The 243,630-nt window shown below is 35.5% G+C and overlaps 10 protein-coding genes, 1 long non-coding RNA gene, 3 other non-coding genes and 1 pseudogene across 17 annotated transcripts; 6 read left to right on the top strand and 9 right to left on the bottom strand.

The window, feature by feature from the left end:
* Positions 1–24,283: 24,283 nt before the first annotated feature.
* Positions 24,284–27,288, bottom strand: LOC145615365 (uncharacterized). Of its 2 annotated transcripts, XR_014107264.1 has the most exons (4): positions 27,128–27,288; positions 26,839–26,977; positions 25,192–25,257; positions 24,284–24,587 (listed from the first exon to the last, which is right to left on the bottom strand). It is a non-coding gene; the product is annotated as an uncharacterized LOC145615365 (long non-coding RNA). The 2 variants fall into 2 exon arrangements; XR_014107263.1 differs by lacking the exon at positions 25,192–25,257 and having other exon boundaries at positions 24,299–24,587; positions 27,128–27,283.
* Positions 27,289–39,318: 12,030 nt separating this feature from the next.
* On the top strand, positions 39,319–45,023 carry LOC145615373 (membrin-11-like). The gene is made up of 4 exons (XM_081670451.1): positions 39,319–39,689; positions 40,361–40,481; positions 40,600–40,749; positions 44,593–45,023. The coding sequence occupies exons 1-4, from the start codon at positions 39,415–39,417 to the stop codon at positions 44,752–44,754; spliced, it is 708 nt and encodes a 235-aa protein (XP_081526577.1). The 5' UTR covers positions 39,319–39,414; the 3' UTR covers positions 44,755–45,023.
* Positions 45,024–51,306: 6,283 nt separating this feature from the next.
* On the top strand, positions 51,307–56,348 carry LOC145624096 (translocase of chloroplast 159, chloroplastic-like). Its single transcript, XM_081677056.1, has 2 exons — positions 51,307–53,200; positions 53,286–56,348. Exons 1-2 carry the CDS (start codon positions 51,494–51,496, stop codon positions 56,103–56,105), a joined length of 4,527 nt encoding a protein of 1,508 aa, XP_081533182.1. The 5' UTR covers positions 51,307–51,493; the 3' UTR covers positions 56,106–56,348.
* Positions 56,349–58,000: 1,652 nt separating this feature from the next.
* LOC145624097 (stress-related protein-like) lies at positions 58,001–59,948 on the bottom strand. The gene is made up of 3 exons (XM_081677057.1): positions 59,770–59,948; positions 59,365–59,592; positions 58,001–58,547 (listed from the first exon to the last, which is right to left on the bottom strand). The coding sequence occupies exons 1-3, from the start codon at positions 59,821–59,823 to the stop codon at positions 58,074–58,076; spliced, it is 756 nt and encodes a 251-aa protein (XP_081533183.1). The 5' UTR covers positions 59,824–59,948; the 3' UTR covers positions 58,001–58,073.
* A 4,354-nt stretch (positions 59,949–64,302) lies between these two features.
* Positions 64,303–69,827, bottom strand: LOC145624098 (caffeoylshikimate esterase-like). Its single transcript, XM_081677058.1, has 8 exons — positions 69,557–69,827; positions 69,321–69,411; positions 69,104–69,136; positions 65,817–65,963; positions 65,613–65,743; positions 65,188–65,325; positions 64,974–65,072; positions 64,303–64,789 (listed from the first exon to the last, which is right to left on the bottom strand). Exons 1-8 carry the CDS (start codon positions 69,575–69,577, stop codon positions 64,391–64,393), a joined length of 1,059 nt encoding a protein of 352 aa, XP_081533184.1. The 5' UTR covers positions 69,578–69,827; the 3' UTR covers positions 64,303–64,390.
* A 3,778-nt stretch (positions 69,828–73,605) lies between these two features.
* Positions 73,606–78,666, bottom strand: LOC145615381 (outer envelope pore protein 16-4, chloroplastic-like). Of its 2 annotated transcripts, XR_014107269.1 has the most exons (8): positions 78,526–78,666; positions 78,370–78,421; positions 78,176–78,207; positions 78,028–78,061; positions 76,024–76,091; positions 75,174–75,342; positions 74,261–74,354; positions 73,606–73,835 (listed from the first exon to the last, which is right to left on the bottom strand). XR_014107269.1 is itself a non-coding variant. In XM_081670462.1 (7 exons), exons 1-6 carry the CDS (start codon positions 78,595–78,597, stop codon positions 75,208–75,210), a joined length of 393 nt encoding a protein of 130 aa, XP_081526588.1. In that variant the 5' UTR covers positions 78,598–78,666; the 3' UTR covers positions 73,613–73,835; positions 75,174–75,207. The 2 variants fall into 2 exon arrangements, 1 of the variants encoding a protein (XP_081526588.1); XM_081670462.1 differs by lacking the exon at positions 74,261–74,354 and having other exon boundaries at positions 73,613–73,835.
* A 4,004-nt stretch (positions 78,667–82,670) lies between these two features.
* Positions 82,671–88,531, top strand: LOC145615394 (magnesium/proton exchanger-like). 2 transcript variants are annotated; one of them, XM_081670479.1, is made up of 9 exons: positions 82,671–82,947; positions 83,715–84,182; positions 84,847–85,022; positions 85,411–85,529; positions 85,624–85,775; positions 85,935–86,062; positions 86,915–87,122; positions 87,215–87,344; positions 88,044–88,531. In XM_081670479.1, exons 2-9 carry the CDS (start codon positions 83,795–83,797, stop codon positions 88,339–88,341), a joined length of 1,599 nt encoding a protein of 532 aa, XP_081526605.1. In that variant the 5' UTR covers positions 82,671–82,947; positions 83,715–83,794; the 3' UTR covers positions 88,342–88,531. The 2 variants fall into 2 exon arrangements, with proteins under 2 accessions (XP_081526605.1, XP_081526598.1); XM_081670472.1 differs by having other exon boundaries at positions 82,672–83,024.
* A 1,197-nt stretch (positions 88,532–89,728) lies between these two features.
* LOC145624099 (blue-light photoreceptor PHR2-like) lies at positions 89,729–94,881 on the bottom strand. Its single transcript, XM_081677059.1, has 4 exons — positions 93,818–94,881; positions 90,338–90,561; positions 90,154–90,237; positions 89,729–90,050 (listed from the first exon to the last, which is right to left on the bottom strand). The coding sequence occupies exons 1-4, from the start codon at positions 94,790–94,792 to the stop codon at positions 89,969–89,971; spliced, it is 1,365 nt and encodes a 454-aa protein (XP_081533185.1). The 5' UTR covers positions 94,793–94,881; the 3' UTR covers positions 89,729–89,968.
* A 2,535-nt stretch (positions 94,882–97,416) lies between these two features.
* LOC145615413 (O-methyltransferase 1, chloroplastic-like) lies at positions 97,417–102,158 on the top strand. The gene is made up of 7 exons (XM_081670489.1): positions 97,417–97,716; positions 98,526–98,677; positions 98,760–98,880; positions 100,885–101,009; positions 101,101–101,229; positions 101,321–101,485; positions 101,982–102,158. Exons 1-7 carry the CDS (start codon positions 97,524–97,526, stop codon positions 102,051–102,053), a joined length of 957 nt encoding a protein of 318 aa, XP_081526615.1. The 5' UTR covers positions 97,417–97,523; the 3' UTR covers positions 102,054–102,158.
* Positions 102,159–103,145: 987 nt separating this feature from the next.
* On the bottom strand, positions 103,146–123,575 carry LOC145615423 (gamma-tubulin complex component 4-like). Its single transcript, XM_081670500.1, has 16 exons — positions 123,384–123,575; positions 122,986–123,283; positions 119,939–120,075; positions 117,054–117,152; positions 115,960–116,080; positions 115,049–115,318; positions 114,737–114,817; positions 114,571–114,654; positions 113,098–113,184; positions 109,530–109,585; positions 108,060–108,248; positions 107,634–107,859; positions 106,893–106,981; positions 105,735–105,885; positions 104,205–104,327; positions 103,146–103,575 (listed from the first exon to the last, which is right to left on the bottom strand). Exons 1-16 carry the CDS (start codon positions 123,548–123,550, stop codon positions 103,510–103,512), a joined length of 2,244 nt encoding a protein of 747 aa, XP_081526626.1. The 5' UTR covers positions 123,551–123,575; the 3' UTR covers positions 103,146–103,509.
* A 3,271-nt stretch (positions 123,576–126,846) lies between these two features.
* Positions 126,847–126,953, bottom strand: LOC145625824 (small nucleolar RNA R71). The gene has a single exon (XR_014110725.1). It is a non-coding gene; the product is annotated as a small nucleolar RNA R71 (small nucleolar RNA).
* Positions 126,954–136,363: 9,410 nt separating this feature from the next.
* LOC145625276 (uncharacterized) lies at positions 136,364–180,890 on the top strand (annotated as a pseudogene).
* Positions 153,887–153,994, bottom strand: LOC145625828 (small nucleolar RNA R71). Its single transcript, XR_014110729.1, has one exon. It is a non-coding gene; the product is annotated as a small nucleolar RNA R71 (small nucleolar RNA).
* Positions 180,777–180,883, bottom strand: LOC145625712 (small nucleolar RNA R71). The gene has a single exon (XR_014110619.1). It is a non-coding gene; the product is annotated as a small nucleolar RNA R71 (small nucleolar RNA).
* Positions 180,891–228,047: 47,157 nt separating the features above from the next.
* LOC145625277 (uncharacterized) lies at positions 228,048–232,428 on the top strand. Its single transcript, XM_081678336.1, has 5 exons — positions 228,048–228,441; positions 229,100–229,189; positions 229,571–230,323; positions 230,982–231,598; positions 231,931–232,428. Exons 1-5 carry the CDS (start codon positions 228,048–228,050, stop codon positions 232,426–232,428), a joined length of 2,352 nt encoding a protein of 783 aa, XP_081534462.1.
* Positions 232,429–243,630: the final 11,202 nt, after the last annotated feature.

The raw sequence follows: 243,630 nt of genomic DNA on the forward strand, positions 1-243,630 counted from the left end.
AATCGGATTTAAATCCATTGAGACCTCAGCACTCTTCAACTTTTTCACATCTCCTGCCCCATTCTCCGACTCTAAATCTTCCCCCAATACCCTACTCTTTCTTTTTTGTCCCCCTATCTCATCCACAACCATACTGCTTACTTCCACCTGCTTACTCACAAAAGTTCTGTACTTCTTTTTTGGTTTCTTTACATGTGTCAAAGTTGTCATTCCCCTCACAATATTGAAATGAAGAGGGAAATCAGACCCCTCCACCCATTTATTCTCACCCACCAACTCCCTTATATGATTTTGTTCTCTCCCCTCCACCCCAACTAAAGAACTTAAACTTTGCCCCACCTTCACTGTAGTCCTCTCCTTAATTACTCCCTCACTGCCATCCCTCTCTTCCCTCTCCCCACTCATATCACCTTTACTATTGAAGCACAACTTCAGTATCTCTTCCTCCTCCCTCACACCACTACTACTTTCAGAGCAACTTCTAGAACAAGGTAACTTGGTGATAAACTCCAGTTTTTTCGCCCCACTTAAAATTCTTATCTCATCAGTTTCATTCTTCCTACCTCTCCTTGGTGAAGCTTTTAACAAAGTTCCCCATCTCAGACCTTTACTCTGCATCTCTTCTAGTACGTTAACACAGTCTTTTTCGCTATGCCCCATCACACCACATAGGAAGCAAAAGAAAGGGATTCTTTCATATTTCAAATTAATTCGAACCACACTCCCCTCTCTGTTTTTTATGTTCTGAAATCGACGAAGCGGTCGGCTCACATCCAGCATCACCTTGATCCGACGATTCTTGTCGATCCCCAATTCACCCAAATTAGAGGCAATAGCTTTCACATGAGCATCTGTTCTGCAATTGAAAGGTAGGTTTTCTAGACGGATCCAAAAAGGGAATGTGTGAGTTTCACCTCGTTTGGTTGTTCATCTCCGGTAATATTATTCAGAATCAACATGTTTTGTTCGAAACACCAAGGCCGCCCCGATAAAACCTTCTCCTTGTCACGCCAATGAAAAAATTAGAAGACGAACAAGTTAATTCCAATACCTCTAATCGCCACTTTTCCCTGCATCGCCCAAGATTGGGTAATTATGCGTTTAAAGGCCTCTACATTCACCCCTCTGTCAGTCAGCAATTTCCCAACCAGCATTAGAGGGAGATTTTCGCATCCTGTTTGGTTGAATCAACCCCACCAATGTCCACAATCTCATTCTCTTCCTCCTCAATGTTCAGGTTCGAGTATTTTTCAATTAGTTCGTCGGCCATCAAAGCCGGAGAACGACCACGCTCGGAACGGTGGTAAGGTTTTCCTTTCTCGCAAGGGAGAAAATCCTCTCTTTCAAGGGAGTTTTGCGGCCTCAGCGCTTTTGTTCTGGCCTAGAGAAAGGAGTATAAATATCAAACACTTGGGAAAATTAAACTTTAATTACTTAGAGTGGAGAATACCCAAGGTAAACTTTTTCTCCCCTCTCCTTTATTTCCTTTTTTTTCTTTCTTTTCCTCTTCCCCTTTTAGCACACACCACCGCCGGCCGCCGGCCACCACTACGAACAGCCGGCAGCAGCGGCGGCACCACCAGCAGAACGGCGGCAGCCGACAGTGCATGGTGCCGTGGCTGCTGTCCGGCCACCATTCAAAAAAAAATATTCTTTTTTTATTTAATGCTAAATCTAATTATTGATTATGAGTTTTGTGATGATGTTTATGATGATTGATTTTAAGTATGATGCAAATTCATTTTCAGATTTTAATTTTACTTAAAAAGCTCCAAATTTGAAGCCCTAGATTTATAAATAATTGATTATTGAAGGAATATGATTTAAGGTGGTTTAAACCTTTAATTTGAGGGTTGTAAAGCATAATTACGGCAAGTTTTCATGAAATAATATTACTGGAAATTTTGTTAGTATGCTAAAAATTAAGTTTCTTGAAGGAATTTTGACTACCCATTAATTAGGATTAAAGTAAGAGGTTTTAAATGAATTTTCAGCTTGTTTTAATTAAATTAAGAGTGGTTTAGTAAGAGTATATATTGCTGGAAATTATATTTGTGGAGTAGATTGTAATGTCATATTATGATTTTGGATTGTAGGAGACTTCGATCTGAGTTAATTCTATTAGTCGTGGCGATTTTAAGATCGTATTCAAGGTACGTTCTCGTACTTGGTATTTATTTGGTGTTGTAGGAACACGCTAGGCTTTGAATAATTGATTCCAAACGATATTGTGATAGTATTGGTTGGAATTTATTACTTGGTTGATGTTGTTGATTGAATTATGAGGCATGGATTATTGGTGATCGATTATATTAAATGGAAATAATTATTTTGGCATGTTATATATGAACTACACTTTTATTATTGACATGATAGAGAACATGTTTAATTAAACTAAATATTTAATTTGGTTTGGAATATTAAAAAGGAATTTTATTATGTTTCATATAATTTCTACTGATGCTATAGGCATGAGAAAAGAGTTATGTAAGTGTTTATGTACACGATGAATAAATTATATGTTGGTGTTTTAGTGCACTTAAGGTGTTTCTAACACCGAGAGATAGGAGTTTTGGCGCATTACGCGTTTAAGGTGTCTTTGACACCGAGGTAGATTTAAAAAGGGCTCAACATTAAATTTTATGTGGTCACTAATTATTCAAGAATTAAATTGAAATGTTTAATTGTTTGGATAATTATAATGTTTGATTATGTTATGTTTTGAGAGTCATCACCAAGTTTAATAATATGTAAATAACGTAAAGTAAAAGAGATTACGCATCAAAACTCTTGGAACGTATATACCTTGAGTATGAACATGTGGGGCGAGTTATGGTGTTTTATATTTAACCATAACTTCTACTAGGAGTATAGGACTCTGTATTTTCCTTTTATTAATATGCGTAGAAATTTCGTCACTCACGAGTGGTTCTTTTATACTAGCATGGTTAGTTCCCGTATGAGTACCCCTTTATTGGGGCATGTTAGGGGAGAAACATGTTCGATGTGTAATCAATGCTAAATGAATCATTTAATTGGTTAATTGAGAAGTCATATTGTATGTTGTATGCTTGTAAACAGGTGCAACGAGTAAGTTGTGTGTTGATAGATGAAAGCATGCATGTTAGTGTGTTTAATTACGCTTATGTACTCAGCTTTGCTTATTGTGTGTGTCATTACCTTGGCCCTATGATGACCCATTTTTAATGGAGAGTAACTAGAACTTTTCAGGTGATCTGATGAAGCATATTCATGATGGGCATGAGTGAAGATCGAATCATGCTAGTGTGGTACCTGGTTTTTAGTGGACAAAAATTAGTCTATAAAGGTTCCACTTAAGTATCTGATAAGACTTATAATTAAAAACTTAGAGTCGCCACCTTATTGTTATCCGAATAAGGACGGATTTTAAAACAGTCAATTTTAGGAAATAAAACTAAATAAAAAATCAACTGCTAACTCCATAAAAAAAAATAAGGCACAAGGTTCGGGGTTTAGGTTAAGAGAATCGAATGTCTGGAACTCGTCTTCCCTTCCGTTCTAAGGAACGGGCTCTTACTATTGCGTTGTTAAAAATCAAGTTTTAAGATATGTAAACCACATTAAAAAAAATAATATAAGGTAGGTTTGAGCACCAAAGTTGCACTACGTAACGATCATAGTGAGATTTTGAATTCACTCACATATCAAAACCTTCGTAGTTCGGACAGATGTCATGTTTTAAATAACCAATTCCATTGGGTTTTTAATTTGGGTAGTTGACATAAACGTCATTTTTGTAAGTGGGATTTTGGTGATCTTCGACGGATTCACTCATAAAAGTAAAATGAACCACCTTGGCTGAGGAAAATCGCCCCGATTAGTGATTACCAAAAATGTCTTTTGAACAAGACAATTCAACAAATGTGTCCCGATTGACGACTTTTAAGTGGGTCAAGGTATTTTTTGGAGTGAAACGGTAAGGGTTCACTATATAATCTCACTTTGGGTTTAAAATCACTCAAGGGTAATTTTTGTAAGGTTTTAAGGGTTATGTGTTTAGGCTTAATGGAATTGACCAAATAAAATACGACACCTGTCAAGGCCTTAGTTCCAAATAAAAGGGAACAATAAACTATTTAATCATATTCGATTCTCAATTAATCCATCGGGTAATTATAATGGGATATAAGCTTATTTTTATGGAGATGGATAATTGTTTCAACCTTATACAACTAAATAATCAATCTTAACCTCATGTTTGGAGATGAGGCCATAACCTTATATTAACTATCATTAATTATTAGAAATAATAAAAAAACAAAGTTGTGATTCATTCTTGTGTCACAAAAGGGTTTGAAATAAAAAGGTTCAATTCACAAAATTATAAAAGAAAATAGGAAAAATTGCCCGGAATAATCCCACCTTTGGGTCGTCCGCCCAAAATAATCCCACCTTTGGATTATTTTTAATTAATCCGACCTTTATAGCCAATCCGCCACCAATGGTCCCAACAGGTCATGTAACTTCTTATAACAAGTTACTTGACACGTGGCGGCCTGTGATTGATCTAAAAAATAAAATAAAATAAATTTTTAACAAAAAATTAATATTAAAATCAATATTTTTTAAAGAAAGAGTCCCCACCTCCGCGGCTCCAGCCACCAGAACCCACCCCAACGCTGGCATCGGGGTCCAACAACCCCACATCCACCGCGACTCCAACCCCACCGTGACTCCAGCCCCAACCCAAACCCAACCCCAGCACGACTCCAACCCCACCGCGACTCCGTCCCGATCCCAACTTGCTGCAGCGCCGACGACCTCCTTCCCCCTCCCCCGAACCACCAACCTCCCTCCCACCACCACGAAAACCCTAAACTAAAGGTGGCCGAAAACACCTTGCAAACTCTCTAAAACCCTCGATCCCAGCCCCTTTCCCCTTTTCCGGCTACCTCCCTTCCCCACGCCCCGATTTCGACCATCATCCCCTTCCCACGCCTCGATTTATGGTTGTGGTGGATTAGTGGCGATGGAAAGGGGTAGGGTCCGTAGGGAGGGTCGGAGAACGGCGCGCGGGGGTCTTTGGTGTGGCTGGCTTCTCCGGGCCTCGTCTGGTAGGGGCGGCGAGGTGGCTGTGGTGGCTAGGGTCGTTGTGAGGCGGTGTGGTGGCTAGGGTCGCTGTGAGGCGGTGTGGTGGTTGGTTTAATTTTTTTAAAAAAAAATTTATTTTAAAATTGTTAATTAATGTTAATTATTAATAATCAATTCTTAAAAACAAAGTTAAAATTAAAACTTATTTTTTGACCAATCACGTTGTGACACGTGTAAATAAAACTTTTAAAAAAAAATTACCTACTCAACCGGTTACAGGTCAATTGGGACCATTGAGAGCGGATTAGCTATAAAGGTCGGATTATTTAAAAATAATCCAAAGGTGGGATTATTTTGGGCGGACGACCCAAAGGTGGGATTATTCCGGGCAATTTTTCCAAGAAAATAATGTTTGTTAAAACTTTTATTTCTGAAGTCATCTTAAAATTAAATTAAATTAAAGTCCTTAAGACATCATTTATTTTGAAAGTCATCTTAAAATAAGATTAAAGATTTTTAAAACAATGACATTTAGAATTAAAGACTCTTATTTCTGAAGTCATCTTTAAAATAAGATTAAAGTTTCTTAAAATAACACTTAGAATTAAAGCTTGTTAAAACTCTTATTTCTAAAAACATCTCTAGAATAAAATTAAGACATCTTAATTAAAACTCCATAAGTTAAGAAGTATACAATATAGTGTAATATATATATATATATATATATATATATATATATATATATATATATATATATATATATACACACACACGCACACACACACACACACACACACAATTAAGAGGAAAAATGTGCCTATTTCATCTCTTTGATAGTTTGAACTAAAAAAATCATTAGAAATCATAGAAAAATCAAAAAAAATATTGTAAGATACGGTTGGAAAGCTATTGAAAAGTTATATCACTTAAGCTAAAGAAATGGAACTAATTCTGGTCGTAAGGGTTGTTTCACAAGCCATCTTTGGGTCGTGGTAAGTAATTCTTTACTCTTGAACAACCTTTGCTTAAACTCTTAATTCCTTAGGTCTTTAAGCTCACTTTAAGAAATAAATCATTCTTTAAAATATACATTAGGAAGAAACATGAATGTATTAACCTTTCATATTTAAAATGCATTAGAAAGAGATGCAATGCAAAATGCAATTAACCACCCTCTTTGTAACCTATCACCTCATCAATAGGCTTGGCTTTCTAATTTGGAGTAATGAAAGATTTAGGGCTAATTTAGCACCTAATATCGTCATTACCCCTATTGGTAACATCACATGAAAACAAACACATTAGTTAGCATAATAATAATAATTAAGGAAATTAAGAAAGGAATAAAGATAATACCTTGAGCTAGATGTAGCAATTTTTTGATAACCTTTCTTACTTATCAAGGATGAAAAGATGATCACTCCTTAATTAAAGTGCAATAAAAGAGACTAAGTGATTTTTTTGGAGTTTTGAAATATTAAAAGAAATTAATGCAAAAATAAAGCTAAAGAACTTTTTTTTTTTTTTTTTTGATTAGAGAAAATAAACTTGAAAAATAAAGTTGAATCTTGAGAAACAAACCTTTTTTTTTTTTTGGTTTAATATAGACTAGGAATACTTAAGCAATTAAACTAATATTTTTAACAAGGATAATAAAGAAAAATAATGCTTGAACTTGATATATTTTTGTGTTTTTTTATAGGAATTAAAGATAATAACAATACTTAAATAAAAATAACAACTTATATTAATTATAAGATTCTTTTTATAAGCTAATAACTAAAAAATAAAGCTAAATTAGAGAGATTTTAACTAAAGTAAATATTAGAGGAGAAAATTTTTTAGAAAGAATTCTTAGAGAGAGAATTTGTAAGAAATTTTGGTGTGTTTAAAAATTGAGAATTAGGTGGGTATTTATAGGATAATAAAGCGGTTAATTTGTAAATAAAAAAAGTAAATAAATTAAAATTCAAGGATTATTTTGGTAAATATCAAGATTTTGGTAATAATGAGAATCTTGATATTAAATTCTTTCATTTTATATGTAATAAACTTACTTAATCTCTTTTGCAACAATTAAACTGATAAAATAAAGAAAACCGTAATAAAATCAACTCTATTATTCAAATAAAAAGGTTCTAAAATGCCATGGTATTACAAAAAAGAAAATATATGACCAAGTCATGTCACACTTCAAAGATAATACTCACATGGTATACAATAACAGATTGCCTAAATTTATTTAGTGACTATTATACTCACCAAGGTACTAAAACAACACTTATAAAATAAATATCAGCTCTGAGATGTCAGCTTTGAAAGTTACACAAGGACATTAGGTTACAGTACTAGTAGGGTTGGACATAATATTTCAGAGTTTATATAAAAAAAGTAACAAGAAATAACCCCTGCCCTTATTAGATAGTACATATAAATTTACCCAAGAACATCTAAACATACGACAAAACCTTATAAATACGAGCATTTCAAATAATAACCCTTACTAAAAGTATAAAGTAAGGTAAATCATATAAAATCATAAGATTGACATGGTCAAAGTGACAATACACCATGTAAAATCATATAATATTAAGTCATCGATCATACAACATAAATTTAAGGTAGTTAAAAGTAAAATATATTCCCTTAACCAAATGACCTTTAAAAAAAATGAACTCTTATCTCGCCTCACTGTACTAAAACACAAATTTATACTTATCATAGTCTTAAAAAAAAGGTAAAAGATGCAAAATTAGATCAAAACAACAGGAAAACAAATAAAACAGAAGACCAAATTCACGTCGGCAACGCAAATTAACGTAACAGAAAATACTATTGAATAGTGTCAAATAGTGTTTGAATAGTGAAATGCAAAATGTGATGCGTTTGAAATCCATTTGTCCCAATCAACGTCAGATAAATATTGATGCAATTGGTCCAAATTGAAATTTATTGGATACAAGATTAACCGCGAAGGATAAAAATAGATAATGTTTTTTCACTATTGACAATTGCTTATCAAAATTGACGAAAGAATACACAAACTAGACAGAGTAAACAAATCATTAAAAAAAAAAGAAAGAAAGAAAAAAGTAATACCAAACATCAGAACGAATTGAAAGTGCCCAAACAATGTCAGAGCACCATCATTCATCAGCGAAGATGGATGAAAAGAAAAAAAACATGATACTAAAAATACGCCGAAATCATACTATATTCATCTAAAGTTACGCGTAACGAACATACACAATTATACAAACGTATCCCTCTTTTACCTAAATAAATATCGACGGGTTTGGTCTGAACTTATATTTATCAGATCAAGTATTAACTGCGGGACAAAAAGACAAAGATATTTTAACAAGTGTACATAAAAGAAGGTCCCTTTAGGACTACAACATGTAGTACCTAATTAGGTGTGGGAATGTTTATCATTTTCCTACATTTGTTGGGCATGAGTCGTTAGAGTAGTTGTATTTATAGGTAAACTGGTCATATAATAGGGTATTGCACAAATCGCAAAATCACTAAATAAAATAAAAAAAAATACTCTAACAATCTAAGCGAACATACGAATATACTTATTATACTTTAAAGAGGTAAATAATGCTTGTTTATAAAGAAAATGACATATTCCCTCGGCAAGACAAAAAATATTGTACTTTATACTATACGATTATTATACATTTATGTATAAAAATACGGTCTAAAATACATACTTTTTACTATAAAAAGAAGTTACCCTTATCCAAAATCTCCACTCACCACTTAATTCTTATCTTCTTCCATCTTCCTCCTTACATGAAAAAACCAAACAAAAACCACCATTAAACTCGACCACCATGTTTCAAGAAAACCAAGAAGATCGGTCTGCCTTCACTTATGAGGAAGACATGAGGATGATAAGGGTGTACTTCATGTACATTGTGGGGCTAGTGGTCCTCCTAATTGCTGTATTAATTTATTTGTTAATTCACAATTAAAGCCCGAAAATTACTTCGGTGGAGCAGGGTAAAAAATACATGTAGTGTTAGTTGTACTTCGATATTTTGTAATTTAATAGTTTAGAAGTACAAATTATAACATGTATTTTGGAAATTACGAATAAAAATCATTATTATTACTCGTTTTCTTCGTTTTAAATAATAAAACAAACGTTATTAAATTTATAAAAATATTTAACAAAATAATAATAATTAGGGAAATTCCCATTGGTACACCCGTGGTTTTGACTTTTCCCATTGATACACTCTAAAATTTTTGCCTTCCCATCGGTACACCCATGGTTTGGTCTTTTTCCCAACCGTGACTAACACCGTTAAAAAGTATTTCATTAAGTTAAAATAATTAAGGAAAATACTATAATACCCCTTTTAAACATCTAATGTCTCGATTTGCGTGTTGAAAATTGTTCGGTTAAAGTTTTGGGAGTCCTAGTCGTTAAGGATACAAATTAACCTCGAAATTTGCAAAAAAAAAAAAACACAAATGCCTCATATGCGTGTCAAAAAGTCTCGATTTGCGTGTCATTACTTTTTTGTGATAATAATTGTTCGGTTAAGGTTTTAGGAGTCATTTTAATCCTTTATGGATCTAAATCGAACTCGAAATTGTCAAAAAATTGACAAAAATATCTCATTTTGCACGTCATGATATTTCTTTTTTGTTTTTCATGACACGCAAAATGGGACATTTTCGTCAATTTTTTTTATAATTTCGAGTTCGATTTAGATCTTAGAGGATCGAAATGACCCCTAAAACGTTAACCGAACAATTACTATCACAAAAAAGTAATGGCACATAAACCGAGACATTTTTGACACGCACATGAGACATTTGCGCTATTTTTTTTTCCTGATTTTGAGGTTTAGATCCATAAAGACTAACATGACTTCCAAAACTTTAACCGAACAATTTTCGACACGTAAATCGAGACATTAGATATTTAAAAGGGGTATTATAGTCTTTTCCTTAATTATTTTAACTTAATGAAATACTTTTTAACGGTGTTAGTCATGGTTGGGAAAAAGACTAAACCTTGGGTGTACCGATGGGAAGGCAAAAATTTTAGAGTGTATCAATGGGAAAAGTCAAAACCACGAGTGTACCAATGAGAATTTCCTTAATAATTATTTGCAAAAACGATAACTATAATAATAAAAGATAATTTATAGTGATAATTAAGTAGGATCAAAATTTGGTGTCTACAACTAGTTTCATAAGTTTATGATATGTTTATTGCTTTAATTATTTTATATTTGTGAGAATAACGCAAAGGTTTTGAATTGGTTCGGTTTTGTTAAGGGCCATGGTTCCAAGTTGTAAGTTGACTTTGTTTTACTTTGGTTTGACTTAACTTTCGTTAGTTGACTTTTTAAGTTGAGTCATTTTTAATGTTTTTAAAGATAGTCTTCCGCTGTGTGTCTTTGATAGTTGCCTTAGCCGTTTTCACGGTGGCAGTATTGTCTTAGATTTTTTCTATTTTGAGTTTTAAACAGAGCAGAATAGGTATTTAAAAAAAAAAAGAATTTCTAGGGTGTTACACAAGACATCTTTGAAGAGTTTCATATTTTCAAATATATTATTTCTCAACAAACAATGGTTGGTTCGTACACCCGGGTGTACCATACTTGGATTAAAACATAAAGAACATAGCTTATAAATGTAAAGAACATCATTAAATTATAAAAGAACACATATTGAAATATAATGAACATGTTAAGTTATAAGAAACTAATTTATAAAAAAAAAGGTAATAGATAGTTACTAATTGATTTTTATCATGCATTTAACGTCAAATCATTTCAAAATATTGAGTTTTCTAGAATTTCTTTATCTTAGATTATTTTCTACCCAAAATAATTCAAGATCTCATTTTCAAATTTTAAAAATTCAAATTTTAAAATTTCATTTTTAATATACTTTATTTCAATTTTTTTTTATAAAATATGTACAAAAATTAATCATATTTTTTCACCGTTACCATAAAACATAAGGGATAAAACAAGAGAGCGCAATATTAAAAAAAAAAAAAAACATAATACCCAAAATATACAAGGTTTAAAGCAAATGCATATTAATATAGAAAAACATATTATCTAAGTTAAAAGAACATTATTTGTATTAATGAAACTCAACATAGAACATTTTTAATCTACCTATCTTAAAGTATAATGTTTATAATGTAAAGAATATATAGTTCATATACAAAGAACATATTGATCAGATTTAATGAACATATTACATTTCAATAAAAAAAAAGAATATGTATCAAGAAAGGATAAAAGAACAGTTATCATAATACGAAGAACATCATCTTCAACCTCATAAAATAGCATGGAAACAAGGAAAAAAAATAATAAAATACCTTTTCTTTCAACAATGAATTAGGGTGTGTTCTATTCACCTGATTTTCACTAATCTAAACTTATTAGACCTTACTAAAACTTTTTTTAGTTGTAATTTGTACTTGAGTAACCCCTACTAGAACTTATTAAACATGATCTGAGCTTATCTTAACTTATTACACCTGAAATAAGTGAAAATACGGTGAACTGAACAAACCCTTAATCAATTACACATCATTAAGAGATTATATTAGAACGATAAAATCAACTCTATTATAATATTGAATCACTTAGAAATACAAAATTTACCATGGTTTCTCTCTCAATATAAATTCAAATTCTCTCTCTTAACAGAAAAATGAACTTCTATTCACACTACTAGAAAAAGGGTCATTTTCGACTGAAAAATTACGTCGGAACCACCCCAAAATTCGTCGGAAAACCCATTTTCGACGGAATTCCGTCGTAATCGATTGCACAAAAGCTTTGATAGGAAATTTGTCTAATTCTGACAAAAATTATGTCGGAAACACTTTCCCGACGGAATTTTCGACGAAATTTTCCGTCGAAGGAGGTTTTTCGGCACTAGGAAAATCCGTCGGAAATTCCATTGGAAACTGTTTTTAAGAAATTAAAAAAAAAACGCCGCGCCACCACGACACGGCGTATCAACCACCACCACCCACCAAATAAACAACAGCCACTACCACCCAGATCAAACAACCGCCACTACACCAGCCCCTAACTAACTCCCCACCACCAGCCCACACCACCAACCCCCTAACCCGTCTCGTTCCACCAGCCTACACCACCAACCCCTAACCCGTCCTGTTCCACCACCCACACCATCCGTCCCCTAACCCAAACCCACCCACACCTAAGCAAACCACCCCACCACCCACCTAAAACCACCATCGCCACCACCACCACCAAAACAAACTATCACAACCCAAAAATTAAACAAAAAAAAAAAGAAAAAAAAATTAAAATCTCAACCCAACCCAACCATGACCCACCCATCTACCTACCTACACCCTAACCGAACCCCACCCAAAACACCCAACCCTGACCGAACCACCCCGATACACCTACACCTTGACGCCGGAGAGAAGAGAAGGCGCCGGAAAACCCAAAAATTATTAAAAAAAAAACACACATACATACCTTAAAACTTGAATTTGCTTCAAAATTAACCTCGAACTTGGTTTAATAAGGCCAAATTCGACCACAAAAACACAATAGATCTAGTATTTTCATGGTCGAATTTCACCTTAAAAACCATTACTTTGTTTTAAACCCACCACCACCGTGAGAAGGGGGAGGAGGAGAGGAGATAGAAAGAGAAGATGAGAAGGCGGGGGAGGAGAGGATAGAAGGGGAGTCAGAAGAGAGAGGAGGAGAAGAGGAGAGGAGAGAGAAAGAGAAGATGATAGGAAGAGAGGAGAGAAGAAAAGCGGATGAGAGAGAGAGTGCTGAAATGAAATAGGGTGGGGGGGCGTGTTTTAATTTGGGTTTGGCTTTTTATTTTTTATTATTTTACTAAATTCCGTTTGAAAGGCTTTAAATTCCGTCGCAAATTTCCGACGGAATTAATTTCGGTCGAAAATTTACGACGGATTATAAATCCGTCGAAAAACATACCATTTACGACGGAAATATGTCGTAAATGGTATATTTTCCGAAGGATTAAAAATTCGTCGTAAATTTCCTACGGATTTTAAATCCGTCGAAAATTTCGTATTTTCCGACGGATTTCTGTATCCGTCGAAATTAGGCTTTTTTCTAATAGTGTCACCAAAAGGATTCTATTAATATATTATATAAAATGTAAATAATAAATCAATTTCACGAATCAAGAATATAAATAACAAATCAACACCTTAAATCAAGGAGGGAATCGTTTTGATATATATATATATATATATATATATATATTTTTATCATGTACTTATATTTGTATGCAATGTTCTTTTTGCAATTTTTAATAACCTTGTATTATGACCGAGTGTATATTACTTCGTATGAATGCATGAGATTTATGAGCCTCTTTGAAGTCTTTGTTGAGTGAAAATTTCACCATACACCCGGTTGTACCACGCGCTCATGGTACACCCGGGTGTATGGTGAAATTTTCACTCAACAAAGACTTTAAAGAGACTCATAAATCTCATGCATTCATACGAAGTAATATTTATTATGAACAGTGGCCGATGTAGATTTAGTTTGGAGGGGCACTTAATTAGTAAAAAAATAAAGAATTCCTTACCTTATAAAAAGTAGGATATTGTTCTTATGAAGAGTGCACGGACTATTATGCCCCTCAAAATGTTTGTTTACCTTCTTAGCCCCATGTATAATTTTGTAATTTTTCTTAAGACCCATCAATTAGTTAGAAATTAAATGGAAAATGGAATAATTAAGTTTAAAATTTCTATATTTAATTTAATGGGGGGTTTGTTTTAATTACATGACAACATTAGTCACTAAACAACGAAAGGTTGTTGCTTTATGTGGGAGTTTTTTTTTTCTTTATTTTGTGAAGGTAAAAATTAACGACTTACACATAATTATGTTTAAAGGACATTGAAACTAATAAAATTAATCTATGATTGTACCAAAGTAGATGTAATAGGAAGAAAGGAAACCAAACTGACTACGAAGAAAGTAAGAAGGGATTCAGGGAAATTATTATCAAGGGAGTTATGGGGCTGCGTAGAGCTTATTTTATTGCAAAACCAAATTGTTAGAAGCATTTTGTCCGAGTTCATTTTTTTTTATTATTATCTGTTAACTTTTGAGCATTGTGAAATCATGTGTGTCTGAATACTATTATATATTTATGCCACTACTATGTATTGTGATGTACTCTGTATTCCTATATGGTGTACCTTGTTGTTTCCAATTACGTCAATGAGCACAAAAGATATATTAGCATCATAAATTCCTATATAAAGTGTTAGCACGTTATTTTTTACACTACTTAAATAAGGGTGCAGCCTATTGTATTAGATTTCCCAAATATCCTTCAACATCAACGGTAAGAACCATCGGCAGCGGACGATCAACTCCATGTGAAGTGCAAACACAAGCCAAGAAAAATTAAGGCTAAGCAATAAAGAGATATTCCTTTATTCTTCCATTAATTTCATGTCAAGTGCAAACACAATTAAGCCAAGAAAAATTAAGCCAAAAGGGTTGATCACCCTGCGCGCAACGCTCGCTTTTGTCTGCCCTAGTAATAAAAAATATGATTTTCTAAGGCTTGAACCAAGACCAAAGGTAGGGTAAGTGCATTAGCAATGAAACTGTAGGCGTCGCTCGAAGTGCGCCTACGTTAAAAGCATGTGGTGAATATGCTTGGCACTCATAGGAAGTGGGAATTGACATTACGATTAGGGACAATGATTAGGGACAAATAAAGTAGGGAGCCGCCAACAAGTTTTTAAGGAACTTGTAAACCGTTCACGGATCATAAAAGGCAACCACGAATAAGGGACAACGAAGGCAACAACTATTGACTCGTGAAGGTTACACCCCATTCATAATCCATGAGATTACTAACTCCATATGGTTCGGAACCACGAAAGGAGGATCGGGGATGATGGTACGAAGTGAGTCATGGAGTCACATTCGCCCGTATTGGCCTCTACTCGATTTTTATAGTGAAAAGTGATTCCTGCTATCTCAAAGGCATACAAACAAAGATTCAATTTGCTCCAATCTATTATTAAGCTAAATTGGTTGAATATTAATGCAACATATTATTCTAAAATATTGGTGATCACTTGATTTAATAACAAGATTAAAAAGGAACCTAAACCAGTTGCCCAAATTTATCTTATTAGGCGTGATTTTCAATTACATATTCCCTTTAAACATGCAATATAGTGATCAATAAATAACAATAGAATAAACATTAATATTGGAAGCAATTCAACAATAATATCGTTAGTCAAATCAAATAATAAACCTAATCATGATTCTAGCAACAAGAATAAAAATAAGAGTAATTAAGTGATTAACTACTCACTTTCCGCGCTTCCTTGAATTGCTACATCATGAATAAACTGTTAGTAACTTCAAAAAAAATATAAATCAAATGAAAATTAAATTAAATAAAGATAAGATTTGATTTGGTCCAAACCCTCAATTAATTATACCTTTCACGCCTTGGTTTAAGTATAGAACTTCGAGTATTGTATGGACTCCTTGAAATGCTTAGGGGAAGTATTATTGAAGAATAGGGAGGCTAGTATTTAGGCTAAAGAGGGAGAAGAGAATGATTTTGTGATCAAGATTGTTGATTATTGAAAAAGGGGAGATATGACCTCTATTTATAGAGAAAAAAGAGGGGTCGAAGAATCAAGAAAAGATAAGAATTCGAATCGGATAAAACTCTCGCGATAGACAGCAGTTTTTGTTTTTATCATATCTTTTGATCCAGAAATCGGAATAAGATGAATAAGATATCGTTGGAAAGCTCCTGAAGTCTACTTTCTAACCCAATTAAAATCAGATTAAAATACTTTGTAGAAGTAAATATATGGCCAAAATAGTGGGACGATGTTAGTTTTGGATAGAGTTGTTTATTTAATTCATATATTTTTCGTTATAGCTCGGAATTGATATTATAATATATCATTGGAAAGATAATTTCAAGTGCTATCTAACCATATAAAATTTGGATAAAAACTATGATGCACAAAAATAATATCTGTCTATCTTTGAACGTCTTTCAATTCGGATATAAATAGGATTTTCAAAAAAAGGAGTTTTATTCAATTTCAAACTCTTTAATCTTATCTTTTCAAAAAGGATAATTAAGATCTTTTAGAAACTTATAGAAGCTTCCAATTAATCCTAATTGATTTATGAATGGGATTAAATAATTTGGACCCTCCACATGATCATTGGGTCGTAGGTAAGGTGGGCTTAGGTTCGGTTTGGGCTAGTTTAATATTTTGGCCATAACTTATTCGTTATAACTCGGATTTGGGCTTATAATATATCGTTGGATAACTCTTTTAAAGCCCCATCCAACTATTCAATCATTGGACCCAGATTATGGACCAAAATAAACTTGATTAAACGTTTTTATAAAAAGGACACGAAATGAATGATTTTAAAGGACACGAAATGAATTATTTTGGGTTTAAAGGCACGAAAAGAGGAAAATAAGTTATGGTTTGGGTAAATGGGCTAGGAATTGGGTTGGCTTATGAAATGGAAATATGGATTTAAGCACTCCAAAAATTAAATACTCAACCCGACCAATAATGGCTGTGAAAGGTTGTTCATCATCGGGTTTGGTTTTGGGAAGACATTTTTAGGTGTCTACAGAAACAAAACTAGTTTATTGTCCTATGTTGCATTAAAAATTATAATTAAGCAGCTAATTTGCAACTTCTCAAAAAAAAATTGCAACTTAAAAAAATATTTAAAAAATAGGAAAAATGGAAATTAATAATCCCACCTTTGTCATTTCTGCTCAAAACAATCCCACCTTTTTGAAATCTTGAAATAATCCCACCTTTGCCCCCCATCTGCTAAAAACAGTCATTTAACCGGCTTATTTGGTTGGCGACCTGTTTAACAAGTTTACTTGCCATGTGTCTTCTTATCATTAGTTTTTTTTTTTTAAAAAAAAAAAAATACCAAAACAGCAGTCAGCAGCCGCCCCTCCCAACAACCCTCCTCCCCTGCCAGAGAAACCCCCTTCCTTGCCGTCCACCGAACATCAATCCGCAAATGTTTTTTCGTCCTAATGATCACATCACTGTTTTCGTCCTCTCTTCCGTACTCAACTTTCTAGCAACAACCCCTCAATTTTGAGAATATCACTAAACTTCTTCACACTTTCGAATATCTTCTTTTTCAAGTTCCAAAATAAAGTCTTCCACCGCCAAACAATCCCTCAACAATCTCACACATTTCCCCCCTTTTTATTTTATGGGAATTTTATTTTATTTTATTTTCTTGGTTTAATTTGGTGGAATTAATTTTCTGGGATTTCTGAAATGAGTTTACTAACAACACCAACAACAAGAACAACATGGTGTTATCCGCTTCAATTCAATTTCAAGTTCATGAAATCTCATACGCCATTGTTTTTTTTTTATTTTTTTTTATTTTTTTTTTATCAAAGCTCGGGGTTCGAACCCTGGTAATTTCCGTCATCATCATATGCGAGTCAATTGTGTTGCACAATTAAGGGTGCAGACTACGGAGTTGTTAATTGATCGGGTGGGTTAGAATTTTGGGGTGGTGATCAAACGGTACGGTGGTTACAGAGGGGTTGGCAGTTTCGATTTAGTGGTGGGGATGGGCTTCCAATTCAAGGATGCAGTGGCCACGTGAGTCGTGAAAGAAGTGGGGGTTTGGGTGGAGAGCTATGCGTGGAGGTCCGATAGGGTGGGGTAAGCTTGGTTAGGATTTTGTGGTGATGATCAGACAATGGTTATAGAGGGGCAGGTGGTGGTCATGGACTCTTGGTGGGTTGACCATTGAAGAAGATGGTGAGGTAGGAAGAGAGAGAATAAAAAATTTAATTATTGAAAAAAAATTACCGGTCCAATAGGTTTTAGGTAAATAGGAATGTTTTGAGAATATGGGGGTTAAAGGTGGGATTATTTCCATATTTCGAAAAGGTAGGATTCCTTTGAGCAGAAATGGCAAAGGTGGGATTATTAGTTTCCATTTCTCCAAAAAAAAATGATTTTTGTGGGGCATATGCCACCCAAACTCCATTGTAGATCCGTCGTTGATTGTGGATTAGCTCATCTTCACCTTTTCTTTGAAAAAAATCGTGGTAAGCTTTTTCATGTCTAATATGTGCAATCCATTTATCAAGTTACAATATGATGTTGGATATCGTGTCTACAAAATGTGTCAAAAATATTATTCTCTCATCAATTTTAGCTTATAGATTAGTAATCATACAAATTTATAAAGATAGATCTCTAATAAGTAATAAATTTCCTATTTAACCTAAGATTTTTGAGCTGCGTGTTTAATATGGCAGTGTAACAGTGTAGTAGTGCATAGTTGTATTTGGTAGCAACATACTATGATGGAACATGTGGAGAATGACTGAAAGAGCCCCATTAATGGTTTTCTTGAGAAGTTAAAATTAAAAGTGTGGTTTTCAATGTAGTAAAGTCAAATTTCCTAGTTAATACCTAGCTTTTATATTCATGTGATGCGTGCGTCAAACAATAATTAAAATACTTACATCATTAGCCTTAAACAATGTGTAATACCCCTAATTTTTAAACCAATATAATTATTTATTTAATATAATTTTTAAGCTTATATGTCTTATTTCGGATCTTATAATCTTGTTTATAAAAATGGACGAACAATTTTCCTATACACTTATAAAATATTTTCTTAAGATATTCAGATTATTAAATTATTTTTTTCCCTATAAATATATTACAACTTCCAAGTGGATTTTTAATAAGAAAATTGTACATATTTCCTAAACTCTAGTTATAAAGTTATTATTTTTAATATGAGCCTTATTTCATGAACATAGTTTTAGGTGAGTAAGCCATTTATTCTAAACCCATATGAGTACTTACAAGCCCAATTGATGTTTACAGCCCAATTCATACTTTTAGCCAAAAAAAGGAAAAAGAAAATAATTTTAGCCAAAAAAAAAGGAAAAAGAAAATAAAATTTTATCCCCAATCACCACAAACTACGTTCATCTTCTCCATTCTTCCATAAAAGCTTCATCAAGTTAGCTTTTCCAACCACCTCTCCCAACTATAATTTCTGACTACATTCACCCTTACCCTCCACATGTAACTCATCTACTCCATCACCATTATCAAACTTGCACCCAACCATTAGATTTCACCTCCAAATTAACCAATTGCAATTCAAAGTTTCACCTCCAAAACAACCAATTGCAATTTAAAGTTTCAATCTTTAATCTTATTTTAATCCCTTATTTTCCCTATAAATAGAGCAAGGATTTTGAACAGTTTCCTTACAAATTCATTTGCAAATTATACCCACAAAATTTCAGCAAATTAAAATACCCCAAAACCCATTTTCCCCCCTTTCTCTCTCCTCCGCACCACCACCCCCTGGCCGCGCGCCACCAGTCGCACCACCTCCTCTTCGCCGCGCGCACCACTGCCGCCACTTGCTGCCCAGCCAGCCACACCACCAACCCAAACTCACCCTTTCGTGCTTCCTGTAGAAACAAAAAAAAAGTGTTAAGTTTTGTTCTTCTAATTTACTTGATACAAAACCCAACAAAAATCATAAAAGTAAGTTGGCTTTCTTTTTCTACTTATACACTCCTATTTTGGACTACTTGTTTTGAAATAAGTATTATGAGCTTTACTAAATATTATTTTTAGTTTAAATTAAAACTATTAATTATATGCTACTTCCTCTGTTCTTTTTTACTTGACCTGTTTCTTTTATCACGCTTGCCAATGCAAAACTTTAACGATTAATAACTTTAATTCTCGATAAGTAAAAATTATAAAAGTTATATATTATGATAGTACTTGTTGAGACGAATTTAAAAATATCTTACATGAATATGTTTTTCTTTAATTATTATTCACAAAACACGGTCAAAGGAGGAGTGGTGAATAGTGTAAAAGTCAAAGCGGGTCAAGTTAAAAAGAACGGAGGAAGTACTTATTATTATTATTATTATTATTATTATTATTATTATTATTATTATTAAAAAATTCAAAAAACCTACAAAGTCCATCAATTTACAAGAAATTGGTGGGGAGCCGAGATACAATCTGGGCCCCCACCCCTCTAGCTATAGCAAACCCGATCCTGCTGAAGATGTGAGCAGCTGCACGAGCACCAATATCTTGAGTCTTAGCAAACGCTTGAATCCGCTTCAGCAACGCAATAGCATCCTTCTTTAATTCCCCAAACAAAGAAAAGGAGAAATTAAAGGAAGAAAACCATAGCCAATAACCCTTTTAAACAATTTGGTAAACAAAGTAAGTTAACAAACAAGCTCATAAAGCATTTAAATATTTAAGATCGAACAATCGTTTTTATTGAAACATGTTTATAGAATTTATTATTATTATTAATGAATTACTAAAGATTAATTTTATAAAAGTAAGTATTAATTTTATAAAAAGTAATATTTAAGTTGTTCATGCACAACTAGATTAGAGTTCGTATTCTATGTCTTTGGGTTTATTGTTGAAGAGTTATCGAATAAGAGTTATTGGTTATTGTAGAGAGAGTTTCAAGTTTGTAATTAGGAATTCCGTACTTGTGTGCAAAGATCAAGGTACGTATTCGTGGCTAGATCATTAACTATGTGAGTTTATATGCGGATGTGTTCTATGTTTTAAATAATGAACTATGTTTGAATGTTGAACAACGATTTATAAATGTTTACACTAGTAGAAAAATACAAAAAGGCATCCCCATAAAGGCACCGTTTCAGGCCAAACCGGTGCCATAAACTGGCCTAAAATTGGGCGCAATTTTATACAAATAGAAAAGGCACCGGTTCAGCCCAAACTGGTGCCAAAAATAAAAAGGGCACCGGTTTGAATCGGTGCCAATTGAACCGGTGCCTTATTTAAAAAAAAAAAAGCACGCCCTATACTTTCTTTCTTCTTCCTTCTCTCTTTCATTCACTGTTTCATTCATTCGAGCCCTATACTTTCTTACTGCACTCTCGTTCTCCATTTTCCCACCACCATTACCGTTGCCACCGTCGCCGGCCACCAGCCCTACCCTTCTCTTTCTCCCCTGACCGGGTTTCCCCCCCAGTTCCTTCTCTTTCTCTGTTCAAAATCAAGAGGGTTGTGAAGGTGTAGAAGCTAAGCCGCGCCACCACCTGCTCGCCGCGCCGCAGTGCTTATGCTGCCCTGTGGTCGCCGCGCCGTGCCTTCCTCCACCACCTGCTGCTGCCCTCCTCCACCACCGAGTTAATTTCCTCACTATTTCAAGGTTTTTCCTTTTTTTTATTTCACAATTATTTTCTAATTATGTACTTATATTATTGTGTTTTGCATGTTGAATCATTGTTTGCAAATTAAAATTTAGGTTTGAATATAATTATACTCTAATTTTTCTCAATTTTAGGTTGTTTTATTGGGAATTTCTGAAAATATTAGTGATTTTTCTCAATTAGTTTGATTTTATTATGTTGTAATGGTTAATTTAATGTGTTTTGGTGGATAATTTTGAAATAATTATAGAATATATATTAACCTTGGTACTTAAATAGGTGAAATTTGGTATGTTACTTGAATTGGTTAATTTGAAGTTGTTTTGATGGATAATTTTGAATAAGTTAGAGATTAGTGAACTTTGTTATTAAATTAGTTGAATTTTGGAATGTTCAAATGGTTAATATTAAGTTGTTTTGATGGGTATATTTGAATAAATTTGAGATTAGTAACCTTGCTTGTTACTAAAGTAGATGAATTTTGGAATGGGTGAATGGTTACTTTTAAGTTGTTTTGATGGGTAATTTTGAAAAAATTAGAGATTAGTAACCTTGTTAGTTTAGCAATTTTGAATAAATTAGATGAATTAAAGTAGTGAATACATTGTTTAGCAATTGTCAGTTCGATGAATGATGTGTTTTAGCTTATAAATAAATTAGTGAATTGACATGTTATGAGAAAGAAATAGTACATACCTTATATTTAACCTAATTTTTGTTTATTGTTTTTTTTAATAGATTTGTGAATTGAAGCACGAGTTTAGCTTGAGGACTACATATTGAACTCAAGTGGGTAGTTGCTATATTGGTATGACTTATAAACTTTACTTAGCTATATTTCTTTCTATTTATCCATTTAATAAAAGTTTATTCATGAAATTGCAACTTGTGTATTATTTAATTGCAAATAAATACAACAATATATAGAATACTTGCATCATCATATGCCTAGATACCCGTTCAAGGCTTTCTCATTAGGAGAAAGTCTTGAATAGTCCCCGGTTGGGACTGTTCTTGAATGTGTACTCTCACTTAGGTGGTGAATGCATGTTTTCTTTTCGATTTTAAGGAACATCTTGGCTTACCATTTCGTCACTATGTTCTCTGGGTACATATGTGGGTAATTAATTATCTACATCGTGTACTTGGAGAACTAGGGGGAAATGCTGCCGGATTTTCCTTAAAATTGGAAAGTTGACATACATTCACTAGTGAAAGTAGACATTCAAGGATGGGTTAGGTTGGAGTGATAAGGACCCTTTGGAAACATGCATTTTTTCACTATATGAATGGTATATTCACGTTTTGTACTTGAATTTGATTTACATAAAATATGTAGCAATTACACATTATTCATTATATGTTGCTATATATGTTTAGAGACAATTTACTAAATGGAGAAGGATCGTGGTTGGATTTATGGTAGACGCAATACATTGGAATTTTGGAATGGGGTTCAAGAGTTTTGCGAGAGGGCTTTAGCTTATCAACGCAAACTGGGTGGCAAAGACCTTTATTGTCCTTGTGTTGATTGTAATAATGTGAATGTGGTCGATAGTGTTGAAATCATTAGAGATCATGTATTATGTCGTGGGTTTAGGCATTTATACCATGTGTGGATTTGGCACGGAGAAAGTGGCCTGGAGAGTACAGTGGGGATCTTGATCGGAATGATGTGCGTGTTAGAAGCAATGAGATTCATGTGGACGAGGAATACGAGAATGATGACTATATTGTTGATAATGGTGAGGATGGAGTCGATGATGATTAGGCGGATGAGGTCGAGGATGAACAAATGGATGAGATGTTGCATGGTGTTGAAGGTGGAGTGTTTGAGTTATTATCGGAGGCTTCCAAAAAGCCTTTGTATCCCGGGTGCAAAAAATACTCCAAACTATCGGCTGTGCTAACACTTTTCAACATTAATTCGAAGCATGGGTGGACGAACATCAGTTTTACTTCTTTGTTGACCGCATTAAGTGATATGTTGCCTTATGGGAATGAAATTCCTAAGTCTTACTATTACGCAAAGAAGCTCATGTGTCTCATTGGTTTGGGGTATAATAAGATACATGCATGTCCTAATGACTGTATTCTGTATCGAAATGAGTATGAACAACTGCAGGAGTGTCCACGATAAAAGCGGTCGCGGTACAAGCGCATGAGTTGCAATCCTAGCACAAAGGGACCTCCTGCTAAGGTGTTGTGGTATCTTCCCATTATTCCAAGGTTTAAGCGTCTGTTCTCAATACCAAAAGACGCTAAAAACTTGAGGTGGCATGCAGAGGGAAGAAAGAAAAACAGAATGCTGAAGCATCCAGCTGACTCTCCACAGTGGAAGAACATTGATTTGAAGTTTGAGGAATTTGGTAATGAAGTCAGAAATTTAAGGCTTGGGTTGTGCACGGACGGGATGAATCCATTTGCACTCTTAGTACCCAACACAGCACATGGCCGGTACTTTTAGTGATTTATAATTTGCCTCCACTAGTAGAAAAAATGTTATTTGTAACTGGCAAAATTGACTTTTTGTAACTGGCATTGTTGGTTGCGAATGCCACCGTTACAACTAGTGAAAATTATTCGTAACTAGCTAATGTTAGTTACTAATAATGTACTATTTGTAACCGGCTTTACCCAACGCCAGTTACAAATAGACAATTTTCCAAGTTAGAAAGCACACTATTTGTGACTGGCGTTAAGTTATATCGGTTACAAATAAAGTACTATTTGTAACAAGCATAGCCTAACGCCAGTTACGAATAGTGTTTTTATTTTAAAAAAATAAATAAAATGGTAGCAGTAGAAAATTCCCTCTACTGACACCACCCGTACACTAATTTTTTTTTTCAATGTAAAGACCATTAATTATTAATAAACTTTTATAAACTATAATAACTATTAATTTAACCAATATAAGATAAATAAACTTTATACAACATCTTGTAAATTATATTGAATTGATGTACTTGTAAATTATATTGAATTGATGTACTTGTAAATTACAAATATTTCTCACACAACTCACAATAAATAATACTCTATAACTAAAAAATAAAAAAAAGCTAGTTAGTTAATTGTTACAATGTTTAACCTTCAAATTTTGATGATTTTGTCGATTTTGTCTCTGTCTGCTTCACAAATTTGACTGGTTCTATATGGGATAGCAGCAATTCACACTGAGCACTTGATATTGCGCCAGAATTCTGCATGGGGAAGAAATATATACATTAAAAAAGCCAAAACCAAAAAAGGGTTGTTTTAGACAATCACTAAATGAACTCTTCCAATTACATGGGCAATGCATCAAATTGAGGGGATATAAAAGAAAATAAGCATCAAAACTCACAAGAAAAACTTCAGTCACTTACAAAACTAGTCACAAATAAATTCAATACAGAAATCAAAACAAGTGATTCCGCTAAAACTATGCCATGACTAAACTAGCTATCACATACATATAATTGTATCTGACTAAACTGTCACATAAATATAATTGCTTTTATAGTTAAAGGGAGAGCAATAAAACAACCCCACATACAAAATACAACAAAAACATAGGGTAGGAGATGCTTGGTGCCTTAACTAGCTAGCTCAATTTTCAGCTAGCACAATCTATTACATACACAAGCTAGGAGATACCTGAAGTAGCTCAAATTTCAATTTTCTGAACTAGAGACCAAACCATAACATACACAAGATAGCAGGTGCCTATTATCACAACCTATCACATACACAAGTTAGAAGTTGCTTGAAATACAGGGAGACATACACTTAGCAAAGTCATTCTTTGCAAAATTATTTAATTACCTTGATGAATCTAAGTGCCAAAACTAGCTCAAAACTATGTTGACCTTTGTTTGAGTGAACTCCAACCTGAAATGTGACCGCAAGGGACGAAGCCAGGAATTAAGACTCAAGGGGGGCCGAGGTTTATATTAAACAAAATAGTACGGTAATCGTATTGTATCTCCTACATTTTTTTTCACATCAAAAAATTTACTCTAAGACCATTATAAATTAGCTTTGACCATAATTTTTTACTAATATATAAAATTAAATTTTTATAGAAGAATTTACTACGCTAGGAATTTCATGATTGTCAATAATGTAGCTTATATACCGTTAATATGTTTAAAAAAAAGAAAAAAGGATAACGCTTGTATGCCAGGAATCAAATTCTTTTATCAGCCTCAAAGCATCTTAGTATAGATACATCAAAAACTAAAATATGGCTTCAGGCACTATAAATTTAAGCGACGATAAATTAAGGTGTATGTGGAAGTAATGGAACACTAGAGAGGAAAGGGAACAAGATAAAGACTAATATATGTAAAATTCCAGTAATGTTCAGACAGAAATAAGAAAGATTATTAGCTACGAGATATGTACAATCCATGAGTAAGAATTAGATACAGAACTTCCATTTAATTACACGAAGACCCATTTACCAAAAGTGGGTAGTAATATAAACATCAGATTTCAACAACCATGAGTCTGACCATCACAAGCTAGATGCATCTGATATCAGTTTGGATATGTGCTTGAACATTGTATGTAATAAAATTAATAAAATAAAAACCTTACTCCTTGAAGATACAAGTGAATCTGACAACATACAGGCCAACCAAAATGACGCGTACCAAGCAAGCAAAGACATCAAACCTAGCTTCCGATCTATCAATAAAATTTTCCTCCACGATATATAATTTCTCAAGAAAGTTTACATAGGTTTGTTTCTATAGCCTCTTCACCATGTTTTAAACACAAAATATGTCCACAAATCAGAGAAAAAAATCCACAAAAAGTGTAGAAGTAGCAAGGATGCAATTTATATGAGTAAAACACTCTTAAAACAACCTAAACCACATAGGAATATCCCAGCAAAAATCTCAACACAGCTCTAAGAAAAACGCACTAAAACAGAAGCATATACCAGTTGAACCAAAACTGACCAGTTTTCAGAAAACAACCCAGTTTAATAGCAAACAAACTCAATAAATTCTGAAATTTTACATGAAAAAAGTAGACAAAAAATCACCCAAATTCAAAAAAAGAATCACCTTAAAATCATCTGTAATGAAGGAGAACGAGCCCAGAGAAGTCAGACCTCTAAACTATTCCAGCGAGATTCTACCAATTTGCAAAAGGGTAGAAGAATATTTTTTACGCACTAGAATAAACCTATTGAATCAGTCATAGATTGGTTTTTCTACTTGAAACAGGAACAAGAATATTGTTGGTCTAGCATAAGTTCATAATTAAAACAAAATATAAACAGAACATGAGCAGTTTATTAAACCCCATTACTATAATCAAAAGCTTGTTCCTGTTTATTAATTTTGTTTCCCTTAAATTATTGATAATTAAATTGTAAACATTCTCATAGAAGAATTAAAATCAAACACACAATAAATCATAATAAAAAAAAAAATTCCCAGAATTGAAGATCCATACCAAATGTTCAACTATACACCGATTTAGGAATTTTAAGCCCCGATTTCTTTCTCTTGCGCTTGAAACTCTCGCCACCCAACTTTTCAAATCTGATGTTCTTCAATCTATCCCAATTTACTATGAAACCCGAAAATTTCAACTAAAAAGTGATAAAACCACAAAACTTCCATTAAATTAAATTATTAACAAACAAAAGCATAAACCCTAGAATTCTATTTAGTTTTTTTTTTTTCAAAAACCGGTTAAAATTAATCAAAAATAAATATATTAGTCTAAGATCGAGACATACCGTAATGATATTGATGAATGAATTTTGGAGAAGCTTTAATGGAGTTTTTACTTTGGAGCAGTTTCAACTTTAAGAGGAGAGAGAAAATTTGTGAGCCTTGTGAAAAATGGGGACCGATTTGTAACTATGAGGGAAAGAGGGTCTATGACTAATTTCTTCTAAAAACAATAAAATTAAAAAGTGAAATGAGAGTCATGGGTGTTAGGCAACATTAGTAACCAACTTTAATAAAGCCCCTTACAAATTAATAAGGTCAATAAAGTTTGACCTATTGTTTGTAACTGACTTTTTATATGCCCATTACTAATAGTAGGTCAGCCTATCTTTGACCTATTATTTGTAATTGACAATGCTAATGTCGGTTACTAATATTAAATTATTTGTAACTTGCATTATCTATGTTAGTTACTAATACTCTTGTAGTAACTAACATAATGTATGCCAGTTACTAATAGAGTGTTACAAATAGCATTTTTTCTACTAGTGTTCCTTGGCTGTGCATGAAACGTAAGTATGTAATGCTTTCATTGCTAATAACTGGTCCTAAGCAACCTGGAAACGACATAGATGTTTACCTTGCGCCGCTTATTGACGACTTGAGAAAGATGTGGGACGAAGGGGTTTCCGTTTTCGATGCTCATCAGAACGAGATGTTCACATTGCGTGCAGCCCTTATGTGGACCATGAATGACTTCCCTGCATATGGCAACTTGTGTGGGTACAAGGTCAAAGGGAAAAAAGCATGCCCCATATGTATTGATGACACATCAAGCGTATACCTGACTCATTCTCACAAAGATGTCTACCTACGGACTTGAAGGTTCCTTAGGCGTGATCACCCATACCGTAGGCAGAAAAAGGCTTTCGATGGAACCGTGGAAGAGGATACTGCGCCTAGACCATTGACTAGTGCTGAGATTAGTGCTCGGGTGAAAGGGATACGAACGGTGTTTGGAAAATCAGAAAAAACTGTGGTCTCAGCTGCTCTGTTTAAGAAAGAATCAATCTTTTGGAAGCTTCCGTACTGGAGAGAACATGACGTTAGGCATTGTCTTGATGTGATGCATATAGAGAAGAATGTGTGTGATGCTCTTTTGGGGACGCTTATGAATATCCCAGGCAAAACAAAGGACGGAAAGGGTGCACGGTTAGATTTAAAAGAGATGGGGATTCGTCCAGAGTTGTGGCCTCAAGAAAAGGTTAGAAAGGGGAAGGAGCCGAGAATAGAAGATAAAAATGTTTCGAAAAAAGGGAAGGAGAAGAGCAAGGGAAAGGCCAAAGATGCGTCAAAGAAGAAAGTTAAGGGTAAAGGGAAGGATGAAAAGAATTATTTACCCTCGGCTTGCTAAACATTGTCAAGGGTAGAAAAACGTACGTTTTGTGCATGTCTGTACGACATTAAGGTTCCATCAGGGTACTCATCTGATATGAAAAGATTTGTAACCTTAAATGGAGAATTGAAGCTGACAAGTATGAAATCCCATGATTGTCACATTATGATGCAAGTATTCCTACCGATTGCAATCCGTGGTATTCTACCGAAACACGTGAGGGAAGCGATTACAAGCATTTGTTCGTTTTTCAATACAATTTGTAGCAAAGTTCTTGATCCTTGTACACTAGATGCTTTGCAAGCAGATGTGGTTGTGACTTTGTGCAAATTTGAGATGTATTTCCCACCCTCATTTTTTAACATAATGGTTCATCTGGTTCTTCATTTGGTGCGTGAGATTAAGTTGTGCGGTCCAGTGTTCATGAGGTGGTGCTACCCTTTTGAAAGACACATGGGTACATTACAAGATAACGGAACCAGGCTCACCCTGAAGGAAGTATGATGCAAGGGACCGTGGGTGAGGAGATAGGTAACTTTGTGGCGGACTACATAGCCCTTGCTCAACCTATTGGTCTTCCTACTTCTCGACATGAAGGTAGACTTGATGGTCATGGCACAACTGGGTCGAAACGAATGTCACCAGATCGAGATCAATTCTTACAAGCACACCTTTATGTGTTGCACCATGTTTCAGATGTGCACCCATATTTAGATGAGCACATGGCTAGTTTGCGTGACGAATTTCCATCCAAAGGTGAAAGGGCACTTATGCAGTTGCATAATAAGAGGTTTGTTAATTGGTTTTGTGATCGAGTAATGAGTGGATTGAATGATACTAATGTGACCGATACAGTACGGTGGCTTGCGTACGGTCCTAGGGATGATGTCCGTTCATTTGAGGGATATGACATCAATGGGTACACTTTTTGGACCGAGGGTCGTGATTTGAAATCTTCCTCCACCCAAAACAGTGGTGTAACTCTTGTGGCATCGTCAATGGAGTTTGCAAGTTCTAAGGATAAATCACCTGTCGATGCAGAGTTGTCATACTATGGTCGAATTCAAGAAATATGGGAGCTTGATTATTGTGACTTCACGGTTGCTCTTTTCAAGTGTAAGTGGGTTGATAATATCAGGCGTAACGTCAAATATGGGCTGAATAAAAGTCATATGGGCCATATGTGGGCCATTTTGTGTTAATATGCTCTTTTGATGTGATTTATTTCCTTATACACCTATAACTAGATAATATTGACATGTTATGAGATAAATAAAGTTAATTTAATAAGAAATGTAGGAAATGGGCAAAGTAAAGTCATATAGGCCATATTCGGGTCATTTTGAGTAAAAAGCGTCATAAACCTTAATAAAATGCTCTTTTGATTCAATTTTAGGGCTTACACACATACAAATACCCAACATTGACATTTTATGAGAAAGAAATAGTTCATTTGATAAGTAATGTAGGAAATGGGCTACATAAAAGTCATATAGGTCCTATTTGGGCCATGTTGAGTAAAATGCGTTGTTAAACTTATTGAAATGCTATATTGATGTGATTTCTAGCCTTAGACACCTAATATTACCCAACAATGACATGTTATGAGAAACAAAAAGGTGATTTAACAAGAAAGGTAGAAAATGGGCTGAATAGAAGTCATATGGGCCAATATTTGGGCCATTTTGTGTTAATATGCTCTTTTGATGTGATTTCTTTCCTTATACACCTATAACTAGATAATATTGACATGTTATGAGATAAATAAAGTTCATTTAATAAGAAATGTAGGAAATGGGCAAAGTAAAGTCATATAGGCCATATTCGGGCCATTTTGAGTAAAAAGCGTCATAAACCTTAATAAAATGCTCTCCTATACAATTTTAGGGCTTACACACATACAACTACCTAACATTGACATGTTATGAGAAAGAAATAGTTCATTTGATAAGTAATGTAGGAAATGGGCTACATAGAAGTCATATAGGTAAAATTTGATAAAAATACATATTGTTTTGCCTAATTAATTAATTTTAACATAATGTTTTTGTATTTCAAGTTTTGCAAGGTCCAAAAGGATGGTCCGTTGACAATCAAGGAGCTTAATGAAGTTCGTGACATGTTGGCGTCTTTTATCACCTTCAACATGTAAATGACATTGTAATTGTAAATTATTTATGTTAACTTTTGAACTATATATATTATTATTCATTATATATTTACATACTATTATTTGTATATATATGTAAGTAACTTTTTTTTAATGTATTGCGTTTGGGAATATTTATATCTATATATATAATTGAATTCTTGTTTTTAATATTATTTTTGTATCTTATTGTAATAATTAATAATATTATTATTATTAGTAATAATAATAATAATATTTAATATAATTGCTGGAATTACAGGTTATTATTATTGCTGGAAACAAGTTTTTTTTAAAATATTATTGCACGAAAATTGGAAAAAAAAAAATTGGGTAAATAGGCACTGGTTAACCGGTGCCTTAGATAGCTACCACCCAAAAAAAATGGCGGGAGAGCAGTCAAAGGCACCGGTTAACCAGTGCCTAATTGGGTATATGGCACCAGTTTTGAACCGGTGCTAAAAGGGGGGTATTTGGCACCCCCCACATAGGCAGCGGTTCAAACCGGTGCCTTAGACCGGGTTTGAACCGCTGCCAAAGCACTATTTTCACCTAGTGTTATAATCTAAATTCTATAAACATGTTTCAATAAAAACGATTGTTTAATCTTAAATATTTAAATGCTTTATGAGCTTTTTTGTTAACTTACTTTGTTTACCAAATTGTTTAAAAGGGGATCGGAAATGTTATCATTTTAATCATCCTATACATGGGGATTGGAAGATTGATTTATCAAAGGTGTTTATTGGATTTTTCTTGACTCCCACTATGCGGAGATAAATGATAAGACTATGAGTTTTTTGTATGATCTAGTCTTTTCTCAAGTATAGATTATGTAAATGAGTTACTAGCTTTAGGGGTGTGCACACTTAGGTTGGGAAAATTGTTTATGAAATGGTTGATTATTCTACCTTTATTGAAAAATACTTCAGAGAATTATAAATGTTGGGATGTTTTCCCGAATATGAAATCTTGCCTATGGAAAATTCGAATAACCATGTTTTATGAGAATTATATATTTCGAAAGAGTGTTTTATCAACTAAACTAATTTACGTGTTTACATATCACTTACATGTACTTAGCGTTTTGCTAACGCATATTTCTCTTTTGTTTTGGCTTGGCCCTACTTATCATTTATGATAAGTAGATAGGTGATGACGATGACTCAACGTGAGCTAAATGTTGCATCGGGGACGAAGGGCAAAATCACTTAATTAGTCTAGGTTCACTATTATGAATTAGTATGAGTACCATTTGGATTTATGTTTCAAAAAGATTTTTGTTTCAAAAACTATTTCTATTTTAATTAATCAATGAAATCTAAGATGAATTTCTTCTATTGCAAGTCTCTGTTTTTAAAAGCGTTACATTATCACGTGCGCGGTAATGCTCCTAAGCTACTCTCTTAATCATGTTTTGTATTATTATTATTGGAGAGTAATTTGGGGGTGTTACAAAGTGGTATCAGTTTTCGGGTCTTAAAAGGATTAAAATGGGAAAATAAAACTGATGGGTAAACCTAAGAAGGGCATATATATAGGAGAGTTCCGCATTGTTTTGTGTAATTAAAAAAAACTACTTTTTATTTTAATTTGAATAAAGATTAATAGTGGGGATTGTTGGATTGGCAATGAGCTCTGGTTAGGCAGGACTTGGGCTCAGGGCGACGTCGACCCTAACCTCTCCTACTTGGGATCTCATTGGTCCAACTAATTCACATTATGGATCAATTATTCAACTTATAACTATATAATAGTTTCGAAATTAAAAAGTTTGAAACGTATTAAAAAATGATTTCAATCCTTACGTGAATTATGTGCATATGGAGTCCAAACTATATTTTTAGAGTATAAGGATCAAATAAAATTTCAAATTACAACAAGATTAATATATAGATGAAAAAACACTGAGTATGTTGAAAACCCTAAACACAAAGCCATGTTCATAGAAATATATACGGGCAGTTTTTTAAGTAATTTCAGCCTTACAATTGGGGTGCGAATTGGAAGGTATCTTTGTTATGGTGTTACTCTTAAGGAACAATTGTCACTAAGAGCCTCGTACTGGTACGGCGGTGGCAAAATATGCTTCTAGGGCTGTAGGGAATATTTCAAGCGTTAATCCCCTAGCTTGAACCCCACTGTGATCATACACTAAAGTACGCGCGGTGGCGTCCAAAGGGAAAGAAGATAGAGCAAAAGAGTCGCCAACAAGTTTTAGGAATTTGTAAGCCGTTCACAGGGTGAAGGTTACACCCCTTGACGATCCAAGAGATCGTCAACTCCATAAGGTCTTGAACCAAATAGGGTTCGGGTGTAACACCCCAATAATTCTCTCTTTAAACTTGTGAGGACCCTGAACAACATTCAAGAGAATTACTGGCGCGCTACCGCCACGTGTTCAAACGTTAAGGCTTTATCAGAAAATAGCAGCGGAAAAACTAAATCAGTTATAAATATGTTTCAAAACCAACGAATGAAACCAAATTAAGTCATACAACTTGGAACCATTAAGGCCCTTATTCAAAACCCAATAAAAGTAGTAAGTGATTAATTCCAGTGTTCGAATAAATTCAAACCCAAAAGAATTAGTGTCAAATAAAATCGAATTAAAATAAATTCAAACTTGCAAAAGAAATAAAATGCAAACAATCAACTCTCTACTCAAGATCCCACAACCCTGATGAATGCTGCATGTGTAAGAACCTGTGGTAATTCTGCTCCCCAATATTACAAGTGTAAAAATTGGATCGTCACAGGGTAATTGAAAGGCGAAGGCCATGACCAAAGAAAGACACACAAAGCACGCAATCAGCAAAGCTGAGTACATACAAGCTGCAAAATAAATTAAGAAATCCATAACATGCTACTAATAATCAATCATCATGCATCATTAAATTATAGACTCAACACACGACTCAACTATTTATATTAATAAGACTCCATTAATTAATAATAGGTAAATCATTATTTTTATTCATTGGATTACGCAATAGACAAGGTTGTCCAACCCATGCTCCATTTGGAACATCAATAAAAGAAAAACCCCATGCCTCCTTTCGGAAACATCAATAAACATCCAACGACCACGGGCGCGACTCCGTGACCGTAGTTAGTATGAGATCTCACCTAACTCCTAGTTTTGAAAAATATTTGAAATAAGAGACTCGTAGATCAGACGGCCTCGAGAAAAGTACACGGCTAATACCCCATGTACCCCAACCTCTGATTGTCATTACTCCAGAAGTGCACCAATCCAGAGTTTTATTGCTCATCCATCTTGCACTTTACGTGATTTACAGGTTTAGACTTGGTGATGACTCATATGCATAACAATACAATCAATCCAATATCAATTCAATCAAGTAAAACAACTTTTCAATTTCAATTCTTGATTTATTAGTGGCAAGCAACATTTATTATTTATTCCTTTACTACCTCGGTGTATAAACACCTTGAGTGCATAAGGCACCCCAAAACCTTAACCTCGTCTTAGAAGACTTAAATTCTTCCTTTACTCATCCTGCTTGCATAATCATGAATGAGTAATAAATTAATCATTACACCAATAATATACCTTTGCCTCTAAGCGCACCTTGCATAATTAGAGCACAAATAATACTTGCAATATAAAATAGTGCACGTTATACGAAATTCACAATGTATAACCAAACAATTTAACTCAGTCATCCCTATACATGATACTAAGTTCTCGATCCGTCGTCCTTAAACATGCACATAAAAGAAAGGTTTCGTAACTTGTACGTACCTTGAGCAAACGAATTGGTATGCCACTTTACTAACTAGAAATCACCTTCAATAAACTATTCTCCTAAGCCAAATAATAACATCTCAATCAATACCCAATCAATCAAATTTACAGCAATACTAACTTACTTTAAAACCTTCAAAATCCAAATCAAACAACACTTTAAAACCTTCCCTTTAGTTAAAATTAAAGGCTTATATATAGTTCTTTAAATTTTCTTCATAAAAACCTTAAAATACACTCTTATACATGAAATTACAGCAAGTTCAAAGTCTAATAAAAATCTGAAAATTATATAAAAACCCCTAAAAATCTCCCTTTTTAATGGGTGATTAAACCCTCTTTATAAAACATTAAAAGTAGTACTTAGAAACTATTTCCAACACTTAAAACTTCAATAAAAACATATATTTATGTTTAATTAACTTTAAACATAATTAATTTTATTAATCAAACTCAAGGATAATATTTTAAGTAAAAAAAAAACTTCGTTAAAATCAAAAACTGCCCGAAAATCATATTTAGAGGCTGAATTTGGCCACGAGAGGGTGGTGCTCACTACCAAAGGTAGTGAGTCTTTCTTGAAACGTTGTTTCCACATGGAAAACACTATTTTTTCATCAAAATCGGATGAGTTCAGAATCTGATCGGGATTAAAACGGGATTAATATTAACGAACGAAAATCTAAAAACTAAAACACGAATTTATGTTCAAAATAATCTGGAATTAAGTTAAACTAATCATTAGTTATAATCACCAAAATTTCAAAACATCATTACTATAAAAGCCCTAAATCAATTGTTCATAAAAACCCTAAAATCATGATTTTCAATAATTAAAAACCCTAGGTTATAAAATTTACAAAATCTGAAAATTATGATACTTATAAAATCTGAAATTATAAAGTTCAGTCATCAAAATACAACTTGATACTAATTAAATTACTTTCAAACAATAAAATCAAAATCCATAAATCAATAATTATAATTATACAAATTAATAAAACAAAGGAGAGAGAAAATAAGACTAACCTTTTGGTGTGGGAAATTTTTGGGGATTAATGGGGTATTTATAGGAGAGAATGTTGTAGGGTAAGTAAGAAGATTGGGCCTCATAAAATTATTGGGCCAATTAGGTAAATGAAATGGACTAGGCTTTGTTTGTATGATCATGAATTGTAGAACATAGGTTCATAAAATAGTTTGTGCTAAAATAATTTTTGACCAATATTAATAATTTGAAACTTTTGTAATTAAATTCCGGAAAAGTACAAATAAATATTATAAATAAAATAAAATTTCATTTATAAAATATTTAAAAATACGAGGGATTACATCGGGGATGAAGGTACAAATCCTACCTAAAAGAGATTGAACCTGCCCTAATAATAGGCCTCTACTTTATTCAGATCGTATTCATGTGCGCTTTCTGACTAACATGCAATCATTAGGATTAACCCTAAACCTATTTAATCTATGTTGGTTGAATATAATGCACAAATAAATCTATTATTGGCGATCACTTGAATTATAATCAAATTAACCCTAAACAAGATTATTAATTATCTTATTAAGCGTGATTACAAGTACAAATTCCCTTTAAACATGCATAAAAGGCGTGATCAAACAATAAAAATAAATATAATCAAGCAACATAATAATCATAATAATAATTATAACAATCATAAAATTATAATCATAATAATAATAATTAAAATAATCATGTTAAAGCATAAAAATAGCAAGATCCTAGGCATGATACTGACAAGATTAATAACAAACCCTAGCATGTCACTAAGCAATAAAAATCAAAACTTTAACCCTAACATGATACTAACAATCATAAATATTAGGAAGAAAATAAAAGGCATCATAACAATCATACTTGATATTAAATTTACCCTAGATATGATACTAGGAATCATAATAACAACCTAAGCATGAACTCTATATCATAACATCAATAAAAACTATTAAAGTACTTACTTTAATGCCTCGTACCTTATTCTAATAACAAAATACACGCGTTAGTAACTTCAAGGAAAATAATAAACAAAACAATTAAATTAAATAATGGAAAGAGAGATTTGGGACCAAACCCTCAAAAATTAAACCTTTCACGTCTAGGGAGAAGACAACTTCGAATATGGATAGGTGTATCTAAGTCTAATGTATGAGGAATTTTTATATTTGTGAGAAGGCTAGTTTAGAAAAGAGAGAGAGAGAGAGATCAAGGAAATCTTGATGAGAGTTGGTAGATTGTAGATGAATGAAAATTGGTTATCAAAAACGGAGTTTTTAGCACGTTATTTATAGAGAAAATCAGCCAAAAAGATAAAATATCAAAACAGAGTTCTGGCGCACATAAAACGATATTGGCGCCAACGCTGGCTATTGGCGCCAGACGCCAACATTAGCGCCAGGCGCTACAGCTGGCGTTTGGCGCTGATTCAGACATTCACGCGTTTTCTTAAAATCAGATAGAAATTGCCGTACAGGAGGATAAAATTGTATCTTCCTCAAAAAACGTTCTTTGATTTTAATTAAAACTCTGAAAAGTCAACAAAAGTCAATTTATCAATGCTAATTGAATTAGGAATGAAAAGAACCTTCTAGAAGAATCTAGAAGACTAAGACCATTCCTATTCCTAATTGCATTAGGAATGATAAATCTATATTAGGCCCTCCCCTAGATCATTGGGCCGCGTATAAGGCTCAAATCGGGCCCAGTTCAGTAAGTTGGCCATAACTTCCTCAATATTCATCGGAATTGGGCTTATAATATATCGTTGGACAGCTCTTTTCAAGCTCCATCCAACTACACTACTATTGGAACCATATCATGGACCAACCAAACTAGATTGGCTGTTTTCTTAAAACAAGTTTTCAAAAACAGAGAGAAGAGAAAATAAATTAAAACTATCTGCAACACTAAACTTTCCACACTTTCACTTCATTCGATTATGATTCGACGCGAAAGGTACTCATCACTGGGTTTGGTTTTGGGGAGGGCAGCCGTAAAACACGTCACAACTTATATGAGATCTACAATTAATTATCACAATTTTGCCTACTTTCACTATCATTTTCATGGTTTTAACATCTTTATTTGTTACAGGTTTTACCTTTTGCATCATTCACATAACCCACTTGTACCAACGTTAATGATTCAAATGTAAATACGTAGTATATACTTTGAAACCGTATGAATGAAATCATCAATGTATAATTTATGAATATCACTTTTTTTCCCCTTAAGTAGTATATTACAAGTTCCAACAATGTGTATATGTTTACATTGTAAAATTTATTGAATGATAATGGCTTCAACGAGGAAAACCTTTATTTAGACTCCGTTCACTTCACCTTATTTTTGCTGAATTGAAATTATTTTTACCGAAAAAAAATTATATCTGCTGAACTTAAATTATTTTTACTGAACTGAAATTATTTTTGCTGAACTGAAATTATTTTTACCGATTTTCTATTATAATTCTTCTTTAAGATAACTGAATTTTACTAAAATGAACTTATTTTTACTGAACTGAAATTATTTTTACTGAACTGAAATTAATTTTACTGAACTGAAATTATTTTTTCTGAACTGAAATTATTTTTACTGATTTTCTATTATAATTCTTCTTTAAGATAACTGAATTTTACTAAAATGAACTTATTTTATTGAACTGAAATTATTTTACTGAACTGAAATTAAGTTCACTAAACTGAACTTATATATACTGAATTGAAATTATTTTTACTTAATATTTTTTTTTAGTGAAGTGAACAGGGTCTTAATTTGTACCAAAAAATCCTTCATAAAACAATAGAGTTAACTATACAAATAGGCCCTCAATAGTTACATTTTTCACCCTTTGGGTACTCAATTTTTTATATTTTTTTACTCTTTGGGTACTCAAACCCAAATTCGGCCACTTAACTATCATCTAACTCACCGTCAACCACATGTAATTAAATATTAATTAAAATTAATTAAAAAAAACTACATTAAATCAAGTAATCAATTTCCGAAACAACTAGCCATTGAAGGCTATTAAAAAACGTACACAGTAGCAAAAAAAAAGGCAAAAAGAAAAAAACAAAAAAGCAAAAATTAATCCTTTGCAATCCAAAAAAAAAAAAAAAAAAACATAACAGTTAGCCTAACTTCAAAGCAAATATAATTTTTATTTAGATAGAATTTTAGGATATAATTTTTAGTTTAAAGTTTTATTTTCGATAAAATACCAATATTTCAGAGGTACAAATTGAATTATAATTTTATTTGAAAAAATTATTAGATTATAATTCACAAAAGTTATCGTATAAACTTATTCTTTATATCATAATATTTTTTGTACCATGTAGTTCTGTCAATTAGAGTCGGGTCATGAGTCATGTCGAATTGAGTCATTTCAGGTTACGAGTCATGAAATGTTTAACCCTTGCCCAAAGTTTCGGGTTCGGGCCGGGTCAACCCAACGGGTTTTGAACATTTATTTTATTTTATTTATTTTTTAAATTTATTTATGTATTAAATCGAACATTTCCACCAATTCCTATGAGATAGCAAATCGTCACAACAACACTTCCATTCCTAACTAATTTTGTATCAATGATATATGTTAAAATTTGACATATATCAAATTCAATAAACAACCCGGGCATCGCACGGGTACAAAACTAGTATATATATAAAGGGGAGTTTTTTCTCGAGTTTTTAGAGAGTTACATAAGATTTAATTTTCTTAGCGTGTCAAGTAGGATAATAAATTTTAGTGGTAGCCAATTAAATATAAGATTATTAATTTCGTTCTTTTAGAATTAAATAATTTAAATGTCATATAAGCAAAATTAGCGAATGATATTTCCTAATTTAAATTAATTAAAATAAACTGTACATTCGCACAAAAAAATTACAAGTACCTAGTACTCCAGTTTCAAAAAAATTAAACAATTGGGAGTAATTCAGGAGAGAGAAATTGCAATTCCAGCTACCCCGATCACTCAAGATCCAAACCCATTACCAAATCCATCAATGGACGGCGTAGTTGTCGGCGCCGGCGGCAGAGGCGGCGGCGGAACAACGTTATCGGAGGTTTACCAAAATGCGAAGAAACTACAATTGAAGATCAGAGACTCCCTCGAAAGACTCGAACGCCTTGAATCGTCCACCTCCACCGCCTCCGCCGCCTCGCCGGAGTTCTCTTTTGATGTCAAGAAAGATATCTCGAATCTTCATTCTCTTTGTAATGATATGGATCATCTTTGGCGCTCTGTCGCGGTTAAATCTCAGCGTGATCTCTGGAAAAGGTTTTTGCATTTAGGGTTTCGATTTTTGTTTTTGTTGATTGTTTGTTTGACTGATCTTGATTTTAGTAATTTTGGATGATTTTGATTTGATTTTAGGATTCTGCCTTGATTTGAATTTTTTGCGTACAATTTTGGTTAAATTCGCACAGAATTTTGGAATTATTTAAATAGAATTTCAATTCGAATTAGGTGTTAATTTTTATTTGAAATTTGATTGTTATCTGTTGTTTACTACAGTATGTTGTGATTTAAGTTAGCATTTGCTACAATTGGTTAATCTTTGTTAGTATGCTTTATCGTATCGCGAAATAGCCAAATTTAACTAAGTTATCTTGAAACACAATTGAAAATTTGAAATGCCTTTGTGGCCTGTTATTTGGATTTGAGATTGTATGACGGTTCTATTGTGGTATGTCGAGATTGTCATGTAATACTACTCGAAGATATTATAGATTGTATTCCTAATGATTATCCATGTTTATGTCGAAATGCAACTAATATAATGGCGGTCAATTTCCATTTGAGGTTTTCCGTGAGTCGAATTTGCAGTGTGAGACATAGAAATTATAACTGTATTGTATAAGTTTTATTGTATAGAGTAGTTTTCTGCTGGCTTTGTATTTTGTGCTAGGATGTTTATATGACCATGATTGTATTTTATTGTTAACCAGAAAAGTTGAGCAAGTTGCTGAAGAGGCATATTCATTGAAAGAAAGTTTAGACAAATACTTTTTGAGAAACCAAAGGCGGATGCAGGAAGCAAAAGAGAGGGCTGAATTGCTGGGAGGAGCTGTATGTAATTTCTTCGTAGTCTAAGCTAGAGCTTTTGAATTTATGCACTTTTTTCATTGATATATGTTTGTTTATTATATCCTTCTTCATTATCTTATATTGCTTCTTCATGCTCTAGAACGGGGAATCTTCTCATGTCCTAAGAATCTTTGATGATGAAGCACGAGCAATGCAGTCAGCTCACAACTCTTCAAGGATGCTAGAAGATGCTTATTCAACCGGGGTGGCCATCCTTTCAAAGTTTGCTGAGCAAAGAGAAAGCATGAAGGTAATTTCTCTTGCATTGTTGGATTTCAGCGCTGTTGGATACACATTTTTCATTTGTTCTTGTCCAATATGAGCTTTGTTTCTTTGAATTTGAAGTCTGCTTTTCTGCTTTTGTGTTAAGAGTGTCATGCACGTAATGGTTCTAGATGGATATCAGGGTTTTGTGTGCATGACATGTCATATAAACAGTACTCTGAATAAAAAAGGGTACATATCAGTTGGACATTGTTAGTGAGCATAGTTTCTCTGTAATATCTTCCATTTTTAACCTTGGCTCTACACCCCCCTTTCCCCCTCCTCTTTAGGCTACTCAAATGGATGTAGTTATGATCTAGAGCGGTGAGTAGAATACTTCCGTTTCGATTCAATATATTGTGGATTTCTGAAAATATATACCATACTGTGGTGTCAATGATAATGCAAGATTAGTCCCACACTAATGTCTGTGATTACGCAACTCCACCTTTAAGTGTATACCTGTCTGGCTGTCTATATGAATCACTACCAATAATTGGAGTGGTATTGAGTAATGAGTAGTAATAGAATTTTGCAAAGATTAACTCATTTTTGGGGATAGAAAAGCAATTCATGAACATCGAACTCCTTTCAATTACCAAATAGGTCACAAATTTTTGTCTCATACCTCGCCCTTTTCATATATACCTTTTTTCCCCTCCTTTCTTTTCTCCATCAGCTACCTTGTATTCCTCATTATTGCTGCCTTGTAATTTCCTCATTACTGCTACCTTGGTTGCACGAAAACTCTCATTAAGGTCATGTTTCTTGTTTTGAAAACAGTGCAACTCGGAAACTCAAGGTGAAATATTTTTTTAAAAAATCAGCAAACTTTTTAGATTTTTCCTCAAGGATCTTTAGATTCATAAAATGACCTTTTTCTTTTAAAATTGTTTGAACAAACCATGTTACCAAACTAATGTATACCCTCTTTTAAGCAAAGCTATTGATGTATGGTTTTAATTTTTGCATTTCCACTTTTCTATTGCCTCACCCCATCTACGGTTCATCTATTCTGCCCTCTAATATCCACCATTTTCTCAATCAGCCCTTACTACCATCTCCTACTTCATCCTCTCTTCGCCATCAATCAATAGCACAGTTAATTTGGCACAAAATACTGATAAAATTAAGGGAAAAAATAATGGATTTTTTCTCTTATTGAACTTTTGAGTTGATCAATTATCAATTATTATACTTTATACACATTGTATCTCTTCTATATAATCAAGGAACAATGTCAAAAGAAGTTGAGACAAGTCAGATAACCCTAAAAAATTTACAAAAAAAAGGAAGAAAAAGAGCTGATGTTACATTGGTACCAAGCATATAGGGGTAGGTCAGAAGACCCGATAGGTAGACCTGTTCAACGGGCTGGATCAGGGCTGGGCCACGCCTTAATTGATTGGGCCAGACCGGGCTAGGGTTAAGGTTAATCTAAAATGGGCCGGGTCAGGGTTAGGGACTCGGCCTGGCCCGGCCAATTTAAACTTTGTCAACAAAGTTATAAAAGTACATTTAAGGAAAAAAAAGCTGAATTGGGTCTTCAAAGAGCCTTGATATTTAGAGAACTTATACGAGTATAGCCTTGTACAATCCAAGTCCAATTAGGAAAAGGATATTAAGAGAATAAGAGAGGTCATTATGACATTATGTTACTTATGTACCATATATTAATCTATAATAAGTACCTTAATATTTAGAAAACTTATAAAAATTCCTCAAAGCTTTCAAACTTCCCCTGCTATTCACGATCAGGTCCCCAATTTCCTTTTTTTTTTCTTCTGAAATTGCAATTAACATTAGATTGGTGGACGATCATCACAAATTCGATGAAGCCATCATAGATTCCATAAACACCCGACAAAAAAGCTAAATTCGTGGACGACCTACAATGAAGCACGGCGGAGCAAGCAAGAGAGCAGGGCAGAGAGACTACTAATTTGGGGATTTTTTTTAGGGTTTATAATTTGGGAGAAATTTGGGGATTTTTTTAGGGTTTATACTTGAGTGAAGAGAGTGATATGGAGTAGAAGTTACAGAGATTTAGATACAGAGATTTAGAGTTGTACGGAGTAGGAGAGAGAGAATCAGAGAATTAGAATGAGAGTGTTAGAATAGAGGATAAAAAGCCCTCAAAGTGTAACCCTTTTAAAAACCTAGTCCAACCCTTAAAAACCCATAATTTCATAACCCTTTAAAAGCCCGCCTCTTTTATGGTCCGGCCTGGCCTTGTTTAATTTACCGCTGGATTAGGGCTTTTAGGGGGGGCCCGTTCATTTGTGCAGGTCTACCTATAGGGTGTTAACTGTTAAGTGGTGATAATACCCTCACAAGCTGGGTTGCCAAGAGTTTGGAAACTGTAATTCAAGCAAACTGTCTTAAAGTTAACCTCATAAATTACTGTGACTCAATGGGTTTCATCATCTTTTGTCTTAGCACAATTGCAGTTCCCTGCCCCTGTTTAATTTTATTTTTTGTAATGAATTGTCAATTTTCAAAAATTATGGACTTTGATTGACTGTATCTTAAAACTATATTGATCTAAATGGTGCAACTAACTGAATGTCTATAAAAGTATAAAACTGTATATAGGTACATGGATTTTGTAAATTAAGCTATTAAGTTATGCAAGTTACTTATGTGCAAAGATCAACTTGGAAGACCACAAAAAACTTTTTGGGACAAAGGAAGTAGGATAATTTTGGAATTGTTTGGAAAGGAAGTTCCTTTGGTGACCAGCTTGATGAATCTAATGGTTTTGTGGCTAGAGTTGAATAATAGTATTTACCATTGTGGTATGTGGAGGTATAGGGTGTGAGTTGATGGGTATAGAGTGCTTTACGTTGCTTCCTTTTCTTGCCACTACTTGGTTTTTTTTTTTTTTAGGGGGGGGGGGGGGGGTGGTTTCCAGGTCTTTCCAAATGGGAGTTGAATAGAGTCCTGACTTTTAGCTTTGCTTGGTATGCACAATTCTGAGCTTAAGCTCTTTGTTAAAGTTTTTAGAAGGTCTAGCAATGGTGAATTGTTTGTTGATTTTGTGAGTTTAGCTGTTGCCTGTTGGTGGAGGGTGAAGAATAGTGAGAGGAAGATGAGTGGAGAAACGAGGGAGTGGAGGGAAGATATGGTTGTTTTGGGGTTCGTGCTATGGTTTGTTTGGGTGAAAGGGATTTGCATGCTAGGTGAGGTGGAATTAGTAGGGAATGTATGGGCGAAGAGGGGGAAAAAAGAGCTAGTGATTGCAGAGAGTGGAGAAGACAAAATGTAATCTTTTTTTAAATCAGACATGCTGATGATTATAAGGTATGATTTCATGAGTGGAGAAGACAAAATGTAATCTTTTTTTAAATCAGATATATGCTGATGATTATAAGGTATGATCTCATGTATTAATGAGGAAAAAATTAACTTTAGTACCCTAATAAAAGAGTCCATGAGTGAAGTTAGGTACTTAGTTATATGTTGAAACCTTTAATTGTTCTTTAAGCATGGCACGTGAAATTGAAATACGAAGTATAACTTAAATTACTACTTATTTTACTAGAACTTCGAAAGGAAATCTAGGCTTTCTTTTTCTACCAAAAATCTGCACGTTTCTCCTTTATTGCTGCTCAGGAAAGTACTTACAGCAGCTACTCTGGCGTTGGGGAAAAATGTGTCATATGTTTGACCCCGCCTTACTCTGGCGTTGGGGAAATTTGATATTATATGTTAGCTGTGATAATTCTTGTCTATCCCATTACATTAGAGGAAATGAAGGCAGAAGGCCATTAGCCCTCTCTTCATCGCTTTATTGTTGATTTGTTTTTTCATTATTGCATTGTTTCAGAGTGCACATCGAAAGTTACTTGACGTCCTGAATACAGTGGGGCTCTCCAACTCAGTGCTTAGGTTGATTGAGAGGCGGAATCGTGTCGATACTTGGATAAAATTCGCTGGAATGATCCTCACTTTTGTTGTCTTGATTATGTTGTGGAGGTGGAAACACTAACAATCCCCATTTGTGATCTATGATGGATACGGGATACCCTAGTACCTTACTGTCTGAATCTGTCCCTTATGTGGAAAGACTGGGTATCCTTGACGGTTAATGTCACCATTTGTGGATACTGAATGATAATATTGTAAAAAGATTGGTCTAAAGCAGTAAAAATGATTCAGGTCTCAGTATATGAGCTTTTGACAATCCATGGAAATGTAAATAGTTATACGTTGTTTTAGGCTTCTTTTAACGGAAGTGGTGCTGCAATAATTCTTATACTCCGTACGTTGTTTTGTTGTTTTTTGAAGCGTCATTTTGTTGCAAATCGGAAATTATTGGTTTGCGCCTTCATTGGATACATGGTCATTGCACTATTTGCATTGGACAGGAGCTTGGACTTGAAGACTGTTTAACAAAGTAAATTTGGCATTTGTGTTATTCTTCATAACATTACGCAATATGAGAATTAAAAATTTATAATTAGGAAAAAAAATGGTTTGTTGTTTGAATTTATTCTTCTTTATAACTAATATGGAAAAGAAAATGAAGTAATTGTCCAAGAAAAAGACGCAATATATTGTGACATACAACACTTGATCTCCTAGTCTCCTATTCATTGTCGAAGTGACAAAAATTTCAACATATACATTTGGATACTGAGTAGTGACTAGTCATTACTCATCAAGTCTATATTGCACACACACTTTACTAGATGTGACTGTAAGGGGTTACGTTATGAAACTGCCTCCTCTTTTTCTCATCCCTTTTTTCTTCCGATACTAATGTCCAAAGTAATGCAATATTATCGTATTTAATTGTGTTTTTCTTTATAAATGTCCCTTACCTCACTTATCATCCCTAAATGAGTAGTAATGAATAAAAAAGAAAATTTGTAATGGAAAACATAATTTAGGATAAACTTTTTTTTTTTTTTTCAAGGATTAACTTGCCATACCATATTTACCATGGTTATGGATATTGATTACTCTTATAGATTTATGTAGAAATACATATTGTCGTCGTCATGTGGATTGTGGATGATCAACTAGCTTAGTTGGTTAAAATCTTGAGGGGTGGTATTCAAGACTTGAGATCAAATTTCGTCTATATTATTTGTCATTGTCCTTTCTACATCAAAAAAATAATACCACCCTCAATTATCCAGTTGCCAAATGAGTTATTCCTTCCAGTTATGACTATTTTGCTAGTAATTCGTTTTAAAATTTTCCTTTTCAACATAGGACAATGATGTAGACAAGATTTAATCTTATGCCTTGAGTATCACCCTTAAAAACATTAATCAACTAAATTGTTTGACATTCACTTCTCTATAAGCTTTTCAATATACTACCTCTGTTTCGTATTAGTTGCAACTTTGGAATATTTTATATCTCACAAATAATACCCCAAAGTTGCAACTAATAAGAAACGGAGGTAGTATATGCTTTGAATTTATTTTTTGCAATTTCTGGGACACAAGTAGTTTATACATAAAATAAAATGGTTAAATTAAAATTATAACATGTCAAACTTGTTTTCGCCACCAAATTAGAGGTGAGACACAACAAACAAAATATGTACTACCTCCGATTTTTTTTAGTTGCAACTTTGGGGTATTATATAAGAGATATAAAATATTCTAAAGTTACAACTTAAAAAAATCGGAATTGAAGAATATTAACAGGTCTCTCCACATCCGAGAACTTACACGAAAACTACTCGTGTACGTAGTTTAATTTGTTACATCTTACATGGGTTTGGAATTGGTTTAGCGTTATAGAGATAGTGCAGATTTTTGTAGAGATGCACACACAAACAAAACAAGGTCACGAACTCACGATTACAAGTTCTTGCAACTTGTGAATCAACTATATATCGAAATAAGGGGATAAGATGAGGGATTAGAGGACTACAATTCCACACGCCATTGTCTTATGGAGTTTTTTTTTAATCATAATTTTGAAGAGAGTAATCCAACACTAGAAACCAAAAAAATAAAAATCAAGGCTATTGAATGATAATGAGCTCAATGCAATACCTTATCACTTTTGCATATAAATCCATTAATTTGCAGTTTTTAGTAAGTTGGAGAAAACCATACTAAATATCAACCGTCACTCTTGTTAAGAAATGGTACACTATCTCCATTTAGTAAATACAAATACAAGATAAGTTGCTAAAGAAAAAACGAAAACCCTAAAATTTTCTATATTCTCTCTTCAAATCTAGTCACCATAGTAAATCTTAGGGGCTACCATCGTTTTTTATCGATAGTAAGCCCCAAATTCTTCTATGATTTAATATTTTTAGCAAATAAAGATTACCAAGTGATTATAGTCCATCATTCTATATAGGGTTTAGTCAGTCGCTCTATGTAGAATTTAGTATTGTTTATTTGTTTGTTTTTAGTTATCGGGTCTCAATCAAACCATAAATACAGGAAATAGCTTAGCAAGTAAAGTGGAAAGCAATCAAATCTCCCCTCCCTTTAGTTTTATAAAACTATTAGTGAGGGTTTCTTTAAGAGAACAATTCATTGAACACAAACATTGAAGTTATGCTATAAACTTTTAAAGATTAAAGGAAAAGAGAGAAAACCAAACCTTTATGAAGTGCATATGTTTCGTGAATTGCTATTTGCCACAATGAAATTACTCAAGCTATAGTATTAAAACACTTTCATGCCCCTTATAATTTTGAAAATTACATAACAATCCAACCATTATTAACTACTAACTTTGTCCTACCTTGACCATAGTCAAGCCTTAGCTCCACCTTGACCATTAGCCCCACCACCCATACCATTCACTCACCTTAATTGGTCTATGACAGGGTAAAGTCGTATCCCCTAATAAAAAATAATTACCTAAATCACTAACTAAAGTAGATAGGGAAGTAGGGTCGAACTCCACAGGGAAACAGGTCTTTTTAATTCTAATTAATTATTATAATCTAAATTATCTAAGTAACCAATATTTATAGATATGAATTCTATACTACGAAGAATAAGTTTAGGGAGAAAAGAATCAATAATAAGGAAACCTAGGGTCACAGGTTCACCAATAATTAATATTCCGGGATAGAACGAAGTAATTAATAATTAACAATGCACAGATAACATGATTAACAGACTCTCGCAATTTATTAATCAACATAGATCTAACAGGCTCTCGCAATTTACTAGACCTAAGTTCCTATTAAAATTAGCCTTTAATATTAAATCAACATCTGCTCGATTCATCAATTTAATATTGCTAAACATTCACAATCAAATTACATCTGCTCGATTCATAATCTAATTGCAAAGAATTAAAACAATTCAATAGGAAATTATCATGCAATATCAATAATCAATAATAACAAACTATCCCTTCATATTAATTATGGATCCCCATAAACCCTAGAATGGAACTACTCACTAATCATCATAACTAAGCCAATCAAGTAAATAATTAAAAGCATAATCAAGAAAACAATTAAAATAACTGAAATTAAAAAGGGAAGAAATTGTACCAAAAATAAATCTGGAATTAAAGGGAGTATTAAGAACAAAAGTTTAGAGAGAATTTAAGAGAGAGAAAAATACTAAGTAGAGAGAGAAAGTCTAAGAAAGAAGGTAAGCTAATAATTCCGTACATAATAGTATTTAAACCTTTCCTAAAACAAGAATTAAAACTAAACTTAATCAGGTCCTAAGAAAACACGCGCCCGATCGGGCGAAGGGCCGCCTGATCGGGCCCGCCTTTTTGCAATGCCCTTTACTGATGTGCCGCGCCCGATCGAGCTTACGCTCACCCGATCGGGCGCGCCTCTTCCTTGAGGGTCCTTATGCGCGCAACCGCCCGATCGGGCGTATGCTTGCCCGATCGGGCCCGGTCTTCTTCTTCGAGGCTTGGATTTCGATTGGGCTCAATTCCTCGGCCCAATCTAAGTTTCCTCATCGGGTCTTGATTAATCGATCCAATAACCCCGGTATCACATACCGAGCCCTTAATCACCGGCTCTCACCGATCTTGGGCTTTAAGAGTGGTCGTATCCTTCTAGCTTCCGTAGTCGATCCATAAAGCCCGGGACAATGCTCCAAGAGTGCAATTTCTTGTAAAATACAACTAAAACTACGAAAACACTAGAACACACAAATTAGTAATAAAAGTGGCCCGAAAGAGCCAAAAACACTACTAATAACGACCAAGGGACGGGGATAAAACACTATATAAAATAGACATATCAGTCTACTACCACGACTCCACCTTGACTGGTCCACCACGACTCCACCTTGACAAAATTAAATTCAAATTCGAATTTTAAAAAAAATTACCATAATTCAAATTACATTACTAATTTAATCACGGATTCGAAATTAATTTACTGATGCTAATTCGAAATTAAAAAAAAAAAAAAACAAATTACAACCATAATTTGAAATTTAAATTCAAATTCAAAATTCAAAATTCAAAAAACAAAAACCATAGTCGCGTGCTGTATGCGACTCCACCACGCATGTCATATGCGATTACACCTGGTGGAGTTGCATATAGCATGCGACTATATATACCGTGGTAGAGTCGCGTGCTATATGCGACTCCACCACGGTGTAATACATGCTATATGCGACTATGCCGTGGTGGAGTCGCATATAGCACGCGACTATGCAAATCTATGCGGAAAAAAAAAACTTACCGACGAATTGGCCGGTATTTTCCCCACGTTTCTCGGCAAACGAACCCCCTTCCCACGTCGCGATTCCATTGTCGTCAACCTCTTCCTTTTTCCGGCTGATTTGGTATGATAAGTGGTTAATTTGGTGTGATAGATAGTGAGAAAATTGGATTATTCCGACGACCTTAGGGTGGTGGTGGTGATGGTGTTTAGGGTGATGGTGATTCCGGCGACCTTAGGGTGGTGGTGGTGATGGTGTTTAGGGTGATGGTGGTGGAAGGAGTATGGTTGGTGAGAAAAATTGAATGATGTCAAACATGGAATTTATAAGGGTATATGAGTCATTTAATACCGCACCCTAAGTAATTCTATTGTGACATTTAGTAACCCCCGTTTATTTTTCACAAAAATTTTGGTCCCTTCCCTTGCTTATGCTGTATGCCTTAAGACTGTTGCACGTCTTGACTAATTCACACTTAAGTAACTAACTAAACACCCACATATGTTGCAATTAGAAGACTAAATTTTAATTATCTAATGGTTTCAATAGGTACATAAAAATTCATAAGTAACGTTTAAGCTTTTCATGGTCAACCAAACAAAACTATGTATGCCTTTTATAAGAAATGATACTACATGTGAAATAGGACTTCGTGTGATTTTTTACTTTCCTTTATTCAACCAATAAAGCATTTAGAAAGAGTAAGAGTAAAATAAGCCCTAAAATTATGTAAACATTCATAGAAATAGAACATATTCTCTCTAAAGCACAATCTTCGTTTTGTTAAGTGCGTAGTACAAAATAGAAAGGAAAAAAGAATAAATCTATGATAATGCACAACTTATTATGAATTACGGGGTAGACTCAAATACTACGTAAAGTATTCACTAGTTAAGCTCAACCCACTAGTTATCAAACAAACTAAGTTTTACCACACATGAGCTTGACCTAATTTGAGTCTTGAGCTTGTTATCACACGAGCATAATGGACTTAGTATGATAATAAATGTTCAACATATATGCATTTCTTTCGAACCAGTGAGACATGACTTGACTCATTTGCATCCCTTTTTAAATTCTTTTTTAAAAAGGTAAGAAAAATAAACATTAGAACGCTTTCCTCATGAAGGGAATACCTAGTTAATTTAAGAGGAAGGAATTACGTACAAACATCGATATCCATCATCTCATGGACTAAATGTCCTATATTAACGATCCAATCTGCATTTGCATATTTTTAATGGCTAGTTAATATCCTATATTAACAAAACATGTTTGTATCACCAAATTTTCTCTCCCCTCTCCTCCATTCCCAGTCTCCCATGGCCACTATTTCCTTCTCTCTCCTCCACTGCCATGGCCATGCCCACGATCGACCATCTTTGCGGCTCTAACCGGCTAATCGAACAAAAGACACCCTAGTAGCAAATTATGTAAAGTGGACCCATACTAACTCCTTAGGGAAAAGGATTCACTCGTGTTGGTGGTGCTCACAGTGGTACGGTAGTCGAATAATGATTGTGCTAATGGTCATGCGGTTGTCGGATGGTGAAGCTAATGGTCTTGCGGTGGTGCGATAGGTGGTACTATTGGTTACACGACGATAATAGAGGGGAGAGAAAGGGGGTGTATCTGCTAAATTTACAATATTACCATTAGTGTAACTGCTAAATTTACAAAATTACCCTTGATATAAAGATGTTTTGTTACTATGAGATATCAATTTCTATTTTCTCATTTTTAACTGTTATTAAATTACACGATGACCCTAGAATTAATACGAGACGGAGAGAGTATTTTCGATATGTCGTTTTGGTGTCTAGTTTACAATCTTTATACACAAATGAAGGCCCAAAACCTCTCAATATAAGTGCTGCTAGCTTAATCCCGTATTCACCTTACCTTATCTTTCTGTTAGTTTTACACCATTTTATCTGCCATCTTTCTCTCTCCTCTCTTCTCACTTTCTCTCTCTTAATTCAATCCACCCAAAACCCCTAAATTATCATTAAACCCTAAACCCCCAAATTATTTTTACGTTCCTTCAATCCTCGTATTGAAGGAACCAACAAATTCAAGCTTGCATCAATGGAGTCGGAGCCTCAAGTGGATACGACGTCGCTTCTTTCTCGACAACCTTCAGGTATTCGTGCTGTCCCTTCTCATGATGATGATGATGATGAATTTGATGATGAATTAGTTGTTGAAAACGATAATTCTCCTGGAAAAATGAATAAAATTGATGAAACTAATAAGAATTCGATTACTAGTAGTAGTAATGGAAGCAGTGATAGTAGTATTAGTAGTAGTTTTGCCAGTAGTGGTGGTAATAATGGAAGTTATGTGAATGGTGAGGAGGAGTTTGAGACTCCTATTGATGGCCCAGATAATCAAACCCTAGAGAAATTGATTGAGGTTGATGAAACTGATGCCCCTGCATCTGGTTCAGCATTAGGTTCGCCTGGTGTAAGGGCGCCGAAGGCGGGTTTGCCGGTTGCGAAGGTTTCGGATGATGGGGATGATGATGACGATGGTGAAATTGAGGTTGATAGTGAAGAGGAGGATATTGGTGTAGTTGGGGATGGAATGGGTAGGTCTTATGGTGCTGAAAAGGCGCCTAGAGTTAGGGTTTTGGGTGAGGAAGAGGAGGAGGAGGAGGACGAGTCGTTTGAGGAGGCGAAAGAAGAATTGGGTGATGAGGGCACTCAAGAAAAGAGTGAGCTTGAGTCTTTGGAGACTAAGGATGTTGTTGGTGATGAAATGGGGTCTAAAGTGGAGGAAAATGCTTCCGAGTCTCGTGATGGTGAGCTAGTTAATGAAGAAGATTCTGTTGTGGATTCCATAAAAGTGGATGCTGTTGAAGCTGTAAGCTCAGGAGTTGCTGTTGTTGGGGTTGAAGATGATAACAAGCAGGATTCAAAAGTCGAATCTGTGGACACTGTTGCTGGGGATACTGAAAAGGAGGTGGATGCTAAGGTTGAAGTAGGGGAAGAGGAGACCTCTGTTGTCGAAGAACCTGCTTTAGCGGATTCTGCATCTGTTGAAGATAGTGGTTTCAAGCTAACTGAAGAGGGGGATTCTGTAGTGGACTCAATAAATGTTGATGCTGGTGAAGCTGTTAGGTCTGGAGCTGCTATTGTTGGGGAGGTAAAGGAAGAGAAAGAATCAGGGGATTCAGGAACAGATGAAAATGCTGTTGTTGAAGAATTTCTTTCGACAGTGGAAGGGAAAGATTCAGGGAGTCCGGGAACAGTGGGTGAAAATACTGTTGTTGAAGAATCTTCTTCGACAAATGAAGGTACTGCTGCAGAATTACCTGATGAAATAGACTCTAAATCTGTAGAAACTGGTGAGGCCAAGGTTACTGATGAAGGAGATGCTGTTGTTGATTCGGTGAATGTTGATGTTGTTGAGGCTGTAAGATCTGGAGTAGCTGTTGTGGGGGATTCTGACGTGGGAACAGAAACAGACATCAAGGAAAGGAGTGACTCGGATACTGCAGAAACAAAGGTTGACAATTCTGCTGTTGAAGAACCTGCTTCTGAATCTGTAAGAGAAGAACCTGCTAAAACGGATTCTAAATCCATGAAAACTGATGAGGCAAAGGTTACAGATGAAGGAGACTTGGTTGTTGATGAGGATACTGTTGGTATAGAACCCGTGAAATCTGGAGTTGCTGTTAGGGAGGACCCTGGAGCAGCCGGAACAGAGATGAAAGCGGAAGTTAAGGAAGTAGAAGCACCTGCTGGTGAAAACGCGACATTGGCCAATGATAATCATGCAAATTCATCTGAGGTGAGCATCTTTTATTATTAGTATAATCATGTTGAACTAGCTATTAATGACATTACTATATGCCTAATTAGGTTTGCCTTTGCAGATTGTTGATAATTCTGACAAAAAGGCCCTCGCAAATGAAGCAGAAACACCTGCATCAGAAGAGATTAATGCTGAAGCTGCTGAATCCAAGCAGCATGAGTCTACTGGTGGAATGCAATCTGTTTCTGGTGGGGATCAAGTGAAGGTTCAGCATGATGATGTAGATGATGATGCATCTGATAAGATTGATGATAAAATTGAAACTTTGATCCCGGATAAGGGAGATGAAGCTGAGGAGAGATTTTACATACCCCAAGAGGAATATGATGAAGGCTCTGATGGTGAAGGTGAACCTCTGTTCTTTAAGAGTGAAATCTCTTCCAGAAATTTTATGGAGGAGTTGGCTTCTGGAGATCGTTCAGAGATGATTGATGGACAGGTTGTCACAGACTCTGAGGAAGAAGCTGAATCTGACGAGGAAGGGGAGGGTAGAGAGTTGATTGATTCTGCTGCATTAGCTGCTCTTTTGAAAGCGGCAACTAGTTCTGGTTCAGATACTGGTCCAATCACTATAACATCTCAGGATGGGTCTCGCCTTTTCTCTGTTGAGCGTCCTGCTGGTTTGGGAACATCACTCCGTTCTGTGAGACCTGCGTCTAATTCAAGCAATTCCAGCATCTTTGCTCCGCCTAGTGCTGCTGCTCCATCCGAGGAGAGCCTAAGTGATGATGACAAGAAGAAGCTGCAGAAGATACAGGACTTGAGGGTGAAATTTTTAAGGCTTGTTCAAAGAATTGGCCAGACAGTTGACCAATCTGTATCATCACAAGTTCTTTATAAACTAGCAATTCTTGCAGGAAGGACGACAGTTCCATCCTTCAGTCTTGATAATGCAAAACAGACAGCTATGCAGCTTGAGGCTGAGGGGAAAGATGATTTAGACTTTTCCTTGAACCTGTTGGTTCTTGGGAAAAGTGGTGTTGGCAAGAGTGCCACCATCAATTCTATATTTGGTGAAGAGAAGGTTAAAATTAATGCATTTGAACCTGAAACCACTTCTGTTAATGAGGTTTGTGGAGTAGTGGACGGAGTCAAGATCAGGGTCATTGATGCACCTGGTCTTAAACCTTCTGCATTGGAGCAGGCTTTCAACCGTAAAGTCTTAGCCTCAGTCAAGAAGTTCACCAAGAGATATCCTCCAGATCTCACACTTTATGTAGATCGGCTGGATTCACAGACAAGAGATCTAAATGATCTACCCATGTTGAGAACAATCTCCAACTCTCTTGGTTCTTCCATCTGGCGGAGTACCATTCTCACACTCACTCATGCTGCTTGTGCTCCCCCAGATGGTCCAACTGGCACTTCAATTGGCTATGAAGTGTTTGTGGGACAGCGTAGTCATGTTATACAGCAGTCTATTGGTCAAGCCGTTGGTGATTTGCGTTTTATGAATCTAGGCATGATGAACCCTGTTTCCCTTGTGGAGAACCACCCTGCATGTCGTAAAAATCGGGATGGGCTAAAGGTACTTCCTAATGGCCAGGCCTGGAGACCACAGTTAATGTTGCTGTGCTACTCTCTAAAAATTTTGGCTGATGCTAGTCTGACTTCAAAGCCTCAAGATCCTGTAGATCACCGGAAGTTTTTCAATTTCCGTACCCGTTCGCCTCCTCTCCCATACTTGTTAAGTTCGTTGTTGCAACCTCGTACCCACCCCAAACTTTCAGCTGATCAGGGTGGTGATAATGGTGATTCTGATGTTGATTTGGACGACTTATCCGATTCTGATCAGGAAGAAGATGAGTATGATCAGCTCCCACCATTTAAGCCTTTGAGGAAAACTCAGATTGCTAAGCTTAGTAGAGAGCAGAAGAAGGCATACTTTGAAGAATATGACTACCGAGTGAAGCTTCTTCAGAGAAAGCAGTTGAGAGAGGAGCTCAAAAGAATGAGGGATATGAAGAAAAATGGCAAACCAAGTGTGGATGAATACAGTGAGATGCCAGAAGATTATGATGGTGAGAATGGAGCTCCAGCTGCTGTACCAGTTCCTTTACCTGACATGGTTTTGCCACCTTCTTTTGACAGTGACACTCCAGCTTATCGATATCGATTCTTGGAGCCTACTTCGCAATTCTTGGCCCGGCCAGTTTTGGACACCCATGGTTGGGACCATGACTGTGGGTATGATGGTGTCAATGTTGAGCAAAATCTTGGGATTGCAGGACGCTTCCCTGCTGCAGTTACTGTGCAGGTGACTAAGGATAAGAAAGACTTTAATATTCACTTAGATTCTGCAGTTTCAGCAAAGCATGGAGAAAATGGTTCTAGCTTAGTTGGCTTTGATATTCAAACCATTGGCAAGCAACTTGCCTACATCGTGAGAGGGGAAAGCAAATTTAAAAACTTGAAGAAGAACAAGACAGCAGCTGGAGTATCTGTTACATTTTTGGGGGAGAATGTTGCCACTGGGGTAAAACTTGAAGATCAAATTGCTTTGGGCAAGAGGCTTGTTTTGGTGGGGAGCACAGGTACGGTTCGTTCTCAGAAAGATGCTGCTTATGGAGCTAATTTGGAAATACGTCTCAGAGAAGAAGATTATCCAATTGGCCAAGATCAGTCCTCATTTGTGCTGTCACTGATGAAATGGAGAGGAGACCTGGCAATAGGAGGAAACCTTCAGTCCCAGATTTCTATTGGGCGGGGTTCAAAGATGGCTGTTCGTGTTGCCTTGAACAACAAACAGAGTGGGCAGATCACAGTGAGGACAAGCAGCTCCGATCATGTAGCTCTTGCATATGCCGGTCTCATTCCAATTGCTCTTGCCATTTATCGGAAATTCAGGCCTAGTGTCAGTGAGAATTACTCTATCTACTAAAATCTGCATTTCATTTTTGGTTTCTGTCATTTACTTTTGCAGTGGTGATCAAATTTTGATTGCTTTGTTACTCTTCAAGTCGCTTCTTTTGTCATTTTCAATAAGGCTTTGTTTCATCATTAGTAGCTCTTTTTTTGGGATATATACCACTCCCTAGTATATGCGGGTTATCAATGTATTAATATGAGTACGAAAATCGACTTTTGTTGCTTACCATTAATGGCAATTTTATTTCTTTGAATATCTTTTTGCTAGCCTCTCTTATTAATGGCAATCTTATTTCTTTGAATATCTTCTTGGCCCTCTTTATGTTTCTGATATCTTTTTGCATAGCAAAATCATCTTGGATCTGTTGGCATGGTATGGAATGAAATGAGTCTTTTAAATTGGATTATATAGCCTCTAGATTTAGGCTGGTCGAAGTTATGGCGTTGGACATGGATCGAGTCTTAGTTACGTGGCCTATTGTTTAGGAAGAATGGATGAAGTAGTTCACCATGGAATTTTAACTGTTCTTTTATGCTCACAATTACTGAATTAGACGAATGAGTATTGTGCTTCCTCGTTCTTTGGCTGGTTGAAAGGCTAATGCCTCATAGATGAGATTTGTTGGTCAAATTTGTATCAGTACCGTGAGTAATACTTGCCGTACTAAGTATCTATTTACTTATTTCAGTAATCTTGTTTTGCTACGTATGCTTAAGTTGATTTCATACTTGGGAGAATTGAGCTTTGGGTTATTATAGAAAAAATTGAAATAATGTGAAAGTAAATAAATAATTCTCTTGATTATTTGCACTGATACTAGAGTTCATTCAGTAATTAATTTAGGTACTTAAGGGTGAAAGTCGGGCTTCAATTGTCATTTTTGCCATTTTTGCGTTTTGTAAACGAACTTTGATTAAATTATTCTATGCTTCTATTTCATTGTTTTTTTTGGTATTGATAAATAATTCAATTGTCATTCTCTGTTTTTTTTTTTTTTTTTTAATTTTTTTAATTTTATTTTTTACATTGTCGATTCTTTATAATTTTACTTCATTCCATAACAAACTAACAAAGTATATCGTTACCTCCATTCTTATTTGTTATTTATGTTTTTTTTTTTTTTTTACATTGTCTATTCTTTATACTTCATTCTTTTTTGGTATTGATATTTGTATTAATTTATCCTCTTTGACCTTGCACAACCACCTCGTTTAGGCCCTATTCTCTTTACCTTAAACAAATAATATAAGCCTTAATCACTTGTCATTAATGGACCCTATTTTCATGCATGCTTTTGCAGTTTTGCTGCATGGTACCCAATTTTCCATTCTTTATTTATCCTCTTTCCTCAATTCTCATGTAATAGTTCTCCATAATTGTCAAGAAAATATAGTGACAGAGGCAGTAATTTTTTTCATTTCTGAATATGTTTGCTAGATTTGTATCATAGAGTAAGTTCCATTATAACTTTATCAATATAGATAAAAAAAAAAAGCTACTCCCTCCATCCTTAAATTAGAAGCCTATTTCTCTTAATTATGAGTAATAAATACGTTATATTAAAAATAGGCTTCTAATAAAAGGACGGAGGGAATACTATGTGTTACTTAGACTCATGTATCCATAGTCCATATCAAAATGGATAAGTATCCGAGTGTTCGACTCGGTTTTTCATGAAATATTTCTATGATTTTGAACTATAATGAAGTAGTGTCCAAGTGTCTTATACATGTCCGAGTATTGAGGATTCGAGACGGATACTTGAAGTGAAATGTAGAATCTGAGTAATATAACATAAAAGTTGATACAAAATAGAGAGTAGCAGTTTATTTGATTGCCAATTATCCAGTCAAGTTACAAAGAAGATACTTTTGAAAACTCGGATAAATGGTAGTTCATACACCATCAAGAAAATTTATCCCAAATTATCCAGAAAAAAATTCTAACACAATGACAACACTCAACACAAACTACAAAACATTAATAGGCAATGGCCATTCGATCCTCAGAAACATATCGAAACCCATTTTCATCAGCCTCAGCAAAAACTTTAGCAATCTTCTCAAGAGGGATCAAAGGTAAGTAATGAGCCATTGGTAACCCACTTTCTGCTGTAAAGTCCACCACTTTGTTGTACCTTTCAGCCCAAAATGCCGCGGTTGGAACCATTAACTGGCTTACTTGCGCGAGGACTGGAACTTGATTACACAACTGCCATGCCCAAACTGCATATTCCTCAGCTACTGGTTCATACCTGATGATCATGTCTTTGGCCACTGGCTTGTAAGTCAAATATGCCTCCTTTGCAGCGTTAGCTGTTGCATCGAGCAGGCCGGTTGCTTGGATCTCCATGGCTAGCTCCCTTGTCACCTCTGCAGCTTTCTTTGTCACATGTGTCATTAGTTTTGGTAAGGGCTCCTGTCTCCAGTCTATCTCGTGAATGAACTCGTCCACCTATATATCTCATGAGTAAATATTCTATAAAAAAAACATAGCAAGTACAGGTTTTCTTATGTACTAGTATTTTTAAAAATTAATATCCAGCCTTATTGACAATAGGCTGTATGGTAGAATTATCATGTTGGCTAATAAAATTTGTATCTAAGACAATATATAAGGCCAAACAAACGTTCTGTATCTGCTGTAAACAGGAAAACTCACTGAAGTAATGTATCATTATACTATGGATTGCAGTGCAGGGAACAGGGCGTTCGCTGTGGGTAGCCTGATAGGGCTAGTGCTGTGTTGTGGAGCATGTCTGTATGTGTAATAAGAGCTGTGTCTAATGTGGTTACTGAGTCGGAGACCAATGAATTGTACACGATCCTTCAACAACGAAACAGACGCTTTGTTCAAATGGTTAGGGGAAATGGTGCAGGAAAAATGGCTGCAACTCTGCAAGTGACAGGGGTATGTTCACCTATCATCTTTGATGTACTTGGATAATCTTGCATACATGTTTTTAGTGAAAAATGAACTTCGAAGGTCCATCAATCATGCCACTCGTATCCTGATTCGAATTCTACGGTATGAATGAATAGCCCAAGTAACATAGGATATCCACATACTATTTTAATTCAGGGTTTTTGGACATACATGTAGTACTTCTGTATTCAGGTGTATGTAGTAACATTGTTGTTTTTCTAAATAAATTTTGTTACGTCATGTACTTACTGTAATCATTATTGGTTGAGACAATGTAACAACTAATTTTTCGTCGAACCAATCTATTTGGCATCCAAAAAATAGTGTCATCAAACTCATCACTAACCTTGCGGTCGAGGAATTCAAGAAGCTGTAAGGGAACATGGTGGAACTTGTCAAAGATAGGTCCAACGATTCTCAACACGAATTCTTCGATGGCCTCGACTCGTGCCTTGAACGGACCACTATGCTCCTTGCTCAGTTGATATAGTTTTGTTAGAAAAACAACAATGTTTTCCACCGTTGCCTCCACAAAATCCAAGTGCTTGAGCCTTTTCTCTTCATTCTCATACACCTGTATGTATCATTATAGGATCAAACTCACACGCAAGTTAATACTCGTAGTCCCCTAGTCCGGACATATATAATGTAATTTGAACTAGTAACGTGACTAAAAGTTCGACTCACCTAGCTTATACGGAGTATAAACTATAAAGCATGTATAAATTAAGGATGATTTTGGAGTACTTACAACAACAGAGTTGGTTGGTTCAAGAGGTTCTTGAGGTTGTTCCATCACTTCCATGTTGAGCTGAGAAAAGCTTGGATAAACCTATTTTTGTCTTACAAAAATTTGAGATTTATCTCATGCCGCTTTGCAGAGTCGTAGTTATCTTGACTCTTTGTGTTGGAAAATGGAAACATGGGCATTCCAAAATTATCTACTCCGTATAAGAAAGAAAATATTAATTAAATAATAACAATAATTTTTCAAGTAATTGAGAATAAATGTTGTGGTTTGCTAGATACGGAGTAAGATTTATAAAATTAATACTCTACCGTAGTTAGAGCATCCTTTATTCATGAACGAAAAAAAAAAAAAAACACAAATTTTTGTATGTGGTTGGTCATACGGTTTGGCCAGCCATAATTATTATTATTATTATTATTATTATTATTATTATTATTTTTAAAAAAATACCACAACTCTTCTCTCTCTTCTTTTCTTATCTTCTTCTCCAAACCATCCATCACTAACAACCATATCTCTACTATACTCATTTTCTCTCTCCTCTTTTCTTAGCTTCTTCTTCAAGCCAAACCACACATCACCAACAACCATATATCTACTCCACCCATTTTTTCTCTCCTCTTTGCCAAATTGCTGCAATTAAAGCCCGAAATTGTAGAAATTGGGTGTTAAATTGCTGTGAAAAATTGTGATTAATTATCCTTAAAATCATCAACAACATTTGAAGTAGTGAAATTGATGAGAACCAAAGAAATGTGAGCTCGTTTTCTTCGTGGAATCTTAGATCAAACATTCTAGGTCAAAAATTGTAGGGTGTTACTAGTTTGGTTATGGGTACTTGTAGGTGTTACTGGTTTGGTCAGGGGTTACATGTAGGGTGTTACTGGTTTGGTCAGGGGTTACTGGTTTGGTGATGGTGTTACTGGTCTGGTCAGGGGTTACATGTAGGATGTTACTGGTTTGGTCATGAGTTACTTGTAGGGTGTTACTGGTTTGGTCAGGTTACTTGTATGGTGTTACTGGTATTGGTCATGGGTTACTTGTAGGGTGTTACTGGTTTGGTTAGGGGTTACTTGTAGGGTGTTACTAGTTTTGCTCAAGAGTTACTTGTAGGGTGTTATTGGTTTGGTTAGGGATTGCTTGTAGAGTGTTACTAGTTTTGCTCAAGGGTTACTTGTAGGGTGTTACTGATTTGGTATGGGGCTTACAAGTAACCGTTGAATAAGTAACAAGTAACCGTTGAATAAGTAATTCATACAAGTAACCTTTGAAGTAACTCATATAAGTAACCCCTGAATAAGTAACTCATTCAAGTAACCCTTGGATAAATAACTCATACAAGTAACCCTTGAATTAACCCATACAAGTAACCCCTGAAAAAAAAATAATACAAGTAACCCCTGAAAAAAAAATACAACTAAATCTTGAAAAAAAATACAAGTAACCCCTGAAAAAAAAATACAAGTAACTCTTGAAAAAAAAAATACAAGTAACCCCTGAATAAGTAATCCATACAAGTAACCCCTGAAAAAAAAATACAAGTAACCCCTAAATAAGTAATCCATACAAGTAACCTCTGAAAAAAAAAATACAAGTAACATCTGAAAAAAAAAAAAAAAAGTACAAGTAACCCCTGAATAAATAATCCATACAAGTAACTCCTGAAAAAAAAAAAATACAAGTAACCCCTGAATAAGTAATCCATACAAGTAACCCCTGAAAAAAAATGCAAGTAACCCCTAAATAAATAATCCATACAAGTAACCCCTGAAAGAAAAAATACAAGTAACCCCTGAAAAAAAATGCAAGTCCTGAAAAAAAAAAATACAAGTAACCCCTGAAAAAAAAATACAAGTAACCTTGACAAAACCAGTAACCCCGTTATGCGAGTGAATAGTAACCCCGTTATACTGTGTAATCCGTTATTTTTACTGATTTGGCAGCAGGCCACATGGTGTGGCCTGCTGCACCAAAAAAGGTCTGAAAAAAAAATGTTCATATTACTATTAATACAAAAAAAAATGTTCATATTACTATTCATACAAAAATACTTTCCCTATTGTTCATGAAACTATTTACCTACCCCACCTTTAAATTATCTTTTCCTAAAAATTAAAATATAATATTTATCATTAAAAATAATTTTCACAAATGGTTTGGTTTTCCAAACCATTCACATTTGTTCATGCCAGGACACTATTCATCATTCCATAATTTTTTTTACATTATTTTATTTCAATAGTGACACAAATAATTTTATTTGTTTATTACTACGTATTAAAGATGCTCTTAGGGCCTGTTCGCATACGTTGAAATTCAGTTCAGTTTAGTTCAGTTCAGTTTAGTTCAGCTCCTAATTTCTTCTCTTATAAATATTCAGTTCAGTTCAATTCAGCTGAATTCAGTCAATGAGAACATACCCTTAGTAGTCAAATATAAATATTCGAAGATGTTAAAGGTCGCAAGTTTTTTTAGAAAAAAATATATGGAGTATGCGTCACAGTCTTATATGCTTGCTCCGTTACGAATTACTCGCAACATTTACTATAAATGGCCGTTACAAATTACTCACAGCAAACTTTTTTTTTCTTTTCCCTAGAGTAAGTTTTTTAGTGTGATTTTACAAAATTACCCATACTTTTTTATTTAAACATCTTAATTAAACTATTGATTTTATCTTATTAACTTAAAAATTAATATTAATTAACTTAGCTATTTCCACCAAAATAATTCTCATTCTATCCAAATTCATCATCATCTTCATCCACCACCACCACCACCACCTACCACCGATCCCCACTCTCTATTCATCATTCAAGAAATTTCTCTCTTTGTTCATTTCCCCTCAATTCGACCGCAACCTTCCATGGAGACAGCCACCGTCGCCGGCAGTCAAGGCCGATGTCCCCTTGCTTCTAGCTGCCTTCGTTTTTTCTCTCTTCCATTTCTGTTTTTGTTTCGTCCTTGGTAGTGAAGCTCAAATTTGAAGGTTTTATGGTCAAATTTAACCATGAAAACTCTAGATTTAGAGTTTTGATGGTTAAATTTGACCAATTAAAGCCTTAATTGATGATTAAGGGTTGTGTATATTCTCAGGGGCGAGATTCTCGGGCCGTTAGTTCATGGATTGTCGATTCGTGGGTTGTGGGGTTCGCGTATTGAGTTGTGGGTTTTGGATTCTGGGTTCGTGGGTTGTGGGTTCGTGAGTTCTGGGTTTGGGGTTCTGGGTGGTGGTGGGTTGTGGTTTTGGGTTCATCGGTTTCAATTTTTGTGGTTTTGGGTTCGTGGGTGGTGGTGGGTTGTGGTGCTTGGTTGTGGTGGTGTTCGATGATTCGTGCTGGTGGGTGGTGTTATTGGGTGGTTTCGCTCTGCTAGGTGGTGATGTTGAGTGGTTTCGTGGTGCTAGATGGTGGTGTTGGGTGGTTTCGTGGTGGTTGTTTGTGATTTCAGCTACTCGGTTGTAAATTAAAACTTTGATTATTTTTTAATTTTGTTTAAGATTAACACTTAAGTGTATGCCCTTATTTTACATTAATCATACTTTCAATATTTTGCCTAGGAGTCCGCAAACTCCCTCTTTGTTGCGAGTAATTCGTAACGGAGGGAGTAGCAGAAATATAAAAAGTTAGGAATGCATCTAGCTAAGTACTCCCTCTGTCCCAAATTACTCGTAACGTTTTGACTTTTTACATTATTCACACATCTCACTTTGACTGTTTTTTTGAGCTATTATATGAAAGCCAATGTAATCATGTAATATGTTGTTGGGTCTATTTTAATTATAGTTTCTTGATATAAACTTTTAATAGCTTATATAAGTATATAATATTCAAAATGTTGTTCTTGTTTCTATTTTTTTTTTTTTTTTGGATAGTATGTAAAAACCATTATACCCTCACTTTTTTTACTTGATTCATTGTACTTCCTAATTTACCCCTGAATTTTGCACATGCCATGTACTTTTTTCCACTTTCTCTAACTTTTATCTATGAATGTACTTTTCACTTTTATTAATGTACTTCATCCACCTTTTTTTTTTTTTTTATTATGGGACGGAGGGAGTATTAACATTCAAACATGTGCATCGGCAAATGTGTCAAGTCAAAATGTTGCAAGTAAATTGGGACAAAATGACTAGTTTACAAATATTATGAAAATGGTAGATGTACACATCTAGTAGTTGAGTTAGGGTACACCATCTCTTCTTTCACCAACCAAACGTCTTAAATCCTAAGTGTGAGGTTTTATATTTATTTTTATTTTTGGGTGGGGAGGTTGTCAATAAATTAATTACTACATTAGGATATTTAGGATTTAGAAACTAGGATTAAATACTTGACATGATTCTATAGAAACATAAACAAAGAGCTTTACATATTGTCAATTGATATAGCAGTTTGCCAGTAAATATTAACAGAATTTTCAGTTTCACTTTACTTTTACAGACATTTATCAAGTTCATGACAAATGAAATACTTTTCACTATGACTTTTCTCACTAGAGCTAAATGATGATCCCCAACCCCCCCCCCCCCCCCCCCCCAACCACCACCACCACAAAAAAACACGAAATTACATACACGCCCATGAGTGCTGAATAGTGTTCAAAGCGAACAAAGGCTCTACATCGACGAGTGATGATGCATACGAGGTCCTTTCCAACCACATAAATATTTCCCATACACACTTGGTTTTTGTTGCTTCTTTTTTGTTCCACCGTTCATCAAGGGTGTTGTGGGTGCAGATCTGACAACATGAGCCCCGCTCCCACGATGAGCAAGGAACTGGTTGTGCAATGTACTGTATTCAATGTCACTGCGCTTGTCAAGCCATGCAACAATGTCACTGAAAACAAGCTCTACATTGTCATCAGGCTCTCCGGATGTTAAAGCATGCCACATTCCTGGATATAGTTTGAAGGTCTTGTCGACGCTGCTGGCTTGCTCATACAATGCTCTGCTTACTTCAGGGTCAGTCACTGTGTCTGCTTCCCCATGTAGTACAAAGAATGGCACGGTTACCTGTAACCATAAATCATGCCGCATTAGTAGTTTTATTTTAAAATTCTCTTCAGATTAGAGGTAACTAATAAATATCACATTAATCCTTATAATAACGTATGAATAGCAAGTCTTCTTATGACTGACAAAGAATGAGAGCATAATTTGCAAGCTCTAGAAATGGTCGAGAGTAGATAATATTAACCTCATGTAAGCTGTCCTCAAGGCCGATACTCGTTCTCAGCATTTCCAGAGCTGTTTTCAGCCTGGGTTTCTCTTGATATACGAGCTTGTTGCTCCTTATCTGCAGACAGGCAACAGAGGATATCTCAAAAGGAGGAAAAAAATGGTGAAAACGCGTGTATTGAACACATACACTTCCAATGGTTTGAGAATCAGAGAATGAATTAGAATATAACCTCTTCCCGCTTGATAGGGTCTTTAAATGCCGAATCAATAACATCTTTTGAGGGAACTATCTTCCATTTAGGTATAATCTCCTCCACTTGTGTCAAAATATTAATAACGACGGGGTGAGGCTTCACCTTTTCTGATATCTGGCAGTTTCACCAGAGTATTAGAAACATTGCAATTTAGATTACCAATGCAATTTACAGGAAAGGCCTTTTCCCTTCTCATGGCTATTGGTGAACACTGTTTCATACTTTCATAGTTTCATATATCAAACCATCAAATATTCTTTAACTGTTTAACAACCACAGTAAGCACAACTGATCCATGAGAAACAGTTATATCAAGATCGTTTAAGGCGGCAAGTGAAAACAGGCAGTATATATCATCATTGATGTGTAATTATGAATCATCCATGGCAATCTAGCATTACCTTACACATGGGTGCGACAAGAACTGCACCATGCCAAAAGGTAAGGTCTTTTTTGTGAAGTAACAATGCAACAGCTCCTCCCATCGACTCTCCATATAAAAATCTTCGTTTGCCTTTATACTCATCCTGCTCTGTGAAAATGTGAAATTAAAGACATTATGTGAAATTTGAGCATGGATCAACTTAAGGAATTGGTTAACCTACCAGAAACTGACTTGAAAAAGTCATAACAGTCATTCACAATATTGTCAAACTTCTTAATATAACAGCGGGCACCCTTGGACCTTCCATGCCCCTCGTAGTCCATACCAATCACTGCATAGCCAGCACATGCTAGCTTGATTCCACATCCTGTCACCATAATACAAAACTATAGTCACCACCATTCTACACTTTTCAAAATCGCAACAGGAAAAATTTTATTCTGTTAAAATGTCAATAACATCACATAGTTGCATATTGTGTTTATTGACAGCATCATTTCTCAAAGGTCATTAGTCCATGTCATATCATATTTAGTAGGAATGGTACATAACGACATCAACATAGTTTTCGTCTATTTAAATAAAACTAATCGGTCGTATTCCCACTCTTTTCTTCCCTCATTTCGAAATACTTATGTTCTCTAACATATTTTTCTTCCTGCCAATCCAAAAAATCAAAATAGTAGGCTAAAAAGCCATAAAAAGGACAATCAAGTGTTCCAAAGTCAAAAAACCTTAGTGGGGCCCTGATGAAAGGTTGGTCTAATGAATCAAGAATTGGTTGTTCAACCAACTTAAACCAAAGAGCAATATACAAGGATATTAGAATTCACTAATTATGTCAGCAACGACGAAAAGCTAAAAAGAGAAAAGCCACTGTGATTCACCCGATAGTACACTGAATCAAAAAGGTAAATCACTATTACTATAATATTCAATTCTATATAACTACTACTAGTACTCTTATACATGTCTGAGGAAAATACTCTCTAGTTTGGCAAGGATAAGCAGCTAATTCTAACATCTTTTCTCCTCTTGAAGGCTTTTATCAAGTAAATAGTTTACTTCATAATCACCATGACCAAGTAACCCATGCACAAAAGCATAGAATTTTTCAGTTCTTGCAACATCCTTTTTACCCCTTATACACCAAAAGCTTCAATAGCACAATACACAAGTCTTTTTATGCTAGAGTTATTTTATTTTTCACTCTAAATTGGACAAAATATCCTACTGTTACATATAGGAAAATTAGATCTCAAATTATCAAAAAGAAAAACAATTATTGAGAAATGAAAAAGATAAGATGGCAATACATATATGTAGATGCAAACGTGCAAAAAAAGGACTTGTTAAAAAAAGATAAGGCTTAGATCTTTTTCCAATTTGCTTCTAGACTAAGATGGTTAGAAGGGAAAAAGAATATAAATTCTACATGATTCAAAGATAATCTAGAAAGGGTTAACACATTAAATTTGTCAATTAATTACCACACCAAATTCTAAGCTAGCATAAAATGTGAATCATGACACAAAGCTCAACTACTAAAGACAAGTTTTGTAAGGTGTAAATCTGGTGGTTGGGGGATGTTATATCAGGAAAATAAGTCAGATTACATTTAAAAAAACGTCCTAAAAAAGATACTGGCCACAAATAGGTGAAAAATGCAGTACCCAATTCAGTATGTGGTTTATATACAGCTTCAAATATAATGTATATGTATTGCATGTTTCTTTTTTTTAAATGGGGTGGGGTATATTAGATAAGAATTCAGGACAAAATAATTAATAAGATGGAGGTGACAGAGGAGGTTGGACATTAACCTTATTTTGACAAGTAAATAGTATGTTAAACATTGCAATAGGCAGTAGGATTAGCAAGACCAAATGCTATGCATTGATATCGAAACATTTCAATATTGTTTAGCAATTCATTGTATGTATGGAAAATCAGATTAAAAATAAGCGATTCTCGCTTAAGGACATAGATTTTAGCTCAATTCCCAATTATATTGGGTGACCGTTGCATACATATGAAACCATACCTAATGTTACCTTGTTTCCAAGCAAGACCACATTTCGCTATTTTATTCAACACACAGTAAAGACAAAACAGTGTTCGTGTACTCCCTCCATTCTACTTTGATATTTCAATTTACTATTCCTTTTAATGTGTGTTTTCATAACATAAACATAAAAGTTTAATAATATGAATTATAAATCAAATATGTAAAAGTCTAAGATCTATATGGGAACATAACTAAATGCGAACGAGGAGATCTATAGAGGAACGGAGGGAGTAAATCAAAGTTCACCAATATCCATCAGAGTATCAATATTAAATAAAAGACTGGAAAAAGTTTTTAGGATTCAACGTTTCAACTTCATGAATTAATTCATCAAATATTAGATTGATGTCTTAGTTTGACCAAACTGATGTAAACACATTTGATGTACTTCCAAGTTCCATTCTACATTTTCCATGTAAGAGCCTTTACAGTACACACACACAAACCCATGTACAAAGTATTCTGCTGACTCTTTTTTTTTTTTTTTATAAGAAAACAAATCATGACACATTTTATACAATCTAAATAATCAGAGCAGACATTAAGCCCTTATCAAAGGTTACTTTTCTTCTCCATTTTTGAAAAAAAAAAAAATCTAAATATGTGTGTGCGTGTGTGTATGATTAATTCTGTGTAAAAGTAGTTTTGGAAACTTAAACACGAGCAGGATAATCATTTCATACTTGTTGATTCACCTCCTTCCCTAAAGACTCCATTTTTTATAATCACAAGTAAGGCACAAAACTAGAACAAGATTCGAAACCCGAGTTTTCAATATAGGCCTTTAAAAGCATAATCAACTAAAATATTACAATCTCATTATCCTCCACCACACCCCCTTCTCCCTCATAGTTAGTAAAAAGAAAACTCCAGAAGTTTGGAGATTAAGAGGCAGATTTATCCAACCAAAAATCAACGAAGCTAGTAGACATCCACACGACCAGGACCATAAATCCATCAAAAAGTTTAAAAAAGGAAAGGAAAGCACTAGATCTTACAAATCAATAAAGTGTACCAACCTTACAAAAAAATACTTAGTCATGTTGTAGATAACAACCCACTTTTACTTTTTCAATTGCTAAAATACACATCTTATATGACATTCAGTGTATAATAACATTATCTTTGAATTAAATAAAACAACAAAGGAAAGAACAAAGAAGTTGTCTAATATTATAAAAATGGTTGTTGAAGAAATAGCTACCCATGAATCCATGATGAGGTCAAAACTGGCAAGCCAACCCAGTGACAGAATACAAAGAACAAGAACAATTGTGCTAACTACATCTTAATGTTGCACTTGCAAATTAGGAAGCCAACCAAGCAAATATATGATTTTTTAAAATATAAAATAAATAAAAAAGGAAAATTAAAGCAAAAATTGAGCTTTAATTGCACTGAAAAGTAGAGACAAGTATAGTGAGAAAGCATTAAATTACCTCTCATGAAACTGCTGCATTCCATGCCATATCCTGCAAACCAGCATCCCAATTATGACATTTAGAGAACTGACACTCATCAATATTCAATATGACATTCAGAACACTAATGTAATACCAATCAACACGTGATTTTGTCATGAACTCCGAAACACCCCAAGTACATTACAAATCGAAGGTGAAATTTAAATTTGGAAAAAGAATAGTGTAGAAGTACCATGGCAGATGAAAACAAGAGCCTTAGGAGGAGAGAGAGGCAACCATCTACAAGTAAAAAGCTGGACATCTCTTGAATTCCTAATGTACTCCTGCAAAACACCATTATTATATCTAAATTATAATCAAAACCCACTTCATAAAACACAAAATCAACCAAAACCCACAAGTTAAATTTCGCTCAAAAATCCTAAAACAGGAAAAATTCAATATTTTTTTTTAAAGAAGAATATTCACCTCTTGATACTCAAATTCCATATCTTGAAGATCCAATAAAAAAAGTCAAAATTTCATGCAATCAATAAAAACCATGCACAAATTAACAGATTTAAGGGTGTGAAAATGAGAAAATGAAGAGAATAATAGCGTTTGGAGATGAAATGTGAAGCGAAAAGGGTGGGAGATGTGAAGTTGTAATGAGGGATAGAAATTTGGAAGGAATATAGAGAATGTAGTGATTATTGAAAGAAACAACCAAAAATAGTGAGGTGGGTTATGGACAATTAGAAAGGGTGAGGTGACTTTGCGCGCTTGTCATCCCCGCCCATAACTTATTATACTCTTCCCTTGCTACAAAGATTTCCTAGTCTTTGTACCTTTCATACACGGGTTTGGACGTTTGGTCCCGTGTCGTGCACGGGCTAAAATTTTTTATATTTCTTTCGATTTAAAATGTTTTTTTAATGACTGTTTTATAAAATTAAAATTGATGTAGAGTTTGGAAAAGGAGGTTGTGTAAAATTAAAGTGTTTTTTTTTTCTATGGTTATATTGGATCAAAATATGAAATATTAGGGTCTGTTCACATTTATTAAACCGAGCTGAACTGAACTGATCTGATTGGACCTGAACTGAACTGATTGGAGCTGAGCTAAACTGAACTGAGTTGAGCTAAAATGAATATTTTATGAAAGAGGGAAATTAGGAGCTGAACTGATTAGAGCTGAACTGAACTGAACTGAAATTAAGTAAATGTGAATATACCCTTGGTCATTGGACAATTATTAATAAATTATTACAGTTGAAAAAACTTGTTTAAGTTTAATGTGATATTATAAGATTTATAACAATTAAAGGTGTGTTCTTTTCACTTAATTTTTAATTTAGTGAACTTACCATATCATATGCGAACTTAGTTGAGCTTACATGAACTTGATCTTATTAAAATTTATTTTAAATGTAAATTGAACTTTGGTATCATGTACTAACTTTTATTAAAACTGATCTAAACTCATTTGAAATTATTTTTCTTGAACTTATTTATATGAACTTAATTGTTAACCCTTTTATGGACTAACCTATTAAAAAAAATGGATACAGTTTTTTTTTTGTTTGTTTTTTTTTTTTTTTGGGGGGGGGGGGGGGTATTCCATCCGGTTCACCCCACCCCTAGGGCTAATTTGGATTCAGGGATCAGTTCTTGGTGTTCAGGTTCCACTCCCCTCTCAATTGTTGTTGCGGGGGATCGAACATGAGTCCTCCCTACCAAGTGCAGTCTCAATCATCTAAAATGGATTTAAGGTGAACAAATTAAACATGTGACCTAAGTTAGCTAAGAGATATAAAGACAAACCATGAACATATAATGAAGATTTGTAAAATAAAAATTGCATAAATGAAAAATGTGCAATCTTAAGGGTAACTCCAGTAGTAAAAAAATTTTGCAATTTGAAATTATCTTGCTACGTAATAGTACTTGCTTCATTATTGGAGCATGTAGTTTTATTGAGCTATAATATAAAGCAACTACCTTACTTGAATCCATAAAATAAAGAAGGAAAATTAAAATTATAATTGGTGTATTGAATAACTATTAAAGTCATTTAATTAAGCTTCATGTGTGGTAGCTACATATGATTATTTGCAAATTAGAAAAGGACCAGTGCAGGTCAATTACAAGTCTGGTCATAAATTGATCGACTTGTAACATGTTAAAATAACAAATCAGATTGCAGGTCAAGGCTAGGTAGGTCGATATTGAGTGAACAAATAAACAATTAATGAAAAAGGAGAAAGGATATAGATGGACAAAAGTGCATATATCAATGGGGAGTATTTTGTGTGGCTGGTTACACCAGTGTGGTCGGGGTTATTCGAGTTACTCGGTCAGGGGTTACTTGATTTACTCCAGACCAAGTAACCCCTCAAGTATAAGTCGAGTAAACCCGATCACACGCGGTGTGGTCAGCCACATATAAAAATTTGTGTATATTAATACGTGAATACAACTCTCAATTATTAATATTATAATAATTATTGTTTTATAAACTTATTGGTTTGTGATTTTGGCCTCATATTGATCCTACCCTATTAACAATGTCTATTAAGAACCTCTTTAATAAAATCTCTTGTAAGAGCCATGTTCACTTCAACTTAGGCTTGCTGAACTGAAATTATTTTTACATACTAAATTGATTTTTTTTTTTTTTTTTTTTTTTTTTTTTTTTTTTTTTTTTTGTTGAACTTAAATAATTAAAACTAACTAAAATTAATTTTATTTAAGTTAAATTATTTTAGTAAACTGAAATTACTTTTATTGATTCTCTATTATACTCCTTCCGTCTCAGAATAATTGTCACGTTAGACTTTTTTTCACCTTTCCTATATTAGCATTGATATAGTTCTTTACTAACATAATAAAAACATATTTTATCATATATTAAATATGTTGTTAACTAAGTATAAATTAATATAAAGTTTCATAATAAACTTTTGTTTTAATAATTTTCATTATTAATCTATGTAAACATAAGGTCAAACTAGTGCACTAACATGTGTGCAAAGTTTGACTGTATCAATTATGGAGTATGTCTTCTATAAAATATTGATTTGTACTGGATAGAAATTAATTTTAGTGAACTGAAATTATCTTAACGAATTTATATTTATAAGGTAAATTGAAATTCACCTTATTTTTGCTGAACTGAAATGATTTTTCTTGATTCTCTATTACATTTCTTATTTTGCTGAGAGTGAGGGATAGCTCAAGTGGTTAGAGTTTCCCTCCCGATTTTGCTAAACTAGACTTATTTTTACTAACGAAAATTATTTTAACTAAAATGAACTTATTTTTATCGAAATGAAATTATTTTTATTAAACTGGAAATATTTTTACAGAATATTTTTTTTTTAAAGTGAACATGGCTGAATTATAATAAACGATCAAATTAAACAGATGAAAAACAGTAAAAGTAAAAATTATATCAATTATTTTGAAATGGATTATGGATATAATATCTACAATAAATTGGATATGTGATAGTGATAGTGATAGTCGGATATATCATGTCATGAAATTACTGCCAACTTACTAGGGTCCTCTCCCAAAAAAAATAAGGCCTTACAATTGGCAAAAATAACATCTATAGTCCAATACCCATTTGTCTTGTTTTAAAGTGTGCTATGCTACTTGAAGGGTGTGCTCACCAAAAAAATATCTGTATTAGAGGTTATCAATAATGAATCCAGCTTGAAAAAACATATGGGTTTGGGCAACCCTAAATATGTAGTTTTAGTTCATAATCCAAGTCCAGCCTGAAAGTTCACTTCGGCTCAATAATCATACTTCCTCCGTTCTTTATTACTTGACCCGCTTTGACTTTTATACTATTCATCACCACCGTCTTTTGTGAATAATATGTAAGGAAAAATATATTCATGTATGATCTTTTTGGATCCGTCTCAATAAGTACTATCACAATTTATAACTTTTATAATTTTTACTTATGGAGAATTAAAGTTATTGATCGTTAAAGTTTTGCATTGGCAAGCGTGATAAAAGAAACAGGTCAAGAGGACAGGGCTTCCAATCTGGTATCGCATAGTTCGTGGATCTTCTTCTTACTAGTGGTTACTCTGATCGATCCGGTCGATCTGCTACGTTCCCCTTTCTTCTGTTGTGTCTTTTGGGGCCTTTAGTTGGGGTTTGTGACTGTCCAACTACTTATCATCCAATAGAAGGCATCTCCGACAAAGCAAAAGCAGCGGTTCAAAATCCTTACCTTTCCATAGCGGAAGTGATGCGATGATCGATTGTGTTGTCATAGCGCTTGAAGGGGTAAAAAAGAACAGAGGAAGTAATCATTAGTTCTAACACTATTTTGCGGATTCGGGTACAAAATTTTGTACTAAGACCTGATTGATCTTTAATCACCCGTTGTTTACTGCCTCAATCTTGTTGACTTGATGATTAGTGGGCTCTTCTACTTCTTATAAGTAGAACTATTCCAGCTAAAGTTTGCAAAGATACCATTTTTTAACAAAACAACGTCATTAAATCAAACAGTGAAGAATATTGCAGGGATTAAAACTAGTTATTTCCAACAAAACTATAGTCAAAATAAAATACCTATGTCAATACACAGTCTAGGAGTGGTTAGCAAGTTACAACTGCTATTGGTTCAAGGATATCTCTTAGCAAATTTAGCTAATCCATCAGCTGCTGAGTTTGAATTTCTTCCTTCGACGTTAATCTTGGGTCTTGACTTCTCGTAAATGACCTATAAATTCCAGTTCCCCTGCAAAAGTTACACTTGTATCAATACTAAGGTTTATGTCAGAAACAACTCGAAAATCATCTGAAGCACCGATGAACATGCAATTGCTGCTCATCTATCCAAGTGCTTCACTAATTGCTAATTTGAGTAATTGGTAAAATGCAGAATGCTAGTTTCTTAAGTGTTGCTCTACCAGCAATTTCAATGACCTTAATCGAGAAATAGACATTTAATCAACAGCATATTTAATCTCTGATAGTTCAGGTTTTAAAATTCTTAGAAAGTTTTGATTTGGCAAAACGCTAATCTAGCACAGCTGCACAGCTGCACAGCTCTTACACATTGCTAACTTGCTAATCTTATACTAACTACAGTACTAATGATATGCGCTAATGCTTGCTAATAAGGACGCTATTCACTTAGATTCTTTTAAGAGGAACAAAAACCTGTGAATTACAATTGGCTGCACAGGCTGGGCTATTTGTCAATTTACATGTCTTCCTTCATGACCTTCAACAAAGCATCAAGTTTGAGAAAGTCCTGCAAATTATCGGGCAAGGAATTTATGACGTTCCTAAATATTATTGGATATGTGTTTTGGGACATGCAAAAGCAAATAGTGCAAACGTGAAGCAGCAAAGTGTATGTATTAGAGGCAGTCAAGCTGCAGGTTACGAGATCAGCCAAAAAAAATGTATACGATGAAAGTAGAATTTGACATGTTTGTTAAGTTTGAAGGCTACATACTACCCTAAACTAGAAATTAGTTTAATATAACTATTGTCGTACCAACTACCAAGTATTATCTATAATTGCAAATTTCCATGTAACAAATAAATCTACACCTACATCATCTATGTTATCAGTCTATGAACATTAATAATTTAAACATATTTGATACTATTATTTACCTTTAACGACTGTGGAGATCAATAGAGGGTGATAGATGGAAGAATGAAGGGAACATGACTTGCACGAGTCAATGTCAATCTCATCGTGAATGCTGGAAGTTTACCTTTTTACTAATGAGCCACCTTTGAACTAGTAGTTTAACTACAGACAATAGCTTTTTTTGCTGTTACTTATTTTCTTTTCATAATTTACCGGGTTAATTGGAAACCAGGATCCGCCATTGCTCTTAATTCTTATCTAATTTAATTTAACTAAAGAAAATGCAGTGACCTTGATTCATTTTAAGGTTATCAGAATAACTGGTCAATGCAAAGATCTTCAATTGAAAAAAAAAATGATAATCACTCGCTTGAATAATAAATGTTCAACATGATAACAATCAATTAGGTAAGTAGAAAATACAGGGTAGAAAGGAAAATACACTTTAAAGTTTAAATTCAACCTTACCCATCTAAGTTCCTTGGTAAAATAATTTCAAAAATCACAATGTCCTGGAATAATCAGCTGCTGCACCTAAAATGGAAAGAAGAGCAGCCACCCCAGCAACCTCCTTCTTGCTACGAGTCCCGACAGCAATAGCAGCTCCAACTATAGCACCTGCAGCAGCAGCATTTAGCTGCAGGTGAAGACCCAGTCAATCATATGGGATGACATGCAAGCCACCAGGCTTAAATATTTTTTCCTAATAGAATCCGACCTTTTCATACATCAAATTTTGTTCCAAGGCACAAAAATTGAAAGAGACATATTTCCACAGCAAATCACTACACAGTTTATATTTATGGGGAAGATTTATAAAGTTGTAAGTTGCAAGGCTGGAACAGGAATCCAACCTCCCAGAGATTTATACTATCCAAGTGTTCAGCATTCTCAAGTTTAAAATCACTTAAGTTTTGTGTGTGTGTGTGTTTTTTTCCCTTTCTTTTTTCTCCTACATTATAACTTTTATAAGGTTATGATTCTTTATGTAATATGAAAACATCAACCTTAACTTTTCATGATTTTCCCTTCTTCCGTCTAAAACATGACTGATACAATATACAAGTATTCTTTGTTGAAAAGATTTATTGCTGCAGATTCTATAAGAAAACATTTTAAAAGGTTAACCAATCATGAAATTACAGACATTATTCTTTAAGTCAATTACCTTTTTTACTCCATTCTGATGAATAAATGAATTGAATTTTAATAATCCAATATTCCAATGGATTTTGGAAACCAAAAATAAGAAGATAGAATTTGAACTAACACTCATAAAGAAAAATTAATGGGATATGATGATACATAAACTACTTACCACGTCTTCACGCCCTCGATAACTTTGGATTCCACAGCGAGTCAAGGAAAAAACTCCAGCAAACATTCCTAGTCCAATGGGAAATAGAGTAGTATAAAACTAATTAAAATTACAAGCAAGTTATGAAAAGGATATATGACACAAAAAAAAACAAGACCGAGTCTTCAAATCAATGACACAAAAAGCAGCAGCATAGCCAAGTTGTCATTATATTCCTGAACTTAGCATAGATTTCAAGAAGCAAGACATTGTTGCCTAAGAAGTCACCAAAAGAAAGTTCTTAATAGCTATGCAATTACTACATCAAGTTTGTTGTTGCAGCACAATGGCTGTGATGGGTGTATAAGAAATCTCCCCCTATTTCACACCCCTGAGCTCTTTTTTTTTTTTTTTTTTTTAAAAAAAGGAAAAATATCTGCTAATCTTTTTAACAAATAAATCTCAACAATTAGTTTCTCACGATTTTAATATTTTATTGCAGCTTTTTGCCTAATTGGAAAAAGGAATGAGTGAGACGTCCACTGATTTGTTATCAGGAGGATAGCACAGCTCAACAAGTCAATCAAATAACATTAATCACAAAAAACCCCATTACACATACAAACATTGTGAAGGAATGGGAATGAAGACATTTTAAGATCTTAGAAAACTTATTCATCATAAGGAGGATTATATTATCTAACAAATGGATCAAATAACATTAATTACAAAAACACAGACTTCCCAGATTTGTAGAACACTAACATAGAAACTTATACTTCATCTCAAAATGTTGGCCCCCTCAGAACTTATAGCTCAGTGTAGTGTGAGTCACAAAAGTCCAGCTCACATGCTTTTCATGAAAACAAATTTTAGTCAGTAAACTAAGCCAGTCAAAACCAATTAGCAAAGACAGTGGTGAACATAGATTCTCATTGTCCCCCACGAGTCCACAACATCATCAGAGGTATCACCACTCCACAACAAACATTCCAACCAAATGTCTGAACTCTCAATGATGAGGATATCTGTTCTTTTATTATTATTGCAACAGTGAAATTTTCACCACATCCCAACGCACAACTCTTACCACTATTATCTTCACTTATAAGAAGTAAAATCATAAAAGGTATTTTCTATTTTGAAGGTGTACCTCAAGACAATTATAACAAGAACAATATCTCAATTATCGCGATAGTAAAAGAAGGGGGCAAATATAGACCTCTACCCCATGAAACCTATGAGAATTATCTCTATACTAAGCAAACAGACCCATGATAGCATCGCATAATTGCCAATTAATCATATATCTTTTGTAAACAGGCAAAAAAAATTGTTCTTCAATCTTTTTACCCATATCTTATATTCTTACGAGACAAGAATGCATACAAAGGTAAACTATCATGTTTGCATCTAGATTGCTTGGACTTTTTATTTCACCTCAAATAGTTATGTCAAATACTCAATACTCCAACATGGTTACGGACAGTTGACATCTAATTATACACCACTTATAAGGATATTTTTCATAAAATAGTTGGGTCTAATACGACCACGCATACACATGACCAACGTAGATACCCAAGCCAGGTGTAGGTTTGCGCTGAAGTGGAAGTAATAATCAAACATTTATACTTCTTATAAACTAACATAAAATGTGAACTAATAATCAACCAAAAAGAAACTAACAGCCCAAGGGATTGACTTCTCAAAGAGCTCTTTTTGACTCATGAAACCATTACAAGCTTCATAACCCTACACATCAAATACATATATCCTTCTATGCAAATCCTTAATTCTAAGCAATAACATCGTGGAATTCTTAAGAAGTGAAAGGATCCAATCTCACTACATCCACCATCTATTCCATTTCCTGCCATTCTTTATCTCAATCTCTAAACTCAACCAAAATACAAACACCAACCCACAAACAAGAACAACAATTTTAAACATTTAGCATCAAAATGCAATTTGTAAATGGAAAATAGTAAAAGTAAACAGACTTAGTTTGGATAGAATTAGTACCACATTGAAAGCTAGTTACGCCAATCGATTTTGCCTGCATTTATAAACACAAAATGATAAGAAATAATCATAAATTAAACAGACCAAAAACAAAATAATACCCATTTCTTCATTCTTTCTAAACTTTGAACAAAATCAAATTTCTTACCACAAACGAAGCACGAGAAAAGCCAGCAAGACCTAAATTATCAAAATTCAAACACAATAAAAACACAAATCAGAGAAATAAACCATCCTATTACAAATAAACAAATTAATTCAACAAATTAATAAAAGGGTATACTTTTTTATCACAAATTAAAACAACCCATGATCAATTTGTCAAATTATTGGATAAATTACCTAATTTATTAGCATCATATGATCCAGAACACAAACCCCAGAGTGCTCCTGCCTGCAAAAATTGAATAAAGAAGAAATTGAAAAGTGATAAATAAAAAAAATAAAAAAAAAAGTTCAAAATTATGGTTAAAGAGAAAAATAAATTGAATTGCTTACTGTTCCAATACGAACGATAGATTCAACGGCAATAGAAGAGCAAGGTGTATCTTTCTCAATGTTGGTGTCCATAACTCATTTCGTTATGCAATTTATCACAGAATGACATTTAAATATTCTCGATTTTTCATTTTTGTAAAGGTACTAAATACTAATGCAAGTAAAAGGTTTTTTTTTTTTTTTTTTTTTCCTCCAAGTAAAAGTTTTGCCTAAATGTACTGTGGTTTTTACATAACAAAATCAGTAAAAAAAAAAAAAAAAAAAAAAATCTATTTTCAATAAAAATAAAAATAAAAATAAAAAAAATTTAAATTTCAATAAAATTATTTTCATTTCAGTTTGACAAATTAAGGTGTAGTGGTTTTCTTCAAAAAAATAAATATGGAGTAATAATGAGGTATAGTGAATTGTGCCTAAGGCCCTTAAAAATAATTTTAGTTTTGATAAATAAGTTTAGTTTAGTAAAAATAATTTATTTTCAGTAAAAATCAATAACTTTTAAAGAAGAAATATAACATAATATCCGTAAAATAATTTCAATTCAGCTAATATAATTTCAGTTCAATAAAATTAATTTCATTTCAGTAAAATTAATTTCGGTTCAGTAAAATAATTTAAATTGAGGAAAAATAATTCAGTCCAATAAAAATAATTTCAATTTAGCAAAAATAAGGTGAAATGAACTAGGCCTAAATGCATGATAACATATTACGTGAAATTTTACTCACTCCATTCTTTGATATTGCATCACTTCGACCGACACATAAATTTTACCATTAATATCTTTACTTGTGTAGTAATAGTTATGGTTTAAAAAAACAATATCTGAATCTTAAAGCTTTACTTTCCTTGCATCAAAATAAATAAAGAGTCAACGTATATTAAAATTCAGTTACAAAAATCATTTAAAGCAAAAATAAATTAGGGTATGTTTTCATTGACTGAACTGAGCTGAACTAAACTGAATATTTTATAAGAGAAGGAAATTAGGAGCTGAACTGAGTTGAACTGAACTGAACTGAACTGAACTGAATTTCAACGTAAGAGAACATGCCCTTAATTTATTTTTGTTTTGATTTGCCAAATTTACACGGGAAAGCTCCGGTTTATCAGCTTGATAAAACATATTTTGTTTATTAAGGAGTGAGATTGATAGTAATATCACAAGGCAATAAAACAATCATCGCTTCATATTTCTTTGGTTTGTAAAATGGAAAGAAAATAAGACCTTTAAAAAACCATCTTTACCGCTCTAAGAGTTTAAGGGGTAAGAGAGAGAAAGGGGATTTACACACAAATGTCTGAATGAAGCAATTGCTTTATGATTGAATCTCAAAGACATTATTTTCATATGGTAAATCCGAGTCCATTGCCTATTTCAAGCTCACTCGGAGCTTTGGCAATGACCGTAGGAGGCGTGATGTACATTCACTATACTAATATTTTATAAAGTTGTACGAAAATTCATATTTGAAGGACATCATACCAAAGACATAAAAATAAGAGTTCGATATGATTTGATTTTGATCGATCATCATATTGGATGTTATATTCTTATTGATGGTTTTCTTATCTTGGACCACGAAGAGCCTGATTACGTTCTTGCTTTTTATTCTCATCATCATATTGATGAAAAATCTCCTCGTGCTATGTTGTAAGGACTTGGAGTCTGTATCATGGTGAAGGTAAGGTAATGCTACGATTCTTGCTTAAAAATATAGACCAAAAGTGTTCGAGTTATTGGCTCGTTCGATCTGGTAGCATGTATAAGTTGCTCATTCAGTAGCGATTTTGCTTATGAACAGGGAAAAAAATACATTTGTTTACAATTTTGCCATTTGATAAACACGTAATATTTATCACGTTGGTAAACATGTGTTTTCTTAATTTACTTCCAATTTAGATGTGTATTCCCCCCGTCCCTAAATTACATTCCTGTTTGTAAAATAACACGGGAATTAAGGAGAAAATAATAAGACAAATACCCTTTCGGATTACAAATTTACAATAGATGATTTAATCTTAAATTTATTTCTTCTTTCCAAGTTTTAAATGTAAAATGGAATAAATAAGAAAAGAGAATAAGTTACTTATAGATGTACTCCATATTGAATTCATAGTTAACTATCCGGTTCAGTAAACAATAATGAAATATTTCAATGGGAAATACAAAATATTAAATGATGTCTTTGAGTAAAACAAAGACAGATTAATGATTAATGATGCCATGTCATTAATCCTTTGCAAAAAAAAAAAAAATTAAGAAGGACCAATAACATGCTTCTAATTGAAAATTAAGAACCAATCACATTCATTTAAATTAGGCACAAAGATACCGAGTGAGATTAGGATAGAAAGAGTGAGGAAGCATTAAATATACAGCAGAAACACAGAGTCGATTTGGGATATTTGGAAAAAAAAAAAAAACTTACTAAAAATGAAAAGGAAGAATTTAATTTTGAAATACCCAAAATAGAAACCAAGAATGTAATTTAGGAACGGAGGGATACTATAATTACTTATAACTACCCCGTGCAATTGCTTGGGCCAAACAACTAGATTTTATTAATATCCTTTCTCCATTCTCTTTACTTGCAACATGTTGACATTTGCAAAAGTTGAAATTTCAGAAACTTTTTACTTGAACATATTTCTGCTTTGCTTGTTTTTCTTCTTTAGGCCCTGTTTGATGATTAATTTTAGTTATTAATTATTTTGACTACCTATTAGTAGAATAGCAGGTACTGTTTGCATTAGCTGCTTTGGCTAGATGATTATAGTTAGGGCCTATTTTAATAGACTGAAATCAGTTGAACTGAACTGAACTGAAATGAATATTTTATAAGAGAAGAAAATTAGGAGTTGAACTGAACTGAACTGAACTAAAAATAAACGTACAAGAACAAGCCTTAGTTACTTAGTTGCTTGTGTAAAAGTGTTTAATAAATATTGGTAGCTGCTATTAGCTATTTAGTGTATAAACAAAAGCTCTTTCAAAAAACTCCTCATACGAACTATTTTGAAATTTTTGTTACTTTCACGAATAATTGACACAGTCAAACTTGACACACATTTCAATGCATTGATTTTAAATATAAATGGTTAAATATTAGTAAAAAAATTCAATATAGTTGATATTATAAAACTTTATAATAATAATTGGTTAATACAACAATATATTTCATGATAAAATTTATTTATAATATGTTAGTAAAAAACAATGGTCAAAGTCAATACTTCGTACTTCCTCCGTTTTTTATAGCTGCAACACTTCTTAAAATGAAAATGTCATAGTTGAAACGCACTATAAAAGGAAGGTTTTATGGTGAAAATTGTACTTTATATTTATTTAAAGCACATGACTCACTTGATTACGCTCCTAACAACCTTTTAACCATATTTTAAGTGTATTATATTATGTAAGGTTCACTTTTCTTAAATACCGTGATAAAGTGTGTGTTGCAACTAGGGGTGAGCGTAGCAGGGTACCCTGTAAAAATATCAGGACCCGGAACCGGAACCTGTTGCAACAGGTTCCTAAAAATAGGAACCGGAACCGGAACTTGTTGCAACAGGTTCCTAAGAATTGAGAACCGGAACCGGAACCTGCAGGTTCCGGTTCCTAAACAGGGTACCCTGTCTGTCAAAGTAAGTTTAATAGTTACTTGATAAATTGTGACAAATTTATTTTTTTTTAAAATAGACGATCACAATAAAAGCTTACAACTTTAGTATAGTACTTCAAATATAACAAACCAACACTAATTGTCTAGAATTTTTAATACCATATAGGTTCCGGTTTCATGTACCCTATATGGAACCTGTACTAACAGGGTACCCTACAGGTTCTAGATCCAAAATTTTATTACCCGGAACCGGAACCTATTGCAACAGGTTCCGGGTTTGGAACCTGCGGTTCCGAACAGGATCCGGTTCCATATCAGGGTACCCTGAATTTTTGCTCACCCCTAGTTGCAACTATAGAGAAACGTAGAAAGTATATAAATAGTGCAAAAAGTCAAACCTATTAATTATTTAGAAACCAAATGAGTATCAAATAACCAAAGAGTTTTTCTTAATTTTACCAGTTTGTTCTCATTTTGGGCTTGGCTCTAAATTACATGAATGGAGTTATTTTTAATGGTTTAGAAATGTGCATTAGAGATAATAAAAACTTAAGCGATTTTTAAGAGATAAGGATTGTTGATATTTGCGGTATTCTCATAATTCATACTTCCTAATCAAATACAGCAAGTATCAATATCACACAATAATTAACAAAACGACTATATGCCACATTCCAAATCCTACTCTCTCATTGATTTGCTCCTTCACAAATCACAACCAGTCAACCACACTACCATTTTCTCTCTCTCTTTGATCTCTGAACCTGCCATCCGCTCTTCCCTTGTTGCTGCAATTGTAAGGGGTAAAATTGTGCTCATTTTTGAGAATTGCCAAAATCCCAAAATGGGTATTTGTTTGTTGGGCTAGATAAGGTATGATTTGTGAGATATAAAATATTGCCAAAATCCCAAAATGGGTATTTGTTTGTTGGGTTAGATAGTGAGTATTCTGAGTAAAGATCATTTTTTTGTATTTTTTTTCATGTTTGTTTTTGGGAAGAGTGAGATATGATTAATTGATTATGACTTAGCTAGTGTATTGAAAAGACAAACTTATGATTTTAATGGGTTTTTTGAATAATGTCGTATTGCTTAGATATCAAATCAGTTGGCTTTATATGTATATGAAGTTCTTACAGCCTGTTTGGTAGTCGGTAATAAATTGCGATGATTGGAATGAATTTTTTGTGTAATTTAGTATGAAAAGTACTTGTGTTCTTGATAGGAATGTAATCTTGTCCCCTAAGTATTTGTTTTTTCCATGAACTCTTGGAAGGTTGTATTTGGTGGGAATGGACATTTATAATAAAAAAACAGTCTATTTAAGGGTCATCTTGAATGATCATTGGAATAAACATTGATTTTCTTTCAAAATGTATATACAATTTCATTTCTATTGCCATTGTTTGATCCAAGCTACCAAACGGGTTGTTAGATTTCGTCGATGATAAGATTCTAAATAATTAAACTGATAATTGCATAGTGGTTATGATTGTCTGCTATCACATTGTGTGTTTGTGTTTGTGCATTGGATATTGATTCATGTCCCCTTCGACGTTGTAGGAGCTTAAGGGGTTTTGATGGTTTGTTGGGGTTGCTGCTGATGTCTTGTTATTAGATATAGCTGCTCAAATAAATCAAAGATGGCAGCCCTGCACTCCAATAATCTTACAGTTTTTGTAGACGCGGCTTTGGCCCATCAGAAATGTGGAGACTATTTGGTTTTCAGAAGTGAAACATATCTAGGAAATGAATTGCGTACAGCCTTGTACTTTATGGGTCTTGCTTATTGTTTCATCGGATTATCAGCCATTACAGATAGATTTTTTCGCTCCATGGAGAATGTAGTTAAGCAGACTCGTAAAGTGGTGGTAATTGATCCCTTGACTAAGGTTGAAACTGTTAGATATGAGAAGGTGTGGAATTATGCAATTGCAGATATTGCTCTTCTGGCTTTCGGAACTAGCTTCCCTCAGATATCTTTAGCTACCATTGATGCTATAAGGAACCTTGGAAGCCTTAATGCTGGAGGTTTATCTTTTTCTTATGCTTTAAAGTATTTTTGGTGTCAAATGTCATGTGTGTAAGACTTTACATTAATATATGGATAACACCGATGAAGAAAATGAAAGCTAAAAACCTTCATAAGTTATATGATTTGGTTTAAATTGCAGCTTTTCATATATATTTGGTTTCAGTTGTACATCAAACTGCAATGTGCTTAATTAATCTCTAGTGCTGACTTAGTTTTGATATTCAGTTTTCTTGTTGCTTCAAGTGGTATATTGCTAGTCTATTATAGTACTATATTATTGTTATATATCAGTGTATGCTATACTTGCTTTGGTTTCATGGCTTTATAATATTCCAATATGGAGCTCTTTTGCTAGACATTAGCCTTTTCTTCTGCCCTACTATAATTTTAAAAAGATTATTAATCAAAATAGTTGGTATACTGCTCAACTGAGTTAGAGACGAGTGATATCTCTGCAACAAGGTCTCACCAGTTCTTCCAAACATAGATTATGAAGAAATTTGTTTTAGCTCTAATATGGAAGCACCTTGAACAGGAAGAAGATGATTTCGATGTATACAATAAATGGCATAAGTAAAACATTCAAATGTTGTTCTTTGTTTCTCTTCTTGCTTCTATATATGTTTGGTATTGACTTCAGCTTGACTTGTTATTATGTAGGCTTGGGTCCTGGAACTCTAGTAGGTTCTGCTGCATTCGACCTATTCCCAATCCATGCTGTTTGTGTAGTTGTTCCGAAAGCTGGAGAACTGAAAAAGATATCAGATATAGGAGTCTGGTTGGTTGAGCTATTTTGGTCCTTTTGGGCTTACATATGGCTATACATTATTTTGAAGGTAATGAATTTCTATACATTATAGTCTCTCTTTAGCTGGGCATACTTTTAGTTTTCTTGTATATAATTCTTCAAAAATAAAATTTCATGGACGACTTTTCTTGTTGTAAATTGATGAAATCCTTATTCATCTTTCTGGATGCTTTGATCTTTGTCTTCTGAACTTAATATTAGAACTCATATCTTCTTTGCAATTGTTGAGGTGATTGTATCAACATTTGCATGCATTATTTGGCATATAACCTCTGGTTGTGCAAAACACTAGGCAAAATAAAAAGCTTCTGCTATACTTAAATCACTTTGTGATGAATATATGATTTCCTCAGCTTAATGTAAGCACTTGTAGTGATATAAAACGATAATATATTGTAGAAATGTTCTTTCTACAGATTTGGACTCCCAATGTAGTTACTCTATTGGAGTCATCTTTGACAGTGTTGCAATATGGCTTACTGCTGTTAAATGCATATGCTCAGGACATGCGATGGCCTTACTTATCTCTTCCTTTGTAAGTTTGTGTTTTAAATAAATTGTCTCTCTAGTTGGCTTGTATTATCTGACACACTTAGTATAAAGACATTTCTCTATCATTCACTATTCAGCTCGAGATCTGAGAGGCCTGAGGAGTGGGTTCCAGAAGAGGCTTCACCATGTAAACATGAAAACCTTGGAGAAGACTCTGTTGATTCTGTTGCTGATTATGAAGACAGAAACATTGTCGACATCTTTTCCATTCATGGTGACAATGAGACAGGTAATGTTGACACACATCAACAGTTTCCTTAGTTCATCTTGTGCCTCTCAAAAGCCAAATTGAATTTTATTGTATATTTTTGTATAAGGCTCAGTAAGGCCTCAGAAAATATTGATGTATCTTTTTATTTAGATGATTTTTCTGAAGTATTACTTTCAGGTACATATCAGGCCCTGTCTTCAGATGAAGTGGCTGAATCAAACATTCAACAAGTTGTGAGAAACATAAAAGTAGACAATGCCACTATCCTGTCACTTTGGAAGCAACAGTTCGTGGATGCACTCATGGTACTTTTATTTTAGTATTTTTTGTTTTACATGACATTAGAGGGTTTTATTTATTTAGCAATGTGTCAAAAGTGCAGTTTCTTTTTTTTTTATTTTTTTTTTTTTATTGTTATTGTTATTATTTATTTATTTTTATTATTATTATTTTTATTATTATTATTGTTATCGTTATTATTATTATTGTTATTATTATTGTTATTATTATTATTATTATTATTATTATTATTATTATTATTATTATTATTATTATTATTATTATTATTATTATTATTATTATTATTATTATTATTATTATTATTATTTATTTTTATTATTATTGTTATTATTTCATTACTAATGCTGAGAAAAAAAATTCTGGATGAAGGCTCCATTTAACATCTAGTGCTTTACGATTAAACAAAATGTACTGTCTATTTCAATTGACTAGAACAAATTCAAAAAGGCTTTTCTTTCACCTCCTCCTAACCTTTTAACTTATCTGCTTGTATATCACTGAATCTTTTAATAAACTACCCTCTGAATGAATTTTTTTGGAACTAGCTTAATAGACATGAAAAATGATTTTATCTATTTTCCTCCACGAATAGTTCAGTCCTAAGATTGGGAGTGTTGGAAATATAAAATTCGTTACCAAAATACTTGTTCTTATATAGCAATATGAATTGTAACTTTCTTTGTATCTAGAAGAATTTTCGATAACTGATAAGGTAGGAAAATGAACTTTTAGGACGGGATTTAATCTGTGTAGGGAAATATTTATTGGTATGTATCTTATTGTTGCATTTGTAGGAATAGGCTGCCTTCTTGTCATTGTTCTGTGAATATACTGACTTTTAAATTTTGGTGAGACAGTTTGAACATAAAAAGCTGGAGGGTATCTTTCTAAGGTCGGTCAGATTTATCTGGTTTTTGCTTCTCCTACCGTGGAGGTTCATGTTTGCCTTTGTGCCTCCTTATCGTATTGCTCATGGATGGATAGCATTCACCTGTTCTCTACTCTTCATCAGTAGTATAGCTTTCATAGTGACAAAGATCACAGATATGATAAGCTGCGTGACAGGTTAGCTTGTGCTTAATGATTTATTGATTGGTATCCATTGCCATGATAAAATGTAAGTCCCTAGTTTTCTTGACTAATATTCTGTTTGACAGGACTAAATCCTTATGTTATTGCTTTTACCGCGTTGGCTGCGGGTACCTCTTGGCCAGACTTAGTAGCCAGCAAGATTGCTGCTGAGCGTCAGACAACAGCTGATTCTGCTATTGCAAATATCACCTGCAGGTTTTTCTTTTTCTTTTTTTTTTCCCCCTTTTTTTTTAATCTGCTTGGTTCATAGATTCTTAAAGACAGATCTTCCCAGTCTTCTAGGACAGGCAAGCAAGTACAAATGCATTATAGCATAGTTATGTTTGGTTGTCTTGGATTTCACTGCTTTAAGGTCATATAGAAGAAGCAAAGGTGCAGAAATATAAGAAGTGTTGCAGTTATCAACACATCAGAATTCATTACTTGGCCAGATGTTTGTTCGTGTGGAGGGTGTTGGGTGGTGGTCTTGGTAAAAACTAAAAAGGGAGAGCGGACTGTGGACCCTTGTAGAGAGTGATTTTCTTTTCACCCTGGATCTGGAAAATAACAAAATGAGTTTTTCTGTTTGTTTCTTTAATGGAAGTGAAAATTGATCACTCGGACCAGATCAATGATAGTTGAACCATTATTATACTCATTTTGTTTAGGGTCGAATTGAATAGTTTATTTACTTCAGAGTATGTTCAGGTTTGGATCCTGTATTTTGGTTATCGGGTTTGGTTTGATTTTGCCAAGTTGACACAAACTGAGAGAACCAGAGAGGAATGAAAACTCATTACTCTATATTTTTCACTGTGTTAAACCTTTCAAATTTTCCTATTCACATGTTGCATGTTCATTAGGATTTTTTGCTCCCATGGTAACATTTTTCTGGATTTCCTTTTTCTCTTGCAGCAATTCCGTGAACATATATGTTGGCATTGGCATCCCATGGCTAATCGACACAACATACAATTATTTTGCATATCATGAACCATTGAGGATTGAAAGTGCTGAGGGTCTTAGTTTTTCATTGCTTGTGTTTTTCTGCACTTCAGTAGGTTGTATATCAGTTCTGGTACTGAGGCGTCTTGTGTTTGGTGCCGAGCTTGGTGGACCTAGGATCTGGGCATGGATCACAAGTGGGTACTTCATGTTGCTTTGGCTTATTTTTGTTACTCTGTCCTCCCTCAAAGTCTCCGGCCTTTTGTAATTTTGCAAGTCCATATATTTTGCTCTAGATTTATGTAAAATTATTTCATTTAAAATTCATTAACATTTTATCATAGTGTGATATGTACGGCGCATATAGAAACATCAAAGAAAAATGAATTTTTTCATAGATGTATAAAGCTTCAAACATTACTTGATGACATCCATTTTATCAATTGGATCACTTGTGTTTTTGCGAGTTTCTTACTCAAAACTCTCTGTTTACAAATAATATTCATGTATTCATTTCTTAGGGTGTTTCCACTCAAATCATTTGAGGTGGACTCCACTAACTCTCATTCCCTCGCATTCTCACCTTACCTTATTAAATTCCTTAATATGTGTGTCCGAACCTAATCAGGTGACTTTTGATAATGGAAAGGCTTCCATAAAAGGTATGCATGATCCGCCCCTCCTCCTACCATAGCAGCTTAGCGAGGGCCAAACTCTGCTTCGGTTAGTTACCTTTACAGAACATAAATTTCTTTCATTTTTCGGTTGTTAACCTACCCAATCCAACCAGAAAGAAACTATGCTAAAGCTCTAATGCTGATATGCCAATCGAAAATTGAAATGCAGCTTCAGCACGGTCAAGGTTCCCCTAGGGGGCCAAATCCATTAACGATCTCGAGTTTCCAGACACATCGCCATTTCCTTTATCTCTGGTGTTGTTCTGGTAGAGAATGATCTCCTCTACAACACAACTATGACCAATTTAGCGCTTTTAGGTTGTTTCTAAAGCATCTCGCTCGTTTTCGTTATCTTAGTCTATAGACAAAAGCCACTACTTGTGCACATCGGGAGTTTATTACAAAGTTTACCAGCGACAATTTCGAACAATGATACAAGTGCACTTCAAGATTGTTCAAAAGATGGTATTATACGTCGCAAAATGAATTTATACGTTATCTTGTAAGATAAGTCTTGTGGCAATGTCCATAGAGGAGTTGATTGTACTATATGAAATAAAAACACATTACGTGTTACATACGCATGAGTGCATATAAAAGTAGGTGCACCTCCAAAGGTGGGTTTTTGCTCATTTCATAGGTTTTTTAAAAAAAATATTAAATGAGCTAAATTGGACCTTGCACCAGGGTGTACATAAAATTTCACATCACTATAAAATTACACGTTAGTTCACGTTTATATTGCTAATTAAATTACATGTAATTGTACACGAATTATTCTTACTTTTAATATTTAAAAGAAATGTGAAACAAATAATTTCTCGTGTACAAAATGTAGCTTCTGTTCGCTTGCATGACCTTCCCCCAACGACTCTAACGAAATAACTCCCAACTTCTAAACAAAATACATTAATTGCCAACAGAAAAAACTACCAAGTATTAATCAGCCAGATGTTTAGTGAAATATACCATACACCATAGTCTAAAGCTGAAGTTTTGATTATTAGTAGCCCAGTCAATAGTTCAAAAGACGGACAATTTTACAAGGGATATGTTTTGACAAAATATGCAGAGATCCTCAGAGAAAAAAAAACGGGCAGAAATAAGCTGACCCCAAAAATAAAAGCTCCAACATTTGCAACTTTTTGTTATACAGGAGCCCATTGCTGTTGTCAGCTACCCTAATCTCTCACACGTAAATCACCATATAAAATTTGCTTAAGCAAGTGCACCTGTGCAAGCAGTAGCTGGAGTAGCATTGGCATGTTTCGTTGCTGAACTGTATTTCGCTGTGATAAATCTGGGAAATAAGATCACATACACACCAATATGAGAATTGCAAGAAGTTAAGCTATAAGAGCTGTACTAACAAATTAAATTCATTCTGTCAAGACGTAACCAACCTAAAAAAATCCCTCCACAGAAGTTCAAACATCAACCAGTTCATTCCATCATCACCATCTTTTCGGTTTGAAGCAGAAATTGTTCTGATAATTTATACAAGAGAGTATCAAGAAAGTTAAAAGTTGTAAAAATTTGACAGCAAGGGAAACATAACCACATAAACGCGACAAAACAACCCAATACCTGGAAGCAGTTTTCTTCAGCTCATCAAACATATGTCGAGGAGAAAGGCATCCCATGGCTAACCAAGGAGAAATTTTGCATGAGAAATTGGCACCATATATGCTGTTAGTGCCGTCCTTGGACTTTGGTGGTTGCGCCTTGCATTCAGCTGCAAACTTTTGGAGCCTCTGCATTGCTTCAGTCTCTCCTCCCACCAGGGAACCATTAACAGGTGGTTTTCCGTCCTATAAAAAATTGCACAAATAAGAGAATTGCCAAAATCTTAATATCAAGAATATGCAATTCACACTACAACATATATCATGATCCAGTCCAGGGGCCTATAATCGATAAATATAAGTCATCTAACATTGTTTAGTCATGTTCAACACCAACAGCAACAACAATCGAAACCTTAATCTCAAAGATGGGGTCGGCTGCATGAACCACCTTTACTCATCAACCGTGATCCTCTCCTTCTGTCTAATGTTATATGCTCCCATAAACACAACTTCTTCATATCCTTTTTAATTCCTTCCATCCAAGTCATCATTAGTCTTCCCCGGCTTATTCTAAGGTCCCCTTTATCCCAAACCTGTACTTTTCCCTACTGGCATGTCTTTTGATCTCCACTTGACATGCCCAAACCACACAATCAGTTATATAATATCTTATTCTACCGCAACTCCAACTTTCCTCCAAATATCTTTATTTCAAAATCTATCCTTTAAGATGTTCCTCCCAAAATCCATCTCAACATACGCATCTCTGCCACTCCAATTATACTAATATGGTCCTTCCTGAATGCAAAATACCCAAGTTGCCTAACTCCAAAAAGTGTTTTGTCATTTACAAAGTCCAGAATTTTTATTCAACTGACCAAAACAGTTGCCTATACAATTCAGCCTCCGTGTCCTAACACTTTGTTTGGATAGGAAGAAATGGAAGGAAAAGAAGAGAAGAGAAATGGAGGGGGACAAACACTCTTGTTTGGGTAAAAGATTGGGGGAAGGAGAGGGAGGGATCCATTTTCCCTCTCTCTTTAATAAGCATAATCTCTCCAAAATTGGAGAGATTTGGAAAGAAAATGGAGCTCACCTCCTCCTCCCTTTCTTTTCCCTTCCCTTCCTCCATTTTCCCTCCCCTTCTTTTCCTCCCTTCTTTGCTATCCAAACAAAGCGTAAAGATACAACCCCCATTTTTTTTTTTAAGTTGATACTTTTCTATTATCACGTTTGCCAATGCACTATTTTAACAATTAATATCTTGAACAATTGATATTGTAAAATAAAAAAAAATGGATTTTAATAATATATACATAGAGTCGATTTAAACAAGATCTCACATGACTATATTTTATTTTAACTATAAATCACAAAGGCTAATAAAAGAATAGTTTGTAAAAAGTGCAAAAGTCAAATGGTGTCAACTAAAAAAGTCAGAGGAAGTAATTGTTTGTAAAGTATTAATGGCTAATTCTATCAAGAGCATGTTTGGTAGGGGATAAAAGTGGGAACTGGTCAGAGAATCAGAAGAAGGATTCTGTTTCAACTAGTTTGGTAAAAGTAGTGGAGTGAATCGGTTGCCTCAATAAACAGTACCCCAAATTTGAAACCTGCACCACCCAGAGATAAAAAGTATAACAAATAATGTTATTTGGTGGAAACAGAAAGCTCACTTCAATCTCTACAACAGCAACTGAACACATGTGCCTTGATTATGAAGGTAGAAGTTTCGTATATAGTACACACAACTACAAGAGAATTAAAGAGGAAGAAGAAAAACAGTACTGTTCAACATCAGCTTAGCCAGATCAAGCCATGATGATCCCATTTTGCTTATAATGGCTAAGACCAACCTTCATTTTGGGGCAAAAAAAAATAAAAAAACCTTAAGCAGCGAGGCCGCCAAAGAGGAGGAAGAGGGGTGATAATAAGAGAAAAGTGGCAGCTTGGATCTAAGATACTAATATAATAATATGGTGGTTATGATGTATTGAAATATAAGGATGAGGTGGACAATGTTACCCAATTCACTAGTATAAGATTCAGTATGGATTCACAATCTGCTACCTTGTTAAATCAGGCCAAAAATACTGACTTTATAGTATAATTCACCTGTTTCTGTTCACGGTTCACAAGGGGTAGGGGCGATTAGGTAATACTAGTTGTAGATACCTTTCCATTTTAAAAACTATAGGTGAACCAAACTTATGGGTTGATATACATTCCATTCCCTTTAGTAAATGGATTCATTCCATTTCTAAAACTATAGTAGAGCCAAACAGGCTCCATGGGTCCTGTAAAAAAAAAAAAGGGCTCCATGGGTTTGCAACATGTACATAGCCATTGATTTATTAATAAGGTCCAAGTCCAATGTGATTAAGCCACCAGTTTCACAATATTGGAAATGTATGGTGAAGTTGTTTATCACCGTATAGCCCAAAAGTATGGTTGGAAATGATTGAATGACTAAAATTCAAAAATGTAAGCTATGATGTAGAACTTTTTAAACCTCAAGTCTTTGCAAGTTGAGACCATCCCCTTATTCCTTCACAGGGAAATTGTTTCTATTTACTAGAATTGTTCTCTGTACTCTCCTAAATGCTGGAACTAACATATGGAGTATCTATCATTATGATTGCCTATTTCCTAATTTTTTAGTGGAATTTTATGTCAACAAGACCTCTAATACTGTAATGAACATTATTTTCATTAGCTTTATGCAAAAGCAACAATACTGTAATGACCTTCTAAGACACACACTTGAAAGCATCATAAACCAAGACAAGACTAAAGGAACGGTTAACTTCAATGTTTGCACTTCCCAACAGAAAATATTTCCAGGAAAATACATCTAGTTATAACACAAGACACTACAACATCAACATCCCCAATGCTTCGGTAGAGGATACAACCCAAGGCGTGATACGGAGTTCCATGAATGCATACAACATAACGGAGGCTATTTGTAAAGTTTGACATAAGTGACTGTCAGATAAAAGGTTACAGTAAGTGCAAATGAACGAGAGGGAGGCTAATTCGTCAATCTATGGTTCCTCAAATGTCTTCCATGTATAAACAGCCCACATGCTCTAGTCCACTCTCCACTAAACAAGATATTAAAGCATCATATAATCAATTATAGGAGCAAAAGTTAGCATCTTTGTATACTCTACAACCTCAAATCCATCGTACCATAAACTTATATGTCCAACATTATGCAGAAAGTTGCAAATATTTACACAATTCCTCCTACAAATCCAAATGTCTTCACATAACATTCAATTGCAAAAGCTAAAGCACTTCCTCTTAGTCAACCCAGTTAATCAGTGCAAAATTTTTCAAGAATTCACAGCAATAGACCATGAAATTATACACATCAAACCATAAATTCCAACACATATAAGATAATATAACATAACCAAATAATCAAAGCATTTAATCAAACAAATTCGACGAAACCAAACTAGAACTCGAAAATGCTAGAAGCAAGTAAAACCTGAGACAGTGTAGCATTTGGGTTAAGACCCAAATCAACAAGAGAAGGAATCTCTCCAGGCTCCACATCCCCTCTAGAAGGCAACCCTTTCAACTGATCCAAAGCAGCAATAGTATCCCTAACCTTCAACCCTTGCACTTTCTCCCTAAACCCGCCATAATTAGTAGGCATACCCTGCAATTCAAAGGGCAAATCCTCCAAATGATACAATGTACTACCCCAAAAATACTTCACTTCAACCCCTTCATCCTTCATTGCTGTCTCAATCTTCGCCTCCGATTTCGCCTCCTCTTTCGACACTTCCCGGTGCACATACACCGCATCAGCTCCAATTGCTTTGGCCATCTCAACAAGAACAGTCTCAGGTTTCCCAATTCTCACAACCAAATCAGACCCTCTTGCCCTAAGATTCTTCCTAAGATCAGAAACCGATTCAACCAAGAAAGAGGCCCGAAACGGCCCGGTTTTATCGAACCCAGAAGACGATTTCCCGTAATCCCTAGGATCAAAACAGTAAACAGGAAGAACAGACATTGACTCATTGTTTGCAGTTGTAAGACACTCATTGTCATGAACTCTAAGGTCATTTCTGAACCAAACAATGGTGGCTCTTCGAACAGCGGCGCCATTAGAGGGGTCAGAAGGAAGACGAGGGTTGACAGAAAGAGGGTTTTGAAGAGGGGTAGCGGAGAATGAGGACTTTTTGGAGAAGGGTTTTGGAGGAGAGAGAGTGGAGGAAGAGAGAGAAAGAGTGGAGAGAGCAGAGGTGATTTGAGGTGGGATTTTGACGTTTTTGGGGGAGAAAAGTTGGGTGATTTTGGAAGGGGTGAAGAAGTGGGTAGGAAGAGTAAGAGCAGAGGAGAGAGAAAGAGAGAGGGAAGCTGTTGGAGGTTTGAAGGGGGTTAACAATGGCGGATTATTGTTGTCATTTTCTGGGGATTCAGAGGATTGGGTGGTGGTTGGTTCAAACTCCATTGATGAATTTTTGGAGGTTTGAGAAGATAAGTTGGTGTCAATTAGTGGGAGCTATGTGTAATGTGTAGTATTCGAAATGGGTTGGTAGATTGGTGTTTGGTGAATTGCGATGGTTGAGGATTTTTTTTTTTTTTTTTTTTTTTTTTTTTTTTTTTTTTTAATAATATATATCCATATATTAAATTATTAATATATATATACCATTAATATTAATTCTAATAATGATGATTAAAAGTTATAATAATTGCCTAATTGGTGTTAATTTAGCGGAAATTATTTGACTAACACCTACTACCATCTTCTTTTACACAGTATTTAAAAAATAAATAAATAAATAAATAAAAATCAAGCTTTTCATTTAGGAATTCTTCTTGTTTTTGCTTTAAAAAATAATCTCATTTGGCAACTTTTAAATATTCTCTTGTACTCTATTTGTTACTACTAAATTATTTGCTCCATTTAACTTTTTATAATCCAATGACTCTCATATTCGTCTTATCGTATAACTTAAATATCTCCAATTTTGTTTAAGCAAAAATTATATAAAATCTATTAATTATTAGAGAAAGATTAGCGCACTCTTATCTTAAGACTTTAATTTATTGTCACATAAGTTATTAGGTTATTTTTTTTAATAATTATGTTAAGACTCCTTAAAACTCGATTAGATTTATCTCTTCATCCCTCAGACTCATTTATTTTATATAAATCAAATTATTAATATTTTTTAAAAATTAAAAAAGTTAATTAATTGTTAAGTTGAGTCTTGAATTTTTAAGACTCCGCTTCAGATTTTGTTAAGACCAAGCTTCATAAATGCATTTAAAAAAATAAAAAGTCTTATGTTAAGACCACAAAATTAGAAAATGATAGATGTTATTTAGAGTCTTAAGACCTATGGGCTAATCTTGTGTGCTCTTACTAAAACAAAACCTGACATCATGAAGAGACACTTGTCAACTTTTTATGAAAATTTTTTCTACCAAAACTATTTTTGACATCATTAATTTATTTCTATTAAAACTAAACAAATACAATATTTCTTTCAAAATTAATTAATGAGATTATGATTACACTTTTCGAATAAAGAATATTGACAATTATTTTAAGCAAATAATGTCTATTTAATCGGTGCAACCCACGGGATTAAACTAGTGTAATATTATAAAAGTAAACATTGAAATAAATGACTTTTATTTTATAAATTGGTGATAATTTGTGGTTAAAGATTTTTAAACTTGACCCACAAAAGTGTACTCGGATAAAAAATTAGGGATAGAAAGAGTAGTCTACAATTGTTTAATAAAATTGCTTTCAACGATTGTTTCTTTAAGGCTTGTGTCAAATTTATTCTCGACAACATTTTTGAAGTAATTTGTGTGTTATCAAGAGTTATGATCAAATAGATTCAGTAAAATTATTTCAATTTAATAGGACTTTAATCTATGAAATACTCAATTTATATGGTTGTTTAAAATGGAGGTAAGAAAAAAAAGGTTAAGAGACCCCTCACGAGGTGACGAGGGGAACTCCTAATGCATCAGAAGAGAATATAGCCGAGGGACTACAATTATTACAAAGAATAATATCCATACTATGAGAAAATACAAGTTGATATCAAATATCAACAAAACTTGTTAATATATGGGTGTTGCAGTCTTTTCAACTATGTTAGTGAGGAACAAAATTGTAAGAACAAAGATTCCAGCTCATTCCCGTTATTCGAATCCCGTTTCCAAAGGAATCGACGTTAACGATCATCATCAATTCGTCTTCAACCAACGCAAACTCTTGTGGTTGCCTTCAATGAAGAATGAAAATCTCATCTTTAATGGTGAAGCAATGAAAACTCATCTTCAATGGTGAAGCAATTAAAGCTTATTTTTAATGGTGGAAACAATGGAGGAGTTTAACACCTACCCTTTGGGATTAATTATACCCTAAATTACTTCTTTTTACATAGAATTTTCATTTAATTTGGCAGCGAAGCCACAATAGTGTTCGGGATTCGCTGTCGGTAATGTTTGATCAGTTTGACGTGCATTCCTTCATTGTCAGGGAGAGAAGTGGGTTTCACTTTTGGGGCATTGTTTCTCTCTCTTCCTCCCCAGATTTACTCACAAATGAGCACAACGGAATCCAACTCAGCTTTCCATTATTTTATCAATACTTTTCCAAAAGTGTTGACTATTATTTACAACACTGTCATTATATTAACAATGTTTGTTGATATCGATATCAATAGGGACCGACTCTCCATACTATCACTAACTAAATGACCTACATTAGTTATTTGTTCAATTTGCCTCCCAAAAGTACTTGTATGTCTTATGCTTCAATTGTCAAACTTGGTGAGATGAGTGCATATGTCCCTCAAGTGCCCTTAATACAATTGATGACAAGGAGATATACTCTAAAATTTTCAATATTCGAAGAAGATTGTTCGAATACTCAATTGACATTTGACGTGGACGGTATGTTTGTTTGTTTTTTTAATTTTTTTACTTTTTTTTTTTTTTTTTAAGGTAAGAAGAAATAATCGTTGACGTGTACGGTATGTGTGTGAAAAATTCGTATATAAAAGCACGAATATACTATACTCAAAAGAGAATAGTCATCTTGTTACGGAGTCATCTTGCTACGGAGTAGTCTGTATGATAAGACATGTAAGACTGTAATTGAAGTTGAAAAGCTTTTCCCACTCTTCTTCGGCAAATCTACCTTCTTAAAGATGGAAGCTTTACAATGTTTCAGGCATTTCAGCCATGTCCCCACCTTTGCTACATTCCTCCATAACCAATACAACCTCAATAAATCAAAAAACCGATTCAGGGTCGCCGCAAATTTGAGCAGTGATGATGACCCTTTTCTTCAAGCTGCCCTGCATTCTGCTACTCTTCGTTTCCAAGAAACCCATCGCCCAGGTTCCTCTCTCCTTTACAACCTTCTTTGTCTCTAAGTTTTCATTTAGGCATTTTATCGAACAGTTGGTAGGCTTCTGTAAAATTACATGGAAATCCAGGAATCTGCTGTTGTATTAAAGTCTGTTAATGTTTGTTTCAAATGGGTATTTACGAAATTAGGTGTTAGTGTTTGTTTCAAATGGGTATTTACGAAATTAGGTGTTAATTTTTTACTGTTCTTATAAATTGCTTCTCTATACATTTTCATGGCAGCTGGTTTCAAGGTTGTTTCCTTTGTAGTGGCCTCCCTTTAAGTTGTTTATGTGATTATTTGGTAATAGTTGGAACTTGAACAAACCATTGTATCAATTACACCCATGCTGAATCTGATGCAGAACAGCAGAAGCCATCCCATATGTTCCAGGCTTCCAGCTGCATGAATTTTGTTTGATTGGCAAAATTCTTCCTTTTCCTGTCTGCCTGTTATGTTAATAAAAGGAAGAACTATATATAAGTTTATGTAGTAGTTTTATGTATTAATTAGTTGGTTTTGTATGGACTGCTTGAGGGCTTGGCATAACGTCGTAAAGATCCGAAGGAATAAAGGATGATATTGAAGTTCCAAAAGCTGCAGAAGTTTATAAAATTAATCAATCCCTTATCATTCTAAGAAGTGATTGAAATAGAAAATTTGGCAGCCCAAATCCTTTAATGTCAACTCGATATTGTCTTAACTGTATTTTATTGTAAGACTTTTTCTTTCGCAATGGTTTGTGGTGCTCAGATTATGATTCTAACATGTCGGGACTCTGGTTTTTCTGCATCTGCAGACCCTCTTTTCCATGATCCTTATGTGGCTTGCTTGGTTCCTGCAAATATTCCTGTCTATATGGAGCAGCATGTGCACCCTTATTGCCTTGCTACCAAGTTCATTGATGATAGTTTGCTCCAAAATTTGAGAAATAACGATGAACTGAAACAGGTATGATTAGTCTTAACATGTGAAGCTTTCAGTTCATATCAAGGGCAGTGACTATGTTTGAGGGCATAATGAAAATATGTAGGTTGTTTTGTTGACAGATGGTGCCGATACCCGTGTTTATAGACTAACTTGGCCAAGTTCTACATTGATATTTGACATATCACCAGATAGAATCTACTGCAACGTATCTCAGAAGCTTAAAGGTATGTTGTGTGTACATCTGCAAAATGTGGTGGCCTGTTATAGTTAAGTGCATGAAGATTTCAAATATTGATATTGAAGTTATTAAAATCTTAATGTTTTCCATTCCTAGTAGCTTCAGGGTTGTTGATGTTGCGATAAGTGCTTGTGTGCTATAAAAAATGTATCGACTTTCTATATCATATTTCCATAATTCCATTTGCTACATTGAGAGTAGTACTCTTCTAATGGCTTTGCTCTTTTGATTCTTGGGAAATTCTATATGGTAGCGCCTCTAGTTTGTGCATTTTCTATTTGGTGGAATTTTTTATTGACCATTTATTAAGAAACCCTTTGCTGTTGCATAATTTTCAAATGTGCCCTTTTTGTGTTTTATATGGCTAACCTAGCTATAAAATGACTATTTCTTAACCTAAATCTAAAAAATACTTACTCACCCCTACTTAACATTGCACCACCACCAATTCCCACTAATTAAACCACCAAAACCACCATCACCTAGCTGTTACCACCATCAATACCATAGCCTAGCTGCTACTGGCTACCACCACCAAGACCATCGCCCACCCACCACATCTAACCCAAAACCACCCTACATTCACTCAAAAACATGCAACTTCTGCTACACCTACATCGCATATCCTTCACGACAACAGAACTTACCCAGCTACTATCACCACCATTGTAGCCATAGAGCACTCACGATTCACCACCTTTGACCCTTGCTGCACCTTAAAAACCTCACCTACGCCCACTCCCTTGCTACACTCAACCCACACCGACAGTAGCAGCTTGCAAATTGTGGCACACAAAAGCCCCTATTCGATTTAGCTTGCAATTTGTTCAGCTAAATCAATTTCGTGGTGGAATCTAGGCTGGAGTGGGTGGTTTGGGTGGGTGGACTGTTTCAGGTTAGTGGAGGTGGTGTTGGGGTGCAGTGGGGGTGGGTTTGAGGTGAGGAAAGTGAGGTTGGGTGGTTGTGGGTAGGTGGGGCCATGAGTGTAATTTTGGGTAGGGCTGCCTACTTGTGGGGTTGGGTAGGGCTGCCTACTTGTGGGTTTGGGTAGGGTTGCCTACTTGTCTCTGGGTCACTGGGTGGCTGGATGGTGGAGTGGCGATGGTAGATGGGTGGTAGTCATCAAGGGTTTTGATTGAACAATTTACGGGTGAGTTAGTAATTATAGTTATTAAAGTTAATGTTACTCTATATGAATACTACAAGAGGGGGGAACTCTATATGAATACTACAAGAGGGGGATTGAATTGTAGTATGGAAAGTTGCCTAACTTTCTGCAGAATATACTGAAGCTAAAGGAACTCAATGACAAACAGAACTTTAGCGTGCTTCTTGACCCTAAACAAGAAGAAAACCATGACCATTAAGGATTTTAAATAAAAATTATTTACTAGAATAGGGCAACAACCTATTACAAGCTTCTGTTCCTAAAAGAACTTCTGTGTTCTCAGTTTCTACTCTGAAGCACTAGGCCTGTCAAGGAACTCTTCCTATGTGTCTTTAATTGAAGGCTTCCTTTGCTCCTTGAATGTCTCCTTATATGGACCGAGTACGCATACTCTGTTCTCAAGCACCACATTCTAAAACACTCTAGTCGTACCTTTATATAAGTTTGTCTTGTGTCATCATCAAAACATCAAGGTCAACAGTTAAATTATGAAGATGAACCAAGAAAACATGGGTTAGCCCATTTAAGGATGATTAATGCACAAATTAGACTTTATAAAATTCTAGGAGGTCACTATAGAATATGGCAAAAAAAAATTCCACCAGATAGAAAATGCAAAAACTAGAGGCTACCATGTAGAATTTCCCTTGAATTTTTTTACTCAACAACTTTCATGAATATCTTGGTGCAATTTTCCATTTTATAGAAGTTTTTGTGTATCATAAATCTTCTAATAAACTCATAATATCTTGCAGTCTGCCTATGTATTTCTTTAACTAGAGGATTGTGCCTTGAGTCTTGACATGGTTTATAAAATCTTAGATATTGGTGCTCAGATCAGCAGGAGCTGCTTATTGCTTCATGTTTCACTAGAGTCTTCTAACATACAAGAAGTCCTGCGTAAGAAAGGATTTAACGGTAACCGCCCCAGTATATGGGCTCTCCAGGTTTTAATGTCATCGACATTTGTCTGTCTTTACCCTTCTGTTAATATTAATCAGTGCACTTTATTGAAGTAAATGTAATTTTCCTCTTCAGGGCCTGCCTTTAATGACATTGACAAGTTTTGAAGATATTCTGTCTGCTGTCAGTAGTTTAGCCATGAAGGGAAGTCTTGTAATGGGAGAAGTCCCTGTCTGTTTAGCAGAAACTGAGGTTGAGCTGAAGGTAGTAACATTTCCCTGTCATGCTTGCTTTGAACCTAACTTACATCCTTTTCTGTATGAAAGACTATTTGTTACTTTTCATTGATTCCCAGACCAGTCATGAAGAATGGATGCACAAGCTTTTCATGCGCCATGGATTTCAGGTTCATGTGATCGATTATAAAGATGTGGCTAGAAGTTTGAGTAGAGATCTATCAAACGAAACCTCTAGCACTATGCTCTTTGTTGCAGAGCATATGAGATTTTCTGATGATCAGGTTAGAGCACATATGCTCTTCCATTCATATTTAGTTTCACCTGTGGTATGGGAGAAAAAGGGCTTTAATTGTGGAATTGGCTTTGAAATACTATTACATGTGTTTCTCCCATTTCATTTCTAAGATGAAGTTAACAGAATAACAGGATGGGATCATGTGTTTTACATCCAACTTTGTCATTTCACTTAGATGAGGCACAACACCACAACTAAAGATAATGGGATATAAAATGAGACATACGGAGTATAATTTGATAAATTATCTCTACTAGTATCTGTCAAAATGTCGTCGTAGAACAAATTACCTGTAATGTAGACTTTGTCCAATGTTTGCCTATGAAGTTATGAACTGTGATTAAAATCTTTTCTCAAAGCAATAGAAGCGGTGTGGAGTCTTGAGTTGAGAAATTGAGTTGATGTATATTAACTGAAATACCTTAAATTTTTCTTTGTTATTTTTTAAAACATTGTACTAATATTGTTGGACATCTGTGCAGATGGAAATGTGGCGAAGTGAATTTCAAAGGACTGAAGAGGAAGCCGATGAAGAAGGGTTTGAAGATCTGTAAACATATTCAAGGAGTTTTCAATTATTAGTTGTAAGCATTCATACAATTTTGAAGTCCAAAAAATATTCAATTATTAGTGATGGAATATAATTTTAATGTTGTTAACTGTTACTCACAAATACAAACGGAAACTTTTTTTTTTTTTTTTTGGTTGGTAAGGGAGAAGGGCCCTACCGAGCCTGAACCTTTCAAGGTCCTTCCGGCCCGGGTTAGCGGGCTAGACAATTTGGAGGGGGGGGGGGGTAAGGGAATCCCACTCCCCCAAATTGTCACTATTGGGTATTGAACCTCCCCAACCTCATGGTTGGAAGGTACTCTCCTTTCCACTAGACCAAGCTTGGCTTGGTAATACAAACAAAATTAATATTCCAGAATCAAAATACTCTCACTATATTACAATACTTGTATTACAATTACATTGGTTAAATATAATCAGTATGTCAAAAAAAAAAATAAATAAAATAATAATAATAAATAAAATAAAATAAAAAAGGAAATTTTGTAAAAAAAACCACCTTTTAAATCTTGTTTTTTTGCACCTTTTAAAAAAAATGTTGCAAAAGACCACCAATTTTAAATTTTTTGTTGCAAAATACCACTTTTTAAGCCAAATTTATCAATTGTTTTACATTGAAATGGTGGTAATTTGCAACAAAAATTTTAAAATTGGTGGTCTTTTGCAACATTTTTTTTAAAAGGTGGTTATATGCAAAAAAACAAGATTTAAAAGGTGATTTTTTACAAAAAATTTTAAATTGGTGGTCTTTTAAAGCAAAAATAGTTTTTACTCAATGGTATGGAGTTTACTTTTTTTTTTTTTTTTTTTGAAACAGTATTATAGGGTTTGTTTTCTTTAAACCGGCCACCTGGTGTGACCAGTTATACACAAGAGTACAAACGGACTAAAAAAATTAATGTATATGCATTGAAAAATGTAAAAAATAAAATGTTTCAACTAAATAAATCAAGTAGATTAGACGTATTAAAAGTTAAACTTTTACACCGGCAACTGGCAAGCACTTAAATAAAACTATTTCATATAACCAATGGAGTTATTATCCGTAACTTTAGAGCTTAGAGAACACGGGGATCTTCAACCATCGACTATAAAGTACACAAGTACTCCAAATAAAAGAAAGCTAAAAGTACAGATCATACAAGAATAACAAAATATTCTTTTCTCCAAAAAAAACACAAATTTCAAATTAGCTATCACTTCCATCAACACCCAATTTTATAAATAACCAGAAAGGTTAACACAAATGCTAGTGAGTACACTTACAGAGCAGCACATATATACAGAAACAGTAGAGGCCGAAGCATTACGCTAAATCTTGTTAGCCAACCGAAACGCCATTCACAAGTTGCTATACAACAGGAAGAGTACATAAATAGAAGTCAATCCAATAAGCATTGCACTGCCTCAAATTTGATAACAGATACATCAGTCATAAACTTATTGCTGCAATACAGGAAGAGAAGGTCGTGGCCTAACAACATTCAGAACACCTCTTGCAGTTGCCTGTACCGAGTTAAAAAGTATAAGACAATTTGCAAATACAGAAGGAACGATACTCTACAAGGAACATTGTTTACTTGTACCGTAAGACATTTAGCAAATACAGAGCGGGGAACTACATGGCACACTATTTCTGATATATGCAGCACATGTTCTAATTTCATTGAATTTTTTTTACATTTCCAAGCTTACCCCTGTTTTCTCTCTCTCTCTCTCTCACTCCCCCATTCCCCCCCTTTTCTTTTCTTATGGACAAATAAATCTAAGTGCACACATTGACAGAAAAAAGAGAAGAGATTGACAATGTAAGCAGGATTACATTACTGGATCAATTTTAGTGGAGGAAGAGGGATTGTCAAAGCAAAGAATCAACTCAACAAGGTCTACAAAATGCCTCTTTTTGGTCACGAAACACTAAAAAAGCCCTCTAATAGTTTGAAAAAAAAGACCCCTTTTTTTTTTAGAAAAGGTTAAAGAGTACTTAAATGCCATTGTTAATGGAAACTGAGTGGTTGGACTGTGAGCAATTATCATCCCTCAACATTCAAAGCATGCTATGTATTTTTAAGATTGAAGCCAAAATGAGAACAAAGCTAATAACCAATGATAGGGAGAAAAGGTAACAGATTCACCTCAAAGAATGAATTGAAGTTTAGACGCAAAAGGAAACGCCTCAAAAAAGGGGCTCTCTGACTCCCAGCAAGTCGGCTGCTACGCAATATAGTGTATAAGGAATTTGACTTTTTGTTGAATTCCTGAAACGTTGATTAAGGTTAATGTAACAGCACACAAATTATGCAAGAACAATATAATTAGTAATGTTTGAATGGAAAGGGAATAGCATAGCACAGCACACAACATGATAGATGCAGTTAGGAAGTATTCAGAAGCTTTGTAACAAGAAAAGTGCATTATGTCTCCCATGCTAGAAGTTATTCCTTTACTAGAGCTAGAGAAGTCAGTACCAAAATTCAAGTTATCACCAATTCACCAGCTCCTCAAGGTTAGCATAATGAAAATTCAGATAGCAAAATATTTTAATACCAGAAACTATATAATAAGTCACCTCCCCCTAGACCTAACAGACCTTGTTTAGGCATACAACTGGAAGTTATACAGGGCTCTTAAGAGCCTGGGTAACAGCCATGGTGAAAAGAGGCACTTCATTCAGGTATCCAAATACTTCATCCGGAAACAATTAACAGTGTGATAGCGTAAATTGAACAGTTTTTACAGTAATGTGACAATTAAAGATGAGCTATGCTAGCATAAATCGACAGCATATGGCATGGATTCCACAAGATTCAAATCACCCACTCAATTAGTAGAAAGCTAATTTGAATTAGGCATATTCTATAAAACATCTAGAGTTACTCCATGACAGCAGGGTGATAGGGACTAGTAAGTGAAAAGTTACGGAAAACTTGAGGACTTTAGCACCTTGTAGGTTTGTAGTTGGCTCTAGTTAAATAGTTTTAGTGAGCGTGGAGTTGGTGATAATTGTTCCTTCTCAGTACCACCAAATGAGAAACAACTTCTTATTTTTCATCTTTTGCAGTCTGGTGTAAAGCTCTAGGATCCCAGGCACCTCAGCTGATAGCAGTAGAGTTAAGCTCGGTTTTCCATTGACAACTGGCCCCTAGAACAGGGGCAGGCACGTATCTAAGGATCAACTGGTTGGAGCTCCACATCATAATATATTCATAACAAGATCACAAAAAGAAACTATAATCTTACAAATCAGAAAGCAATGCTCCACATACAAAGTGATAACAGTTGCAAGTTAACAGTGCTAAAGCATGAAAGTATAAAACAGTAAATAGCATCCAAAATACAACAACCATATTCTTCACATTATATAGTTCACATTTGCTACAGCAGCACTTGATATCGGTTGGTACTCTTTGACATTATTTTCAGCAGTTCTTGTCCAAAGAAGACTGGAACCTAGATCTAGATCTATAATCCTAAGCTAATACTATTCTAGTAAAATGCTAGTTCCAGTGAGAATGCATTAAGTCGGGCTGGATATATGGTCAGAAGAAGCTCCAGACAAAATGAATGGCACAACTCAATTATCTTTACAAATTACATCAACCAAAAAAACAAAAAAAAAAAAAAAATGCATCCTATTAAAACAGAACTAAAGTTATCCAAGTTACCTCAGTTATGTGATCCAACTCAGCTGTATTAGGGCTTTCTTGGTTTTCTATGCACCAGCAATATTGCAGACAAAGTTTCATTATACTGTCCAATATCCTTGACACAGAACCAATGTCCAGGAATGACTGAGAAATCAAGGCTGACATATACCTGCATAGATTTTGATTATACTTGGGGCAATTTATGTAAATTATTAAACACATTGGCTCATACAGTTATGAAATATACTTTGGCACGAAAAGGAGATCATCCACAAGATTACAGGTTCTTTCATCAGATAGATTTAACTTAGTAGGATAGGATTCTGGAAACATAAATAAGCATCAACTACGATACTAGCAGTGCTTCATGGTTGTTTATCAAGCATTCCACCATACATCCCTTGATTTATTTTGGTTGATTACAACTAGTATGATAACTAGGTTGGAGGATGTCAGAGATAGCAGTCAGAAAAGTCTCTATGCCATACTCAAAGACCTGAGTAGAACCCGTATGCCATATGAATAATCCCTGTGCTCTTTAATTATAACTAAACAACATTGTGGGGGGTGGGAGATTAAGGAGCCCTTGTGATGAGAAGAAAACAAGAGAGAACCCAAAAGCAGAAAGTAGCAATTTGTAACTTCCTAAATGGCAAAGTGTTAGATTGATTAAGGAACGAAGAAAGTATTGCCTTATTTCTGACAGGAAAGATTTGTGCCTCCCTGCACAGAAGCAGCCTGCAGATATAGCTGACATACAACAATACACAAGTCTCAGCCCCACCACATACATAGTCATAAATCATAATGGGCCTATACTGACAGCTCTCACTCCCCCGGAGTACAGAGACTACAAACTCAGAGTTTTAACCCAGGAAGCAAGAATGTGCACACTAACAAGTCATTGCAAAGTCACTTAACCACATAATCTCTGCCTTCCCCTTTACAATTCCAATGAAAACCATAAGTTATCCTTTTATTCTTATTCTCTTGCTTTTTTTCCCTTTACCATAATAAGATTCTGGATGGAGAAGTACGGCAGCAAAAATACATTATTTACTGACGAGTTATGCTTCAAATACACATCAAGATTCCCAAAATACAGCATGCAACAATAATGAAGAATCACCACGGCATCTAAAAAGAAAGTTGGGGCAACTGACAATATTGACTTACTCTTGATGAAAATTCACAAGCTCAGTAAAATCACGTGAATCTTGGATATGAGTTTCTAAAATATTCCATTGTGACTCTATGACATCCACCTGAAGAAAGACATGCAATGAATTTAACAAGATAATCCTCGAATAAACTCAGAAGGAGAAGCTAATAAACACTGTAAGGAATGCAGAAACCATAGCCTGTAAAGGTCATCTTTGATCACAAGAAGTACGCAAGATGTGCAACATTTCTGCTTCTTCGGTCCAGTTATATTTGGAGACGTATGGGTGGGAACTACAAAGTAACAGAGGCAACTTCGCCAATAAAGAAGCCATACTTAACACATAGAAGTCTATGCTAGGCCAATTTTTATAATTTCTTGCCACTGGGAGCATCTAGAATCATCTATCTATACTTATGCTTCTCTTTCTCTAGTTTTCTTTGTATATTACTATATTAGTGAAGGTTAGATAGCACTGGGAGCCCTCGAACTCACTATAGCCAATTGAGTTCATCATGCAATTGAAACTCTGATCAAACTATTTGCATCAAATGGGCATAAGAGTGCACATGTACACTGATATATTTTCATGAAGGCATGCCACGCCATTACCCCAATTCCTCTAATGAGGGCATGCCTATGCAAGGGACTTATTCGAGCAGAAAAAATAACAAAATATAATTAAAAAAAAAAAAAAAGAGAGAGAGAGAGACAAGAATGGAGGACAATACCATCAGATATTTGACTTATCTTACCTGGATATAAAACTGTAGATTCCTAATCAAAAAGGCCATATGTTCTCTAACCCGCCACATTGGTCTAAAACGTTGTCGCCTCTGCTGAGATGTAGGGCACTTAATACGTTCATTGCGATGCTTCGCAAAATCACTATGATCTTGATGCATCACTGAAGCCCATGACTTCTCCAACTCCATTTGTGTCCGTTTAAGGCGTAACAGATACTGAAAAACACGACAATATCTGCAGATTCAGCAGTGAACATATGTTAATAAAATGGTGGGGATAATTCTTTCTCCAATCAACAAATTTCACAAGAAAACAGAAATATATGATACATCCTTCAACAAAGTCATAAGAATGAGTTATTATTAATCGGATATGGTAATGGTATCACTCTTAAATCCATAGAAAAATCTGAAAGCTATAAGGTCACGGCTTACTTAGACAGCACTTCTTGTGTGAAAAACAATTGCAGGGGCCAATCAATAGAATACTCAAGAGTTATACCATCCCAGCCATCCACATCCGCTGTAGTGTTTGTTGAGGCAGCACTAGAAGTTCCACTGGAGTAAGATTTTGATTTAGCATCCGCTTGTGTTGATTTTACAGCAACTCCGATAGAAGGCATCCTAGAGGTCATCATAAACTACATTAAATGTCAAGGCATTGATAAGCTTGAACAATCAAACATTACAAGAAAAAAAATGAATGAAGTGTGCGTGTGAGCATAAGAAATTTTCCAAGTACTTCGTTCTAAAAAGTTCAACTAATGAAAAGATTAGCACAAGCTCCCATTCAAAGCAATACAAGGGCAGAGAAGTTGTTTCTACAATATTTCAGCTACTCTACAATGTAGTAGAACTTAGAAGTATAGGCAAGATTTATAGGTCACTATAATCCAATGAATTCGTGGAACACAATATACGGACACATTTATAAGTCACTTTATTCCAATAAATTTATGAAACACAAAGTATGGACACATAAAAATAAGATAATAACATCTACAAGAAAGTTTTCATGGGGTAACTTAAAATTTTTTTGTCTTCGCAAGCATCATTCAATACGACAAAAATAATTTAAGACAATAAAATTGAGAATTATGCTATCCTTGACGAGAGGGTTGATGTGAGTGGACTCAAATGGCCAAAGTCCAAGCCCACCTGCACTACCAATCCGGGTGTACGCTAGGAGGCACAAACTGCAGCAAGGCAAAAGCAACAAAGAAGTGCAGCTAGACGTGGGGAATGAGGACAAGGATCATTAACCATTAAGGAAAGTAGCAACAACAATATGTTTCTGATAGTTTGATTCTGTTCAGTAGTAGACAAATAGTCATTAAGAGGGAATCACTTTTGTAGTAAGAATTGTAATATATAAGAAGCGGGAGGGGGGGTGGAGGGTAGAAGGGTATGCTTTTGAGAATTTAGACAATGTATTGAGATTGGTAAACCTCAAGTTACCCATGGGAGTGATAGTTGTCAACTTCTTGTGAACCTTTTGTTTCAATCAATCATCAAGCTTTCCACCTATTTTTCTGTTCAATTAGCTACAGTTGCTTAGTTCGAATTTCAGTCCATTACACAGAGAATAGTGTATTACAATTTTTTAAGGGGTACGGTCATAGTGTCTTCTTGGCTTCCGGAGGACGGATGGTCCTCTTTGTCTTGGCCTATAATTTTGATCAGTAGTGATGCAAACAGTTTTACCACAATGAATGTCAAAAACTTAAAGTTATAAAGGAAAAATTACCACAATTCATAGTAAATTGAAAAAAATAAAAAAAGAAGTATAAACAAAGACACAAATCAAATTCTTCAAAACTAGACTAATGTGTAGTTGTGAAAACCTAAAGTGATACTTGAACTTCTACGGGAATGCTAATTTGCTAAGAGAGTACAGGCTCTCACCTTAATGATACTCTGGAAAAATATTTATCTTCATCGCTGATTGTCTTCACTGCAGCCTGCATCACAAAGAAAGAAAACCATTATCACCACATAATCAAGTAGAAATTACTGGAGTTAGCATCACAATTCTACAGCAATAACAACTTCTATGTTGTTTTATCACCAATAATCAATCAATCTAGGAATTTTTACTTATTTGATTCTCTTCTGGGAGCTAATAAATAATAACCTTTTAAGTGTTGAGACTATGCAGAATTATTTCAATTTATATCAATCGCTTTAGCCCCATGCTCTCTTTGAGAAAACGCTCTGCTTAGGATTGGCATTTGCTAGTAATTTTACAAGAATTTTTCAATAAGCTATCACCTCTATTTTATATTTTCTCTGTTATTTTTTTATTTTAATGCCCCAGTTTGACATTTTGCACCATTCACATACTCCATTTTGACCATTGTTGGTGATTTATACGTAAGAAAAAAAATAGTCATGAGAGTTCTTGTTAGAGTCGTCTCAAAGTATATTGCATAGTCTCAACTCTCAAAGTACTCCCCCCCCCCCCCCCCCCTCCAAAATTTCTTCCCCACATCCTTTCAGGTGTAGACTAAAATCAAACCGAGGATTACTGATTTGCCACCCTGGAACACGGATTTTTTACTGACTTGCCCAGCATGCAAAACCCAACACAAAAAATCTACCTTTGAAATGGAATCTGGTCTTCAGTCACTCCAAACAATCCTTAATCTCATCCTCTGTTTAGATCTATTAAGCTGGGTAAAGATCAATTGATAACATGACACATCCACATGCCCATAGCCATAGCCATAGCCATAGCCATCTAAAACCACCTCATACAACTTTACAAGATACTTGTATTTAGTCAATGTTTTGGTGTTTACAAGTGTTGTTTTAACAAATTTTTATTTCCAAAGAAGTAATGAGTGTTAACGTTATCTATTCATTCAAACAACTTATTTTGACTCTCATTGACTTTTGCAAATAAAATGAATTTGACATGCTAGAATAACTAACTATTCACTAAGTTGTGGCTTATTGTTTGTTTATGTCATCAACAATTAATACTAATTCTTATATGAATGATGATACATTGATGTGTGATGGCGATAACGCCATAGTGAGAGCTGTTTTTGGTGATTTTATCTATCATATGTTTTCATTTGACTATTTAATCTTTAAATTTTAAACCTCACATGCATTGTATTGAGATATTAAGCTTTTTTTAATTAAATTTTTTATCTAGATAATTTGTACTTTCTTTGTACTCACTCGAGTATGGCATAACACCCCTTCTACTTCCTCTGTTTTATTATACATGTCATCATAAATTTAAGAGTAATTGAGTTAATTCCATGGTGTTACAATTTTTGACGATATAAAAGTTAATTTTGAATAATTTCAGACAAATAAGTTTACTTTGAACAATTTCAGAAAAAGAAAAAGAAAAAAAAAAAATTATTTCTGACAATTTTAGGAAAAAAAAAGTTTATTCAAGACATTTCAGATTATATCAAAACCAATATCAAATAAGTTCAAACAAAAAAAATATTTGAGTCTTCACAAAATAAACTTACTCCCTTTTTTTTTAGGAAAATTTGTCAAGAATAAGCTAACCTTTGTCCGGTTCGCTCAAAATAAGCCAACCTTTCGATTAACTCAGAATAATCCAACCTTTATAGGGTATCCACTTTAAATGAGTCAAGTGACCTGCAACCGTTTATTAACCGGTTATTAATGTTAATTGTGACACGTGTCAGCATGTGGTTCGTCATTTTTCTTATAATAATTAATTAGGAATTATTATATAATTAATTAGGAATTATTATATAATTAATTATTAAAAAATCTAATAATTATAAATTTTAAAAAAAAACAAAAAAAAAACCCCAGCCCCAACTCACCCCCCCTCCCCTGCCAGGCCGCCGGTGGCCGGCGACCACAAAATTCCCCGGCGCCGACACCGACGACCTCTACCGCCCACCCACGATGCTCCCACCCAACCCCACTCCTTCCCCTTCCCCATTCACCTTTCCCCACCCCGACACGACACCACCCCCTCCCCTTCACCCCCTGCCGGAAACAACCCCCCTCCCCCGTCTCGCTGTAGAACAGTAGAAGTCGACCCCTCCCTCCCCTTCCTTACCATCTGTCGACCCCCCAAACCCTTTAACCCACCCTAACGAAACCCTAACAAAATCGGAATCGGGGTTCAAGGGTTTTGGGGTGTCGATTGACGGTGGGGAAGGGGAAGGACGGGGGTAACGGGGTAGGGAAAGGGGGATGGGGAAAGGGGAAAGGGGAAAGGAAAGGGAAGGGGAAGGGTGGGGGCGTCGTGGGTGGGTGGAGAGGCCGTCGGTGCCGGCGTCGGGGAATTTGTGGTTGCCGGCTACCGGCGGCCTGGTAGGGGAGGGGGGTAAGCTGGCAGGGGAGGGTGAGGGGGTTGGGGTTTTTTCCTTTTTTTTTTTTTTTTTTTTTTGAAATTTATAATTATTAGTTTTTTTTTATAATTAATCATATAATATATCCTAATTAATTATTAATAGAAAAATGACGAATCATATTCTAACACGTGTCACAATTAACCTTAATAACCGGTTACAACAGGTTTTGACTCATTTAAAGTTAATACCCTATAAAGGTTGGATTATTCTGAGTTAATCGAAAGGTTGACTTATTTTAAGCGAATCGGACAAAGGTTGGCTTATTTTTGACAAATTTTCCTTTTTTTTAATAAAACATTAGGAATTTTACACTGTTCAGACACACTCCTTTGATCGTCTTTTGTGATTAACTGATTATACATTAGAAACTTATTAGATTCCGAAATATACTTTCATTATATCAACTTTATATAATGTTTACTACCAACTTAGATATTTGAATTTGAAATGTGCATTGGCAATCGTGAAATCCCAACACTGCGATTACAAAATAATACTAGTTCAGATAGGTTCAAATGCAATATAGTCATGTGAGATCTTGCTAGATTCATATCAATTTATATTTTCACAAAATCAAGTTTTATATTTTTACTTATCTATAATTAGAAATAAAGGGATAAAATTATGCATTGGCAAGCATGAAAGTCAAAAAGTTGCAACTAAAAGGCACACAGGAAGTATAAATTCAAATAAATTTAGACAAAACAGTTTTTGTTCAGATAATATAATTTCACACTAGATCAAATGAACCGAACACAGCATTAATCCTTAACCATACATTTGTAGCTTGACTGCTAACAAGGAGTAAGATGTCTAGTCTGTGATCATCAGTTATTCACTTACAACAAAGATGAAAAGCATTCTATGATTGAATTTTGTTAATATATTAAATAGATGATTAGAGAACAAGTGTCACCCGTGTATAAAAGGATAGCTAGAACCAAAAATGTCATGTTCTATATCAAACATGTGTAATTTATTTATGAAGTATATAGCAAATTTATAAGGAACTATTCTTACATATATAACATCCTAATGATAAGCTCACAGAAATATAGATCAATACCAGATTACACATCAATATGAAAAGATATTTAAGTGGTGCATCATACCAGCTGGAATGGCACCATAAGATCAGCTTCAGCAGTCGATTGGCGAGGTGGTAAACGCATCAATTGTCGACTTTCCTCCAAAAAGCACTGAAGACATTATGATTTAGTGATTTCAGTGGCTTAAAAAAACATAGAATACAACGCACTACTATGGCTGAACTGTTCAAAACAACAAACACAGAAATTACAACAAAAATCCACTGCACCCAACAGTCCAAGATTTTGTGAAACTAATCTGGGTCAGCTATATAGCATGAACACGTATGAGATGAACATGAAATACTATTCCAAGGAACAACAAATTAGCATATGCCTAGAGGTGATTACTCAAGTAGCAATTATACATACTAAAAAGCATGAGAAGCACAAAGAGGATATTTGAATCAGGGGAGCTCAAAAACCGGTCGGACCGGACCGGATATATGGACTAGGCCGGGCCAAAGAAACCGGTCCAATATCCGGTCGAAAAATTTAAAATATCGGTCTTTGGTCCAGTCCAAATCAAGACCCTTTTTTTTTTGTATAAATTTATGAATAAAACTTCAATAAAGTTTAGTTTTTACCTTCAATATGCTATGATTATTTATATTATGAGCTATAATTTCGATGTTCATGCATAAAACAATCATTTTCCTTAATTTATTTTTTCATAATATAAATATAATAAAGTAATGAAAATATTGAAAACCGTTTTGGTCCGGGTACCGGATTTTGGACAGGTTTTATTGGTCCAGTTCGGGTCCAGTCCAAGAAAACTGGTCTGGCTGGGAGTCAACTTTTAAATTTCCAGTCTTTGTTTCGGTCTGGTCTTGAACAGCCTTAATTTGAATGAAAATAAGATTTACGCAAAATTTGTTAACAAACAAATATCATCAGATTACTCACAACCAATAACTGGAAGCTTTGGGAAGAACAACATACAAGACACTCATCAAACTATTTCCAAATAACATAATTTAAGCAACTTTGATCAGTAATAAATAATCCATTAGATGCACTGGTAAATAAAGTTTATAAAAATGGAGAAAAATTTGAATGATCAAGAGCTAAAGGAAAGGTGCCAAAGACAGAAAAACAAGATGTTAAATCCAGCAGACAAATGAAGGATGCAAAAATCCATGATGAAAACTGAACATAACCCAATGTCAAGTTGAATTATTATTCTGCTCAACTACCAACACAAACAGCATTCTTTATGAAAAGTCGTGATATTAAAAAGAGGAATTGTGGAATGAAAACAACAATTCACCAACTTAATGCCATGGAACCCTGATACAAGCAACATTGACAAACTAAAATATGATGGTGAAGCTTTATATACAATGAAATACAAAATCATGCACCAATAAGATAACTTAAAATCTCTTTAATTGCCAAAAAAAGAAATACAAAATCTCTTTAATTGCCAAAAAAAGAAATACAAAATCAGCGTAGCAAGTAAAACTTAAAATCTTGAATATTTCCATATCTAACCTGGAAGAAATCTCCCTTGGCCAACAGAAAATAGTCTTTAAGGGCCTTCAAATGGCCATTAAGATCAGCACGGACAACAACAAGCTGCATTTGTCATTCAAGAATTTTCATATAGCACCCTAAAAATATAGATATAAATTTATTTTAAAAAAATTGCATAAACCACCTGCCATAGATGACTGGCTGCAATAGCTCGAATGGAATCAACAGCATACTCAAATGACCTTTTGTGAAATTCTGTTGATTCCTGCATATCAAAGCAAGAGTTTGAATGCTATCAGCATCTCAGGACAGCAAGTTCTTGTTCCATTGATTTTTTTCTTAAGGATTTTGAGTGAACCCTTTAATTGGAAAAAGACCAATAAGTAGCAACAGAAGAAACTACAGTCACTAGTCATATATTCCATAACTAGTTACAAGCCAAATATATCCGTAAACTCCTCAGCTACAAGAAAGAAACATACTGCAAGAAAGAAACCTTTAGGTCCTGGAGCATTGCTTCAATCTTATCTGCCTCAGCCTGTGGTAGTAATTCTTCTCCTGTAAGTTCTGAATCTGATGAAGAATCCTTTTGAAACGAAAAGCGATCAGCAAATCCTTGAATTATATAGGATTCCCTTGGAATTTTGGGGTGGTACAATGAATCTTGTGCAAAGCCAGGACTGGGATTCCGAAGCACCCTAACAGCTTTACCAGCAAACAGAACAGACTCTGCAACACGCATGTGGATATATTCAGGAAGCATATCCTGCATTGCCATATTATGAAAGTTATCCATTTGAAGCAGAAGCACTACAAAGTAAAAATCAACAAGGATAATAACATGCAAAAATCAAGAGTTCAAAGAGAGATTCAAGAGGAAGATGCTCTACTGACAAACATGCATAAATATTACGGTCATTTGACAAGACGGGAGGGTGGGTGGCTCCTGGAACATAACAAATTGGACCTTAAACAACTAACACGTTCCTCACTAGTGCAAAGACAGCTTCAAATGCATCACATCTGCATTCGCTGCAATTCCAGTTAGCAAACAAAGCCAATACAGAGAAGTCTTTTTCTGGTTTTTCTGGTTGGTGAACTTCTATAGATGGATCCTTTTTATGCTTTGAAACTACAAAGGATATATCCTCCATGCACTTGAGATAGATATATATGACTTGAAAAGCCCACCAATCATGTCATATCTGAGTGGAAATAAGAAAGAATGCAAAGAAGAAACCATAACAGATAATGGTCCCTGTAGCACCAACATTTCAAGCACAAATAATAATAGCAACAGAAAACAAGTTTGAGGCAAATTGAAAGGTAAATTAGAGTTAGCTAGCCATCACAAGCGGAAGCCAATACATTAATATAGAATAAGCATCTCCAACAGCTGAAAAATACCAAAGATATATGAAATCCCAAGTGCCAATCAGCTAGAGAGGAATCTTCTATGGTTAAGCGTGTCAATTTCCGAATCATGTCAGGATTTGAAGAGTCCTTCCCCAACTCCCTGCCTTCTTCACTGTCAAAGAGACATGAGTAAGTAAGAACATAAACTTCACATTGAATCTAACTAATTAGATTGAATTAAGGAATGGATAAATAAAAAATACAAAGGAGAATTTTCTTTTATCTCAAACTGAAGTTTCTAGCTTCTTTCTCTAGGAACATTACAAGGCATACTCAATCTTTTCCATCAAATGGCTCCTTCGTATTTATCTTTAATTACAAAAGAATATAGGTAGCAAATCTCTCCTTTTTGTAAATAGATATCTTGAGCAAAGATCAATAATCATATCTAAAAATCAATGAAACTACAAGTCAAAGGATCCATCTTGAAAAAATAATGAGCAACAAATGACACCCCACCCTATAGCCAAAGTAGAACCCAGCACATGCACCACTAAGAAAACCAAACACCCCTCTCACCCTCCCCAAAAAAAAGGAGGGGGGGGGGGGGGTGAGAGGAGGGACAAATAGATAAAACCTATAATAAAAGTTATTTCTGCAAGATATCAAGTAGAAGATTATGTTATTGTTCTAACATTCAAGTACATTTTCTTTCAAATTGTTACAGCACCTCTAATACTCTATGAATCTGGCTTCTGGATACTGCCAGTGCCAGGCATACAAGGACAGGACTGGTGGAATTGATAACAGCTTTCCCATACAAAAGAAGCAACTAGCAAAGTTCCCACGAGTTGTAACTAGAAAGTGAATTAATATAACACTGCTTAGTGAACTCTCACTGCACAAGATAAAATTAGACATAAAGCGACATCTTTCACTAACTTCTGACAAAACATGAAGAGCTAAATTGAAAAAAGCAAGCATTTTATCCAATAAAATATGATATAAATCCACAGAAATGCAGAGCAGCATATCTCTAAAAATGAAGAACAAACATAACAAGCCACACAGTATAATTGCAAAAATGAAAAGTCTCAGGAGATAGCAGGCAGCTCAATGAAACTAAAGCAGGTCTATGCTATTACCTTTTGATGAAGAATTCTCCATAAGGATCTTGAAGAATACCATAAACCATCCAAGATGCAAGTTGGTTGAACAACACTTGGTGCCCATGCCAAAGCAGCCTAAAACATATATGTCAAAAAGTAAATAAGTAACAATTAACTAAACATAATCTAATCTCAGTGTAAAATGCAAATTATAATAGTATGATATGACTTAACATCAAAAGCATCAAGCATACATCTCCCCACTGATTCACAGTCATGATATACTACAGTTATAATGCATTGAATTAAAAGCACTTTCAAGAAACCATCAAGGATTCAAACAAAAGACAAAAGACGAATATTGATCATATGTTATACTAAAGAAATTATCACAGATTTTTTGGATAAAGAAAATTTTGAACCATTTAAAAAAATTAATATACGAAGAAGAAACAGTGATCCAAGAGAGAATTAGCAGGCATCAAAATAGCCCTCAGAATCTTTCAGACGTCTAAAAGAGAAATTCCAGGGATAGCCCCATGTTGCCTAGAGAGGCACAATATATTGCTCTATACTGTAAAAACCAACTAGAATCCCAATAGCAAATGATTCAAGCATTCAACCATGCCTCTCCCAATAAATCACCTAAACTGGTCATATGATAAAGATTAAAGTTGCATTGCAATCCTTTAATCCTCTTATTCCTCCAAAACCACATCATAATTTCATAGGCATTCCACAATTGACAAGGAACCCTCAGACACACTTAATGCAACCCTATAGCACAAGAAACTTATTCCCAAAAATAAAGCCACCATATGACGCAAAGTCAAGTTACCGGTTTATTGCAGCCTCTCTCCTCCGCCAGCAAAGCACATACCAAACATTGGGCAATAAAATCTTAATGTGTCTCTGCAACGAGAACAGGAAACAATTCTTTCCAACAAAGCCATCCATACAAAATATTCGACTCAATTTGGGACCCTAGCCTTCTAAATAAATGTAAATGGAAAAGGATGAGGGAATACGATAATATGTTACAACCAAACAAAACTATCTTAGAATCCGTTATGGGAACTAAATCAAAGACATGAGCAGGTTAGCAAGAGAAGCAACCTCCCAAGTCCTAACTCATGGAATATCTATTAAATCAAATTTCTGGGAGACAGGACTCCCATTACTCCACTAAAGTAGCAGCGGAAGCACCATGAACAGAAGATAAACAATTAAAAATCCCACATGACACTCTCAAATATCTCAACTACACAAGTTAAAACTTGATAAAGAACAAGAAGTACAAAGGAACCTAAAGAGACAAGATCTAAGAGATTATTCCAACCTCAAGACAAATTTGCCTATGTTTTCATCTGATTAGCATTGACCCCTAAATGCCAAAAGGAGCTCCTCTTTGTAAGACTGCATGCTTTGCAAGAATCACAAGGTAAAGGAAGATTCTTCAACTAAAGATGAAAAGCAAGTATAATACCCAATTAAGAGGCCTTGTGCTAAGTACAATACCGAAAACTAGGGCCATCTCGGGAGATTTAGAGGCCTTGTGCTAAGTACAATATTTAGGCCCCAATTATAACAAATTTCACACTCACATTTTTTTATAATAGTAATTTTAAATACAATGATAATTACAACAATTGAAAAACCAACAAGAAATAATATCAAAATCAGAGCATCAAAGCAAATAGATACAACCTGGCCTGGATTTTAATTGATGAATTAATTATTGGAAAATCATCAATGGCAAAATTAAAGAATATAGCTTCCCTTTTTCCCCTTTTGCAGTGGATTAAAACAAATATAAAGAGTGAGAAATAGTAGGAATAGAGAGCTTAATTCTAATATAATTTTTTTTAAAATGCCGTTAAACATAATTATTTAGGGAAGATTATTTGAGAAATTGAAATAGATAGTTTAATAGACATGAATCATAATAATAGATAGTGTCCTCATGCTTGCTTGCTGAAAAAAAATACTAGTATATCAATTCAAGGAAACTATTTACGGGAAGACCGGAAGATGGGAGTGGTAATTAAGAGAATAAACTGTATATTGGGAAGGGAAAAAAAAAAGAGAAAGAATAAGAAGCATTTAAAACCACGGGAGATTTTTGGCTTTGGATAGTTTGTTGAATTGTTGTTAATGGTGGGCATTGTAATCGGTAATTAGGGGATTTTTTATTTTTTTTATTTTAAAAAAAAAAAAAAATTACTCAGAGAATTTTCTTTAATATATATATATTTTTTGGCCCCAATGTTATGGAGGGCCCTATTGTGCAGATCCGAGTAAACTGCCCAAGAGTCAGGCCTGCCGAAAACTAAGTCAAAAAGTTGAAGAGATCAAGCATCTTTGAAAGTTACCTCTCCTTTATAAGGAAACCAACTCAATCACCAACCACAGGTCTGTCACATTTTTTAGTTGCGTAAATGGTTTGAAACGTCATACAGACATCATATATTTCTTTTTTTAAAAAAGTTTATAAAATACCAACTCTAATTAAGCTTTCACTTACAAAGAAACAAAGTTGCACTGACTTTTGAGTATGCTAAATGCAAGGCTTCTGCAGTGAGGAACCTCATCATGCTAAATGGGGTTTCCCCCCCCCCCCCCCCCCCCTTTTCCAAAACTCAAATACTACATTTCTCAAAAGTCAAATCGACTATATATGGTGGACTATTATCAGATAAATGACTATATCACCCCCCCCCCTTTTTCCAAACCCAAACACTACATTTCTCAAAAGTCAAATCGACTATATATGGTGGACTATTATCAGATAAATGACTATATCAAAATTCATCTTTTCAAATTTTTTATAATAATAGTGAAAAGAAGTAAACTAAATTCATGTATCCAGGAAAACAGGCCAAAACAGATTTTCTAAATTAAATTACTCTGCATTAACTTACCTCTGAAGGCAGGTTTGAAGTTCAGGCACCCCACAATGACATCTTTTATGCAAGAGATTGAGAAGTTTTCCTCCACGAACATCATCACGCTCTATCTCTAAAATAAGCTCATAAAGAGGAGGCAAAAGAACAAAGAACTGGAGAACAATCCTTCAGTTACAACTTTGAAATTATGTGACACAAACGTTAAAAATAAATAAAAAGGTCACAATACTCCACCATGCAAGGAAATAACAAGTTCAAAAAGATATTATTTTACCCCTCAAGACAAAATTGCTAAAGTTGAGAACTGAAATTAGTATGGGATTTAAAATAATGAATTTGACGACAGTCTTGTTAATTAATAGATATACAAGACAAAAAAAAATCAGTAATATATAGTAGGGGGCAGAGCTATGTGTAGAGTACAGGAGTCATTGATCTCACTTGATTGACAAGAGAGGGCAGAGAACCAAAAATGTAATTTGGGGGGGGGGGGGGGGGGGGGGAATTGGGGTCAATGAAAGGAACCCACTTTTGCCACTTTTGGGGACACAATGTATAGAAGTTAGGATCATTGGTTGATTTAGCTCCCTCAGTGGATAGCTTTATTGTATAAGAATGTCTATTTGGTTATTTTTGCTACATGGCCTACAACACCATGGCTTTATGAATTCCACATACCTGCATAACTCCTAGGGAAAGCTTCCAGTACATTTCTACACTAGGTTGCACGGAAACGGGGAAACGGAAATTTTAAAATTATGGGAAACGGGGACACATTAAAAATACATAAATAAATACATTTAATCAGAATAAAATACCAAATGAACTTGCAAAAAAATAAAAACAAACAGATACTTCGTTCTGTAAATTGAAAGAACTCCCTTTTTTCCAAATTAAATAATTAGTGAAATCGTTCGGTGGTAGTTAGATCAACTTTGTTCTAGCTAGGCGGTGATGGCAGCAAACATGGATCTCCAAAGCATGGAAACGACAATTATAGAAACAACTCAAATAACTATGCTGCTTGACTGCTCGTAATTTGTGAATATAAGGGTTTAATTGCTTTCTATTAAAGGGGAAACGCTTATTTATATCCTTAATTAAGTTTCCCACATGTTTTCGAACTGTTAAATTATGCGAGACGCTTCACAAAACAAGGAAACTCCATGAGCCGTTTCGAAACGGGTTTCGAAACGTAAGAGGTTTCGGAAACGATACGTGGCTAAAATTAAGAGTTTCCGTGCTTCATAATTTCTACATTACTTTTTACTTTATCTGCGTAGAGTCTTCACTTTAAGCTAATATCTATTTGAATTACTAGAAAAGCCTCTAAAGTAGTTTAGCACATTTGGGGCTTGCAGATCTGACAACTATGTGATCCATCCAATATCCATTTTATAAACATTGCTTTTAAGTGAGGTGTTACATGGACATCAAACTACATAGCATTCAGATTTTCTACATAACATCTTTGTTCTCCCTCTTCACTACAATACAGTCACTACCTCGTTGTTTTTCTTTAAGTGCCCATTTTCCTCTTTTTACTCTGATTTCTATCCCTTATACCCTCTAAAGTTTCTATATCATCAGTATTAGCAAGCCAGATGACCAAGAATCACACACGATATCAGTGACAAAATTCTTAAGGTGTCTTTTGAGTGCCTATATAAACTGTACCCCCAAGATAAATTTCTAAGTTTCGGGGAGATGGGAAGAGACGGGCTGATATGAAAACAATACGTTGTTAGCTAAGAAAAGGAAACTATATCCTAATGTTGGCTAACTGAAAGAAGTAGCCACCAATGTTGCATCTTGCATGAAATCATACGTGGGAGGAAAGTGAGATTTAAGGTCAAGGTTGAGCACAATCTTCTTACATATTGATCTCTTCGGCTAATATATACTACGTTAAATGTGTTAATTTCCTTTCTAGTTTTGTTCAATATATCCCATCTTCCATGGCATAGCAAAAGGTTGGACAACAATACAAATTATGAGGGATTAATGCTTGTTTGACTTGAGATTGCCTTGGACATCATTTGGTGATTGGAAGAATGGTTGTATACTTAAAAGTCACAAACTTCAGCATAGGGAAATGATAGAGATAGGTTTTGAGTAGGATCAGTTTTGTATGGAACTCATTGATCATTTAGTAAGTAGTATAAAATTGCAGTAATTTCTATTGAATATATACTTAATTTTGCCAAGAAAGTCTCATGCCAATATCCATGATAAATCCAATCCACCCCACAAATATTTTCTTTGTAATTTTCCATTACCGTTTTAAAGTTGATAACGAGTGGTAATAAGAATTTTTATGGAGAAAAATACATGTTTAGTAATGAAGTTTATATAGGCTATCAAACAAGTCATCAAGATTCCTAACATGTCAACCTCTAGGAAAGGACAATAGATGGGGTGCTAGGAAGCATTGAGGCATAATAAGTTTCATCAATGGTCAAAGGGACAAAATGCAATGTCTAATGAGGAATTTAGCTCTTCAAATGACATATGCCAACTTCCTATATTTTTATGCCTAAAAAGGAATCACTTTTCCTGCATTTTCTGTTTGATATGGAAAAGATGAGAAAGTCTTATATGAGCTCACTATCTCCCATTGAGTTCGTCAAACCTTCTTTATTACCTACTAGGCTACCACCACTCATAAAAAAGGGCAAAGCTTTAATTCTTGCAAATTGTATATCATCTTTCAATAGCTACTACTTATTTATCCCCTTTTACCCATAAAAACCTCAACTTGATCAAAGAACATTTCTCTTTATCATAAAATATGAAAGCTTTCACCTATATCCTCCATCCCAAATTGTAAGAATAAATACCATTGTCAATATAAGGACTCAAGTATGTTACCTACAGTTCAAGTAACCTAAGTAAATTCAAACTATTTTACGAATTCAATTTCAAAATGGCAGGAATGTTCTCTGGAGACATAAACATGTTCATTTCAATAAGGTATACTACACCTAATTTTAGCAGAAAATTACTTTCGCTTCTACACAAAATTCCACAAGAATTAAGCCTAAAAAAGATGAAAGAACAACCTTATTGAGGCCCTGAGTAACACTGGCCAAAATGGGAAGAGCATCCGCCAACAACTTCTGCTCAATTTGCAAAACCGCAGACCGATAAACCGAAAGAATCTCAACAATAGCATTAGCAATAGCACGCCGATACACACTCTGATTCTCACTCTTCCTCTTAGAAATCTCCTCACTCCTTTCCAACGGCGATACATTCGCACTCGCCGATCTAATCCAGCTCAAATTCCTCGATTTCGTAGCAAATCGATCCAACTCCCTGTAGTAAAACCCTAACGAAATAATCCTCTCAATCACATCCCTGAAAAATCAACCAAATTCCATAATTCCAGCAAAATTCAACAATGAACTCAAAATTACTACAATTGAAGAAAGAAATTGAGAGAGTGATGAAGGAAAACCTGTCACTGGGAGCGATGAAGGAGAGGTCAGGGGCGAGCTTGAAGGTAGGGATATCGGCGACCGGAGAATCAGGAGAGAGAATTCCGAGGGAATCGCGGCATTCTCGTTCGTCGACGATTAGGTCGCCGGTGTATCCGAGCAATGCTAGAAGAATTTCGTGCAGCATTTTTGTCTGTGCTGTGGTTCTCGCCGATGAGAGGGTTCAATAGCGAAAGAGTGCGGGAAAATTAATTTGATTTTCTTATAAGGCAAATCCGTATAATTTTGTACCATGGATTCGGAGTATTACTGCTCCCTTCGTTTCGTAATAATCACAAGAGAGAGTGTCAGACTTACATTTTTACACAAAATTTTAACAATCAAAAGTATTAGGATTTGTTTTTTGAAGCACAAGTATTAACTATTAAGATTTATTTGGCATTATTTTTTATTTTTTTTGAAAACATTTGGCATTATTTTGTGTTTTTAGTTTTTTGTTTTTTTTTTCAAAACCAAAAATAGAAAACAAGACAATGATGTTTCTACTAATCTGTTGTCAGTTTTCAAAATTATCATGATTTTAAAAAGTTTGACTAATTTTTTATTCATTATATAATATATATTATACGGTTTTGAAAAGCAAAACACTAAAAAACAGAAAACCACAGCGATGTCAAACGAACCCTAAGGGATATCATGTGTGTAGGAATGAATGTAACCTGTTTAGTTAGGATGGAGATTATGTGAAGTTCAATCTATGTGGCTCGATTTTAAGTGGTCATGGGAATGTTTGAGAGTAGGTAATGCACACTTTAGATTTATTTTTGTTCAAATTGTTTGAAAGTAAATTTGTTTGCAAAATAAAATTGGTTTATGGTTATGTTGGTTTATGTATTTCTGTAGTATGTTAGGGTATCATCTAGAATATACGAAAGGGTTTGGGAGAGGCAATTTGCTACCAAGAGTAGGTGTTTTATCCTAGAGCCGTCATTTGGACTAACTATTGACCTTTCTCTATTATTACTTCCATTTGATCTGTTTTCATCACCTCTGTCAGCATCGTGTTCTAAATATGGCTTGTTTTGTAGAAAAATGTATTGTGTACAGATGGTTGTTTACAGGGGTTGAAAAAAGTTGTGAGGGTGTGATGTGTCCATTTTATATGATATTTTACCCCCGTCCCTTGGTCATAATTAGTAGTGTTTTTGGCTCTTTAGAGCCACTTTTATTACTAATTGGTGTTTACTAGTGTTTTCGTAGATTTGGTTGACTTTTGCAGGGATTTATGCTTTTGAAGTATTTTCCCGAGATATTTTGGAGCAATCACGAGCATTGGAGAAGCACGACCAGAGTTTATAGCCCAGGGCCGGTGAGAGCCGGTGATTAAGGGCTCGGTAATCGGGATATCGAGGTATATGGACCGAGTGATCAAGACCCTAAGTGGATATCCGGATTGGGCCGAAGAAATAAGCCCAATCGAAGCTCCGAGCCTCGAGGTGAAGCAAGGGCCCGATCGGGCAGCTTAGCTCGATCGGGCAAGGCACGCAAGTGTGCTGGTGCGTGGCCAAAGGCGCGCCCGATCGGGTGAGCTGCTAGCTCGATCGGGCGCGGCTGTGAGAAGAGCTGTGCGAGAAAAAAGGCGCGCCCGATCGGGCGCGTGTTTCTGGAAAGGCTCTTTTGTCGAGCAATTAGTTTCTAATTAGGAGTTGTTTTAGTTTTGTTTTAAGTACGTTTTTAGGACGATTATTTTTCACTTATCTTCTTTCTTAGACTTTCTCTCTCTACTTAGTTTTCTCTCTCTTAATCTCTCTCTAAACCTTTGTTCTTAATTCTTTCTTTAATTCCAGATTTATTTTGGTAACGATTTCTCTTCCTTTTCTCTTAGTTATTTATCTTATTCCTTTCATCACGATTTATTTTATTACTTTGATTTGTTTAATTTTTAATATGTGTGAGTAGTTTAATTTCTAGGGTTTATGGGGATCTAATAAATAATATGAAGGGGTAAATTATTGTTGTTGATTATCAATGCTAGATTAATTTCCTATTGATTGATTTAATGCTCTGTGACTAGATTAGGCCTATCTTTTATGCATGAGTTTGACAATATTGATTCAAGAATCGAGAGATGAGAATTAATGTTTAGGTCTAGTTTCAATAGGCAAGTTAATTTATAAATGGTTAAGTCAAGATTCGAGAGATGAGATTTAATACCGGTAAATTAATTGTGTGATTGTAATACGTAGCGAGAGCCCTTTACAATCTGGTTAATTGATGCATTGATGATTGACTATTATTGATTATTGGTATTGCATGATAATTTCTTATTGGATTGTTTTAATGTTTTACAATTGCGGCTTGTAAAAGTATAGCAATATTAAATTGATGAATCGAGCAGTTGTTAATTTGATATTAAAGGCTATTTTCAATAAGAACTTAGATCTAGTAAATTGCGAGAGCCTGTTAGATCTATGTTGATTAATAAATTGCGAGAGCCTGTTAATCATGTTATTTATGCCATGTCAATGATTGATTACCCTGTTTTACCCTGGAGTATTATTTATTGGTGAACCTATGCCCTAGATCCCTTTTTATATTGTTTTCTTCCTACTCTTATTCTTTGTAGTTTAGTTTCTTGCTTAATTATAAATATTGGTTACTTAAATAATTTGGATTATAATATTTAATTAGGAGTAAAAAGACTTGTTTCCCTGTGGAGATCGACCCTACTTCCCTATCTACCTTAGGTAATTATTTTTGATTAGGGGATACGACTTTACCCTGTAAAAATTTGGCGCCGTTGCCGGGGAAACGGTTTTATTTTTATTTCTGATTGTTTTTGTAGTCTAGATTATTTCTCTTTTGTCTCAGAGAGCGTTAGTTCTCTGAGACAAATCTCATATTTGCTTCTAGTGTTTGTTTATACCCAGGTGTTCCAGATCAGGTTACATCCCTTTCGATCCTGAGATCGAACGTTCCTTCCATAGACAGAAAAACTTCTACAAGCAAATCCTGGCGGATTCTGGTGATAATAACAACAATCACCGCGATCCTCCAACTGATTCTAGCGATTTAGAGGTATCATCAGACGCAGAATCAGAGATAGCGGCTCCAAAGAAGCTTAGTGATTATTCACAACCAAAGCTTACGGATTTTCCACATCTCACCCCTACTCCGGCTCTTGATGGGGTTCAATTTGAAATTAAACCTCAATTTATAACGATGATAGAGAGGAAGCAATTCAGTGGAGCAAAGGGTAAAGACCCGAATCTTCACATTGCCGACTATTGTCAATATTGTAACACCATCAGGCAAGCCGGGGTCACTCAAGACCAAATCAGGGAGATTCTCTTTCCCTTCTCTTTAACTGGAAAAGCTAAATTGTGGTTTAATGGCTTAAATAGAACTACACTTGGTATAACTGACTGGGAAACTCTTGTTTAGAATTTCTATAACAAGTATTATCCTGCAGAGAGAACAGCAGTACTACGGAGTGCGATTCAGAACTTTGCCCAAGAAGTCGATGAGTCTTTATATGAGGCTTGGGAGAGGTTCAAGGACTTACAAAGAGAATGCCCTCACCATAATTTAGTGCAATGGCAGTTAATCCAAGCCTTTTATAACGACATTGGAAATTCTTCTAGAATAATTTTAGACTCTGCAGCTAGTGGGAGATTTATGAATCTTAATGTTGATGATGCAGGTCAGGTTATTGAAGACATGGCGATACACAATTCCCAATATGGGAATCCCAGAGGATTTGCTAATAAGGGGAAACATAGTGTCGACTCTGTATCCTTTTTGCAAGCTTAACTGACCTCTATTTGCAAAAAATTAGATAATCTGAGCACTGCTAATGTAGCCAATGTTTCTGCGATTAATAATAATTCTAATGAGGCCTTCTGTGAAAATTGTGGTATTGTAGGTCATTGGGAGCAGGATTGCAGGAGTTTCGTGGAGCAAGTTAATGCCTTCCAAGCTTAGAGGCAGAATAACCCATACTCCAACACTTACAATCCTGGGTATCGAAATCATCCATACCTTTCCTACCGGAGCACTAATGTTCAAAATCCACCACCACAAGAACCACAGGTGCCACAACAACAGCAGCAGAAATACTATCATCCCAATGCTAGCCAGAAGAATCAACCACAACAACCCCCCTCATCTTCCGACCCTTCTTTGGGGGAAATTAGAGCAATGTTGGTCAATATGCAAAAGCACATGGAGAGCAGGGATGCGACAATTGATCAAATTCTAGCGCATGATAAAATTGTAGATAATCAAATTGCGCAACTCTCCGCTACTCTACAAGCACGCCAACAGGGAGCCCTGCCGGCACAACCGACTAGGCCTACGGATCAAGCATTTGCAATTACTCTAAGGAGTGGTTCGAACTATGAAGGGCCCTCTATGCCCAGAGTTGATGAACCTATTTTATTAAATAATGCTAATCTTGATTCCATTAAACCAAACAATGTAGTTGATAGCCCTGCAGGGCTAAAGGATAATACTAACATATCTAATTCTACATTGCAGGGTACAACTCCAGAGAAGGTGGCTACTCCAGACAAAGATAAGAATGCTCAAAAGCCAATTATCAAACTTCCTTTCCCCAATCGTCAATTGAAGACAAACTTGGATAAGCAGTTTGGTAAGTTCCTGGAGGTGGTTAAAGATCTGAAGGTAACAGTTCCCTTTACTGAATTGATAACACAAATCCCCTCGTATGCAAAATTTATGAAAGAAATATTGACGAGAAAAAGGTCTATTAGTGAGGTAGAGACAGTAGCTTTCACTGCAGAGTGTAGTGACGTACTTCAAAATAAGTCTCCACCTAAATTAAAAGATCCGGGTAGTTTTTCTATCCCTTGTCATATTGGCAATCTCTTGATTGATAATGCATTATGTGATTTGGGTGCTAGTGTTAGCGTCATGCCATTATCTGTGTGTTCTAAGTTGAATATGGGTAAGTTAAAAGCTACCAATATAACGCTACAAATGGCCGACCGTTCTTTCAAATACCCCTTAGGTGTTTTAGAGGATGTCCCCGTTAGAGTAGGTAAATTTTATATACCTGTGGATTTTGTTGTTCTTGATATGGCTGAGGATATGCAAACCCCGATTATTTTGGGTAGACCATTCCTTAACACTGCAGGAGCAGTCATTGATGTAAGAAGTGGTAAGCTAACACTATCAGTAGGGGACAATAAAGTGGTTTTTAATCTGAATAATGCCCCCAAAAGCTCCATGACTGAGGAGAAATGTTTCAGTGTTAATGTGGTTGTAAATTATTCTAACAAGCCCCAAGCTCTTGAAAAAGATCCCTTGGAGGCGGTATCTTGTGTTGCATCCTTTTCAGATGAGGTAGACAAATGGCAGAAGGAAGTCGATGCAATAGAAAGAGCACTCTACAATGTTGGTCTTGGTTTCGAGGATGAACAAGTGGAACCGATCGAGCAAGTTGTGCGAATCGAGCCTACGGTAAGTGTTCCGCCAGATCGAGTTGCAAGTGTTGAACGCAATGACAATTTGAAGCAACATTCGATCGAAGAAGGGTTTTTAGTGCGTAGCATTGAAGATCCCCCAGTCCAAGTCAAGGAGGATCCACCAGATAAGGCGACTTGGCGTCCCACAGGTTATGTCAGGAAGCCGCATCGCAGCCTAAACATCGCTAGACCGGGTGAGAAACCACCCGATCAAGCGTTAGGCCAAGGGTCCTAGGAATTGTACTTGGTAAGAAGGTCGTGCGGGACTTAGATAAACCAGCGCTTTGCGGGAGGCAACCCGTATTTCATGATTTCTAGATTAGTTTTCCTTTTCTCTTATTTTTTATTTTTCTTTTAGAGAGGTGAGGAGAGTGATATTTTATCATTTTTAAGTGTTGTTGTACAGGTATGAATTTGACAGGTATAAAGATTTAGAAAAATTTGAAGAAGAAAAGAATTCGGAGAGAAAAAAAGGCTGCTCGGGCCCGATCGGGCGAGGCCTGCCGGATCGGGCGCGCAAGCAACCCAGATTTCAGCCTTTAATTCGCCCGATCGGGCGCGAGAGGAGAGCTGGAAACGAGTTCTCTTTTCGCCCGATCGGGCGCAAATCGAGTGAGAAGGAAAGATTTCTCGGGCGAAGCTCGCCCTATCGGGCGAGAAAGAGGCGAAATTTCTCTTCGCCTTCGCGCCCGATCGGGCGGAGCTCGCCCGATCGGGTGCGCAATTTGTATTATGGAAATCCCCACATTCGCCCGATTGGGCGAGGCTCGCCCGATCGGGCGCGCCATCAGGCCGTCCCCCCCTTATTTCCTTTTCCCTTCTTTCTTTCCTCACTTTCTCCTTATTTCATCTTCTTCATCTCACTTTCTCTCTCTAAAACCTCCATTTTCAAACCTTAAACTCACACTTCAATCCAAGATCTCCTCCAATTCTTCCATCCAAACTTAAAAATTCTTACATTTTCCAACTCCTCTCATCTTCCTCTACAATCTACACTAAATTTTCAACACTTTCTCTCAATTTCTTCTCAAACCCTAAGAGAGAGAAAGCTTCAATTCCTACTACTTTCACATAAAATGGCTTTCAAGAGGTCTAGAAATGTAAGGGGTGAAGGATCGAGGCAACAAGCACCCTGCATTGACCCGGAGTTGCAAATTCCGGGGTGGGAGAGGGTGGTCATCACCACCCAAGAGCAAAGGCAAAGGATGCTCAACCTCATCTCACGGCAGGTAATTCCTACCCATTTTATTCATCATCCTACACTTTCTAGACTAGGAATTGATAAACATGTTGAAAAATTGTTCAAAGGAATTGGCATGAGTGGTTTGTTCACATTACACTATGATACTTATGATTATTTGACTTTAGAATTCATTTCTAGTTTTAATGTCATAAAATCAAATGCTTTAATCTCTCATGTTCAATTTTGTTTGTTTAATAATGATATTAGATTAACTTTGAAAGAGTTTGGAAAATTTTTTGAGTTGAAATCGGATAGGCCTCTTGAACCACCCCAAGACAACATTGTCGTTGTCTATCAATCCCTTACGGGGGATCCTAACTTGAACCTCCAACACGCTAAAGGCACTTGGATACAACATCCCGTGCCAAAGATTTGGCAACGGTTTGTTGGCCTTACCATTTTTGGTAGGCATGAACCCGCCAATGTTAGGCGGGATGAGCTTGAATTACTAGGGTCATACATGGTCCCTAGGAGTGAAAAGCTCAATATAGTCCACAAAATGGCCACCCACTTCCAACGGGTGGCCAATGCGGCCGAGGCGGGTAGGTCTAGGGTACCCATTTACTTTGGTGGCCTAGTTACACATATAGCGGTCAAACACCTTAGCTTTGTCCCTAACGATGATGGTAAGGTAGTCGGCCCAACTCTTATGGACCTACCCTATCTAGGTAGCCTTAACTGGGTTAATGTCATAGGAGGGGATACTTGGTGGGTGATTCAACGGGAATCGGGTAGGAGGGATAATGCTTTCACTTTACCCCACCCCACCTTGACCAAATTTGAGAAGGGGAAGCCTTCTTACACTTTTGCAGTTAACGGTCAAGGTGAGGTGCAACCACCTCACCCTTCACCCCAACCCCATCAATCACCAATTGACCACTCACCTTCTCACCATTCACCACATTATCCACCACTTCAACCCTTTACATACGATATCCCCACTTCTTCTACCAACTACAACATAGACCCTAACGCCCCTTATGACTTCTCGGCTTTTAGGAGCCAATTGGATAGGATTGAGACGGGGCAAGGGAGAGTTGAGGGTTTGGTTAGGGATTTGGATGCTAGAGTAGGGTTTCTAAATAGAAGGGTAGGTCATGTGGAGAGGAACCTAGGGAGGGGTTTATACCCCATGTATGATGACTACGCCCGTCGGGGGGCTATTCCCCCCGACTCACTTGTCCCTGATTGGTTCCAATATCCGCAGGGTGGATATACGAACCCAAGTGCCTTTGGTACCTACGTCGACTACTCATCGGTCCATGGTTATGGGACCGATGTACCTTTTGGCGGGCTTGGGGGGAATGTGGACCCTAACTACTATGCTGGTGGTTCGGGGTATGGTGGTGGTGGCTCTAGCCATGGAGGAGCCGGTTCTAGCCATGGCGGGGGCTATTCGAGGATGGATGAGGATGAGGAGTAGGCTACTCTCCCAAGTCAATGAGGGCATTGCTTGATTTGGCTTGGGGGGGGGTGTTCTTTCACTTGAAAATTCTCTTCCTTTTCTCTCTTTATTTGCTTTCATAGTATATATTTTCTTGCTTTCTAGGTTAGATTTCTTGCTTTTCTAGTGTAGTTCATTTGCTTTCTAATTTAGTTTTATTGCTTTCCTTATATGAAAAATACAAAAAAAAATGAAAAATAAAAAAATCCAAAAATACGTTCCAATGAATTATAAATTATGCTTCCCTGTGCCCCATACTTGAGAAAAATTGTTTTGATTCTTGGTATTTGATGATAAGCATTGTGGATTAGTTGATCATGATTTGATGTTTGATTGCCCTGAAACCTTTACATGCGTCAATCTTGTCCAACTACTTGTGAATATAGTGCTTGACTAGTTGATTTGGTTAGGAAATGTGTGATAGTTCCATAATTCCTGGTATGTCAATGAATTTGAGTATTGGTTTGCAACTATAAGTAATGTTTATATGATTCATTATTATGCACTTTGTGGAGGACGAAGGCATTTGTTCTTTTAGGTAGCCTCCAGACATTGTAGATACATTTGTTCCCTTCTTGCTACCCATGTTGTTGCCTTGACCTTTTGTTGTTTATTAGCCGCATTACAAGCCTATTTTGCCCCATTGGTTACTAGTCCCAAGCTTGGCTTGGGGGAGCTATTAGTGAGTGAGGTGAGGGAGTTTGTAGTGTGCTTATTGTTTGCACAATTTGGGTGGGGTTTGAGAAGTTGTTTTGTTGTTATTCATGTTTATTTTTGATGAGTTTGAGAGTTATATTTTCTTGAAAAAATAAAGCATGATATTATGAAAAAAAATAGAAGTTCAAAGAAAAAAAATGTGGAAAAAAATAAGTGAACTTCGAAAGGAAAAAAAAAAGTGTTCTAATTTTCTATTTGGAGGTTGATCAAGGGAAAAAAGAGCTTCATTGAAAAAAACTCAAGTTGAAAAATAAAGTTTGATTATTCACTCCACTTCTTCATTATTATATTTTTATGAGTGAAATTGTAAGAGTTGGGATTATTTATTATGATTGGAGTATATTTGGTTGATGTTAGAGTTGGTTATGTAGGAGATGTATGATCATCATTTATTTTGATCATGGGTTTATTAGGATTTGGCTCCCTTAATGCATAGCTTTTCTCTCACATACTCCCAAATTTATCCTACCCTTTACCCTAGCCTTACATTACAAGCTTAAAAGACCTTCCGACTTTGTGCATAGAATTGTATGAATGTGAAAGTGTTGCTTATCAATGCAAGTTATGACTTGGCATATTTCGAGTCGACTAGTAGGTTGAGCGTTCATTGTTTTATACACGCGAGAGTGTGAGTTGGGAGGGCATTGTTCACATAAAAGGGGTTAGTTGGTTGGAGAGCGATCGAGTACATCTTTTACTCGCCACATAAATGAGAGTTGAGTGTGTGAGCACTAGTCTTGAATTCTATATGCTCTTGTGGTTTGCTCTTTTTGACAATTGTTAGGGAAGAAAGGTATTTGGATGGAATTGATTGGTTGATTATGAAGCATGTTTATTTGATTTACCCTGGATCGTTTGTGCTTGATTTGTACTTTTGGGGTGAAGCATATTTATTGATTCATTGATGAGATCTTTGCTTAGGGACAAGCAAAGGTTTTGCTTGGGGGAGTTTGATGTGTCCATTTTATATGGTATTTTACCCCCGTCCCTTGGTCATAATTAGTAGTGTTTTTGGCTCTTTAGAGCCACTTTTATTACTAATTGGTGTTTTCTAGTGTTTTCGTAGATTTGGTTGACTTTTGCAGGGATTTATGCTTTTGAAGTATTTTCCCGAGATAATTTGGAGCAATCACGAGCATTGGAGAAGCACGACCAGAGTTTATAGCCCAGGGCCGGTGAGAGCCGGTGATTAAGGGCTCGGTAATCGGGATACCGAGGTATATGGACCGAGTGATCAAGACCCTAAGTGGATATCCGGATTGGGCCGAAGAAATAAGCCCAATCGAAGCTCCGAGCCTCGAGGTGAAGCAAGGGCGATCGGGCAGCTTAGCTCGATCGGGCAAGGCACGCAAGTGTGCTGGTGCGTGGCCAAAGGCGCGCCCGATCGGGTGAGCTGCTAGCTCGATCGGGCGCGGCTGTGAGAAGAGCTGTGCGAGAAAAAAGGCGCGCCCGATCGGGCGGCCTCTAGCCCGATCGGGCGCGTGTTTCTGGAAAGGCTCTTTTGTCGAGCAATTAGTTTCTAATTAGGAGTTGTTTTAGTTTTGTTTTAAGTACGTTTTTAGGACGATTATTTTTCACTTATCTTCTTTCTTAGACTTTCTCTCTCTACTTAGTTTTCTCTCTCTTAATCTCTCTCTAAACCTTTGTTCTTAATTCTTTCTTTAATTCCAGATTTATTTTGGTAACGATTTCTCTTCCTTTTCTCTTAGTTATTTATCTTATTCCTTTCATCACGATTTATTTTATTACTTTGATTTGTTTAATTTTTAATATGTGTGAGTAGTTTAATTTCTAGGGTTTATGGGGATCTAATAAATAATATGAAGGGGTAAATTATTGTTGTTGATTATCAATGCTAGATTAATTTCCTATTGATTGATTTAATGCTCTGTGACTAGATTAGGCCTATCTTTTATGCATGAGTTTGACAATATTGATTCAAGAATCGAGAGATGAGAATTAATGTTTAGGTCTAGTTTCAATAGGCAAGTTAATTTATAAATGGTTAAGTCAAGATTCGAGAGATGAGATTTAATACCGGTAAATTAATTGTGTGATTGTAATACGTAGCGAGAGCCCTTTACAATCTGGTTAATTGATGCATTGATGATTGACTATTATTGATTATTGGTATTGCATGATAATTTATTATTGGATTGTTTTAATGTTTTACAATTGCGGCTTGTAAAAGTATAGCAATATTAAATTGATGAATCGAGCAGATGTTAATTTGATATTAAAGGCTATTTTCAATAAGAACTTAGATCTAGTAAATTGCGAGAGCCTGTTAGATCTATGTTGATTAATAAATTGCGAGAGCCTGTTAATCATGTTATTTATGCCATGTCAATGATTGATTACCCTGTTTTACCCTGGAGTATTATTTATTGGTGAACCTATGCCCTAGATCCCTTTTTATATTGTTTTCTTCCTACTCTTATTCTTTGTAGTTTAGTTTCTTGCTTAATTATAAATATTGGTTACTTAAATAATTTGGATTATAATATATAATTGGGAGTAAAAAGACTTGTTTCCCTGTGGAGATCGACCCTACTTCCCTATCTACCTTAGTTAGTGATTTAGGTAATTATTTTTGATTAGGGGATACGACTTTACCCTGTCAGGGTGTATGCCAAACAACTTACGACAACGTGTAGACACCCAAATGTGTCTCCCCAAACCCAAACTCAGTGATGAATACCTTTCATGTCATTTGATAATCAAACAAAGTGAAAGTGTGAAAAGTCTAGTGATGTGGTTGTTTTTTTTTTTTTTTTTTTAATTAAAATATCTTTCTTTCTGTTTTTAAAAATGTTTCTTCTTAAACTCTATTTGTGAAAATAGTCAGTTGTCACAGCCAATGACGGGGGCTAGTGCCCCCACTACCGATGTGGCCACAACCTCACAACGGCCGCGTGGGAAGGCCGCGCCTCGTCCCAAGCAAGACCTCCCTCCAATCGTGTTAGGCTTGCCTAACAACCCGTCGGTCCGGCCCCGCAAGGGCCGGGCACTCTAAGAAGGCCCGAGGAACCTCTCAACCACACCATCAATGGGACCATGGGCACGTGAGTGGCCCATGGGAGCATTATTGTGTTTCCGTCATTTGGGTGTTCACTAGAATCACTGAACCAAATCAATATAAAGCTCTTTAGGGGGCAGGTGCTCTCTCATGAGTTGGGGGACCAACCTTGGGTGACTTCGTAGGCCATGGGCCAGGAGCATAGCCTTGGACATAGGATTGCCTATGGGGGCTATGGCATAATAGGATTTGGCTAAGGGGTTGGCTAGAGCCACGACTCGGTCTGATGTGATGCACGATGGCTAGAACTTGATGGCTAAGAATTGCGAAGCTCCGGGAGTCCAAGCATGACTTAGTATGTGGTTGACATAAGGGGTGAACCCTATTTATAGGGATCACGAATTGGGAAGTTCCTTGACGGTTACCTTGGGTTTCTTAGTGGAGAAAGTGGGCGACGGTTACCCCTATAGCGGGGATCATGGGAAACAGTTACCACGAAGTGGTAACCGCAAAGCGGTTGAAATGCATGGCGGTGACGTGGCATCCATCCCTTGAATTTAGGAGGGATAAATAGTGGGGGATGTGGGCAGTTAAGGTAACCACCCACGAAGCCCACTACCCCTAAAAAAGTGGAAGGCTTGCATGCATGACACCTGTACAAGTGGCGGTTACTTGATAGTGGGAAGTTACCATGCAATAGGTGGAATGCTTGCATGCATGACACCTATGCAGGTGGCGGTTACCATGTAGTGGGTAGTTATCAAAGTAGTGGGAAGTTATTCCTATTTGGCCGGGATGTGGCCAACCCTTGAGTAGTATAGATAGAGGACTTGTCCATTGCGTTGGGCAGACTCACTTGGGCTCTTTGCCTTGTATTGTACTCTCGTTCTCAAAGTAATAAGAAGTAATCTAGTGTTTGCCTTTGTTTGCTTGCCTTGCTTTGTTTATCGTAGTAGGCTGGTCTAGACTTGGTCTAGACGCCATCACGGGAACCTCCTCGGTCCCTAACTTTGAAAAAAAGTTAGTCCTTAAATTTTCCCGTGACAATTTGGTCCGACCTGCCGGAAAGTAAAGTGCCTTCTTTGGTCATGGCTCGAAGCAAGTCAACTAAGATTACCGAAATCCCGACTAATTTGACGGCTCAAAGTCAAGAAGCCCCAGATGTGAGCACCGTTGGAGATACTCACACTCCCCCTGCTTCCCCTCCCTTCTTTCCAGTGGAGGAAGGAGAGGAACCACCACACTCTCCAAATTGGAAACATGTGAATCGCCGTGTGGTGGAGATGAATGCTGAGTTTCCTCTAATGAAGGAACGAATGGGCTCCATTGAGGAATCTTTGGAGGCCACCAGGAAGATGCAAGCCGAGATGTTGGGCAAATTGGACAACATCGCTGTCAACCATAGGGGTCCATCTCCTCACGCTGAATCTAGTGGGGAGGTCGAAGATCTTCGTAGGGAAATTGAAAACCTACGAAAGAGGAGGAATGATTCCTTTAAGGTGAAGTTCCCTAACCCTAAACCCTTCTCGGGCGATAGGAATGCTAAGGATGTGGAAAACTTCCTATGGGACATGGAGCACTATTTCAGAGTCGCTCATTTTCCGGATCATGACAAGGTTTCGGTTGCTACCATGTACCTTGCTGGTGACGCCAAACTTTGGTGGAGGTCCCGAGTGGAACTTGATCGAAGCGCTGGGAGAAACCCGATCCAAGAATGGGCGGTGCTGAAGAGGGAACTTAAGGGGCAATTTCTTCCCAACAATGCCTCTTGGCATGCTCGTGAAGCTTTGAAGAATCTTCACCAATCTGGATCCGTTCGTGACTATGTGAAGGAGTTCAGTTCGGTGATGCTGGACATCAAAGACATGTCCGAGGAAGATAAGCTTTTTAATTTTGTTTCTAGTTTAAAAACTTGGGCTCAAACTGAATTGCGTAGGCAAAACATTAGGACTTTGTCCGCGGCTTTTGCCGCTGCTGATGCTCTTGTTGATCTTAAGCCAGGAAACACTACTGTGGTAACCTCTTCAGGAACAAACAACAAAAGGAAATGTTGGAGTGGTTCCGGAAAGGGCAAGAATAGCGGCCAACGCCAAGGTAAGAATAAGAAATCTGACGGTCAGGCTAAAGTTGTTGTATCTAATGCTAAAGATGCAGGAAACGAACCCGTCAATGGCGGTTGCTACAATTGCGGAGGCCCGCACTTTGCTAGAGATTTCCCTATGAAAGGGAAACTCGGAGCAATGGTTGCGGAAGAGCCTGCGGCGGATGTGGAGGATGATGAGGTCCCCATCCGCGTCAACCCTCAAGGCCTGTTAAAAGCGGTGAGAGCCACCACCACTGACCCTTACGGAGGGCTTCTGTATGTGGATATGCGTGTCAATGGACACGATATTAAGGCTACGGTTGACACAGGCGCCACTCATAACTTTGTGAGTGAAGGAGCTGCAAAAAGGCTCGACCTTCCCTTGTCCGGTTGCACTAGTCGCATGAAAAGCGTAAACTCCGATGCCCTTATGGCAAAAGGGAGGGTGTGCGGTGTTGATGTACAAGTAGGCAGTTGGAAAGGGAAGACTGACTTGATTGTTGTTACCCTTGACGATTTTGAACTCATTCTGGGAAACGAGTTCATTCATAAGGCTAAATGTAGACACCCATTTGTGTCTCCCCAAAACCAAACCCGGTGATGAGTACCTTTCACGTCGAATCATAATCGAATGAAGTGAAAGTGTGGGAAGTTTAGTGTTGCGGATAGTTTTAATTTCTTTTCTCTTCTCTCTGTTTTTGAAAGCTTATTTTAAGAAAAACCGCCAATCCAGTTTGGTTGGTCCATGATATGGGTCCAATAGTAGTGTAGTTGGATGGGGCTTGACAAGAACTTTCCAACGATATATTATAAGCCCAATTCCGATGAATATTGAGGAAGTTATGGCCAATTTACTAAACTGGACCCGTTTTGAGCCTTATATGCGGCCCAATGATCTAGGGGAGGGCCTAATAGATTTATCATTCCTAATGCAATTAGGAATGGTTTTAGTCTTCTAGATTCTTCTAGAAGGTTCTTTTCATTCCTAATTCAATTAGCATTGATAAATTGACTTTTGTTGACTTTTTAGAGTTTTAATTAAAATCAAAGAACATTTTTTGAGGAAAGATACAATTTTATCCTCCTGTACGGCAATTTCTATCTGATTTTAAGAAAAAGCGTGAATTTCTGAATCAGCGCCAAACGCCAGCTGTAGCGCCTGACGCTACGCTTGGCGCCTGACGCTACGCTTGGCGCCTGGCGCTAGCATTGGCGCCTGACGCTAATGTTGGCGTCTTGCGCCAATGGCTAGCGTTGGCGCTAATTCAATTTTATTTGTGCTAGAACTCTGTTTTGATATTTTATCTTTTTTTACTGATTTTCTTTATAAATAACGTGCTAAAAACTCCGTTTTCGAGAACCAATTTTCATTCATCTACAATCTACCAACTCTCATCAAGATTTCCTTGATCTCTTTCTCTCTCTCTCTCTTTTTCTAAACTAGCTTCTTTTAAATATAAAAATTCTGCATTCATTAGATTTAGATACACCTAGCCATATTCGAAGTTGCCTTCGCCCTAGACGTGAAAGGTTTAATTTCTGAGGGTTTGGTCCCAAATCTTTATTTCCATTATTTAATTTAATTGTTTTGTTTATTATTTTCCTTGAAGTTACTAACGTGTGTATTTTGTTGTTAGAAAGAGGTACGAGGCATCAAAGTAAGTGCTTTAATGGTTTTTATGTTCTTCCTAATATTTATTCATGTTAGTATCATGTTAGGGCTAAATATATAATTTTTATTGTTTAGTTACATGCTAGGGTTTTTATTAATCTTGTTAGTATCATGCCTAGGATCTTGCTATTATTATGCTTTAACATGATTTATGATTATTAATTATAATTACGATTATTTTTATGATTCATGATTATGGTTATGAATATTATTATTATTATAATTTTATAATTATTATTATGATGATTATGGTTTTGATTATTATTATGATTATTATTATTATGATGATTATTATTATGTTGCTTGATATTTATTGTTATTGCTTGATCACACCTTTTATGCATGTTTAAAGGGAATTTGTACTTGTAATCACGCTTAATAAGATAATTAATAATCTTGTTTAGGGTTAATTTGATTATAATTCAAGTGATCGCCAATAATAGATTTATTTGTGCATTAAATGCAACCAACATAGATGAACAGGTTTAGGGGTAAACCTATTGATTGTATGTTAGTCAGAAAGCGCACATGAATACGATCAGAATAAAGTAGAGGCCTATTATTAGGGCAGGTTCAATCTCTTTTAGGTTGGATTTGTACCTTCATCCCCGAACTACCAGTCATGGTTCTAGACCTATGGGAGGTTACAATCTCTTGGATCGTTAAGGGGTGTAACCTTCACCTTGTGAACGGTTTACAAGTTCCTTAAACTTGTTGGCGACTCTTTTGCTCTATCTTCTTTCCCTTTGGACGCCACCGTACTTAAGTGTATGATCACAGTGGGGTTCAAGCTAGGGGATTAGCGCTTGAAATATTCCCCACAGTTTTTTGGCGACTCCACTGGGGAGGATTTCTATTTTAATTCCTGAATTTGTTTCGGCAATGATTTAGAATGAGTGGATGAGAATCGAAATGTTCTAAGTATTTCATGTGCGTAATTTTGATTAACATTATTGTCATACGCATAAAAAAGATCTCATTGGAAAGATCATCCGTAATGAGTTAAAAACATAGGATTTTACACTTAGGAAATTTGAGAAATATCTTTCACAACTAGGACCGAAATAACACTGCGCGAAACTGGAAAATTTTTATCGAGCACAGAAAGCTGCTGAGGCATGTAGGAATTAGCGTCAGCGAACAGAAGCTGGCGCCAGACATTTAACTGTAGCGCCAGACGACAGCTCTGTCGTCAGGCGCTACAGCTAAATCTTGGCGCCAACCTCTGTTTGCTGGCGCCAAATTCTTCCAATACCGAGCCAGAAATATGCGTTCTAATTTCGACTAGTTTTTCGCATTGTTTGCTCGATCCTACTTCCTGATTGAGTTTTTTTCTCACTTTTCTGAAACCCATATGTGTTCTACATATGGACATAACCCTCTGGGAATTCATGCTCCATCTACCTGATTGAACGCTCTGAGCAACAAAGGGTACATCCGAGAATGTTGAATTCACCAAACCATGGAAGCGAGTTTTTATAAAAACTCGCGGTGTCCCATCCCCTCGCGCCAACCCTTCACGGTTAGGATTCCGCGCGGTGCATCCGGACAATTAACCATGGACTCTCTATTGACTAAACCATATCCCGAACTTTAGAGAACTAGAGCCATGGTTAGGTTGCAAACTCATTGCATCATATTGTGCCTACTTGACTATTTATGCATTAATTGTTGTGCATATATTTTATGTTTCTCTTAACTGTTTGTTTGACTTGTGTTGAGATTAAATAAATTAATGACTTAAAGAACTTTGCCTGACTAATTAATTGATTAATTAATTTGAGTAAATAAAGTCTAATATTTTAATCAGAATTGACCTAGTATGACTTTAGGCATACCCCTGTTGATTAATAACACCGAAAACAGTCTCAGATTGAAGTTCCAGCATTGGCGCCAAAATATGAGCTTTAGTGCCACTCTGTAAAGTGTGGCGCCTGACGACAGCTCTGTCGTCTGGCGCTACACTACACAGTGCGACACCAGTCCTGTCGTTTTGCCGACAGTTTAGATTATTGGTCGAGTCATCACCTAGTGTCTAATTGACCAGTTTGCTAATTAATTCGGTTAATTTTCGCTGTCAATAACACTTTGTTAAGTCATTAATTGAGTCTAGTCACATAGTCTAGCCACATGGTCATGACGCGAGTCTTAACATGTCACCTACACTCACTAGTCTTAGCACGCACTTTGAGTATATGTCACCATGACCATGTCTTAAGTTCATGCATGAGTCGGTTTTTTCCGTCATTTAAGTTGGGGGTACATTCTATTCCTAGTTCTTCATATCCCTCCATCTACATCATTTTTCTTCACATTCTATTCCATCTTTCTTCACTTCCTCCATCCATTGCATGTTGAATAAAGTTTGAGTCAAATAATTAACAATGAATATCCCCAAATTCCTTTTCCACAGTACTTGGTCGAGGAGAGAAGGGCGATTAATCAAGGACAACCTCTTTATTCAAGTCTCACTTTTTGATAAACCAATTCGCCAAGAGAGGAAGGCTAAAAAGATAATGGCAAGTCAAGAAGAGGTCAATGAACTTAGGAATCAATTGAATGACGTGACTGAGGTGTTAAAGGCTTTAACCCTCAAAATTGATGACCCTGTGAAGCAACAACAAATGAATCTTATGCAAGAAAGCTTGAGCAAGCTATCTAGTGACTATAAATTTCAGGGCATTAGTTCACAAGGGGTCTCGCTGGACAAGGAACGTCTTCCGCATAAGTTCAACGCCACTGACATCCCTAAATTCAAGGCAACAGATAACCCTTACTTTCATCTAAGAGCTTTTGAAACTATAATGAGCATTAAGGGTATCGATAAGAAGGTTTTCCCCTCTCTGTTCCCACTATCTCTCGAGACCGTTTTCCAGCAATGGTTCTTTTCTCTCGAGAAAGAAAAAATCTCCACCTGGGAGTCCATAGAAAACGCTTTCATAGATAGATATAAGTGCAACATCCAAGACAAAACAGACCATAGACAACTCGAGATGTTAAAACAAAAAGAAAACGAAGGGTTCACTTCTTTCTTCAATAAATGGAGGGAAACTTCCGCTAATATGGTCAAGGTTCCTACCGAAAAAGAATCTTTGAGGATGTTTATCAAGAATCTCCAAGGGAAGTATTCAAAGCACTTAAAGTACCAACACAACTTGAATACTTTGAAGGCTGTCTATAATATAGGCATTGACATTGAAGATGACCTTCTGAAAGATAATAGTGCAAGAGGAAAGAAAAACGACCATCCTTCTTCTTCCTCTCCCATTAATGAGGTACGTACCACGAACGCCTCTAAATCACGAATCCAAAAATCAAAAAGGGTGTTCACTCCACTTGGTATGAGTTATGAAACAGCTTTCGAGAAGCTACACCACAAAGGACTAGTCATGCCCATAGGGCCCATCAAAGATCCAGTTCTAGAAGCCAGGCCACCCAAGTGGGACCCCAATAAGCACTGCAAATATCACCAAGGAAAGGGTCACGACACTGAGGAGTGTTGGAAACTCAAAGAAGCTATTCAAGATCTGATCGATAACAATGAAACTTCCGAAGTTCTAGCCATCGAAGATGATAAAAAATCCTTCGATCCATCACTTCTTATCACACCTGTAGGAGAGCCCATGATCGAGACAACTTATATAACCTCTCTCGATGAAGTAGCCATGATTGGGGAGGATGAAAGACTTTTCTTAGATAATACAAGGGAAGACTCGTCAAGTCTAAAAGAGGACGTTCGAAAATTGCAAGATGTCGTTGCCATGCTCTTGAACGTGGTAGAAGGATTAGCAAATCGGGTGATGGCCATCGAACAAATCCTCGCCAAGGGTTTAATGAAGAACTCAATGCTCCTAAGCCACGGGCAAAACGGACCATTGAATAATACACACCAATAGGAATAACTTACAATGAAGCTTTTGACTGTCTTCACGATCAAGGTCATATTCACTCCATTGGTCCCAGTCAAGACCCTCCATCTGAAAAACGTTTTCCCAATTGAGATCCAAATTCCTATTGTCGATACCATAGAGGTCGCGGTCACACTACTAAAAAGTGTCTCGCCCTCAAGGATCGTGTTCAAGACTTCATTGATTCAAATCGCCTTCATGTTCCTCTGCGCGACAAGAAGGCCAAGATCAGTAACAATAACAACAGTGGCTGTGTGGGGAATAATTTCAAGAGTTAACCCCCTAGCTTGAACCCCACTATGATCATACACCAAACCCTCAGAAATTAAACCTTTCACGCCTAAGGCAAAGGCAACTTCGAATATGGATAGGTGTTTCTAAATCTTGCGAATGCGGAATTTTGTATGTAAAAAGCTAGTTTAGAAAAAGAGAGAGAAGGATGGTGAATGATTAGAGAATGAGAGAGAATGAATGAAAACTGGTTGTAGGTGAATGTCGATGAAAACTGGTTCTAGGTGAATATTGATGAAAACTGGTTGTTGAAAACGGAGTTTTTAATACGTTATTTATAGAGAAAATCAGCCAAAAAGATAAATTATCAAAACAGAGTTTGGCGCAACAAAAATTGAACCAGCGGGTTGTTGGCGCCAGGCGCCAACACTAGCGTCAGGCGCCAATGCTGGCGCCAGGCGCCAAGCGTAGCGCCAGGCGCTACAGCTGGCGTTTGGCGCTGATTTCAGAAATTCACACGTTTTCTTAAAATCAGATAAAAATTGCCGTACAGGAGGATAAAATCGTATTTCCCTCAAAAATGCTCTTTGATTTTAATTAAAACTCTGAAGAGTCAACAAAAGTCAATTTATCAATGCTAATTGAATTAGGAATGAAAAGAACCTTATAGAAGAATCTAGAAGACTAAAACCATTCCTAATTGCATTAGGAATGATAAATCATATTAGGCCCTCCCCTAGATCATTGGGCCGCATATAAGGCTCAAACCGGGCCCAGTTTAGTAAGCTAGCCATAACTTCCTCAATATTCATCGGAATTGGGCTTATAATATATCGTTGGAAAGCTCTTGTCAAGCCCCATCTAACTACACTACTATTGGACTCATATCATGGACCACCAAACTGGATTGGATGTTTTCTTAAAATAAGTTTTCAAAAACAGAGAGAAGAGAAAAGAAATTAAAACTATCCGCAACACTAGACTTTCCACACTTTCACTTCATTCGATTATGATTTGACGCGAAAGGTACTCATCACTGGGTTTGGTTTTGGGGAGACACAAATGGTGTCTACAGAAGCCCCCACTTTGACTGAGTTTGGAGAAACACAAGTTTCGAAAACAAAAGTCAAAGTATCGATAGGGACGAAGAATGATTCAGAACGTTCTGCGATCCTAAATCACTCTTGTAACGTCGATATATGCAAACTAGCGTTAGTTAAACAGATAAAAGAGTTAAGAAACGCGTATCTTGCACCGTCGAGCACACGTCTCTGAAAGTAACCGATTTGCTGCCGCATTGCCGTTGTTTTGATGACCTCCTGCAAGCTAGAGAATGTCATCCCGCTCGAAAACCGCTACGCTTGTAATTGCTTCCAACATAGAAGATTGCTTCGCTTGAAACGATCCTCTCCCTCTATGATAATATTCCACATCCAAGGGATACTATCGAAGATTGTTTTGCTTGAAACAATCCTCATCCGCATTGATAATATTCCACTTCCAAGGGAATATTATCGAAGATAACTTCGCCTGAAATCACCTTCAGTTGCTTTTTGACAACTTTCCACAATCTATGGAACGCCATCTTGCTGCTTATTTTGACGATCTTCCTCAATCTAGGGAACGCCATCGATCAATGTTGCTACATCTCGAGCCTTTTCTTGAACCATAATATCAACCTTTCCAATCATAGCAAAAGTCGTCGAAGACCGCCTCATCACGAACCGCTCTTCTCATATCTTGGTGACAACCTCCACAATCTTTGCGAATGCCGTCGAAGACCGCCCATCTCGTGCTATCTTCTCAAATCTCGGGTGACAACCTCCACAATCTTAGCGAATGCCGTCGAAGACCGCCCATCTCGTGATGTCTTCTCAAATTTTTGGTGACAACTTCCACAATCTTAGCGAACGCTGTCGAAAATAACTTTACTTGAAGTCATCCTCAGTTGTTGTGATAAAATTCCGAAGAAAAATTTCCGAAGACCAACGCTTGTCGATCTCTAAAGCTTGCTTGAACTTTGCTTCCGTTAAAACCAGTACATCGACAGTTTGCTGCTTCTGACCCATTATGTCCGTGATAAGCCAACGTTTAGGCGCTTTAAGCTAAGTGAGACGATCTTTCGTCAGGTCGATCACTTATTTGCGGTTGTAATCAAATCGACTACTCAATCATGTCAAATTGCTTATAGGGGCTAACTGGCATACCAAGGAACCCGAAATTGCTGTATGAGGCTTCGAGCTTTGTCGTTGCTGAAATATCTCTGGCGCCAAGAATTGGATCTGTCGCCAGACGCTGGGATCTAGCGCCAAGCGCTGAACTCTATTTCCATACGCTAGATGTTGTCGCCTGGAGTAGGGTCTTCCCTGTTCTGCTGCACCTGTATTTATTTTGACTATAGAACTTTTCCAATCTCTTTAATCATCTTAGGGTTGACCTAAGGTTTAACGTCGCTTGACTCATTGACTTGACATGACTCAAGGTATAAACTTGACTCGCTGTGATTGACTCGAGGTTGACTCGAATCGAAGTGAAATGACACATGTGACTCATGACCCGTGTGTGCATAGTGTTGATTGTACGACTCGAAAATGAAAAAATTTTCCGTCATTTTTGTGAAGGGTACCGACTTTCTCCCGAAAAAGAAAGACGCGAAAAAGAATCGAAGTTTTCGAATGCATGTTGAATGAGCTTAATCAAGTGTCATTTGATACTATCTCTCACGGTGTAAGGATTAACCCATCCTAGGCTATCTCAATTGACTCAATAATGAAAGTATGTAGGTAAATTAGGCACGGAGGCTAAGCACTTCATACTTCAATGTGCAATGACAATTATGATTGATGAGTGATGTTGATATGACAAGGCATGCTTCAGCGTTGTGTTAAGATTCCATGACAAAGGGTTCCTAAGGGAAGTATATTTGGTCATGTATCTGTGCGGTGTGTGAAAGTGACACTAAAGTTAGGCCGCAAGAGCTTAGTGTGTGGGAAAATATTATTTGTTAAAAGAGTCAAATGGTAGTGACTCTTAGGCTAGGTAAGCTAATAATGTAGGGATCAAGCCCCCAAGTCTAGCTCTACATGGATAGGGATGAGCATAGGAGATCCCTTGATATGATCATGGTGTAAGTGTGTGAATTTGAATATGAATGCATTTTTATTACGGCCGCACCTCGATGTGAGGTTGCCTACGTATCCGTTAGGAATCAGGCCGAACGTAGCTCTAGCCGAACCTCGCACAAGTGTGTATACCTCAAAAGGTCTTTTTAAGGGTTGTAACGTGGTTAGGCTAAAGGTTATAGAAGAAGAGGATAAAGGCTCAAGACCCTAGGTAAGCCCCTTAGGTGTGCAACCTTGCTTTTGAATCTTTATATTTTGGAAAAATTGATTTTTGCTACCTATCAAACACATCAAATTGAATTTTGCTACCTATCAAAACTTTTATTGAATTTTGCTACCTAACATATGCCCTTTTTTTAAATTTTGCTACCATTGAATGGAATCCGTTAAGTGGGTCCATAACGACACGTGTCGTGTTATTATTGGCCAAAAAATTAAAAAAATAAATAAATAAAAAAATTTAAAAAAAAAATAAAAAGAAAAACCTAAACTACCCAGCCACCACCCCCGCGCCACCACCCCCTTCCCCCCAACTCACCGCACCCCTCGCCGAAACCACCACCCGCGTCGCACCACCAGCCCCAACCCACCTGAACCCTCCCCCTCCCTTTCCCGCAACCGCGTCGCCCCCAAAACCGCTAAACCCAAATCCGCTTAACCAAAAACCCAAAACCCTCGTCCCCAAAAACGACCAAGAATCTGGCCTTAAAAGGCCGAAATCGGCCGGTTAAGGCCACTAAGCCCCAAAACCGGCCGATTTCGGCCATTTGTGGCCAGATTCGTGGCCGTGGTGGGATCTAGGGTTTTAGTTTTGGTGGTTTTTGGGGGCGATGCGGTTGCGGGAAAGGGAGGGGGAGGGTTCAGGTGGGTTGGGGCTGGTGGTGCGACGCGGGTGGTGGTTTCGGGGAGGGGTACGGTGAGTTGGGGGGAAGGGGGTGGTGGCGCGGGGGTGGCGCGAGGGTGGTGGCTGGGTAGTTTAGGTTCTTTTTTAATTTTTTTTTAAAAAATTTTTTATTCATTTTTTTAATTTTTTTGGCCAATAATAACACGACACGTGTCGTTATGGACCCACTTAACGGATTCCTTAACGGATTCCGTTTAGTGGTAGCAAAATTTAAAAAAAGGGCATATGTTAGGTAGAAAAATAAAATAAAACTTTTGATAGGTAGCAAAATTCAATTTGATGTGTTTGATAGGTAGCAAAAATCAATTTTTCCTTATATTTTTATGCTTGAGTTCCTACTCTTTTTGTAGCTTTTTTTCTTTTGCTTTAGCATTTTTTTTTTATAAGTGTGGACAATCTCAATCATGCGGTCTATCACTCACTTGGCTTTCATGTTTCTCAGGCACGATACCGAGCACTCGATAAGAGACGCAATCTGAGACGTGTTCTTATCAAAGATATTTTCATATCAAAGACATTGGAACACTTGCCCTTTTGTACACTTTTTTTATTTTTGCTTTTACTTATTTTCGCTATTTTAATCTTTTGAAATCACTCAAGCTTTTAAAATTGCATAAGTTACACACCATCCCATCCCAAGGTTAGGTAGATGTAGGTTGAAGAAGAAAGGTCTATCGTTAGACGAGGCTCAAAGTGGTTTATCAAAAAAGGATTGCAAATTAGAAAGGTGAAAGGCAATATGATGTGGCTACAAGGGGTGCCTCAAATCATTGGTATACCTTGTGCTTAATTCAACATGGATTTTTTTTTTTTAATAATAATAATGAAATGATCATATATAAGGAAATAAATGCTCATTTTATTCAAAGAAAATATATAATGATCCTACAAAATAAATCTAAGGAGAATAAAAAGGTGCCTATGCTAGACTTTTTGGGGAAAGGGTAAATAAAAAAAGAAATAGAAAAATGAGGTCACGAAATCTTGTCGTTGAAGCTCGCCTCTTGTCTTGTGTTGTTTCCTTTATCATCACTCGCTCTTCTTGTTAGCTGGAGGCATGGGAAGCTTGTTATTATCAATCAAATGTTGGATAGCCTCCTTTAGATTCCAATAACTCTTAGTAGCATGACCCCTACCTTGATGGTACTTCAGTGTTCGTCTGGATTCCAACTAGGCAATCTCTTTTCAGGTGCGGGATCTCGAATAGGTCCAATGGGAGTAATGAGTCCTTTGTCATGGAGTCAATCGAAGGCAGTATCGTAGCTCATCCCAATGGGGGTGAAGTCTTTCCTTAGTTGTTTCTTAGATTCTTGGTTATCCATGGCTAAAACTTCACTGAGATCAAAGGTACTAACATTGTTACTAGAGTGGGCGTTTTCGGAAGAAGAAGGATTGTCGTCCTTCTTTCCTTTCCAGCCACCGTGGTTACTATTGTTAGTAGCTTTTTGCTTTGCGAGGTCATCTTCGATTTCAATTTTGATGTCATAAACGGCCTTGAAAGTATTCAGATTGTGTTAATATTTTAAATGCTTCGAATACTTCTCTTGGAGATTCTTGATAAACATCCTCACAGATTCTTTTTCAGTGGGCGCCTCAATCATCTTAGCGGAAGCTTCCCTCCATTTATTAAAGAAAGAAGTAAAGCCTTCATTCTCTTTTTGTCTTAGGATCTCAAGTTGTCTATGATCGGTTTCAACTTGAATATTGCACTTGTACCTATCAACGAAAGCGATTACTATCGATTCCCAGGTAGAGGTTTCCTCTTTGTCAAGGGAGAAGAACCATTGTTGGCAAACGGTTTTAAGAGATAGTGAGAACAGAGAGGGGAAAACCTTCTTATCAATAGCCTTAATGTTCATTATAGTTTTGAAAGCTCTTAGATGAAAGTAAGGGTTATCTGTTGCCTTGAATTTAGGGATGTCAGTGGCGTTGAACTTATGCGAAGAAGTTCCTTGTCCAGAGAGACCCCTTGTGAACTCGTGCCCTGAAATTTATAGTCACTAGATAGCTTCCTCAAACTTTCTTGCATGAGGTTCAGTAGTTGTTGTTTCACGGGATCATCGACCTTAAGTGTGAGGAGCTTCAGTGTTTCAGTCATGGTAACCAGTTGGTTCCTAAGCTCATTGACTTCTTCTTGAGTTGCCATTATCTTTTTAGCCTTCCTCTTTTGACGAATTGGTTTATCGAAAAGTGAAACTTAAATAAAGAGGTTGGCCTTGATTAATCGCCCTTCTCTCCTCGACCAAGTACTGTGGAAAAAGAATTTGGGGATATTCATTATTAATTATTTGACTCAAACTCTATTCAACATGCAATGGATGGAGGAAGTGAAGAAAGATTGGAATAGAATGTGAAGATAAATGATGTAGATGGAGAGATATGAAGAATTAGGAATAGGATGTACCCCCAACTTGAATGACGGAAGGACCGACTTATGCATGAATCTAAAACATGGCCATGGTGATGTGTACTCAAAGTGTGTGCTAAGACTAGTGAGTGTAGGTGACATGTTTGGACTCTTGTTTAAGACCATGGGACTTAGTGCCTAAACTCGATTAATGACTCAACCAAGTACTATTGACAGCGAAAATTAACCGAATTAATTAGCAAACTGGTTAATTAGACACTAAGTGATGACTCGACCAATAATCCGAACTGTCGGCAAAACGACAGGACTGGCGTCACATTGTGTAGTGTAGCCCCAGACGACAGAGCTGTCGCCAGACGCCACACTCCACAGAGTGGCGCTACAATCCAGACTTTGGCGCCAATGCTGGAGCTTCAATCTGGGACTGTTTTCGGTGTTATTAATCAAGAGGGGTATGCCTAAAGTCGTACTAGGTCGATAATGATTAAAATATTAGACTTTATTGACTCAAATTAATTAATTAATTAATTAGGCAAAGTTCTTTAAGTCATTAATTTATTTAATCTCAACAAAAGTCAAACAAACGGTTAAGAAAACATATAATATATGCACAACAAATAATGCACAATTAGTCAAGTAGGCACAATATGATGCAATGAGTTTGCAACCTAACCATGACTCTAGTTCTCTAAAGTTCGGGATATGGTTTAGTCAAAGAGGGTCCATGGTTAATTGTCCGGATGCACCGCGCCGAAGCCTAACCGTGAAGGGTTGGCGCGAGTGGATGGGACACCGCGAGTTTTAGAAAAAACTCGCTTCAATGGTTTGGTGAATTCAACAATCTCGGATGTACCCTTTGTTGCTCAGAGCGTTCAATCAGGTAGATGGAACATGAATTTCCAGCGGGTTATGTCCATATGTAGAACACATATGGGTTTTAGAAAAGTGAGAAAAAAATTCAATCAGGAAGTAGGATCGAGCAAACAATACCAAAAATTGGTCGAAATTAGAACGCATATTTCTGGCTCGGTATTGGAAGAATTTGGCGCCAACAAACAGAGACTGGTGCCAGGTTTTAGCCGTAGCGCCTGGCTCCAATGCTGGCGTCTGGCGCTACAGTTAAAAATCTGGCGCCAATGCTCTGGCCCCTGGCGCTAATTCCTACATGCCTCAACAGCTTTCTGTGTTCGATAAAATTTTCCAGTTTCGCGCGGTGTTATTTCGGTCCTAGTTGTGAAAGATATTTCTCAAATTTCCTACGTGTAAAATCCTATGTTTTTAACTCATTACGGATGGTCTTTCCAATGAGATCTTTTTTATGCATATGACAATAATGTTAATCAAAATTACTCACATGAAATACTTAGAACGTTTCGAGTCTCATCCACTCATTCTAAATCATTGGCGAAACAATTCAGGAATTAAAATAGAAATCCTCCCCAGCGGAGTCGCCAAAAACTGTGGGGAATAATTTCAAGCGTTAACCCCCTAGCTTGAACCCCACTGTGATCATACACTAAAGTACGGTGGCGTCCAAAAGGGAAGAAGATAGAGCAAAAGAGTCGCCAACAAGTTTTAGGAACTTGTAAACCGTTCACTGGGTGAAGGTTACACCCCTTAACGATCCAAGAGATCGTCAACTCCATAAGGTCTTGAACCAAATAAGGGTTCGGGGATGAAGGTACAAATCTAACCTAAAAAAGGTTGAACCTGCCCTAATAATAGGCCTCTACTTTATTCTAATCGTATTCATGTGCGCTTTCTGACTAACATGCAATCAATAGGATTACCCTAAACCTGTTTACCTATATTGGTTGAATATTAATGCACAAATAAAACTATTATTGGCGATCACTTGAATTATAATCATATTAACCCTAACAAGATTATTAAATATCTTATTAAGTGTGATTACAAGTACAAATTACCTTTAAACATGCATAAAAGGTGTGATCAAGCTGATGTGTCTATTTTATACAGCATTTTACCCTCGTCCTTTGGTCATAATTAGTAGTGTTTTTGGCTATTTAAGAGCCACTTTTATTACTAATTGGTGTATTATAGTGTTTTCGTAGATTTGGTTGACTTTTGCAGGGATTTATACTTTTGGAGTATTTTTTCGAGATATTTTGGAGTAATCACGAACATTGGAGAAGCACGACCAGATTTTATAGCCCAGGGCCGATTAGAGCCATCGAACCGGTGATTAAGGGCTTGGTATAGGTGATACCGGGGCATTTGGACCGAGTATTTGAGACCGGAAGAGGAAATCCAGATTGGCCCGAAGAATTAGAGCCCAATCGTAGTCCAAATATTGGCCCAAATGAGCCGCCTGGCCAAAGAGGCTGGCGCCCGGAGGCGCGCCCATCCGGGCGGGAGAAGCTTAGGCTGGCGCCCGGTGACGCGCCCGGCCGGGCGCGAGATTAGTACTAGAGAGTAAAAAGGCGCGCCCGATCGGGCGGTTCCTCGCCCGATCGGGCGCGTGTATTTATTAGTTGACGCTTAACGTCGTTTTAATTTGTTTTAGTTTAGGATTTTGTACGGAGTATAAATACTCCTCCGTAATACGATTTTAGAGATCTCCTCTCTCTTCTTTTACTCTTTCTTTACTCTCTTAATTATGCTCTTAGATTTCTTTCTCCTAAACCTTTGTTCTTAATCTACTCTTAATTCCAGATTTATTTTGGTAACGATTTCTCTTCTCTTAATCTTAGTTGTTTATTTTATTCCTTTCATCATGACTTATTTTATTGCTTTGATTAGTTTAGTTTTTAATATGTGTGAGTAGTTTTATTTCTAGGGTTTAAAGGGATCCATAAATAATATGAAGGGGTAATTTGTTGTTGTTAATTATCAATGCTAGATTAATTTCCTATTGATTGATTTAATGCTCTATGACTAGATTAGGCCTGATCTTTTATGCATGAGTTTGGCAATATTGATTCGAGATTCGACAGATGAGAATTAATGTTTAGGTCTAGTTTCAATAGGCAGGTTAATTTATAAATGGTTAAGTCGAGATTCGAAAGATGAGATTTAATACCGGTAAATTAATTGTGTGATTGTAATACGTAGCGAAAGCCCTTTAACATCTGGTTAATTGATGCATTGATAGTTGACTATTATTGATTATTGGTATTGCATGATAATTTCTTATTGAATTGTTTTAACGTTTTACAATTGCGGCTTGTAAAAGTATAACAATATTGAATTGATGAATCGAGCAGATGTTGATTTGATATTAAAGGCTATTTTCAATAAGAACTTAGATCTAGTAAATTGCGAGAGCCTGTTAGATTTATGTTGATTAATAAATTGAGAGAGCCTGTTAATCATGTTATTTATGCAATGTCAATGATTGATTACTATGTTTTACCCTGGAGTATTATTTATTGGTGAACCTATGCCCTAGAGCCTTTTATATATTGTTTTCTTCCTATTCTCAATCTTAGTAGTTTAGTTTCTTATTCAATTATAAATATTGGTTACTTCATAGTCTAGATTATTTTAGTTAATTAGGAATAGAAAGACTTGTTTCCCTGTGGAGATCGACCCTACTTCCCTATCTGCATTAGTTAGAGGATTTAGGTATTACTTTTGATTTGGGGATACGACTTTACCCTGTCAAAATTTGGCGCCGTTGCCGGGGAGACGGTTTTATTTTTATTTCTGACTGTTTTTGTAGTCTAGATTATTTCCCTTTTGTCTCAGAGAGCGTTAGTTCTCTAAGACAAATCTCATATTTGCTTCTAGTTTTTGTTTATGCCCAGGTGTTCCAGATCAGGTTACATCCCATTCGATCCTGAGATCGAACGTTCCTTCCATAGACAGAAAACTTTCTACAAGCAAATCCTGGCGGATTCTAGTGATAATAACAATAATCACCACGATCCTCCAACTGGTTCTAGCGATTCAGAGACATCATCAGACGCAGAATCAGAGATGACGGCTCCAAAGAAGCTTAGTGATTATTCACAACCAAATCTTACGGATTTTCCACATCTCACCCCAACTCCGGCTCTTGATGGGGTTCAATTTGAAATCAAACCTCAATTTATAACGATGATAGAGAGGAAGCAATTCAGTGGAGCCAAGGGTGAAGACCCGGATCTTCACATTGCCGACTATTGTCAATATTGCAACACCATCAGGCAAGCCGGGGTCACTCAAGACCAAATTAGGGAGATTCTCTTTCCCTTCTCTTTAACTGGAAAAGCTAAATTGTGGTTTAATGGCTTAAATAGAACTACACTTGGTATAACTGACTGAGAAACTCTTGTTCTGAATTTCTATAACAAGTATTATCCTGCAGAGAGAACAGCCGTACTACGGAGTGCGATCCAGAACTTTGCCCAAGAAGCCGATGAATCTTTATATGAGGCTTGGGAGAGGTTCAAAGATTTTACAAAGAGATTGCCCTCACCATAATTTAGCGCAATGGCAGTTAATCCAAGCCTTTTATAATGGCCTTGGAAATTCTTCTCGAATAATTTTAGACTCTGCAGCTAGTGGGAGATTTATGAATCTTGATGTTGATGATGCAGGTCAGGTTATTGAAGACATGACGATACACAATTCCCAATATGGGAACCCTAGAGGATTTGCTAACAAGGGGAAGCATAGTGTCGACTCCGTATCCTTTTTGCAAGCTCAATTAACCTCTATTTGCTAAAAATTAGATAATCTGAGCACTGCTAGTGTAGCTAATGTTTCTGCGATTAATAATAATTCTAATGAGGCTTTTTGTGAAAATTGTGGTATTGTAGGTCATTGGGAGCAAGATTGCAGGAGTTCCGTGGAGCAAGTTAATGCCTTTCAAGCTTATAGGCAGAATAACCCATACTCCAACACCTACAATCCTGGGTATCGGAATCATCCGTACCTTTCCTACCGGAGCACTAATGGTCAAAATCCACCACCACAAGAACCACAGGCGCCACAACAACAGCAGCAGAAATATTATCATCCCAATGCTAGCCAGAAGAACCAACCACAACAACCCTCCTCATCTTCTGACCCTTCTCTGGTGGAAATTAGAGCAATGTTGTCCAATATGAAAAAGCACATGGAGAGCAGAGATGCGACAATTGATCAAATTCTAGCGCATAATAAAATTGTAGATAATCAAATTGCGCAACTCTTCGCTACCCTACAAGCCCGCCAACAGGGAGCTCTGCCGGCACAGCCGACTAGGCCTACGGATCAAGCATTTGCAATTACTCTAAGGAGTGGTTCAAACTATGAAGGGCCCTCTATGCCCAGAGTTGATGAACCTGTTTTATTAAATAATGCTAATATTGATTCCGTTAAACCAAACAATGTAATTGATAGCCCTGCTGGGCTGAAGGATAATACTAACATATCTAATTCTACATTGCAGGGTACAACTCCAGAGAAGGTGGCTACTCCAGACAAGAGTAATAATGCTCCAAAGCCAATTATCAAACTTCCTTTCCCCAATCGTCAATTGAAGACAAACTTGGATAAGCAGTTTCGTAAGTTCCTGGAGGTGGTAAAAGATTTAAAGGTAACAGTTCCCTTTACTGAATTGATCACACAAATCCCCTCGTATGCAAAATTTATGAAAGAAATATTGACGAGAAAAAGGTCTATTAGTGAGGTAGAGACGGTAGCTTTCACTACAGAGTGTAGTGCCGTACTTCAAAATAAGTCTCCACCTAAATTAAAAGATCCGGGTAGTTTCTCTATGTAACACCCCGTATTTTCGAACCATTACTTTGTGTGTGTTTCAACCTATAAAGCCTAATTTTTAATTTAAATCTCAATTTCTAAATTAAAATGCTAATTTAATTATTAAGACCGTTCTTTGTTTTAAAGGTCATCCCAACCTTTTTAGACTCTAATTATAGTATTTTGACATAACGTTTGAAAGTTATTATTTAAAAAGGTTCTATATTTGAGTTTTTATCATTTCAAATGTATTTGACTTGTCTAAATCGATATTAGCCTTACAGGGTGATTCCTTGACTAAAGTACCAATCTAATAGGTATAAAATGATTTTTGGAGTTTTAAAAACGTTTTACATGCAATCATATCAATATCGATAAATAAAGTTGTATTGGGTGATTTCGTCAACTCGTTTATCAAATTGGTACTGTATTTTTTATAAAGTATTCTTTAATTCTTTTATTTATAAAACTCATTATAATGTCCGTTTATTAATTAGGTCATTATAAATGAATAATATTACTGATTTCACATTTCGTCTTTTATGTCACTTTTCGGTACTTATGAACTTTATATACATTTTCAATATTGTGATTTAAATTATTATTTTCATTATTATTATTGAGATATCAGTAATAAAATCTATATTATCGTTTTTGAACGCGTTTTAAAATGCCTTCCGTTACATTCCTTTTCTAGTCTAGTTTCGAGCCAACTAGCATTTATCTATGGGTCGGGTTTTTCCCTTAAAACTTTCATGAATAAATAGATTAAGATAAGTAGCTTTCCTAATCTCATTCTTAAGCCTAAATTAATCATTCATTCAAGCCCATAAGTGTAGCTTAAGTTAGGGTTTATATGAAGCTTATTTGAAGCCCAATTTCTCTCCTCTCTCACGGCAGCCTTAAGGCTGATTATTAATCAGTTTTTAAAGCCTAAACTCCATAATTACTCATGTAATAAAACCCCCCTTTACTCCTCTTTAAGTGGCTGTCCAAGACCCTTCTTCTTCCTCTCTTTTAAACGTACAAAACAAGATGATTGAGCGTTCTTTTCGCTGCTTGCATCGCATCTGTTTCTCTCCTTCTTTCCCTCAAAATTTTTGTGTGATCTCAAGGCTCAAACATGGGGATTTTCGTGGTTAATTTGCTGTTGCTTTTCCTCTCAAATTCGAGCACTCAATTGTACTCAAGAACATCAAGACAAAGGGGTGAATGGAGCTTCGTTTGGGGCGTTTTGGTGAGCAACCCTTGCTGCACTTTAATCTGATTTAATATCGCCTTCATTTAAGAGGTAACTAGCACTATTCCAAGATTTAGAACTCATGGCTAGTATAGGTTAAGGCTAGGTGCAAGTTAGAGTTAATTGGTTAGATTAGAAATTGTTGTAGTTCATCTCATGTTCGTTTGCTGTTTTATGCGTGAGGAATGGGTGTATTACATTCTTGTTTATTTATGTTTTTTTTAATGCTAGATTATCATGAGTAGAAGTAGTCTATGTATTGAGGTTTGGTACCATTAATTATTGTTGTGTTTTCTAGGGGTTTTCAAGCATGATATGTACTCTAATGTTCACGAATATGCTGTTGTAATTGCTGTAGATGTGCAGTGGGTTTACATCCTTATTTTTCCTTGATTTAGTTTGTTTCTGTGCCTAAAATGGTATAGAATCATGTTAGGTATATCCCTAAATAAGTATGTCATGTTTTTGGCAAGTTTAGTGTGGTCTTTGTGCCTAATTTTCAGTGTACTCTGCTGCTGCCAGCTTGTGTATGTCGTGAGTTTAGTAACCAATTTTAGAAGGTTTTTGCTTTGATTCCTTGCTTAACTCATGATTAATAATAGTGGGTATCTCATGAACTTGATGTACATGGGTTTACTTTGGCTATTGGCATGATTAAACAATCTCAAACATGAATTAGTATGTGTAAACACAAGTTGGAAGTATTTTTTCTCATGCGTGTGGTCAGGGTGGTTTTACATGTTTGGTTGCCAGGTTATCATACTTAAATTTATGCCTATTATGTCCTAGTATGTCTTATGATGCTGTATGATAATGGGCTAGGTTTAAATTTGAGTTTAGATGGCTTTTAAGTGGTCTAAACATGTGATTATGTTGCTGTAATTCTAATTAGGGGCTGCTGCATTGTCATCTTGTTTTTACATGTTATAGTCATGAATTAAAGCTTATCTTGTATGTATATATTGCCTAATATGTGGATTAATATGTCATAGTCTTAATTCATCATATTTTGACATGATTTGAGTGTGTTTATGAAGTGTTCGAAGTACTATAGTTGCTGCCATTTTATGTTATTAATAAATTGTCGACGTCGTTGTGCTTTAAAGTAGAATAACACTGTTTTTAGCACCACTTCGCCAAGGGTTGTGTACGGAGTGTATTGTGATATTTTACCATAATTAGCTTCGTACCCAAATCCAGACAATGATAGTGACACCTTGTTGGATATATAAATGATTTTTTTGTATATTTTGAAGAATTTCGAAGTTAAACTCTTTTGAAGGATTTATATTGAATTTTGGTCTTAGAAGTAAAGACCTGCAGTATTTTCAAATTAGGGTTGATGATCCCTAAAATGTGTTTCGATGATTTTGAAGAATTATTTTTACCGTTTTATATGATTCGTGAGTGTAAGACAACCATTGGGCTGCGGAATTCAATGGTTGGAACATGCCAACATCTTGGGCTGCGGAATTCGAGATGTAATTTTCTAGGTTAATTGTTGTCGTCCGGAACTACTCGGGCTGCGGAATTCGAGTAGGAAAACTGGGAGTTTGGCCATTCTCAGACGCAGACGGCTGCGGAATCGTCTGTAGGTTCGCCCTGACAAACTTTTGATGGTGGGCTGCGGATTTCACCGGCGTTCATATTTTATATGCTTGCCTCACTATGGATCAGTTTTCGAAAAGTTAAAATCCTCTATTTTAATATTATTACGCTTTTGAGAAGGTCTTCTTAAGTCAAGTCAAGAATTTTCTAAATCTCTTTAAAGAACCTTTATAAGTGTTAATTATTGTTTTTATGAGTTTATTGCTTATGCTTTGGGTGCCATTTATTCTTACTCTATAATCATGTGGTAATATATTCATTTTGTTTAATATACATGTTTGTTTTGTATTGTATTGTAATCACGTTAAATGTTTTGACTTGTATTCCTATCTATGTATCTTATCATGTTTATCTTGTGTATATTGTAAAGTAGTTGTTTATCTTATCTACTTGTTGTATTATTTTTATGTATGCTTCTATGCTTTACTCTATGCTTAGCTTTGTGTTTCTACAAGTTTTGGGAGAACTGCTAGTTACTCCCCACTGATTGTGGAACCTAAATGTTATTTGCAGGTGAAGGGTAGCATTTGTTGAGTCTGGGATGAGAGCAGAGTGTTTAGGTTGTCCCCAAGTACTTTTATCGATTATTCTTTTATGTCTTTATCTCTCTTTATGAGATAGTCGAATTTGAGGTTGTTCTGCCTCGTTGAAAGTTTTCTTTGATCATTTGAGATTTCTTTCTCTTCATAATTTTTGTTTCAGTTATTTAATTTATTTATTTTGTTTAGTTTTTTTTAGTAACCCTTAGAGTGACATTCCGTCTTGACGTTATTTCCGCTAACGTCTCGCCTTCTATTTTAGACGGGGTGTTACACTCTATCCCTTGTCATATTGGCAATCTCTTGATTGATAATGCATTATGTGATTTGGGTGCTAGTGTTAGCGTCATGCCATTATCTGTGTGTTCTAAGTTGAATATGGGTAAGTTAAAAGCTACCAATATAACTCTGCAAATGGCCGACCGTTCTTTCAAATACCCCCTAGGTGTTTTAGAGGATGTCCCCGTTAGAGTAGGTAAATTTTATATACCTGTAGATTTTGTTGTTCTTGATATGGCTGAGGATATGCAAACCCCAATTATTTTGGGTAGACCATTCCTTAACACTGCAGGAGCAGTCATAGATGTAAGAAGTGGTAAGTTAACATTATCAGTAGGGGATGATAAAGTTGTTTTTAATCTGAATAATGCCCCTAAAAGCTCCATGACTGAGGAGAAATGTTTCAGTGTTAATGTGGTTGTAAATTATTCTAACAAGCCCCAAGCTCTTGAAAAAGATCCCTTGGAGGCAGTATCTTATGTTGCATCCTTTTCAGATGAGATAGACAAATAGCAGAAGGAAGTCGATGCAATAGAAAGAGCACTCTAAAATGTTGGTCTTGGTTTCGAGGATGAACAGGTGGAACCGATCGAGCAAGTTGTGCGAATCGAGCCTACGGTAAGTGTTCCGCCAGATCGAGTTGCAAGTGTTGAACGTAATGACAATTTGAAGCAACCTTCGATCGAAGAAGGATTTTTAGTGTGTAGCATTGAAGATTCCCCAGTCCAAGTCAAGCAGGATCCACCAGATAAGGTGATTTGGCGTCCCACAGGGTATGTCAGGAAGCCGCATCGCAGCCTGAACACCGCTAGACCGGGTGAGAAACCACCCGATCAAGCGTTAGGCCAAGGGTCCTAGATATTGTACTTAGTAAGAAGGTCGTGCGGGACCTAGATAAACCAGCGCTTTGCGGGAGGCAACCCGTATTTTTCTAATACTTTTTAGACTAGTTTTTCTTTTCTTTGTCTTACGAGAGGAGAGAGGAGGGAATTTAATGATTTTTACAAGTGTTTGTACAGGTTTGAAGGAAAATAGTTAGCTAATTTTTGGAGAAAAGAAGAAAATATCGATTGGACGATTTAGCCTCGCACCCGATCGGGCGAAGCTCGCCCGACCGGGCGCGAGAGCAAGGTTTAAAAATAGAGTAATACCGCCCGACCGGGCGCGAAACTTGTCGTTTATGGACTTAATTGTCCGCCCGACCGGGCGAGTGGCGCCCGACCGGGCGCGAAACTTGTCGTTTACGGACTTAATTGTCCGCCCGATCGGGCAAGCCTCACCCGACCGGGCGCGAGAAGGGCGTAAATTTAGAGTTAAAGATCGCCCGATCGGGCGAATCGCGCCCAACCGGGCGCGAGACAAAGAGGAAATCGGACAATCAGATCGCCCGATCGGGCGAACGGCTCCCGACCGGGCGCGAGAAGGGCGGACTTTTCGGACTATAGATCGCCCGACCGGGCGACCCACCGCCCGACCGGGCGCGAGAGCCTAACCAAAATTAAAAATAGATCGCCCGACTGGGCGACCCACCGCCCGACCGGGCGCGAGCGGATCCGACCTTTCTTCTTCTTTCTTTTCTTCTTTCTTCCTTCATTTCTTCTTACCTCCATAACTTTCTCTCTCTAAAACTCAAATTCTCTCTACCTTCTCTATAAGATTTCTCCTCCATTACCAACCCAAATTCAAAACTCTTTACATATTTGTGATCCTCTCTTCATCCCTACACTTTCATATATAAATTTTTCAGTTTTAATTCAATAAATTTTTAAACCCATTTCTTAAACATGGCTTCAAAGAGGGCTAGGTCCATTTTCGGTAGGAGCTCTAGTTCGAGGGAGGAATACGACCCAGATTTGCAACTTCCGTACTTGCCGACGATCCGGATTGTGAGCCGAGAGCAAAAGGAACGGCTAGAGCACTTAATCGGTCATGAGGTAATTCCTTCTCGGTGGTTACACCGCCCTACCTTAGAATCATTTGGTTTGTATGATTTTGTAAAACGATTTTTGAATGACATTGGCATGAGAAAATTTGTTGACATGCACTATCCTACATACCGAGAACTTACTTGTGAATTCCTGTCCACTTTCCATGTTGTTAGTAGTAGAAATGGGCCAAATTTATTTTTCAGGTTAAATAATAGAAATATTAGTTTAACTTTTGTAGAATTTTGTAAAATTTTTGAATTAAATTCTGAATTATCTCACCAGTGGCATGCGGACTATAAAATGGGTGACTTATATTATGCTTTGATTGGTTTGCCTACCCCTGACCCCCAACATGCTAGTACCAAACCTATTCACCACCCTGTCCCAAAAATCTGGCAAAGATTTGCGGGTTTGTGTTTTTTAGGTTGGGCCGAGCCCCATAACGCTCAATCTAACAAACTAGCTGTCATAGGACACTATGTGTACGGGTACGGGAAATTGAACATAGGTAGGTTTATAGTTCACCATTTGAGTAGGCATGCCACAGCCAGCACCACTTCCAAGACCCCTATCCGTTTAGGTGGCCTTATCACTCGAATAACAGTGAAAAAGGCCAGTTTTGTAGTAGACGGACCCCACCAGCTGACCAACTGTGGACCAGATACCTATATGACTGCTAGGTATTTTGAGGATGTGGGGTGGGTTAGACCGGATAGTGAGCAGACACCCTTTTGGTGTATTCGGACTGGGAACGAGCAACCTTTGCCCATTTTTCCCCTACCAGTCCTGATTTGACCGCCTTTCCCCCAGGGCAACCTTCTTACACTTATGATGTTTTAGTTGCCAACGCTAGGGGGCAGGCACCACCACCACCAGTCCCACCACCCCATCCTCAGCCCGAGGTGGCTTTCTCTCCGCCTCGTATGTCCCACTCCGTCCCTCATGTTGACTCTGACCCAGTTTGGGATCTTCAGAGTATAGGTCAGGCCCTAGGACGTATCGAGCATTCACATACTGACCTTAGGAGGATGGTAGGCTCCATAGACCATAGGTTAGGGTACCTAGAGAGGAACCAGGGTAGAGCTCTCTACCCTATGTACGATGATTATGCTCGTCGGGGCAACATTCCCGACGACGCTATTCACCCTGACTGGTTTTAGCCTCCACCCCAGGGATACGATAGGGATCCCATTGCCCGCGGTATTTACACTAACTATTCTTCTTTCTTCGGGTACGGCCAGGACATTCCTTTCGGGGGACTGCCGGGGGGGAGTTTTCACGCTGATTATTTTGGTGGTAGCTCTTCTGGTGTAGGTGGTGTAGGTGGCAGTGGAGGTGCGGGTTTCGGCTCGATGGATGAGGATGATGAGGACTAGCTATGCTGGGCTAGTTCCCGAGCCAATGAGGACATTGTCTGATTCTGGCTTGGGGGAGATTTTGGTTTGGTGATCTTTTTCTCTTTTCTTTTATTTTTGGTGTGTTTTTCTTAGCTTAGATTTCTTGCTTTCTAGTTAGTTTTATTTCTTTCTTATATTTATAAAATAAAAAAAATTGAAAAAAAATAAAAAATTCAAAAATACGTTCCAATGAATTGTAAATTATGCTTCCTTGTGCCCCTTACTTGAGAAAATTGTTTTGATTCTTGGTATTTGATGATAAGCATTGTGGATTAGTTGATCATGATTTGATGTTTGATTGCCTTGAAACCTTTACATGCGTCAATTTTGTCCAACTACTTGTGAATATAGTGCCTGACTAGTTAATTTGGTAAGGAATGTGTGATAGTTCCATATTTCCTGGTATGTCAATGAATTTGAGTATTGGTTTACAACTATTAGTAATATTTATATGATTCATTATTATGCACATTGTGGAGGACGAAGGCATTTGTTCTTTTAGGTAGCCTTCAGATATTGTAGATACATTTGTTCCCTTCTTGCTACCCATGTTGTTGCCTTGAATTTTTGTTGTTTATTAGCCACATTACAAGCCTATTTTGCCCCATTGGTTACTAGTCCCAAGCTTGGCTTGGGGGAGCTATTAGTGAGTGAGGTGAGGGAGTTTGTAGTGTGCTTACTATTTGCACAACTTGGGTGGGTTTTTGAGAAGTTGTTTTGTTGTTGATCATGTTTATTTTTGATGAGTTTAAGAGTTGTATTTTCTTGAAAAAAATAAGGCATGATATTATGAAAAAAAAAAGAGAAGTTCAAGAAAAAAATGTAAAAAAAAATAAGTGAACTTCGAAAGAAAAAAATGTTCAAATGTTCTAGTTGGAGGTTGATCAAAAGAAAAATAATAGAGTTTCAATGAAAAATATTCAAGTTTGAAAATAAAGTTTGTTTATTCACTCTACTTCTTCATTATTATATCTTATGAGTGAAATTGTAAGAGTTGGGTTTATTTATTATGATTGGAGTATATTTGGTTGATGTTAGAGTTGGTTATGTAGGAGATGTTGATCATTATTTATTTTGATCATGAGTTTTATTAGGATATGGCTTCTTTAAGCATAGCTTTTCTCTCACTTATTTCCAAATTTATCCTATCCTTTACCCTAGCCTTACATTACAAGCTTTAAAGACCTTCTGACCTTTGTGCATAGAATTGTATGAATGTGAAAGTGTTGTTTATCAATGCAAGTTATGATTTGGCATATTTCGAGTCGACTTGTAGGATTGAGCGTTTATTGTTTTATACACACGAGAGTGTGAGTTGGGAGGGCATTGTTCACATAAAGGGGTTGGATGGAGAGCGATCGAGTACATATTTTACTCGCCACATAAATGAGAGTCGAGTGTGTGAGCACTAGTCTTGAATTCTATATGCTCTTGTGGTTTGCTTTATTTGACAATTGTTAGGGAAGAAAGGTAATTGGATGGATTTGATTGGTTGACTATGAAGCATGTTTATTTGATTTACCCTTGATCGGTTGTGCTTGATTTTTACTTTTTGGGGTGAAGCATATTTATTGATTCATTGATGAGATCTTTGCTTAGGGACAAGCAAAGGTTTGGCTTGGGGGAGTTTGATGTGTCTATTTTATACAGTATTTTACCCTCGTCCTTTGGTCATAATTAATAGTGTTTTTGGCTCTTCAAGAGCCACTTTTATTACTAATTGGTGTATTCTAGTGTTTTCGTAGATTTGGTTGACTTTTACAGGGATTTATACTTTTGGAGTATTTTTCCGAGATATTTTGGAGTAATCACGAACATTGGAGAAGCACGGCCATATTTTATAGCCCAGGGCCGGTTAGAGCCATCGAACCGGTGATTAAGGTCTTGGTATAGGTGATACCGGGGCATTTGGACCGAGTATTCAAGACCGGAAGAGGAAATTCAGATTGGCCCGAAGAATTAGAGCCCAATCGTAGTCCAAATATTGGCCCAAATGAGCCTCCCGGCCAAAGAGCCTGGCGCCCGGAGGCGCGCCCGGCCGGGCGGTAGAAGCTTAGGCTGGCGCCCGGTGATGCACCCGGCCGGGCGCGAGATTAGTACTAGAGAGTAAAAAGGCGCGCCCGATCGGGCGGTGCCTCGCCCGATCGGGCGCGTGTATTTATTAGTTGACGCTTAACGTCGTTTTAATTTGTTTTAGTTTAGGATTTTGTACGGAGTATAAATACTCCTCCGTAATACGATTTTAGAGATCTCCTCTATCTTCTTTTACTCTTTCTTTACTCTCTTAATTATGCTCTTAGATTTCTTTCTCCTAAACCTTTGTTCTTAATCTACTCTTAATTCCAGATTTATTTTGGTAATGATTTATCTTCTCTTAATCTTAGTTGTTTATTTTATTCCTTTCATCATGACTTATTTTATTGCTTTGATTAGTTTAGTTTTTAATATGTGTGAGTAGTTTTATTTCTAGGGTTTAAAGGGATCCATAAATAATATGAAGGGGTAATTTGTTGTTGTTAATTATCAATGCTAGATTAATTTCCTATTGATTGATTTAATGCTCTGTGACTAGATTAAGCCTGATCTTTTATGCATGAGTTTGACAATATTGATTCGAGATTCGACAGATGAGAATTAATGTTTAGGTCTAGTTTCAATAGGCAGGTTAATTTATAAAAGGTTAAGTCGAGATTCGAAAGATGAGATTTAATACCGGTAAATTAATTGTGTGATTGTAATACGTAGCAAAAGCCCTTTACAATCTGGTTAATTGATGCATTGATAGTTGACTATTATTGATTATTGGTATTGCATGATAATTTCTTATTGAATTGTTTTAACGTTTTACAATTGCGGCTTGTAAAAGTATAGCAATATTGAATTGATGAATCGAGAAGATGTTGATTTGATATTAAAGGCTATTTTCAATAAGAACTTAGATCTAGTAAATTGCGAGAGCCTGTTAGATCTATGTTGATTAATAAATTGCGAGAGCCTGTTAATCATGTTATTTATGCAATGTCAATGATTGATTACTATGTTTTACCCTGAAGTATTATTTATTGGTGAACCTATGCCCTAGAGCCTTTTATATATTGTTTTCTTCCTATTCTCAATCTTAGTAGTTTAGTTTCTTATTCAATTATAAATATTGATTACTTCATAATCTAGATTATTTTAGTTAATTAGGAATAGAAAGACTTGTTTCCCTCTGGAGATTGACCCTACTTCCCTATCTGCATTAGTTAGAGGATTTAGGTATTACTTTTGATTTGGGGATACGACTTTACCCTGTCACAAGCAATAACAAAATAAATATCATCAAGCAGCATAATAATCAAAATAATAATAAAAATAATCATCATCACAATAATTATAATAATTATAATCATAAATCGTAAAGGATAATCATAATAATAATCATCATAATAACAATCATAATTAATAATAATAATAATCATGTTAAAGCATAGCAAGATCCTAGGCATGATACTAACAAGATTAATAACAAACCCTAGCATGTCACTAAGCAATAAAAATCAAAGCTTTAACCCTAACATGATACTAACAATCATAAATATTAGGAAGAACATAAGAAGCATCGTAATTTTAACCATATTTGATATTAAATTTACCCTAGATATGATACTAGGAATCATAATAACAATCTAAACATGATTTCTATATAATAACATCAACAAAAACCATTAAAGCACTTACTTTGATGCCTCATACCTCTTTCTAATAACAAAATACACACGTTATTAACTTCAAGGAAAATAATAATAAAAAATAATTAAATTAAATAATTGAAATAGAGATTTGGGACCAAACCCTCATAAATTAAACCTTTCACGTCTAGGGCGAAGGCAACTTCGAATATGGCTAGGTATTTCTAAATCTTGCGAATGCGGAATTTTGTATGTAAAAAGCTAGTTTAGAAAAAGAGAGAGAGAGATGGTGAATGATTAGAGAATGAGAGAGAATGAATGAAAACTGGTTGTAGGTGAATGTCGATGAAAACTGGTTCTAGGTGAATATTGATTAAAACTGGTTGTCGAAAACGGAGTTTTTAATACGTTATTTATAGAGAAAATAAGCCAAAAAGATAAATTATCAAAACAGAGTTTGGCGCAACAAAAATTGAACCAGCGCGGCGCCAGGCGCCAATGCTGGCGCCAGGCGCTACAGCTGGCGTTTGGCGCTGATTTCAGAAATTCACGCGTTTTCTTAAAATCAGATAAAAATTGCCGTACAGGAGGATAAAATCGTATTTCCCTAAAAAATGCTCTTTGATTTTAATTAAAATTCTGAAAAGTCAACAAAAGTCAATTTATCAATGCTAATTGAATTAGGAATGAAAAGAACCTTCTAGAAGAATCTAGAAGACTAAAACCATTCCTAATTGCATTAGGAATGATAATTCATATTAGGCCCTCCCCTAGATCATTGGGCCGCATATAAGGCTCAAACCGGGCCCAGTTTAGTAAGCTGGCCATAACTTCCTCAATATTCATCGGAATTGGGCTTATAATATATCGTTGGAAAGATCTTGTCAAGCCCCATCCAACTACACTACTATTGGACCCATATCATGGACCAACCAAACTGGATTGACTATTTTCTTAAAATAAGTTTTCAAAAATAGAGAGAAGAGAAAAGAAATTAAAACTATCCGCAACACTAGACTTTCCACACTTTCACTTCATTCGATTTTGATTCGACGCGAAAGATACTCATCACTGGGTTTGGTTTTGGGGAGACACAAATGGGTGTCTACAGGCTGTAAAGGGAAGAAGAACGACTATCCTTCTTCTTCTGAAAACACCTACTCTAGCAACAGTGTTGGTACTTTCGACCTTAGTGAGATCCTAGCCATGGATAATCGAAAGCAACCGAAAAGGGAATTTACCCCTATTGGAATTAGCTACGATGATGCTTTCGATCGACTCCATGCCAAGGGGCTCATTACTCCTATTGGACCACTTCAAGATCCCCTGCTTGAGAGGAGAGTGCCTAGTTGGAATCCAAATGTGCGCTGCAAGTACCATCAGGGTAGGGGTCATGCCACTGAGAGCTGTTGGAAGCTAAAGGAGGCTATCCAACATTTGATTGATAATAACAAGCTTCCCACACCTCCAGTTAACAAGAAGAGCGAGTGATGATAAAGCAAACAACGCAAGACAAGAGGCGAGCTTCAACGACGAGATTTCATGACATCTTTTTTTTTTCTTTATTTACCCTTTCCCCAATAAGTCTAGCATAGGCATATTTCCTTTCCCTTAGATTAATTTCGTAGATTCTTTCTTTTCCTTTAATAAAATGAGCATTTATTTCTTACATATGATCATTTCATTATATTGCATTAAAAAAAAAATCCATGTCGAATTAAGCACAAGGTATACCAATGATTTGAGGCACCCCTTGTAGCCACATCATATTACCTTTCACCCTTCAATTATACATCCTTTCTTCATAAACCACTTTGAGCCTCGTCTAACGATAGACCTTTCATTTTTCAACCTACGTCTACCTAACCTTAGGATGGGATAGTGTGAAACTTATGCAGTTTTCAATATCATAAAAAGCTTGAGAAATAGAAAAAAATAAAAGTGTACAAAAGGGTAAGTGTTCCAATGTCTTTGGTATGAAAATATCTTTGATAAGAACACGTCTCAGATTGCGTCTCTTATCGAGTGCTCGGTACCGTGCCTGAGAAACATGAATGCCAAGTGAGTGATAGACTGCATGATCGGGATTGTCCACACTTATAAAAAATGAAATAAATGCTAAAGCAAAAGAAAGAGCTAAAAAAGAGTAGAAACTCAAGTATAAAAACAAATATTCAAAAGCAAGGTTGCACACCTTGGGGGCTTATCGAGGGTCTTGAGCCTTTATCCCCTTCTTCTATAACCTTTAGCCTAACCACGTTACAACCCCTTAAAAGACCTTTTTGAGGTATACACACACTTGTGCGAGGTTCGGCTAGAGTTACGTTCGGCCTGATTCCTAACGGATATGTAGGCAACCTCACATCGAGGTGCAGCCGTAATAAACATGCATGCATATTCACATTCACACACTCACACCATGATCATATCAAGGGATCTCCTATGCTCATCCCTATTCATTTAGAGCTAGACTTGGGGGCTTGATCCCTATATCATTAGGTTACCTAGCCTAAGAGTCACCACCATTTGACTCTTTTAAAAAATAATATTTTCCCACACACTTAGCCTTTGCGGCCTAACTTTAGAATCACTATCACACACCGCACAGATACATGACCAAATATACTTTCCCTTAGGAACTCTTGTCATGAAATCTTAACATAACGTTGAAGCATGTATTGTCGTGTCAAAATCGCTTATCAATCATCATTGCATCACAAAGTATGAAGTGCTTAGCCTCCGTGCCTGAGTTACCCAAATACTTTCATCATTGAGTCAACCATTGAGATAGCCTAGGATGGATTAATCCTTGCACCTTGAGAGATAGTTTCAAACAACATTTGACTAAGCTCATTCAACATGCATCTTCAAAAACTTCACTTTGATTCTTTTTCCGCGTCTTTCTTTTTCGGGAGAAAGTCGGTATCCTCCACAAAAATGACGGAAAATTTCCGCTTTTTTGCATTTTTGAGTCACATTGAATCATAATACAGTGCACACACGGGTCATGAGTCACACGTGTCATTTCACTTAGAGTCGAGTCAACCTCGAGTCAATACAGCGAGTCAAGTTTATACCTTGAGTCATGTCAAATCAATGAGTCAAGCGACGTTAGACCTTAGGTCAACCCTAAGATAATTAAGAGATTAGCAAAGTTCTATAGTAAAAAATAAATACAGGTGCAGCAGAATAGGGAAGACCCTACTCCAGCGCCAGACGACAACATCTAGCGTATGGAAATAGATTTCAGCGCTTGGCGCTAGATCTCAGCGTCTGGCGGCAGAGTCAATTCTTGGCGCCAGAGATATTTCAGCAGCGACAGAGTTCGAAACCTCTCAGAAAGGTGATTTCGACCTCATACAACAATTTCGGGTTCCTTGGTACGCCAGTTAGCCCCTATAAGCAATTTGACATGATTAAGTAGTCAGTTTGATTACAATCACAATAAGTGATCGACCTGATGAAAGATTGTCTCACTTAGCTTAAAGCGCCTAAGAATTGGCTCATCACGGAGACACCGACATACTGGTTTTAGCGGAAGCAAAGTTCAAGTGAGCTTTAGAGATCGGCAAGCGTTGGTCTTCGGAAATTTTTCTTCGGAATATTATCGCAACAAACATTCAAGCATCGAAGCTCTTTTGTTCAGGGACGCGTGGACATGTATTTCAAGCTCTATTGTTCAGAGACGCGTGGACATATCATTCAAAGCTCTATTGTTCAGAGACGTGTGGACATATCATTCAAAGCTCTTTTGTTCATAGACGCGTGGACATATCATTCAAAGCTCTTTTGTTCAGAGACGCGTGGACATTTCTTCCAAGCTCTTTTGTTCAGAGACGCGTGGACATTTCTGTCAAGCTCTTTTGTTTAGAGACGCGTAAACATTTCCATCAAAGTTCTTTCGTTCAGAGACGCGTGAACATTTCCATCAAAGTTCTTTTGTTCAGAAACGCTTGGACATTTCTTTCAAGCTCTTTGCTCAAAGACGCGTGGGCATCCTATTTTCAAGCTCTTTTGTTCAGAGACGCGTGGACATTCCATCAAAGCTCTATTGTTCAGAGACGCGTGGACACATCATTCAGAAGTTCATATCCAAAAAAAAAGAAGCTCTTTGTTCAGAGGCGCGTGAACATATCAAACAAAAAGAGGCTCTTTGTTCAGAGACGAGTGAACATCGAAACAACAAGATGACGTTCCCTAGATTGTGGAAATTTGTCAAAAAACAACTGAGGATTGTTTCAAGCGAAGCAATCTTCGATAGTATTCCCTTGGACGTGGAATATTATCAAAGAGGAAGAGATTGTTTCAAGTGAAGCAATCTTCGATAGTATTCCCTTGGACGTGGAATATTATTAAAGCGGAAGAGGATTGTTTCAAGTGAAGCAATCTTAGATAGTATTCCCTTGGACGTGGAGTATTATCAAAGCGAAAGAGGATAGTTTCAAGCGAAGCAATCTTCAATATTGGAAGCAGTTACAGGCGTAGCAGTTTTCAAGCGGGATGACATTCTCTTGGCAGGAGGTCATCAAAACAACAGAATGCGGCAGCAAATCGGTTACCTTTAGAGACGTGTGCTCGGCGGTAAGATACGCGTTTCTTAACTCTTTTATATGTTTAACTAACGCTAGTTTGCAGGTATCGGCGTTACAAGAGTGATTTAGGATCGCAGAACGTTCTGAATCATTCTCCGTCCCTATCGATACTTTGACTTTTGTTTTCAAAACTTGTGTTTCTCCAAACTCAGTCAAAGTGGGGGCTTCTGTAGACACCCATTTGTGTCTCCCCAAAACCAAACCCGGTGATGAGTACCTTTTGTGTCAAATCATAATCGAATGAAGTGAAATTGTGGAAAGTTTAGTGTTGCGGATAGTTTTAATTTCTTTTCTCTTCTCTCTGTTTTTGAAAACTTATTTTAAGAAAAAAAGCCAATCCAGTTTGGTTGAATAGTAGTGTAGTTGGATGGGGCTTGACAAGAACTTTCCAACGATATATTATAAGCCCAATTCCGATGAATATTGAGGAAGTTATGGCCAATTTACTAAACTGGGCCCGTTTTGAGCCTTATATGCGGCCCAATGATCTAGGGGAGGGCCAAATAGATTTATCATTCCTAATGCAATTAGGAATGGTTTTAGTCGTCTAGATTCTTCTAGAAGGTTCTTTTCATTCTTAATTCAATTAGCATTGATAAATTGACTTTTGTTGACTTTTTAGAGTTTTAATTAAAATCAAAGAATATTTTTAAGGAAAGATACGATTTTATCCTCCTGTACGGCAATATCTATCTGATTTTAAGAAAACGCGTGAATTTCTGAATCAGCGCCAAACGCCAGCTGTAGCGCCTGGCGCTAGCATTGGCGCCTGGCGCTAATTCAATTTTATTTGTGCCAGAACTCTGTTTTGATATTTTATCTTTTTGGATGATTTTCTTTATAAATAACGTGCTAAAACTCCGTTTTCGAGAACCAAGTTTCATTCATCTACAATCTACCAACTTTCATCAAGATTTCCTTGATCTCTCTCTCTCTCTTTTTCTAAACTAGCTTCTTTTAAATATAAAAATTCCGCATTCATTAGATTTAGATACACCTTGCCATATTCAAAGTTGTCTTCGCCCTAGACGTGAAAGGTTTAATTTCTGAGGGTTTGGTCCCAAATCTTTATTTCCATTATTTAATTTAATTGTTTTGTTTATTATTTTCCTTGAAGTTACTAATGTGTGTATTTTGTTGTTAGAAAGAGGTACGAGGCATCAAAGTAAATGCTTTAATGGTTTTTATTGATATTATGATGTTATGATATTCCTAGTATCATGTCTAGGGTAACTTTAATACTAAGTATGATGCCTTCTATTTTCTTTCCTAATATTTATTCATGTTAGTATCATGTTAGGGCTAAATATATGATTTTTATTGTTTAGTGACATGCTAGGGTTTGTTATTAATCTTGTTAGTATCATGCCTAGGATCTTGCTATTATTATGCTTTAACATGATTTATGATTATTAATTATGATTACGATTATTTTTATGATTCATGATTATGGTTATGAATATTATTATTATTATTATTATTTTATAATTATTATTATGATGATTATGGTTTTGGTTATTATTATTATCATGATTATTATTATGTTGCTTGATATTTATTGTTATTGCTCGATCACACCTTTTATGCATGTTTAAAGGGAATTTGTACTTGTAATCACGCTTAATAAGATAATTAATAATCTTGTTTAGGGTTAATTTGATTATAATTCAAGTGATCGCCAATAATAGATTTATTTGTGCATTAAATGCAACCAACATAGATAAACAGGTTTAGGGGTAAACCTATTGATTGTATGTTAGTCAGAAAGCGCACATGAATACGATCAGAATAAAGTAGAGGCCTATTATTAGGGCAGGTTCAATCTCTTTTAGGTTGGATTTGTACCTTCATCCCCGAACTACCAGTCATGGTTCCAGACCTATTGGAGTTGACGATCTCTTGGATCGTTAAGGGGTGTAACCTTCACCCTGTGAACGGTTTACAAGTTCCTAAAACTTGTTGGCGACTCTTTTGCTCTATCTTCTTTCCCTTTGGACGCCACCGTACTTAAGTGTATGATCACAGTGGGGTTCAAGTTAGGGGATTAGCGCTTGAAATATTCCCCACACTAAAGCATCAGTGATGCCCCACCTTGGTGGAATGCTCATTGGGGATGAAAATGGGCCATGCTTTGTGAAGGGCGTGCCTAGTCCTTCCCACCTAAATCGTGTGCGACACGATTCCAAGCACAACCTTGAGTTTTGCTCTGCCTTGCAAGTGAGGAGTGCGGTCGCCAAGGGTGAGCCCACTTTCCTAGCAGCACTTGTGGAGATAAGCCCCGACAAGAGTGTTGAGGTGCCGGATGAAGTTGCTGGGGTCCTTGATGAGTTCAAGGATGTGATGCCCCTAGAACTTCCCAAGAATATCCCGCCAAGGCGTGCTATCGATCACAAGATTGATCTAGAGCCAGGTGCCCTGCCTCCTGCTCGTGCCCCTTACCGAATGAGTCCGGGGGAGCTTGCTGAATTGAGGACCCAGTTGAACGACCTTCTTGCTGCAGGTTTTATTCAACCCTCAAAAGCTCCCTTTGGTGCCCCCGTTATATTTCAACGGAAATCTGACGGATCTTTACGTATGTGTATTGATTACAGGGCGCTGAATAAGGTGATGATCAAGAACAAGTATCCAATTCCGAGGGCTGATGACTTGTTTGATCGGTTGGCACAAGCTACTTGGTTTACCAAGCTGGATTTGCGATCCGGGTACTGGCAAGTGAGAATCTCGGAAGGGGATGAAGCCAAGACGACGTGTGTTACTTGTTATGGTTCATTTGAGTTTTTAGTAATGCCGTTTGGGCTTACTAATGCCCCGGCAACCTTCTGTAATCTCATGAACGATGTTCTTTATGAATTTCTAGATCAGTTTGTTGTTGTCTATTTGGATGATATTGTGATTTATAGCAAATCTTTATTTGAGCATTGCAACCATTTACGTTTAGTTCTCCAACGTCTCAAAGACCATAAGCTCTTTGTCAAAAAGGAGAAGTGCGAATTTTCCCAAAAGGAAATCATGTTCCTAGGTCATAAAATCGCTAAAGGCCAAGTGGGGATGGATGAGCGGAAAGTAAAAGCTATCCACGATTGGCAACCCTTAAAAAGCGTATCCGACCTAAGATCCTTCTTAGGGCTTGCTAACTATTATCGGAAATTTATAGTTGGCTATGCTAAGAGGATCGCCCCACTAACCGACCTGCTCAAGAAGGAGCATGGGTGGGAATGGACACAAAAATGCGAGGATTCCTTTAAGGATAGCAAGATGGCCGTGGCTAGTGAGCCAGTCTTGAAATTACCTATCTTCGATAGGCCCTTTGAGGTGCATACAGATGCATCAGATAGGGCTATTGGAGGGGTACTAGTCCAAGAGGGACACCCCATAGCCTTTGAGAGTCGAAAGCTAAAGGGGGTCGAGGAAAGGTACACGACCCATGAGAAAGAAATGCTAGCAGTTGTGCATTGTCTTACAATCTGGAGGGTGTACCTTCTTGGCACAAAGTTTGTGGTTAAGACGGATAATGTCGCTAACACTTACTTTAAAACGCAACCTAAACTCTCCCCAAAACAAGCCCGGTGGCAGGAATTTTTGGGTGAATACGAATTTGAATGGGAGCATAAGCCCGGTCGGCATAATGCGGTCCCCGATGCTCTTAGTCGTAGGTGCCACAAGTTGGTTGCTGCCTTAGTTGCGGTTGAGTATGACTTTACGGAGAAAGTAAAGGCTTCCGTAGTAGGCGATGCTTCTTATGAGAAGCTAAAGGAACAAATCGAATCTGGAATCGCGCGGCGGTTCTGGATAGAGGATGGTTTGGTCTATGCTAAGGGGGCTAGGCTTTACATCCCAGCGGGAATGCTTCGATTTGAACTCATGCACGAGGTGCATGACGCCCAGTGGGCAGGACATCCTGGCCGGGAAAGGACGTTGGCGCTCCTTTCTCATGATTATTTTTGGCCAAAGATGAGTCAGGATGTCAAGACATATGTTAAATCGTGCCTGGTTTGCCAACAAGATAAGTTGGAACAAAGGAGGGAAGCCGGTCTCCTTCAACCACTCCCTATTCCAGAACGACCGTGGCAGTCGGTTTCCATGGATTTTATGTTAGGGATGCCCAAGGTGGATGGGATGAAATCGATCCTTGTAATAGTTGATCGATACACAAAATACGCGGTGTTTTGTGCTGCTCCAGATGCATGCACGGCTGAATTTTGGCCTTCCCCAGGATACAATCAGTGATCGCGACGATTTACGGGGAATTTTTGGTTACAGTTGTTTAACTAGTTGGGTTCACAGTTGAAGTTTTCAACTGCAAATCATCCTTAAATGGATGGGCAAACGGAGCGTATTAACGGACTGCTTGAGGAATACCTGAGGCACTATGTGAGTACCTTCCAACGAAATTGGACGACACTGTTGGAAACAGCCCGATTTTGTTACAATTTGCACCAAAGTAGTGCAACGGGGTATAGTCCGTTTGAGCTAGCCATGGGTTGGCAACCACTGACTCCTGCTACAGTGGCAAGGTCAAAGTCAGGTGGTAGATGTCTAGCTGCATATCACTTTGCTTGTGATAGGCATGATAATGGACGAGGCAAGGGATAGCTTAGCAAAAGCTCAGCGTCGCATGAAGAAACAAGCAGATAAGAATCGTAGGTCACTTGAGTTCCAAGTTGGGGACCTAGTGATGCTTAAGTTAACTCCACAGTTGTGGAAGAAAATATGTGGAAAGAATCGTCATCGAGGTTTAATTCCTCCATATGATGGTCCATTTAAGGTAATGACAAGGGTAGGCAACGTTGCTTATCGCTTAGAACTACCTGAACGGATTAAGGTGCATCCTACTTTTCACGTAAGTTATCTTAAGCCCTACCATCCAGATTTGTTAAAAATGCACCCCTTGACAAAGCGGGCTCCTTCTACTGTTAATAAGGAGATTGATCACGGTATTGAGAAAATACTTGATCACAGAGCCATTGGTCAAGGAAAGAAGAACTTCCGTTAGGAGTACCTTGTCTTGTGGAAGGGTAAGTCCGATTCGGATGCTACTTGGGAGAGGGCCGAAACCCTTTGGCAACACGAGGATGTTGTTAAGGCCTACCTAGATAGCCTAACGGGGACGTCAGGCTCTTTAGGTGGGGGAGGTTTGTCACATCCAATGACGGGGGCTAGTGCCCCCACTACCGATGTGTCCACAACCTCACAACGGCCGCGTGGGAAGGCCACACCTCGTCCCAAGCAAGACCTCCCTCCAATTGTGTTAGGCTTGCCTAACAACCCGTCGGTCCGACCCCGCAAGGGCCGGGCACTCTAAGAAGGCCCGAGGAACCTCTCAACCACACCATCAATGGGACCATGGGCACGTGAGTGGCCTATGGGACCATTATTGCGTTTCTGTCATTTGGGTGTTCACTGGAATCACTGAACCAAATCAATATAAAGCTCTTTAGGAGGCAGGTGCTCACTCATGAGTTGGGGGACCAACCTTGGGTGACTTCGTAGGCCATGGGCCAGGAGCATAGCCTTGGACATAGGATTGTCTATGGGGGCTATGGCATAATGGGATTTGGCTAAGGGGTTGGCTAGAGCCAGGGCTCGGTCTGATGTGATGCACGATGGCTAGAACTTGATGGCTAAGAATTGCGAAGCTCCGGGAGTCCAAGCATGACTTAGTATGTGGTTGACATAAGGGGTGAACCCTATTTATAGGGATCACGAATTGGGAAGTTCCTTGACGGTTACCTTGGGTTGCTTAGTGGAGAAAGTGGGCGACGGTTACCCCTATAGCAGGGATCATGGGAAACGGTTACCACGAAGTGGTAACCGCAAAGCGGTTGAAATGCATGGCGGTGACGTGGCATCCATCCCTTGAATTTAGGAGGGATAAATAGTGGGGGATGTGGGCAGTTAAGGTAACCACCCACGAAGCCCACTACCCCTACAAAAGTGGAATACTTGCATGCATGACACCTGTACAAGTGGCGGTTACTTAATAGTGGGAAGTTACCATGCAATAGGTGGAATGCTTGCATGCATGACACCTATGCAGGTGGTGGTTACCATGTAGTGGGTAGTTATCAAAGTAGTGGGAAGTTATTCCTATTTGGCCGGGATGTGGCCAACCCTTGAGTAGTATAAATAGAGGACTTGTCCATTGCGTTGGGCAGACTCACTCGGGCTCTTTGCCTTGTATTGTACTCTTGTTCTCAAAGTAATAAGAAGTAATCTAGTGTTTGCCTTTGTTTGCTTGTCTTGCTTTGTTTATCGTAGTAGGATGGTCTAGACTTGGTCTAGACGCCATCACGGGAACCTCCTCAGTCCCTAACTTAGAAAAAAAGTTAGTCCTTAAATTTTCCCATGACATCAGTCCAATTTAGTTTGTTCCATGATAAGCGTCCAATAATAGTGTAGTTGGAATAGACTCGAAAAGAGCTTTCCAACAATATATTATAAGCCCAATTATGATGAATAATGAGGAAGTTATGGCCTAAACTAAATTGGGCCCGAAATGAATTTTATATGTGGTCCAATGATCTAGAAGATGGTCTATTAATTATTATTCCTAAAGTTATTAGGATTGATTTTTATCTTCTAGAATAATCTAGAAGGTTCTTTTAAATTCTAATGAGCTTAGGATTGATAATTATATTTTAAATAGTTTTATTTGGAATAAAATAAGTGTTTTATCACAAAACCCGATTTTAATCTGATCAACGCGGAATTAGCTGTTTAATCATATTAATAAGAGGATTCTGCTTACAAAGAGTGTCTTATCTTTTAATTAGCGCCAAACGACAGAGTTTGTCGCCAGACGACAGAGTCTGTCGCCTGGCGCTAATGTCTGTCGCCTGGCGACAGATGCCAGTTTTATTCCGTATAGAACTTGAAGTATTTTATATCGTTTTTGGACAATTTTTTCTATAAATAGGGGTCGTATCTCCCCTTTTTTATTCATCATTCACAACCATCATCTCTCTCTAAAAGCTAGAAGCTTTCTCTCTCTCTATTCTTTTTCTAAACCTTCCCTCTCACAAAATTCCACATACATTAGTTATAGACACACCTAGCCAAGTTCGAAGTTGCCTTCGCCCTAGACGTGAAAGGTTTATAATTTCTGAGGGTTTGGTCTCAAATCTGTATTTCAATTATTTAATTTAATTGTTTATTATTTTCTTTGAAGTTACTAACACGGGTATTTTGTTATTGGAAAGAGATACAAGGCATCCAACTAAGTTGTTTTAATTATTATTTTGATATAGAAATCATGCTTAGATTATTTTGATTTCTAGTATCATGTTAGGATGTCTTTATGATTCCTAGTATCATGTTTAGGGTAATAACTAATATTTCTAATATCATGTATGATGCTTCCTATTTCTTTCCTAATATCATGTTAGGGATAAAGATTTGATCTTTATTGTTTAGTGACATGCTAGGATTTGTTATTAATCTTGTTAGTATCATGCCTATGATCTTGCTATTATTATTATATTTTGAGATTGAGAATATTATTATTTTGATGATGCATGATTGTTGCTTGATATTATATTATTATTATTGTTATTGCTTGATCACACCTTTTATGCATGTTTAAAGGGAATTTGTACTTGTAATCACGCTTAATAAGATAATTAATAATCTTGTTTAGGCTAATTTGATTATAGTTCTAGTGATCGCCAATAATAGTTTTGTTTGTGCACTAAATTTCAACCAATATAGATTAAACAGGTTTAGGGTTAATATAATGATTGTATGTTAGTAAGAAAGCGCACATGAATACGAGAATAATAAATTAGAGGTTTATTTTTAGGGCAGGTTCAATCTCTTTTAGGTTGGATTTGTACCTTAATCCCCGAATATCCAGTCATGGTTCCAGACCACTATGGAGTTAGCGATCTCATGGATTGTGAAGGGGTGTAACCTTCACCATGTGAACGGTTTACAAGTTCCTAAAACTTGTTGGCGACTCTTTTACTCTAGCTTCCTTCCCTTTGGACGCCACCATGCTTAAGTGTATGATCACAGTGGGGCTCAAGTGTGGGATGCTTGAAATATTCCCTACACAACGACACCTAACCAATCGGAATGTGGTACAATTTCCATTATAATTTATTAATTTTTGTATTGAATGGTTGAAGGTGAAGTTGTCGTAACTTCCTCTGTGAACCAGGTGTTTGTCCCTTAAAAATGGGCATTGGTGGTGTGTTACGTTCTCAATGAACAGGAAAGAGGTCCTTGTTATTGATTCCCTTAAAATAAAAAAAATGCAGCTGATTGCAAAAGTATTGAGGTCTCTCAACTGGTAATGCATTGATAACAAGATATTATACACGATTTATATGTGATATTTGGTCATATTTTATTGTGTTTTCTTCATTCTCCTAATCTTTTTGAGCTATTATTCTTCCTATTTCGATTTTGCTCTTCTCAGTTTGTTTGTTTTTGTTTTTATAGGAATATGGCTCGATTTGCGTGGAATTTATTTTAATCGCGAGATATTTCTTTATATGGAGAGTTTCTAGCACCAATGGAGCATCAATGAAGCATTTTGGCAGCCTACTTCACAGCTCGGTTGTGGCGTGCAATCTGTTGGCCACAACCTGGTTGTGGGCGTCTATATTGGAGCAAGGGAGAGGTGAAGGCAGCCCGCTCCATAGCCTGGTTGTGGCGGTTTTCTTCGTGCCACAACCTACCTGTGGCAGCTCGTTTTGATGGCGTTTGAGGCTCCTATTTAGATAAAAATATCTAGTTTTATGATAGGATATAAGTAGGTTTTAGATAATCTTTTATTTATCACTTTATCACTTTTTTTAGATATTATTTTAGACTTCTTTTTGGGTATTACGTTTTCACATATTATTTTCTAGGATTTTGCTTTCAAGATTCAATATTTCATAATTAATTCCAAGTATTGTTCTCTCAATTCTCTTATTTTATTATTGTTAATTATGTTTTCTTTATTGATTATCGTTCTTGATTTCATTAATATGTGTGAGTAGTTTCCCTATTCCAAGATCTAGCGGAACCCGAATATGATTAATGCTTGATTTAAAGCTTTAAATTCTCTAATGATAATTGCAACTGATATGCTTAATTGATTGTGCTCATGCCAATACTATATTAAGGATAATTGGTATTGTTATTAATCCATTGTTTTAATCACAACGGGAGTTGGGTTTTGACGGGTTTGAATAATTCAATTAAGGGTTGAAGTTCATCACGGGAGTAGTTGAATGGATGATTAGGAAGTTAGAGTAATGTGCTCAAAGTCTTTAATTAGGCTTGAGTGTGATTAGGGAAGCCATTGATAACTCGGGAGAGACCATTGGTAATATTCAGGGATTACTTTTCCTCTTTAATCAATTGAATTATATGTTAGGGGTAGAACTATTATTGCATTAATTGTATTCGTGGTAATGCTTGATCTTGGATGTTTTTAGTATTTGATTATCATATTATTTAGTTTAATTGTCGTTCTTGATATTTAGTTATTGATTCTCAAATATTTGTTTTGGTTACTTGCTTAGTAGTTACTTGAGTCTAATTAATTAGTTGAATCATAGTCTCTGTGGGATCGACCCTGACTTACCCTACTACATAATTAGGAGGTTTAGTTAGGTATTATTTTTGTTAGGTGTGCGACCGCCTATCAAATATTGGCGCCGTTGCCGGTGACTAACGGTTTCATTCTAGTTATTTGTGATTCGTTTTTACTAAGCATATATTTTGTTGCTTCGACTACTGTTCCTTGTGTCTTTGATCTCCCGTTTTAGTTTCTTTGTTGCATGCAAACTCAAAGTTCAGGTTCAGATGATTTAACACCTTTTGATTCTGAGATCGAAGCTACTGCAAGAAGACGAAGAGGTAGAAGGAGGAAAAATCAAAATACAAGAAACATGGTCGACCCAGGAACAAAATCTCTTTTGGAGTATGGTATTCCGGATACAACAACCGGATTCCTCTCTAGTATTGTTAGACCACCTGTCACCGCTCAGAGCTTTGAATTGAAGCCCCAGTTCATACAATTTATCTCTAGTGATTCTTTTGCGGGTTCATTGAACGATTGCCCTGTGACTCACATAGACAGTTTCTTAGAGAAATGTGACACTATGAAGCTCAATGGTGTCACTGATGATGCCATTAGACTACGCCTTTTCCCTTTTTCATTACGGGATAAAGCAAGGGAGTGGTTACAAGATGAAGGTATTGGTTCTTTTGATACGTGGGATAAGCTTGTCAAGGCCTTCTTAGTGAAATTTTTGGGGCAAGAGAAAACTGCAAAATTAAGAAACGAGCTATCTACCTTCCATCAATCTAATGATGAATCCCTGTATGAGGCATGGAGAAGATTTAAGCGACTGCAGAGACAATGCCCTCACCATGGTATTCCATAGTGGATGTTGATCCAAACGTTCTATAATGGTTTGATCCATGAGTTTCGCATATACATTGACGCTGCGTCCGGAGGTTATATCATGACTAAGAACCCAACCGATGCGAAGGATTTGAATGAGAAGACGGCGGCTAATGATAATTACCATCCAGGGGGACGAAATGTTACCAATAGAGGTAATAAACACGATGTTGATGCTATAACCATGTTGACTAATTCTATGCAGGCATTAACTCATAAAGTCAATCAAATCCAATTCGGGTCTCCTCGACCCTCAATGGAAACTTGTCAAATGTGTGGAACACAAGGCCATACTGCACGGGAGTGTCAACCTAATTATGATGGAATGACGATTAAGCAAGCTAATGCTTTTTATACCACAACCTCCACAAGGCCATTTGATGAAGGGTAGAGAAATCATCAAGGTTTCTCATATATGAACAATCAGGCTCAAGTGAATCCTCCACCACCACCCGTTTTTCAAGCAAGGGCACCTATCAATCATCAATCCATGCACCAACCACTACCTCAATCTTCAAATCTTGAATCCATTATGGAGACTTTTTCTACCTCCCAACGTCAACAACAAGAGCTTATATCAAAGCAATTTGAGTTACAAGCCAAGCAAAATGAATATTTTGAAAACTCGATTCAATTGCTTGTTGCTCAAAATAAGAGGATAGAAACTCATCTTTCTCAACTTTCACAACAAGTGAGTCATCTAACAACTCTTCAAGATCAAGCAAAAGTCCAAACAAAACAATGCAATGCAATATTCGTGAAGAGAGATGAATTGACTAGGGGAGGATTAGAGGAGAAAGTGTGCAATATAGAGTCGAAAACAGAAATGCATGTGAATGAAGGTCTGAAATATGTTGCCCCACAAGCCTATGATCAGGAACTGATGCCATTCCCGCAAAGGTTATCAAAAGCCGTGCTTGATAAGCATTTTGGGAAGTATTCTAAGACTCTTAAGAAGGTATATTCCACCATCTCTTTTTCCGATGTTGTGATTCAAATGCCTCAATTTGCAAATTTTGTGAAGGGAATTCTAGATCATGATCAAAATGGGAATAAATTAGAAAGTTTGGTAGTGAAGGAGAAATGTCCTTATCTTTTATATGATAGCCTACCACCTAAATTGCATGATCCTAGTAGTTTTACTATCCCTTGTATGATAAACGAAACATATTTTGATAGGGTCTTGTGTGATCTAGGTGCTAGTGTTAATTTAATGCCTTCTTCAGTGTATGAAAAATTAGGTCTGAATAACCTTAAACCTTCCTCTGTATCTCTTTAAATGGCCGATAGGACTGTTAGACTCCCTAAGGGTGTAGTTGAAGATGTACTAGTTAGGGTTGGTGAACTTGTTTTTCCTGTTGACTTTGTTGTAATGGATATGAAAGAAGACCATAAGATCCCGATTATATTTGGCCGCCCTTTCCTTAATACAAGTCAAGCACTAATAGATGTTCCTAAGGGACAAGTGACCATTAGGGCTCTGGATAAGCAAGTAGAGTTTAAGCTCTTTAATGACCATAGTTTCACTTTTGATGGTGGTACTTGTTTGAGAATTAATGCTACTAACCCATTGGTTGATAAGTGTCTATCTAATAGAAATCTTGGGAGAAAAGAGGACAACCTTCCAACATTTGATAACTTTAGCTACATGAAAATGACTTCGGATACAAATCATGTCAACTCCAATAGAGGTAGACATATTTATAGACAAGATTGTAGAGTATCCTCTCTGCATGGCGGTGATCCAGGTTGAGCTACAAAAGGAGGTCGAACTTATGACCTTTAAAACAAGCGCTTTTTGGGAGGCAACATATTTATAGACAAGATTGTAGAGTATCCTCTCTGCATGGCGGTGATCCAGGTTGAGCTACAAAAGGAGGTCGAACTTATGACCTTTAAAACAAGCGCTTTTTGGGAGGCAACCCAATTTTTCCTACTCTTATTTATTTATTTTTTTAGATAATTTTTTTTTCTTTGAACCTTCTTTTATATATATATATATATATGTACAAAAAAAAAAAAAAGATATGCCCTTGTTTTTCATATTATATTGGGGTAGTTTATTTTAGTACTTAGTTTTGTTTTTATTTTATTATTAATTTTCTTTTCTTTCTTTTTATTTTGTTTTTCCTTAGTGTCGTTAGTCAGTAGTAGTAGTATATAGTTAGTGTTTTCCTTCTTTAGAGTTTTGTTTTAGTCTTTGTTTTTACCTTATTTTGTTTTTAGTAAGTTAAGTAGATTACTTTTTTTAGCTCCTTTAATTCACTCAGTGTACCTGCCCTCATTTTTCATCTTATACAAATATGTGAAATTGTTAATGCAGGGGAAAGCAACTTACCACAAAGATTGGAGCTTCGCATCACAGCAAGTTTAACAGCCTAGTCCACAAGCTAGTTGCGGCAAATTTGATTTTTCCACAGCCTAGTTGCGGCAACATTCTCATTATGCATTGAAACTTTGAGCAAATCAATTCACTCCGCAGCCACTCCGCGGTGAACAGCAGCCAGCCACGGACATCATGTGGCTGGATACCTGATGAAATAAAAAGAAAAAAAAGAAAAAAAAAAAAAGAGGAGAAGCAGATTACCTAGGCAGAGGAGCCCGCAACATCAACACGGCACACAAGAAGCCACCACAGTCATCCTGCTACCTGATAAAAAAAAAATATATGAATAAAAGATCGAGAATCGGCGCAGAGACGAGATTTCAAGCAAGTTTCCTCATACCCCTTATTCGATTTCAAGATCTCCACCTTGGTCATCATCATTGTTGTTGGATTAATTACCAATTACACATCAGCAATTTCAAGACTAAGGCAAAAGGGGTGGTTAACTACTATGACATTAAATTTCGTGATGAAGAGCATAAGGCGAAATATGAGAGATTGTTTGAGAGAGGAGTAACTGCAACTCGTTTATGTGATGTTGATGCCTTAAAAACTCTAAATATTGAAGATGACGTTCAGTGGCTTTTCTCTAATGTTGGGTGGGGTAATTTTCTCAAAAACCTTCCTCGTCTACCTCCGCCATAATGCTTTGTGAGTACTTTTTCCCCTATTTTATATATTCATGACATATTGTTGCACTGTGGACATTGCAAATTTTAAATGTGGGGGAGGGTTTTATTATCCCAATGAATGATAAATCATGCTTCCCTGTGCCCCATACTCAAAAATTGTTTTGATCATTGGTATATGATGATGAGTATTGTGGATAGGTTAGCCATGATTTGATATTTGATTGTTTGGATGCTTTAACATGCGTCAATTTTGTCCAAGTGCTTGTGAATATAGTGCTTGACTAGTTGATTTAGTGAGGAATGTGTGTTAGTTCCTCGTATGTCAATGAATTTGAGTATTGGTTAACTATAAGTAGTGTTTCATGGCTCACTATTATGCACATTGAGGAGGACGAAGGCGTTGTTCTCTTAGGTAGCCTTCAGATGAATTTAGATTTAGTTTTTCCCTTCTTGCTACACATGTTGTTGCCTTGACTTTTTGTTGATTATTAGCCACATTACAAGCCTAATTTCCCCATTGGTTACTAGTCCCAAGCTTGGCTTGGGGGAGCTATTAGTGAGTGAGGTGAGGGAGTTTGTAGTGTGCTTATTATTTGCACAATTGGATGGTGTCGGGAAGTTGTAATTGTTTTTCATTGTGGTTTATTTTTTATGATTTGTGAGTTGAATTTCTTGTGAAAAAAATAAAAATAAAGCATGAAAGAAAAAAAGAAAAGAAGTTCAAGAAAAAAAATAAGTGAACTTCAAAAGGAAAAAGGAAGAGCAAAAAGAAAAAAAAATGTTTAAAGTTCAAATGGTCTAGGTGAAGGTTAGTTAAAAGAAAGAAAAAAGAGTTTCGTTAAGAAAAAAAAAAATCAAATTTGAGAGTTCAAAGTTTGTTTATACACTCAATTTCTACATTGTTATATTTTTATGAGTGAAATAGTAAGTGTTGAAATCCTTTTGATATGATTGGATTTATGTTTGGTGAATTTTTGGTGGAGTTGAGTTATGTTGGAGATGATTGGTCATTATTTATTTTTGGCTTTGATTTTGTTAGGATTTTAGCTCCCTTAAGCATTGCTTTTCTCTCACATAATCCCAAATTTATCCTACCTCTTACCCTAACCTTACATTACAAGCTTTAAAGACCTTCCGACCTTTGTGCATAGAGTTGTGCGAATATGAAAGTAGTTACTTATCAATGCAAGGAATGACTTGACATATTCCGAGTCGACTATTAGGTTGAGTGTATGTCTTTTTAAACACACGAGTGCGTGAGTTGGGAGGGCATTGTTCACATTATGGGGTTGGGATGGAGAGCGATCGAGTACGCCTTTTACTCGCCACGTAAATGAGAGTCGAGTGTGCGAGCACTAGTCTTGAATTCTATATGCTCTTGTGGTTTGCTCTACTTGACAATTGTTAGGGAGGACAAGTGATTGGATGGATGAAATTGGTTGATTTTTGAAGCATATTTGTTGGATTTACCTTGAATTGGTTGTTCTTGATTTTGATTACTTTTGGGGTGAAGTATTGATTTATTTATTTGTTGCTTTACTCGAGGACGAGCAAAGGTTTAGCTTCGGGGAATTTGATAACACGATATTATACACGATTTTATATGTTACATTTGGTCATGTTTTATTGTGTTTTCTTCATTCTCCTAATCTTTTTGAGCTATTATTCTTCCTATTTTGATTTTGCTCTTATCAATTTGTTTGTTTTTGTTTTTATAGGAATATGGCTCGATTTGCGTGGAATTTATTCTAATCGCAATTTATTTCTTTATATGGAGAGTTTCTAGCACCAATGGAGCATCAATGAAGCATTTTGGCAGCCTACTTCACAGCTCGGTTGTGGCGTGCAATCTGTTGGCCACAACCTGGTTGTGGGCGTCTATATTGGAGCAAGGGAGAGGTGAAGGCAGCCCGCTCCACAGCCTGGTTGTGGCGGTTTTCTTTGTGCCACAACCTACCTGTGGCAGCTCGTTTTGATGGCGTTTGAGGCTCCTATTTAGATAAAAATATCTAGTTTTATGATAGGATATAAGTAGGTTTTAGATAATCTTTTATTTATCACTTTATCACTTTTTTTAGATATTATTTTAGACTTCTTTTTGGGTATTACGTTTTTCCATATTATTTTCTAGGGTTTTGCTTTCAAGATTCAAGATTTCATAATTAATTCCAAGTATTGTTCTCTCAATTCTCTTATTTTATTATTGTTAATTATGTTTTCTTTATTGATTATCGTTCTTGATTTCATTAATATGTGTGAGTAGTTTCCCTATTCCAAGATCTAGCGGAACCCGAATATGATTAATGCTTGATTTAAAGCTTTAAATTCTCTAATGATAATTGCAATTGATATGCTTAATTGATTGTGCTCATGCCAATACTATATTAGGGATAATTGGTATTGTTATTAATCCATTGTTTTAATCGCAACGGGAGTTGGGTTTTGACGGGTTTGAATAATTCAATTAAGGGTTTGAAGTTCATCACGGGAGTAGTTGAATGGATGATTATGAAGTTAGAGTAATGTGCTCAAAGTCTTTAATTTACATGATTCCACGGAAGTAGGCTTGATTGTGATTAGAGAAGCCATTGATAACTCGGGAGAGACCATTGGTAATATTCAGGGATTACTATTCCTCTTTAATCAATTGAATTATATGTTAGGGGTAGAACTATTATTGCATTAATTGTATTCGTGGTAATGCTTGATCTTGGATGTTTTTAGTATTTGATTATCATATTATTTAGTTTAATCGTCGTTCTTGATATTTAGTTATTGATTCTCAATTATTTGTTTTGGTTACTTGCTTAGTAGTTACTTGAGTCTAATTAATTAGTTGAATCATATTCTCTGTAGGATCGACCCTGAGTTACCCTACTACATAATTAGGAGGTTTAGTTAGGTATTATTTTTGTTAGGTGTGCGACCGCCTATCAAATTTTGGTGCATGGAGATAGGTTTTATAAAGCAATCGTGTTAGCTATTTCTTTCTCATTTAACAATTAAAATTATTGCATTTGGACTTCGCATGAAGTTTATAATCTTTAATTGTAGGCTACAGCAATGTATTTGTCGTGAATATGGATTCTTCATGGCCAACTAAAACTATTACTAAACGGCCTCATTAAAGTATCCCTACAAATAGCGCAACAAGGCAATATGTTAGTTCGATACTTTTTTAGTTCCGTACTTGTTTACATAATACTACATAATTATTATTTATGGTTTATCTATTGTAATGTACATTAACTTGCAGGCACTCAAGCGGAATTCACATGATAATGGCTATCAAACATTGTGCAAGAAAGCTCTTGAAGGAAATGACACCAGTACTTCCGATTCTCACACCACACTGTTTGTTTTACTTGTGATTATTCCTTAAAAAATCAAAACCAAAAGAGTATTTTAAACCAACCCCAATATTTCTCTTTTTCACCTCCACATTTCCTTCTTTCTCTCTCCTCACCTTCTCTTTCTCTCTCCTCTCACCAATTGTTCGATATACATCGTCAACTTCACACCATTAATTTCAAGGAAATTAAGCTCAACTTCTAATCAGCCATGGCGTCTTTGTACAATGCTCATTTCACCATCATCTTCGCGCAATTAAAAACAAGGAAAATAAGCTCGAATTCAGGTCGATAATTGTGTCTTTAAGCTCCAATCGACAACGATTATGTTCTACATCAACAACATCGCCATTAACATCATTGTTATTAACTTTGTAACATCAATAACAAAGAAATCAAGCTCAAGATTCAGACTAATTATGTCAATTTCGAGCTCTACTCAACGACGATTATGGTCTCGCTTTCCGAACTTCCGGTGAAATTGAAACATTTCGGCGATCAATAATGAGTTGTAGTATGTGATGATAGCAAGTATGGAGCAATTTTCTTAGATTCTAATATTAGTTTGTTCATTTTCATTTATGCATTTTTATTGTATGTGTTTTTGCTCATTTTAATTTAGTTTGCTCATTTTGATTTCAGTTTTTACTTTTGTGAAGGATATGAGCAAAACAACATGTATTAAATTAACCTTGCTAACTATCTACTTCAAAAATAGGCAGAAAATGAAGTGCATAATATAAACTAGTATACGGTTGGTCTCTAATTTAATGGTCCAACAATTGTTTACATTTTCAGATTTAGTAAGTAAGTTCACGGTTTCATATTAGTTTAATTTGAATGTTTTAGAATTGTTGATCATTTGATAAATGAACAAAAAATAGTTGCTCATTTGATAAATGAACAAATAAATGTTGCTCATTTGATAAATGAGAAAAAAAAATTAACGTAAAAAAAAGTAAATAATAAAAAAATTTACTCATTTGTTAAATGGACAATGAATTGTTGCTCATTTATCAAATAAGCAAATAATTGTTTGCTCATCTGATAAATGAACAAAAACTTATTGCTCGAATGAGCCAAACAAAAAACTGTAAATTACATTGTTGTCATTACTATGCGAGCAATCTCAACAGTTGGATTATGAGGTATCCAATGGTTGAGATTTGTTCTCATATACAATACATTTCTCACATATAGACCTGGTCGGGATCCGGTAAGAATCAGTATTTATGTGAAAACTCACACCTTATGTGAGGACAAATTTCAGCTGCTAGATTAGATCAAATCCAACAGCTGAGATTATAACCAAAGCCTCCCAAACAATTATGCATATTGTAATTTTGTTACCTTCAACCTCTGTTTTATCTCTCTCCTCTATTCTATTTGCAAATCAAAGCTAAAAAACTATTGTAGGCGTCGCTCGAAGTGCGCCTACGTTAAAAACATGTTGTGAATATGCTTGGCACTCATAGGAAGTGGGAATTGACACATACGATTAGGGACAAATAAAGTAGGGAGCCGCCAACAAGTTTTTAAGGAACTTGTAAACCGTTCACGGATCATAAAAGGCAACCACGATAAAGGGACAACGAAGGCAACAACGATTGACCCGTGAAGGTTACACCCCATTCATAATCCATGAGATTACTAACTCCATATGGTTCGGAACCACGAAAGGAGGATCGGGGATGATGGTACGAAGTGAGTCATGGAGTCACATTCGCCCGTATTGGCCTCTACTCGATTCTTATATTAAAAAGCATTCCTGCGATCTCAAAGGCATACAAACAATAATTCAATTCGCTCCAAACTATTATTTAACTAAATTGGTTTAAAATTAATGCACACATAATTCTAAAAATTTGGTGATCACTTCAATTAATAATAAGGTTAAAAAGGATCCTAAACCGATTGTCCAAATTATCTTATTAGGTGTGATTTTCAATTACATATTCCCTTTAACATGAAATATAGTGATCAAAATAAATAATAGAATCAATATTAATATAAAACCAATTTAATCATAATTCCAACAACATAAAAATCGTTAGAAAAAAAATAACAATGATAAAAAGAGCATGATCCTTACTTTGAATCTGTTTGTTTGCAACTACAAAATAATAAACGAGTTAGTAACTTCAAGGAAATAACAAAACAATAACTAAATTAAATTAAATAAAGTAAGGTTGATTTTGGGGCCAAACCCTCAAACGATTCTACCTTTCACGCCTTGGCTTAAGGACAGAACCTCGAGTAAAATACGGACTCCTTTGAGTGCTTGAAGAAGGAATTTTTGAAGTGAAAAGGGTAGGCTAGTGTTTACGTTAAGAGCATAGAAGAGAGAAAAATAAGAATAATCCCCTTCCCCCCAGTACATCAGAAATGAGGGGGTATTTATAGGGAAATGTGCTGAGGGAGCACACGGAACCCTAAAATGATAAAAACCCTAAAAATGCATCCCGTGACACGGTCAGACTGTGTACCGTGACACGGTTAGACTGTACCGTCAGACGGTACAAGTTCCCGTGACACGGTCAGTTTTGGAGTGTCGCGGGAAATTTTTAGAAAACGGAACGGAAAACGCGTTAAGGGTTTACGCGGAAAGGACACGGAACTTCCCGTGTCACGGCAGACCTCCCGTGTCACGGGAAGTCCCACCGTCAGACGGGAAGAGTTCCCGTGACACGGTCAGTTCCAGTCCACTTTTCCGTCTAAATTCATTTTTAACCCTAATTTCTTTCGGCTTTTTAAGTGCCGATTGATAATTTCGGGCTTTTTTTCTGACTTTTATTATTCGGGCTAAAATAAGAAAATAATAAAAATAATAAGAATAAATAAAATATTTGGGCCAAAAAATAATAATAAAATAATAAAATAAAAAGGTTTGGGCTTAAAATTAATTAACAAATTAAAACTATGCTTTTACCAAACACCAAGACTGATCCATAGACCTTTCAAAAACAAGAATTTAATAAGATACGATTTTTTAAGCACTCTCGGGATTAAATACTAAACCCGACCAATAGTGGCGGTGAAAGGTTATTTATCATCGGGTTTGGTTTTGGGGAGACATTTTTAGGTGTCTACAACTATTAATTGTGATTCATTAATTATGCTTTTCTTTCTCACAAGTAATCTCTCTATTCTTTCTGCACCTCAAAGCTCAACAATGGCAACTAATTAGAAATTATCATCGATCGACAATTTCTCTCTCCTATTCTAGTTAAACAGTAAATTAAACAATTTCAACGGTCGACAATTTCATCAATCATTGACGTCAGTTTGTACTTTTAATTTTAAATTGCATGTTAATCTTAATGTTCAATTTTTTAATTTACAGCTTTGAAAATATTGGAATTGCATCAATTATTGAATTACATGTTAATTTAGAATTTTCATTAAATTATCGAATTACATGTTGTAGACACCCATATGTGTCTCCCCAAAAACAAACACAGTGATGAATACCTTTCACGTCATTTGATTATCAAAAAAAGCGAAAGTGTGAAAACTCTAGTGATGATGATGTTTTTATTAAAATATCTTTTCTTTTTGTTTTTGAAAATATTTCTTTTCTTACCCTATTTTTGAAAAACATGCATTCCAGTTTAGTTTGGTCCATGATATGGGTCCAATAATGGTTTAGTTGGATGGGAATTGAAAAGACCTTTCCAACGATATATTATAATCCCAATTCCGATGAATAATGAGGAAGTTATGGCCAAAATACTAAACTGGGCTCAAACCGGATCTTACCTACGGCCCAATGATCATGTGGAAGGTCCAAAGGTCTAATCCTATTCCTAAAATAATTAGGATTAATTAGAAGCTTCTATAAGTTTTTAAAAGATCTTAATTATCCTTTTTGAAAAGATAAGATTAAAGAATTTGAGTTAAATAAAAACTTTCCTTTTTTTAAAACTTTCCTTTTTCTTAAATCCTAATTCTCGAATTTAAAGATGTTCAAAGACAGTCAGATTTTATTTTCGTGCCTCATAATCTTTATCCAAATTTTATACGGTTGGATAGATCTTGAAATTATCTTTCCAATGATATATTATAATATTAAATCCGAGCTATAACGAAAAAGATATGAATGAGATACAAAACTCTATCCAAAACTGACACCGTTCTACTATTTCGGCCATATATTTTTATCTACAAAAGATTTTAGTCTGATTTTAATTGGTTTGGAAAGTAGAATTCAATAGTTTTCCAACGACATATTATATGTCTTATTTGGACTTCTAGATCAAAAGATATGATAAAAACAAAATTCGCAAAAACTGCTGTCCATCGAGTTTTATTTCAATTCGAATTTGGATTCTTTTCTTATTCTTCGACTCTCTTTTTTCTCTATAAATAGAGGTCATATCCCCCCTTTTTCAATTACCAACTCTCATCAAGAAATTCTTGATTCTCACTCTCTTTCTAAGCCTAGCTTTTTACAAACGCAATTCCTCATACAATAGCACTAGACACACCTAGCCAAGTTCGAAGTTGCCTTCGCTCTAGACGTGAAAGGTTTTAATTTCTAAGGGTTTGGTCCCAAATCTCTATTTCAATTATTTAATTTAATTATTATTTTTATTATTTTCCTTGAAGTTACTAACGCGTGTATTTTGTTATTAGAAAGAGGTACGAGGCATCTAAGTAAGTGCTTTAATTGTTCTATTGATATTTTGATTCCTAATATCATGTTTAGGATGTTCCTAGTATCATGTTAGGATGTTTTCTTTAGTATGATATTTAGGGTGATTTGCTTATATCAATTATGATTTCTATGATGCTTCCTATTTTCTTTCGTAATAGCATGTTAGTATCATGTTAGGGCTATATATTTGATATTTGATGTTTAATGACATGCTAGGGTTTGTTATTAATCTTGTTAGTATCATGCCTAGGATCTTGCTATTATTATGCTTTAACATGATTATTTTAATTATAATTATTATCATTATTATGATTATAATTCTTTTAATTATTATTATGATTATGTTGCTTTATATTTATTGTTATTGCTTGATCACGCCTTTTATGCATGCTTAAAGGGAATTGGTACTTGTAATCACGCTTAATAAGATAATTAATAATCTTGTTTAGGGTTAATTTGATTATAATTCAAGTGATCGCCAATAATAGTTTTATTTGTGCATTAATATTCAACCAACATAGATTAAACAGATTTAGACTTAATCCTATTGATTGCATGTTAGTCAGAAAGCACACATGAATACGATCAGAATAAAGTAGAGGCCTATTATTAGGGCAGGTTCAATCTCTTTTAGATTGGATTTGTACCTTCATCCCCGAACTACCATTCATGGTTCCAGACCCATTGGAGTTGACTATCTCTTGGATCGTTAAGGGGTGTAACCTTCACCTCGTGAACGATTTACAAGTTCCTAAAACTTGTTGGCGACTGTTTTGCTCTATCTTCTTTCCCTTTGGACGCCACCATGCTTTAGTGTATGATCACAGTGGGGTTCAAGTTTGGGGTAATGCTTGAAATATTCCCAACACATGTTAATTTTCGAATTGCATTAATCATTGAATTGCATGTTTAATTGTATCAATTATTGATTTAGTTAAATTTACTTCTTTGAAATGAATCGAATTAATTATTTAGGTTTGATTAATTTGATAGAGATTTTAATAATATCAGATTAAACTAGATAGTGATTGTAATGATGTCAGTTTAAACTTATGATTAAAAAAAAATTAAGAAATGTTCTGAAATTTCAAATTGAATGCTCTTATTATGTTGTTAGTATGCTTTTATTTTCAATTGAATGTAGGTTGTTATTACGTTCTTATTTTCAATCAAATTTAAAATGAGCCAACCTAAATATGTATTCCCTCCGTCCCTTTTTTATATTCCTGTTTGTAAAATTACACGGGAGTTAAGGAACTAAGAATAAACAAATAACAATGAAAACAAAACACAATGAGAAGTACTAAACATTAAATGATGTCTTTGGGTAAAACAAAGATAGATTAATATTTAATAATGCCATGTCATCAATCCTTTGCAAAAAATTAAAAGACCAATAACATGCTCCTATTGGAAAATTAAGAATCAATCATATTCATCTAAATTTAAGCACAAGGATTCTGAATTTTTTTAGGGGGAAAAATAAGAGTAAGAATAGGAAAGTAAGGGTGAGCATTAATTACAAAACAGAAAAAGAGGGATAATTTGGGAAATTTAGAAAAAAAAAATACTTTCTAAAAAAGGAAAGGAGGAATGTAATTTTGGAATACCCAAAAAGGAAAGCAGGAATGTAAAAAAGGGATGGAGGGAGTATAATAAAATATTTCTTACTGTTTTGTGAACTTATTATTGAGCAAAATAGAATTAAATTAAAATGAGCCAATATTGTAATTTAAGGATCTATAAGTACTTAGTATACACAATATGCACAACTTTTAATTACTCAATCTTACAATAATCAACAACTATAATGATTCAGATAAAGTCGAAGCTACCGATTTCGTAAAGATTCTTATTTAAGGAATAAACACAGCTATCTTGGAAAAATGTGCAAATAGATTATGAGCAAAAATAATTAAAACTAGATTAACCCCGTGCGATGCACGGTTTTGAATAAGAATTGAATTGTAGACTTTTAACATGTACTGAAAGAAAATAACTTTCTCGTTTTTCCTTATTAATTTCTAATTAAATATGAATGTGTAATTCCCAAAAGTGAATAATTTTTGTTTTTAATTAAGAAATTTCAATTAAATTACATTATTAACTATTGTTTTTTTTTTTAAAAAAAAAAAAAACCACGTAGTAGTACCTTTATTAAGAGATAATAGATAATTTGTCCGTGAGTACATAAGACGAAACAGCGGAAGGGCTATGTCTCTCCCAAACTTGTTAACAACTCGTAAATAACTAAATAGCATAATATGTGTAGAAAACCAAAATTTAAAATTTAAAAATTCAAATGAAATATATTTTCAAAGCTATGTTAAATAGGGTAGCTTGAAAAGAAAAAAAATATGACATCATTCTTGCATTTGAGAGGGAAAAAATTAAATAAAAACAGTGACACGTAGGCAATGATGACATCAACGATTGTTATTTTAGTATGTATATAGATGAGCAAATATATTCAAAATGAGCAAACATATTATGAGTTTCTTGGTCTGCTTGCCTGCGCACAAGCCCCACCCCCTTCTTGGTCTATTTCCTACACACCAAGTCTCCAACCCCACTCCCTTCTTCCACTTCCCTGCACAAACCTATCCCCCTGCCCCTCTTTCTTCAACGTACAGTTCTGAATTCATATTTTGATTTCAGAAACTTATTTCAGTTTTAATTTTAGATTCTAAAATTAGTGTGTGTGAATGAGTGTATGTGTAAGTGTGTGTGTTTACTTCTGATTTCAGTTCTAATTATTGAAAGTGTGTATTGTGTGTGTAAGTGTGTTTAAGGGGTGCAGAATTGCCGCAAATCAATTACAATTATGTTTTCTATATTATTGTGTGATTAACTGTTAATTCTTTGTTAAATTGTTCTTCACTTGTTCATAACTTGTTATTTCTATTATGTTTAATGACAGAAATGATGAGCAACAACGAAATGATTCGAGCTAGTGTGTCAACGGAAATATTCATCAAAACTCGCAAAATTTCAAATAATAAAGGAATTGGAGTTCATGAATCAAATGAACAGTATACAAACAAGAAATGATTGACATAATTATGAGTCAAATGTTGAAACAAAAAGTAGAAATGCAAAAAGACTAAAGAGAGAAAAGGAGAAAGTTATATAACAAAACCAAAAAAAAAAAAAAAAAGATATCATGCAGAGGTTGTGGGAATTAAGTTATCATGATATTAGAAATTGTCCAAAAAAGTGTCATGAAACTTTTATATACATATAAAATTTAATTATTGACAAACAATATCTCTTTACATAATCAATGACAAGCCTAACATTTTTTCTAGGTTGGTTTAAATAACATAAAAAATTATACTAAAAAATTTCATACATTAACAAATTACGTGATGAAACTACCTAAACATTATATTCCACATTGTTGACATATATAAATTATTTAAATGGAAAGTATAAAACGCGGACGCTCCCTAAGTTCAGTTTAGGCTACATATCATATTATGAATCGAAATAAGAGCAACTTGAACCTTAGCAATTGTAGCCATCACATTGATTTGAAATTGAATTAGATGCAATGTTCCATGAGCAATGCAGCTAGCTAAACAAATGAATTAGAAATCAACGTTAAACTTCGAAATTCCAACATAACAAATTTTTACTTTAAAATCAAACTTAATTTTATCGCGTTGATTCAGCGTGTCAGGTACACATATTTTAGACGGCTCACCCCCAAATGCTTTCGGCATAATTCAATCAAAGGATTCTAATAATGTGTAGAAACGTTTTGCCATTTGATTGGTAAGTTCGTTCGTTAGTTTTACAAATAATCCACTGAGATAGGGGTTTTACAATCCAGCAAGATCATTTGCCATTTTTGTTCACCGAAAAAACAAATATCACGACGGGATGTGAGGTTGATGAACGGGTTAGAGAAAGAATGAGGTCAATAAAAAAGGTTTGTTTTTTTTTTTGCTAACATGGATCGGACAATAAATCATTCGCAAAGTATTTTCCGAGGCTTAATTCTCTATTCTAACTACTTCGTACATATACACAAAAATAAAATAATAATGAGGAGCACCCTTAAAAATAATGTAAATTAATAATAAACTTGCTCAGTAGAAACTTGCAATACAAGTTAATCATTCTCAATATGCACACAATCAATAACAAATTAACATCAAGTTAGAAAATATATGAATAAAATAGCACATTAGAATTATAAACTAGTGTATATTCCAGGCGTTCGGGTTGCTGCTTTTTTTTAGTTATGCAATTATTATTATTATTATTATTATTATTATTATTATTATTATTATTATTATTATTATTATTATTATTATTATTATTATTATTATTATTATTATTATTATTATTATTATTATTATTATTATTATTATTACTACTACTACTACTACTACTACTATTATTATCATTACTTTTTTTTGAGAAAATATTATTATCATTATTAATAATACTATTATTATTATTGATAAATAATAATAATAATTATTAATATTATAATTATTAAATATTAATTATTTATTATGTTATTATTAAATAGTAATTTTTCATATTATTATTACTATTAAATATTTATTATTATTATTATTATTCAATGTTAATTATTATTATAATAATATTTCAATATTGAGTATTATTTTTGAGCAGAGCAGAGCAAATTTCAGCAGAGCAAAGCAGAACAGAGTAGAGCAGCTCTAAAGAACGGGGCCTTAATAGATTATATGTGTTTTCAATACTTTTGAAATATAACATAAATGGACATAACTTTGTGTGCAATATTGTAACATAAGTGACAATTACGTAGGGTTTGTTCACTACAGCTTAATTTCATTTCAATTCAGCTCAGTTCAGCTCTTAATTTTTTTCTCTCATAAAATATTCAATTAAGCTCGGTTCAGTTTAGTTTAGCTCCTAATTTCCTTCTCTCATAAAATATTCAATTCATCTAAGTTCAGTTCAGTTAACCTCCTAGTTTCCTTCTCTAATAAAATAGTCATTTTTATCTCTATTTAGTTCAGTTCAACTCAGTCCAGTTAATGTGAACATGCCCTTATATGGTAAAAAAAATGACTTTTCTTCTTACAGGTTATGTGTTCAAAACTTCAAACCTATTCATCCGTATATTTTGTTAGAATTTAGTTGATGATCTCCTTCAAAAACCAGTCTTTCCTCTTGGATTCTCAACAAAAACTTAGAAAGGAATCTCAGTTGTACAAATAATCTCCCTCATATGATGAATCGAAATTAGAGGACCTTAAACCTTAACAATTGCAGCCATCAAATTGATATGGAATTGAATGAGATGAATTGCATCCATCACATTGATATGAAATTGAATGAGATGGTACATTCCATGGGCAATGCAGTTTACTGAAAAAATGAAGTAGAAATCAACGTTCGACTTCAAAATTCCAAAGTAACAAATTTAACTTCAAAATCAATGTAATTTACTAGTTTTCTTAAGCCAATTGACAACTTTTTATATTCAAACAATGACAAGTAGCATGTGCTCCCATGATTGTAAGATCTTCCTCTTATCTTATGTTGAGATAAAGGAGAATTATCACTCAATGAATCCATATCCCGGGTTTTGGCTATATTATTTAGGAGTATAAAATTATTGGGTCTATAATAACTTTAGTGTAGACCGGATTCATACAAAACCTACGTAGCTCGATAGGTTTATAAAACTGAAATGTAGTCATGCTACTTGTTATTCAAAACGATAAAGAATTGCTAAAATGTTACTATCAACTTTTTTTTTTAATAGTAAAATTATTTCATTAATTAAAAGTCATACGACATCTACAATAGAGACTCGACGTTAACAAATACATAAGTATTGAATCAAATAAAATTTTCCTTCATAAAAACTACGATCGTCAAGTAGATCTTGCAATGTGGAGCATCTTTCGCTTATATCGCTGGAAAATACAGCCTTGTTGGAGAGACAATCTAACGATCCGATCCTTTTGTAGTCGTCAGGATGTTTTCCTTCTGATTCATCTTTCTGTATTCAAAAATTTGATAACTTTTCCACCAACGAAATAATTTTACGATGATCCATTAGATCTAATATCATGGATTCAAAACTAAGAAATTTCTCCTCCGAAAAGAGGAGATAAACCTTGTCTTTCGAAAGAGGTCGAAAAATCCTTGTCTTTCGAAGGAGATTGAAAACCCTTTCTTTCGAGGGAGAAAGTTCCTCCTAAAAAGAGGAAGCATTATTATAAACCTAAAAAAACTTTAAAAAAAAAAAACAAGAATTGGGGCTTTCCACCGTTTAAAACCGATGGAAGCCTTTCAAAATTCTACAGTGGAGGAGGCTAGGGTTTTAGAGAGAGGAAGGAGGAGAGAGGAGAGAGACTTTAAGTCTATCGTATGTTACTGTGAACTTAAGAAAGCTAAAAAACACTAAAGGATCCTATTAAACACCCTAAGGATTTGTTCTCTTCACCTACAACAAGTAGATCTAATCTGAATTTTTTAAGGTCTGATCTGGTCTAGTTTGATCTAATTTAACAATTTGACTAAACTTTGACCGCATTTTAATACTAATCTATAAAGAAAAACATTATCAAAATAATGGATCTTGTTAGATTCGTCTCATCATAAACTTTTTAAATATGTAATTTTTATAAAAAAAATAATATTCTATTAACGATATTTAACAATAAGTAAAGGATAATCAAAACTTCTACTCTGGTCTGATCTGAATTTTTCTGATCTGGTTTAATCTGATATGGATTTATTAAAGAATATGTAAAAATTATCAGAAATAAGTTGAAGAGAACAAGTTCTAAAGCCTTCAACTAATCAATTCATTACCCTTTCTATCAGTGAACTATAAGAATATTGTCATTGATTGCCCTCTTTGGGTGGTCATGATGAGAGAGAAAATAAAAAAATATTAAAATAATAAAATGATATACTTTTTGAGGAAAATAGTGCATGACCAAGTCATGGCCATGCCCATTTGTGAAGAGGGGGTAATGCATATGTATGGTGACACTTGTCAGAGAGCCATTGGTTGTTGGTGATTTTTTAATTAACTATTAATAATTAATAATTAATTATTAATTATTAGTTATTAATAATTAATTATTAGTTATTAATTATTATTTATTAGTTATTAATAATTAATTATTAGTTATTAATTATTATTTATTAGTTATTAATTATTAATTATTAATTATTAATTATTAATTATTAATTATTAATTATTAATTATTAATTATTAGTTATTAGTTATTAATTATTAATTATTAATTATTAATTATTAATTATTAATTATTAATTATTAATTATTAATTATTAATTATTAATTATTAATTATTAATTATTAATTATTAATTATTAATTATTAATTATTAATTATTAATTATTAATTATTAATTATTAATTATTAATTATTAATTATTAATTATTAATTATTAATTATTAATTATTAATTATTAATTATTAATTATTAATTATTAATTATTAATTATTAATTATTAATTATTAATTATTAATTATTAATTATTAATTATTAATTATTAATTATTAATTATTAATTATTAATTATTAATTATTAATTATTAATTATTAATTATTAATTATTAATTATTAATTATTAATTATTAATTATTAATTATTAATTATTAATTATTAATTATTAATTATTAATTATTAATTATTAATTATTAATTATTAATTATTAATTATTAATTATTAATTATTAATTATTAATTATTAATTATTAATTATTAATTATTAATTATTAATTATTAATTATTAATTATTAATTATTAATTATTAATTATTAATTATTAATTATTAATTATTAATTATTAATTATTAATTATTAATTATTAATTATTAATTATTAATTATTAATTATTAATTATTAATTATTAATTATTAATTATTAATTATTAATTATTAATTATTAATTATTAATTATTAATTATTAATTATTAATTATTAATTATTAATTATTAATTATTAATTATTAATTATTAATTATTAATTATTAATTATTAATTATTAATTATTAATTATTAATTATTAATTATTAATTATTAATTATTAATTATTAATTATTAATTATTAATTATTAATTATTAATTATTAATTATTAATTATTAATTATTAATTATTAATTATTAATTATTAATTATTAATTATTAATTATTAATTATTAATTATTAATTATTAATTATTAATTATTAATTATTAATTATTAATTATTAATTATTAATTATTATAATTATTAATTATTAATTATTAATTATTAATTATTAATTATTAATTATTATAATTATTAATTATTAACTATAAATAGCCTTATAAAAACTCCGTTTTCAATCATCAATTCTCAACAACAATCAATTCTCATCAATTCTTATTCTTTCTAATTCTCACCAACTCTCATCAAGAATCTCTTGATTACTTTCTTTCTCTCTCTCTCTTCTAAACTAGTTTTTCTCAAAATACAAAATTCCGCATTCGCAAGACTTAGATACACCTAGCATAATTCGAAGTTGCCTTCGCCCTAGACGTGAAAGGTTTTAATTTATGAGGGTTTGGTCCCAAATCTCTATTTCAATTATTTAATTTAATTGTTTTAATTATTATTTTCCTTGAAGTTACTAACACGTGTATTTTGTTATTAGAAAGAGGTACGAGGCATCCAAGTAAGTACTTTAATGGTTTTTATTGATGTTATTATGTAGAAATCATGATATGCTTAGGTTGTTATTATAATTTCTAGTATCATGTTTAGGGTAAATTTAATATCAAGTATGATTAAAAGTATGATGCTTCCTATGTTCTTCCTAATATTTATGATTGTTAGTATCATGTTAGGGTTAAAACTTTGATTTTTATGCTTAGTGACATGCTAGGATTTGTTATTAATCTTGTTAGTATCATGCCTAGGATCTTGCTATTATTATGCTTTAACATGAACATGATTATTTTGATTATGATGATGATGATTATTATTATTATTATTATTATTATTATTATTATTATTATTATTATTATTATTATTATTATTATTATTATTATTATTATTATTATTATTATTATTATTATTATATTGCTTGATATTTGTTGTTGTTTCTTGATCACGCCTTTTATGCATGTTTAAAGGGAATTGGTACTTGTAATCACGCTTAATGAGATAATTAATAATCTTGTTTAGGGTTAATTTGATTATAATTCAAGTGATCGCCAATAATAGTTTATTTGTGCATTATATTTAACCAACATAGATAAACAGGTTTAGGGTTAATCCTATTGATTCCATGTTAGTCAGAAAGCGCACATGAATACGATCAGAATAAAGTATAAGCCTATTATTAGGGCAGGTTCAATCTCTTTTAGGTTGGATTTGTACCTTCATCCCCGAACTACCAGTCATGGTTCCAGACCTATTGGAGTTGACGATCTCTTGGATCGTTAAGGGGTATAACCTTCACATCGTGAACGATTTACAAGTTCCTAAAAAACTTGTTGGCAACTCTTTTGCTCTATCTTCTTTCCCTTTGGACGCCACCGTACTTTAGTGTATGATCACAGTGGGGTTCAAGCTAGGGATTAATGCTTGAAATATTCCCTACAGTTATAAATGAAATTTAATTTTATTTATAATATTGTTTTGTATTTTTCCGTAATTTAATTTCAAAATATTCAAATTATTAATTTGGGTCAAAAATTATTTTGGTACAAATTATTTTATGAACCTTCATTCTATAATTTATTTAAATATAACTAAAGCTTAGTCCATTTCAATCATTTGACCCATTAATTTTATGAGGCCCAATCTTTCTATTAACCCTACAACATTTTCCCCTATAAATACCCCATTAATCCCCAAAATTTTCCCACACAAAAAGGTTAATCTTATTTTCTTTCTCCTTTGTTTTATTAATTTGTGTAATTATAATTATTGATTTATGGGTTTTGATTTTGTTGTTTGAAATTAATTTAATTAGTATCAAGTTGTATTTTGATGATTAAACTTTATAATTTCAGATTTTATAAATGTCATAATTTTCAGATTTTGTAAATTTTATAACCTAGGGTTTTTAATTATTGAAAATCATGATTTTAGGGTTTATGAACAATTGATTTAGGGCTTTTATAGTAATGATGTTTTGAAATTTTGGTGATTATAATTAATGATTAGTTTAACTTAATTCCAGATTATTTTGAACACGTAAATTCGTGTTTTAATTTTCAGATTTCCGTTCGTTAATATTAATCCCGTTTTAATCTCGATCGGGTTCTGAACTCATCTGATTTTGACAAAAAAGCAGTGTTTTCCATGTGAAAACAACGTTTTAAGAAAGAATCATTACCTTTGGTAGTGTGCACTACCCTCTCTTGACCAAATTCAGCCTCAAAATATGATTTTCGAGCAGTTTTTTATTTTAACGAAGTTTTTTTATACTTAAAATATTATCCTTGAGTTTGATTAATAAAATTAATTATGTTTAAAGTTAATTAAGCATAAATATATGTTTTTATTGAAGTTTTAAGTGCTGGAAATAGTTTCTAAGTACTACTTTTGATGTTTTATAAAGAGGGTTTAATCACCCATTAAAAAGGGAGATTATTAGGGGTTTTAAAATAATTTTCAGTGTTTTTGTTAAACTTTAAACTTGCTGTAATTTAATGTATAGGAGTGTATTTTAATGTTTTTATGAAGAAAATTTAAAGAACTATATATAAGCCTTTAATTTTAAAAGGTAAGGTTTTAAAGTGTTGTTTGATTTGGATTTTGAAGGTTTTAAAGTAAGTAAGTATTGCTGTAAATTTGATTGATTGGGTATTGATTGAGATGTTGTTGTTTGGTTTAGGAGAGGAGTTTATTGAAGGTGATTTCTAGATAGTAAAGTGGCATACCAATTCGTTTATTCAAGGTATGTATGAGTTACGAAACCTTGCTTTTAGAAGCATGTTTAGGAACGTAACGAGAACCTAGTATATGTAGGGAATATTTCAAGCGTTAATCCCCTAGCTTGAACCCCATTGTGATCATACACTAAAGTACGGTGGCGTCCAAAAGGGAAGAAGATAGAGCAAAAGAGTCGCCAACAAGTTTTTTAGGAACTTGTAAACCGTTCACGAGGTGAAGGTTACACTCCTTAACGATCCAAGAGATCGTCAACTCCATAAGGTCTTGAACCAAATAGGGTTCGGGGATGAAGGTACAAATCCAACCTAAAAGAGATTGAACTTGCCCTAATAATAGGCCTCTACTTTATTCTGATCGTATTCATGTGCGCTTTCTGATTAACATATAATCAATAGGATTAACCCTAAACCTTTTTATCTATGTTGGTTGAATTTAATTCACAAATAAAACTATTATTGACGATCACTTGAATTATAATCACATTAACCCTAAACAAGATTATTAATTATCTTATTAAGCGTGATTACAAGTACAAATTCCCTTTAAACATGCATAAAAGGTGTGATCAAGCAATAACAATAAATATCAAGCAACATAATAATAATCATCATAATAATAATTATATTCATAATAATAATCATGAATCATAAAAATAATCATAATTAATAATCATAAATCATGTTAAAGCATAATAATAATAATAATAATAATAATAATAATAATAATAATAATAATAATAATAATAATAATAATAATAATAATAATAATAATAATAATAATAAACATCGGCACAATGTTGTTCGTGACACCCTTGTTGATATTTGTTTTCGGTCTGGAATCTCTGCTCGAAAGGAGGTTCACATTGGGTTGATTGGAGGAAACGACGGGGCTCTACGACCTGCAGATGTGCTGCTTTATTCCTGGGATAGAGGCCTTGATGTATGTGTTGATTTGACGGGGTCTTCACCTTTGATACAATCGGGGTTGTCTGACTTCGTTCCTGGTCGTGTTGTGTCGGCGGCGGCTCAGCGGAAGCGGGACAAGTATGGGGCGCTTTGCAGGGCTATTGGCTATGTTTTTCTTCCTTTATCCTTTTCTTCGTTGGGGGAATTAGAGAAGGATACTATTGCGTTGCTGAAGCGGGTTCATGCGTTCGCTAAGACTCAGGATATTGGTGCTCGTGCAGCTGCTCACATCTTCAGCAGCATCGGGTTCGCTATAGCTAGAGGGGTGGGGGCCCAGATTGTATCTCGGCTCCCTACCAATTTCTTGTAAATTGATTGATTCTGTAGGTTTTGTTTTTTTGATAATAATAATAATAATAATAATAATAATAATAATAATAATAATAATAGAGATAATTTCTCTCGTTTTAGGCGATTAGGGCAGGGTTGGGTAGGGTTCCACGTCATTTTCCGGCGTATTTTCCGGCAGCTTCAGTGTCTCGGTGGATGTGCCTTCAGGTCCGGTGGTTTCAGGCGTCTTAGGTGCTTCTTTTTGGGCGAATTCCGGGTGAAATCGGGCTCCTCTAGTGTAGTCCTCGAGGGTGGTTTTCCGTTGGTTTTCCAAGGCAAATTGGCTGCGTTAGTGCTCAGGTTTTCCGGCTCCGATCTCGGGTTATTTTTAGGCTTCATCTGGAGGTGTTTCGGGCGTGTTTCTGGTCGAGGTTCTGGTCGTTGTTCATGCAGTTTTTTGCTCGTGGTGTTCTGCTTTGTTTTCAGCGTGATTTTGGTAGGTTTTTCGGTTGTTTGTTCTTGCTGTTTTAAGGGTTGTTTGGGTCATTTTTCTGTTGCGGTTTCTGGGCAGTTTCTGGGTGCTGTGTTGTTGCATTTTCTGGGGGTTTTCTGCTGCATTTTCTGGTTGTTTTTAGTGCAGTTTTGCGGGTTGTTTTCGGTGCAGTTTTGGAGTCCATTTGGTGCTGTTTTTAGTGCTGTCTTGGTGTCCAATTGCTGCTGTTTTGGGTGCAGTTTTGGTGTGGTTTTATTGCTGTTTTGGGTGCAGTATTGGGTGCAGTTTTGGTGTTAAATTGGTGCTGTTTTGGGACGTTTTAAGTGCAGTTTTGGGTGCATTTGTTGCTGTATTTGTTGCTGTTTTGGGTGCTGTTTTGGGTGCTGTTTTCGGTCCAGTTTGCGTTGTGTTGTGTTGCGGTTCTCTTGTGGCAAGTTGTGGTTGATATTATGCCTCCTTCTGTTCTCTTTCATTGCCCGTTTGTGGGTCTTAATGGGTGTCAAGATGGCAGGGGTAATGGGCTCACTAAAACCTCTTTGATCACTCATCTTCGTGACCGTCATTGTTGTGAAGATGCGCGGGATTTGACCCGACACTCTCTTACTTCGGATTTGGCTATTTTCTTGGAGGCCGAGACGACCTTCCGTCGTATGGGCATTTGGCTTTGTGGGGAGTGTTTCAAGACGCATTCTCTTCGTATGAAGTGTCGGCATGGTCATGGTTCAGATGATTTTGTGGCCCCTCCTGACTTGGGAGATGGTGTTGTTCGGTTTGTTCTTTTCGGTTTTCCTAAACCGCAGGTTCCTTCGCTGGTATCTCTTGGAGGGCCTCTTGAGCCTCATTTTGCTTTTGATGTTGCTCTTCTTGATAGTTTGCTATCTAAGCGGTTTCGTTCAGTGAAATATATCCCTCCTAAGTGTCGCTTGGGTTTTTCTCGGGTTCTCAAAGGGGCCCTTGATAAGGTGATTGGCAAGCCTGATGACATCTCTTGTTGGTTTCAATTGCTTGTGTTGCCTCTCTGTGTCCTTAAAACCTTTTCCCCAAGGAGTAGTCGCGAGTGTTCTTCGGGTGTCAGGCGTCAGCGATAGGAAGAGGGTATCACCTCTGCTATTCGTTCTTGGTGTGAGCCTGGTGGTTCTGTGCAGCTTGTGCGTGACACGTTGGCTGATGTGTCTCCACCTTTGTTGGATGCTGATGAGGACCATGATTTGTCTGAGCGTAATATTAAGCAGTGTAAGAGAAAGATTTCTGACGGACATTACACTGCTGCGGTTAGGGTTCTTTCGTCTTCTGGTCTTGCCCCTTACAATGACGCTACTCTTGCAGATTTACAAGCTAAGCACCCTTCCTTTCCGGCTCCTATCTTCCCGGATATTCCCGTTGATCAGCACCTTATTGCTACTCCTGCTGTTGTTTTGGATCAGATTAGGGGTTTTCCGCGAGGTACGTCATGTGGTAGAGACGGCTTGCGTGCTCAACACCTTATGGATTGTTTGAGTGGTGCTGCAGTTGCTATTTCGGATGAGTTGGTGGACTCTATTACGCAAGTGGTTAATCTTTTTCTCGCTGGGAAATGTCTTGCTGTGTTGGGAGAATACATTGCTAGTGCTCCTCTTACGCCACTTTTCAAGCTTGGTGGTGGTATTCGGCCTATTGCCGTGGGTACTGTTTGGAGGCGTCTGGTTTCAAAGGTTGGTGCTGCTTTGATTGGTCCGCGTCTGGGAAGTTATCTAGGAGGTCTTCAGTTTGGTGTTGGGGTGCCGGCGGGTGGTGAGGCTATTCTTCATGCAGTTAATCGTTTGGTTGAGGCGCGTGGTGGTGATGTTGGCCTCTCCATGTTGTTAGTGGATTTCCAGATTGCCTTTAATTTGGTAGACCGGTCGGCTTTGTTGCGTGAGGTTCGTCTCCGTTGTCCTTCTCTCTCTCGTTGGGTTGAATTCTGTTACTCTACTCCAGCCAGGTTGTTTTACGGGGAGCATATCTTATGGTCATGTCAGGGGGTGCAACAAGGTGATCCTCTAGGTCCTTTGCTTTTTGCTTTGGTTCTTCACCCGTTAGTGTGCCAAATCAGGGATTCTTTTGACTTATGTTTGCAAGCTTGGTATTTAGATGACGGTACTATTATTGGTGATACCTTAGTGGTAGGGAAAGTTTTGGAGTTGATTTTGGCAGAGGGACCTCGTCTCGGACTCCATGTCAACGTTGAGAAAACGGAAGTATTCTGGCCCTTGGAGGACCCTCGTAGCCGTCTCGTCGGTGTCTTTCCTCCAAATATTGGTCGTCCTTTGCATGGTGTTAAGTTGCTGGGTGGTCTAGTCAGTGCTGATTCCTCTTTCTGTGGTGAGCTTGTTTCACAGAGAGTGTCGAAGACCATTGTGCTAATGGATGCTGTTGCTAAGCTCGATGATCCCCAATGCGAGTTGTTACTTCTTCGTGCGTGTACTGGGGTTTCAAAACTCTACTTTTCTATGCGCACTTGTCCTCCTCGTCTTTTTGAAACGGCGCAGGTTTCATTTGACGTGGCCCTTCGAGCTTCTTTAGAGCGTATTGTAACTGCTTTGGGGCCTGGTTTTAGTGATTGGCAATGGCGACTTGCCACCTTACCTTTTTCTTATGGTGGTTTGGGTGTATATTCGGCGGGTGATGTTCGGCATTACGCTTTCCTTGCGTCGCGTCTCCAGTCTTCTGGTCTTCAGGCTACGCTTCTTCGCGATTCTGGTATTGTTGGTCCGGGATCGGCCTTTGATGGTGCTCTTAGTCTTTTTAACAGGACTGTGGAGACTGACCTTTTGAGTAACCCTAGTGAGATCGTTGCCCCCAGACTCATGAAAAAATTGGCAGATATATATTTCACGAAGGTCACTTCATCTGTGGATTCCACTTTCTCCTTATCTCCGCGTCAGGTTGCCTTATGGAAGTCCCAACAGGGGAATCACTCTTCGGCCTGGTTGCGAACGATCCCGATATCGGGTTTGGGTAAGACTATGAATGGTAAGACTTACCGTTGTGTTCTTTGCTATCGATTGGGTGTTCCATTGTTCTCCGTTTCAACACTGTGTTCTACTTGCTCAAGGGTTTTTGATGGAGATATTTATGGGGATCATGCAGTATCTTGTGCTGGGATAGTAGGTATTAAACATCGGCACAACGTTGTTCGTGACACCCTTGTTGATATTTGTTTTCGGTCTGGGATTTCTGCTCAAAAGGAGGTCAACGTTGGGTTGACTGGTGGGAACGAGGGGGCGCTACGACCAGCAAATGTGTTGCTTTATTCCTAGGATAGAGGACGTGATGTATGTGTCGACTTGACGGGGTCTTCACCTTTGACACATTCGGGGTTGTCTGACTTCGTTCCTGGTCGTGTTGTGTCGGCGGCGGCTCAGCGGAAGCGGGACAAGTATGGGGCACGTTGCAGGGCTAATGGCTATGGTTTTCTTCCTTTCTCCTTTTCTTCATTAGGGGAATTAGACAAGGATGCTATTGCGTTGCTGAAGCGGGTTCAGGCGTTCGCTAAGACTCAGGATATTGGTGCTCGTGCAGCTGCTCACATCTTCAGTAGGATCGGGTTCGCTATAGCTAGAGGGGTGGGAGCCCAAATTGTATCTCGGCTCCCTACCAATTTCTTGTAAATTGATTGAATTTGTAGGTTTTTTAATTTTAATAATAATAATAATAATAATAATAATAATAATAATAATAATAATAATAATAATAATAATAATAATAATAATAATAATAATAATAATAATAATAATAATAATAATAATAATAATAATAATAATAATAATAATAATAATAATAATAACAAGATCCTAGGCATGATACTAACAAGATTAATAACAAACCATAGTATGTCACTAAGCAATAAAAATCAAAGCTTTAACCCTAACATGATACTAACAATCATAAATATTAGGAAGAACATAAAAGGCATCATAACAATCATACTTAGTATTAAAGTTACCCTATACATGATACTAGGAATCATAATAACAATCTAAACATGATTTCTATATCATAACATCAATAAAAACCATTAAAATACTTACTTTGATACCTCGTACCTCTTTCTAATAACAAAATACACGCATTAGTAACTTCAAGGAAAATTAAAAAAAACAATTAAACAATTAAATTAAATAATTAAAATAGAGATTTGGGACCAAACCCTCATAAATTAAAACCTTTCACGTCTAGGGCGAAGGCAACTTCGAATATGGCTAGGTGTTTCCAGATCTAATGAATGCGGAATTTTTATATTTGAGAAAAGCTAGTTTAGAAGAGAGAGAGAGAGAGAGTAATCAAGAGAATATTGATGAGAGTTGGTAGATTATAGATGAATGAAAATTGGTTAGAATAAGAATTGATGAGAATTGATGATTGTTGATGAAAACTGGTTATCGAAAACGGAGTTTTACGACGTTATTTATAAAGAAAATCAGCCAAAAAGATTAAATATCAAAACAGAGTTCTGGCGCAAATAATGAATTAGCGCCAACGCTAGCTATTGGCGCCAGGCGCTACAGCTGGCGTTTGGCGCTGATTCAGAAATTCACGCGTTTTCTTAAAATCAGATAAATATTGCTGTACAGGAGGATAAAATCGTATTTCCTCAAAAATACTCTTTGATTTTAATTAAAACTCTGAAAAGTCAACGAAAGTCAATTTATCAATGCTAATTCAATTAGGAATGAAAAGAACTTTCTAGAAGAATCTAGAAGACTAAAATCATTCCTAATTGCATTAGGAATGATAAATCTATATTAGGCCCTCCTCTAGATCATTGGGCCGCATATAAGGCTCAAACCGGACCCAGTTTAGTAAATTGGCCATAACTTCCTCATTATTCATCGGAATTGGGCTTATAATATATCGTTGGAAAGGTATTTTCAAACCCTACCCAACTACACTACTATTGGATCCATATCATGGACCAACCAAACTGGATTGGCTGTTTTCTTAAAATAAGTTTTCAAAAACAGAGAGAAGAGAAAAGAAATTAAAACTATCCGCAACACTAAACTTTCCACACTTTCACTTCATTCGATTATGATTCGACGCGAAAGGTACTCATCACTGGGTTTGGTTTTGGGGAGACACAAATGGGTGTCTACAGTATCATGTATAGAGAAGATTGGGAATGATTGTTTGGTTATACATTGTGATTTTCGTATGACGTGCACTATTTTATATTGCAAGAATTATTTGTGCTCTAATTATGCAAGGTGCGCTTAGAGGCAAATGTATTTGATTTGTGGAATGATTTATTTATTACTCATTCATGATTATTGAAATAGGATGAGTAACGGAAGAATTCAAGTCTTATAAGACGAGGTTAAGGTTTTGGGGTGCCTTATGCACTCAAGGTGTTTATACACCGAGGTGGTAAAGGAATAAATAATAAATATTGTTTGTCACTAATAAAACAAAAATTTTAATTGGAAATTTGCCTTGTTTGATTGAATTGTGTTTGGAATGTTTGTATTGTAATGCATATGAGTCATCACCAAGTCTAAACATGTAAATCACGTAAAGTGCAAGATGGATGAGCAATAAAACTCTGTATTGGTGCACATCTGGAGTAATGACAATCAGGGGTTGGGGTACATCCGTACATGGGGTATTAGCCGTGTACTTTTATCGAGGCCGTCTGATCTACGAGTCTCCTATTTCAAATATTTTTTTAAAACTAGGAGTTAGGTGAGATCTCATACTAACTACGGTCACGGAGTCGCACCCGTGGTCGTTGGATGTTTATTGATGTTTCCGAAATGAGGCATGGGGTTTTTTTTTATTGATGTTCCAAATGGAGCATGGGTTGGACAACCTTGTCTATTGCTTAATCCAAAGAATTAAATAAAATGAGTTTGCTACTATTAACTAGTGAAATCTTAATAAAATTGATAATTGAGTCGTGTGTTGAGTCTATAATTTAATGATGGATGATGATTGATTATTAGTAGCATGTTATGGATTTCTTATTTGTTTCGCAGCTTGTATGTACTCAGCTTTGCTGATTGCGTGCTTTTGTGTGTGTCTTTCTTTGGTCATGGCCTTCGCCTTTCAATAACCCTGTGACGATCCAATTTTTACACTTGTAATATTGGGGAGCAGATTAACCACAGGTTCTTACATACGCAACATTCGCATCAGGGTTGTGGGATTTTGAGTAGAGAGTTGGTTATTATTCGCAGTTTATTTCTTTTCGTAAGTTTGAATCTATTTAAACTCTAGTTTTATTTATTTACTACTTTTGTGGGGCTTTGAATAAGGGCCTTATTGGTTCCAAGTTGTATGATTTAGTTTGATTTTGGTTATTGGTTTTGAAACTTATTTATAACTGAGTTAGTTTTTCCGCTGCTAATTTCTGATATAGCCTTAACGTTTGAACACGTGGCGGTAGCACGCCAGTAATTCTCTTGAATATTGTTCAGGGTCCTCACAGGTTTTAAGAGAGAATTATTGGGGTGTTACAAGCACCCAATCCTTACCCCTTCGACAATCAGCCACGAAATCGGCCACAAACGGCCGAAATTGGCTGGTTTAGGGTATTCAGCCCCGACATTGACCAATTTCGACCATTTGTGGCCAATTTATGTGGTCGATTTCGGGGAGGGGGATTGCATTGTGGCCACTTTTGGTACCCAATTTTTGTGGGGAAACGACTGTTTAGGCCTTTGATGAGTTTTCCGGTAAAAATGGATAGGAAGGGAGTGCGTCGGTGATGGTAGTGTGGTTTGCAGGGCATGCGTCGACGGTGGTGCTGGTGTGGTGGTGGAGGTGCGACAGCTGCTGGGTTAGTTTTAGGATTTTTTTTTTTTTTTACATTTTTCTTTTTTTTTTTTTATTTTCTCTATTTTTTTTCAACTAATTACATATTGACACGTGTGCAAAAAAAAACTAATTCAGGAATGTTTACCTGATTAACCGGTTACAAGTCATTTAGGTGTAATAGAAATTAATACCCCCTAAAGTTGGGAGTGATAGATAATAATCCAAAGTACGGATTATTTTTGGCGGACGAGACAAAATTCAGATTAATGGGAGCAATTTTTCCTTTAATAAATTATCTTTTCCTGTATTTTTTTTCTTTATTTTTCTTACTAATAATTTATAAAATGATTTAATTTTTGGTGTTTAATTTATGGAATAACTTTTGTATACATCTGGTGTACAGTAATTTACTGTACATCGGGGGCCACTTTTATAAATTTTTTGGGTAAGTTTTATGAATAAAACATAAATACTTCGTAAATTTTATTTATATTAATGTAACTTTTATTCATATTAGGGTAACTTTTGCTCATTTTAGGATAAATTTATAACGGATATACATTCTTTTATTGTACATTCGATTTATTTAAATGTTTGTCTAATTTATGTGGCATTAGGATTTCAAAAAAAAAAAATAATAATGTGGCATTAAATTTTTTAAATAAAATATAATAAGTCTTTCATATACATTTAATTTAATAAATATTATGAAATTAGAGTGGTGATGTAGACAATAATTTCAAGCAACCCACACTTGAGCCTCACCGTGATCATACACTTAAGCATGGTGGCGTCCAAAGGGAAAGAAGCTAGAGCAAAAGAGTTGCCAACAAAAATTAGGAACTTGTAAACCGTTCACATGGTAGGTGAAGGTTACACCTCTTCACGATCCATGAGATCGCTAACTCCATAGTGGTCTGGAACCATGACTGGATATTCGGGGATAAAGGTACAAATCCAATCTAAAAGAGATTGAACCTGCCCTAAAAATAGGCCTCTACTGTATTATTCTCATATTCATGTGCGCTTTTTGACTAACATACAATCAATACATTAATCCTAAACCTGTTTAACCCATGTTGGTTAAATATTAATGCACAAACAAATATATTATTGGCGATCACTTGAATTATAATCACATTAGCCTAAACAAAATTATTAATTATCTTATTAAACGTGATTACAAATACAAATTCCCTTAAAACCTGCAAGAGAGAGCGTGATCAAGTAATAAAAATAATATATTAAGCAACATAATAATATTGATAAAACAAAACATTATCATCATAATAATATTCTCATCAAAGCATAATATGTAATACCCCATATTTTTATACGTATCTTATTTAAAATATGTATTTTATAAAGGTATTTAAATAATTTTAATATTTTAATTATGGTATTTTAATTATTTATCCTATGTAAGTTTGGAAATATTTTTACTAAAGGAAAGTTTGTTTAATTATTTATTTTATAAAAGTTGGGGTTTTATTTTAGGAAAGTGTGATTTTAACAAGTTTTATCGGGGAATGGATTAGGAAAAACTAAAAGAGGAAAGTTTATGGTAAAAGGGGTGGTAGAGAAGGGGTATAAATATGGGGGTTGTTAAATACCGCCAATAATTTTTATCAAAATCGCCAACATTTAAGACAAATGGACATCAATGCCCTTACTATACCCCCACCCATCTTCTTCTTTTTCTTTTATTGTTTTCTCTCTCCTCACCCATAAGGCCACAACCACCATTTCCCAACCACCATCAACCACGTCAGCGGCTGTATGTTGGAGGTGAAGGGAAGCAGCGACCGTACGTCGGAGGTGGAAGGGTAGCGATGCCGATGACCGGAGGAGGCATCATGGTGGTCGGCAAAACCGATTACCCAGTACGGCAACCGATTTTGGATGCCGGTAACCGTGGTCAACCGGCGCTTGAAACCGGTTACCATCCTGGTTGACTGGTTTTGCGCGACGATTTTGCTGTTAGGGGGGATATAAAGCACCACCAACGACCAGTAGAGGAGCAAAGGTGGTGGGTCTTCGTTTTTAATGTTGATTGTTGTTCGTGAATTGGTGGTTCCGACAACACAAAATAAAATCTGGTAGTTTTTTTAGCGGTGATGGTGGGTGGTCGTGGTCATGGAGGCGTGGATGATGGTGGTCATGGCAGCGTGGGTAGTGGTAGCATGGGTGGTTGCTATTGTGGTGGTTGACGGTTGTTTTTGAGACTTGATGGACTTAGGAGAGAGAAAAGCAAAGTGGGGAATGAGTAAGGGTGATTTTGTCTCTTCATCGTTATTGTTGGCGGTTTGATAAAAAACGTTGGCGGTATTAAGCAATCCACATAAATATCCCTCTTATGAGGCAAATCAACTTTGCCCAGAGTGGAGAAAACCAAGGTAAATTTCTCTCCCTTTTCTCCTTATTTTTCTTCTCTCCTTTTCTTTCTCCTTCCCCTTTCCCTTTTGTTTTCGGACCACCACCACCAACGGCAACCATCACCACCGGTGGGCTGTCGACCACCAACCACCCAGCCGGCTGCAGCGGTGAACACGAGTGCTGGCAGCAGCCGGCAGTGGCGCCGGCCTGCTGTCGGCAGTCTTTGTTTTCAACTTAAAAATCTAATCTTTCTTGCTCTAATTTAATCTATACTTTAATCTAATTGTAAATTATGAGTTTTGGGATTTAATTTTGATGTTTGATTATTATAATTATGTTGATTAATTTTCAGATTTTATTTTTAATTAAAAAGCCCCAATTTTTGAAACCCTAGATTCTTGATTTATGAATTATTGAAAGAGTATGATGTATTATGGTTTAGATCTTTGATTAAAGAGTTTCAAGACTAAATTACAGCAAGTTTTAATTAAAATAAAGTGCTGGAATTTTATGTAGAGCACTTAATATTATGGTTCTTGAAGAAATTTCTATTACCCACTACTTGAGACTTAAGTATGGTGTTTTAAATATAATTTCAGTTTATTTTAATTAAATTATAAGGGATTTTATAATAGCATATATTGCTGGAAATTTGTTTAGAGTGGATTTTAATACTCTATTATGACTTTAATGTGTAGGAGACTTTGAAGTAAGCAATTTCTATTAGCCATGGCAATTTTAAGATCGTACTGAAGGTACGTTCGCGTACTTAGCATATTTTGGTGATGTAGTATCATGCTTGGCTTGACTTCAATCAATTACAAGTAGTATCATGCTAAGGTTTATGTATGGAATTGTGAATTATTGGTGTTGGTGATTGAATTGTGAAACATGAATTATTTGTGATGGTTTATGGATTGAAAAATTATATTTTTGGCATGATTATATGGACTACACTTTTATTTAGGGCATGTTAGAGTGCATGTTTAATTAAACTACATGTTTAATTTGGCTTGGAATATCGAAAAGGAATTTTATTATGGTTCATATAATTTTTATTGATGCTTTAAGCATGAGGAAAGAGCTATATAAGTGTCTATGTACACGAGGAATAAATTGTATGTTGGTGCCTTTGTGCACTTAAGGTGTTTTTAACACCGAGGGATAGGATTTTTGGCGCTTTATGCGTTTAAGGTGTATTTGACACTGAGGTAGAATTAAAAAGGGTTCAACATAAAATATTATGTGATCACTAAATATTCAAGAATTAAATTGGTATATTTGTTAATTGAATAATTGTTGTTGATTGAATCATTATGCTTTGAGAGTCATCACCAAGTCTAATAATATGTAAATAACGTAAAGTGAAAGAGATTACGCACCAAAACTCTTGGAACGTATATACCTTGAGTATGAACATATGGGGGGAGTTATGGGGTTTTATATTTAACCATAACTTCTAATGGAGTACAGGACGATGTAAATTTCTTTTTATTTATTATTATGCACAGGAATTCCGCCACCTATGTGTGGTTTTGTCGATGGCACGGTTAGCTCCTGTGTCAGTTAACCTCAATTTATATGGGGGAGGTAGAGTTGGAAACCCGTTCGATGCATAATCAACGCTAAATAAATTATTTAGTGTCTAGATAATGAGTCTTATTGAATGTTGTGTGTGCTTGTAAACAGGTGCATGGAGGTAAGTGTGTGTGTTGATAGGTGAAAGCATTTTAGTGTGTTTAATTACGCTTATGTACTCAGCTTTGCTGATTGTGTGTGTTTGTGTGTTTTGGCCATGTCTTTATCTTGGCCCTATGATGACCCATTTTTAATGGAGAGTAGTGGAAGCAAGTAGAGATAAGCTTTTCAGGTATTGAAGCATATTCATGACGGGACATGAGTGAAGAGCGAATCATGCTAGTTTCTTTTAGTTTACGATGTGCTTTATGCATTGAATATTTATGGTGTTATTTTATATGTGGACTAACTCAAGGATTTGGATTTGGTTTGGTTTGATTAAGGGCCTTTAATGGTTCCAAGTTGTAGTTTGATTTCAATTGACTTCGTTTGTTTTGGTTTTAAAACTTTACTTTCGTTTGTTGACTTTTAAGTTGGCTTATTTTGAATGGTTTTGATTTATAAGTCTTCCGCTGTGATCTTTGATAGTTGCCTTAGCCGTTTTCACGATGGCGGTAATGTCTTAGATATTCCTAATTCGTATTTTCAAAAGGGTAAAGAGGTATTTTAAGGAAAGGAATTTCTAGGGTGTTACATAATAGTATTAGTAAGATCCTAGGCATGATACTAACAAGATTAATAACAAATCCTAGCGTGACACTGAACATTAAAAATCAAAGTTTTAACCCCAACATGATACTAACATGATAAAAGAAATAGGAAGCAACCTAAACATGATACTAGAAAGAAATTAAAACAATATAAACATGCTTTTTATATCAAAAGAATAATTAAGAAGTAATTAGATTACATACTTTGTTGCCTCGTATCTCTTTCTATCAAAACAATACACGAGTTAGTAACTTCAAGGAAATATAAAATCAAACAATTAATCAAATAATTGAAATAGAGATTTGGGACCAAACCCTCGGAAATTATCAATCTTTCACGCCGAGGGCGAAGGCAACTTCAAATTTGGCTAGGTGTGTCTAGAACTCGTGTATGCGGAATTGTATTTGTAAAAATCTAGTTTAGAAAGCAAGAGGGAGAAAGAATAAGCTAATGCTTAAAAGAGAGAAGAGAGAGAATTGTGATGATTGTCTGTCTCTTTTAAAACGGGGAATAAGGACCCTATTTATAGAGAAAATAGTCCGGAAACAATTGAAAAGAGATCGAATTCGACTGGGGATAAATTTATTGTCTGTCTCTTTTAAAACAGCTCCTGTCGCGAACGACATGCTCCGGCGCGAAACGCCAAGAATCACGTATCGCGACAAGGTCTCTTGCAGTGTGACAAAACTGTCTTTTGACGCTAATTAAAAGATAAAACGCGTTTTGCACAGAATCCTTTTCCTAATATAATTAAGTAATAAGACTCCGCGTTTATCAATTTTAAAATCGGTTTTATCATTAAAACACTTGTTTTATTCCAAATAAAATTCTTTAATTTCTATAATTATTAATCCTAATTTCATTAGAATTTAAAAGAACCTTCTAGATTATTCTAGAAAATTAAAGTCAATCATAATAACTTTAGGAATAATAATTAATAGGCCCTCCTCTAGATCATTGGGCCGCATATAAAAGTTATTTCGAGCCCAACTTAGTATTTTGGCCATAACTTCCTCATTATTCATCGAAATTGGGCTTATAATATATCTTTGCAAAACTCTTTGCGAGCCCAATCCAACTTGTAATACCCTGTAATACCCGAATATTTTATGATTTTATATAAAATATTTTATAAAAATATAGTTTATTTTTATTTATTATATAACTTTTCTAATCTCATAGTTTTTATTTAGACTTTGTAAAGTTTTAAAACCCTATTTATGACCTTTCTGTATTGTTATATATGCAATTATGTGCCGTCGTGGGTGAAGAACTATGATGCAAGACAATTTTTGTACGAGTCTCAATCATCAAATTCAACCTCTCAATTCCTATGTATAACACCTTTGATTACTCCCTGCTAGCACTTGTTTATCGTTCTTGTTTATCGTTCGGCAAATTTTTGTCAAAAGAGCCTTGACACATTAAACTCCCACCATATAATGATCCTCTTACTTTACAACAATCAAACTTTTCTTATGCGAGTACACTATATGTGTTAATGTGCGATCTCGAGTTTTCAGAAGGTAATCTCACGAAAATTGGAGATGTTTATAAAATATTTCGTATTATTAAAGTTTATAAAATTTGTTATTCATATGATCAATTGTTGTATATATTGTTAAATATGTCGTGATATATGATTTAATTGTTATATTATTTTGTTTCATTATTGATTATATTAATTGTGTTAACTTTAGGGTTTTTAATATTGTTGTTACTATAGGGAGTATTGTTTTATTGGGGTTTTAGGGTTGTTAATGCAGAGTATTATTTTGGGTTGAGAATTATTTATTTTTGGGTGCTAATATTTTTTCCCCTAAGAGTTGAGATGTTTTTGAATCGAATTGTTATGTTATTTGAGAACCTGTGCCATTATTGAGATATTATAAATTAATTTGTGAATCATTATTTGATCGATGTATGAGATCAAAAGGTTGAGAATTATTTTTATTTTTATTCTTGGTTTGAGGCTCGGCGTTATAGACCTTAGTCCTTGGCATGTTGGTAAGGAGATAATAATCATAAGTTAAGAATGAGGTACAATCTTTATTATTTATTTTTCTATGATCCCCTACAGTGGGAATTGGCCCGTATGTGGTCTGGTTCAAGGTGTTTTCTAGCTATTGAGAGTATTAAAGTTTTTATACTTGTTGGTTTGTTATTCGAATTACTCATGTCCAAGGCTAGGTAATATATATAACAAAGAGCATGACACACTTATTGGTTATGAGATAATTGAGTGAAGGATTGTACTATTATTCGAGGTTAAGTTTGACAAAGGTTATTGTCGGAGTATAATGTGTAATGTAGTTTTGAACTACATTGTTTAATTGATTTAGTAATGTTAATTATTATATTATACTCTGTATTCTTATATGTGATGATTACTCAGCTTTTTGCTGACGTGTGTGTGTTTGTTTGTTGTGCTATATGTATTTGCGGCCATGCCTTTTTCTTATGGTGGCCCTGCAACGATCTATTTTGGAATTTGTTCTTAATGGTGAGCAGTCAAGTTTGTCTAAGCAGGTTAATCAGGTGATCGTAGCTAAAGGAGCTCAAGTGTTTCGATTAGTTTACTATAAAAAGTTTGTAAAGATGCATAAATAGCTCACTTAGATTTATTGGGTTGTAATTATTGTGACTTTGTAAGCCTTAACACTTGACAAGTTGTTAAGTGTGGCAGTGATACCTCCGATTTAAGTGTATGCTTCCGCAGTTTTATTCAAAGGTTATTTATTTTTCCTTTATTCCTTATTTATTATTAGTTAGTAAATCGGGGGTGTTACATACCCCGTATTTTCATATGTATTTTCTAATTAATTAATTAGGAATTATTTTATAAAAAGGGTATTTTAGTAAAAATTATTATTTGGAGCCAAAATAATATTTGAATTTTGGCGCCAAAAGTATTTTGAAACTAATCATTATTTTGGATAAGATTTATTATCCATTCATATTATGTTAAAAACCGGATTATTTACATATTTCGGATATTTTAATTAAAGAAAAATAATATTTTATTAATTATTTATGATGGCCGAAAATTCCCAATAATTAGCTAGGGATTTCGGATTTTCCATGTATGGAAAATCTGATTTTTCTTGGTTATTTATTGATGAATAATTGGTATTTAATTATTTAACTATTTATTCTATATTATTTATACAATTATTTTATTCCTTAAAACCGAGCAAAAACTTCCTAAATAAACCTAGGGAAATCTAAAAATTTGAGCCAAGGGAAGCTCAAGATTTTCTGCCCTCTTTAATTATTTTAAGGGAATTTATTTTGGTAAAATTGTATTTTAAATTATCACCCAAAATCTCTTAATTTCTGTAATTATATATCTCCATATTTTTAATATTTGATCATCAAATTCTCTTGCCTTTTATTCTTCTTAATTATTCCCCAAATAATTGCAATTTCCTTATTATTTTTCATGACATACATACATTCCATATTCAAGTATACACAATCACTTTAATATCCAAACTTTTCTTAATTCTTTTACTCACTTCTTCAAGTAATCCCTTAAACCCTACTTACCATAATTCTTCCTTCATTTTCTTACCATTCATGCTTACACTAGCCTATAAATACCCCTTCAATTCATGATCAAACCCTCACCCAAATTCTCATAATTCTCTCTCAAATTCTTTTTATTTTTCTTTACTCCTCCTTGCGCACCACCACCTCCACCGTGCACCACCAACTCTCCGGCCTCTCACTGCCGCCGCCGCCCTCCACCTTCCGGCACCACCTGCTTCCGCCGGCAACCCTTGACACCACCTCCTTCTTTCTCTTCTCCTTAGTTTCTTATCTTTTCTTCTTCTTTTCTCTTATTCAATTAATTATAATTGTTATGGGGAATTTATAAAAAAAAAAAAAATTATGACATGTTTTAATTATATAAAATCAGATTTTTAATAATGTTTATGATATATTAATTTAAGAGGTTCATGTACATATAGTTGGGAGGTTTTTAGTTTAATTATTGTGATTATTTGTTAACCTTATATTAATTAAGGTTATATTTATTTGTAGGGTGTGTTCGAACAAGAATCTTGAGGTTCCGTTTGTGTGTTTTGATAAGCGAGGATCAAGGTACGTTAGGTGGTTAGATACCTTGAAAAAGATTGATTTGAATGAGCATGTTTGAATGATTTCTTGTGATGATTGAATTAAATTGAATTAAATTATGATTATGAAATAAAAGTATGTTTAAATAAATTGGTTTTAATAAATAAATTGGAGTATTGATTTTATATCATGTTTTAAATGAATTAATGTTTAAAAGGGTTTTATTTTTAAAGCATGTTGAATTTAATAAAGAGGAATTTTGGAACTATTATTAAAAGTTGGAAGTATTGGATTTAAAGAGGATTTATTGTACTATTATTATTAAAGCTTTTTAAGCATATTAGTAATCCCACTTGCGGATTTGGTTTATTTGATAAGACTTTGGACTTTGTATGACCGAGTCTTTCCTCAAGAATATCCTTGTAACATAAGGAGACTAGCTTGGGGGGTGTGCACACTTGGGAGAGGAATTGGATTTGGTTTTGAATAATTGGAATTGGTTTTAAAATAAGTGGAATTGGATTTAAAATAAGTGGAATTGGATTTATTGGATACTAATATTGGTTATTGAAATTGGTTTTGGATTCTTGAGTTGGAATTATTTATTTAATTAGAGCATAGCCATCCGTTGCCCTTTTGTAATGGGCATGAAGAGAGAGAAATTGAAATAAAATTATAAAATACAAAAAATAATATTTTTGGAGAGAGAAATTTCATGACCAGGTCATGGCCATGACCTCTAGCAAATGGTGGGCAAAAGATGAGGGTGTGCCACTTGTCTTATAATAATTGGTCTATAGTGTTATTTTTAATAATTTTCTTCTTAATGCTCTATGTGCATTAAATATTTATGACTAGGGCAACCAATGAGAGTATATGGGCATAACTAGGTATGAAATTGGGCATGGATGAAGTGGATGAGAGAGATATCTATTAAATATTTGATGACCACCATTAGGTTTGGCAACCAATTACTTTGCTCTTATTGGAATGGATGTAATTGATTTCAAAAGCATGTTTATGAATAAATTGAGTTTAATTATCTCACACTTATCGTACTTAGCATATTTTGCTAATCGTATTTTTTATTTTGTTTTGGTTCGCCCTATTTACCTTAATGGTAAGCAGTGTTGACTAATTTCAAGTGAAGTCAATAATTTAGAGTCCCGGGATGGTTCACCTAGATTAAGATATGTTGGTTCTTATATTTATTTTTGAATACTCATGACAATTGTTACTATTTTAGTCTATTATTAAATAAAGAAGAGTTTTAAGGTTTTCGCTGCAAAGTATTGGTTTAATTAGTAAGTCTAAGTAGCCTTGCGTAATCACGCAGCGGTAGTACGCCTAAGTCTATCTCTACGGTATAATTATACGTATTATACTGGTATTTCCGTAGAGGGAGATTTGGGGGTGTTACACAATGCCACTACTAGAAAAAAGCCGATTTCCGACGGAAAGATTCCGTCGAAGACACCCCGTTTTCCGTCGGAAGCGGTTGTCGGAAAACTGTTTGTAGGAAATATGACCTTTTCCGACGGAATTAAGTCTGTTGAAAGAGGTTTTTTGGCCCGGAAAATTCTGTCGTAAATTTCCGACGGAATCATGTCGTCGGAAAGTTACGACGGAATTTCTGTCGGAAAATGCATAAAAAAAATATTTGGTGGCACCACCGCCACCAGCCCCACACCTGCACCTCCACCACAGGTCCACAACACACCCTACCACCACACACCACCTCAAAACACCACTATACTCCACCCCACAGCACCAAAATAACAAACAATATAAAAAAAAATACAAAAGAACGATAATTACCACAAAAAAATCCAAACCAATAGATATAAATATTTGATCGAAATTTCAATAAAAAGAAAAAACGAAAATTAACTATGATAATTACAATAATTTAATAATTCATAAACTAACATTTACATAAATAATTAACTATAATCTATGTTAAAAAAAAATAAAACAACATCTACAATTTAACCAAAATTAAAACAAGATCTACAAAACCAAAATAAAACAAAATCTACAATTTAACCTAAGTTTAAACTAGATCTACAAAAAAACCTTGAGATGCTCGCGACGGTGGCTGTTTTTTTCGCAGTGGTGTTGTTGCGGAGACCTCAAGATACTCGCGAGGGTTGCTATTGAAATAGGCGGTGGTTGTTGCAGTGGTGGTGTTGATGTTGGAGGTGGTTGTTGCAATGGTGGTGTTGTTTGAGGTTGATGTTGATGTTGGTGGTGGTTGTTGCAGTCGCTGTGGTGGGAAGAAAGGGAAAGGAGAGAGAAAGAGAAAGGGGAAGCTGAGATGCGGAGAGAGAAAGAGAAAGGGGAAGGAGAGAGAAAGAGAAAAGGGAAGGTCAGAGGCGGAAAGAGAAAAGGGGGAAGGAGGAGCTGCTAGGGTTTCATTTTTAAAGGGTTTTTTTTTTTAAATTATTTTACGATGGAATAAAAATCCGACGGAAATAGTAATGTCCTCCAAAAAAATCCGTCGGAAAGTGCATATATTCCGACGGATTTGCGATAGAAATTTTAAATTCGTCGGAAATATCTGACGGAATTACCTGTCCGTCGAAATTAATCCGTCGGAATTCGACCTGATTCTTGTAGTGAACTATACTATTATTGAACCTTCATCATGGACCAAACTAAATTGAACTGGATATTTTCATAAATAGAGTAGATTTTCAAAAACAGAAAGAAGGTATTTTATTAGAAACAACCGCATCACTAGACTTTTCATACTTTCACTTCGTTCGATAATCAATGACCTGAAAGGTATTTATTCATCACTGGGTTTGGTTTTTGGGGAGACACATTTAGGTGTCTATTTATCAATGAATATGATAAACTTTGTAATATAATACTTAAACTTTTTAGTAGAATAAATAAAAAATGAGTGGATATTTGTGTGCGAGATAATAAGAAAGGATATTTCTTTTATTTTAAAGATTTTTATTTTATATTTTTATCTAATCCTAAATTGAATTATTTTTTATTTTTAATTATTGTACGTTGTTTTTTTTATTAGCTTTTGTAATATCATATTTCATTATTATTTTTTTTAATCTAGAACATGTTTTTCTTTCTTTCTTTCTTTTTTTTTAAACATGGTTTAATTGAACGTAGTTTTTATTTTGTAATTTTAATATCTATTTTATTTTGTTTTTAATATATATATCTCATTATAACCTTTCATATGTTATTATCTTATAACATATGAGTATTCGGAGATTGATAGAGTTTTTAAATTTTGAATTTTGCACGATTAATTTCAGTCAAATTAATATTTTAAAATAATAATTGTCAAAGGCTAAAACTTTTGGAAAAATAAAGACAACGTACATATTATTTTTAAGGGAAAGTGAGATTATGATCGTTCCATCGATCTGTTCTTTTAATTCATGGACTATAACTCGTAGTTTGATTATCTAATCATTTTTTGCTTAAATTAAAATTTGATTAAATTAGATTTGTATGTAAAAAAAAACAAAAAAAAAAACAAAAAAAAATTGAGTAAACAAAACATAAACATATATCCCAAATAAACACAATGTAAGCAATAAGTAAACAAAACATAAACATATATCCCAAATAAACCCAATGTAAGCAATAATTAAAAATATACTTTTAAACACAAATTTTAAAAATTAAGCTAAGATATTAGCATAATTTTTAAAATACCCAGTCATGGACACAAAATTACTAACACAAAATTCGCTTTAGTTGGTTTTGTATTGATACAAAATTTTGTTGGTCTCTTATAATGAGTCAATTTATAAGGGTAGGTAACATAAATTTTAATTTAGTTATAATTAAGAAATAATTTTTATTTATTTCTTATTATAATTACTATCAAAATTTATATTATAATAGTAGGTATCAAATTTTATTGTACTCGTTTATCATTTAAATATAATATTATTTCAAATATGTTTTTCATTAATTAATTAATATTTTTTGAGATTTATCTTTTCATATATTTTGTTTGGACTTGTCATATTCGTAATGATTTAATAAATTTCTATTTTTTCTATATATATTTTTAAATTTTTTAACCATTAATTTATAAAATAATTTTGTTCGTGGGTATTAATCTACACGACATTAAAATTTTAGATTTATCAAATCTAATTCGTTACTTTTATCTAGGTTGCGATACAATTTTTTAATTCAAAAATAAAATACAATTCTTTTTTCTTGTTTGTCAAAATAATTGTATTTCTTACTTGGCGCTATGAATGTTCTCCAAAAATACCTACTTTATTTATATACTACCTCCGTTACAAGTTACTCCCTCCTTTTTTTTTATTTGCATCACTTGGTGATGTGCGGAGTTTTAGGAGGATAATATAATATTGTGAGTGGGTGAATAATTTACTATAGTAAAAGTTAGATGGGGACCATGAAAGAGAAAAAGTGTGAGGAGTGTAAATATTTTTATTAATATAAAGTGGGGACCATAAAAGAGTGAGAAATGATAAAATAATTTAGTGGAGTTTAAAGTAAGAGAGAGAAATGATAAAATATAGTATAAAGTTACCAAATAGGGAAGTGGTGCATTTAAAAAAAAATACCCTTAAAAGGAAATTGATGCATTTAAAAAAAAAAAAAGGAGGGAGTTGTGCAACGATTTGACATAAAGTAGAAAGGTAAAATGTCTAATCGTTGCACATAACCTATAACGGAAGTACTATATTAGATTATCTACTTTATTTATATATATTAGATTATTTAATTCATATAGTTATGTTGGGGTAGAGTAAAAGTAGGAAAGATAAAATTAATAACCACAAAATTAGAGGGCAACCAATGGGAGGGCATGAACATAAGTGGATATTGGAGTTGGGCATAAATGAGGTGGAAGAGAGAGAAATATCTACCCTTTTAAAAACCAGAAGTTGTGAGCACTATTTCAAATCTACAGTGCATTTCCGTTTTTACCCTTGTTGCTTTTTTTCCTTTTTTTTCCCTTTGTTTTTTTTTTCTCTTTTTTCTAATACCGAATGTTTTCATTGATTTTGGTTGTATCTAGCTGTTGTGGGACCTACGTAACAAAAGTGTTCCTTTTCCCTTTTTGGGGTTCCCTTTATTCTTTGTGTATTTTTAAAAAATTTATGTTTTTTTTTCCTTAGCAAATGAAGAAATATTTAGAAGAAAAAAAAGGAAAGACTGATTGCTTAGGATTTGATTTTTGGGTTTTTTTCTACCTTTTTTTGTTTACCTTTTAATTTACTATAAACCCTTAAAAAATGGCTTTTACAGAGCAGTGTCAAAATGGGTGATTAGGATTTGATTTTTGGGTTTTTTTTTCCCTACCTTTTATTGTTTTCCTTTTTATTTACTAAAAAATGGCTTTTACAGAGTAGTGTTGATAATCAGTCATGAAAAAAAAAAAGGTTGATTTAGTGTGATGTATTAGTTTGCCACATGTGATTTTGGTTTAGTCATTAGCTATTTCGTACCTGGTTTATTGTTGATAATTAATGTTGAAAATTAATATTAAAGCATTTTGTTGTGTTGCTTAGTGCACGTGTTTTTTTGGGTCTGGATTTCTGAAAAAATTTCCTTGCTTTTTAAAAAGGTTTTCGGTTACAAATTAATTAGTAATTTGTTGCTAATTAATTGTCAGTGATTATTAGATTGATAAGAAGTGGTGTGAGGTGGTGGTGTTTATTCAGTCAATCAGAATTGCTACTTGTAAGGATTTGGTCTTCCATGTTTTAGGGGTTATTAGAGTGTAGCCTTGTGAATGCTTCTTTGACTAACAAGGAGACTTTGAAATTAGGTGTACTTCTATTTATTTTTAAAATAAAAAAGGGAAATTGGGTTGTACTTATAGTGAATGAATTTATATAAATGAGTTTCCTTGTTTGTAGTTGAATAAGTCTAGCACTTGAGCTCTCTCTTTCATTTGATTTGTTCTGTTGTTGGTGCTATAAAAAAAAAAAGTCATAGCAAAGTGATTTAGTTTTAAGCAAAGAAAATCAGGTAACTTAAATCTTGTTAGCTTTTTTGGATATATAAATGTATATTGCATATATGTATCTTATTGATTATTACATTGTTATGATCTATGGAACAATTGCCAATAATCTTATGGACCAAGACTTTGATTATCCATGAAACAAGACAATTCCATATATTACAGGACGATGACAAGGACTTAGAAGATTTTCTATTGTAATTTATATACATGTGGGTGTGTCATTATGTTGTTGTTTGATGAATGGAACTTGATGCGTTCAGTGAAATGATTTGTTATTGGTTTGTTGTGATTTAGTCATGGAATGTAGGATTAGGTTTTCAAAATGTATGATTTTGGTTGTTATGAAATATAGTGCTTGGTTTAGATACTATAACTGTTGCTTTTATGTTAGTTATTGTTGGGAGAATGGTTTGTTTAGTGTGGTGTTATCTGTTGAGTTATGTTCTGTGTTGTTAGGAGGTGTGGTTGTGTTGTTTGGAGTATGTCACATAGGCTATGATCAATTCTTGACTTCTTATTTGTAGATTTGACTACACTTTTAGCCTTATTTGTACATTGTGAATTGAGACGTCATTAAATTCGTGTTACCATATACTTTCCAATTATGAAAGTTTCATTACTTTTTCTTAATTGCAAAATCAAAGACAATTAGCTATCAGTGCATGCTAAGTAGTATAGCATTTAAATAAATTAGATCTTTGGATTTATGAATATAAGCAGTGTTCTGCATCTATTCAGTCTTAATTGATTGTTTTAGGCAACATCTGAGTGGATTGCTTTTATAGAACCCAGAAAAGGTGGAGTAGTTTATGTGTTTGTTGGATATTGGTGGTAGATTGCTACTTTTGCTGATTTCTGGGGGTTTGGGTGCTGCTTTGCAGAGTTTAGCTATGTGATGCAGTAGGTCTGGAGATTTGGTATTTAGGTTCGTTTGTTGCATTATGGTCGGTCTTTCTTCGGCTTTTGCATGTATTTTTTGTCATTTGTTGATTGTGCTTTTGAGGTGAAAAGTGATGAAAGGATGGTTCTAAGTAGTCATGAAATGATAGGAAATGTTGACTTGCTTTGTGTGATGTTAGATTATACTATATGGTCATAGGAGAATCCTTTGTTTCCTGTCATCTCTTCTATAGTTTTTTTGGGAGTATCTTTTTTTCTAGGAAGTGTTTTGTTTTATGCATTAGTTATACTTGTCCATGTATGCAGCTATATATTTGCCCTTTTTATACTTTTTTTTGTTGTGGTGTATGCTGCTGGTATGAGCTGCTTTTCTAGGGTTGTGTATGAGAATATGTGGTCCTGTAATAGGCTGCTTTGTTGCTGTAAAAAGTCAGCCAAAGTTGTCTAGGTATCTAAATTTGGGTTGCATATAATGATTAGTGGTTTGGGTGTTTTAAAAATTTTGATGCCTGTTTTTACAGGTCATGGACTTGCCACCCACACAAGTAGTGATGCCATTTCGTCCCCTTCTGAAGCAAATTACCAAGTACTTGAACTTTCCTGATCCGGATTACCAGTTTGTCGATGAGCCAGGAAGCATTGCTTGTGTGGTGATCCAGACAGATTGCGGTCCCATTGCATCTTTTTACATTGGTGGCTATACTAGCAGTGTAGAAGAGTCTTGTGAAGTGGCTGCTAGAAAGGTTGTTTATGACCTAATGAAAAAATATGAAATAATTGTTGAGGATGTGACTTATTTAAGGAAACAAACGTATGATCGCTGTGGTCAGCTGTTTTGGTTGAAGAAGAAAGAGCTAGAGTGCATTGAGAAGGAGGAATGCAAGGTGTGTATGTAGGAAAACCTTCATTTTGGAACTGAGGATAACTATAGGAACATTGTTGTGGATTTTGTTGTCATTTTAAGGGCCATCTTTAGAACTGTTGAGATAAGGTGCACTCCAATTGAAACAATTGAACATTCTCCTGACGAGTATACTTCCTGGTTTACTGTCATGCCTCATAAAGAAGGAATAGGCTTTCGGTGTTTATTTAGTGATCGTTGTCGAACTGCAGCTGCAGTTAAGCAAAGCCTGGCTAGAAAGGCTATCGACTATCTTAGTGATGTCTTTAACCTTGTCATAGTTGATGCCAATTATAAGGTCACAACAACTAGGTTTGATGCCATCTTATGTACCTTAGAGAGGGAGAGCTATGTAGGTGTCAAAGAACGTGTGCTGGGAATTAAAGAGGAGTTGGAACCTTCTATCGTTCTTATTGAGCAGGATTGTCTTACTCCACTTGGGCAGGAATTTCAGGTGCCCGTGTCTATTCCACCTGCTTTGCCTCCTAAGAAGCGGCTTTTAAGACACATATATGCTGAAACATCTCCTTCTGCAGAATCTGGCTGTAAGATGGTTTCTGTCTTTCCAGTTCCATAAGATTTGGCTAAGTGTTTTAAGCGAGCAAAGCGTGGTGCTAAGAAAAATTAGGTCCTGTTAGTGTATTGCAGAAAGGTGGTGATGTTGTAGTTGTATTGCCTAGCTCTTTTGTTTATTTATGTAGCTGGGTTATTAGTTCCTTAGTACTAGAATTATCATAGGACTATCTGTTATTTTCCAGTCTAATATCAGGGATGTATTAAGTGACATTGTGTAAGGCATCTTTTGTGACAAGTATTTCTAATCTTATGTATTTTGTATAATATATATTTGATGCGATAATAGAATGGACTTGGCTAAAAGTTTTTATGTATGATTGTTGTTGAGCCTATTCTCTTGATTTTTGAGATATGCAGAATTTATGTATGTGTTGTTCAATGCTGTGTGTTTATTAAAGTGATGGAAATGCTATTGGCTAACTATCTATTATATTCTATATCTGTTAATAACCAGGATCTGTGCAGTACAATTGCTCATACTATGGAATTATAGTACGATAGCTGTCTAAAGTCGTTGCATGTTCATCTATGAGTATGTCCTGCAACATGTGATTTATCTTTATTATAAATGGATGTGCTATCTAAGGTTATTATTCTGAGCTATGTGTTTTCAAAAGCATGGTGTAGATCGGTTATTACGAGAACCATCATCTTCAAAAGGATATAAACTAAACGACTTAAGAGTTCAGAATCTGGCTCTCAGGATGAAATGCAGAGGTATATTTACATATTGAAATGCGTTTCAATGAATCTTCGCATTCATGAAGCTGTTCTATCTTAGAAATATCATTTAATTCCTGCAATAGAGGCTATGTATGCCTAGAAAAGTATCTAATGGAATAACTACATGTTTTGTTGCTTCTGTTTTGCTAGGATGCAGAGTCTGCCAACTGCAAAGCGTGCCAAAATACCTAAACCCAAGCATCCCATTACAAGTAATGCAGACTATGTCATATCTTATATGACACTGAATATCTATGGCAATCATTTCAATAGAAATATAAATGCATTCAGCATTTGTATCTCCCATTTTAACTAAGATCTATATGTTTCATTGTTTTACAAATATGTTTTACTAAACAAGGATCCCTGATGTAGTAGTTGGCAATAACTTACCTACAACACCCTATGAACTTCCTTCTCCAACTGAGTGTCCCAAGTGTGGGGCACGTAAATTTGCTTTTGAAACGCCTCACTTCTGTTGTGCTGATGGTGAGGTTAAGATTGCAGCAAACGAATGCCCTAAACAGCTTGTGAGATTGCTTACTTCTATGGACGAAGATGCAAAACATTTTAGGCAGTATATACGCTTATATAACAACATGTTTGCATTTACATCATTGGGTGGAAAATTTGATGCTAAGACTAAAAAGGGGATATATGTCTTTAAGCTACATGGTCAGCTATATCATTATATTCCCTATTTACTACCTGGAAAGGAAGGACCTAAGTACATGCAGCTCTATTTCTATGATGGAGAACTTGAGGCCAAAAAAAGACTTGGCTGCTTTCCAGAACTCAGGAAAGATGTGCTGGCTATTCTGATGGAAATTACTAAACTAAATCCTTATGCTAGATTCTTTCGTTCAGTGAGAGAGATCCAGGTGACTGAATCTACACAAATTTTAATAAACAAAACAATTGTGCCAGATCAACGTGTTTACAATGCTCCCTCAACTGATGAAGTTGTTGTCATATGGCCAGAAAGTACATCTTCCAGTGAATCAGAAAGTCCCCATATTCTGGTGACGGCAAAAAAAAATACATCTCAGCATGATAGACCACATGATGATTTAGCTGAAAATGATTTATCAGAAGATGAGTCAAGTTATAATGATCTACCTAAAAAGTGTTCGTGTCATAGAATAATGCATTATTATGGTTGCTATGATCCTTTACAATATCCGCTGCTTTTTCCATACGGTGATTGCGGGTGGACACAAGGTTTAAAAAAGATATCTTGAGGTGGAAGACAACAGCTGCAATCACAGACTGATTTTGTTTCTTCGTGCAGTGTTCATACTACTGAAGAGCTGCTAGAAGAGGAAGCAAGGCGTATGTACATTCTATATCTTTTAACACTTAGATAATCCATGAATGTAGGAAATGTAAATATAGTAAGAACAAAAGCAGACAAACTATTATTGAAAAAGGATAGACTGATATGCTTGGTTATGTTCTACCATGGGATTTTCAATGTTCTACTGTGAACTATTTTTTCAATTCTTTGAACTTTGGAAAAAAAATTGTGCATTTTCAGGTGCAAGTGGAGGCTCGTCAAAGACAGATAGGAACATTTCAGCTAGGGAATACTATGCATACAAGCTTCAGTGCAGACCTAATAACATGTTGCTAAGATGAGGAAGATGCCTCCAACAATACATAGTGGGTATGTATGTCAAAGTTGAGAATACACGGTTGGATTTTTTCCATAGAAATTAGCAGACTATAAGAGCAGATCTCTATCAAGGAATCCTTGATACTATTGATTGTGGTGAGAATTGTGCAGCAAATGTGGGGCGAAAGGTCATACTGCCTCCAACATTCATTGGTGGTCCTCGAGATCTTAAGAAGAGATACTTAAATGCAATGGCTTTGGTTCAGCGGTTTGGAAAACCCGATTTATTCATTACAATGACCTGCAATGCTAATTGGCCTGAAATTAAACAAGAGCTTGCTGTTGGAGAAAAGGCACAAGACAGGCCAGATATTGTTGCAAGGATCTTTAGAGCAAAAGTTCTTGCTTTAAAGCACTTGATTAAAAAGAAAAAGGTATTTGGGGAGGTAGCAGCAATGATCTATGTAATCGAATTTCAGAAAAGAGGCCCACCTCATGCTCATTTCTTGATAATTCTGAAGCAATACTATAAAATCAAATGCCCTGCTGACTTTGACAAATTTGTCTGTGCTGAAATACCATCTGCTGACAACAATCATCTTAGGAAAATTATTCTGAAGCACATGATGCATGGTCCATGTGGTCATTTGGATCCAGAGTGTCCTTGCATGAAACATAAGGGAAGTCATGGTCATTGTAAGTATGGGTATCCAAAACAGTTTTGTGATGAAACAAGAAATAGCAATGATGGCTATCCATTGTATCGGAGAAGAGACACAGGAGAAACTGTTATAATTTGAAAGACAGGCAAGGATAATTAATGGGTCATTCCATATAATCCATATTTATCATCATATTTTGATTGCCACTTAAATGTTGAAGTTTGTTCCACTATAGAGGCGGTGAAGTATCTATACAAATATGTTTATAAGGGTCATGACAAGATATCTTTCAATGTTGTGCAATCTAAAGATGTTATGCCCATTCATGATAAAATACAGCAATATCAATCAGGTCGTTGGGTTTCTCCATGTAAAGCTGCCTAGTGCCTTTTTGGGTTTGATTTATACGAAATGCATCCACCAGTTTTGCCTCTTCCTATACACTTACCAATTCACAGGTTATACAGTTAAGACCCCATGAACAGCTTACATCGGTTGTTTCAGATGACAAACGTTCAAGAACTTGCCTTACAGAATTTTTCCGCATAAACTGTAAGTTACCATCTGGAACAGGCTGGTCATACAATGAGTTTTCTGAGCACTATCGCTGGGATGTAGGCAGCAAACATTGGTATAAAAAGGAAAATAAAAAGATAGTCATTGGTAGACTGGCTTTTGTTGGACCTTCAGAAGGAGAAAGATACTATCTTAGATTGTTGTTGCATAATGTCAGAAGTCCCAGGTCATTTGAAGATCTGCAAACAGTCAATGGTCATTTATGTGCTACATTTCAGCAAGCTGCACTCAAACACAGGCTATTAGAAGAAGATGATTCAGTTGATTTATGTTTGAAAGAAGGTTGTGCAGTTCAAATGCCAATTGCAGTTCGCAAACTCTTTGCTACTGTACTGATCTTTTGCCAACCCAGAAATCCTGTCTCTCTCTGGATGAAATAATATAGTTTTTTGTCCGAGGATTTTAGACACAGATATGCTTCTGATCCACAAAAATTAAGGCAACTCACTGTCAGATCAGTTGACTGGTTTCTAGAATCGATGGGCAGCTCTCTTGCTGCATATGGCTTAGACCATTTAGTTCAGCTTAATGATGATGAAATACGAAGAACAAAGGATATAGAAGATGCATTGAATGCTCCAATACCAGACCAGTGTTTACAATGCAAGAGTCGGTTGAATCAAGCTCAACGAGAGGCATTTAATGTTATAATGGATCACGTTAAAAAGCAAAAACATGGAGCATTTTTTATTGATGGTCCTGGTGGAACAGGAAAGACCTTTTTATATAATGCTTTATATGCTGAAATAAGGCTCATGAATAAGATTGTTTTTCCAACTGCAACATCTGGTATAGCTGCAGCGAATATTCCCTCGGGAAGGACTGCTCATTCCCGGTTTAAAATTCCACTGCACTAGTAGAAAAATTGAATATGCCACCGCTTAAAGGCCACCGGTTTTTTAAAACCGGTGGTTAAAAAATTGGCCGCGAATTAGGCATTTATTATTGCCACCGGTTCAAACCAAACCCGTGGCAATAATGCTTAAGGCCACCGGTTTTGAACCGGTGGCAATATTTGAATATATAAAACGCGCGGCCCAAGCTTCTTCTTCTCTCCACTGTTTTATTTCCACCAAAACTCCAGTACGAGCCACGACAAGTGACGCCGCACCACCATCCAAACCCTACCACCACACACTCCACCAGCGACGCCGCACCACCTTCCACCACCTCCTCACTCCCTCCGAACCTCCTCCACCAGTGCACGAAGCAGCAACCAGCGTTCGAAATTGCAGCAAGCAGTAAGCAAGCAGTAAGCAAGCAGCAACCACAGACCTCACCACTGACGCCACAGCCACCGTACCACTATCCCACAGCCACCGTTCGAAATTGCTGATTAATAGACGGTAATTTTTTCTGAATTTCTGTGTTTTATTTTTGTTGTTGTTAGGGTAATTTTTTTGTGAATTGTTCATGAATTAGGTTAATTGAAAAAAAAAACTGCAATTACTTGATATTAGTGAATCATAAACTTGAAATTTGGAAGTAGAGGTACGGTGGCATGAGCCCGTACTACATATGAATTAGAGGTGAAACCACAGTGTAAATGAGAGGAAAAAGAGATTTTTTGGCTAATTTTTCTGAATTTTTTGGGTTTTTTTTTGTTGTTGGTAGGGTTAAAATTTTAGAGAATGCACTTTAGAAATCAAGAAATTGTTTAATTGTGTGTATCTTTAGAATGCAAGAAATTGATTAATTGTTCATGAATTAACAGTATAATGGAAAATATATTTTGAATAATTTTTTTTATTTCTTTCATTGTATTATTATTATTATCAATTTGTTGTTGTTGCTTAATTTTTGGTTAAGTATAGTATGAATTATTGAATTATTTTGGAGTTAGATTGAGGAGTAATCCGTTTTAGATTACGTTACATAATGATTTTCCTAATGCTTTTAGGAAATATATGGATTATGGAGTATAATTTGATATGTTGGAGTGGTGTGAAATTGATTGTTAGGTTTTATTAGGAAATTTTGAATAAAGTAGAGATTATTAGTAAACTTGTTAATTAATTAGTTGAATTTGGTAGTATGTTTTAATGTGTAATTTTAGGTTGTTTTGTATATAGTTCTTGATAAAATTACTAACTTTTATTTTGTTGTTGTATTTTTTTTATTTTTGTAGATTCATATGTAGTGAAGCACAAGTTTATTAGCTATTCAAGTGGGAAGTTCGAGACATTACATCCATTATACTTGCTATATTGGTATGAACTATAAACTTTATGGAGCTATATATATTTCTTTCTATTTATCTATTTGATAAAAGTTTGTTCATGATATTACAAGTTGTGTCTTGTTTAATAATAAATAATTACAATAATATGTTGAATGTTTGCATCATCATATGCCTAGATACCCGTTCAAGGCTTTCTCATTAGGAGAAAGTCTTGAATAGTCCCCGGTTGGGACTGTTCTTGAATGTTTACTCTCACTTAGGTGGTGAATGTATGTCTTTTTTTCGATTTTAAGGAACATCTTGGCTGTCCATTTCTTCTCCATGTTCTCTGGGTACATATGTGGGTAAGTAATTATCTACATCTTGTACTTGGAGAACTGGGGGGAAGTGCTGCCGGATTTTCCTTAAAATTGGAAAGTTGACATACATTCACTAGTGAGAGTAGACATTCAAGGATGGGTTAGGTTGGAGTGATAAGGACACTTTGGAAACATGCATTTGTTCACTATATGAATGGTATATTCACGATGTGTACTTGAAGTTGATTTACATAAGATATGTAGCAATTGTACATTATTGATAATATGTTGCTATATATGTTTAGAGACACTTTACTAAATGGGAAAGGATCGTGGTTGGATGTATGGTAGACGTGATACAATGGATTTTTGGAATGGGGTTCAAGAGTTTTGCGAGACGGCTTTATCTTATCAGCGCAAAATTGGTGAGGAAGGCCTATACTGTCCTTGTGTTGATTGTAATAATGTGAAGGTGGTTAATAGTGTTGAAATCATTAGAGATCATGTACTTTGTCGTGGGTTTAGACTTAAATACCATGTGTGGATTTGGCATGGTGAAAGTGGAGAGTATAGTGAGGATCTTGATGGGAATGATGTGCATGATAAAAGCAATGAGATTCATGTGGACGAGGAATGGGAGAATGATGAATATGTTATTGATAGTGGTGAGGATGGAGCTGAGGATCATCCAGTGGATGAGGTCGAGGATAATGACGTGGATGAGATGTTGCATAATGTCGAAGGTGATGTGTTTGAATTACTATCGGAGGCTTCCAAAAAGCCTTTGTACCCTGGGTGCAAAAAATACTCCAAACTTTCTGCCGTGCTAACACTTTTTAACATTAAGTCGAAGCATGGGTGGACGGACGTTAGTTTTACTTCTTTGTTGACCGCATTAAGTGAGATGTTGCCTGATGGGAATGAAATTCCTACGTCTTACTATTATGCAAAGAAGCTTATGTGTCCATTTAGTTTAGAGTATAAGAAGATACATGCCTGTCCTAATGATTGTATTTTGTATCGTAATGAGAATGAACAATTGGAGGAGTGTCCACGATGCAAGCAATCGCGCTACAACCGCATGAGTTGCAATCCTGGTACGAAGGGACCTCCTGCTAAGGTGTTGTGGTATCTTCCTATTATTCCAAGGTTTAAGCGTCTATTCTCAACACCAAAAGACGCTAAAAACCTGAGGTGGCATGCCGAGGGAAGGAAGAAAAACAGAATGTTGAAGCATCCGGCTAACTCCCCGCAATGGAAGAACATTGATTTGAAGTTTCCGGAGTTTGGTAATGAAGTCAGAAATTTAAGACTTGGGTTGTGCACAGACGGGATGAATCCATTTGGCACTCTTAGTACCCAACACAGCACTTGGCCGGTTCTTTTAGTGATCTACAATTTGCCTCCTTGGTTATGTATGAAACGGAAGTATATAATGCTTTCATTGCTAATAACGGGGCCTAGGCAACCTGGAAATGACATAGATGTTTACCTTGCGCCACTAATTGACGATTTGAGAAAGATGTGGGACGAAGGGGTTTCTTGTTTTGATGCTCATAAGAACGAGGTGTTCACATTGCGTGCAGCCCTTATGTGGACCATGAATGACTTCCCTGCATATGGAAACCTGTGTGGGTACAAGGTTAAAGGGAAAAAAGCATGCCCCATATGTATTGATGAAACATCAAGCATATACCTTAAGAATTCTCACAAAGATGTGTATATAAGGACTCGAAGGTTCCTTAGGCGTAATCACCCGTACCGTAGGCAAAAAAAGGCTTTCGATGGGACAGTGGAAGAGGAGATTGCGCCTAGGCCATTGACCGGTGTTGAGGTTTATGCTCGAGTTAAGGGTATACGAACAGTGTTTGGAAAATCTGAAAAAGCTCCGGTCTCAACAGCTCTTTTCAAAAAAGAATCAATTTTGTGGAAGCTTCCGTACTGGAAAGAACATGATGTTAGGCACTGTCTAGATGTGATGCATATAGAGAAGAATGTGTGTGATGCTCTTGTGGGAACACTTTTTAATATTTCAGGCAAAACAAAGGATGGAAAGGGTGTACGGTTAGATTTGGAAGAGATTGGGATTCGTCCGGAATTGTGGCCTCAAGATAAGGTTACAAAGGGGAAGGACAGAAAGGGAAAGGAACCGGAACAAGAAACTGTAAATGTTTCGAAAAAAGGAAAGGGGAAGAGCAATGGAAAGGGAAAGGTCGCGGATGCTTCAAAGAGTAGAGATGAGGGTAAAGGCAAGGTTGAGAAGAAGTATTTACCACCGGCTTGCTACACATTGTCAAGGGTAGAAAAGCGGATGTTTTGTGCATGTCTTTACGGCATTAAGGTTCCATCTGGGTACGCATCTAACATGAAAAGATTTGTATCCTTAAGTGGAGAACTGAAGCTGACAAGTATGAAATCCTATGATTGTCACATGTTGATGCAAGTATTTCTACCGATTGCAATACGTGGTATTTTACCGAAGCACGTGAGAGAAGCTATTACAAGCCTATGTTCGTTTTTCAATACAATATGCAGCAAAGTGCTTGATCCTTGTACACTTGATGCTTTGCAAACGAATGTGGTTGTGACTTTGTGCAAATTTGAGATGTATTTCCCACCCTCCTTTTTTGACATAATGGTGCATCTCATTCTTCATTTGGTGCGTGAGATTAAGTTGTGCGGTCCAGTTTTCTTGAGGTGGTGTTATCCTTTTGAAAGACACATGGGCACATTGCAAGATAAAGTAAGGAATCCGGCTCATCCGGAAGGAAGCATAATTCAAGGGACCGTGAGTGAGGAGATTGGTAATTTTGTGGCCGACTATTTAGCCGTTGCTGAACTTATTGGTCTTCCTGCTTCTCGACATGAAGGGATACTGGATGGTCATGGCACAATTGGGTCGAAACGAATGTCACCGGATCGAGATCAGTTCTTACAAGCACACCTTTATGTGTTGCACCATGTTGCTGATGTTCACCCATATTTAGATGAGCACATGGCTAGTTTGCGTGATGAATTTCCATCGAAAGGTGAAAGGGCACTAATGCAGTTGCATAATAAGAGGTTTGTGAGTTGGTTTAGTCAACGAGTGATGAGTCGCTTGGATGAATGTGTCACCGATACAGTAAGGTGGCTTGCTTATGGTCCTAGGGATGATGTTCGCTCATTTGAGGGATATGACATCAATGGGTACACTTTTTGGACAGAGGGTCGGGATTTGAAATCTACGTCAACCCAAAACAGTGGAGTAACGCTTGTGGCATCGTCAAGGGAGTTTGCAAGTGCTAAGGATAAATCACCTATCGATGAAAAATTGTCATACTATGGTCGAATTCAAGAAATATGGGAGCTTGATTATTGTAACTTCACGATTGCTCTTTTCAAATGTAAGTGGGTTGATAATATCAGGCGTAATGTCAAGTATGATGACTTTACTCTTGTAGATCTTGGGCACTTGAATGATAGTGCGGAACCGTTCATCCTAGCTTCTCAAGCTAAGCAAGTGTTCTATGTAACTGACCCAGTCGATTCAAGATGGTCCATTGTGCTAGCTGGGAAAAGAAGAATCCTAGGCATTGGAGATGTTGAAGATGAGGAAGAATACGATGCATTTGATGATTCAGCACCTTTCACTGTTCCTAGACCTATTGCATCAAATGACATAGACGACCAGACATGTTATATGCGGTCAGACCACAACGAAGGAATATTAGAATGAGGTACTATACCATTTAATTTGAAATTGTAAGCAATTAAAAGTATTATTAAATTTAATCAGAAGTTAAGTAATTTTATGAATAGTTGGAGGGAAAATGTATGATATTGTTATCTTAGTTGTTAAATTTTCACAAATTCTTGTTAATGAATGAAGTATATCTCAAAATTGACATATTATGATAGAATTTAAAATTTTATGTGTTAACGGTACTAGATAATAACAAGTTATGTCAAAATGCATCAAAAATGATAGAATTTAATATTTTATATACTAACATGTATTATGACCTATATGTCAACATTTTTATCTCTTATGGACCTAATATCGTGTTATGTTTGTAATGATAGGTGTTTATAACTCATGGAGGACGATTATGACCCACTAGTAGAGGATTTGGAGGATGATGATGATGGCTATGAGGATGAGGATGAGGACGAGCCGTATGATGTCAACAAGGAGACTGATTTGGGTGAGCCAGAAGATCAGGAACAAGATGCTTATGAGCAAAGGCTTGATGAATATGAAATTTCAGCTGAACGTGCGCCTGATATTGATTCTACAATTGTTGAGATTGTTGGTGAGAACACTACTCCTCAAACTCAAAGCCAAGGAAAGGAGCAATTGAACACAGGTGGTGGAGTGGGGGTTAAGGCACCAGCTAAGAGAAAGGGTAAGGGTCCGACAACAAGTTTTAAGAAGCCAACCGGTACCTTGGTGTTGGAGTATGACAAAAGAGGCCGACCTACTGGCCAATGGATTCGACAATATGCAAACCAAGTTGGCATATGTTCGCGCAAAATCCCCATTACACTTTCTTGGAAGCAAGTACCTCCAGGCTTGATTCAAACATTTTGGGATGATACCAGGGCAAGTGTTTTATTCAAATGCACATTTACATGTATTACAAATAATTTCACCTAATGTTAGTTTGTAAATGGAAAATAATAATGGCTTGTATTTGTGATTGCAGAAGCTGTTTAGTATTCCTAATGATCCCCAGAAGAGAAGAGTGTTTGATTCTTTACTAGCGGAGAGATTCAGAGGCTTCAAGACCCACTTGACCAGTGGATGGATCTATAAGAAAAAGAAACACAAGAAGAAATCTTCCAAGGGAAATGAAGGTGAAGGTGGAAATGAGGAAGATGTTGAGGAACAAGACCTACCGTGGAAAAAATGGCCAAGTGTGACGGAGGACGAGTGGAAAGACTTTGTTATTCAAAGAACTCGACCCAAAGCAATTGTAAGAACTACTAAATCTAATGAGAATTGTATAACATATTGACTCTTTTTGCAGTAATGATGCTAACATTACTATTTATGTAGGAAATTCGAGAGCAAAACAAGGCAAATTCATTGAAGAAGGAGTACCGCCATCGTACGGGGGCCAAGACATTTGGTGAATGGAGGCAAACTTGGAAGAAGGAGGGTATATACCCCGCTTTGACTCAAGGGTCATCCTCAGAACCCTCCAACTCCACGATCACTACGTTGGTTAGTCGTGCTGGCGATTTCATTTGTTCCCTACATACCTTTGATAAGGACACCGGAAAATGGGTCATCAAGGAACCGGAAAAAAAAGTGGCGGATAAACTTGTAAGCTATTTGAAACTTTAGCATAACTTTACCATACAAAAACATTTTATGTATTCATGTTAACATTTTTTCTTATGCTACAGCTTGAGTACACTACAGAAGTTGTTGAAGGCAAGCTGGTCCCGACTATAGAGAAAGACCCCTTCACCTTGGCTTTGGGAAAGCCCTACCATCCAGGCCGGGTAGTAGGTATGGGAGGGACGTTGCTAGGATGGGAGAAGGTGATGGGTTCAGAATACACAAAAAAGGGAAGATCTCGAGGAAGTGTTAACTCACCGGAAGAATTGGATGCCAAGGTGGCATCCATCAAGGAACAAGTTCGCAATGAGTTAATAGGTGAATTCAATGCTTGGGCGAAGCAAATGAACTTACCCTTGCCGTTCCCCTCGACTACACCGGTCGACTCCAGTAGTCACCCAAAAGGACAAGGAGAAGAGGAGATACATGAGGTAGTTTTCTATCTATTAGTTTTGGCCTAGCTTGTGAGTTACGTGAGATCTAATGTGGCATTATTGATTAATTATTGCAGGTTGTAACTCCCACACATGCGGACTCGAGGGAGGTTGATAATCCAACACCCCATGAATTTCCAGATTTAGAGGTGAATTTAGGATTCGAGGGAGCGTGTTTGGTTTTAACATAGTGAATTTCGTTACATGATCAATTGTGTAGGAAAAGACCCTTTTTGATAATTTCAGTTTTTACAAGTGAATTTCGTTACTGGTGTAGGTAGAGACCGAGTGTACACTTCTAGCCCCGGGGCTATCAAATGGAGGAGAGTTGCAGTTGGTGGCGTATGGTAGTGCACAAGCAACGACTGGTGATACGGTCCATTTCCAATCGCTTAGGCCACAACATTACTCGGTCGGGATCAATTCTTACATTGCTGGGTTTGAAAACATCCCACTACCGGTGCCTATAGTGGATGATGGGATTACTCTTCTTTGGGAAGCAAAGGGTAGCTATGTGCAATGGCCACGTGCTTGGGTGAGGTTGATCAACGAGGTAATATTTATTTTGATGTTGTGCAAAATAACAAATCTTGATGCGTACTTATTAGCTTAAACCTCGGCCAAAAATTTCTGAACTCTAATTATCTTTGTTTTGATCAAAGAGAAGGAAGGTGGTGAAGCCTAAAAGCGTTGATCAACCTATAAAGAAGATGAGTGAACAAGGGTCGAAGAGTGAACAAGTGTCGAAGAAGAATTCTTCGAAAGGTTCAGCCATGCAACCTACACCACTTGTTGGAGACAATGTCCTTCAATCGCTCACTAAGGATTTAACTTTTCTACACAATCGTTTTAGTCATTTGCCTAGTGACGATCCCATTGAAATTGCACTTCCTAAGGCAATGTTCCATTATGATGAGGATGCAAGTGCATGGTTAAACAAACAAGATGTGAAGGAATTTTTAAGCGGTTCAATGCTTAACATTTCTCTCATTCAACTATTCATGAGGTACGGGCTCATGCCACTTAAATTAATTTGTTGTATATATTAGTGTTGTTTACCCTTCATATATGTCAATTAATTTTTCATTGCACATGCACGTAGAGCACTACGGGAGCACTTAAGTGACACTGATTCACCTAGTAAAGTTGGGTGGTTATGCCCCGAACAGACATCCGAGACTAGAATCTTACACAACTCCCCCGAGGTGATGTATTATGTTAACCATAATATTCGGGAATCAATGCGTGCGGGAGACAAGTTCATATTCGCCCCATGTTATGAGGAGTACGTTTAACCATGTGTAATTCAATTCTTTCTACATCTGATTTATTTTTTGTACCCTAATTATTGATGTGTTTGTGTATTGTGAATTTATGTAGGTATCATTGGTTCCTCATGGTGATTTGTCCTACTAATAACACAATCTTTCACCTTGATTCAGCTCGATCAACAAAGAAGTACCTCGTGATGTCTGTACTACAAAAGTAAATATAGCTACCTAGTGTTGAGTATCTTAACCTAAGATCATTTAGTAGTCAAACTAATCAAATTTGATTTTACTTTCCTATAGTATTATGAAGAAGATACATGGTCATGCTCCACGGGGTCCTACATGGAAATCACCTATGGTAATGCCACATCATGTTGTGATTATCTTAATAAACATTGCTAAAACAATTGTGGGTTTTATGTGAAGTTTGATTCATTTGATTTGTTCCTATGCTAGTGCCCACAACAAGATAATGGAGTTGATTGTGGATTATACGTGATGAGATTCATGCTTGAGATAGCGACTCATTGTTCCAACACCATACATCTTGATGAGGTACGACCTTAAACTTAGTAAAAATGCCCTTATTCTGTGATTTCAAGGCTTAGCCACTTATAATTAAGTATAATTGACATGTTATGAGGAAGAACTTTGTCATTTGTTGAAAAATGTAGAAAATGGGCAAGTAGAAGTCAAATAGGCCTTATTTTGGCTATTTTGGATGGAGGTACGACCTTAAACTTAGTAAAATGCCCTTATTCTGTGATTTCAAGGCTTAGCCACTTATAACTAAGTATAATTGACATGTTATGAGGAAGAACTTGGTCATTTGTTGAAAAATGTAGAAAATGGGCAAGTAGAAGTCAAATAGGCCTTATTTTGGCTATTTTGGATGAAAATGCGACCTTAAACTTAGTAAAATGCCCTTTTTCTTTGATTTCAAGGCTTAGCCACCTATAACTAAGTATAATTGACATGTTATGAGAAAAAACTTGGTCATTTGTTGAAAAATGTAGAAAATGGGCAAGTAGAAGTCAAATAGGCCTTATTTTGGCTATTTTGGATGAAAATGCGACCTTAAACTTAGTAAAATGCCCTTTTTCTTTGATTTCAAGGCTTAGCCACCTACAACTAAGTATAATTGACATGTTATGAGGAAGAACTTGGTCATTTGTTGAAAAATGTAGAAAATGGGCAAGTAGAAGTCAAATAGGCCTTATTTTGGCTATTTTGGATGAAAATGCGACCTTAAACTTAGTAAAATGCCCTTTTTCTTTGATTTCAAGGCTTAGCCACCTATAACTAAGTATAATTGACATGTTATGAGAAACAACTTGGTCATTTGTTGAAAAATGTAGAAAATGGGCAAGTAGAAGTCAAATAGGCCTTATTTTGGCTATTTTGGATGAAAATGCGACCTTAAACTTAGTAAAATGCCTTTTTTCTTTGATTTCAAGGCTTAGCCACCTACAAATAAGTATAATTGACATGTTATGAGGAAGAACTTGGTCATTTGTTGAAAAATGTAGAAAATGGGCAAGTAGAAGTCAAATAGGCTTTATTTTGGCTATTTTGGATGAAAATGCGACCTTAAACTTAGTAAAATGCCCTTTTTCTTTGATTTCAAGGCTTAGCCACCTATAACTAAGTATAATTGACATGTTATGAGAAAAAACTTGGTCTTTTGTTTAAAAATGTAGAAAATGGGCAAGTAGAAGTCAAATAGGCCTTGTTTTGGCTATTTTGGTCATTTGTTTATGCGACTGTTTTTAATTTTCCCAAGTATTTAAATTTTTACATATTAATTTAATTTATTCTAACATAATTTATATATATTCCACGTTTTGCAAGGTGCAAAAGGGGGATCCGTTAACTAGCAAGGAGCTTAATGAAGTTCGAGACATGTTGGCATCTTTCATCACCTTCAATTTGTAAATGTGGCATCATTATGAATTATACTTTGTTTATTATTAACTTTTAAACTACAATATTGACTAGTTATTAGTATTGTTTGTATTTATTTATATATCACACTTTATTGAATTTGTTGTATTGCATTTGGTTTTT

The sequence above is a fragment of the Chenopodium album genome, chromosome 3 (assembly GCF_948465745.1).
Source record: "Chenopodium album chromosome 3, dcCheAlbu1.1, whole genome shotgun sequence".
Classification (NCBI taxonomy): domain Eukaryota; kingdom Viridiplantae; phylum Streptophyta; class Magnoliopsida; order Caryophyllales; family Amaranthaceae; genus Chenopodium; species Chenopodium album.

What these genes read in the sequence shown, in the direction of transcription:
- LOC145615373 (XM_081670451.1), top strand. Translation starts at nt 39,415, where the DNA reads ATGGACGGCGTAGTTGTCGGCGCCGGCGGCAGAGGCGGCGGCGGAACA. An exon ending in CTGAATTGCTGGGAGGAGCT is followed by an intron (nt 40,482 to 40,599) that starts GTATGTAATTTC and finishes TTCATGCTCTAG; the next exon opens with AACGGGGAATCTTCTCATGT. An exon ending in AGCAAAGAGAAAGCATGAAG is followed by an intron (nt 40,750 to 44,592) that starts GTAATTTCTCTT and finishes GCATTGTTTCAG; the next exon opens with AGTGCACATCGAAAGTTACT.
- LOC145624096 (XM_081677056.1), top strand. Translation starts at nt 51,494, where the DNA reads ATGGAGTCGGAGCCTCAAGTGGATACGACGTCGCTTCTTTCTCGACAA. An exon ending in ATCATGCAAATTCATCTGAG is followed by an intron (nt 53,201 to 53,285) that starts GTGAGCATCTTT and finishes TTGCCTTTGCAG; the next exon opens with ATTGTTGATAATTCTGACAA.
- LOC145624097 (XM_081677057.1), bottom strand. Translation starts at nt 59,823, where the DNA reads ATGGAAGTGATGGAACAACCTCAAGAACCTCTTGAACCAACCAACTCT. An exon ending in AACCAACCAACTCTGTTGTT is followed by an intron (nt 59,593 to 59,769) that starts GTAAGTACTCCA and finishes TGATACATACAG; the next exon opens with GTGTATGAGAATGAAGAGAA. An exon ending in TTGAATTCCTCGACCGCAAG is followed by an intron (nt 58,548 to 59,364) that starts GTTAGTGATGAG and finishes TGAGATATATAG; the next exon opens with GTGGACGAGTTCATTCACGA.
- LOC145624098 (XM_081677058.1), bottom strand. Translation starts at nt 69,577, where the DNA reads ATGGAATTTGAGTATCAAGAG. An exon ending in ATGCAGCAGTTTCATGAGAG is followed by an intron (nt 65,964 to 69,103) that starts GTAATTTAATGC and finishes TTATGGTGACAG; the next exon opens with GATGTGGAATCAAGCTAGCA. An exon ending in CTTTTTCAAGTCAGTTTCTG is followed by an intron (nt 65,744 to 65,816) that starts GTAGGTTAACCA and finishes ACATTTTCACAG; the next exon opens with AGCAGGATGAGTATAAAGGC.
- LOC145615381 (XM_081670462.1), bottom strand. Translation starts at nt 78,597, where the DNA reads ATGGACACCAACATTGAGAAAGATACACCTTGCTCTTCTATTGCCGTT. An exon ending in ATATGATGCTAATAAATTAG is followed by an intron (nt 78,208 to 78,369) that starts GTAATTTATCCA and finishes TTGATAATTTAG; the next exon opens with GTCTTGCTGGCTTTTCTCGT. An exon ending in CGTAACTAGCTTTCAATGTG is followed by an intron (nt 76,092 to 78,027) that starts GTACTAATTCTA and finishes CCATTGGACTAG; the next exon opens with GAATGTTTGCTGGAGTTTTT.
- LOC145615394 (XM_081670479.1), top strand. Translation starts at nt 83,795, where the DNA reads ATGGCAGCCCTGCACTCCAATAATCTTACAGTTTTTGTAGACGCGGCT. An exon ending in TATGATAAGCTGCGTGACAG is followed by an intron (nt 87,123 to 87,214) that starts GTTAGCTTGTGC and finishes TCTGTTTGACAG; the next exon opens with GACTAAATCCTTATGTTATT. An exon ending in ATTGCAAATATCACCTGCAG is followed by an intron (nt 87,345 to 88,043) that starts GTTTTTCTTTTT and finishes TTTCTCTTGCAG; the next exon opens with CAATTCCGTGAACATATATG.
- LOC145624099 (XM_081677059.1), bottom strand. Translation starts at nt 94,792, where the DNA reads ATGGAGTTTGAACCAACCACCACCCAATCCTCTGAATCCCCAGAAAAT. An exon ending in CAAATGCTACACTGTCTCAG is followed by an intron (nt 90,562 to 93,817) that starts GTTTTACTTGCT and finishes AATTTTTTATAG; the next exon opens with GACGGAAAACCACCTGTTAA. An exon ending in CTGAAGAAAACTGCTTCCAG is followed by an intron (nt 90,238 to 90,337) that starts GTATTGGGTTGT and finishes ATAAATTATCAG; the next exon opens with AACAATTTCTGCTTCAAACC.
- LOC145615413 (XM_081670489.1), top strand. Translation starts at nt 97,524, where the DNA reads ATGGAAGCTTTACAATGTTTCAGGCATTTCAGCCATGTCCCCACCTTT. An exon ending in CCAGTATATGGGCTCTCCAG is followed by an intron (nt 101,010 to 101,100) that starts GTTTTAATGTCA and finishes TTTCCTCTTCAG; the next exon opens with GGCCTGCCTTTAATGACATT. An exon ending in TGAGATTTTCTGATGATCAG is followed by an intron (nt 101,486 to 101,981) that starts GTTAGAGCACAT and finishes ACATCTGTGCAG; the next exon opens with ATGGAAATGTGGCGAAGTGA.
- LOC145615423 (XM_081670500.1), bottom strand. Translation starts at nt 123,550, where the DNA reads ATGCTGCACGAAATTCTTCTAGCATTGCTCGGATACACCGGCGACCTA. An exon ending in TTTTCCAGAGTATCATTAAG is followed by an intron (nt 108,249 to 109,529) that starts GTGAGAGCCTGT and finishes GATGACCTCTAG; the next exon opens with GATGCCTTCTATCGGAGTTG. An exon ending in ACACAAGAAGTGCTGTCTAA is followed by an intron (nt 107,860 to 108,059) that starts GTAAGCCGTGAC and finishes CTGAATCTGCAG; the next exon opens with ATATTGTCGTGTTTTTCAGT.
- LOC145625277 (XM_081678336.1), top strand. Translation starts at nt 228,048, where the DNA reads ATGCCTCATAAAGAAGGAATAGGCTTTCGGTGTTTATTTAGTGATCGT. An exon ending in TCTCAGGATGAAATGCAGAG is followed by an intron (nt 229,190 to 229,570) that starts GTATATTTACAT and finishes TCCCTGATGTAG; the next exon opens with TAGTTGGCAATAACTTACCT. An exon ending in TAATGATCTACCTAAAAAGT is followed by an intron (nt 230,324 to 230,981) that starts GTTCGTGTCATA and finishes AGAATTGTGCAG; the next exon opens with CAAATGTGGGGCGAAAGGTC.